The sequence below is a fragment of the Corvus cornix genome, chromosome Z (genome assembly GCF_000738735.6).
Source record: "Corvus cornix cornix isolate S_Up_H32 chromosome Z, ASM73873v5, whole genome shotgun sequence".
In the NCBI taxonomy this organism is placed as follows: domain Eukaryota; kingdom Metazoa; phylum Chordata; class Aves; order Passeriformes; family Corvidae; genus Corvus; species Corvus cornix.
Window position 1 is genome coordinate 21,571,575 of NC_046357.1, and position 287,616 is coordinate 21,859,190.

At 45.3% G+C, this 287,616-nt stretch overlaps 5 protein-coding genes across 10 annotated transcripts; 3 read left to right on the forward strand and 2 right to left on the reverse strand.

Moving 5' to 3' along the window:
• Nucleotides 1–2,722: 2,722 nt before the first annotated feature.
• On the reverse strand, nt 2,723–10,402 carry ATP5F1A (ATP synthase F1 subunit alpha). The gene is made up of 12 exons (XM_039567233.1): nt 10,240–10,402; nt 9,014–9,092; nt 7,812–7,981; nt 6,879–7,052; nt 6,635–6,801; nt 6,355–6,503; nt 5,248–5,399; nt 4,893–5,117; nt 4,681–4,788; nt 3,999–4,143; nt 3,629–3,779; nt 2,723–2,949 (listed from the first exon to the last, which is right to left on the reverse strand). The coding sequence occupies exons 1-12, from the start codon at nt 10,297–10,299 to the stop codon at nt 2,868–2,870; spliced, it is 1,662 nt and encodes a 553-aa protein (XP_039423167.1). The 5' UTR covers nt 10,300–10,402; the 3' UTR covers nt 2,723–2,867.
• Nucleotides 10,403–14,790: 4,388 nt separating this feature from the next.
• HAUS1 (HAUS augmin like complex subunit 1) lies at nt 14,791–24,569 on the forward strand. The gene is made up of 9 exons (XM_039567234.1): nt 14,791–14,866; nt 15,919–16,093; nt 17,763–17,898; nt 18,908–19,042; nt 19,992–20,115; nt 20,885–20,950; nt 22,178–22,249; nt 23,332–23,379; nt 24,339–24,569. The coding sequence occupies exons 1-9, from the start codon at nt 14,807–14,809 to the stop codon at nt 24,396–24,398; spliced, it is 876 nt and encodes a 291-aa protein (XP_039423168.1). The 5' UTR covers nt 14,791–14,806; the 3' UTR covers nt 24,399–24,569.
• A 6,360-nt stretch (nt 24,570–30,929) lies between these two features.
• Nucleotides 30,930–76,121, forward strand: CZH18orf25 (chromosome Z C18orf25 homolog). 2 transcript variants are annotated; one of them, XM_039566838.1, is made up of 5 exons: nt 30,930–31,067; nt 45,731–46,544; nt 64,954–65,136; nt 69,383–69,509; nt 73,147–76,121. In XM_039566838.1, the coding sequence occupies exons 2-5, from the start codon at nt 45,821–45,823 to the stop codon at nt 73,328–73,330; spliced, it is 1,218 nt and encodes a 405-aa protein (XP_039422772.1). In that variant the 5' UTR covers nt 30,930–31,067; nt 45,731–45,820; the 3' UTR covers nt 73,331–76,121. The 2 variants fall into 2 exon arrangements, with proteins under 2 accessions (XP_039422772.1, XP_010407965.1); XM_010409663.4 differs by lacking the exons at nt 30,930–31,067; nt 64,954–65,136; nt 69,383–69,509; nt 73,147–76,121 and adding an exon at nt 52,690–55,736 and having other exon boundaries at nt 45,737–46,544.
• Nucleotides 76,122–86,792: 10,671 nt separating this feature from the next.
• RNF165 (ring finger protein 165) lies at nt 86,793–140,355 on the forward strand. 4 transcript variants are annotated; one of them, XM_039567172.1, is made up of 9 exons: nt 86,793–86,930; nt 126,381–126,690; nt 128,632–128,757; nt 132,952–133,081; nt 134,083–134,187; nt 134,675–134,770; nt 135,020–135,103; nt 135,963–136,069; nt 137,209–140,355. In XM_039567172.1, exons 1-9 carry the CDS (start codon nt 86,870–86,872, stop codon nt 137,324–137,326), a joined length of 1,137 nt encoding a protein of 378 aa, XP_039423106.1. In that variant the 5' UTR covers nt 86,793–86,869; the 3' UTR covers nt 137,327–140,355. The 4 variants fall into 4 exon arrangements, with proteins under 4 accessions (XP_039423106.1, XP_039423107.1, XP_019147559.1 ...); XM_019292014.3 differs by lacking the exon at nt 86,793–86,930 and adding an exon at nt 92,108–92,570; XM_039567173.1 differs by lacking the exon at nt 135,020–135,103 and having other exon boundaries at nt 86,794–86,930.
• A 6,375-nt stretch (nt 140,356–146,730) lies between these two features.
• On the reverse strand, nt 146,731–225,379 carry LOXHD1 (lipoxygenase homology PLAT domains 1). Of its 2 annotated transcripts, none has more exons than XM_039567746.1 (25): nt 225,272–225,379; nt 224,745–224,937; nt 223,760–223,920; nt 220,747–221,041; nt 220,069–220,223; nt 218,572–218,705; nt 217,523–217,671; nt 216,111–216,215; nt 215,260–215,388; nt 209,836–210,017; nt 205,542–205,658; nt 200,917–201,079; nt 198,063–198,217; nt 197,065–197,274; nt 194,924–195,047; nt 191,273–191,481; nt 186,413–186,598; nt 183,347–183,474; nt 179,355–179,472; nt 171,082–171,259; nt 165,592–165,777; nt 154,010–154,180; nt 152,729–152,867; nt 151,079–151,240; nt 146,731–147,456 (listed from the first exon to the last, which is right to left on the reverse strand). In XM_039567746.1, the coding sequence occupies exons 1-25, from the start codon at nt 225,287–225,289 to the stop codon at nt 146,976–146,978; spliced, it is 4,248 nt and encodes a 1,415-aa protein (XP_039423680.1). In that variant the 5' UTR covers nt 225,290–225,379; the 3' UTR covers nt 146,731–146,975. The 2 variants fall into 2 exon arrangements, with proteins under 2 accessions (XP_039423680.1, XP_039423679.1); XM_039567745.1 differs by adding an exon at nt 214,366–214,530 and having other exon boundaries at nt 224,745–225,334.
• Nucleotides 225,380–287,616: the final 62,237 nt, after the last annotated feature.

The window sequence follows — 287,616 nt, forward strand, 5'->3', positions numbered from 1 at the left end:
CAGGAAAACCCTCTAGGTAAAGACATTTTCCTAATATCCAATCTAAACCTCTCCTGGCACAGCTGCAGGCTGTTTCCTGGCCTGTACCTTGTACCTTGGGAGCACCGCCCAAACCCTCCTGGCTCCTCCCTCCCGTCAGGGAGTTGTGCAGAGCCAGAAAGTCCCCCCTGAGCCTCCTTTGCTCCAGCCTGAGCCCCCGCAGCCGCTCCCGAACGCACAGAGCCCTCCTTCACAACACACATCCCGTGTCACTCACAGTTTATTAGGGGCCATTGCCTGACACAAGGCACTCCTTGACGGACTTCAGGGCGATGCTTTGAAAATACGAAAGCAGAGATATGAAACTATGTGCTGAAATGCCTCAATCACACCCACTGCCCTCATTGCTGCCTCTGCTTGAACACAGGGACAGCTAAAACACTCCAGTAATGTAAAAAAAAGCATTTTCCACTTACTGAAATAAATCTGCTCAATTGTAACCTGAGGCTGATTTAGGCAGACTAACCCTGTGCAGTGTCCTGACACGAGAGAGCACAAACCCTCACCATGGATCCACAACATCAAGCACCTAAATAGGCTCTAGGAGAGCTGGAGAGGGACTTGGGACATGGGCACGGAGTAACGAAACAAGAGGGAATGGCTTCCCACTGAGAGAGGGCAGTGTTAGATGTGATACTGGGAAGAGATTCTTCCCTGTGACCGTGGTGAGGCCCTGGCACAGGGTGCCCAGAGAAGCCGTGGCTGCCCCATCCCTGGAAGTGACCAAGGCCAGGCTGGATGGGGCTTGAAGTAACCTGGGATAGAGGAAGATGTCCTGCCCACAACAGGGGGTGGATGTAGATGATCTTCAAGGTCCTTTCAAACCAAACCCACTGTGATTTTGTGATGCACTCACCATTTCCCAGCTTCCCAGCCCCACCTCTTGTCCAGGGCAGCCCATGGACCCATGACCCATCCTCCAAAACCTTCATCCACTGACCTTCACGATGACCTGACTGGATGTATTTACCACATGGTGCTTCCATGAGGAAGTTACCACCTTCCTGCATCACAGCGGCAGGAGGGCAGAAACCTGAACCTTGGAATATTTATCTTATGTTACTAGAAAAATACACGTCTCTATGCAATTTTGGACTAAGACATCTCTGAGCTCAGGGCTTTCCAACTATAGCAGCATGTAAGTAAAACATGGCACAGCAACACCAAATACTAACTGAGGTTTAATCACTGAGCAGGAACACAGTCACAAGTTGTAAAAGCTGTCCTGGTAGGAACAAGTGATGTTGCGCAGATCAGAGCAGAAACGTTCCACAGCAGTATTCCCTCACACCTGTGAGGCCCCCACTGCCACCTCCTCTGGGGCTGCGGGGGAAAAGAAACAAGATGGTGACAGACCAAAGATCTGCACAGGAGCCCCTCCTCCTGGAGCACAGCACTAACTGTTCCCAGAAAGGTATCTGAAATCTCAGGGCTGCAAGTGTGTGTTTATTTTTGCCCAGTACTGCAGAGCTCACTCTCTCAAAGCACTCAGGCCAATAACAAGAGAATCCTGTATAACCTTAACTGAGAATGCTTCCAGCTGCCGGTAACTCTACCGGTTTGCACTGGGAGGCAGGACGCTCTGGTACAGGATGTCAACTGGAGACAGTGCACACACCAACGCTAGTCCTGCTCCAGCCCTGAAAACCCCCCTGTGCTGGGCAGTTCCCCAGTGTGAGCAGCAGGGGAAGGGGGATTCTGTCCCGCTCAGGTGAGACCCCACCTGCAGCGTTGCCCCAGCCCTGGGCTCCAACAGCACAAGGACCTGGAGCTGCTGCAGCCAGTCCAGAGGAGGCACCAAGATGAGCAGAGGGATGGAGGAGCTCTGCTGTGCGGAAAGATTGGGAGAATTGGGCTTGTTCAGCCTGCAGAGGAGGTGGCTTTCGGGTGACCTAATTGTGGCTTTCCAGTATCTGAAGGGAGCTGACAAGAAAGGTGGAAAGAGACAATGTAGAAGGATCTAGAGTGACAAGGAGCAATGGCTTCATAGTGACAAAAGCCCAAGGTTAAATGGGATATTTGAAAGGAATTCTGGTGAGGGTAGTAAGGCTGGCAAGGCCCTGGCACAGGCTGCCCAGAGCAGCTGTGGGTGCCCCATCTCTAGAAGTGTTCAAGGTCAGGCTGGACAAGGCTTGGACCAGCCTGGGACAATGGAAAGTGCCCCTGCCCATGACCAGAGGGGTGGAGCGAGATGATCTTCAAGATCATCCAATCAGAACCATTCTGGGATTCTAGGATTTATATTTCTAGCTACTACTATTGTGACAGCTACACCTGCAGTTGTCCTGAAACACAAGGATGAGTCTACCAAAGGCCTGGCACCAGGATGGGTCAGACAGCAATTCCAAGAAATGCTGTCTCACAGTCTCAGGCAGTTAAGAGATTCCTGTGACGTCCAGTGGGTTATCCTCATGACAGGACAGCACAAGCTGCCTCCCCAGCAGCACTGCCTTTCTGCAGGATAAGCTGCCCGGAACAAAGGATGAACACTGAGAAGGTCCCTCAGCTCTGTCATCCTCCTGGTTCATGTCAGGGATGTTTGCTCACTCAACCAGTAAAGATAGCCCTAAATTTCTGGGGTTCCTCTAGCAGGGCTGTGTCCGGGGGAGTTCAGCTCTGTGGTTCTACAGGCACAGGAGCCAGACAGAAGTACAGACAAAAGGCAATCATTCAGAACACGGTATTTTTACATTCAGAACAGAGCCTTTTTACATGGGAACCTTTATTCTCACCGAGATCTGTACATTCAAGTCGCACATGCTTTCGTCTTTGACGGAGCTGGAACACTGGATCACAACAGCCTAGTCTGTTTGAACAGTTTTAGGAGTTTATGCTTCAAAAGTAGCCAGAAAATTTGTGACTATTTCCTTCAACTTCGCTTCTGTCTGGTCGGAGATCTTCCCTTCGGTCCTGTGGGAAGAGTTCAACTTCTGACACAGCAATCAAAACAGGGTCAACCCCCAAGACAAACACAGAAGCTTTACAACAAATCTCCCCACGTCTAACAAAATCAGTAGATAAATGAACACATTTGTTTGGTGCATGAAGCCACCATCCCACTGATAGAACATCCCTTTTCCTAAAAGAGCCAGTCCTGTTTAAGAACTGAAGTCTGCCTGCAAATTCTTTCACAACAGCCATACATATTCCAGCAAGGCCCTACCTAGACAGCTGTGCCCCAGAGACAGAAAGCACATGATCTCCCTCATGACAAAAAAGCCAGGACCAGTTTCCAGGACAGGCCGTTGGAAATACTCAATCCCCAAGAGTTCACTCAGCAGCACTTAACCCACAACACTCCAACAGCTTAAAGCTGTCCAAAATAAGGAACTGACTCAATCAAGTAATTTCAGGAACAGGTTAGAGGAGATGCATTTTAAGTAGGTTCACTTTAAGCATCAGCTGCATTTCCTAAAAGCTGAAGCTGAAGCAGGTGGATGGTAGGAAGGCTGATTTAACCCACAGTTACGATACAGCCAGCTGAAAGCCTGATGTTCTAGGATACACTAAATTAACAGCTCGATGACCATCATCTGCACTCCAGACATCAACACCCTTGAGATAAAGCGAGGTAAACAAACCACCATACCTGATTGTGGAGAGGAGTGCCTGGTGCTGGCTTATTACATGAGCTAGGAAAGCACTCTCAAATTTTGTGATCTTGCTGGGCTCCAGCTTGTCCAAGTGACCTCTGACACCAGCATAGATAACTGCCACCTGCTCCTCAATAGCCATGGGAACTGCAGGAAAAGACAGCACTCACACCACTGGAACTCTTCCATAAAGACACATCAGACTACACAGAGTCCTTGGAAGACCAAGTGCACATGGACAGTTTGGTTCAAGCAAATCTGCATTTATCATGTGCACAGAACAGACACAGTAAATGCCAACCAAGCCCAACCTCGTTAGCACAAGGCACTAATGGGCACCCAGACCTGCCAAGCCAGGGCACTCACCATACTGGCCCTGCTTGAGCAGCTCTGTCAGGCGTACACCGCGGTTCAGCAACTGCTGCGTGGCAGCGTCCAGGTCAGAGCCGAACTGGGCGAAGGCAGCGACCTCCCGGTACTGAGCCAGCTCCAGCTTCATGGTACCTGCCACCTGCAGGGGACAAGTCAGAGCCACTGTGATCACCTGCAAGTGTCTCTAGAGTTGGAAGGTTATCTTGCAGCCGAGAGTTCTCACGAGTCAGGTCTGCCTGCATTCCAGACAAGTCAATCTAAAAACTGACAGATGATCATAAGCATTTCTAAAAATCCCACCCTTTCACATAAGCATGCTATTTCTCCCTGAAACAGCAACTGTTGATACTAAACCTCTCTATTTCCATACCTGGACTAAAAGCCTGGGGTTAAGAGAGCATTCTCTACTTCTAAGTGATCAGTACCCAGTTCAGCAGATCAAAATTTAATCCGGTACACATCTTTATGCAGATACTGTTTCCCTTTCTCCCACACCTTTCTCAGCAGGCACTGGGAGCATTAAGAGATCTCTAACGTTTGTTCTTTTATCATTTTGTAACACTAAGAAATCCAAAGCTTTGTTCCCTCTGTTCACAGCTCATCAGAATGAAATGGCTTGGAAGGCCTACACACCACTCATCTCTAGCATGAGGAGGAACAACAATTTCACAATTACCTGCTTCATAGCCCTGGTCTGAGCAGCAGAACCCACACGGGACACAGACAGACCAACGTTGATGGCTGGACGGATACCTTTGTAGAACAACTCAGTTTCCAAGAAAATCTGCAGGATGGAATTGTATCATCACCTTGTTCAGAAGCCTGGAGGCCTCCTCAGAGACCAGCCACTAAGTTCCATGGAGATGCTGGGCTGTGAGGAAGGCCTACCTGTCCATCAGTGATGGAGATGACATTGGTTGGAATGTAAGCAGACACGTCCCCAGCCTGAGTCTCGATGACAGGCAAGGCGGTCAGAGAGCCACCCCCGAAGGAGTCGTTCATTTTGGCTGCTCTCTCCAGCAGCCGAGAGTGCAGGTAGAACACATCACCTGGGTAGGCCTCACGACCAGGGGGGCGGCGCAGCAGCAGAGACATCTGACGATAGGCAACGGCCTGTGTGGTGCAAAGACAGCCTTCAGAGCTCAGCACCCCACTTAGCATTTTGGATTTCTAAGCCTGAGGTGATCTTACAGCTACAAACACCGACGCCACACCACAAGGCCTAAAACCAAAGCTTCCTGACCTGTTTGGACAAGTCATCGTAGATGATTAGTGCGTGTTTCCCGTTGTCTCTGAAGTACTCCCCCATGGAGCAGCCTGAATAGGGAGCCAGATACTGCAGGGGTGCTGCATCAGAGGCTGTGGCAGACACCACAATGGTGTACTTCATGGCATCTGGAAAGGATTGGAGACACCTCTGAGTGCCATTACCTCATCACTCCCAAATCAGCAAACACAATAAGCATGTCAAGTACCAGTGCTGAAGCAAGTCCAGGCAGTGTCACTACGCTGCTACAGGAAAGCCCAGCACACCAGCTGAACACATCTGCTAGCAACACTGACTCAGGAAGTCTCAAAGGCAAGTTTGTGGCAGCTAACATCTAACACTTGCAGACTTCTTTCCCAATTAAGACGAAGCTTAAAACTACGACAAGCTTCTGTTCTAGAAAAGTAACTCACACTGAAAGCCCATGGTTTCCTGGCTGCTGCAAGAAAGTACAACCCTTTGCTACATAGTCTCAAACAAATTATTGTCCTTAAAATGTGTTTTTTTCTGTGATAGACGCCAGGCTCAGCAGGCAAGAGGTCAACGTGCCTGATCTCTTGCAAGCCCTGTTACAAGTGGAGCCTTGGTCATAGAGATCACTGACTCTGAAGAGATGCTATAATTTAATGCCTTGTGTTTGGACAGTGAAAGGTCTTCACTAAATTTGCAGCTGCCATTCACACTGACTGGCATATGGAACACATGGGACAAATGCCAAGTCCATGACAACTTGAAGGGCACAGCTTGTCACCAGGCCTACCTGACTGCCAAGATGAAGCTTTCAAGCCTGCTGAAAAAAACCTTAAAACCACAGGGTGACTTTTCCAGAAGCAATTCAGCAGTTTGGGGACCTCAAAATAGTCTTCCTAATTGTGATACAGCACAAATGGTATTTTCTTCACCAGATACCTATAGAGATTTCTTGTTCACAATATTAAGTAATTCACTCATTTAGTAAGAATTCTGTCTACACTTGCAGCCAGGAGAGGTCACAGCAGTACTCAGCATTGCAATGAGAACAGGATGTCATTAGGTGCCAAACATTAGGTGTCATTAGGCTCAACCATCTCCAAAAATCCATACCTGCATCAGTAAGCCTCTTCACCAGCTGAGCAACAGTGGATCTCTTCTGGCCAATTGCAACATAGATACAGTACAGCTTCTTCTTCTCATCTGTGCCATCGTTGAATCGTTTCTGGTTGATTATTGTGTCAATTGCAATTGAAGTTTTCCTGTAGAACAGAGAGGCTGGTAAGTTACGCCATCCAAGGTTCTCCCAGCCCCTACCCAGCCCTGTACCTTGGCACATGCTGTACCCAAGTCTCTGTTTAAGGAACGTTTTAGGCTTGAGCATTTAACTTACCCGGTCTGCCTGTCACCAATGATCAGCTCACGCTGGCCACGACCAATGGGGACCAAGCTGTCCACAGCCTTAATCCCAGTCTGCATGGGCTCACGCACAGAGATCCTGGGAATGATCCCAGGGGCCTTCAAGCCAACTCTCCTACGTGTCTTAGATGCAATAGCGCCCTTAAGAGAGGAAAAAACTGCTGAGGTCTGTACCACACAGAGAGAAGCAGAGGTAGCTAACACCCAGCTACACTTACCTTCCCATCAATTGGATTACCCAGGGCATCTACAACACGGCCCAGCAGCTCTTCCCCCACTGGAACATCCACAATGGCACCAGTCCTCTTCACAACATCTCCCTCCTTGATCAGTCTGTCATTACCAAACACGACAACACCAACGTTGTCGGGCTCCAAATTCAAGGACATACCCTGGGACGGAGATCACATTATCCTGAGAAAATCCATACTGACATGCATAAAAATTTCAATATTGACATTATTATTTTACTGTGTACAAAATCCTACATGATCTACCTCAACCTTATCTGTGACAATAGTCAATGTTCTGCTTTTATGTACAAAGTATCTATTTCCTTCCACATGGGTTAGAGAACCTGCCTAAGCTTTCAACCTACCAAGTAATTATACCTCAGCAGCCTAGCACTCAAGTCACTCGTTTCTCTAAAAAGAACAGAAAGGGTAAGCAAAGTTCAAGTGCAACATTACTCCCTTGCCTAGATGCTAGACAAGGGAAAAGCACTGGCTCTTTCTGTGCCCAAGATGAGACAGGTCATTAAAAATGCTCAAAGAGCTGTTGCAGTACTCTTGAAACAGGTTTTTAACTCTAACCCACTGTTAGGGCTACAAGAAGCCAGCAAGCTGCATAATGTATTGAAGCAGAGGCCATTATTAAACAGCAAACAGAAAAGACACCCTGAAACCAAAGAAAAAAATCCAGTGCCAAGTTACTACTTTCTAAATTAAGACAAAGCTCAAATGCTGGCTGAGAATCAGATGCTGATACTGAAAGCAAAGTGTTACAAATGTTAAAAAAATCACCAGTTACTACATATTAAAGTTGCAATGAAGTTAACGCAACCTTCCTAGCGGTACCTCCGAGCACAGTCTCAGGTTCTTCCTAAAGAATTGTATCTCTGTGCTGGAGGAACTGCTTTAATGACTGCTTACCTTCAGCCCAGAAGAGAATTCAACCATCTCTTCTGCCTGGACATTCCTCAGGCCATACACACGGGCAATACCGTCACCAATCGAGAGCACGCGGCCTGTCTCCTCCAGCTCAGCCGAGGTGTCAGCTCCCAGGATGCGCTCCTCGAGAATAGAGGATACCTCAGCAGTACCTAGAGAGAGATGTTCCAGATCACATTAGCATGGTATGGTACAATAAGCACTCAGTAAGTCTGCCTCGAATTCACAAAGTGGCCTTTCTAGCTGCACAACCAAGTCTAGCTAACAACACCTTTGCTTAGGATAAGATAAATACCAGCCTCTGTATTCCCAGCTAATAAAAGCAGCTTCAACTCATCATTACCAGCCAGCTTCAACCAAAACACGGCTCACTGTGTAGCTGTCCACTTTCCTGATTATGTCCTACACTGTCTCTCCCTAGAAAGCAATTAGATTAATTAATCAGCCTTAGGCCAGGCACAACAGGCCTGATTGCAGAGCAGTTACTTAGCCTTGGACGCATCAGAACACTCTGCCAAATGATTTGTAATCCAAGATGCACACCGATATAAAGGAACTTCACTACGTTTCGGGAGAAAGTTGTTTGATATAAGATATAAAAATATATTCTCCATATTTCTTCCATTTGACTTACAACAGCTTGTTATCTCCTCAGCTAAAAAACAGAAAATAACACCATAAAACTTATTTTCTACTAATGCCTTTAATCACCTTAAAACATTTCAAAAAATATGCGTAAAGCACTGCCAAACACACTGCTACGCAGTGCAGCTGTCTTCTCTAAGCACCAAACTGTTGGCAGCAAAAAAAGTTGTGCTCAAGGACACAAGGTCAAACCCAGGCAGGCCTGGAAAAGTCACCCACTCCTTCATTCTGTTACAGGCAACTCCAATCTGTGACACTGTTTTTTCAAATAATTTTCAAATAATGCTGCATGTGACTGGAATCCTAGTGAAGCAGCCGACCTAAGCAAGCCAGCTGACACATGGCCACTCCCTGCTGAGGGGGCATTGTCAAGCTATTAAAGTGCAGTTTGCTGCATGTGAGCAGGTAACAGTTCACTTAAATACTCTCAAAATATAAATCTCCTCGAGTGCTGTCAACCAACACTCACCATAATCTAATTCCTTTCTGTCTGACAGACCAAATTCTTAAACCACACTCAAGACTTTTCTCAGACTCACCAGTTTTCTGGAAGCATGGTTTGGAGGCATGGAGGTTTCTTGTAGCAACAAATGCTGCACCAAGGGTGTTTCTGGAAATCTAAAATAAGTCATTGTCAGTAACAGTGGATTTTCTCAATCATGCAAAAAAAAAAAAAGAATGCTGAGAGATTAACACATCTTTGATCTTGAGCTGCTTATGATGCATCTCAGTTCAGTTAAGCTCCACAGCACTGCATTCACAGCTGTGGAGCTCTGGAACCAAGTCCAGCACCACTAAGAAAAGACAGATAGTGAAGGAGATTGCTCCAAAGGCCTCACTGCATTTTTCTGCAGTGCACTGATGTCACCATCAAGTGCTGCAGCAGCTCTCGAAAAGAAACATCCTCACATTTGGCAATTCTGTGCTGAACATCAGAATCCTGGGGCACAGAGAAATCACTGCACCACTCAGGTTCTGCACAGGGACAAGTAAGGTTGTGTCCTCTAAGACAAATCTCACTGCAGTGGTTTTGGTATTGTTAACACACATGGAAAAAAAAAAACACAAAGCACTGTAACAAAAAAAAATCAGAATCACAAGTACTTTGGAAAAGAGCTCTGAGATCATTGAGTACAACCTATTACCAAACACCACCTTGCCAACTAGACCACAGCACTAAGTGCATTATAGCCTTAAACACCTCTAGTGCTGGTGACTTCATCACCCCCCTGGGCAGCCCCTTCCAATGTCTAATCATCCTTCCAGTGAAGAAACTCTTCTCATTGCCAATTTTAAACACTAAAGAAAAAAATCTATGATGATGAGTGAATTATAACATTATGCTTTTGCACCTTTAAGCAAGGCTCCCAGTGCAACACTATGCAGCAACGCTGATACCATTTAATGCCCTGCACCCCGAGCAGGCCTCTCCCCCATTCATATTCACTGGAAACACTGGCAGGAGTAGTTCCTCACGGCTCTTCCCACCCTCCATTTCCTCACAAACACAAGATAAACCCCTCCACCCCCCCGCACCTCACGCCCACAACCTTGACCTTGCCCTGGCAGCTTTCAGCCAGTACCCCGAGCCGGGGCAAGGACACCCCGTTCCTCAGCGGGGTCTGTCACACAACGCTGAGGGGACACCCCCTGCTTCTCTCCAGATGTCACCCCCTCACCCCCTCAATGTCACCGCGGCCCCCAAGATGGCGGCAACGCCGCGTCCCCCCGGCCCCGCCGGCTGCGGGGCGGGCATGGCGCTCACCAGGCCGGCCTGCCGCGGCAGGGAGCGGGCGAGGGCGGCGGCCACGCGGGCGGAGAGCATCGTGGCGGCGGCGGGTCCCGGGGGAGGCTCAGGCTGGGGGACGCTGATAGCAGCCGGCCGCGCGCTCTGCACACAAAATGGCGGCGGCGCCTCACGCCCCTTTTGGCGCCGAGGCCGCGCCCAGGGGGCGGGGCGCGAAACGCGACTGCTTCCCGTGCCCCTGGTTTATCTGTGTGTATATATCTATCAATCTGTCTGCACGCACAAATATGTGTAATATGTAATAAAAGTAATACAAATAATTAACAAAGCCTAAATGAGGCTCTTAGAAAAAAGCCCGCTGTGGGAGGTGTCCTTGAAATAGCCCTGAGCGGGCGGAAGGGGCGGGGAGTAAGGGAGGACGGAAGATGGGACAAGGGCAGGGACAGGGGAAGGAATACGGACAGGAACTGAGGAAGGGACAGGGACAAGGGCAGGAGCACGGAAAGAAACGGGAACAAGCACGGGGACATGGAAAGGAACAGGCACGGGGACAAGGGTAGGGACAGGGGCACGGAAAAGGACAGGGACAGGGACAAGGTTAGGGACAGGGGCACGGAAAAGAACGGAGGTAAGGACAGGGGCAGATACAGGGACAGAATCAGGGACAGAAGTGTTACCCTGACCGCGGGCTCGTTCCCCGGTGTGCAGCACGATTTCACACACCGAGGCGAGGTATTTCTATCTTACTCTAGTTAACACAAAGCAGGGAGTTGGGTGTGGAGTGTGTTCATCATCAAAATGATACTCTATTTATAAATTTCAACAACCGAAGGCATCAACATTCATTGGTTACAAATTACATAACTTCTCTGTTAGTAACATTTTATTAACTACCACTTCAATTAATTACCACTCAGATCCTTCTTTGCTAGTTAGGTCTCTCTCTCCTCATGTTCATTAGTCTTGAGTTGGTGGTCAGTAAGATGCTGGCCACAATCTCCCACTGCCGGAATTACTCTCTCCCAGGTAATGCTCAGTCCTGCTGACTTCAGTCCTGGTGGGTCTCATCCAAACAGTCCATTCCTCTTGGAATCGTCTTGATTTCTTTAAAAATTAGCCAAGCATACAATGCTCACAATGTGCAACTGCTTCATCATTGCTGTCCTGCTACAGCTACTGATTAAATCTTGAGGGGTGCAAATCTTGCGGGGCTCAGTATCAGGGGTAGGGAAAGGGATAGGGGCAGTGACAGTGTTGCCTGCAAAAATTGGAATTCTTACCTGGTGTGCAACAAGCCAATAATTAGACGCACAAGAGAGACACTGATTATTTCTTGCAGGGTTGTACAAGCATGGGTGCTCAGTGGTATTCCACAACTACCAAAACTCCTCACTATATGTTTTAGCATACAAAGGAACAACCGTTCACTGGCTACCTGTTACACAGTTCTCTTACTAATTAGTATTCTATTGGTTCATGATTCTGTCATTTCTCGTGCCCAGTCTATCTCTTCTTTGTGTCGGTGGGTTTCTTGGGTCAGTGGTCTGTGAGTCTGTGGTTGCAGATCCCCCCTGCCAGAATTACTCTTTACCCAGTCAGAGCTGATTTCAGCAGAGATGATGGGTTCACTTTATTAGTTTCTTCCTCATCTTGGAAGCTCAAGCAGATATCCCTGTGGCCTGTAAATTCTGCATTCTCTGTGCCCACTGTCAGTGGTACATCCTTCTCCCCAAGCTTTGTTAACTTCCCCCTAGGTCTGAGATCACTGAAGCATGTCAAGCCTTAAACCTTGACAAGGCAATGCCCCCAACAAGTAATTCATTTTCTCTTAACACATGGACATCATTCAGAGCTTGCTTGTTAGCTGCTATCTGTTTCATGGATTAAATCTGGTTGCCCCAAGTACAGAAGCACAGAAGATAAGTGTGTCAGGGACCAAAGACAGATCTAAGGCCTGACATATTTGGTCCACAGTTGTGCACGTCAACAAGATAATGTAGAAGAAGACATTACTGTTAGTTGGTAGGACTAACCTTCAGAAATGAAACTATTTATCAGTCACCTGGTGGGATTCATCCCGTGACAGGGGAACAATACACAATAAAGCCATTGTTGGCATGGAGGTGTGATCATGGGCCGTTGTGACCTCATCTCACACTGGCCCCGTGTGAGATGATGCTGAAGCTGGCCTTTCCTGAGGAGGAGATATAAGGTGTGGCCCTGGGATGGCGGGGAGAGGAAGACATGATGCAAGCCATTTTCATCCAGGGGACACCCTGTCCTGTGCACTGTCTTCCTGCCCCTCCTGCTCAGGAGCCATGCTCCATCTCCTTCTCCTGCTCGGCAGCTTTTCCAGCATCCAGGGGTCGGTATGTATTTATTGCTAGCGTGACTAATAAAACTGATTTGCTTTGCAATTCTGACTGTGTCTTGAGATTTTTGTGCACAGGCTAATGTGTGCGTGCCTCAAACACCAATACTTGGATAACTGTGGAGCCAACCAAGGATTGTTGGTAACAACAATCAAGGCTCGTTGGTAAAAACACAGCTGTGAGGAGAACAGGATGTGGTTGGAGAAGGGGCCATTCAGAGATAGGGCAGCATTTTTCTAGGACAAACATCCTTGTTCTAGTTCCTGGAGATAAAAACAACACAGCACAGGAATGAGGCTGAGAAGTGGTCTAGGACTGTATGGGGAATCAAGACCACCAGAGACCCCTGAAGCCCTCCGATCCATTTCCAGGAAGGTCTAGAAGAATGAATTGCAGATGATAAATTTGCATGGAAAGTGAGAAAGTTACCTCCAGGGTAGAGAAACTCTCTATAAAAGCTCCCCCCATCAATACCACCCATACAGACACCCTGGAAACCCTATCAGCTGATCAACGCTGGAGCCACGGCTGGCGGCTCTCTTTCATCCTCTCCTGGTGGCTCTCTTTCATCCTCTTTCCCCCTCTTTAGTCCACCCAGCTTTACTCCCTTTCCCCTACCCCTTTATCCAAAACCCACTGCCATGGGCTTATATTAGGTGGTCTGACTTTTGATCACAAGCATCTGTGAATCTTGGATGCTACATTCCCCTAAAGGGCTGGACACCACATCAAGCCATGTCCAACCTGAGCCTGAAGGATGGGGCAGCCACAGTTTCTGTGGGCACCCTGTGCCAGGGCCTGCCCACTCTCACAGACAGCAATTCCTTCCCAATATCCCATCCAGCCCTGCCCTCTGGCAGTGGGAAGCCATTCCCTGGGTCCTGTCCCTCCATGCCTTGTCCCCAGTCCCTCTGCAGCTCTCCTGGAGCCCCTTTAGGCCCTGCCAGGGGCTCTGAGCTCTCCCTGGAGCCTTCTCTTGTGCAGCTGAACACCCCCAGCTGTCCCAGGCTGGCTGCAGAGCAGAGGGGCTCCAGCCCTGCAGCATCTCCATGGCCTCCTCTGGACTGGCTGCAGCAGCTCCAGGTCCTTGTGCTGTTGTTCGCCAGGGCTGGGGCAGCTCTGCAGGTGGGGTCTCCCCTGAGCGGGGCAGAGGGGCAGAATCCTGGCCCTCAATCTGCTGCTGGAGATGCTTTTATGTTCCATGTGAGACAGGATTTGGTCTGCCAGTGAGAAAGGGCTGAAATTCAGGCAGGCACAGTATAATCCAGAGGAATGGTAAAGCCACAGATCCCAGCAGATTCCCTTTCTGGGTATTGATAAGGTTAAGTGAAAAATCCTCAGCTACCTTGGCACGTGCTGTACCAAATGTAAAGCTTCAGCAATGCTTTCCATGCTGATTATTTCAGAAATCGCTTAAGTTTCTGTAAAACAGCCTGAAAAAAACCCCCCACATAGATATAAATAACCAGCTCCACCACTGTCCTGGCCCAGGGCTTGACACTCCTTTTTGTGAAGACATTTTTCTAAATATCCGATCTAAACCTCCCCTGGCCCAGCCTGAGGCCGTTCCCTCTCCTCCTGTCCCTGTTCCCTGCGAGCAGAGCCCGACCCCCCCGGCTGCCCCCTCCTGTCAGGGACTTGTGCAGAGCCACAAGGTCCCCCCTGAGCCTCCTTTGCTCCAGCCTGAGCCCCTTTCCCAGCTCCCTCAGCTGCTCCTGGGGCTCCAGCCCCTTCCCAGCTCCGTTCCCTTCCCTGGACACGCTCCAGCCCCTCCATGTCTCTCTTGTCCTGAGGGGCCCAGAGCTGTCCCCAGCACTGGAGGTGCCTCAGCAGTGCCAGCACAGGGGACGGGCCCTGCCCTGGGGCTGTGGCCACACCCTGGCTGGGACAGCCCCGGTGCCACTGGCCTCTTGCCCACCTGGGCACCCCTGGGCTCATGTCCAGCCCCTGTCCCAGCACCCCCAGGCAGCTTTCTGCTATACTTTGTCGATGCCTTCCTCTTGCACCTCTTTTGTTTCGTTTTGCCGTTGTTTGGGTTCGCTTGGCGTCTTTTAACACCTTCCCTTAACTAAAAGACGTCTCGATTCAGAATGCTTAACGATTCCGGATCACTGTTAATCATTTTTTCATTACTATTTGTCCCTCCCGCCATCCTCCTCCCGCGGCGGCCGCCCCGCCCCTCAGCCGCCCACTCCCGTCGGGCTCCGGGCGGGATGGCGGCGGCGGCGGCGGCAGGAGGGGCTCGCGATCCCTTTGAGGAGAAGCTCATACGGGTAACGGGGGCCGGCGGGGCTTCGGTGGCTTTCTCTTTCTCTCCATTTTTCCTCTGACACACACATCGTCCGTGTTGTTTGCGCCGCAGGGTGCCGTGGTTTTCTCCATTGCTGCTGAGGTGCTGGTATGGCAGCAGGATGAAGAAAGAGGTGCTAGGAAAAAAATGGCTTTTAAAGTTATACGGCCGCGTCCATTCTCCGTCAGGTTTATTAGGCAGCTTTATGCAGGACTTTATGTTCCTTACATGATTTAGAACTTCCACGTTCTTCAGTTCTTGCTGGTCATGATCTAACCTGTCTAATTTAATTAGGTTGAATATTAGGGAAAATTTCTTCACTCAAAGGGCTGTCCAGCCCTGGCGCAGCTGCCCAGGGCAGTGTTGGAGTCCCCATCCCTGAAGGGGTTTAAAAGCTGTGTGGATGTGGCACCTGGGGACATGGGTCAGTGGTGGCCTTGGCAGTGCTGGGGGAATGGTTGAACTTGTTGATCCTGGAGGGCTTTTTTAACCCAAGCAATTCAGTGATTCCATAATCACAGCCCTAGCTGAGAGCACTGAGTTATCTCTCATTCCTGACCTTGTTTTTAATGGTACAAATGCTTTGCAGGGCTTGTGCCTGCACATTGTGGTGACTCTCTCCCACTCTCCTGCAGAGGCTGTTCCCAATGATGGCTCGGGCAGTTTTATCCCACACACTTTACACAGTGTTCACCAGTTTTCCAAATGCCCATTTTAACATCTTGGGTCATTACTGTGTCTGTAGACAACACGTCACGTGAATAAAAAGATAAAATTCTATCACAGGGAGATAAGCAGGTGTCCAGAGAAATGAGGGAGATTAAAAGGGATATAATACAGTTTTATAGACCACAGAGGGTGTTTAAAGGAGAAGAAGGAATTTGTCTCCCCCTTTCCCACCCATGCCTCCTGGACTGATGTAGGAGTTACTCTTCAGGAATGTAGAGGTTGCAGTGGTTTACATTTTTCACATCTGTCAGCTATTTTCTGTCATTTCACGTGATTGCTTGCTCTTTTGTCTCCCTTCTCTGGCAGGTTACTTTATGGCTAAAGAAATTATATGGGGATAAGCCTGTTCCAAGGTATGAGGTGAATGAAAGGACAGTGGATATTTTGCATGAAGTTATGGAATGCAATGAAGAGAGAGACAGGGATGTTTCATTGCTGATAGAGGACATGAAGGACCAGGCAGCCAAGTATGAAGCAGAAGGTGAGTTTGAAGCTCCATTTCTCAGTTCCATCCGAGTCAGGCTTTCCTCAGTGATCCTGATGATTGTATTTATTAAAAACTTAGGAATATGTATATGTAACTGAAACAGTCTCAGCTTTTGTTCTGATGCAGTTTTTACTACAATGCATCACACACCTTCCTTTCAGCTGAATTTACAGTGGCATAAGGTTGGTCAAGGACAATTTTTTAAGCCATCTTGAGTAGGCCATAGATGTGGACAAGCGGGTTAATTGCTAAAACCTCCTAGTCTGCTGGGCTGGATAGCACAGCATGGAAATATTGCCTGGATAGAGAGGTGTACTGGTTTGGGCCAATTTGGAAATGTATCCTCTGAGAGAAGGCAGGTTACAACCACTCCTCCCCCACCAGGTTTGGGAAAAAATAAATTTTCCTCGAAGGAAATTGAAAGACATAAAACTATTTATTTAACAAACACACAGAAAAAAGATAATAATGCTAAATAGTAGAACCTCTCGCTATGGAGAGAAAAACCTGGGAAAATTTCAGAGTCCTTCTGTAGGTAGCCTCTCCCCTCCTTCTTGGAGCTGGGACGGGGTGGTGTGCCCACCTCCAGGGCCAAGGCCTCGGTGGAAATTCCTCCCAATGTATTGTGGTGTTGAAACCATCTAGCAGAGAAGAAGGGAAAAATCTGAGTCCCAGGAAAACAAAGTTCAACTCTCCGGAGGAAAAGGAGCTGAAAAAACTGGCTGGAAAGCAAGCTGCTTCCTCCCTCTCCAGCCGCTGCTGTTAGAGCCAAGAGAGGTTTATCTGTGTCCTTGGAACATGAAAACAAACTGCAAACTGCTTTGAAAATGTACAGTTTTCTCTCCCCCCTCTCAGGCTCAGTTTAAAGGTATAAAAAGGCACAAAATTAATTTCTGGGCATAGAACAGCAATATGGGATACAACATCATAAAGTCACCCCAAGACACGAGGGAAGTGTCCCTGCAGCTCATTCAAGAGTCTGAGCTGGTGCTCAGCCACTGTTAAGGAAAGCCCTGGAGGAATCTGAAACAGCAGCGAGGTGATTTAAGTTGTGCTGAAGCTGCCTAGAGTGAGTATTTTACAATGTGTTCGGGTTTTTTTGAGCAAGTGAGTGTTTCGGGAGACCATAATATGTTTTTAACACACATACTAAAGGACCGTCCCTTCACTGGGTTTTCTAAGGAAGGAATTTCACTTTTCTGTGCAAAGGCTGGCATAGTACATATGAAGATGTTTTTATATGAAAGTGTGTTTAGTTTTCATTCCTGCAAGTCTTCAAGTGCCTTGCCACCAAACAAAAAGTGATGGAAGCGGACTTCCTGGGTCTGCCACAAACCAGGCACAGGCTGAGCTTTGTGGGGCAATGACCCAGTGTGTTCACTGCTGTAGCACAAGGGTGAGCTCTTGTTTGTTTGATGTCAGACAGACTGGTCTGAGAAGGAGTGGAGCAGTGCTTTCTCCCTTTATACCCTGAATTCGTTTGACAAATGGAGATGTGGCAGCAGTTTGGCATGCTTAAGCCTTTTTTTAAAGTGTCTTTTTCCCCTTACAGCAGGCAGGTAGCCAAGTTCCCGGTGCAGGATTGGGTTCCAGCTTCAGAGAGTTCCGTAAAAGAACAGTAATAGTAAAAAAATCACTATTTTGGGTTGTATGTATTTTTCAGCTAAGTACTGGCAGGATATTCTTGAAGAAAGCCTGGGTCTTTCCGTAGACAGTCTGTCCCAAGAAGCCACCACAGACCTCAATGACCTGGTAGAAAGTGCGATGGCACTCGAAGTGGAGGACACGTCTCTTACCAGGTAATTCTTACACTCTTCATTCAAGGTGATGGTCTGTGCTGTTTTCCTCTGGTTTTTCACATCAGCAGCTTCAAACTTGACTTTGACACTAGGAATCTTATTTGTCCAGCTTATTTTGCATGCCTTTGGCAGCTTTGGAGCGCATGGGAACTGAGCAGAAAGTGCTTACTCTGGGTTATCCCAGCACAGGAAGACTCTAAAGACTGAGAAGGGTCTGGGACAGAGTTAAATCCCTCTTTTTTGCTCATGCTTTTGTGGTCCATGGCTGCAGGCTGCTGCCAGTTGAATGGTTGTGCCAGGTATCCCAAGCTATAGCAGTGTTCACACTACTTAGGCAAAGACTGGGGAATTATGACTGGTCTTCCAGTCTCAGCTCCTCATTCTTGTCTATCTCATCTGGCCTCAGTTCATGTGAGGAGATTCCCTCTGCCATGGAGAAGTGGCATCTGTTAGTCTGGTCTCCCTGGGCCTCTCTCCCTAGCATGGCTTTGACCCATGACACTGCAGCACTTGCAGTAAAGAAGGGGAAAAATCTGCTTTGGGATCCAATTTTTATGTGGTATTCAGGATCTTGGCTCTTACAGCTGTCTTCCTGAGCTGGAGGGAGAAGAGGTTTAAGCTGCTTGGGCAGAGGAAGAGACTCAGATACTGCTGGGCACATCTTGTGACTGTGCATTTTCAGGGCCTGAATACAGTTTCTCTCAAAGGCAATGTGGCAAGCCAGGAGTGGAGCACCTGGTGGTTTCAAATCCAGTGGTTTTATTCACCAGAGTGCCAGGTGGTGTTCACTTACTCTTACTCATGTTGCTGGTCTGTTTTCCCTTCCATTTGCAAATCTGTGTTAGTTATAGAAAGCAAATTCCCTTCGTGTTTTCTTTTAACTTAGTCCTGCCATAACATCAGGAGGAAACTAAGTCATTTGTGTAAAGTGTGGAGAAAAGAATAACAATAACTCTGACTTTGAGAAGAGCTGACTCCTGAGCATTACCACTGATTCTCTCTTCACCAGCTTCTACGGTGCCATTAATTATATGACCTCGGAACTGTTTAAAACAAAATCAAAAAACGAAGAAATGGAACTGAAATTGAACACCCTCACAAAAAAACTAGCTTCAACACTGACGATGGAAAAGCAGTTAGAGGAGTAAGTAATGGATAAGGAAAAGGGAAAGATTAAAGTAATACTTTAATCTCTGACCTTGTGATCTCTGTCTTGGGTAACATTGGTTATGGTAACTAACAAGGATAACTGAATTTTTAGGGGTTTGACACATGTCCAGTTTGAGGTATTTGGAAGTATATCAAAACCCATGTGTTATGGATACTTTCAGTAATCAAAAGAGGTCTGGGAAAGCATCAAACCCATTATTTTACAGCAAAAGTGGTCTATCAGCAGTTTTCAGATACGAGCTTGCATCTTCCACCAGTTGCTTTTGTCTGAGGCTGAAGGCAAATCTGGTTTTCTCAGCACATTTAGCATGGGCTCTGTAGTCAGACTGAGGGAGGCAAAACAAAAGCCATTCTTGGGTAAGGAGTTCCCTTAACCAGTGTGTAGGAGACATAATAACAATAATTCTAAAAAAAAAATCAGTATCACGTCCATTCCCTGGAGGATGTAATCTGAAGTGCTTTGCCAAGCACAGCAGGATCAACCCTAGCCTTTAGTGGGGATTGGCCCAGATGGTCTCCACAGCTCCCTTCCAGTCTAATTACTTTTGGGGTGTTTTTTTGTCTTTTAAAGTGGTAATTGGGCTTGTGGAAGAGAGTCCCATATACTTTGTGCAGATTTGCCTCCTCTTGATGTGAGGTTTAGCTCATGTAACAGGTCTCTAAGTGAGACTATTACCCTTTGCTTTTAGGCATATGGCTTTTCCCTTTGCCACTGTTTTCCCTGGCCTTTGGGGTTCTGGAAGTAACAGCTCTATATGTTTGCACTGGAAAATCTCACAGGGAAATACAATGTTTTCTCCATTTTCTTCTTTCTTGTGTTGGTTGTATGGCAGGGTTTAGCTCAAGCATAGATAAGTAACAGTATTTGTATACTGATATATCTTTGAGTGTAATAGTTTTTTCTTTTTGTGTTATTTTTTAAGGGATATTAAAAAAATAACAGAATCTCAGGAAGCAGAAAATGCCAAAGCTGCAAGTCGATCCAAGAACTTGATATTCCTGGAAAAAAAATCTGAGGATCTAAAAATAAGGGTCAAGGATGCTGAGGTAGGCAGAAGGAATTTTCTTACAAGACACTGTTATGGGATGACACAGCTGTGGTTGGTTGAGCCCAGATTTGTAGTTACAGAGACATTCCATAGGCTTCCTAAACTCCATGACTGGTGACTCTTGAGCTAACAGGACAACATGTAAACACAGTTCAGTTGTCCCTGCTGGTTTCTCCTCAGCACATTCTGTGATCAGTACAATGCGCTCTCCTCATTCCCTGAGAACTTTGTTAGCTGGGATTACCTGGTGGTTATTGTGAGCTACTGTCATGCAAAAGAACACAGCTATCAGTAGAGCAGCTGATTCACTGAGGTAAATTGTGTCTCAAAATTATGAATATGACCCATTTTTTTTTAAAAAAGAATGTATGACTAAATGCAGAAAGCAGAAGTTGTACTGCCTGCTCCTTCACCTTTCCTAAATGATGAAGGACATGTAAATGCTTTGTTTAATGCTTGGATGCTGTCTGATACCTTGACAAATATGAGATGGAAAGTGTTGCATTGCAGTTGACATTTTACTGAGAGCCCTCTGTTCAGCCTTGCCATGTGCCCTTCTTCCACTGTTTTTCTGGAAAAGACTTGTTATTCTTGATAGAAATTTTAGCAGCACCTGGTTTCATACACCAGCTATAGCTGTGGCTCAAATAGCACACATTTCTGTGGTGGACAACCTGCATTCTTCTTTGCCTGTTTAGCTAAAACCAGAAGTAAATGGTGAAATCTTTATTCTCCTTGTTGTGTTTTGTGCCCTGTCCTGTTTACAGAAGCAGCTTATTGCCACGGGCTTGGACCAATCCCTGACACATGAAGCACTTGTGAAATTGTCTGAGGTAGGTTTTTGGGTACAAGAGGGATGTTTCTACAGTGGAACAACCCAGGCTTGCTTGTTGGGTGCTTTCAGGAATTGTAGCTCGCTGTTGGGTTACCTGAACAAATCTTAATGGCCAAAGGAAGCACAAATTAAAATCCTGTAGATGGATACCCATGAACTGGGGTCTGTGGTATGGATTTGTCTCTCTTAGAGGCATCTACTGGAGAATTTTCCTGGAATTAATTCCCTGCCACTGAAAACAGATCTGCCTCCATGTTATAAACAGAGTGGATGTCCTGTGGACTATATCACATTGCATGGCTATCTGTGTACTGCAGTTCCTTGATGGAATGACCCATGTGATTCTTTATACTTTGTGTGAATTAAACCTCTTCAAAACAAGGGGATAAGGTCAAATGAATCCCAAATTCTGAACTACTGTGTGCTATTTTTTTTTCTCGTGTCTTCAAACATAACTTTCTTCAGCTGTATTGTAAGCCCAGTGGAACATACATTAAATAAAAAGCACATTGCTTGAGTCAGTAACTACTGACTTTACAGCTTTGTGCTGAAACATTTCTACACATGTGACGTATGTTTTGCCTTGGTTTGAGTGCACTCACCATGTCGTCATATTTTTTGCTGTTACTGTAGTGGGAACTCAGTGTTCTCATTACTTTTGCTGTCTTTTCCTGCATGTTTTCAAGTGGAACAGTGAAAATAGGTTTCCTGGTTTCTCTGTTGTGGTTCTCACGAACCAGCACTGGGTGGCAGTGCTCACGTTGCCCGGTGTTATGGGAGAGTACTGGCCAGAACTAATTTTTGTTGGAATTTTGCATTCAAAAAGCCACAGGCAAATTTTCTAGGCTTGTCCTCTTCTAGAGCCCCAGCATAAGGTAAGGTTTGAGTCCCTGACATGTATAGAACTGCTTTGCCAAGATGTCAGTGAAATGGGCAGCACAAATGACTTTATCTTTTTTACATAACTTTGGTTATTTGAAAAGAGTTCAGGACTGCGGAAGGTACTCAGTTTGCAGCCCCAAACAGAAATTACTTCCCCTTGATAAGTGTAAGGGAGAGTCTTTTTGCTGCTGCATGTGCAAAGCTTCAGTTTTCTGTGTGGTTTAAGGAGGATGAAAGCTCTAAAATTTTGAAGTGCTGTAGATAACTGTGGATCTATCTCAGTCATTTCCATCAATTCTACAAATAATTCCCTAGAATATAATCTGTCTTGCTCTCTTTGCAGGAACTGGCTGCAGTGCAGGAAAAACTTAAGCCATTGAAGAAGGAAGTGGAGTCCTACCATGATTTACCTCCTGTAACTACTTACTCCACTGTTTTATTGTATTTGCCATCAGGTTAATTTTAGTGGACTTCAGAATGTAAAGGATATTGTTGTGATGGCTTTGGTGGACAGGTAGATGTCATACAGGTCTGTTAATGATGTAAACCAAAGACTTAATCTCTATTTATTAATCAAGAAATTAAGTATGCTTGTCAGGCAGACTGTTCTAACAAAGTAGATTCACTGGGTCAATTAGTATTCAGGTGAATTAGCCAGGAATTGGACAAAGAAATATGGAAGAAAAGGTAATCCCCTAGGATAACCAACTTTCTGAGGTTTACCAGTACATTAGCTGTAACTGTCATCAGGCTGTGAATAGGGTGGACACAGCACGCGGTGCAGAGTTTGGACCTCTGAACAGGATTTTAAGGATCATGAAGAAGTAGCCAAATGTAGGTTTTGTCCCCTAAATTGGCTGCTCCATAATTTTCTTTGATTTCTCTTGAGGGTGCTGGGTCCTCAGCTGTGTGAAAATGCAAGTTTCTCATCTCCCTCCTACAAACACTGAGGTCTTGCTCCTAGAAAAAAAAAAGACTGTGGGTAGAAGGGTGGGACTGGTGTTCTGTGTAATTGTCTTCATCCAAGAGGCAGCTTCCTCCTTCCCTCAAGTGGAACAGGACATTCAGATGGGATTAGGTTCTTCAGTTCCCTCCTCCAGCCTTGCTTTCAATGGAGACAGGGAGAGCCCCAGTGCCTCACTTCTGGTGCAGGCAGAAGGAGGGGAGGGAGGTTTATCCTTGCAAACTTAACTGTGCTTTGGAAACTTCTTGCACAAATATGTTTAAAATCAAGTCCCTTGATTGGTAGGTTTGGAAAATTGCTTAAAATGAAGGGGTTTTTTAGATTTTAGGGCATACCAGACTTTTGAAATAATTGCCCAAACCAAACCAATACTAGGCTTTTAATGTCAGTACCTTCTGTGTGTGAAGTGCATACACAAAACTGCATTAATTGTCCATTAATTCACTTGAGGCTCATCATTAGACTCTTTTAAAGGTGCAGGGACTCTTGTTTCCTGATGAATTACTGGTTTTTATGCCATTTTCTCTCATTAGAGCATTGCCCTGGCACGAGTGATGGTTGAAGAAGCAAGAAACGAACTTGTAAGAGCTTTTTTATCTTTCCAGGAGCTACATGTATTAATTGGTTACAGATTTACCCACCTTAGACTGTAGTCTTAATGTTCTCATGGGGAAATTTGGTAAGGCAGAAGTTGTAGATACTGGTAAGGGGAACTGGTGGAGTGATGTCTAAGCTGCAAAGTCAGTTGGGCACAGTGATATTAGTGGGTATTAGGTAGCTACATCCCTATGAGTTTTGCTTATTGGAATGTTTATTCACTCAGTGTCGGTCTCAGAAGCTTCCTTGCTCCTCCTGAACTCTCAGAGGACTCCAGGGCCCATATTTTAGTCAACAGCTGCTTTGTAGACTGCAATGGGGACCTTCCCCTATAAAACATAGTGCCCATTTCCTCCATGCTTGTGTAATCTGCAGGTGTGGCTGTTAAACCAAACACCGTAAAGCTGTTTGGGAAGATCATATGTAGCTTTCCTGAGCGAACCAGGCCACATTTGAGCCCCATAAAACCTGTTTTTGTTCCTTTGGGCTACTGCCTGCTTGCTTGTAAAGCACAAGTGGTAAGCCTTAAAACTGTGATCGAAAATCACAGCGAGGTGAGAGCATTTTGCACATTTTCAGGTGAGACTGCCGACGTTGGCACACGCCACTTGTTTGATTCAGGAACACAAGCTCCCCTTGCCAGCCTGAGGCTGTCCTCAGGTCAGAATGCTCACCTCTGGGGAGGACCTGTGGGCTGAGAGGTGTCCAAAATCACATTGGGGCACAGGGTAAAGGCAGCTGAGCTTGTCCAGCCCTTCCTTTGGAGATTTCCCTGTGGCTGTCTGCCCTTTGCAGTGACGAGTCCATCCAGCTCAGCACTGGGGTTAATCCATCCCTGCTAACAACCTCCCAGGGTCTGATCATTGCAGATGTGTTTGTTTACCAGCAGTGTGTGGAAACTGTCTCACGGTCCCTGATTCCAGTTGGTTTTCTCTCCCACTAGAAAGCCTTGGACGAAGAGCTCTCAAGGCAGATCGAGGCTGTGCCTTTCGAGCTGACATAGCCCAGCAAACCCCAGTTCACCTGAAGTGGCCTATGTGGAACATGATTTTCCTTCTGTTGCCTGCTTACTTGCACTAGCAATGCATTTTGGAATTCTTACTGTGCTCTTCTTTCTCTTGGCCTTGTGTTTGTAAACATCACCTATTTTTCATTAAAGAACCTTCAAACTTGCTGTTGTCTTTACCAGTTATTTTTCCCTCTGTGATACACCTGTAAAGCAGATAAATAGCTCTAATGATAAGGCAGGCATAGCTTTAAAACAAAAAAAAGTCCCATACAGTAAGACCTTTTTAGATCTGAAAACAGTATTTTTGCAGAACCACTGTGGGACATGATGATCTTGAAGTGAGATTGCCTTTAACAATTCTACCTCAAATGTCGTCTTCCTTGAGGGTTCCCTGAGCCCTCTTGTTTCCATGCCATCAGTACACCAGCCTTCAACACTTTCAGAAGTGTTTTTGCACTCTCCAGCTTTTAGAAGCTGCTTGGTACCAAAGCAAAAAATCAGAAAATCTGTGGGTGTGGGAAAAGTGAAACCTAGAAATAGTAGCAGCACCTCAGGACATTGAGCATGGGCCTGTTTGTACTGGGAAACATCCAGGCAAATAGCGGTGCTCTCGGTGACAATCTGTTTGCACTTGGAGTTGCAAGAGATTAATGCCATGATTTTGCATGGTATGCGTGTCCTCAGGAGCTGTTACTTCTCTGCAGAAGTTCACTGATCTGCAGGAAGGGAGATTCAGAATTACACTGGTGTCAGTGAAGTAGCACAAGTGTGACCTCTGTCCTTTCCTTTTGCTGTGATGGGGAAGAATTGAGGGAAGCTCGGAGAGCCATTGCCCGTGGGAATCTCCAGCCTCCTCTTTCATTCACCAGCAGGAGTTGCTGTTTAGTTCCAGGTGTTTAAACTGAGCTGTTAGGAAAGGATGAGTTGCCTTAGTTTTGTGGCTATCTATCTTCAGTTCCTTCTGGGGTAGGAAACAAGGGCGAAAGCAAGCAGAAAATTCATGGGCTAAACTGGCTCAAGGGAAATTACCTCAGAGGTAAGCGATGCGAAATTTGGAGCAGGCACCATAGTGTAGGGATGACTACAGGCACAGCTACTGCTTACGGATAAAACCCACCCAAAAGCCATGGGAGTGGTGTTTGAACCCGGAAAGAACAAGAATATAATCTCATTTTCCTGTTGTGGAAGGGGAAAGAAGTTGTAGTCTTGGAAGACATCAGAACATGGCTGGGTAGACATCAAAGAATGATGTAAAAAGAAAGCCAGTGTAAGGCACTGGAGGTCATAGCCTGGCAATTAAGGAATCTTAATTACTGGAAGCTCTTAAAAGCAGATTAGAAATGGTTTGCTTGAATGTTTAAAATGTGAGGGAATGTTGATCACGTTTTGGGATACAAAGATGGATTAGATGAGGGCTTGAGGGTGCTACCAGTCCTGCTTTTCAACGAGAGCCTCAAGACTTTATTGGCTAACATTAGGAGACTGCTTTTTATCTCACACATGTAAACCACAACTCCAGGCTTGGGAGGATTTCCTGGCGACTGTGGCACTTCCATAGCACCACCTTGTCATGTAGTGCTGCACCAGTTGTGAATTCTGGAGGCTGTTCTCCCCTCCTTGCGCCCACGGAGCAGCTGCACTGCTCCCTGACTGCTGCTATTTCACAGCACGTGAAGAGCCTGAATCTAGAGAGCAGCAGGGCCAGACTGTCTGGAGAGCTGCCCAAACACAGCCACGTGTTGCTTCCTAGCACTGGAAAGCTCAAGGAGAAAAAAAAATCCCCGGCAGCTGCATCCGAGCTCTGTGTCACAGCTGAGCTGTCCCCAGCACACGCAGCATAAATCAGCAGACAGTTGTCATCTCTGACTGCTCAGCTCTTGATGGAAATCGGGAGAAGTCAAATAAATGAGATTTGTGGAGCCTCTTGGGAAGGTTTCTCAGCTCTTTGGTTTTGCATGAGCAACGTGCCTTGTAGGAACCCTTTTTTGCTGTTGGTGTTCTGGGACAGACCAGCTTTTCCTGCGTGGGGGTGGGATGCCAGAGGAGGAACAGCTCACAGAGGTTCTGCTGAGACAGGAGAACACCAGGCTGGCTGAGAAAACCTCTGATTCTGGCCTTCCCCCTCTGCTCTGGCAGCTGTTGAGTGTCCACGGGGGTCACAACGGTGGCTGCCAGCTGGACCCTCGGCTGTTGGATAATGTGGAATAACCACCAAACTGAGAGGGACACGAGGCTGGAGAGGCCTCCGCTGCTTCAGTGTCCCTGCAGAGTACATCAGCTGCTCCACTCAGCTCCCAGACTGAGTTTTGGAGACACCTGTGCAAGATAAGAGCAGGTACAGGGCCAGAACTGGAGCCGGGCTGAGCTGCAGGCCTTCCATTTTCCCAACAATGATGTTTGTATTCTATTACTGCATGCTCAATTCCTCCTCCTGGAAAAGATGAGGAATTCCACCTGAAAACAAAACAAAAAAACCCCGAAAAACAAACAAACAAAAAAGAAATTAAAACTATGAACTAGATGTGAAAAATGGGGGTCAGCCTCAAGTGAAAACTTGTATACATTTCACCACAAATTGACATACCTGTTCTTATCAGGCCAATATGCACAATAATAACTGCTTTAGGAAAAAAAAATTGTCTGCAAACTAGCAAAGTATTGTGGATCTATTTAAAAGCAAACATTTAGGTATTAAACCCAGAATAATTACAGTAAAATGCTAGAGAAATGCAGAATCCATTGGGCAAATCTAAGGCTTCTAAGTTGGCATATGTGTCTTTTACTTAAAATGCATTGAATCAAAAGGTGTGGATAGAATCTCTTTTGACTTTATCTTTTGACTAGTACTAAAGAAATACTCCATCTGTTGCAAACATTTCATTGTTCGTTTTCATTCTTCCTTGCAAGTATTCAAAAATCTTATTTCATTTATATAAATCTTTTGGTAGATATAGAATATTAAGATGGGACTTTGATTAAAAATAACTAAAAACATTAAAAGTTTCAAGATTTATTTTAGAAGTAAGTTGGTTGCATTTGGTACCATCTCCAGTAAAACACTCCAAATACCTTGATACTCAATGCTGTTTTGGGTACTTACAAGCAACATTTGATGTGTCAAATGGTAAGTGTGTTAAAGATCTTTTAAATTACATTTAGAACTGAATAGGTCTTAGAAGTCTGGGAAAGGTTTTCTATTTCTAAGATATTCTTTGGCTTTTTAAAGTACAGGGTCAGCAGTGAAACAATAGTGATCGTGGTCTGTGTGAACTTGCAGGAAATCCTTCACTTTGCCTCCAAGTATAGGCAGTCGCTGTTAGTAACTTCAGGCAGCTTTAGAGACATTTCTTATTTTGTAAAATGCTCACTTCACTGAAGAATTTTAGTACTGGGCTGAATGTATTTCTGCTTCTCCAATTCACAAATATTTCTCCTACAGAAAAACACCACATGTGAGTAAGCAGAGGCTTTACCAATGAGAGTGTGTTCAAAGAATTGCGGTTCCTTCTCTCTTTGCCAGGTACCTCCTGCATGGGAGGACACAGGGCTGCCTCCTTCTGCCTTGAAGTCCTGCAGCATTGCACCATCCTGAACCATGTAAACTGTAGTAAAAAGACATCCAGCAACTCCAAAAGTACAAACTAATCTAATAAATGCTTCCTCTAGCCCCTTGATAAATATGCCTCTAATGCTAATTAAGCAGCTGTGCTGGTTAATTAGATTATGTTGGCTGATAAAACCTAGCAGCAAGGAAGTGTTTTATTTCTTTTCCTTCCCAAGGAGATGCTGGCTGTACCTTGGGGATGGGTGAACACCATGGTGTTCTCAACACCTTTTCATGCTCCCTCTTTGGCCACTGCTGTGTCTGCAGAGGAGCCTGGGTGACCTCACAGAGGAGCAAGGGGATGGCTTGTCTGGGTATCAGCAGCACATTTGTGATTGTGGAAGCTTGGAAAATGGGTGTTGTTTAAATGTTGCTCAGAAGGTGAAGCTTCTGCATATTCCTTTGCAGAGGATGCTTAGTAATGTGCCTATGGATGCCACCGAATGAGCTCTTGAAAAGTCATTCTTCAGTCTGGAGCTGGAGCAAAACTTTTGGCCTGGGGCTGGGAAAGAAAAGGGAGCAGGAACAGAGGAGTGTCCCCCTGCCAGCAGCTGGCTGAGAGACGCCACTCTGGAGGCCCTTAAGAGCCAAAATGCTCCCACAACCAACTTTTACTTTGACAAGAGAATGTGGCTCCACACAGCTGGGGTTATGCTCCAGCACTGAGCTGATTTCCTCCCATTGTCCTTGGGGAAGCGCCGAGATTCCCTCTGCTCAACCGCATTTCTTCTGGCGAAGGAGTTCTTATCACTTCTTCGTGGGGTAACTAATGCTGAAATCATTGCACTCTTGGCAGACACAGTCAAAGAATGATAACATGGAGCCAGAGGAGCCTAGAAGAGGCACTGGGCTGTACTCTCAAAATTCCTGGAGCCAGCATCACCTCCAGCCTTTCCTCTTCCCTTCCCTTTCAGCCCAATCTCCCTGAAAATTCAGAACGAGTCCCCTGGTATTTCCCCTAATCTGGCATTTAAAATCTCAGGCAATAAAGCTTTCACCACTTCCCTTAGGGAGACAATTTTCCAGCCTGTGGTTCTCCATTCATAAGCTTTCCACACGGATTCTCAACTTAGACATGCCCTTCTGTAATTTCACTCCATTAAAACCATTAATGTGTCGCCAGCCTTCTCCCTTGACGTCACTTACTTCATTCAGACATTTACAGATCACTCGTGTCTCCCCACTTTGTTTACTAATTCCGCGGTACTTAAGACAGCCAGAATTCCTTCTCCTCTCTTTTGCAAAGCCCCCCAGCCTGCCGATTCCTTCAGCCGTGGAGTTTTGGAGCTCCTTCCCATGTATCACTCCTCTTGCAAATCCAAGGCAGATGCTCACCGCCCTCGCCTGTGTCCTTAAGCTTTCCTGTACTCCGTCCAAAACTGCACTGCCTGTTCCCGACTGCCGTGTCCCAACGCCTGTGAGCTGCGTGGTGTCCTCCGGGTGTCTTTCAGGAGCCGTGCCTCCAAAGCACATTGTTCCCTGTAAATACAGGTTCTGGATGTTTTTTTCCCCCCCAGAAGCAGCCAGCTGGGTGGTGAAGGTTGGTGGCTCAAGCCGCGTAGGAAATCGGAGTGGGCTCTAGATCCGAGCTGCCAGCAGCCCAGCACGGGGAAGGTTTTATCTTTGCTCAAGAACATATTTTGTTAGTGCATGCCTTCATGCTGACACCACCAATAATGCATTCACCTTCCTCGAATAGATTTTTTTTTTTTTTTGGCATATTTAGTGAGAATTACCTTGCAAAGTACTGGTTTAAAAAAGAATTGTGGATTCCTGAGCGCGTAGCTCAGCTTCTAGCTGAATCTCTTCATCTCTCCTAATACGACACAATTCTTACGAGGTGGCATGGTGTCTGGGTTTCCCCACTCCACGTACAGGATTTGGGGGGGTGGTGCGGGTGGATTTCCCACACATTTCCGTACTACCAGCCCTAGGACTGAGTCTGTGCCACGAGCTATGGTGAATGTTTAACTCTTGGATTTCCCAGGTGTTCGTAGCCCTGATCAGGACTGATGGACTATATCGAAATGATTTCCTGCCACGTTTCTGAGTCGCAGGGACGATACCGGCAGCTGAGCAGCACAAACCCCGGGGTGCAGAAACGCCAGGAGGGTGTTTAATATTTAAAGCGTGCATTTCAATGTTTAACGAGGGCATTACAGTGTTTAAAGTGCGCATCACAATGTTTAAAGAGGTCATTACAAGGTCGCTCTGATTGCACCTCACACTTCCCACGCCCAGCCCCCAGGGCTCGGGTCTCCAGAGGTGGCTTCCAAACCCAAAATCCCGGGATTCTGTGGTCTCAGGGAGCGCAGGATCGCCAGGACCGGTGTCGAAGGGAGAACGCGCTCGGAGTGTGTGAGGGCTCCTGGGGGGTGTGTGTAACAGTGACAGGGACAGTGTCAGTGACAAGGGACAGTGATGGGGACAGGGATACTGTAACAGTGACTGATACCGGGACAGTGACTGTTACAGAGCGACAGGGACAGTGACAGCGTCAATGACAAGGAACACAGGGACGGTGACACAGGGCTGGTGACACAGGGATGCAGGGACAGTGGCACACGGACAGTGGCACACGGACAGTGACTCGGGGCAGGGACTCAGGGCTGGTGACACACGGACACTGGGACAGTGAACAGGGACACGGGGACACGGGGACACAGGGACACAGGGACAGGGACACGGGGACACGGGGACAGGGACACAGGGGGACAGGGACACAGGGACACGGGGACACGGGGACAGGGACACAGGGACACAGGGACACGGACACAGGGACACAGGGACACGGGGACACGGGGACACGGGCGTGCCGCGGCCCCGGCGCGGCGGCGCTCCCGCCGTTCCCGCTCCGGCCGCGCGGGGGCGCTGTGGGGCGCGGCCGGCCCGCGCGGCGCTCGCGGCGGGCGGGCGGAAGTGACGGCGCGGCGGCCCCGGTGACATTCCCGGCTCTTCCCGGCCGCTCCGGCTGCTCCCGCGGCTCCGGCTCCTCCGGCCGCCCATGCCCCGGCTGCTGCCCCCGCCGGGGAGGCCGGGAGGGGCCCAGCCTCGCACAGGTGAGCGCGGTGCCGTGCGGGCGGGGGGCGGCCCGGCGCCGCGGGGAGGGGCGGTACCGGCCTGGCTGCCCCCGGGCGGGAGCGGCCCCGCATCCCCGGAGCGCGGGCGGGGGCTGAGCCCCTCAGGGGTGGTCCCTGCTGCTGCTCCTGCCGCTCCTGCCCCTGGTCCAGACCCGCCGCCTTCCTCTGCCCTGACCCCGCGGGGCGAAATTCCCCACAGATCCCGGGAGCAACTCGGGGCCCGTTTTGTCTTTCCCCGGGACTTTTGTAACGTGCCTTTTTTTTTTTTTTTTTTTTTTTTCTTTTCCCCCCCCTTCCGTTCCTTGCAACGACTTTTGAAGTCGTGTGAGCTGATGGAGGGTACCCCTGGGAAAAGCAAGGGGTGCAAGGGCTCCAGTTGTGCGCTTCTGCATGGGTTTCTTTGCGTCTTTGTTTACCTTGGATGGTGTGTTCCGCGGGTGGGAAAACGTGTTTTGTATGGGAAGAACGCTCAAGCTGTTGGTTGCCTATCTAGCCCGGGTTCCCCTTGAGCTCCTGACGTCTAATGGGTTGCAGATGTGGCTCCGAGCCACGCAGCCGTCCGAGGGGAATATAAAACTTAACTGTGCTACTTGTTCCTTTTTAAAAGAGAAAAAAAGGCAGACTAAGCAGACTTGTAATATTTTAACTAATTCCCCAGTTTCAGTACTGTAACTTTTTGCCTGGAGGTTATTGGACAACAAAGGCCACTTTCTGAAAGACTTGGGGTTTTTTGGTTTTTTTTTTTTTTTTAGGGTTACATTGCTTCCACCTTTGTTAAGTAGCATATAAGTGTATTTATGACATAGGTTGTTAACAGTAGAACAAGGCTACTTGCCTCAAAGTTTTGTAGGTACCTTGGTGAAACTGTAACTGCAATAACTTAGTTAAACAAGGTTGTGGTTATTACTAGTTATGCACTAGTTGTGCACTTTAAACCAGCATAAAGTACCTAACAACACTTCAAAAGCTGAAAGAAACTTGTGTGTCAAGGTGGCAGAAGTCAGTCCTGTTTGATTTTTTTCCCCCCGACAAGTAATTCTAGCTTTTAAAAATGAATGAATAAGCAAGTCGTTGAACCCTTCAGCATCTCTTTAAAAATGTAAAATTTCTTTTAATTCCTCCTCCCAGAGATTTTATTTGGTTTTAGAAGTCCTCTCCTACTTGCCAGGCATCAGAACAAATAATAGTTTCACTTACAGGCAAGGGCTAAACTATTTCCATTTTTCAAGCTAAAAATTTAAGTACAAACAGTAATGCCTCTCCCCTTGGAACAGCAAACAAACACTACATTTAAAATGTTTCTCTTTAAGTGTGTTACGTTGCTCAAGTCTATTAAAAACGTAATGTTTGACCTTGAGGGTGGAAACTGAGTGTGGTGCTCTTTTGAGCTCCCCATCGTGTGGTTCTCCTGCCCCAGTTACCACCTGTAATTGCTGCTCCTGTGGTACAAGAGCTGGAAGCCAGGCAGCCAGGACAGCACAGCTTTTCCTGATGCCCTGGAGGAGGGAAACGTGGTCTCTGCAGAGGAAATGGGTTTGTAACAAGCTCTCAAGGAGAACAGTAAATTGCTTGTCATGTGTTTGCTAAACCCAGACATCCCCCCATACATATATATATGTATACATGGTAGCAAAGCAGTGAGATGAGGTGTGGGGAACTCATCTGTCCAGCAGCAGTCATTCTTAAGAGTAATTTTCTGACTATTTCTCACCTTGAGTGATCTAGAGGAGCCTGGTGCTGTCCAAAAAGCTCCAAAGGGGGTGGTTATGTGGCTACTGAAAGCCAATAAAACAGAGTTTTCTGTGGTTCTGGCTGACCAGTGACACTGGTGTTCTGTCTGGGGAACCAAGGGAAGGGACGCAGCAGGTGAGATGGAAGGTGGTGTGTGAGTCTGGGCAGCTGGTATTTCTGCTCGAGAACATGAGGGTAACAGTTCCGACTCATTTTGAAACACTTGTATTTTTTAATTACACTATGTCGACTATTTCTGCTTGCTCTCCAGCCCCGTTGCTGGTTGGCTTGGTGAAGAGGTGCAGTGAGAGACGCCTGAGAAGTCTGGGAGAGGGGGAGGACTGTGGCCTTCCTTACACGTGCAGGCGTGTGATGTGTGTGGTGGTGCAGCCTGGGCACCTCTTCCTGCGCTCGACTGGTGCACACAGCCTGCCTGCTTGGAGGGAATCACAGAGCACAAAGCAGGAGTGGGTGCCGTAAACCGGGCGCTGTGGAGGGAGGGGAAATGGGAAGGAACCTGAAGCCACCCACACGGCAGTTGAGAACGGTCACAGCACACAGAAAACGTTGCCCTGCTCTAGCTGATAAAGAGGAGGTAGGAAGGGTGTTTGGGTGCCTTTGACAAATGGGCAGTGTGGAGGGGGTGGGATTAGTGGGGCAAGTTGAGGTTGAATGAACAAAGAATAAATATGGATTATCATGAGGGGCTTTGAACATCAAACATTGGGGAGATAAGTTGGTGTAGCTCAGTCACAGCAACAAGAAATAATTGCCTTGGCTGTCCTGACCCCCATCTCCTTGCTGTATATTTACCTTTAAAATGCAGGATTCTTTGCCTGGATTCTGTTCGCTTTCTTCCCTTTCTCTTGTATATTATCACATCAACTCCCTGCACCACCAAGGATGTATGTGCCATCTTTGACCTGCCTGTATATCAACATCTCACTGAAACATCTGTTAATGAGATGGGGGGTCTCTACATACCACACGGTGAAGGGGCTCCACACTGAGTGAACCAATTCTCTGGTTACCCTCTGACCAAAACACCACCAATTATCTAGCGATATGAAAGCTTTGGAAAGTTTTTCGAGTGAGTATAAATAGTTTCAAGCAACCTGCGCATAATCGTCTATAACATTTCAAAGTCGTTGTGTTGATGGTACTTTTTCACAGATTTAGGTCTGTGGTCAGTCTCAGCTTCTGTGTTTTTATTTGCAGTTGATGGAATGGCTTAGAAAACTGCAAACATTGACAGAAACTGAGCAGCAGATTTAATGACACATTTACTAGATCAAAGTAAAAGATTTAAATACCATAATTGCCAGTGTGTAACTTGTACTCTGGAAAAGAATTACTAAAACCTGGCCTGAACATTACTAGTAGCGATAGGGAACTGAAAATGAAGCAGCACTGGTAGAAGGGGACAGGCATAGTGCTGGGAAAGAGGTCTGAGATAAAGTGTGGTACAGTGTGTGTCGATGCTCTGAGATGACCTAATGTGGAAAGGAAACAACTTTTGGTTTTCCAGAACCAAAATAAATGTTCAGCACATGAACAGCCTTTATCACTCCAACTCAGGAGCAGCCAAACTTATGATACTGGAATCTGTAGCAGCAGATATTATTGCAGGGAACTTGGACAACACAAATCACCACAAAAATTGTACTTTCTGTCACATCTTTGTTCCAGGTTTTTAATGCATAATGCAGTTCTGAGTCTGCAACTTGAGGTTTAGAACATAACGTCCACAAATGTGCGTTTTTGAGCAAAAAGAGAACTGGATGAAAGGGACTTTAAATCAAAATGTGCATATGGTGTAAATATTAGCCTCCACTGTTGCTTTCTCTGATGTAATACATCTCGGAGCTAAGCTGAGTGACTGATACCTTGTCACTTAACTCAGTGCTACTGTTTAAGAGTTCAAATTTAAATCTGTGTTTGCCCATTCCCACTCATTAGCGTCGCCTCTCCCCATGTCTGATCAGGATGAGTGGAGCCTGTAGCAGCTTCTCCGTGGATGTGACTGGCTCCCTGTGGCTGGGGCACACATGGATTACTCATGCAGGACTGGAAATGAGATGCGGCTCGGCGGCGCAGGTGTTGCAGTGACACTGTGTCAGATGCATTACTGACTGCTCAGGGAGGTCGAGTAACTTGCCCATGGTCAAGAGGTGTGTCAGCTTTAGGTTCAGAATGGTTCCACCTAATATCCCTTTTTATTTAAGATGGTATTCAGGGGTTTTGTATCAATTTGACCATGTAGTCTGTCTCTCCAATGCTCAGAAATTGATCTAAGTAGCAGAATAGCATACAGGCTTCAGCCTTACCCTGTCTTATGATATTTGGTCTCTAAGAAAACAGCTTAGAAGCTGTTAGTACTCAATCTGACAACTTTTGAATCATAAATGGAACAGGTGGTCACTTTTTAATTAAATGCAAGTATTTAAAGAGTCCTTCAAGCTAGCATTTTTGTTTCAGTGTGTGTGGATCATGGATTTGACATTATAGTGAGGATTCTGCAGTGTCCTGGAAGATAGTCTTCTGTGTGATGCTTCAAAGTTTCCTCAAAATGAGCAGGAAGAGCCAGACTGTTTGAATAAGTGTTCCTCTTGCTACCTCTCTGCTCTAGTGTCTTGTTTCATGATGCTTGATCATTAGCATTTCACAACTTATTTTAGAGAAGGCAGATTTCAGTTCCATTTATCCAACATGGGTAGAGGCCAAGTGACTCACAGTAGCAGAGCTGGGAATAACTAAGAGCCAGACTTTATGATACTAGTTGTCTGCATGATGAAACGATTACCATTTCAGTAGTTTGTTTTCCATTGGGAATACTGCATTTCCGTGGTACCAGTGTGAGGCTGGTGCTCCAACAGTACTGTCAAACATTTGAAGCAAAAAAGAATCAGCTTGTTGTGATAGCAAGGTGAGGTTGAAGCAGTGTTGTTGTTCTGTTGTGCTTTGGCTTTCTCATCAGCTGGTAGTTCTCCTGGCTCCTCAGCTCACTCTCCTGGTTCATGCTCCCTTGGAATTCCAGATCCTGCCAGAAAGGCATTTCTAAGTAATCTGGCAATTTAGGGAAAAAATGTTGGTAAAGAACAGATCAGGGAAGCTGTCTACAAAGTCTGTGTGCTTGTGGTTGGAAACACAATGATTTAAAGGCTGTCTCCTAATGAAGGAAGTTGGGTGAAATGCTGGTAGTCTGGGCCCTCGTTGCATTTGGTGAGAGGTCTTTTGGAAGTGAAGTTGCCATTGTGGGAAAGAATGGTCTTGTGGGTAGCAGTGCCTGTGAGCCCATTACTGATCAATGCAAATTCTGTTGCCAATAACTATGGTTCCTCCAGATGAGGCAACATCTTTTGGTAGCAGTGTGCAGAATCTGTGAGGAGTTACAAAACCCCCACATATTTCTGTGAGTATTGTGTTTGGAAAGCCTTCAAGGTGAAGGTTCCACTTACTGCTGTTAATAAGTCATCTTAAATGCAAAGTACAGACTTTGAATCCACTCACTATAATAAAAAAAATACGGGAACTGTTGAATAAAACTAAGCTGAGGAAATTAATTGAATATCTTGCCAGTGTTAGCTTCCTAAGCCCTCAATAATTAGTTATAAACCTCTCCTCAACTTAAAGTGAGTTTGATAACAGACACCTGATTTCCCTTGTTTGTTTTACAAGATCAGAATGGTTTTTCTACTGTTTAACAGCTGTAGTGGATTTCATTGTTTGTCTGTATGGAACTCTCGGAGCTCCAGCAGCAATAAGGCTGTGTTGAATTAATGGAATAAGGTTGAATTGATACTCCAGGCTTCATGCTCTTTTTTTTTTTTTTTTTTCTTCCATCTCCCCTTTTACTGGGAAAGCTGTTAATATAGTTTATGTCTCCTGTTGGTAACAATTAGTTTTGTTCTTATGAAAGTTCTGCCAGCTGAGCCACTTTTTCCTAAACAGTAATAATAATGTAAGAAGTAGTTTTGGGGTAAAAGATGCATTTTAAGGCTCTTTTGGGTTGGATTTTTTTTTTTTTGGGGAAGGGGGCGGGGAAAGGGGGAGTTAGTGTTTTTCTTTAAATTTTTTTCTCCTGTCTGTACTTGCATGGTACTTCTGAAAACTGCCTTTTAATTTTCTTTTTCTCTTTTTGTAGCTGGTAGCTTGGTATCCTCTTACATACTGTTATTTAATTTCTGCAGTCAAATACATGCAAAGTCTTTTGTGTGTTGTGGGAAAGAAATGTCTGCTTTCTGGTCTGTCTGTTGTTCTTTTGAAGTAGAGCTCAAATTTCTTCTCTTCTGCCAACTGGAAAAGTAAATACTGTAGAAAGTAGGTGATAGTAAAGCCCATGTTAGAGACATTTTTGGTATCACACATGTGACTGGCTTTTGACCCAGTCAGTTCTTCTTTATTTAAATACCCAAGGTAGCTTTTGTTCATTTGTAGAACCAGCCTGTGTTTGCTTCATACTGAGACCTGTGGCATAAGTCCTCTGTTCTTTTGGAAGCACTTTGGACACGTAAAGACTGCACTGTTGATTGTTAGCAGTCTGATTGGTGCTGAAAACAATTGGCACCTCTTAGTTCTGGTGATTTGGTGTCAAGAACAGCCCAACAGCTGTAAAATTTCATCATTTGAATGCCACACGACTTTGCCTTTAGTGTACTGATACAGTTTATTTTTCAATGGTGTACCTCATGCAAGTCCGTATTGCAGTATTTAGATTTGATACTACTAGCTTAAGAATTAAAGAAGCAAATAAATAATATGAGTGGCTATGTGGATGAGAAAATGATTTGAGATCAGGGCTTGTTGGGCTTGCAGCTCCTTTGCAGCCCTCCTGTAGAATTTGGATGTGTCACCTGATGGTCAGACCATAAAAAGGGTATCTCACTGCCCCTACCTTATGGCAAAGGCATTCATTGGTGTGGAATTAAAGTATTTGAAACTTTTAAGTACCTGAGGGTCAGTTTTGTTTGATTCCCATGACAAAGATGTGTAACAAGGTCTGATCATAAAACATTTACGAACTGTAGAGTTCCTTAGTATCTCATAACTCGTCTTCATTAAATGGCTGTCATAAACCCACAGCAAGTCTAGTTCAGTGCCTTGAGCTCTTGGGTAGCTGTGGGAGATGTGGAGATGCTGGAAAATTGCTGTGGAATGTGGCACTTGAGGACATGGTTTAGTGGTGAACATGGTGGTGCTGCTGGTTGGACTTGATGATTTTAGAGGTATTTTCTAACCTTTATGATTCTGTGAGTACGGCACTGCTGAGATGGATTTACTACTTTGAAGTTACATTGCAGTTGTCCTGATCTGCCAGTTGGAGCTCTTAGTAAATGACACAATGTTGGTTACTTTCAGGATATCTCAGGTAAATGTTTTTAACTGCTGCTCTGAAAATTAGGAATAATTTGTTACATTGTGCTCAAGCAATTTAAAATGTGGCTTTTATGAGAGCATTACTTTGACTGTGGTAGAACAGTAGACCAGCATTTCTTGAGGAGATCTTTTTATATAGAATGGGGAAGCACAGAACACATTTTGTTAAAGAAACAGAAATGGATAGATAAACTGCGAAAATCTGTTAAACTCAGTATCTTAGAAAAAAATGGTCCATCCATGTGACAATCCTCTGTAGGGTGATCTCCTGCAAGCTAATGTACAGCAGAGAGAAAAGGAAACTGTCATCATGTTGATTTCTGCCACTTGTTTTATTGAAAGAAAAAATTTGAAAGTGAGTCAAAGTTTTATGAACAGGTAATAATAAAGATATGCCCTGTCTAATTTTTAGAGCAGAGAGCTTTGTAGACTTTAAAGTGTTGTGCCCTTGAGAAAAATGGTTTCATTATGAGGAAGAAAGGAGATTCTTAGAAGGCTAAGTGCAGCCAGCCCTGCATGCTTTTATCTGTGTGCAAGGATTGTGATTTTTTTATTGTGGGGTTCCAAGTGCAGCTGGTGAATGTTTATGGAAACCTGCGTTGGGAGTTGTGAAACAAACCTTAGTTGGTACTTGCCTTTCCTTTGGAAGAGGCAGAATATGTGCATTAAGCATTACAATGCAAACCCCTGTATTTAAATGTGCAGTCTTGCTTCTTATGTAGGATAAAAAAATGTTGCTTTTCAAGATTGCAAAGGATGCTCACAAAGCTTTGTATTAACACATGCACTTGTAATTTATATTCATTCTTGGGTAATTTGTATATGCAGCCTGTTGAGCACTCAGTAGGAGCAGCCTGTTTTTAACCTTCATTTATTTATGCAAAACCAGTTGAAACACAGCATTAGTTTAATCCTTTCTTCTTTTGTTTTGCACTGCAATTCTCTTACCATGTCGGTACCGAAGGGTCCTATTCTTTGGGGTTGCCGCCAGGCTTGATTTGTGAATCATCTGATAAAGAGCCAGCTCCACTCCCAGAAATGTGCCTTAGGTAGAATCGCATGCCAGTGAGTCAGCTTTAGGGCAGCATTTTCAAAGGAACGCTATATAAATTACACAGTATCCCTGTGGGGGTGGCTCAGTGTTATGAAAAATCTGCTGTGGAGCATCCTGCACACACATCCACACAGAGCTGAGTCAACTGTCTTGGGTTAAATTGACTGAGTGCTGGTCTCACTTCTGTTGTTTTAAGTGTGCTGGTTTGTGTGACACTTCAAAGAAGATGAAAAGGAATGTGTGGTATCTTTGGGAGGAGCTGAACATGCTGGGAAGTCCAGAAAGTGTCAGTATTTCCACATTTGTCTCAGTGCAGATTAGTCTTTCTTGATAGATGCCTGATTATTTGGATTGATTTGTTTTTAGTTAATTAGACATTCTGCTGTCCGCTTTAGGTAATGGCTTTAAACTGACAGAGGGTAGGTTTAGATGAGATACTAGGAAGAAATTCTTGGCTGTGAGGGTGGTGAGGCCCTGGCACAGTCTGCCCCGTCCCGGGAAGTGTCCAAGGCAAGGTTGGATGGGGCTTGGAACATCCCGATCTAGCAGAAGGTGTCCTTGCCCTTAGCAGGGGATTGGAACTGGATCATCTTTAAGGTCCCTTCCAACCCAAAACATTCTGTGATTCTCTGATATATCTCTGTGTTTTTTATACTAAAATGTCACTGGTGAGTTCACTGAATTAATTGTCTTGGTTTTCAATGCAAGGGAAGGTGATTTGAGAAGAAAAAAAGCATGATCGAGACACAGCTACACCTGCAAAGGATTTTGGTGAAGCTTTGCAAGTGGACACATTCATTAGCACTTCACATCTTCAAAGTTACACATCCTTCTGTCAGAAGAGGGCCTAACTTTGCTTTTTGCAAAAATTTATCCTGTATTATGAAGCAAACGTGCATTACAGTCAACTCTTCAGCACCCAGGCTGTGTGCTGCTTCTGCCCTTTCCCAATCCACCCTCCTCAGACACGCAGTCATCAAGTGTTCGAGTCAGAGCTCTTGATGAGCTTGTCTGTGTGTTTACATTTTTAAAAATAGTCAGCTGTTTTACATAATTTTATTAGCCTCTGTTCTATGCATTTGTCATTACCTCTCTCACCTCTGATTTATTCCATCTCTGTTGGGTAAATGTGAGATAATGTAATCCACTGGCGATGGAAATAATTGTTTATGTAAAAATGAGCCATTATAGTGTTTAGTTCCTTATAAATATCATAACATATTCAGATTTAGATGAAAATAACTGACTTCTGTGGCACTGGAACTATGAGGTTGAAGGGATCTGGAAGGATCTCTAATTAACTGTGTGTTCTGAACAAATAACTTGTATGCAGCACTGCAGTTTAACTTTTCATTTATGTAGTCACAAAAGCCTGAAGAACGTACATGATGTTATTTGCTGCAATAATATAGGTGCAGTTTCTCATTAAAAAAAAAATTATAGCTTCCAGTTGAATGGTAAGTGTTGAGAGGAGGTGGGTTGTTCAAATTGTTTTCTTTTAGTACTAACTGAAAGGGCATTAAAAGGCAGTGTTCTGCTAGAATTTTTTTTTTGTTTTGACAGTTGCTAGAATTGGCATAAGAAGGTGATATGACCATAAGCAGGGAAAAGAAGTGGTCTGTTCCTCTGTGATTTAGAGGAAATGCGTTAGTAATAACCTAGAGTGAGTTTTCCAGCAAACTGCTGTGAAAAAAGTAGTACCTCCAAAGTAAGAATCTGTCCTGGCCATAGGTTCAGTAAAAGAAGAGCTGGTTTGCTTCATACAAGCTAGGCATTTTTTATCATTCGTTAGCTCAATAACACCTAAAATGACAATGTAGAATTAAGGTTATGGTGTCATGGGGTTTATTAAGTATTTCAGGCTGTTGAGAGATACTCCTTGTTCAGCTTAAGTAAGTAAAATAAGAAACATTCTAGATGTTACTATGTGATACGTGATTTAGTATGTTGTTTGCTTGGCCTGAGTAGCTGGGTTTGATGAAGCCTTCAACCTTAAGCTGTGAACTTAGAGCTAGAAATGTTTGTTTCCGGAACAGAATTAATTTCCTTAGTAATCTTCCCACTAGCTGATAGAGCTGTGTTTTGTCCGTGGTGTGAGAAGGACATTGATAACAAATGGATATTTTAGCTGCTGCTGAGTACTGTTTACCTAAGTGACGGCTTTTTTAGTTTCCTGTGCTCTGTCATGGAACAGAGGCACCAGAAGCTCAAACCACAAGATCAGCAGGCAACAACCACCAGCAGAAGCTGCAACTCCACAAGAGTTGAATGGCCTGCCTGGACATTGAGAAAGAGCCCAATGAGGTACTGCAAGGCCCCAGACCAAAACTCAGCACTGAACTAAGAGGCGCAGGCAAGATGTGTGAGGGGCGGGTGCCTAAGGTGTGGCTCTCTGGGGATTCCTTTCTTCACGTCCCTGTCCAGAGACTCACAGCTGATCTGCTGCTCTAACACTCTGTTAAATTATTTATTTTTATAATCTGATGCCTGAGACTCTGCTCTGGGAAACCTGCTATCTTTAATGTAAGTCTTTGTGCAGTAGTATATATTAGTGAAAATTGTTCTTTAGGAAGCTACTATCATCTCTGAGTTTTTTTGCTCTTAATCATTTTTTTTTTTAATCTACAAAAATCTCTTCCCAGAGCAAACAGTGCTGTGAAAGAACGCTCAGTACCCTCTACTGTGTTTAGGAAGAACCTGTGAGTTCAAGGTGTGATGACACAAAACAGGAGGCAGCTTTTAACCAGATTAGGTTTTTTTCTACAAGGATGATTTGTGCTTGCTCTCCCTTCCCTCCTTCCTGCCAGCTCTGGCAGAAAATGTCACTTACTTTTCTCTTTGATTTCTGCTGGCTTATTGAAAGGAATCTACGCACAGAGGAGTGAGCCAGTTATGTGCAAAGGAGGGAATATGACGGTGCAGTCACAGTTAGGTGGGTAAAGAATAGGGGATAAAACCCATCCTTGTTAGTGGCAGCAAACTGTTAGAGGGGCTGGGCTGTCTGTGCAAATCTGACCTTCAAGATTTCTTCCCTGAACTGCAGATTCCCTAGTGTACAAATTGTGTGCCTTTACAAATAAGTCCATGATTTGAAAATATTTCCCAGGTAGTGGTATGGTTAAATAATTTAATGGTTTCTGCACACTGGTATGTTCTGTGTGTGACTTGGAAAGTAACGTATTTTCTGTTCGAAAAATCCAGCACAGAAGTTTTTACAAAATTGCCTTTTAAAATCGTTAGTGCAGTATCTGTTCATCAGGAAAAGGAGAATGCCATTTCTGATCAACGTCTGATTAAGTATCCATCTGTGTCTGTAAGCATCACAACTTATTTTTCAGTGCTGTGTTCTCATTTCAGTAGAAAAATGGTTTTTCTCTAGCACCACCTTGAGATTTCCTTTTCTAATGCTGTTACTAGAAAGGTGAGTGGTGAGAAAGGAATGGGAGTTTTTCAATAAAGTCTCTTCTTGCTGTTCTGTACATTTTTCAGGTAGAACTAAATAAGGACATTTTTTTCTTTCTTTGAGACAAGGCTTTCCTTGGCATAGATATTTTCTGCCAAACCGACTGTGTTCTTCCCTGCAGCAAAGTCTGTTTGAGTCATGGTGGTTTTTTTTTTTTCCCACTGAGAGAAAGGCAAAGCTCTGGTTTATATATATGTAAAAATAGTGGAATTGGTGATGTCTTAAGAGCCAGTTCAAGGGACCTGAAGAGTACAAACCTTACCAGAATGCGTATTTTTTTCCATGTACATGGAAACATGTCAGTGTCATGAAATTGCTATTCCCTCTACTGCCAACTCACTGAAAATCACTGTGTGAGGGATCAAACTAGTGTGGCTGGAGTAGTTAAAGATCCCACTTAATATTAAAAACTCCTATAAAATCATTGTAGTTGGGCTGTTAGCAAGGTGGCAATGTGCAGATGAAACATTTTCTTTTTCTGGCTGGTAGACCAGAGAGATGGAAAGGCAAGTGCAGGTGTTGCTACAGACCCTTTGGGAGGTGTGAGGTAAATGATCTTTCCAAGTAGGACATCTGTGGAAAAAAATCAGTAGCTCACTTCAGCTGCCCTTTAGCTTTGTGTCAAGCTCTCTTCTTTGTGCTCCCCGGGCTAAAAGGTTGAACAGTGCAGAAGCTGTTCTGCAGTTATTAGTATGAATATTTAAGTATGTTTTCATTTGGCCAGGCTAATACTCTTTTGCTTTGTGTCTGAGCAACCACTTTTTTCCCTGTGTGTACTTTTCAAAACTCGTAGAGAAGATATTTTTCATTTTAAAGTGCATGGCCAGAGGAAAACTGGGAGCTGCACTAGCAGTTACAATACAAATTCCACTTGTTCCATCACCAAATCTGTGTCTTACTTACCTGTATAATAGGAGAATTATTTGATAATACAGGTTTGTGAGTGAATTACATAGAAATATTGATTTTATTACAGTATTGACACGCATTTATGTCTCAGAACATATGTATTCATCATTTGGGTTTGTTGGTGCTCTGCTGTAGCCTTGGAAATAAATTGTTCCTACGTGATATTTACTGCTTACATTAAATTACTGGCTCCAGAAATTCTTCTTTGAAGTTGCTTTCAGGAGAGGGTTACTCAGTGCAAGTATTCACAAATATTTTTCCTGATATATGTGTTCTTCTATTTCACAGTATGTATTTTATTCTGTTCTTTGGAAGGAAAATGCTGGGTTTATTTTTTGAGATTTTGCATTTGTGGCTTTTTTTTCCTCATACTTAGCAGATCTGGTCTTGTCATCTCCATCTTGTGATGTCTGATACTAACCAACCTTTCTTTCCTTAGGTAGTGTTTCTCTCCCATAAGTATTTCCATCATTTCCTTGTACCATACAGCAGTTCATTCATTAGCCTGAAGGAACCATTAACTCTATTTTAGTGTTCTCTAAAAATGAAGTTTCAAAGTGGGTTAGGGCACACAGGACAATACTGAGCTTTGCACCTTTCAGAAGCAGGGAAGTATTTATACACCTTATATTGTGTATTACATACATGTATACAAGCATACAGGCAGCTTGGGATGGATCAGGAAACTGAAGAAGCATTCTCAGGGTACAGAAAAATCTCTCTGAACCATCCATGCTTCCTCAGGGTGCTCAAGTGCTGATTGGCCTTCTCTGCAGAAATGCAATTTTTCAGATAAGATCTCACTGCTGCGTTTTCTTGCCTACACTTTGTGTTTTGAAGTGCCATAAATTTATAATTTACTGTACTTCTGAAGCTGTAAAGGATTTGTTCCATACTATGCATCTGCAAGCGAATGTGGTAATTGAAAGATCTTTATTCCATGTTGTATTCCAAGTGAAAATGTAGATGAAAGGCAAAGTGAAAATAATGAAGACAGAATGGTAACTATTGATCTCTCCAACAAAATTTCCTTGAAGTTGCTTCAGGTACTTTTGGGTAGATAATGTGCAAGTTATCAATCAGGTAAACAGCTTGGTCTTCTTATTTGCACTGAAGCAATGCAATTTATTAAATTATAACTTGAAGTTAAATGTAGGATACTGGTGTGGGCGGATAATGTTTCTTGCTTACAGCCCCTAGTATTTAGTGCTTCTTTCCTGGCAGATTTGAGAGAATCTAGGTCAGCCTTGAGGTTCTCATATAACCAGAACTTGCATGGGAGACACTCAAGGACTTCCTGAATGGTGTATTAGATATTCCTAAAACATCTTTACGTGACTCACCAGCATGGTGGTTCTCTGGTGAGAGCAATCTGTAGCTAATGCCTCTGAAGCCAGAGCCTGTAGCTGTGCCTCTGACAATTCAGTAGCATTTCATAGCACTTCTTTATGTAATAAGTCTTTGGTACATAAGGTTCCGTTGCTGAATGGTTCCACTGGGAACCCCATTCAGTGTGACTCCGGTACCATTTTTTGTGGGCATGTAAATGAAGGAATAATTTGGTGTAACAGGATGCATTCACGAGGAAAAAGTAAATTAAGAAAACCAGCATGATGCTGAATAGTAAAATGCTCTTCTGTGGAGCCAGGCTGGGAGAGCTGGGGGTGTTCACCTGGAGAAAAGAAGGCTCCAGAGAGACCTTTGAGCCCCTGCCAGTGCCTGCCAGGGACTCTGGACAAGGGCCTGGAGTGATGGGATTAAGGGGCAATGTCCCACTGACAGAGGGCAGGGTTAGAAGAGATGTTGGGAAGGAATTCTTGGCTGTCAGGGTGGTGAGGCCTTGGCACAGGTTTCCCAGAGCAGCTGTGGCTGTTGTTCTGGGCCAGGTTGGATGGGCCTTGGAGCACCCTGGGATAGTGGAAGTTGTCCCTGCCCATGGCAGGGGGTGGGACTGGAAGATCTGTAAGGTCCCTTCCAACCCAAACCACTCTGGGGTTCTGTGAACCCATACTGTGTGCAACAGAAAGCAGTGAGTTGTTTAAGGTAACACCATGAAGAGCAGGCTGAGTTACTTGCATAATTCTCTCCTACTGTTCTGTTCCTGTGCAGGCCACTGCATTGCCGGAGACCACGTCTAGCTCACCCAGCCTCCCAGACAACGTGCTCAATGCTTTGAGTCTAGAAGGACCTTGCTGTGCAATGAAGATGGAGGCAGTAGGAAAAGCAGAAGAACTTGTTGATTCAGAAATTCCACCAAAGACTTCTGAAAAGCATGAGACTCCTCCTGATGAAGATGGGCCGATAGAACTCGAGACACAAACTCAGAAGGACAGCGTGCCCACTGCAGCAGACTCTGCGGTGCTCTCTTCCATGCCTTGCTTACTGATGGAACTGAGGCGGGACTCCTCGGAGTCTCAGCTGGCATCTACGGAGAGTGACAAGCCAGCAGGTGGCCGAGTTTATGAGAGTGACTCTTCCAATCACTGCATGCTTTCTCCTTCCTCCAGCGGGCATTTGGCCGACTCAGACACGTTGTCTTCCGCAGAGGAGAACGAGCCCTGCCAAGCTGAAGCCGCCACGGAGGGAGACCCTTCTGCGGTGTCTGGGGCTGCGGTCGGGAGGAAATCCAGGAGATCCAGGTCTGAAAGTGAAACTTCAACAATGGCTGCCAAGAAAAACCGACAGTCTAGTGATAAGCAGAACGGCCGAGTAACCAAGGTAAAGGGTCACCGGAGCCAAAAGCACAAAGAGAGGATCCGGCTCTTGAGACAGAAGCGGGAGGCAGCTGCTCGCAAGAAGTACAACCTGCTGCAGGACAGCAGTACCAGCGACAGTGACCTGACCTGTGACTCCAGCACGAGCTCATCAGATGATGATGAAGAGGTTTCAGGGAGCAGCAAGACAATCACTGCAGAGATACCAGGTAGAGGATGTTTTTTAAACTGAACTGTAACGCGCCTGACATCGTTTCTCAGCTGTCATGTTAAGTTAGATGAGTGACACTTGAGAAAAACCCAGGAGAACTGCAGCTCTGTGTAAATTTGAAGACTGCAGTGCAATAACAAGACGTGGGCAAATTTTAAAAATCTGTTCTGAGGTTCCTGTGCACTTTTGCACACCAACAAAGCATAGAAATGGTAAATGGGAGGAAGGACTACCTTTGAAGTCTGGATTTTTCAGATCTTTGTAAGCCTATATGAACTCATGTCAGTGCTGTCAAATCCCCTTAGATGGTGATAATCTAATTCTTAAGATAAGTGGCCAGCTATGCTTTAATATATAAAGCCCACAGCTTGGTAGCTGTGTTAGAAATGGCACAACACACCTCTTGCCTGTATAACAGTAAGGCCCTGGCCATTATTGCACTTATTCTGTGCTTTCAGCTCAACATGTCAGTGCATGACAAACCTGCTTAGCCTTATTCTAAGTTCTTGCAGATTGCAGCTGGTCACCTATTTTAGGATACAAAATGCAATTAAACAGGTGCCCAAGCTATATTCACACCTAAATTTTCAACATTTTAGACAAAGTTGTTACTGTTTTCCTATGTCATAAGGATCAATAATTTCTACACTTCTAACTTGCTGACACATCTATGTTAAGATGGGAGGCAGCAAATTATAGGGGCCTTCTTGTCATTTTATTAGTGTCATTTTACTAGCAAAAGAAAGTTGAATTCTTCAAGGTTTTTGTCTGCTAAGTCTTTGTTATTTTATTAGCCCAAGCGCTGTGGACAGGACTTTGTGTGAATTATTCTTGCAGCATATTATACCATAGAACCATCATCATATGGCAATCGGAAATAAAATCCATAAAAATAAAAATACGTAAAAATAAACTTTTTGGCTTGCCAATTTTTACTGGGTTACATGCCTTTTTGCCTGTTGTGCTAGAAGTTTTTTCTTTTTGAGAAAAACAACATCTTACATAGGGGAAGAACATTTAAGGGAAAACTGCAATATTAAGTTGCTGAACTAATACTTCCTAGACAAATTATGTAAAATATTGCAGCAGATTTTACAAATAACTGATTTAACTGAGTTGATTATGGTGGATGATGCTTTCACCACGAAAACTGGCATTTTTCCCACACCTGCTAGGAAGCAGGTTGCACAAAGGAAGTAAATGTTTATTATTAGAATGTCTGGAAAAGGCATAATATCCTCCTGTAATTATTGTGTAGTAAACTTTTAATAGAGATCTAAAATTATTTTTACCAATTCAGTAGTTAGTCAGTCTTGTAGCTTTCGTAGTTTTGCCTTTTTATTTATGATATTTACACTTTGGGCTATTTAAGTCTGATTTAAAGCCTGTTGAAGAAGACTGTTTCATTGATTTTTGGGACCGGTTCTTCCCCACCTCTGAAAAAACCCCAAAACACACAGAATAAATCCCTCAGGTCACATTCTTTTTTTAAGTCATAAAAGTACCTTGTGACCCAGAATGGCACCACATGGTATTTTCAGGTCTGCTTAGGTTTCTGAGGGCCGTTGTGGGGATCTGAAGCCACTCCAGGGTATTTTTTGTGTGTCACTGGGCTCTTCTGTATTTGACTCTTGGTCTTGACCACGAGATTCTTGTGGTGAAGGAATCCCATTGCATGAAGAGCTTGACTATTGGCGATGATTACACCAAGGCTCAGCTTTACCTGCAGTGCAAGAGTGCACAGACCATCCTGAGGGAGGGACGTTAACCATTTATTCTAATTTTATAGCATGTGTCATCTGCTTGGTGTTGGGTTCTGCTTAAGACGTTAAAAGCTTTGAGCTGCCCCCTTGGTGCGATGGGGTGTGACACGTACCTGCCACGCTGTGGTTTTCCTTTAAATAGAAATGGCTTTACCTTGTGGGAAACGCCTTCCAAGGGCAAGAGAAAAATACCCTCTGTAGAGATAAGGATGTGTCCAAAAAATGCATCCTGTGCTGCTTGTGGGGGAAGGAGACGTTGTGGTTTTTAGAGCTGCGGTGGAGCTGCGAGTCTGGTCGGACGCACAGCGCTCCGTCACAGTGGTGGGTTCCCAGGCCATCTGCCATCCCTCTGCCTGGAGCTGGCAAAGGACTCGGTTCCTTTTTCTGGCTAGAAATCCATTTCAGTGCACTTAGCAAAAGACTGTGAATAGCCTCAAAATTGAGGGAGTGAATGTGTAAATAGAAAACAATACAGGGTATCAAAAAGTGTTATTGGAATTTGAGGCCGTGAGTGTTCTCAGCACACACTTGAAAGCCGAAAGGTTTGACTTCAGTGTCAGGACACAAGCATGAAAAACTTTTGCCTTTACTTTTAAAAGAGTTATCTGTACACATTGATGGAGAAGAATTTTTTACAGGCAGCACGTGTTCCTGTTAGTGTGTGTTTGGACATTCAGCTGCAGTCTTGAGTACTTACTCAACATCACTTATTTTAATATAATTTTCATTTTTATCCTTCTGTTGCCTGAAAAACAGCTTTGCCAACAGAGGTGCTTTAAAATTTTTAGTGACAGTTAATTTTTGTCATGAGGGCCAAATTACACAGACTCTTAAGCTGTCAACACAGGTAGTGTTGCAGCAGACAGTTTATTTGTGTGTGGTCTGAAAAATGAAATTGCCACATTTGAGAATACAGTAGCCTTTCATATTGTGTTAGTAAAACTCTTCCATTTAAATAGTGCAGTTACCTTTTTTAAAACCATCCACATCACTGGCTCAGAAGTATGTTTGGCTAAATTTGTAAGGTAAAGAAAATGTTCAGTGAAATACATGAAAATGCCATGAAGTTGCAGACAGAGCTGTTGTACAAGAGAGTCAGGTCTTTCTGCTGAACTTAAAGGTACTGTGGATTAAAATAGTGGCAGGCTTGGTTCTCTCCTCAAGAAGGACTGAGGAGTCGAGATTTTACTGGTCATACTTCAATACAAGTACTGTGAGCTGCACAGGAGCTCAGCACAGTGTAAGTTACAGTATTCTGAATGCATCCTGTGGTGTTAATTTACACCTGAAAATACAGGTTCAGTGTAAACTTCAGGGTGCTCCTGATGTGAGCAGTCATAATCTTTGGTTCTTTATTTCAGGGAATGCTGTGATTTTTGGATTATTGCAGATGAGGAACAATTTGTTGCCTTTTAATGACTGAGCTTCTCTGTTGGCATTTAGGATTTTGCTGTTCTTAAGCACCACATAAACATGGCATAAGAGTCCTGAAAGAGATCCTGCTAGACTTCCTGGTGTAGTAGGAAGTTTTTCCTTTAAACAATTTCACATGTGATGTTGCAAATTAACTCTGAACGAAATTGGGATGACAGCAAGTGTGGGAATCAATATCTATTGCTATGTAAACACTTCTCTTTTGGAAGAAGTAAGGGATTTTTAAAAAATCGAATACTATACAAAAATATTTGCTTTTTAACACCATTGTGCTTTCTACCACTCAGAAAAATCTGAATTGATACGGGGGTGACTTATGTTTTAGGCTATCACAAAAATGTGTTAAAAAGTTTGAGTGTTAATGTTGAAAAAGCTGCATCTCACTTTGTTAAAAAAAAGACAAGACTTTTTTAATAGGCAGTAAACCCAAAGAGACAGGCACAGATTACTCCTAAGAACTGTGCATAGATCTTGAGTGAAGCACCTGCAAGGGATGAATTTGGTTCAAGTAACTCAGAATGACATTCTTTGTAGTTAATTGATAGGAAAAAGAAATAGTCTGTTAAGAATGATTTGGTATAAGATATTAATTTCGAAGTGTCTGCAGCAGAGTAACACAGAGGAACCAACCATTGCTAGTTTAGAACAAAGAAAAACCATATCTTAATTTGTTATGTTGCCAGACCTCCTAAATTAAATTACTTTGGATTTGGTTATTACTTAGACTGTACTTAAGAGATCCCATAAAAAGACAGTGCTGGGGCGTTTCTTAGGTGCTGTTTTGCAGGAGGTGTTGTCTTGAAAATGAGAGAGGAATCTTTGATTCTAACCCATATGTGACCTCAAATTTCTTGTCCTTTAAACTTGGCATAATTAAAAAAACTATAGTTTAAAATTTTTAGACAGAAGAGGGACCAACTGATTTTTAATTTGTGAAAACGCATTTTTAGGCTTGGGATTTTTCAGCCCTAAAATGAAGAAAAGATTGAATAGGGCATGTTATAGTAACTGCATGGGAAGCATTTAGAACATTGTATTGCTGCTACTGTAAATTGGAGATACTCTGTGAAGGATGGCTTTTAAAATTTGTATTGCAGGGCAATATATATTTCAATACATACTTTATTCAGTTTACAAAACAATTTTGTCAACTTTGACCATTCTAGTTCATTCTTTACTTTAGAAACCTGAGAAGATTGTCTCACTTACCGTGATCAAAGGGTTTTATTTAATTTGCAATTAAAACTTAACATTTATTAAAACTTACGTGTAAGTCTGTGGAAATCAGAAAGATTGTAATTTAGTTCCTTGAGTTTAAGATAACATCCTGACTAAAGACAAATAAACAGAATCATACTGGATGTTCAGTACTAGAATGAAATGAACAGAAGAAATACTTGTTTCAGGGAGGAAAAAATTACTGAATATACAAAAGGAGCCATGTTTTAGAAAAAAGGTACCATTTTACTTAATTAATTTTAGTTAACATGCAGTTCGAGGGATGTAAATTAGTTGCTATAAAGTAATTATTTTTAGCAGAGGACTTGAATGCTAAACTTCGGTGTGTCTGATAGGGAAACAGATGGGTGAGAAAGCCTTACAAACTACTCTTCAGAAATAAGAGAATAACCCTGGGCTTTGTTCAGCTCTTACTGAAGGATCTGTGTATACCTCATTTAAATAGCTCCTAAAAAGAATGTAGTGTTTAAGTGATACTGTAATTTCATGTACTCAGTGAAATCCCAATAAAGATTTAGTGCCTTATGTTTTTATTAGTAAATATTTACTTAGGTTGTGCAATGATTTCTCTCATTCTTAGGGTATGTTTTATTACTCTTAAGCTAGAAGATGCTAAAGTTTCACATTTAGATATTAAATTATCATCTTCTGTACCTTTGTGTAGTTTAATGTGATGCTTGTCTTGTTTTGGAATTACCTTAGGTAACATTTTTATGTTTGGATGGCATGCACATATTGTTTATCATTCCTCAAATGGGTACAGAGCCTCATTTTCTTGGGGGTTTATTGCTTCCTAGATGATTCCTGAGTGAACTCTAGACTTTAAAATATAGATTCCACTGCCTTTTGTTATTGATATGTAGAGTAAGGCCATGAGGATTGGCTTTCTCTTCTGGCTGCTGAAGTTCTTCCTGATAATCCCAAAGCCAGTCATTTCCACTGTCCTTATGATGGATAGCAGGAAGCAGAACAGTTTCCTTCCAACCATTCCCTGTTTTCTGCTTTGCCTGGGACTGACTGTAGGAATGGTGGCTCAGGGCAGGGTCCTGGCTGGTGTGAGGCTGGTCAGGGCTCCATGGCGTGAGTTTGGAGCTGCGTCCATCACGCCTGGCCCAGAGGATGCTCTCCCCTCCTGTGTCAGCACAGCACTCACGTAACCCCTCCATGTCTGTGTGTTTGTGTTGTGTGTTCTCCTCATCAGCATTCTGTGTGGTTCCCAAAATCAGGCCATGAGCTTTGGGCCAATTCCACCTGTGTTTAACAGCCTGTTTATAAAAGGGTCCAAGTGTGTAAGTAAAATGCACGTAATTATTCAGGTTTGTCAGTTAAAAAATAGCATTTTGGATTGCAGTTTAATAGAACTAAACGTGTTATTGTATAGTGGTTTTGACACCTTCAGTTGAATTCAAAACAGAAATTGCAAGGGAACTGGAGTAATTTGGTAAAAAAAGAGACCTTTGTGACAGAATTGTCTGAGACTTCTAGAAAAAAATAATTTCGAAGCCAAAATTTCTATTATAACCTCAGTGGGTCTAAAATGTCATTATAACAGTAATACTGTTGGTTAATATATGCTAATTCCTCTCCCATTGTTGTATCCAAGGGGCAGAATTAGAAAAGTTGTTTTCCTGAGTTAAAATGCCTTAATAAACGATATTATGTTCTTACTTAATGATGTCTTATCAAATGGCCTCAATGTCTTTAAAGCTGGCTTCAGTCGTGCTGGGGGATCTGGAGGAGCGACCAGGGAAATTCCAGGATTGCTTGACAGGGGCACCGTGTGGGATAGGAACTGCATAGGCAATGTCCTGGAAGAGGCCATGAACTGCTTTGCCGAGATGCAGAGGCAGACAGAGGAGAAATTTCGCATGTGGATAGAAAAGCTAACCCATCTTGACACGGACGAAGAAAGCAAGCAACAGCTGGAGCCCAGGGAACCTAAAATCCAACTAGTTGGCCAAAGAATCCCCCCTACCACACAGTCAGGGGCTTTCGTGCAGATGCCTGATAGCCAAGTACTTCCTCAGCAGCCGTTTAATTCGTACGTGGGCTATCAAAATGCCGATGCCGCGCTAGAGTTTCCAGCGACTTTTAATAACAATTTTCCACCTGTCTTTCCAGAGAATGGGAATATGGCAGAGCCTGATCTGAATCAATCATAAACTTTAAAAAAAAAAAAAAAAAAAAATCTAAAAAAAAAATCAATCTGATCTTTGCAATCTTGATGTTATTTTGGATTATGCTAAAAAAACGAGGTTTGCTTTTCTCTTTGTATGTGTTTGTTCTGTTTTCTCTTTTGGGTTTTATTACCATGATATTGTTTGTTTTTCTTAATTTATAGTGACTATATGTAGTTTAAAAAAAAAAATCACAGTATACCCACCTGCATGTGCCAGTACACACATCTAAACACCTTTAAAGGTGTGTGGGGGGAACCACCCTAAGCTTTCATCACCAAACTCGGGAAAATAGAACTTAGAATCCTTGTCTAGATACCCCAAAAACAGTAGGGCTGTGTTTGCTACAATAGGAGCATTCAGGGTATTCATCCAGATGCCCTTTTTGCATGTTAAAACATTTATATAAGGAAATAAGTTTTATATTTAAAGAGGTGAAGCACCCTAGAGATCCAGACTAGATACAGACCCATGACATTTCCTTAACTCCATTCACTCTCAAGTTTTGCAACTTGAACACGCCTTCTTCATTTTTAGGCAGAACTAATAAATAAGCTCACCCTAAAAATGTAGCTATCTATAACAAGCGTGAACAGTGGATTTCATTCCTTTTTGGTCTCCCATTTGGCAGTTCATTCCCTGTCCAGGGTTTTTATCAGTGTCACTGCTGTGTTGCATGTGGCATATTTATGGAAGCAGCTGTCTCACCCCGTGTGCACACACAGGCACATGCACACATGTCTACATGTGTTTGGTTTGGGTGCAAGTCATCTCCACTAATTCCTGGTGTCTGCTTTGCTGTTCCCTGGGTCTCAGTGGGAAGAGAGAAGCTTTCACTGAGGATGCCTCCTGGCACTGTGTTTCTCCCCCATGAGTTGTGCCAAACCTCGCTTATCAGCGATCCCCAAGAGATAACTTTTGGGTGAGATGAGTCACCCCAACCTGTGCACACAGAGCAGCCGCTGCTTCCTCCTGTAAATACGGCCCAGCCACATCCTTCATGCTGGAATAAAAACAGCCCTCTCTGCCCTCAGATAAGCAGTCATCAGGGGATGGGTTGGGCCTCGGCACAGGAATTTAAAGGAAGGCTTGATAAGTAAACACCGTGGTGGTCTGATAGCTGCCGGCCTGGGTCAGACCAGACTGCGTGTGAACACCACTGGAATCATTCTTTACTTGTGATGGGGAATGCCACAACATCAGATTCATTTGAATAATGCAAGAATTTGGTGTTTCGCGGATTCTTTTTTTATACTAATAGTTATCCTGAATAGGCAGGCTTGAAACTGTGATGTTTAAAGTAGGATTAATTTAAACAATATATTAGAAATATTTAATTCTTCTTACTATTGCTACACCCAGGGATTTTTTGGTCATCTCTCCAATAAGGCCTTCCTTCATGTGAAGTAACTTCTCTGTAGCTACCAAAAAAATGTATAGTTATCATCAGGTAGAACTTAATAAAAGTTTCTAATGAAAATTAAATCAAAATTTTTACAATGGAAAACGAAAGTGCAGTTTAAGTAAAGAAAACACTTAGGTCTCCTTTAGTTCAGTTACTCTGCCTTTTAAACCACAGTCACTGTTTTTCCTAATTATTTTAATTTGAGTTCTTTTCCTCCTGTTGGGAGTAACCACAGTATCTTCTGTTGGTCAGGCTTTTTTTTACCCTCCCAGAAGTCAGTGGGAGTTTTTCCATCAATTTGTATGACAGGTTGGATCAAACCTGTAACAGGAACTCAAGAAATACTTTTTGTTATCGGTATAATATCGACACTGGTATTTTAACATTATTCTTGTCCTAGACTGACTTTTTTTAAGTATATGATGCCTTCATTAAATAAAAATCAGGTTAGAGACCTGTGTTATTTTCAGAGTAACTGTTTGAAAGACTATGCAGGAGATAATTTTTAAATACTGGGATAAAGTCTTTTCAGATCACCTTCATGTGTAATTTTGATACCAAGATTTTGATATTAACTTGTTAGAAAACTCCCTTGTCTGAAATAGTGTGCATTTCAGGTAAAAGTTAAACTAGTTGTTCTATGTTTGATTGCAATCTAAAAACTTGTCTTCATCTGTTTAAAAAAATTTTTCAGGGAGGAGTATTTGCTGATAAAAAAACCCCTACCAAAATGGATCCTTCTGGTGTTCATAGATTTTATATATATATATATATATAAATATATATATAAAAATATCTTTATGATGATGATAAGAGCAGAATATTTTAAAGCATGACAACTTTATGAATCTTCCCCTGCATGCAGAAGCAGCTTTTTGCACTGACTGGTTTATTTTAATGTCTGTATGTCTGTAAGCATGCCCATAGTCTTTTTTGTAAAATAGTATAAATGGAACAATTAGGTATTTCAGAATAAATTGTGTAAAGAGTTCAGTTGAACTTACTTATCTCTCAGATTGAAACATCTTTACATACATATCTCAAAAATGGTTAACAACTTAATTGGGTTTGTAGCCAGTGAAATTTCTGCCAATTTTCAATGTCTTGGTCACATAGGCTTTAAAAAAGAAAAAAAAAAAAAGGAAAAATATTGAAATAATTCAGTGTATGAATAGATAAAAATTTGGGTTTGGTTACTGGAGGCCAAAATTTAAATCTTTTATTTTTATCCATCACTGCTAATTGTTATTTTCAACGCAAGCAGCTGTGAACATAAAAGAGCAAGCAGAGGATGACAGAAGTTGAGCATATAGACTTTAAAGCTGTACTCTTTCTAGGATAAAATTATCTCAAGGCTCCCAGAAGGTGGAGGAAATAGTTCCTACTAGATGTAATTTTAACTTAATTTCCCCATGAAAGCTACCTAGTTGAAGGCTGAAAACACTTGTGCAAGGTCAGTGGTTGTAAATTGTTTTGTAAATGGTAAATAATGTTTTCCTTTGGTCACTCTTTCCACTTGGCTCAAAACCAGAGCCAAATCTTCAGCTGTGTCACAAACCATCTCCTTTGAAGTGAAAAGTGTGCTTTGATGTGCACAGCTGGGTATCTGCTCCATGAGCTGGTTTTCCACGTGGGGAAGTATGTTTGGGCTGAAGCTGAGAGGGGAACCCCACCTTTCTGTTCAGGTGTAGTGTAACCTGCCCAATGAAGGATTGGCCAGTTGCTTCTTGGTCTGTATTCTGAGTCCAGGAGGTGCAGAGCCCTGAAGGAACCAACCTCCAGATACCAAAACTAGTGATGAGTCTGTGTTTTAGCTGTGTGTGACAGTCTTTGGCATCTCTTTGAGAAAACAGGTACTCAATACATAGTTTCAGATTTTATTTTTTTTTCCTCCTGGGAATATTTTCACTATATTTTTATGACATGGCTGCAGTTGAGTTTGTCATGATTTCCATTATAAGCTCTTATTTTCAAAGGGCTTCGACTAGAAACCCTCAGGGAGTTAAAATTTCTTCAGATGAAATTTTAACATAAATTTTTATCTTACCCATTCTGAATCTCACGGAAACAGTCTGACTTATCTAAGACTACTTTAGGGCTATCAGAAGGAAACTCATCTGCTTTCCAACCCTGAATTACATTTTGAATGTATGTTTATGCTCACATCTCATCAAAGTACTTCAAAACCACCAAAATTAACAAGTAGGGGAGAAATCAACAGGAGTTTTGCACAGGCATGGAGAACCACAGGTAATTTAGAGTTTCTCTAATTGCCCCAGGATTTATACTTCAGAATTGTGTAAAGAAACATTTTAGTTCCTTTAAGGAATTTTACTTACGGTTTGAATAGGTCAGATGCATTGAGTCAGGTGAGCTGGTTTAGAGTGGTGTAATTCCAGGGATGATGGTGCCAGTTTAAACCTAACTGACCTGTTCATAGAATAATGGAATTTTGGGTTGGGAAGGGACCTTAAAGATCATCCAGTCCCACCCCTGCCATGGGCAGGGACACTTTCCACTACCCCGGGTTGCTCCAAGCTGCATCCAACCTGGCCTTGGACACTTCCAGGGATGGAGCAGCCACAGCTCCTCTGGTTCAGGCTCCTACATCATCATTTTATGTATTTAATTAAATATTTTTAAAACGGCAGCTGTTCCAGCATAGGAGCAGTGGAGCACCTGTACAGCCCTGGAGTTGGGATTTAGCAGCAGGTGAAACACAGCGACTTGGTTCACATTTTTTGTGCAAGTGCAAAAGAAGTAAGCCTTTATATAAAGGCTCAGTTTAAATTTCACTAAATGTCAAACTGACATTGCAGTAAAAGGATTTCCTCCTAGAATCAGTCCCTTTTTAGGAATCCTTGGAAGTCCAGGGGCTTCAGTGTGCAGTGTTTTTGCAGGCTTGGCTGCAGGTTCTTCCCAAGGCATTCATGTTCCTTTCAGTGGGTTTTCTAAGGAAGGTCTTTAGGAAGAAGCATCTGAATGGTCAGGTTTTATTTGAAAAAAAAAATTAACATGCAACATAAACCAAACTCAAGGCAATTTTTTCAGATTTTCTATTGCAAAAATAACAGTGCAGGGAGAACAAAAAAGACAAAATGTAAAACTTTCAGTATCATTTTTAACAGTACTAGAACAAAATAATTCAGGCAGAAATACACATTTATTTTTTTAAGATCAATGTCTTTTACTGTTTGTGCAGGATTGTTGGGTTATTTTATCTGAACTGCTAGGGTAAAGACTGGAAAACCAATCTTAAATTCAATGAAACGGGATTGTATTTGGCAGTTATGGTACAAATTGAAACGTGTTTATTATCACTGATTTCTCTTTTAATATATTTTGTCTCTTTCTGTATCCACAACTGTATGTGGATAAATTTATAATAAATTTATAATATTTCAAGGGCATTAAGAAATTAAACCCTAGCCCCACTGATAGTAGTAGAAATTTTCTACTGATTTTAGTGGGGCTAGCATTTAATCTCAATAAAAATTGCACTTACTCTGCAGTTTTTTGTCCACAAAATCCTTCAGCTGACCTTGAGGGGAATCTTTTTCCTGATGAGGGTGTGTAAGTCAGGCCAGTTGAGTAGATGTTTTTAAAATAATGGGGGTCTGCACTGTGACTACTGCAGTTACACATGTTAGAACAAAAGCACTGTGTGATTTGTACTGTAGAAGCCAGAATAATCAGGCTGATTGATAGAGATGGACAGTACCTTGCAAAAATTGGTGTTTTTCACAAATTTCATTAGTCTTGTGGTGTTAGATCAGCGAAATGAAGGCACATGGGAAAATGGTCTTACTAAGTTAGGAGGGATTTCAAGTGCAGAGCAGTGGAGCAGGGGATTAGTGTGGACGATCACAGGCTGCATCAGTCCTGCGGGAAGGGGCAGTTTGTGCTTGGAGAAGTGGAATGTTTTCTGCAGGGGTGCGTGTTTGCTGCCTTTTCCTAATGGAAGTTGCATTAACACAGGGAATTACTTACCTTTTTTAACTGCCGTGGCTATGTGAGGGTGTGATGGTTTCCAAAACCCTCCTGAGACACTTCTCAAAGTAAAACTGGGGAAGAGATCTGGTTGATATATCTGCTACCATAATTATTGCATTTTTAGGCAGCATCACAGAAAATAACTCCTATAATGCGATACAAAGTGGATGCCACTTCCCGGTATTCTCAATCCACAGCCATATTCCATGTGCCTTTGCTTAACGCACAATGAAAAATGCTTTATTATCTTCATTCATCTTTTGGTAAATTAAATCCAAGATATTTTCCATCTAGTCATCAAAAAGCCTGAAAGAATGAATGTTGTTCAGCAAGACTTGAATTTTTGAGATTTCTTTTCATGTGATATATTAAAAAGTATCCAGTCTGAGAACAGATAATAATTTGATCGTGTTGTTTTGATTTAATTCTATAATTATGGTTTAAAAAAAACACCAAACAGAAAAGCTTTACTGTGTGAAATGAAGGAAAATGTCAGAAGTGGATTCACTGATAAAGTTCACTTTATGATTTTAGAGAGAATGTTGTTACACTGCTATTGTTTTTTATTGTATTTACAATGTATTATTTGCTTAACCCTGTAAATTTTGAAATGTAACTACTGTAACCTGGAATAAATAAATAAATCTAAATAGCAATGAAGTGTTTCATGTTGCTAAACAACATAAAAAAGCAGAGATCTCCAGCCCCCCACTCCCTTTTGGGAGTCATTTTAGGGTTCAGGTAGTTTGTGCCATTTGAGCTGCACATGCTCTTGAAATGGCAGGTCTGGGTCATGTTTTAAGTTGTACCAGGTTTGTATTTTTTATCTAAAACAAAAAGACTGTCACTTCACTCTGTAGTTTTGTGTATCAGTACTTTCTGTTTGGATCAGTCACTGATGTGTCCACTGTAACACTATTTTGGCAAGTCACTTAGGATAAATCTTTTCAGATTTGGCACACAAAGTACTTGGTTTTGTTTCAATTGTTTCAATTAGGACCATCTATCTGATCTTAAAACATATAGATAATAAAGTCCATTCTATGTTTTGTGTAATCTGGAAATAAATGGGCATTATCTCTTAAATCTAAGCATCAAGTGTAAGTGAGGGCATTCGTAAATCTTTCATTATTTTAAAATGTCTCAGTATTCTCATTACATAAAAATAAATTCAATTTGGAGTAGTGAGGCTGGGATCATCAGTGCCCACAGCCAAGTTCACAGCCAAGAGGTGAAGGTGAGGCTGGCAGAGGCTGTGTCTCCTGTGGCTCTGTGTGTAGCCTTTTTAGCGTTTGCACCTTTCCCAAAAGCATTCCTGAGCACTGCTTCTAAACTCCTCAAACATTCACCAGTTAAAAATAGCCCAGTAATTGGAGGGGAGTGTTGTTCTCAGCTGGGCTCAGCACCTCTGCTCCTTAGCCTTGAGCAAGCTGCAGGCTGCTGCCTGCCTCAGTTTCCCCCGTGGACAAAAGGAGGTTAATAACCACCTTGGAGCTCTCCAGGATCCACTAATGGAGAGCTTTTTGTAAGAACAAAGTGCTGTAATTATTGTTGCTGTTGTTACTGTACCTGTTCTGTGTGTCTTAAAGCTTGGAGTGATATTCACACCAAAATATGACTCCGTGTCTCTTCCTTGCAGAGACAGTGATGGCTCCAGAGGGCAATTCAGACCACCAAAATTAGGCTTTTAATTTTGGATTTATTTTAATCGGGATAGTCCTCTGGAGATTTCAGTCTTTTTTCCTCTACTTGTAGAGGAAATGTAGCAAATTTTAAATCCCATCCCTGAGGCTGGAATTCATCTTGCTGAAGTTGAGCACTGTAAAATTGAGGTGCCTGCTCTAAGGTGGTATCTAACCTTTTTCTGTTTGCTGGGGAAGGGGAGAAGATGGTGCTCATGATGCTCCAGGCTGCAATTTCCAGGCGGAGATTGCCTGACTCTGAACTTCCTCTGTCTGGGGAAGGAGTTTAGGTGATGAGCTCAGCTCTGCATGCCTAAACGTAAGAAATATTAAGAGAAATAATGACTTGTAGTCACTCACAGAATGGTTTGGGTGGGAAGAGACCGTAAGGCTCCTCTCATTCCACCCCTTGCCATGGGCAGGGACACCTTCCACTATCCCAGGCTGCTCCAAGCCCTGTCCAACCTGGCCTGGGACACTTCCAGGGATCCAGGGGCAGCCACAGCTGCTCTGGGCACCCTGTGCCAGGGCCTGCCCACTCTCACAGACAGCAATTCCTTCCCAATATCCCATCTGTCCCTGCCCTCTGACACTGGGAAGCCATTCCCCCTTGTCCTTTCCTTCCATGCCTTGTCCCAAGTCCCTCTGCAGCTCTCCTGGAGCCCCTTTAGGCCCTGCCAGGAGCTCTGAGGTCTCCCTGGAGTCTGAACACCCGCAGCTCTCTCAGCCTGTCTCCACAGATTTCAAGAACTTAATTCTCCACTCAGGTTCTGCCAGCTAATACATTGTGTTTCCTTTGCAAGGGTAAACAGTGCAGTGCAAAGGGACAGTGCTTCTTATGGAATGGCTGCTTTTAACCTACAGCTGAAATTTTACACTTGAGTTCCCCTTTTTGCTTGTGCTGCCATTATAATGAAGTAAGGGATAATGGGAGTGTGGATCTTACAGCATGGGTTAGGCTGCTGAGTGTTGAGATGTGGCTCTAAGAAAAGCAAGGGAGCAGGTAGCAGATGAAAAATGATTTAATTTTCTGTGTTGCAAGTTTAAAATGAGAACTGGTATGAGTAGACCTGGATTTTTGTGCACGTCTCCTGATTCAGTTGTTCAGAGTGGAATTAGTTTTGATGAGCTGTGTAAATTAAGGGAGAACTGGACACTTGGAAATGCTGTCCCCGTGATGACCTCTGCCTCTGAATTCTTTGGGGAAGAAAAAAAGAAAGCAGGCTTTTCCTCCCCCCTTACAGCATTAAATGTCAACAGCTGTATTTTGCTGCTGGTACTTATTAACTTTCAGCCTTGCCTTTTTCAAGCATTTGTTGCTTTAGAAATGAATTAATGCTTGTCACCAGGGAAATGTATTTTTTCCAGCTACCTTGGGTTCTCAAAAGATGTAATTTTTCTAAAGTAGATAGTTTAAATTACTGACCAGGAAACGTCCTAACTGTTCTACAGTAAGTCTTGGTTCTGGCATGGTTTGTCTTGATGTCTGTTTTTTAATCTGGTGAAGTCCTGTTACAGTCAGTAATTATGAGTAGTGTCTCTATTATAAAGAAAAGATGATGAATTACACCTATGGTTGTAGTTAACCCTTTTTATCTTTTCAACTGAAAGCATTTTTTCACTTTATTACCTAGCTGAAGCCAACTGTCCTTATTTCTTGGTACCATACATTCACTTTGCATCACATCACTGGGTGATCACATACTTGGCTAGGGAAGTATTATTTATTTCCAAATTTAACCACTCCTATCCCATCCATGCAACACTGAAAAGGAAACAGGCTTTTGGGAACAGAAGATTTTTATAAGATTTTTTTTTTATAGGATTTCACTGCAACTTTCATCTAGTTGTTGTTGCCTGCAACTTTTTTGTTGTTTGGTTTTGTGTGGTTTTTGTTGACTTTTTTTTAACACACATAAGCATTTATGCTTATTTCTTCTTTTATAAATATGGGAAATCTGAGGATTTGTTGCAGTGTGGTGGCCATTGTCTTGGCTTTGTTGGTCATTTACTGGTGATAGGTATGGGTAAACCTGGTGTTGGGGGCCTTTTCAAATTTCCGGATCTGATCCTGAAAGGCAAGGCTGAGAAAAGCAAAAATAGACCTCTGCTGTGATTGCTTTTTAAATAGGAAGCTTGTTTGGGGTTCTTTTTTCCAGATTGTTAAATTGGTGGCTATTACCCTGACAAATATAATTACAGTGTGTAAATTATATTGAAAATATTTTTGTCTTTTTGATATATACTGAATTTAAGCTAAGTTATAAGGTGTGCTCTTTGGAAGTGTGGAAGATACAAGAGTGGAGCTACAGATAACAAGTTTATGCTTGTATTTCCTACTGATGAAGACTTTCACACAAGTTATTTCTATGGGTAGGTGATGAGAATATCACTCTGCATGTATATACATTTATTATACATTTTTGCATGATTATACATGTAGGAGTGGTACAATTTTGACTTGAGACTATTGGTGCCTTTTGTCCAAATACAATTTTACTTGTGTAGACACGTCTATCTAAAAATCAAATTTCGCTTCTGCTTTTGGAGGTCTGAGTCAGAAGCGAGAGAAACAAAGGCCTGAAGGAAAAGTCCAGAGCTCCTTAAATCTTAGATAACCTGTTGAAAAAATGGTCAAATAGTCAATATTGTACTTGACCCTCGTATCTTCTGCACTCGACTGTTTATTTGTACAGCTCACATTATATATGTTCACGCTGAACTCTGATGATAAGACTGAAAGAAAACATGCCTCCCATGATTCAGTCCAGCCCTAACTTCTGCATGTAATTTAATCATCAGCTGTCACAAATAATTAACTGAACATCAGCCAGCTTAATTTTGAACTCGGTATTCCATTATTTTGTAACTGCATTTAAAAAAGACAAAGATTGCCTTCCGGTTAATTACCAGGAATTCTGTTCCAGTCATAATCATCAGCGTTTCATGTTGCGAACAGTTTGGTCTTTAATACATTGGCATTTAACTACTCATTTATTTTTGTTGGATCTGTTTTAAGTTTGTAATGTAACATTGTTTCATGGAATTGTTGTTTTGGAGGCAGGTCTGATCCGAAATGTTTTGTGGATTTCTTCATACCTTGTTGCAAAACTGATCTTTAGTACAACTTAAGCAAAACGTCACTCTCTGATGAACTGTGTTGCTAATCACAAAATAGAGGTTTCTGAAAATAGTCAGTTGAACTATATTTCAGGCACCAAGTAACTAAAAAACACCCCCTCCAAAAAAGCCCCAAAACCCAAAATCCACTCTAAAACCCTCAGAAAAACAGCTTTTCAGAGAAGTAAATCTGAAACTTCTAGTTCATCGTGTTCTTTCTGTCTTCAACAGCCACTTAAAATTCCGAAAAGAAACCAGTTTTTCTTAAGGCTTTTCATTTTGTTCTTTATCACTTTAAAAGATTTCATTGGTCATTTTTGTAACTCTGAAAGTCCTGTCTTCCTGAACACATTCTTAGTTTATTATTATTTTGTATTATCCCGTACAAGTTGCACCCTCCATGTGTCACACCCATAACAGGAGGTCCTGCAGGTGCTCAGCTGCAGAACTCAAAGAACCTCCATGGAGTTAAAGAATTGCAAAGATGCTGAGCTTTGGCCCAGCCTCTGTTTCTCTCTCATCCTCATTTCTGTGGATGAAGCCTTGGCCCATAGAAAGTTTTGATTTTCTCATTTGGGGAGGGGGAGCACCAACCACCTTCATCCACACTGAGTCAGTGAACTGCAGCTGGGGCAGGTCATTTGAGCTAAAACACTCGCATCCTCTCAGAATTGCATTATTTATCCATCCTCTCTACTTCCACATCAATCTTTGTCTTGAATTTGCCTGGTTTTTTTCTGAGCCTCTTCTGTTTCTAGCATACTTTCCAATTATAAGTGATTTTCATTCATCACAAAGAAATTAGTTCGTCCTAACAAAACAGATCAAAAACAGTTTTTTGTTACTCCTCAAGGACAGATTTCAGAATCACGTAAGCAATTTTATCTCCCTCTTTCCTCCTTCGTTACGGTGGCCAAAAATGCATATGACAATCATGTTGAATGAAAAGCATATTTATCACTGCACATTATAATTTTGCGTCTTGTTACTCTTGATCTTAAAAGAAACCCCAAACAAACAACACCAAAAAACATTGCAATTTTGAAAAATCCCCCTGCCCTTGACAGGTAAATGTTATGAAAGGAAAGTTGCCTAATGTTAAATTCATTGTCACTGGATCAGTTTGATGAAAAAGTTAGTTTTATTCAATCAATCCTATAAAAATGTAAGCTGTCTCTTGACTTCTGTAAAATTCTCTAGATATATATCTTGTCTGCCCAATTTAATGTCCTGTAACTTATTATTTTTTATTTTAAACTGGAGGTTTTATCCTTTCAAGATTGTAAATGTAACATTGTCAGATATGGAGATGTTTATGTGTTAATGTAAAAGACAGTTACACAAATAACTGATACTTTGATAAATGTGTTTTTCTGACACTTGTGTTTTCTGTGTATGCAAAGGTCAAAATGTCTCTGTAATCTCAGGCTATGTTCATTAAATGAAGTTTAATAATTCATACAATTTACCACTATGTAACTTTAAGCGCTTCATGTAGGATGTTGCATTAATACTTAAACAAATTATTTGTACTTTTTGAGGTGTCTTTCAGTCTGTGCTGATTTGTAACCCATGCTGCTTTTCTCCCCTGCAGATGGACCCCCTGTTGTCGCTCACTATGATATATCAGACACAAACTCAGACCCAGAAGTGGTAAATGTGGACAATCTGTTGGCAGCTGCAGTGGTTCAAGAGCACAATAATTGTTTAGGAAATCAAGACTCAGGATCTACCTGGAGAACCAGAGGGCTGCTGGATGAAATGAGTGCTGATACAGGTTTGTTTAAATTCTCTGACATTTGTGCCAGCATTGCATTTGGTGTCTCTCCCTTTCTTGGTTTCAGTATTTTTGTAGTTTATACAGCTATAAAAGCTCCATTTGTGGATTTTGTGAGAGAACAGGACAGGTGCTTATTAAAAAGGTCTGCCATTTACTCCAAAATACAAGTGATAAAAATTGACAAATATTCCTGCAATATACTTTTGACAGTAATTTTCTTAGCTGTTTTTTCTTCTCTTTCTTTTTCTTGTAATTACTACAGGGAACTTAGGTCTGGGGTTTTGGTGGTGTTTTTTTTTTAAATGAAGGTGAGCTAATCTTCTTACTGAATGATTGATTATGACAACCCATGCCACCAGCTAGTCAACTGGTCCTAATCTCTTTTTCAGTGTTGGGATTGCCTGTGTATCTCTTTTTTTTTTTTTTTTTTGGTTTGTCTCTTTATATCTCTAAAATACAAGCATTAATTCTTCCCATATTCCATCTGCATTTCCATCACCCCTTAGAAAATTCGACAGCCTAGCATTGGGTAAAGACGAAGGGTGCAGAGGTGCTGGTAGGTGGACTTAGCATCTAGAGACAGCAAGGAAATTTCCTTCAGGAATACTGTGGAAGAACTCAGGGAAGTTCATGAAGCTCATGAACACTGTTCTGCTTCACTAGCAAAAGAGCTAAATAACTACATGAAACACTGTAGTGTTTTGGATGTTAGCAGGGGTTATTTTCTGTCGGCTTCATCCCACAGCCTTGTATGCCATCATTTTACTTCCTTTCCAGTCATTTTTTAACTCCCATGTTAGGATTTCAGACTGCACAATACACGTAAGTTGTGCTGCCGTGGTGGAGCACAACAGGTTTGTGTTTTGTGCTGTGTTTCCCAAACATCTCCTGCCACAGGGCACCCACATGGGGAATGTTGTGGTGGCTCTGAGCTGCTTTTCACTGTCTATAAGGCTTAGAGAAATGCAATTACATGGTCCTTTGTAAAGAGATGTTCCATTACTATGGAGTCTACAAGTCCATGATTTGAATATGAGAATCTCTGTGCGTTGTTTTCACTGTGGTCCATGGCTGGATGTCATTCAAGCCTTTTTGAAGCTTGCCTGTGTTTTCCAAGCTCACTGGTATTTTTTGCAGGACAGCAGCTGACTGATAGCTATTTGACCCCTAGCAAGCCCAGTCCTTTATTAAGGGATTTATTACGCAATGACAACAGCTGAAATCACCTGTATTACATAGCACCAATGGATCAGCACACCAAATGAATGTAAGGAAATAAAAAGCAATGTTTCTTACCAAGCTCTCTTCCACTTCTCACTTAAAATGCTGCAGTGCAGGTAGAATTTTCTTTTCCTTCCTCCACCTATATCCAAGGGCACTTGCAGGTAAAAGAAAACTGGAAACATCAAGAGACTTCTTCATCCCTGGGAACGTTCATGTGGATTTGGTCCTGGTGTTATGGCCATGTCAGCAGCTGAAAAGATGAATCCCTTTTTGCTCGTGCATACACCTTGCCCTGCAGCCTCAGTATACATCTGACTGCACCTTTGCCAGTGCTGGCCTTTTCGTACCAGGTCTAGGGCTGCACATTGGGAAAGCAGAATTTTCAAATCTTGCATCTGGTTCACAAGTGTAATCTTCAGCCAGTATCTAGTTTAGCAGACTTTATAGAATGTGTTCCCATGGGAAAATAACAACATAAGCATCTCTATCTAAACAAAAAATCTTATTATACTATCACATCTTTGTGCATGGGCTGTTTTGCAAGCCCTGGTGGTGTAGGGCAAACAAAACATCACTTTGGGCGTCGTCCTAATGTTCGTGCAAAGAAATTAACAGCGTGGGCATGTTATTAGGCATGGAATTTGTATGGCCAGAGGCTGTAAATCTGTCTGTGTGCTATAATCCTGATTAACACCCAGCTACTCTTGCAGTATTTACTCTGCTAATCATGGTTTCACTGCTGCTAATTATCTTTTTGTTGTCTGAACTTAAAGCTATGGTAATATGTGGAAGCTCTTTTGGGACTCCAGTTTATACCTCTGGGGATTCTTTTGGGGGCTTTTTAAGAGCTGGTCTGCTTTGCACTTCTGCCGGAGATTACCCTGTCAAGAAAAAGAAGAGTAGTGTGGCATTAAAACAAGATACTATGGCCATGGGCAGGGACACCTTCCACTATCCCAGGCTGCTCCAAGCCCCCTCCAACCTGCCCTAGGATACTTCCAGGGATGGGGCAGCCACAGCTTCTCTGGGTAATCTGTGCCAGAGCCCTACCACCCTCATGTGGAAGAATTTTTTCCCAATATGCCATCTAACTCTGCCCTCTGGCAATGTGAAGCCCCCAGCACGTGAATCAAAGCCTCTGAGCGCTTCCATTTAATGTTTCACAGTCTGCCCAGACACTTCTGTTAAAGAAATACCCATGACCCATTTTTGGGCTTTCTGGCAGTCAGTGATGTATGCCAAGAAATGTTCAGCTGAACTGCAATGATAGGAAGAGACTGTCTGGGCTAGTAGTTTCTTTTAAGTTCAGCTGACAAATATTTTTAGTCTTGTGAGATGGAAACTCCTTCAGGTACCTGGCAGCACATGGGTTTCCTTCCCTTGCCAACCCTGATCAGATCACCAAGGATCTTGTCTTTCCAAAAACTGAACATGCAGCATGGTCTCTGCTCCTACAAAAAAGCTGGAGAGGGACTTGGGACAAGGCACGGAGGGACAGGACACAGGGAATGGCTTCCCAGTGCCAGAGGGCAGGGCTGGATGGGATATTGGGCAGGAATTGTTCCCTGGGAGGGTGGGCAGGCCCTGGCACAGGGTGCCCAGAGCAGCTGTGGCTGCCCCTGGATCCCTGGGAGTGTCCAAGGCCAGGCTGGACAGGGCTTGGAGCAGCCTGGAATAGTGGAAGGTGTCCCTGCCCATGGCAAGGGGGTGGAACTGGATGAGCTTGAAGGTCCCTTTCAATCCAAACCATTCTATGATTTTATTTGCTTGCATCTTTCCCTAGTGCTTAAAGCAGTCATTAGAAAGTTTCCCTGGCACTTGTTTTAAGTTTAATTTCTTCCCTCTGTTTCCTGTAATCTCCCTGGGGGTATAATCAGTTCTGCATGTCCGCACACCTTTTAAATCCTGTGGATCATTATTGCTTCTCCTCCTCCTCTCGTCTTCAAGGAGGTGTCCACTCAAACTAGATACACATAAAATATTCACCTACTCTCAAATTTCCTGCTCAACAAATGACTCTTCCCCTGTGTAGTACAGCTGAGCAAGTGGTTTTTAAGTAGGTTGTATCACCTACTTCATAGCTGCCCAGTGTCCCCCAGGCTAATGATAGAGAATTAAGTGGAATTAATAATCTTCTCTTTTTCCTGGAAGAAAAAAAAAAAAAGAGAGAGTAGAAGTTATATCTTTTAATTAATTGATTTTTAAAGAAATCTATTTTCTGTGAGAGAAGTAATAATTTCAGCTGCTTTGTGTTTCCCATGCAAGTATTATCCTGTATGACTCAACACAGCTTCACTAATTGGGGTGAAGAACCCTCTTACCAGCACTTGGCAAAAAAGGCAAAAACGTGCTGTGCCACACTTGCTGTGAGTATTTAGAGAGGGCTTGTGGTTTGACTGACTGACAGACTGGATGGCATTGAAGGACTGTAATAAAAAACCAGCCCTGCTGCATATGGGCCTTAAGAACACCACTTTTTCTTTTCAAGCATTTGTAATAATGTTAGAGCAGATGTGTGAAGCAACACAGCCAGAAACGGATGAGTTTGCTGTGTTTTTTCACTGACCAGCTTCCCCTAGTTTTCTATTTAAGGGAATTAAATTAATTTCCCTTTATGAGTGGGATGTTTCTATCCAGCCTGTAGGATTTTTTTGCTATAGTATCACTGTATTTGCTTAGATTGTTTTGTTTCTTAATGTCAAAGAGGTCTAGGGGCAGTTTAGCTCTTAGCACTGTCCTAACATTTCAGCTGGAAATTTTAATTGTTCTTGATGCAACAATCAGGCTTTGCTCACATTTGTGTGACAGCACCATCACCACAGCTATTGACACTGGCTAAATCCAGTGGTTTTCCTGTAGCAGGTGATAAACTGTGAGTTTAAAAACTTGGTCTAATGAGATTTTCTAATCTCAGTGTTGTTTTGGTCTTTTGTTAGGTTGGGAAACTCCTTTTCCAGCTGATTTCTGAGCCATGCAAGCCATTAAACACTGTCTGTATTCCCATTTTCCCCATCTGTAGGTCATTTGGATCCAGGCTTCCTTGCAGGTGACAAAACCTCTTGTGGTAATGCCCAGGCCAATGAAGAAATTAACATTGCCTCTTCTGACAGCGAAGTAGAGATTGTTGGAGTTCAGGAACATGCCAGGTATTAATTGTTTTTTCTTGCTGTAATATTACTTTCATTTTATCAGAATGTCTGTATTACCAAAATCAGTAAAGAACTGCTGGCCTTCACTTCTGTGGTTACCCATCCATGAATGATGCCCAAAAGGAAGCAAATGTTGCACTTTATTTTTCTGTTCTGCTGGTCGTGGTGATGTCAGAATGAATTTTTCTTTAGAAAGTGACCGACTTGGTAATTATTCAGATTAAACTTGTGATTCAATATCAAACATTACCTGGCTAAACATGTGTAGTATAAAAATACCAAATATTGAGATACTAAATGTACATACCTCAGGAATTCAGATTTTAAAGGTATATGTGAATATGCAAATAACTAAGTGAAAATCTTTATGTGGGTTCTTGTTTCCTTTCAAAATATTAACTCAAATTTTTTTTATTAGCTTCTACTTTATTTAATTAGTCAGTAGGGGTAAAAATACTATCAGTTTTTCAATGGCTAATGTCATAAGATAGCCCCTTTAGGTTAAAAATCAGATAATTATGAATCTTAATTTTATTTTAAGATTCAAGAGAAGTCAAAGTAGATGAGGGTAAGGGTGCCAGAGGTTTCTCTCTCAGTCAGAAACCTGTCCAGCTGTTCTTCTTGGTAGGCATTTTTTGATGTAACTCTTCATCTTTGGTCTATGGTCTTTCCTTGCCTTAAAATATTATGAAGCAGTTGAACAAACCTGACATTTTCTTATACTGTGGAATGTGAATTTGGTGAATTAAAACCAAGTTAAAACAATACCTAGACAAGCTCCTTCCAAAACTTTTCTGAAGCCTAGTGCTTGCTTGGAGGCAGAAGAGGGGTGGAAGGGACAAGGAACAGAGCTGGGACAAGGAACAGAGTTCCTTGTTGTCCCTTCACTGCATCTTTTTTGAGGAAAGAAGAAAGAAGGTGTGCAGGACCCAATTTCCCGGGCAGGAAACTTTATGGATAATGTGGGCACAGCCCAGTGCTGTTGGATGTGAAAAAAAGGAAATTTTCGGGTCCAGAAAGGGGGATTTAGTCTTTGCTTTTAGAACCGTCTAAGTCCTTGCATGGCCTACTCTTTTGCAAGATGGTAATTCCTTAGGAAGCAGCTCTCCTGGCTGTTTATGCAGCAGAACCCAGGGCTTGGAGGGTCTTTGTGCTGATGGTAAGGGGTGTGGATTCACCCTCCAGCACTGGCTGGTCTAAGTCTGTGCAGCACTGCACACAGGACCCTTGTGTTGCTGTCCCCTATTTGAAAGCTTTCCATGCTGCTGCCTCCATGATACTCATCCTCTACAGGAATGGAAACGTGGACTAAATGCAGAGTTGCTGTTTAAAATGACTTTTAGTAGATATGGACTGAAATTATTTCATCAAATCAGGCTGAAAGCACTCTTTTGTGCTTTCCTTTGTTCCTGTACCCATCTCCCACAGACCAATGTTCATTGCCTCCCTTGAATACTCACTCACACGTTTCAGTTTGAATCCTATTTAGAGTTTTATTTCTCTTTCAGGCCTAGGCTTGCAGTTATGAAGTATTGATGGGCTTCTGACAGGGTTGTCATTTGGACAAGAGTTAGGTTTTTGATTGGTATTTTCTGCATGCTTAGTTAGTGTGGTATTTGGATCCTGGTTTTTATCGTGCTCCCTATTCCATGTCCTCGTTGGGCTGGTGTGAGTCGTGACGCCCTGGAGTTTGTCCATCCTTTGTAGTTCTTCAGATTGTTAGTGAATTGGTGCTGTTTCTCATCAATGGGATATTACTGGATGTTACTTGGCATCTACTCAGGACACCAAGTCATGTTTTTCAGTTTGTTTAATTTTTCACTTGTAGATTTTTTTTTTTTTAAATCGTGCATGCATATAAACCAGTTTTCCTCTAGTTTTTCCTAGGAAGCTTTTTTGTATCCCTCCTTTTTTTTTTTTTTTGATTGCCTTTATTTGGTATCCTCCCTTAGCGACAGATTGGAAGCATGTTCCCTGAGCTCATGTTTGACTGAACATTTTGCTGTTGGCTGCTTGCATTACTTGTTTGAGGATAAACACTTTTATTTTTCCGAGGTACCGTTTCTGTGAGATAATTTATGGCTCGGTTTTTGTCATCTTCAGGAAGAAATGTTAGTCTTAGCTTTGCCTAAACACTGAGGACTGTTCTCAGAATGATGCACCACAGTCCCAGAGACCAAACATCATATTTTATTTGCTCTGCCTACAAGCTTTTCTTGCCAGTTTGATTAAAAATATTTCTCCTTAAAAGAAAGCTTTAAAGGAAGGAAATCCCATACATTTGTTAGAGTTCCAGGGTCTAACTGCTAATTCTTTGTAGATACGTACTTTAACTATGTTTTTTTAAGACTGAAGGAGTAATAGAAAAGCCATTCTGAACATCACATCCAAACCTAAGCAGCGTATCTGAGAAGTCAATGAGACATTTATATTCAGAGAAGTTACAGCTCAGAGAATGAGATTTTTCATTCTATTTCATGAAACTCCAACCAGAAGCAAGAGAGCTGAGCATAACCTAAGTAGTTTTGGAGAAAATAAATAGCAGTAGCTTAAATTGGATTAAATAAAATGTAAATGTCAGGGGTATTTGATCAGTGCAGGAAATCTGAGTTCCTGAGATACACGTGCCTTCACAAAGAAATGGGAAAAGGTTACCCCAGCAGCCAGAACACCTCGTGTTTGTCCATGCAGCCACCACCAGTGCTTACAAAAGCAAAACAATTTTTGGAGCACTAGGTATCAAGTTTTACTTGCCTCTGTAGGATTTGCAGCTGGAAATGGAGTGATCATCCTAAAGCCTCTAGTAAATTCCTGTCATCACTTCATCATACAGCAAAATTATTCTACCTTTCATTTTGCATTTCTTTTTTCTAATTGCTGTTAACTTGTGCTTCATTTTTCATGTATTTATTATGAATATAATAGGTAAAAATGCTGTGTGAATAGGTACCTGTGTATCTTGCTTCAGCAGGGCACTGGAGCTTTATCTTCAAATACACATTTTAGTCTCATTGGCTGTGGTCACTTAAAGCTTAAATGTTTTGCTGACGTGGGGCTGAACTGTTGTCAGTGAACAATTCCCAGCATGTTTGTGATTTTCAGTTAAGAAGACCAAAACAACAACAAAAAATCAAATATAACAGCTGTAATAATGTAATCAGCAAGATCTCTTTTGCAATTATTGTAATGAAAGTATCATTACCTCCTTGTTTTAACATGGCTTTAATTTAATATTGCAGTATAGATTTTCTTTTTGTCTCAGGCAGCCTCACTTCAAATTTTTCTCTTTTTAAGAAGTCCAGTGGGTAAAGCTCCTAGCAGGAAATTGTGCATGGTGCTACACATGGTGACGCAGGCTTCCTCAAGATCATTGGGATCCATGCACATACTTTATAAAGAATATCACATTACACCCACTGGCATTCCTTTAGAATAATTTAATCCCCACCAAATCCCCAAATTTAAATTTAGCTTTGTTCACTGGGTGTTTGAGATGCCATGGACTCTACAAGTGGAGAATCCAGTTTGGAGAGGGACGTGCTAATCAGATGATGATAAAACACTGGAGGTGGGGATCTGGTGGCTGAGCTGAGCGGTGTCCCTGACGCTGTTTGTGTCCCTCTCCTCGCTGCAGGTGTGTGCATCCCAGGGGAGGGGTGATCCAGAGCGTGTCCTCCTGGAAGCGCGGCTCGCCGTTCGGGAGCACCCAGCCCACGCAGCCTTGGACAGCAGTGGCTCCCCAGCAGAACTGGTCCTCGCCCCCAGAAGTGGTGGACCTCACTCTGGACGAGGACACCAGGCGCAAATACCTCCTGTAATGCCGTGTCACTGTGCTCCTGCCCCCTGCCCTCCTGCCCTCCCTGCCACAGAAGTTCAGAGGTTAAAGCATCACCTCCGCAGGCCCCGTCCTTGGCACTAGGAAACTCAAACCCGCGGTGTTTCTGCACGTCCACAGGAATGTAGTATGGCTTCAGTATCACTTCAAATGGTTTTGCCTTCTCCAAGGAGGATTCTTGCCCAGAATTAACAGCACCAAATTTAAAACACATCTGCAGTTACTAACGTGTGTGTGTATATCTGACGGAATAACTGCGTGCAAACTTAACATCCTCCCACCCTCCCCCACACCTCCTGACTCCAGGACTTTTTTAATTTATCAGTATCTTGAGTTTCTTAGTAGAAGTTAGTGTGTTGCTGTGTGAGCGTCAGTGATTTTGAGAAATGCTGTGTCCTCACTGATTTCAGCAGAATCGGACGGTATTCAACACTTCCAAAATTTGGGCCAGGAGTACTTTTACCCAAGCTGATTTGGTTATGTTACCAGCAGGAGGGATTGTCTATAATGCAAATGGCCCATAACAAATGCACTGAACAGCTTTTAATTAAAGCATTTTTATTTTCAATGTAATTTATAGTTTATACTCTTCAGTGCTGAGTCTTCTGTCTACTTGACTACTGTGTTTCACTGGTCAATTCCCACAGCTTGGAATGGCTAAAATAGTAATAGTAGTGACTTAGGAACAGCTGATCATTGCAAAAGCACAGGAAAAGGAAATAAAAAGCCCAGCATTCCTCTGCTTTTTAATTATAGCTGAACTTTTTTTACCTTTATCTGAGTCTTGCCTGGAGTAGATGAAGGAGAGAACTGAAATGTTTTACTCATAGTCCCCGTTTCTACTGCTGCTTGTTTGTGTCATTCACCATCTCAAAAAAAAAAAACCAAACTCAAATCCCAAGCAAATTCCAAAACCCCAGCCTGGCAAAGGGGTGTTCAGCTGGGACTGTTCCTGGAACTTGTGGGGCCACTCAAGTGCTTAAAACTGTCCTAAAAAATGTTGCAGGATCGGGGTCAGAAACTAAGGTTGTGGGTTTTTTAATTTTTTTTTTTTTTAAATTAGTAATCTGCACCATTTCCCTGGCTTTCAGTCATGTCTCTCATGCTAGTTTTGGAAATTCCATGATTCAGGAAACACTTTCTACCAGAATATTTACAAAATCAGTGGAACTACTCACTTTAGCGGGCTGCAGTTTCTGTGGTGTATGTGGAAATTCCTGCCCCCCCTCACCTGTCATTTTGAGCCTTTCCCAAGGCGAAAACCAAAGATCAGACTTTAACAAGATGATATTATTCACTTTAAATGTCTACTGTGCAATTGAAACATTCCTTCATATTCCGGATGTTTCTGTTGGGAATTTTGTACAGCTCTGCCATTGGATTTTTTACTATTTAAGGCTGAACAGGGGTGGTCAGGACCTGGGAAGTTCTGCTTTCCTTTTGTGTCGGCTGGTTTCAAAATTTATTTGGCTTCCCATAATTTTATCTGTGGGCAAAATAAAAAAATTAAGACAGAATTACCTGTGTTGTCACATAAAGGAAAAACAGCCCAGCAGGGGGGTATAGTTAGTAACAAACATCTGTTTCTTCCATAAGCAGAACAGTTCATACTGCACTTTACAGAACAGCTAGGTAAGGATTGATATTCCCACTTCCAGCTTTCTAGAACATTGAACACAAGTGTCTTGCATGGCCAGAAAAATATCTGTGGTGGTTTTAGTGACCGATTCCTTTCTGTGGGAGGGAGGGGAGCGTGGATGGAGCCTGTGGGCCCCACAGCAGGGAAGGGCCCTGTGCTGCTCTGCCCATCCTTTCTCCTCGTGTTTCCATCAGCTGTGGGCTCGCACACCTGCTGTGAAGGTAACTTTGGAACAGCCACCTCCTGTGGCTGCTTCTTCCCGTTTCAGAGAGTCTCCTGAAGGTCAGTTGTGGAGAAAGCTGCAGGGAGCCATTTGCAGTCCTTCCATGAAAAAATGCTAACTAACTCTCCTTGTTTTTCAGTTTGTATATGATGTGACTTCCACATGTACATAAAAACGACTGCCTCCTAACCAGACTTCCTCCAACTGTGCACTGTGTTTGTTTAAACAGCTCATGTATGGTAGTCCAATGCAGGTTTTCTTTTATTTAAAACACTATGTATTTTCTCTTAACAAATTTCAAGGGTAGTGATCTGAAAAACGCAATCACTGGATAGGTAGGAACTGGTTTGGTTTTGTTTCTTTTAGTATTATTATTATTTTTTTTAAACTTCTATTTTTTAAAAAGAGCAAAAAAATGTGCCTGGGTGGTTTTTGCTCTTCTCAGCAGGAAAGAGAGAAGTTAGCCATTGTATGGCTGAGAACCAATGCACTTGGGCCCTGGTCCAGAACCCACTGGGGTCGGTGTGGGGCTGCCCATTGACTTCAGTGTGCATTGGCTCGAGCCCTTCAGGGTTTAGCAGTTTTCCTGAATTGCTGGAGTGTGAACTTGGAATCTTCTATAGTGAAGACAAATCATTGCTCAGAATATAAATGTTTAAAACATGCGACTCTAGTTAAAAATAAAATCTGATTCTTCTCGACACTCACTATTTAGTTCTCATTTTCCATCTAGTATTTAATGGTCTTTGGAGAGAAATAATAATAAAACAGAGTGTTATATATATATATATATATAAAAATATATATATTTTTGGTGCAAGATGAGACCTTCTGTTTTTTGAAACACGTCTGTAGCATAAAGGTTAAACTATTTTAAGACAAAATAAAATAGAGTGTATTATTTAAACAATATCAATTTGTTGGGTTTTTGTTTTTCCACTTCCATCAAATATGCTGCTGTGTGTCACATAACCGAATTAAATCTTTAAGTTCTGGGTTACAGCTGCCTGAATTCAGCATTGTTCCTTGCTGTAACACATGTAAAATTTTGCACGTCCAGAACATTAAAGTGATTTCCTGGCTGCAAGAGCTTCCTTTTATCTCAGACCAGGGCAGGACCAACACTTCTCCCTGTAATGCTGGTGGGGGTGCCAAGGGATGTGCAGGTACCAGTGCCAAGTGGCTGCTGCCCGTCACAGAATCCCAGGACAGTTTGGTTGGGAAGGAGCCTTCAAGCTCATCCCATTCCAATCCCCTGCCATGGGCAGGGACACCTTCCACTACCTCAGGCTGCTCCAAGCCCCGTCCAGCCTGGCCTGGGACACTTCCAGGGATCCAGGGGCAGCCACAGCTGCTCTGGGCACCCTGTGCCAGGGCCTGCCCACTCTCACAGACAGCAATTCCTTCCCAATATCCCATCCATCCCTGCCCTCTGGCACTGGGAAGCCATTCCCTGTGTCCTGTCCCTCCGTGCCTTGTCCCCAGTCCCTCTGCAGCTCTCCTGGAGCCCCTTTAGGCCCTGCCAGGGGCTCTGAGCTCTCCCTGGAGCCTTCTCTTGTGCAGCTGAACACCCCCAGCTGTCCCAGGCTGGCTGCAGAGCAGAGGGGCTCCAGCCCTGGAGCATCTCAGTGGCCTCCTCTGGACTCTCCAGTAGCTCCACATCCTCCCTGTTTTGGGGCTCATTGTGCCCTGCAGTATCCCTTCCAGGGATGCAATTTTGGCACAGCCTCCTGAGTCCTTCAGGTGTCTGAGCAACCTTCCCACCATTATTTATCCAACTGCATCCCCCTGTCCCATCCTCCCAGACCTCTTCTGCTGGTCAGTGAGACTGTTTGACTCAGAGACTGATGCTACAGGGCAGATCCTCTCTGGGCAGGGGGTGGTGCCAGGGTGAGCTGTGTTCGGAGAACCTCGGAAATGTATCAGGGAATTGGGAGCCACAAGTAAAGAGGAGTATACACAACTGCACTGTGCTGAACGTGGGGTCCTGCTGCCTGCCAGCCCTCTCACAGGCAAAATGGAAATGGGAATAGGAGTAATAATAAATAATAAATAAAAAATAATAAATAATAATAATTCAATACCTTTCCAGTGTTTTCCATGCATTTATCACAAGAGTAAGCTCCCAGTGCAAATCAGGAAAGTAATTTATCCACGTATTTTAAGTACCAATATGGATAATGAAGGTAAAGTGAGTTGGTTTTCAGCCTAACCAAGTCCTTCCCATTTGTGAAGCCTGAGAATACAAATTCTGGGCATGATGGTCATTGCAGAGGTGGGCACCAGCCTCAGATTTTATTTTGTCTTTATCAGCAGCTGCATGAGAACAGCACTGTGGAGTTTGGTGCAGATGTGGGAAGAGGACAGATAAAATATCTCCTGAATCTTTTCTTTATCACCAAGAGATACCCAGAGTCTGTAGGCTTCAGGATACACTGAATGGAAAGCTTAAAATTCCTCCTGTGGCACTTGGCACCTCTTTATGTAGGAGCCACTTGACTTTGTGGGAATTGCTGTTTCTGGGGCAACACAAAAACTGATCAAAACTACCCAAAACCACATTAGATTTTGTATTGTGGCTTTCCCAGTGAATTAGTTGCAATGCAGATTAATTTTGTGGCTGAAAGTTTAGTTTGCCTGCCTTGTAATGAGGGCTGAAAGGGTTTTACTAAGTGGATTAGTTCCCCAGTTCCCTGGAGGATCTGTAAGTGGTGTTCTTTGCTGAAGACATCACCTCCCTTGGCTGAAATACTACCAGTTTTGCCTCTTCTTTTTGGGGCTGTCATCTCTGAATGTCAACTGCTGTGGCTTTCTCTCCAGAGCACCCCAGGGATTCAGTTTCTCTTCTGTCTGCACAGGGAAGGAGCAGAACGCCTGCAAAAAGCGAACTTGGGATGGACAAACCCTGCATTTACTGACAACTTTGGTGCAAATAAGGTGAAATACTCCTGTTATTGATGCTAAAAGGCAAACAGGGATCTAACCCCCACCTCAGTCTGTATCTTGAGTTTTTTAAAAGCAAATGCAACCCCGAGAGTCCTGAGGACTGCCGATTCACAAATGCCCCTTGGAAGTTTTCTCATGGATCTGGTTAGTCATCTGGATTTGCAATTCAGTTTAAAATTAGAACTGAGTGCCAGCCACTGGGAAGGAAACATCTTTCAGACAGTCTCAGGGCAAAGCTGGAGTGGGCAGGGGGAAAGCTGTCTGGAAGTTTAATTTCAGATAATTTTCTACACTTACTCGCTGCATCGGCAGCTTCAGGTAAATCCAGGGCAACCACATCAGAGCTGGGAAAACAAACAAGACTCCTCTGTCAAATTCATTTTCCATTGCTGTAGGTGCTGTGAATTGAGCACAGCTCCTGGAGCCTGGCTGGTGCCTCTGATTAAATGCCATCTACAGCTGAGAAGTGCATTTGCTTTGTCCCTGGCTGGCCCGTGATCAGCGACACCCAAACCTTTCCCATTTTGTTTCTTCCACATCCTTGTGTGTCTACTTCAAACTTGGAATTGCTGAACTCCAGTGAACCCCAGTGTCAGGCCAATCACAGAATCACAGAACAATTTGGGTCGGAAGGGACCTGAGAGACCACCCCACACCACCCCCTGCCATGGGCAGGGACACCTTCCACTATCCCAGGCTGCTCCAAGCCCCGTCCAAGCTGGCCTGGGACACTTCCAGGGATCCAGGGGCAGCCACAGCTGCTCTGGGCACCCTGTGCCAAGGCCTCACCCCCCTCACAGACAGCAATTCCTTCCCAATATCCCATCCATCCCTGCCCTCTGGCACTGGGAAGCCATTCCCTGTGTCCTGTCCCTCCATACCTTGTCCCCAGTCCCTCTGCAGCTCTCCTGGAGCCCCTTTAGGCCCTGCCAGGGGCTCTGAGCTCTCCCTGGAGCTTTCTCTTCTCTGGGTTAACATACCAAGGCCAGAATACAAAACCACAGTGAGCAAAAACCGATAAAAAGGGGGATAATTTCAAAAGCAGTCTCACAACATGTGTCGGACAAGGCCTGGCAAGTTGAAAGTGCTGTTTAAGTCCAACCCCTCCATAGCAAAAGGAGAAAGAGCCCCTGGTGCCCACCTAGGAGACCTCTGCACCTCCCAAGCATCTTTTTGTCAGTCAAGGCCCATCAAAAACCCCATCCCACTTGGAGCTGACAAATCCTTGGCTCCTTGGACAATCTTTCCTTCCTTCGCCTGCTTGTCAAGAGGAGCAATTAGGGCAATTTTCAAAGCAGTCCCACTTGGGCATGGCGCATGGGCTCTTCTTGAGGGCCTGACAGCCAAAAAAAGTCTGATTCTAATGCTTTATTTTCCCAGCAAGCAGCAGGATTGCATACCACAGCCAAGTTTTTGGAGGGGTGGTGCAGAGCTCCCTCATCCTTCGATAGCCGGTGTGAGGTCTTGCCCTGGACCAGCATTCTCAGCTTGTCCAGGGGTATAGCAAAACTCTAAAATGCTCACAAAGGTTATCAAAAATGCTCGAAAATTAGCTTTACACCTGGATCCTCTCCTTCCCTGTGCCCCAGGGAGAAATTCCTTCAATTCCTGGAGCTCCAGGCTCAGCTCAGAGTGCTCCTGACCCCACAGAGCTGGGGAGGGACGTGTGGGTGGAGGTGAGAGCTCTCAGCAACATCCTTTTTGCAAGGGAGGCAACAGTAATGATTTTTACTGCAGTTTGGCCACTGATACTTTCTCTCTGGAAGCCCTGGCTGGAAGCAGCTGCTGGGAAGGCACTAGATGGCACCAGAGCCAGAGGATATGGGATCTGGGCCGCCGTCTCACCCTCCTCTGCATCCCCCCAGCACGGGGAAAGTGCGCTCAAAAACAGGCAAAAAGGGCCTCTGGATGAGAAAAGACCGGTTTTTCTCTGGTTTTCCTAACGCTGCTGGACTCAGTTGCTTTGGTCAGACCCTGTCCATGCAGCCAGCATCCATCCCAAGGCAGGGAAAAGGGCCCCAGGAAGAGCAAAAAGAATCCAATCGTCTGGATGGAATACTGAAATTAAATTAACCAGCTGTGATTTTGAGGCAATTAACCACTGATGAGACTGTGTCTCCAGGTATTAAGCCAGGGATGTGGGAATGTGGACAGGGGATGCTGACCTTGAGTTATTTTTGGTTAACCAGCAAACCAAGGAGCTGATTTCATAAATAAAATAGTACCATGTCCTTGATTAGCGGCAGAATTTGTGGGATTTTTGCAGCGAAGCATGTTTCCAGGAGAGGGCTTTCTCACCACAGTTCTTGCAGTGGCCATGGTTGCACCCCAAAGCTGCTGCTGCAGGAGCTGGTGGGATACTGGGATGGGGAGAACACCAGCGGACTACCAAGGAAAACACATCAAAACCTCTGCTTCCCAAAAATAAGGGCAGGATGGAGGAGAAGGGATGAATTTGGGGTCATTCTGCTTGAAACAGGGTGATGTGACACATCCTACAGCCAATCCCTGCCCTCCTCTCTGGCAGGCACAGAGGCAATAATGAGTATATGAGTGTAAAACTCTAATTGAAAGGAAGAGTTTAATCAGCCCCAAAATCCCGCTTTGGACTCAATGCACTGAATCTTCACCAGCTCCCATTTTGCAACAACTATCACGAGTCAGAAAAACCCCACCTTTCTTTGTCGTCTGCCACACCCATAAAAATGGAGAATGAAACTCCTTGAAGAAAAATAATTCGGTTTTGGCAAAATGTTAAGGTGTAAATGGGGCATCATAGAATCTTTGAATTGCTTTAGTTGGAAAAGCCCTCCAAGACCATCGAGTGCAGTCACTCCCCAGCACTGCCAAGGCCACCACTGACCCATGTCCCCAGGTGCCACATCCACACGGCTTTTAAACCCCTCCAGGCATGGGAACTCCAACATTGCCCTCTGGACAGCCTGTTCTGATGCCTGACCACTCTTTTTGTCGAGAACTTTTTCCCCAGTATCCACCCTGATCCTCCCCTGGCCCAGCCTGAGGCCGTTCCCTCTCCTCCTGTCCCTGTTCCCTGGGAGCAGAGCCCGACCCCCCCGGCTGCCCCCTCCTGTCAGGGACTTGTGCAGAGCCACAAGGTCCCCCCTGAGCCTCCTTTGCTCCAGCCTGAGCCCCTTTCCCAGCTCCCTCAGCCGCTCCTGGGGCTCCAGCCCCTTCCCAGCTCCATTCCCTTCCCTGGACTTGTGACACTCATCCCCTTTGCCACCATAAATTGTGCTCCCTCATGAAATGAGCTGGGGAGGGCTCTGGATGTGTGCTGGGTTCCTTCGAGCTGCTGTGAGCTCCCAAAAATCCTCCTTTCAGGGAAATGGGAAAAACCACCTCCTGGGCCACATATCTGAAACAGGCTATGGCAAAATAATTGCAAAGTGTTTTCTTTCTCTCCTCTCAAATGGCTGCTCTTTGGAGCTGAGGTTTTCACCCATTTTCTTATTTTATCTCCATAAAACTGGAAAATTGAAATGCTGAAATATTACACTTTAATCAAATGCATAATGATTTCCTCTAGTTTGCCTCGCTCTCTTTTCTTTTCTTTCTTTTTTTTTTTTCTTTTTTCTTTTCCTGAAAAAGGTGAAGAAACAAGGTAAGAAGTAGAAGAGAAAAAAATACAGGGAGGCAGAAAATAAAGCAGCAAAATAACCTGAGATTAAATGTCAGTGTAAAGAAATCTCAAATAAAGCCCTTCCAATTCCTGAGTCCCCACCTGGCTTTGGGTTGCTCTTGCTCCCAGGCATGGAACAATGGTATTTGCCATAGAGATTTCCCCTCCTTTTTCACCCTTTCTCTATCCATGTTGCCCAAATTTTTTCCACCATCGCTTTACCCTGGAGGTTCTCCAGTGCTGTTCCCCCAATCCCAACAGATTTTGTGCCTCCCCCACCTGAGTCTTGAGACCCTCAGAACCCCCAGCCCAAACCACTCTGGCGTTCGATGGAATGGCCTCCGGGGGGGGGGGGGGGGGGGAGGTGTGGGATGTCCCTCCTGAGCAAACCACGGGCTTCAAAACCGCAGCACGGAGCCCTTCGCTGGGGGCTGTTCCTCTGTCCTGCCCGAGGTCAGCCAAAAAAATCCCTAAATTTGAGGAAAACTGACTCATCAGTTCTCGAGCCAGCTGAGCCCATCCTGACTTCCCAAAGGGTTTCACCCATCTCGGCTTTGAAGAAGTGGTGAAAAGTCCCGTATCAGGCTGAGATTACTGAGGGTGGGCAGAGGGTGGGCAGAGGGTGGGGGGCAGGTCTGGCAGGCCTGGGAATTATGGTCAGTCACCCTCAGACCTGCCCGAGGATGGTGCTGATGCTCCATGTGTGCCCCAGGACCTCCCAGCTGCCCTGTACCACATTTATAATTACTGGATATCCTCCTGGATGAGGGGGGAATCCTTCCCCACCGTACCGAGGGGTGAGACATCCCCGGTGCCCCCACGCCTGTGCCTGCAGCATCCCCAAAACACCCACCCACGGGGACACCCGTGCCACACGCGACAGCCACGAGGACACGCAGCACTCCACCGGAGCGGAATTTCATGGGGATAATTGCTGAAGAGAGCCTGGGGCAAAGGTGGGGGATGCCCCAAACGGGGGGGTGCTGGGCCCCAAAAGCTGCACTGGGGTTCACCGGCAGGCACCAGGCGGGCAGGAAGGAGCCAGGGGCTAATGTTAACCCCAACCTGTGCCTGCGGCATCTGCGGAGACGTGCGGAGTGCCAGCGAGGGATCGGGTGTCCCGGGAAGGGCGGGAATGTGTGCGCGGATGCAAAGCGACAGCAGCGGGGGCTGAGCCCCGTGAAATGCCCGGGACAACTGCGGCGGGGCCGGGGGCCACCGGAGCAGCTGCCTGAGGCAACTGGGGCTGCTGGAAGGGCTGCAGCCCCGGCCCGGGGCCAGCAGCCGTCTCGGGGGACCACGGACGGGATGCCAGGGTGTTTTACAGGGTCCCGGGACCCGTCCTGCAGCCACCAGAGCGGGGGATGGGAAAGGTGGGCATCCCTCCTGGGCTGATTCACGCGCGGGTTTGGCTGCGTTACACCCTGCAGGACTTTTAGCGCTTGGAGAAGTGTCCCTTTGCAGGGTGTGTGTGACACAGCCATCTCGACATCACACCTCGATGCCGGGGGGATCTGTTGCTGCTGACAGGGAGGCGTGGGAAGTGGTTAATTTTCCGTGCTGCGACACAAACGGGGCTCAGGAAGTGTCTCATTACGGCATAAACATGGAAAATTAGATTAGACTGGATGTAAGGGAAAAACATCTTTGGTGAGGGTGGTGAGGCCCTGGCACAGGGTGCCCAGAGAAGCTGTGGCTGCCCCATCCCTGGGAGTGTCCAAGGCCAGGTTGGACAGGGCTTGGAGCAGCCTGGGATAGTGGAAGGTGTCTCTGCCCATGGTTTTAGACAAGCTTTAAGGTCCCTTCCAGCCCAAATCATTCTGGGATCCTAGGAAAAAAATGAAGCAACAAATTTTGCTCTTCCCTTGGAAATATTGACGCTGCTGATGTGGTGCCTGCCAGTACTGAGCCAGGGCTGGCCGAGCCCTGGGGTGGGCAGTGCTCACAGCAGCACGGTGACAGCGGGGGACAAGGCCCAGCCTTTCCCTGCCAAAAGCCCCCCACGAGTCAGTGCAGCCTCCTGGGAGGCATGGAGCCGAGTAAGGGAGGAGCTAGGATGCAATGGGGTGGACAGCGGCAGGCAGTGGACACCTGGAATGTGCCCTGCTCCCTTTTGAGGGGAGCTCAGAGCAGCAGCTGTATGAACATACCCAAAAGGGCCCTTTTGGGTGGAGGTTGCAGCTCTGGAGAAGGCTTGAGGGCGTGCTGGCAGCTTTCCCTGTGGATCAAGTTAATCCTTCCCAGGCATCTGCCCTGGGGCTGTGGGACTCGCAAGGAAGAGGTTACACAGATCCAGGTTACCAAGCTCACGTTTTAATTCAGATCAGGAGAAAAAAACAAAAACAAAACCAAAAACAAACAAACAAAAACCCCAAGCAACAAACTCAACGCAACGCCATAATCCAGGCGGACAAATCCGTCGCACATCCGCGTCCAGAGGCTGCTGGGCGCTTAAACCTGCCAGATGCACGGGATGGATAAGGCTAAGAAGGGATTAAGGGGGCTCCCCACGGCGGGACGGCAGCCGCAGAGGGTGGGAGGATGGGGGCAAAAGGAAAAAAAACCAGCCTGGGCAGGGTGGGAAGGCCATGGAAAAGGCGCTTTGCAGCAGAGGGAAATGATTCCTGGGATCCTGTGCTTCGACAGAAATCCCTCCTGCACAACGGGGGCTTCTGACTCCATTAAAACAGTTTTAAATTGAGATGAGCATCTGTTTGGGGTTTTCTTAGGGGTGAATTGTCCTTCTTTAAGCTGTAGGGGTTCATTGCACCAGCAGGTGGGTGGCTCCAAGCTCCCAGGGGTTTCCGGGCGCTCTCTTCATCCCTCCGGGCTTGGCTGGAGCCATTTTAGGTCAGTGATGCCCCAACAGATAAATTCTGTCAGTAACTGGGGTGTCAACACAATACGGCCACTGTGTCACCCGCGGGGAGGAGAGTGGGATGGGGATGGGGACGGGGATGTGGAAGGGGATGGGGATGGGGACGGGGATGGGGACGGGGACGGGGATGGGGATGGGGACGGGGATGGGGACGGGGATGGGGACGGGGATGTGGAAGGGGACGGGGATGCGGATGGGGATGGGCATGGGGACGGGGACGAGGACGGGGACGGGGATGGGGAAGGGGACGGGGATGGGGATGGGGACGAGGACGGGGATGGGGATGGGGACAGGGACAGGGACGAGGACGGGGATGGGGACAGGGATGGGGATGGGGACAGGGATGGGGACAGGGATGGGGACAGGGATGGGGATGGGGATGGGGACGGGGATGGGGACGGGGATGGGGACGGGGATGGGGACGGGGATGTGGAAGGGGACGGGGATGTGGATGGGGATGGGGATGGGGATGGGGATGGGGATGGGGATGGGGATGGGGATGGGGACGGGACAAGCCCCCGCGGCCCCGCTTTGGGCACAGCCTGACGCATGTTTCCCGAGTGCCACAGCGAGGGACATGCGGCAGGGAATGCTCCAGGTGTGTGTGGTGTGGGAGGGAACAGGGGCTGTGGGCAGGGGGCAGCACGAGCGTGCGTCGGTGGTTGTGCATGAGCGTTGTGGGTGCACGGGTGTGAGTGTGATGTGTGTTTGTGCGTGCTCGTGGTGTGTGTGTGCGCCTGTACGGGATGTGTGAGTCTGTGTGCGCCTGTGCTGACACACAGAGCGTGCAGCTCGGCGTGTGCGTGCACACATGTGTGCAACTGACGTGTGTTTGTGTGGGGAAATGGATGGTGGGTGGTGGATGGATGGATGGGTGGGTGGTGGATGGATGGATGGATGGGTGGATGCATGGATGGATGGATGGACGGATGGAGGAATCAATGGATGGTGGGTGGTGGATGGATAGATGGATGGAATAATTAATGGATGGTGGGTGGTGGATGGATGGATGGATGGATGGACGGATGGATGGATGGATGGAGGCATCAATGGATGGATGGATGGATGGATGGATGGATGGAGGAATCAATGAATGGTGGGTGGTGGATGGATGGATGGATGGATGGATGGATGGATGGAGGAATCAATGGTTGGATGGATGGATGGAGGGATGGATGCATGGAGGGATGAATGGAAGGGTGCATGGATGGATGGAAGGATGGCTGGACCGATGGACAGATGGATGGATGGAAGGACAGAAGGGGGGTGAATGGACAGATGGACAGGCAGTTGGAAAGACAGATGGAAGGATGGATGGAAGGATGAATGGCTGGATGGATGGACAGACAGATGGAGGGATGGAGGGATGGATGGATGGATGGATGGATGGATGGACCGACAGACAGACAGACAGACAGAGGGAAGGATGGATGGCTGGACAAACAGATGGGCAGACAGATGAAGGGATGGATGGAAGGATGAAAGGATGAATGGCTGGACGAACGGATGGACAGATAGATGCAGGGATGGATGGAAGGATGGATGGCTGGATGGACAGACAGACAGACAGACAGATAGAGGGAAGGATAGGTGGCTGGACTGATGGATGGACAGACAGATGGGGGGAAGGACGGATGGCTGGACTGATGGACAGACGGAGGGATGGATGGAGGGATGGATGGCTGGATGGACAGACAAGCAGATGGAGGGATGGATGGAAGGATGGATGGATGGCTGGACGGATGGACAGACAAACAGATGGAGGGATGGATGGACGGACAGACAGACAGATGGAGGGATGGATGGACGGAGGGATGGATGGATGGCTGGACGGACGGACAGACACAGATGGAGGGATGGATGGATGGATGGACGGATGGATGGCTGGACTGACGGACAGACAGACAGACGGATGGATGGCTGGACTGACGGACAGACAGACGGATGGATGGATGGACGGACGGCTGGACGGACCGACGGGGCGGATGCGCGCGCACGCGACCCCGCTGCGCGCGTGCGCGCGCACCACCCTCGCGCGCGGGCCGCCCCGCCCTCGGCGCCCATTGGCCGCTGGCGGGAGGGGGCGTGTCCCGGCGGCGGCCCCCGCGCTGCCATTGGCCGCGCGCCCCTTTGTGTGCCGGCCGAGCGCGGCCGCCGCCAGTCGCCGGCGCGTCCGGGGGGCACAAAGGCCGCAGCATGGTCCTGGTGCACGTCGGATACCTGGTGCTGCCCGTCTTCGGCTCCGTGCGCAACAGAGGTACCGCTCCCGGCAACGCGGGTTCGCGTCCCGGGGCCGCTAACGGCGGCGAGGGGGGGGCGGCGCGTCCCGGGTCCCCGGCGGCAGGAAGGGGGGAAGGAGGGGGGGGGGGCTGCCTCTCAGCGTTCCCCACAGCCCACCTCACCCAGCCCAGCGGCATCCCCCTTTCTGGGGCGCCAGACGCCCCACACACGCCACGTTTTGGGACCCCCCTCCCGCCCGCACCTCCCATCTCCTCTGCGGTAGATCCATTTCCTCCTCCTCCCACCCCGTTCTTCTTTTACGGATTTTATTTTATTTTTTAATTTACCCTCCCCCCCCCCCCCCCCCCCCCCCCCCCCCCCCGCCGTAGCCACCAGGCCATCCCAGCGTAGCTGTAGCCGATAACAGCCATTTTTGTACCTCCATCCTGTGTAGTAGCTGAGTTACATTTGCACTGTAAATTCCTGTTAAGTGGATTCGTTTTGCTGTGGTCGTCGTCGCAGAGTCTCTTTGGGGTGGGGGCAAACGCCCCCAAATTGCGGCCAGACCCCACAATCACGGGGCGGCTGAGACTGGAAAGGGACCGCGGTGGGATCAGCTGGTCCCACCTCCCTGCTGAAAACCTTCCGAAAAACATTAAATTTGGGGAGGGGAAGCGCAGCGATTGGCCGCGATTCCGAAAATCGGGCTGGCAGAGAGTTGGGGAGCGGGATGTGTGTGGTCAAGCAGCTGCTGAGGTACCCCCGCCAGCCGCTGGCGGGGGGTGCAGCATCCTTGTCCCCGCGGTGACACCGCTGTCCCCGCGGGCATCGCCCCCGGCCCCGTCCCTCCTTGCAGCCACAAGTGTCCCGTCCCGCCGGCGCACCCCCAACCCGCCTAGCACCCCCCAAAAAACTGGGCTGCCGAAAGAGACGACTGGCAAAATGGTTTTCCATTAAACAGGGATAACATTTTTTTCTGCTGTGCTAAATTACTTCCTGTTCTTATTTTGTGGGTAATTTTTTCTGTACCGAATATCCTTTGGTTGTGTATCTCCACCTTTTTTCTTGTACTAAAACTAAAGCATGGTCTGTATTTTTTTACATTACCTAGTTTCTGATGTAAATCTCTCTGTAGAGACATACCCTGCTGAAATGTAATGTGCTGTAGCCTATACATCTGCTCAGTGTACGCTGCTTTTGTTCTGTTGCCCTTCCATAGCATGGTGGGCCTTGCCTTTTTGTATTGTGTGCATGATGACATTGTTACACACGATTCCACTAATACTAATATACGATCTCTCAATAAAGAAACTAGTTTTCCTATATTAACCTAGTGTGCTTTTTCTATTGCTGTTTTCCCATTTATTGTCGTATCCTGCTGTTTAGATTTTTTCCTTGCTTTCCCCTCATCGTGAGGTTTGAGTGAGTGGATTTTTTCTCCCTTGTAGAGCAGATATGGGGGCTTTTAAATACATTTTTTTTCCCCCCACCTCCTATGCCATCTCTACCCTCAGTATTAGTCTGTGTGTACATGCTCCCCAGCGCACAGTCCGTATTGCTGTTGTGCCGATGCAGAATTCCGGTTTTACTGCAGAATAGCCAAAAAAAAAAAAAAAGGTGTACAAATCCAATCCCTCATTATTAATCAAAAAAAAAAAAAATTGGTGAAGGGTCTGCTGCTTATTCATTCTAGTTACAACATTACATGTTCCTTACCTCAGGATGGATGGGGGGAATTGTTTATTTTTCGAAACTCTTGATTAACGAGAGGCAAACCAACCTGTATTTAAAAAAAAAAAATCCCCCCTCTAATCTTTAAGCTGTATATTTAAACATATACATCCCTGCGAGCGCCCTGCCCACCATCTGCCAGGCGAGAAGTTGCCGTGCCTCGGTCCCGCGGCGACTGGCACGCTATAAATATCTCCACTAGACCCCTGCAAGGCAGGGCTCGTAAAAACGTCCCAGCTGCTAATGTTGTAACTACATTTTTCCTGCTCGCAGCCTCCAGGCCCACCATCTTCTGAATAAAACTCGATTTGGTCAAAATAAATAAATAAATAAATTTTAAAAAATTTTAAAAGAAAAGGCAAACTATGGGGTGGGGAGAAAGTCATGGGGAGCCTTAAAATATTGGAAGCATGGAGGTATGGATGAATTGCGGGCAGCAAGCAGCTTTGCTGCGGCTGCAAAGCGATGATAATAGTGGTCACCTCTCCTTGTGCCTGCAGCAGACCTCCTCTCCCAGGTCTGCAAAATGGTCCTCTAAAACATCCCCGTTTTGGCTTGGATGCCACGAGGAACTGAGGGAAGTCAGGGCTCCCAAAGCCAGGAGATGGGGCTGGGAGGGGAGGCGGGGGGAGCATCTTGTCTTTAATTACATTTCCACAGAAGCGGGCGGGAGACGCAGGATTGGTGATTGGTCTTTAATGAGAGGAAGACAAATTCAGCAGGTCGGTGGTTCCCACCCGCTAAAATTTCACGAGGAGCCGCTGGCAAACAAAACAAAAGCCAGAGGCTCCTGCAGACCGCCCTGCCTTTACCCCAGCATCCCTCCCAGAGACGCATCATTTCGCAAGGCTGTGCCTTTCCACCTCTCTCCTAGCTCTATCCTGAGTTTGGTCGGTTTTCTCTATGAACATTTATTTATGATTTCCTTCTCCATATTTCCTTTTCCGTGTACCTCGGTGACTGTTTGGCCATCCTGTCCCCCTCTGTATGAGCACCAGCGGGGTGCCCCCCTGCTCCCCCCTGGATGTAGTGTATGCCGTGGCCCTTTGTTCTCGCTCCATCCTCGCCCCGGGCCAGCGCTGAGCTCCTCCGTGCCTGACACATGTCCCCGTACACATCCCGAGGAGGGAGGCTGTGCTTCTCGCTTGCATGAAGGGAGACATGCATGCCTGTTGGGGCTGATCATTTTCCAATGTGATTTTTTTTAATTATTATTATTATTTTCTCCTCCCTCTCCCCCCCCCTTTTTTTTTGTTTTTGTTTTGTTTCCTTTTCTTTTTAAATTCACCCCCCACCCCTCCCCCCCCCAACCCCACGCCACGTGAGACAATGAGATTCGGGTTATGGCGTGGGAAAAAAAAAAAACAAACCCTTCTTCTCTCCCCCACCCCAAATCCCGACACAGATAAATCCATCCCCTCCACGGACACCTGCCGGCAGCTGCCCCTTTGTTGGGAGCGGGGATTCACTGCAGTGAGCGTAATAACCCCCCCCAGGTCTCAGTCTGCAAATTAGCCCTGGTACAGGGCAGAGTCAACCCACTCCGAGGATGCCTTGGTAATCTAATAATGCAGAAAACTGCTGGGTTAATGGCAACTTTTAAAGCAATTTATCATCCGCATCATATTTTTGACCTGTCTTGTTAGAAACACATCCTTACGAGAGGAAACATCCTCCCTCCTCCACCTCCCAGCCTTATTATTCAGTAACCACTAGGCTTTCATAGCTCATAATCCATCAAACTCATCCACATTTTAATGACTTAATTCCTTTGACACTCTGGAAAAGCCACGCTTGAGTCTTGAAAAAGCCACCTGGTACAAAGAAAATGATTTTTTTTTTTTTTGGTTTTGTATTGTTTTTTTTTTGTTGTTGTTGTTGGTTTTTTGGTTGGTTTTTTTTTTTTTTTTTTGTTTTAGCGTCTCGGGCTGAGGAAATCCAAGGCGGATCACGTGCTGGTGGTGCTGCTGTGGGTGTGGAGGCACATGCAGTGATTTCTGTAAAGCCTGGACATCTCTCCAGCACCAACCTGTATCCCTGGTCTCCCTTAAATAACTCCTTTCAGTAACAGGGAGAAGGATAATCCCAAGCACAGACAAAACGGGCTCAGAGGTTCGTTTATGTAAGGGCTGTGTAAAGGTCTCACACCCATCTGTGTGCGTTTAATGGTGGCAAGAGGGAGCTGGGCTGAGGGGTCTCTCACATGGGGTTTGGGCTGCTGGCACAGCTTCCATCCTTTCTAAGAGAAAGAGGAACGAGTAGTGGTCACGTTTTGCTCATGCTTGGAATTACCAGCAAAGTCTAAAGAAAGCTGATCTGGATTTACCTTGCTGAGTGCGGATCTGGCCCTGTGGAAGTGTGTTATTTAAGAACCGGTGAGTTGGTGCGCGAGAGAGGCAGCAGCAGAAGCTGTGAAGCTCGGGGAAAAAGCTGGGGTGTGTCTGCCACAAAACCCTGGAGCTGCTCTGGTGGAGGGGAACGGAGCGCTGAGGACATGGTGGGGACACGGCCCAGCTTTGCTTGGGGTGCCCTCGGTGTCCTCGCAGAGTCGCCCCAAGTCCTCCTCCGTGACCCTTCTGGAAGGACTGTCCTAGAGTAAGTCTTGAGTTTCATTTTGTTGTTTCAAACCCTGCTCATGACCCAGGCAGCTCCTTTTTAGCTGAAAGGGGAGGATGGAGCATGGATGGGGCAGGTGCTTCCCCAAAAGCTGTAGGAGAAACCCCCTCCCCAAGGTACCTCGGGGAGCACGTGGAACATCCAGGACTGTCTGATCCCTCTCCACTGACCAGAGGGAGGATGGTGGCCACGACTGGAGGTGTAGGGGTGGAAGGAGAGGGGAGTACAGCTCTTTTGGGGGTAGCACGGACATGGACATCCACTTCTGCCCCTTTACATGCTGGTTTAACCCCAAGCCATGCACTGGGGCCGCCTCGTGTCTCAACGGAGAGGTTCTTATCTCTAGAGTGTTCAAAAAGGAACAGGCACTGCAGCAGGTCAGCAGAGAAAAGCATTTTCCACCCTTAACCTGGGAGTGCTCGTTTTGGGAGGCATTAAATTAATGAGTGAGAAATCCAAGGGGAGATTTGCAAAAGGTCTTCTCCTATGTTAAATTGCCTTCAATATTCGTAACCCCCAGGAACAGAATTGCTTTGGCAATTGGAAGAGGTGTGATGGCATTTCCAAATCCTGTGACTCTTGGGCATCTCATGGTACTTGGGTGTTCCTGCATAACCCTGCAGCTCCTGGAGCTGGGTGATAGCACCAGGCTTTTCTCTAAAGGGGTTGTACATAATGTTGACCTTCAAGCTGCTGCTTATGGCAAACTTGGTCCTCAAAACTCGCAAGTCAGCACTCAGCAGGTGTTTCAGCTGATGTGGGGGTTTGGGAAGCAAAAGGAGGATGCAGGGCTGCAGTGGGGCCAGGGCAGGGACCTGCAGGGAAGCAGTGAGAGTGGGGACAACGCCAAGTGGGGAAAATTGTAATTTTCTCCCTTTTTTGGTTGAGTTTGGAAAGATGGAATGGGTTGCTCTGCAGTTGGGGTTGGCAAAGGGGTTGTGGCTTCCCAAGCAGCTCTGCACAGGACCCCATGGGAGATCCACAAACCTTCTCAGTGAGAAAGCTGTGTCTTTTGAGAAAGGTTAAATTCTCCCTCTAAAATAATAATAAAAAAAAATGCAATCACTCCTCAGCCTCTTGCAACAGGTCCTGGTGATGGCAGGGACTGGGTTCGTGTGCTGGAGAGCTCAGCAGCAGCCAGGATGGAGGGAAACCTTGTCTTCTCCATGCCTCCTCTCCACCTTTTCTTAACCCTTTCTGCTCCTCCTCTGCTCAGTTTTGCAGTCTCCCAGGACCTTTTCTCACACATTTTCCTGCCTGATGGTCCTTTGCATTTCCCAGCCCCAGCTGGATTGGGCTGGTTGGCCCATGCTGTCGTGGATCCCTCTTGGTAAGTGTCCTTAACCTCTGTTGTTTTCTCTCCCTCCCTTTAAAGGCTGCAGAATGTGCCTGCAGGAAAGCTCTGTGTGTGTGGCTTGTGGCTCTTTAATGAATATCACTAAAGCTTCTGGTTTGAGGGACTACACCCAGTGGGGTCAGGAGCAAAGAAGGGCTGGCAGCAGCAAAGGTGCAGGTTTTGGAGATAGTAAGGGGCAGCCCTGTGGGCTCGGAGCCTGTGAAGTGAGGACATGCCTGTGGGGAAATGTTTGGGTGAGGGTTTCAGTAGCTGGGGGAAGGATCCAGGTGTCTCTGTTTCTCTCACCACATCCCTGTGGTCCCAGTTGCTCCCAGTGGCTGCCCTGCCTGGAGGTGACACCTCAAGGTGTGGGTGACCCTCAGTTCGCTCAGAGCCATGGGCTGGTGCTGGTTTTCCTCTTTTTTCCTCCCTCTGGAACGCTCAAGTGGTGCTTTGGAGCTGTTACTGTGCACCACCCCTACGTGTCCTTTCCCAAATGGTCCAAGGAGCAGGTGTGTCCCTAAACAAGAAGACGACCAGGCACGGGCACCTTCTGGGACTTTTTTGAGCAGGACTGATGGGACTGGACAGCCCACCAAACCATATGTCCAGCTCTGGAGCTAAGAACTGCTGTGAAAACATTCTCTTGTCGTTTTCTCCAGGCTGGGAGGGGTCTCTAAAAGGCATTCAGAAAAACCATCCCTGGGGCATCTGTCTTGCTGCAGCTGCTCCCCACCCTGGGTTGTTCCAGTGAAGGATGGGACTGGGAAACATCCCCGCAGCAAATGTGCTCTCCCCAGCTGTGCTTCCTGTGTGTCTCTGGGATTCCTCATTCTCCTGGTGGCATCTGACTCTTCCTTCAGTCACACTGCTAGATCAAGGCACTGATCTCTTCCACAGGATCTTGGGTTTTTTGGAGGCTGTGGGTGCATGAAGAGGCACCACTCATGACCACTTGCCCAACTAGCCAGTTTCTGTGCTGTCTCTGCTAGAAAACTGGGCATCGACAGACAAAAGGAAGCTTTCTCTTTTTTTGTTTTTTTTTCTCTTTTTAGTATCAGAGGAGGTGTCTGTATTTGCCTGTGTGCCTTGGGGCAGTGGAGGTTGTTTGGTCCATTTAGGGCTGGCCATCATCAGCTAGTGGGAGCTGAGACTTAAATAGTCTCTCCTGAGAGCCCCAAACCTCAGTGAGGAGCAGCTGGAGTCAGAAAGGAGCTGTGGGTTCCTGATGAAACTGCCTGGATGTGGGGTTGGACACCCATTTGGGAAGGTCTGAACTTGTTTGTACGTGCATAAGCCCAAAAAAATAAGTCCTCAGCTTTTAAAAGAGTTGCTTGGCATTTATACTGGAGTGAATAAGATGAGAATCTAGTTTGAAGTGTGTTTTTTTCTTAAAAGACAAAAAAAAAAAAGAAGAAGTTGGCATCAAACTGGCCACAGTGTAAAGGTATTTTGTTTGCAGGAGGGTTTGGTGGTGCAGTTATCTTTGAAAGACTATTGGGGTGTGTTAATCCCTGGTTTGGCATTTGCAGTTAAACTTGAGCAGGAGCTTTTTAAATCTCAGTCAGCGTCTGAAGGTAATGGGGGTGGTGATGCTTCAGGAGAAGTGTCCATCAAGCCTGGCAGCTTCCACAACCTCCAGGCAGAAAATACCACTCATTTGCCTGTCAGGAAAGGAGCTGTAAATCTCATGCAGATTACCACGCTTCTTGTTGTGGTTTGCTAGATCCACATTTCTCTTTCTTGTAGCCTGGCCTATAATATTAATATCTTTAATTTCATTTATAAATTCACTTATCAGCTTTCATTAGTCATCCCGTTAATGATCCCAGGCAAGAAATTTGTCATTTGACGTCAAAAGGCAGATTAAGGGACTTCTAAAGCCTTGGGAAACAGCTTCATGCTGCACCAGAATTATAGTGGTTGGCATACGAGGCTAATACTAGGTGTAATTGCATCTGCTGCTCAGGGGATGAGTGATTATTTTATATATTTAGCAGAAAACAAGAGAATTTCTTAACCATGAATGGTGCTGTGTTTCCTGCAAACTCTGCAGTATTATGAATCACTGGGCTATAAACATCTTGTTTGCTGGCGCGCCTGGTTTCGTGTTACCACTGGGGGGGGGACCCTGACAACTCCCCTGCTCCTTGGTGGGGTTTTCCTAATTGAAATTAAGAGATTCCCTCCGTGCTAGGAGCTGGAAGGGACAGGGAGTGGATTAAGTTTTGCTTTGCCAAAACTGAGTGCCTTTGGTCGCTGTGCTCCCCTGATGGTAGGTGAGGGTGATTGGGAGGGTTTGGAGATGGGTGTCTAAGGCATGAAAATGGAGAAACCTCACAATATTTGCTCAAAACATCTAGAAAAGAGCAAGATTGGACTGAAAACAGAGATGTAGCAGCTCCAGGCGCTGGTCCATTCAGGTCTGTCAGGATGAGGCTTTACAAGATGCTGGGAGCAAGCAGCCTGTTGGGAGAGACCTTATCTTGACCAGCTGTTATTTGTGATATCCCACAAATCTCCTGGGGCTGACATAAGGAACGAGGAGGCTTCCTGCACAGAGATAGCAGGACATTAGCGGGCTTGGGGTTGTTACAAAGTTGTTACTGTTTAATAATGCATGCCTCATGGCATGCAACCCTGTAGGAAAAAGGTCCCCTCCCCTGCTGGCAACCTGCAAAGCCCATTGGCAGCCCCAAACTCTCTCCTGCTCCTCTGTGCAGAGCCTCCTTTGAGATCAAGGGGCTACAGGCAGATCTCCACGAGCCTGAAGGGAGAAAATGTTATCCATTGTGCACCAAAGCACTTGTGGAGCTGGTTTTGCTCAGCCCTCCTTGGGCTGAGTGGGAAACTCCTGCAGAAACCGCAGTTTTCTTTTCACCAGGGCAGTGGGGTGACCCTGACTGGACACCAGGTGCCCACCCAGGTGCTCCATCACTTGCCTCCTCAGGACAGGCGGGAGAAAATGAAATGGAAAAGAAGTTGTTGAGATAAAGTCAATTTAATAAAGCAAAAGCAAAGGCTGCAAAGGAAAACAGAAGAGTTACTCTCTTACTTCCCATCGCTGGGTGATGTCTGGCCACTTCCTGGGAAGTAGGGATTCAGTGCTTGTAGCAGATGCTCTCTGGGAGCCAGCCAGGGTGTGGCCACAGCCCCAGGGCAGGGCCCGTCCCCTGTGCTGGCACTGCTGAGGCACCTCCAGTGCTGGGGACAGCTCTGGGCCCCTCAGGACAAGAGAGACATGGAGGGGCTGGAGCGTGTCCAGGGAAGGGAACGGAGCTGGGAAGGGGCTGGAGCCCCAGGAGCGGCTGAGGGAGCTGGGAAAGGGGCTCAGGCTGGAGCAAAGGAGGCTCAGGGGGGACCTTGTGGCTCTGCACAAGTCCCTGACAGGAGGGGGCAGCCGGGGGGGTCGGGCTCTGCTCGCAGGGAACAGGGACAGGAGGAGAGGGAACGGCCTCAGGCTGGGCCAGGGGAGGCTCAGGTTGGATTTTTGGGGAAAATTCCTTCATGTGAAGGGTTATTAAGCTTAGGAACAGGCTGTCCAGGGCAGTGTTGGAGTCCCCATCCCTGGAGGGATGTATAAGCCATGTGGATGTGGCACTTGGGGACATGCATCAATGGTGGCCTTGGCAGTGCTGAGGAATGGTTGGACTTGATCTTAGAGGTCTTTTCAGTCTAAATGATTTCCTGATGCTGTACCTTCCTGAGTTTATCAAAGTAGCAGCAAAACCCATCTCTGTCCTTAATGTGCTGCTCAGCTCAGCCTGACTTCCTCCTGCAGTATATTGACCAGTGGTGGCCAGACTCTTGCCTCCGAGGTTGTTCCTTCAAACTGTGAGCTGGAAATTAGGGTGTGGCATGGATATTGGCCCCCAAGGCAAGGAATGTCCTGTCCCCATAGCACCCGGGAAGTGCATGGGTGAGCAGTGGGTGGTGGGCCAGCAGCTCAGCTGGTGGCAGTTCTATTGAACTGAGTTGCCAGGGACTAGAGAACAGGAATATCTGGTTTTGATGATGATGATTATTTTCCAGTTCACTGGCTGAAAATTTATTTTCCTGGTTTTATATTGTCCTGGAGTTTTTCAGCAAAATGAGAGGGTGGGGAGATGCTTTTAAATGGTTCATTTGAAGGGAGATGAAATAGGCCACAACCCCAGAAGTGAAATACTATCTTATGACAGAAAATGAAACAGCATCAACTGGATGCAAGGAATAAAAACAATTCATCATAATATTTGAGCTGGGTTTTTCATACACAAATGTTTCACTTTGACATAATTTTTTCAGTATCTTGGAGGTGGGTTAGGTGTTTTGTACTCACTTGAAGGAATATGCAGTAGTCAGGAATAGACTGGCTTTGTGTTCTTGTACTGTGAAACTACCAAATTTATTTAATCAAGAGAATTAATGCCTGAGATGAGTCCTGGAATGATGTGGGAGGTCACAAAGTGTAGCTGGCCCTTTACAGAAAGAGGAGGCACTTTTGGGTGCCACAATGTAAGAAAAGACATTAAACTGTTAGAGAGCATCCAAAGAAAGCCACAAGGATGGTGAAGGGCCTTGAGGGGAAGCTGTGTGAGGGCAAGCTGAGGGCACTTGGTCTGTTCAGCTGGAGAAGACTGAGAGGAGACCTCACTGTGGTCTTCAACATCCCCATGAGGGGAAGCAGAGGGGCAGCTCCGATCTCTCCTCTCTGGTGACCAGGGACAGGACCCAGAGAAGGTTGGAGCTGTGTCAGGGCAGGGTCAGGCTGGCTATCAGGAAAAGGTTTTTCCCCCAGAGGGTGCTGGGCACTGCCCAGGGAATGGGCACAGCCCCGAGGCTGCCAGAGCTCCAGGAGGGTTTGGACAATGCTCCCAGATATGCACAGGGTGGGGTTGTTGGGGTGTCTGTGCAGGGCCAGGAGCGGGACTTGATGATCCTTGTGGGTTCCCTTCCCACTCAGGATATCCTGTGATTCTCCTCCAGCCTGCAGACACAAACAGCACCTTCGCCATGGCCTTGTTTGCTTGGAGCAGGAAAACTTGTCTGGCACGTGTGATTACACACTTGCCAGTGGAAATCCTGGGTGTTTTGCCCCAGGGGACCACAGGGACACTGTGGAGGTCAGGATGTATCATCTTGCCCTGGTCACCTGCAGGGTCATCCTGTACTGCCAGATCCAGATAGCTCTGATGCCATCCGGGTGCTTCTTCTGGATCGTGCTGGGGTGTCCTGGGGAAGGAAAATATTCCCAGGAGGTACTTACAGGCTTAGGAAAATAGCATGTGTTCCAGGGGGAAGGAAGGCACGTTCCCTTGGACAGAAAGCTGTTCCTCCTGAGAGGACTTGGGATGCTGCTAGAGAAGCCAGATGTGTTTTCTTGGTGTTCTCTCTGCTCTTCCTGCAACAAGTGATTTTGAGCCCCTTTAGCAAAATCAAGGGCCAAACCTCAATATCTGGGAAGCTCACAGCAGTTTTTGGGGTATGTTGCAGTGGCTCGTTGTGGTTTAACCCCATCCAGCCCCTCACAGCCCCTCATTCACTCCCCCACCAGTGAGACTAGGGAGAGAATCAGAAGGGTAAAAGCTGGAAAACTTTTGAGAGGATTAAGGCAGTTTAATAGGGACAGCAAAAAACGTGCACACAAGCAAAGCAAAACCAAGGAATTAATTCACTGCTTCCCACGGTCAGGCAGGTGTTCAGCCATCTCCAGAGAGCAGGGCCTCCTCCCACGTAACAGTGGCTTGGGAAGACAAACACCATCACTCCAAACATCCCTCCCTTCCTCCTTCTTCCCCTCACTTTATATTATCTTTGCCACCATTATTTTGGCCACATGAAAAGCAGCAAAGGCCTTGGGTCTGTGCAAGCCCTGCTCAGCAATAACAAAAACATGTCTGTGTTATCAACCCTGTGTTCAGCACAAACGCAAAACACAGCCCTGTACCAGCTACTGTAAAGGGAATTAACTCTACCACAGCCCAAACCAGCACACTCAGGCATCATACAGACCTTGTGGGACCCCTGCCCTTGTTCTGGGATTCCTTATCCACAGCCCAGCATCTCTCACTGGACATTTTTCTGTTAGAAACTAAGCCATGAAGGAGGTCTTTTCCCCCTGGGCCAGCCTCAGCACTGTCAGACTCAGGCTCGTCCTCTGCGTCTCTGCAGAGACACAACTTCTGCTGCTCTTCAGAAAATGCCTTCTGAGCCTGGATGAGTAGTCAGAGAATCATGGAGTCACCTGAGCTGGAAGGGACGCACAGGGATCATCAAATCCACCCCCTGGCCCTGCACAGACACCCAAACAATTCAACCTGTGCATCCCTGGCAGCGCTGTCCAAATGCTCCTGGAGCTCTGGCAGCCTTGGGGCCGTGCCCATTCCCTGGAGAGCCTGGGCAGTGCCCAGCACCCTCTGGGGAAGAGCCTTTCCCTGATATCCAACCTAACCCTCCTCCTAGCCTGCAGCACCCTTGGTATTACCTTCACTTGACTTCTCCTCCTTCACCTCTCTCATTTCCCACCATGTGTTACAGTATCTGCCATGATTTCCCCCATGGATGCGAGCGGTTTTCTCGAGTTGCTCCTTCTTCACATTCCTTCTCCAAGCACCAACATCTTCCTCGTGGCTGGTGCTGGCTCTGGGACCCAAACCTGCTTAAAACACTTGAGGTGCTTTAGCACACTGGCCTAGTGTGTGTTGGTGTAGGGGAGGATAAGGCACTGCTCTCCACGTGTCCAGACCTCCCTGAGAGCTCCGTATGGGCTGAAGGGATGAGGAAGGAGGCTGAAGAGCAAGCCCCATCCTCTGGCTGCTGCCCTGGGGGATGTCTGTGATGGATGGTGTAATAAGTGGTGTTGGGAGCACGGAGATGGGCAGATCTCTCTCATAACTAGCCTTAAAGAACAGTTGCATTCATTATCTGGCCAGGGAAAGGAACATCGTGGTGTGGTGCCAAGTGGGCTCTTGGTACACATCCCTCTTCCAGCCTCACTTCTAGAAAACACTGCTTTCAGTGGGGGTGGTGGTTTGGATGGGTGCTGTGCAGAAAGGACCTGTGCTAAAGGGCTGCTGCTCTTTCACTGAGCAGGGAGCACTGGGGCCTCTCCTCTCCCCCACCTCCTCTCTTTGCTGCAATGGCACAACTGGGCACAGTTTTCTGGGCCCCGTGATGGGAGTGGGGAAGCGGAAAGGACCTCTTCCCAATGCCCTGCAATTTAAATGGGAAACAGGGATGGACATGCTCTGCAGAAACCTGACTGGCTGGCAGCGTCCCTGGGAGGGGGAGGTGACATCCAGGCCAGCACAAGGGGCAGAGGGCATCAGAGAGGTGCCAGGGCCTGGCAGTAGGGTGGTGCAGGGGAGGAGGGCTGTACCAGGGCACCCAACAACAGCCTCTGCTTGGAGCTACCACCACTGCAGAGGCTCTTGGGGAGTCCTCTTTGAATGCAGCCTGTTGGAGGTAAGTTTAATGGAGCAGGTGGGTGTGCAGGGTGGGCACCCTGCCCCCTGAGCTGAAATGTTCCTCTCCAGTCCATGAATAGTCCCAGATCCTGCTTGCTATTGGTTTTTTTTCCCTCAAAAAACAAGCCCTTTTCTAGTGATGCCATGATGTACACACTTTGCATCATGCCAGGGAGCTGGAGCTTTGAGAAAGCCAAAAAATATAATGAGACTTTGAGATTAAAAGGAAAGAAAGAAAAGGGATGAAAGCCCAGAGCACAACAGCATTGTGGAAATGCGAGGTGTTTGCCAAGGTTCAGGCACCAAAAAGCCAATGAAAAGTGATTTGTTGCTATCAGTGCCTGTGGTGAGGGATCTGTTCCCACATCTAAGTTTGGGTTTGGGTGGGGTGCAGCCCATCAGCTGTAGGAGTTGCTTTTTCTGTCTGTCAGTGCGTACCACCTTCCATGCGAGAGAAAGGTGTCTCTCTCCAAAGAGCAGGGCTTAAAATTCCTGGCAAGTTTTCATCTGTGGGAGAGCTCTGTTGTGGAAGTGCTGGGTGATAGTGGAGGAGGGAGGGTAACGCACAGAGAGAAGCTCAAGAGGTTCTTAGGGCAGCAGGTGATGGACCAGAAAGTCAAGGAAAAACAGCAACACAGAGAGAAATCTCACACTGGTCTGGGGCTTGATGGGGCAGCTTGGGGATGGTCAGGAGGACTCTGGGTCTCCACTTCCAGGCTGGGGATGGAGGTGGTTGTTGGCTGGTCCCTGCAATATTGGGAGGAAAGGAGACCTTTGTCCAGCCTGGTGAGCTGCTCTGCAGGGCTGGCACCTTTCTGAATGGGCCACCCCTTGATATTGAGAAAATGGGGCATTTGGGAGCATGTCTGAACTCGGGTCCCAGAGGAAGTTTGCCATCCACACAGCTTTTGTTGTTGCTGTAAAAAGTAGGGGTGATCCCACTGCAAAATCATAGAATTGTAGAATCTCTAAAGTTGGAAAAATCCTCCAAGATCATTGAGTCCAACCATGCCCCCAGCACTGCCAAGGCCACCACTGGCCCATGTCCCCAAGAGCCATATCTACAGGGCTTTTAGACCCCCCCAGGGATGGGGACTCCATGACTGCCCTGGACAGCCCATTCTAAGGTCTGACCTGAAAATTTCTTTCAGCAAAGAAATATTTTCTTAATATCCAGTTTAAACCTCTCCTGGCACAACCTGAGGCCATTTGCTCCCATCCTGAATGGACAAAAAAGTCAGGAACTAGGATTTTGCCCACCAGGTTCCTGTGTGAGGGTATTCAGGGCTTGGGGAGAGCCTGCAGACACCTCTTCAGGGCTCGATGTTTGCAGAGCTGCCAAATGTTGGACAATTTCTGCGCCAGCCCAGACCACCTAACTGGGGGCTTGGGTTGATTTTCTTGGTCAAAATGCTTCTTCTGAATGGAGGAGCAGGGTTAGATGATTTGTAGTCCATCGTTCTCAAAAGACCAGAAAAATTTTAGAAATGCAGCGTGTGGCTCATCTGAGGTTCTAGAGGCACCAGCCTTGAATCAACATCACCAAGAAGTTCAGATCCCAGCTTTAATTCCTTTTTGTATATAACTGGGAGTTCTGAGGAGTCAACAGGTTTTGTGTCTTGAACAGATGTTACTTTTTTTCCCCCCAGAGAAATCTGGGGGAAAATGGGTTAAATCTGAAGTACTGCTTTGTAATTGCTGCTTCTCTCTCCTCTACTTGGTATCTGCCAGAACTCCCATCCAGTGGATATTACATGGGTTAGTGTTATTTGTGCTCTATTATTTCCACCCAGGCAGAAGTCTTCTCTGGGGTTCAGCAGTTAGCGCTGGGGAGAAAAACTACTGTAATCTTTTTCTGCTCTCTCTGAAGGTCCAGTTGCATTGTGCACTGACAGTATAAGTGGAAAATCTAGGATTATTTTCATTACGGTTTTTGATCTGTCCCAGCTGTCCCATAAGGTGTCGAGTACGAAGAACATTTTTAGGCAGAAATTTTTTTACGCTGAGGGCAGTGAGGCCCTGGCACAGGGTACCCAGAGCAGCTGTGGCTGCCCCTGGATCCCTGGAAGTGTCCAAGGCCAGGTTGGATGGGGCTTGAAGCAACCTGGGACAGTGGAAGGTGTCCCTGTTTTGATCTCCTACCTTCATTTCTCCACATGTACAATGCACCAGTGACTGTCTTCCAGGCCACTGGGTGTAAAATTCAGGGAACAGGAAAAAATGCAGATGATTCTGCTCCTTTGTAGGTAAAATTCATGGATAAATGTAAACGTGAGTGGAGAAAAGCAGATTTCTGTTTCATACCCTCCTTTCTGTGGTCACTCTTGAGGAAATGTGTTACAGACCATGTCTGAAGAATTGTATTTAGCCATAAAAACTTGATCAGATGTCTCTGCTTTCTTCAGGAAACATATTTGGAAATGCAACAGAAAGCTGACAAAGCTGAGACTTTTGGATGAAAAACAAAAACCTCTATTCTTTCTCAACGTCACAGACATGAATTAATACTATTTTTTAAATAATAGCTCTAACATTATTAGGTTAAAATCTAAGGGGAGGCACTTTCCCAAGGTCACTCACTACAGTAGTGGGAAGAGTGACTCACACCCCTTCTCCTCTATGAAAATACTGCTTTATACTGCTTAATAATGCTTAAAAATACTGACCTGGGGGAAAACCTGTCTGCTGGCATTACGTATACAACCTCCTTATCTGGCTGCTCTGATCAATAGGTTTTCTTTAGCTGATAGATCTTGACAAAATTTTTGAGTCCAACAGAAACTTTCTTTCAATGCCACCTGACACAGGGCTGTGGAGATTTGTGGCCACTTCTCCATAGTAGGGGATTTGTCGAAGTGAATCAGATCTGGAGTCACTGAGAGGGAAATAATGTGAAATGCCTTGATGTTGGTTTTACAGTCACTTTAATAGGCATAACTGCACTATTAAACTGATCGGCCTGTATTTAGCTGTTATTTGTATTTGAGTGGAATAAATGTTTTCCTTCAGGAAGGGTGAATTCTACAGAGCAAAAGAGCTATTACAGACCTCCCAAATGCCTCAGCAATAACAACGTGACAACTTACAGCCTGAAACCCAGACTCCTGGTGCTGTGGTAGTGCCTTAAAGTCCTATTTCACCCTCCTCCCCATGTCCTTTTCTTCACCCCAAGTGCATTTTCAAAGTATCTCTGAAACAATGGTGTTGCTCACCTTCCACTCTCCCAGGTTGCTCCAAACCCTGTGCAACCTGGCCTTGGACACTTCTAGGGATGGGGCAGCCACAGCTTCTCTGGGCACCCTGTGCCAGGGCCTCCTCACCCTCTGAGATACAGATCTATTGGAGTCTGGTATAGACATGAGCTGGCTGCACCCTGGGGTTGGAGTTTGTTGTGCTAAAGGGTGTAGGAAAAAACATTTTCTGATGTGTTTGAAGGTCTCCTTTGCCCAAGGATGACAGCAGCCATCCCATTTAACTGTACAAACAGGGAGCTGCACATGTTTTTGGCCACGGGGCTGTGCTGCAGTGGGTCAGAAAGGTGTCAGGATGGTGATGGGGAGGACACCTCCGTTGCTCATGACTCCTCCAATGCCCATGAGTCCAGCAACAGAGAGGCTCTTGTAGCATCTTTGGATCCTCTGAGTCCTCTTTGTGGCAGGCAGTGGGATGAAAAACCTTTAACCTTGCTCACAAAGTGAGTGCAGAATACATACCTGGGGGAGAGGACTCAAAACTGAGGCAGAACAACCCATCTGAAATCTATTTCTTCCTCTTGGGAATTTTTTGTAGGGTTTTTTGTACATTTTTTTTCTCCCTTTCCTCTTGGCTCTATCTTTCAAATTGGAGCTCATGAAGATTTGTCACAGGTCAGGAAGACTTAAGCCATGATTTGCAGAAGATGAATGGACTTTTAAAATCAATTTAGTGGTCCCCAGTGTCAGTGGGGTGCCAATCACCACAGGCTAGCACTGCCCAGTTCCTCTGCTGCTATCATTAGGAGGAGAGAGCAGCATTCATTACAGAGAGGCTGAGCCTGGCTGCCTGCTAATGGAATTGAGCTGCCTGACCTTAATGTGTGCCTGATATTTAATTTTAAATTTCTGTGGACACCGGCAGGCTGCAACAGAAACAATACAGGCCCAGCAATGCAAAGCCTTAGTGCCGAGAAGACAGCAAAATAAATTAAATTTGGTTATTAGTAAAAATCCTTGGGGCCTAGAGGTCACATGTGGAACAGAAAAAAAAATTGTATTTTTCTTTCCACTTGGCAGATGTGCAGGTTCCTAGTAGGATCTCGTGTGCTGTAGGGAGGAGTGTGGTGCAGTTTGTTTGTCCTGGACTGGTGGGAAATTTTGAGATGCTCTTGGCCCCACTCAGATGGGCCCCTCACAATGAGAAATACATTGAGGGGCTGGAGCGTGTCCAGGGAAGGGAACGGAGCTGGGAAGGGGCTGGAGCCCCAGAAGCGGCTGAGGGAGCTGGGAAAGGGGCTCAGGCTGGAGCAAAGGAGGCTCAGGGGGGACCTTGTGGCTCTGCACAAGTCCCTGACAGGAGGGGGCAGCTGGGGGGGTCGGGCTCTGCTCGCAGGGAACAGGGACAGGAGGAGAGGGAACGGCCTCAGGCTGGGCCAGGGGAGGCTCAGGGTGGACATCAGAGAAAATTCCTCCATGGAAAGGTTTGTCCATCCCTGGCGCAGCTGCCCAGGGCAGTGTTGGAGTCCCCATCCCTGAAGGGGTTTAAAAGCTGTGTGGATGTGGCACCTGGGGACATGGGTCAGTGGTGGCCTTGTCAGTGCTGGGGGAATGGTTGGACTCCATGATCTCAGAGGGCTTCTCCAACCTGAATGATTCTGTGTTTCTGTGTCCAGCCTCATAACCATCATAGACCTCCTGGTCTACTTGCTTCGCTGACATGCATAGGGTCTGTCACCCCAAGGCCCTCACCCATGGGGATCTCTCCTGACACACCCATCCCCTCATGGCATCCTTCCTTGCAGCAGTTTGGCTCCCTGTGGTCCCCATCTGGCCTCAGGGTTGTCACCTGCTGAAAATCCGTGATTGCCCAGAGTGGATGTGGTCACTCCTCATCCCTGGGGCCTGGTTGCAGGCCTTGCCCCACAGGGCCTGCAGGCAGCAGGTGCATTGGACATGATACACGTGGCACTGATTTGGGATGCTGCCTTGGTGGGGTTGTCCACAGCTGAGAACATCTGTGCCTCTGGGTCACAAGCTAATCTGGGTGGAGGATGTTTTCTTCTCCTCCTGTGGGATTTTCAAGACACGCAAAGCTCTGCCTTTGGCTCAGGGCTTTGGGCTTCACCTGGGACCCAGCACTGACAAGTTTCTGCCCCGTGAGTGCCAAAGATAGCCGGTATATGTTGTCCTGTGACCACAGCCAGGTTTGTTGGCTGTTCCCCTTTCCCCATGAGCCTCTTTTACCCCTTGGAGCAGCAGGACAGGCAGGGGGACAGTTCTCAGCATAAGGTCCTTGCCAGAAACAAAATAAAACTGGAGAATGAGCCATCCCAGCTGTTTGGCTCGTCAGTGTGGAACAGATGAAGGTGTCTCTCTGGAGCCAGGAGGAAGGAAGCTCTGGGCTGGCACAATGCCAGATAAAATATTCCTGGTATTCTATTTGGATATTAGGAAACAATTTATCTCTGATAGGTCTTCTCAGGGAAGTGGTGGAGTGGTCGAGTCACCATCTCTGAAAGTGTGCAAAAAACATCTGGATGTGGCACTTAGGGACATGGCTTAGTGGTGGGCTTGGCAGTGCTGGGGGAATGGTTGGAGTCGATGATTAGAGGACTTTTCCAACCTAAACAATACTATGATTCTATAAAAGATCAAACTACAATTTCCTAAATGGCTCCTGAAATCGAGGGCCATGACATTGTAATAGGTCCTTTGGGAAGGAAATGTATCCATAAGAAGCAGGAGTGAGATACATGGATAAATGCTGAGCTATTTTACAGCCTGTAAATGTGCTGCCCACCTCCCTGAGGCTGATCCAGTGCCCTCCAGGATGTGTCTTCCCACTCCTGGTCAAGTGTGTCCATGGCTTGCAGGGCAGAAAATTGCCTGCTGTTGGGAAAAAACAGTGCATGTAGGGCAAAAACAGGGGTATCAGGAATGGTGTGGCCAGCAGGACATTCTTCCCCTGTGCTCGGCACTGGTGAGCCCACACCTCGAGTGCTGTGTCCAGTTCTTGGCCCCTCAGTTCAGGAAGGACATGGAGATGCTCAAACGTGTCCAAAGGAGGGCAACAGGGCTGGTGAGGGGCTTGGAACACAAACCCTGTGAGGAACGCCTGAGGGAGCTGGGGTTCTTTAGCCTGGAGAAAAGGAGACTCAGAGGTGACCTTATCACTTTCTACAACTCCCTGAAAGGTGGTTGTAGTCAGGTGGGGCTTGGTCTCTTTTTCCAAGCAGCAACTGACAGAACAAGAGGACACAGCCTTAAGCTGCACCAGGGGAAATTTAGGTTGGATGTTAGGAAGAAGTTTTTTACTGAAAGAGTGATAAAGTTCTGGAATCATCTGCCTGGGAGGTGGTGGAGTCACCATCCCTGGATGTGTTTAAAAAAAGATTGGATGTGGCCCTCAGTGCCATGGTTTAGTTGAGCTGGTGTTAGGGCATGGGTTGGACTCAGTGGTCTTGAAGGTCTCTTCCAACCTGGTGATGCTGTGATTCTGTATCTTGGCTGCTACTGGTAGAAACGCAGCCCTGTTCTTTTTTGGTTCATCTTACTAGCAATGGTAATACACTTACTGTCATGGGAGCCCTGGGAAGGTAATATCTGAAAATCATGGAATCATAAAATGATTTTGGAAGGGAACTTAAAGCTTATCTAGTCCCAACCCCTGCCATGGGCAGGGACACCTTCCACCTGACCAGTTTACTCAAAGCCTCATCCAACCTGGCCTTGGACATGAGGGGATGAACAGAAAATACTCTGCAGGCCTGTGAGAGACCTTGGCTGGTCGAAGGGGGAAAAGTGGCTTTGTCCTCAAAGCATCACCAAGAGGGAGTGGGAAGGGAACAGTATGACAGCAACCAGCCCTTGTACAGACATCTTTCCATGGGAGACATGCAGAGGGGGGAATCTGGCCCTGCATCCACTACCCGCTGTTTCTGCTGGCCAGGACAGCTCTGCCCTCTGCCCAATCCCCATCCCCTCCTCTGTAAAACAGGGTGCAGTCACCAGCCCTGATTCTCACTGCACTTTGCCACCCTCCCTCCGTGCCATTTAAGCAGAGAAGTGGCTAATTTGTGTGTGCTGTGGTTTTCCATGGCATGAAAAGCCTGCTTGAAGGCCCTGCAGAGGAACTGAAATCAAACAAATTTCAGATGGTCTCGCAAATGAAGCTGAAAGGTCACAACAGTTTCAAGCTGGAGGTTGCGTGTGGTGCTGCAAGCCTCTGCTAAATATCAGCTAAAGATTAGTCCATCCTCTCCGAAAGGCCAAGAGCTACACAGGCTCTGAGTTCCTCCTGCCACACGTCCTGGCTCACAGCATCTAAAAATGGCACAAGGCCCTGTGAAAGAGAGACACAACTTCAGGAACAGAAAATTCAAGGGAAAGCATCAGGCCGGTGAGGTGTGTGAAAATGAGTTTGGAAAATCCTTAGATTTTTTTTTTCCTTTAAAGCCAAAAGGGACTGTAGATCATGTGGCTAGCGCTAATTAATCTGGCGTTGTGCCGAGCATTGTCATGGCAGTTTAATCAGCAGCTGTGAAACGGAGTGTTGTCCGTCTGCCAGCCTCCAGTCCCGGCTCCTGGGGCAGCAAGGGACATCTCTCTGTTAGGCAGATCAGCGCATCCTGCATTTGTTTGAAAATCTGGTCTTTTAAAGGCTTCATCTGACATCAAAGTTGTCAGTGCAGGAGCTGTGCTGGGCAGGAGTTTCATCTGGGAAAAGCAGTGTCAAAGCATCAGTTTAACCAGGGGTCAGGTGCTTGTGGAAAGAGCTCAACAGGGCTGCAGACTTCTCCCCAAGGCCACCAACCTTCTCCTAATAGCATTGTTCTAATTAACTGCCAAACCCCTTGGCTCTGTGATGGGTGGATGGTCTAACTCCGTTCATTCCCCCTCAGTCCAGTTTCTGGTGCCTTTCGCTGGCTCTCCCATGAACTCCAGAGAGCCAAGACCAGGAGTTTGAGGAGCAGCTGAACCTCACACCTATTAAACCCACTAAAAGCCCACATGAGAAACTCTGCTAACGTGAATTAACTCACTGGCATGAGAGGAATATCTCGTGGTGGTGGGTAGTGATTAGTCCTGAAAACTTGTGGATGGATGCATCAGTTAAGTTAAAAAGTACCTGGTGCCCAGGGTGAAGAAATGCCACAGCATCCCACCTTCCTCCCGCCATGTGACAGCTCATGGGTTCCAGTCATTGCCACTCATTGTATTTATGGGACACTTAACCAGCCCCTTAAACAACAATTTACAGGTTATTCTTCACCCTTTAACCAAAAAGCCACTTATTTTGTTGTCTCTGTTAAGAACACTGCCTGCAGCCCTCAGAATCAAATTCTTTCTGAACGTCAATTTTATTTCTCAATAGCAAGGCTGGCTTTGGAAAACAAGATAATGATGGCAACCTGGTGCTGCTAATGGAATATAGCAAGGGTGTTTGCTGGTCCAGCAGGGCTGAGGGTTGTGTAGCCCCCCTGTACCTGCTGTGCCTTCTGGTTATGCTGGTTGGCAGCATGTAGGTTTCCAAGGTAATAAAAACAACATCCACGTGAGAGAGCAAAAATGTTTCTGTCTGAGCAGGCTCAGCTAAACCACTGTCAGGAATGCTAAAAATCATAGTGGGAGGTCAGCTCAGGTCCTGGAAGGGCTCACACTGGGAGGAGGCAGTTTTTTGGAAGGAAATGGTAAAGGGAGATACACTCATCTGCCATTACACTGGCAACCCTGCCTCAAGGTGAACTGAGATGAGCTGGTTTGGCTTGTGTTGTGGTGAGAAGAATGTTCTTCTCCTAGCAGCTTCCCCAGCTCCCCAGTGCTCTCCATCCTACGAGGTGCCCATTGTGTCCAGCCAAGAGGTTGGTGTGGTGAGAGGATGCTGGACCCACACCAGTTTTCTACCCGGTGATGCTCAGTTTAGCTCTGCCTGATCTGATTTTATGGAGAGCAGACTGCTGGAAGTCATGTTTTGTTCAAAGCAGAGAGCAGACTTTGCTGGCAGGGTCCCTCTCCTCCTCACCTGCTCATTCCTTGTGAAACCAGGGGTTTGTGGTTTGCGTGTGGGTCTCCCTTGTCACCCAGCTTGGTTCAGTCTGGATTTGTTGGTAGATCCTGTGTCTTTAATGTACACATGAATAGGTCTTTTGGCTCTGCAACAGCTTTTCTGTTTGAGGTGGCTGGGTCTGCTTCCTCTGACGAGTTCAATTACTCGACTGACTTTAATTTTAAAATAAAAAATAAAAGGCATTAATAGATGGCAAGCGCAGGGAGTGCAGACCCACAGCTGTGTCTTTCCTGCAGAGAGACTGAAGCCAGCTTGCATGGATTTGCACAGACGTTCCTGGCATGAGCCTGGTGTTAAGCAAATGCTGCCCAACCATGGAGCATGCCTGGTGTTTCCTCCAAAGACCCAGCTGTGGGATTTGGGTTATGTCTCATGTGAAAGAGGGATGGGAAGGCCTTGCTGTGGTTGGAGGTAGCTTTGGATCGTAGAATCCCAGAATGGTTTGGATTGGAAGGGACCTTCACGCTCATCCAGTGCCACCCCCTGCCTTGGGCAGGGACACCTTCCACTATGCCAGGCTGCTCCAAGTCCCGTCCAACCTGGCCTGGGACACTGCCAGGGATCCAGGCGCAGCCACAGCTTCTCTGGGCACCCTGTGCCAGGGCCTGCCCACCCTCACAGCCAAGAGTTTCTTCCTTATATCTACCCTACATCTACCTTCTTCCAGCTTAAACCATTCCCCCTTGTTCTGTCCCTTCATACCTTGTCCACAGTCCCTCTCCAGCTCTCCTGGAGCACCTTTAGGCAGTGGAAGGCACTCTAAGATCTCTAGGCTGCTGTAAGGATGCAGGGCCGCATTTTGTCCACCTACAACTTCCCCCAAAAAATGCTGCAGGCTGATGCTTCTTCCTTGGGTGTGGTTGCTTTGGCCTGGCAGAGCCGTTTCACATGAGTGACTTCTCCTCCTACGTGCTTTGTAACGTGGCTCATGGCTGGTATTTCGGAGGACAGATGGCCCAAAGCGTACCTGTGTATTTGGGGGTTTTTCTTCCGATTCACCACTCCCCCATCCAGTGAGTCAGCTTGATCCTGTGTGAATCCATACCATATGTGAACCATCCTGCTCCTCCTGGAGACTACGTGTGCGCAGGGCTGACAGCAGGCTGGGTCCTGCTGGGACAAGGGGTGGGCTCTGCAGTATGAGCTGCCTGCCTTGCTTCCAGCCAGAAAACTCCCCATGCCTCTCTTGGAGGCAAGTCTTCAGTGGATCTGCTGGGATCTGGGGAGGCTGAGCCATGGGATGGGTGCATGCAGAGGCTCTGTCCATGCTGTTGGGTTGCAAGCTGGGCATTGCTATGGAGAACTTGGTGGGAAGCTGTCTGGGGGGGAGCCTTTCCAGTCGTGTAGTGTTGCCTTCAATCCTCCTCCTCAGCAAAGGGAGATGTGGGTCTGAGGGGATCTGCACACGTAGGAAGGGGTTGTCCAGCATGGAGAAGAAAAGGCTGTGGGGAGACCTCATTGCAGCCTTTCAGTACCCGAAAGGGTGCTTATATTAAAGAGGGAGAAGGACTTTGTACATGGACAGATAGTGACAGGGCAAGGGGGAAAGGTTTTAAACTAAAAGAAGAGAGATTTAGATGGGATATTAGGAAGAAATTCTTTCCTGTGAGGGTGGTGAGACACTGGCACAGGTTTCCCAGAGAAGCTGTGGCTGCCCCATTCCTGGAAGCGTCCAAGACCAGGCTGAACAGGGCTTGGAGCAACCTGGTCTGGTGGAAGATGTCCATGGCAGTGGGGCTGGAACGAGATGGTCTTTAAATGTCCCTTCCAACCCAAACCATTCTGGGATTTCTACAAATCTGCAGAATACTCTTGGGCCATGTTGCAAGTCCCTAATCCTTTATCAGCCCAGCTCCCCATACCAGTGCAACATTCCCATCCCCTGAGTCCCCCCACTGCCTTCTGCAAAAATATCCCAGCCCCGCAGATAACAAATCACTCAGCAACGGCACCATCTGGACAGTAGCCCACCTCCGCCAACTGGAGCTGACCATATGAGCAAAATCACTTTTTGTCTCTGCTCCAGCTGAGGCGGACTTTTGAAGGGCAGCCAAGTTGTCGGGCTGGGGGTTTGGGGCATTTCCTTGGCTTTTGGCCACTGGGAAGTAGCTGGAGTAGGTAGAGCAAAGTGTGAGTTTGGAGTAAATCTGAAAGTGCTGAAATCCTGGCGGGTTGCTGATGAAAACCAGTGCTCACCCAAGGACTGGGCAGAGAGTGCTAGGATGGAATAATTGCTGAACTCCGGAGAAATGAGAGGTCACAGAGGCACAGCTGAAAGGGCAATACTTCTTCAAAATATTACCATCATTGGTCAAAGGGCTTGTGGAATTTTGCTGTTTTAACTCTCCCAGAACATCAGGACAAAAATCAAATAATCCAAGACACCCCTGGAACACTGGGGCTTGCAATGATGGCGCTGCGATTGATCCTGTTAAAAAGTGAATGTAAAACAGGCAAAAGGTTTGAGAAATGGCATTGTTGGCTGTCTGCATCTGAAAAAAAAAAAAAGCCTGCCATTACTCAGTATAATCTGCTTTTCCAAAATTGTTGGAAGGTAGGAAAAAAAAATCCCACACATTTTTCTTTTCCCATTTTACACGTTTAAGCCAAAATGAAAAATAGCTTATGAGATTTAAGCTATTTATTACCAAATAAAACTGCATCTGGGCCATGTGTTTCTGCGCCAAGTTTTGGCACTGTGAGAGCACAAATGTTGAAAGTTATGAGCCCCTCAAAAGTGAGGTTGATGATAGAAACATTGACTTAGTCCTAACTCTCTCAGGGAGGCCAGATCCAAAGCTGGTTGTAGGGAAATGAGATGCTGCCTGTAACGTGGAGCTGTCTCTTCAGCATCCTGTGGGGTTATCTGCAGCCCTGTGGGATATTCTCGATGGAATAAATAGGAAACAATTAGTGATAACACCTGAGGGAACGGCTGGAGCTGTGCCAAAGGAGGGTTAGGTTGGGTATCAGGGAAAGGTTCTTCCCCCAGAGGGTACTGGGCACTGAACAGGCTCTCCAGGGAATCTGAGATCACAGCCCCAAGGCTGCCAGAGCTCCAGGAATGTTTGGACAATGCTCCCAGGTATGCACAGGGTGGGATTGTTGGGGTGTCTGTGCAGGCCTGGGAAACTGATGATCCTTGTAGGTCCCTTCCAGCTCAGGGTGTTCTATGATTCTATGATGGAATAAGCAGGAACAAGATTTCCTCTTCCCATTGTGGTGGAAAAGCGAATCCCTCACTATCAGTCTCCTCTGGCTTCAGAGGGAGGGGAAAATACCCACAGGCGTGTGGATTTCCATGCCGGAAGGGACAGCTGTTGTCACCTTCTCCATCCCACATCCCAGAATTCCTGTGCAAATCAGGGGATGTCCTTTAGGAAACCAACTAGCTCTGGTGCTGAGGAAGGGATTTTGGCTGTGGGCACGTGGTGCCCAGTGTTTTCAGGCTGTGCCTGCTGCAGGCTAGCCCTGGCCGCTGGGTTTTGTCAGGCTTATTGCCTGCCTGATGAGGATAAACCTCATCCTGCCCAGCTCACGTGTGGCAGCATTTTAGGCTCTGCTCAACCATGGTCTTACCTTTGCTCATTCTGACACGGAATCACAGGTCTCCTGCAGTGCCTCCTTCCACGGTGAATGCTTGGGCTCCTCTCCAAGCCTCCTTCCCAGCTTTGGCATCAATCTAAGGTGCTTATTGCTCCCAAGGAACCCCACCTCCTGCTTTTTATATAGCAAACATTTGTGCCTTCAGATGCTGCTGGGGCTCTGGGAGCCCATGGTTTGCTGATTACCAAAATTCACTTTCCCTCGGATAGCCTGACACCTGCAAATAGCACCTGTACAGGTTTTTTTAGACGGATGACTTTACATTTAGCTGTATAAAATACATATTTTTTGCTGTTTGGTTGAAGTTTTCCTTTATATGTTATTACAGCAGGGCTTAGCAGCACTAACTCATGCCAGGACCTCATGGAGAAATGTAAAGTAAGAGCTATTTCCACATCAAGGAACTGACGTTTCTCTTGTACTTTAAACACAGCTCTGTCTCTCCTGGAGTGACACGTACCTATAAAGTTCGGGATATTAAATTTAATAGGGAACAGGCTTCCAGGATCTTTGATTTTTAACTACAGACTTCTTAGTCACGGAGAGTAAAAGGGGAATTGCTAGGACACAGCGTGGCAGGACTCACAGTAGCTGGGGTTTTCCCAAACCTGAGTTCAAGTCAGTTCAGTGTAAGGAACTGCTGAGCTGTGCCAGCTTGCTGCCAGCATCCACTGCACCTCACACAGCTCCTCTCCAGCCCTGGTCCTCGGGATGGACCCTGACCCTGCTGCCCTGCTACTGGGGATACAAGCAGGTGCCTCAAACCAGCACACACTGGTGGTCTGAACTCCGAAATCCTTTAGGCTGATTAAATGAAGAGGTCCAGTGGGGACTGGGAACTTGCAGAAGCTCCACAGGTGCAATCAATCCCTCACGCTGAGGGCTCCACCTTGACTGTGGGGCTGAGCTCTTGGGCTCAGGATGGGAACTTAAGAGTGCTTTACAGGGGATTTGTTAACATTGTTCTGGCACCGCATCCGACACACCCACCTCCTAGGAGCACATCTTCTCTCTCCTAAGAGATAATCCTCATATTTTGTACCTTAGCAGTTGTAAGATGCTCCTGTATTCTGTGTAATGTCACTTGAAAGGAGGACCAGCTGCTGAACTTTTACTGCCTTCTGGGGTGAGGACAGACTTTTTTTTGGTGTGGCTTCTGAACCATCTGTAAAAAACTCAAGAGGGACTAAACATTATATTGTCTTCCCTCAGTGTCAGGTACTGCACGTGTTGCCCTCCTGGCACTCTGAGGGTCTCATGCAGGCTGGTAAATCCTTTGCACCCTACCTGATATGGGATTACAGGATTTAAGATAAAATCCAGAGGGTGACCTGCAACATGCCATGATCAACCAATCCCTTTGCAAGGGGATGTCCCATGTCCTGACTGCCTGCCGAAATGTTCTGGCTTTGGGGCTGATTTGCCAGGGAGCCAGCAAAGAAGAAAGTCTGGGCTGCACAACATTCCCCATCCAAACTGACATGCTGTTCCTAGAAATGCTGACACGCTCCACCCGCTTCCCAAACCTGCCCCCCACCAACCACTGCCACTCACTCTGCAGCTCTGTGGACATGATGGATGGGAATCTCCCACCCCTGGGCTTAAGATGCAGATAAATAAATCCTTCAGGAAAACCCAGCTGGTTATTACAGTCCCATTTAAAACAACGGGTGTGTGGGTGGGGAATTAATGCATGCAAAATAGAGACGGATGGGGATTGATGCAGAATAACCCACCCAAAGCAGCCTCCTCTGTGTTTTCAGGATAGGTTTCAAAGTCTGTTCCAATCTCTCCCAAGAGGGGAGGTTTAAAGCGGGTCAGGCAAACAATGCCTTCCAAAAAAAGGCATTTTTCCCCTCTTTGCTGATAGTGGGAGAGCAGGATGGAAAACCTTCACTGGAAATCCCCACTGGGGGGGATATAACGTGTGTGTGAGAGGAAAGGGCCGGGACCAACACCGCTGGTCCTTATCCAAAAGCTTCTGCGGAGGGAGGGGATGTTGAGGCTGCCACGGGGTTGGGGTGCTGTGGCTGCCAGGGCTGTGGATAATCCCCGGATACTGAGTGCCCGTGGGGCACGGCCATACCACAGCTCCTGTCCGGGCCCCTGTGGCGTGCAGGTGTGAGACCAGGGACGATCACAAAGCCTTTTGCTTCAACACAGATCAGAGTCAGCGGAGGGCACTGTCTCTTCCCACTGACTGTGTCTCTGGGGAAGGGCTAAAGCTCCATTTGGAGCAAACCCCTAAGGTTTGGCAGCGTTTGGGTGGAGAGTTTTGGTTGGAGCTGTCACAGAATTAAGAGGCTCCATGAACAATGCAGTGCAGCCCCCAAGACCCTGCCAGGTCCTTGCAATGTCTGGCTGGGATTTTTTTCCCCCCACGGCTTTGGCTTTTTGCCTGTTTCTGGATGTCCTGCATATCATTACTGGTAGGAAGGAGCTGCTGCAAACCTCCCTGGCCAGTCATTAGGAGCAGTTAAGAGTGTTTTTAAGGCAGGTGTTGAGCACTTCCAAATGCCTGGGGAGGGCTTTGGACACTGTGAAAGCAAGGAAACATTGGAAACCCAAGTATTGAATTTCCTTTTCCAAACAACTGGCTGCAGCCTATCACTGCCTGTCAAAGTTGAAGGCACAAGTCAGCACGTTTTTACATTCCCAAGGGTAGAGATAGGGATTTCTCCAAGTGCTTCCCCATTACTCTCTGCAGGGAGAGCCAAGTAATAGACTGCTGTCACGCCAGGATTTTTTTATTTCTTATTTTTAAATAGAGGATGAATTCCTTCCCCTGGTTAGTTTTCCCATTTCCAGGCTGGGGACTCATTTACATGGATGTAATACCACAAAAGATGAGGTTTATTGCCTTGTTGAACGAAGTGGACCTAGACCCACTCCAACTTCCTTTTCAACACTTTTTAAAAAAATTGAGATAGCAGACCGGACCCTGGAGAAGAGCCTTTGAGCCCAGATGTCTCCCCATAAATGGGGAGTATTCCAACTTTTTTTGCATTTTCCAGTGTGGAGCAATGCGGAACAGACTTGGGTTGCACACAGGAGCTGGATGGAATGGTGGTGAGGGGAAGGGATGGCTGAGCACACAGAGTTGGGCTGATGGGCAAAGCCCCAAGAGTTGCCTTAAAGTTCAGGTACCAGCCAAACCCTCTCTGCCCTTGGAATTGCTGGGATTTTGCTCAGGCATAAGCCCTGCAGCCCAGAAATGCCGTTGAGACCTGCAGTGTGACTCCTGCTTTTAGCATGGGAGTTGTGGTCAAGTGATTCCTGTCAGCTGTTCCTTCTCTGACACCTTCAGACCAAACAGAAAGGAGAAACAGTATTAAAAAAAAGTCTCGGAGACGCTTTACAACATTTCCAAAGCTGCATTTCCTCCAGGGCCTTTTCCTGACAGATGTACAGGGCTGAGCCCAAACCCAGGAGACACAGAGCAGCTTGGGGAGGAAGAGCTGGGCTGGGTGAGAAACGTCATGCCAGGCTGTTGGGACCCCCCATCCCTCCAGGCATGCCAGAGCCTGGGAGGGGAGGGGTGAAACTGGGACCACTAAATCCCAGAAAACATTTTCTCTCAGTGAAATTTGGCTTTTTTTTTTCTTTCTTCTTTTATTTTTTTTTAATGTGATGATCCAAAAATCTCAAATACACCCTTGAATTCAACGCTGAGAATAAAGCTATAATTAAAACATAGTGAGAAGTATAAAAGCAAAAAGACAGCTTTAAGTGTAGCAACGCTGCTGAAGTGTTTCTCCTTCCTCCTTGGAAAATATTGCTGAATTCAACACGTTGCTGTGAAACATCATCTTCAACAAAACTTTTTTTCCCCCCTGAAGCTAGTGGGAAAGAGTTGCAGGAAAAAACCTCTCATCCAGTGCTGTATAAACAGCTGTCTCCCTTGTGTGATGGGTCCAGGCTGCCTGGCTGTATCCCATCCCTCATTCTTGCTGGTTCCCATCCCCAGCACTCAGCACCTCTTCAGTCTTAGTGTAAATAGAGGTGGGGGGTTGGGACTAGATGATCTTTAAGTCCCTTCCAACCCTTAACTATCTATGATTTTCTGTAAATATGCTGATTAACGCTGGTCACTGCCAGCTGTAAATCACAAAATCACAGATTTTCTTGAGTTGGAAGGGGCCTATAAGGATCACTGAGTCCAACTCCAAGCCTGCTGTTGAACAACCCTAAGAATCACACCATGTGCTGGGTTTTGATTTTGTCGAATGCTGAGCTTAGGCCCTGGTGGGAATCCCACCTCATCTTTTTTTTTTCAGTTTATTAAGGCTGCACGTGGTCTCCCCGCATGGTGTGCAGAAGAGATGCTGTGCTCTGTGTTAGGGACCCTCCAGCCACGCCAGCTCATGTCACTCAGCAATTAATGAGAGGCTTCATTAGTGTGAGAGGATGTTGGCTGGGGATTGTACAAGCAGGCAGGGGCACTGTGCAGTCTCTGAGGTCTGTGTTTATGAGGTTTTTTGGGAAGAGCTCAGCTGTGCTGTGCTGCGCCTGCACGGAGGCACAGTGCAAAGAGGGCTGTGAGCACCAAACCATTAATCAGCAGCAGGGAGCCCATCTCAGCCCCCTCCCCCTGAACTCCTTTGCAGCACCTTTCCATCAAGTGTGAAAGACTCTGAGCAGGAGATGATAAACCTCCAGAACCCCATGCTGCCACCCAGGACACAAATATGCTCCACCAACCACCAGAGTCCAGCCCTTCATCCTGACTCATCTCTGGCACGGCCCAGCCTGAACGAGTAAATAAGGCACATAAAAATAGTCTTTATCCATTGCTTGCATCTCCCAGCCACAGGTGCTGAGGTCCTTTACCATTTCCCTGGCACAGACACGTGGGGTGGCAGGCTGTGCCCTGGGCTGGATTGGAGCTGGCAGCACATTATTTTTAGCATGGTTTTTGCCATCTTGCATCTTGCCCCAGAAGAGCAGCAAAGGTGGTCAATTGCCTAAAAAACAGGTCCTATGAGGAGCAGCTGAGGGAGCTGGGAAAGGGGCTCAGGCTGGAGCAAAGGAGGCTCAGGGGGGACCTTGTGGCTCTGCACAAGTCCCTGACAGGAGGGGGCAGCCGGGGGGGTCGGGCTCTGCTCCCAGGGAGCAGGGACACAATGAGAGGAAATGGCCTCAAGTTGTGCCAGAGGAGGTCCCGGCTGGATATTAGAAATTTTTTTTTCACTGCTAGAGTGGTCAGGCATTGGAGTAAGTTGCTCAGGAAGGTGGTACTATCACCATCTCTGGAAGTGTTCAAGAAGGGTCTGGATGCAGCATGTGGATATGGTTAAGGGGTGATTTTGGTGGTGCTGGGCTAATGGCTGGACCCAATGATCTTTCAGCCTTGATTGAGTTCTGTGATTCTCAGTTTCCCCAGATGAAATGAGAAAGCTGTTGGCAAAGGTGCTGAAAGTGAGACGGATTCCTTCCTGCCTGACAGATTTTTCTTAAATTCTTTCCTCTTCTTCTTTCATCCTCCCTGCCTCAATCTCCCCACCCTGCTGTCAGCTGTCCTGTAACAGGAGTGAGACAGCACAGTATCTCCCTCTGCCAGACCACTTAACCTTTATGCAGCTGAATACCATGAATTTGGGCTGGGGGGTTATTTATTTCATTTTTTTATTTTCCATGGCAGGGGGATTGGGACTAGGTGATCTTTAGGGTCCCTTCCAACCCAGGCCATTCTATTGTTCTGTGACTGTCACACCTCGTTTCCTATTAGTAAGTGAATTTCACTCATCTCATAAGGGTATATTCACAAACAATTTGGAAGGGATTACACGTGTCTGATGGCATCAGGCAATTAGGAACTTGTTTGTAGACGCAGTGTGAGTCCCCCGTGGTGTCCTCCACGTGCCACGTGAAGCTGGAGCTGCTTCCATGATTTTGGCCTTTACTCACTGCACGCTGTCAGGACCAATGCAAACTTCCCACTGTGTTGCTGGCTCTGAGGGGAATTTCAATGCACATCCAGGGAAGTGAGCTGCAGGCTCCTGGGCTGTTAAAAGCCTGGCAGGCTCTGCTGGTGCTTGGAGAGGCACTACAATGGCTCCTGTTGAGGGGGCTTATCTGCCTCCCCAGGGCGGGAGAGGGGTTGCAGGGGATCTAATCAGGGCGAGGTGGCTGAGACGACCCAGCTCAGCCGATTACAACAGGCAGAACTTCCTCAACTGTAAAATCTTTCAGTGAGTGAAGCCAGGGCTCTCCAGGAGCTGCCGTCTCCCTCTGCCATGACGGGACCTGGATGTGAACCAGCCCCAGCCTCCCTGACATCCCCAGCCCCCCATGTGGACCATGGAGTCCTCGACGAGCAGTCCAGGTTGCCTTACCCAGGGGAAATATTCACATGCTTTGCAAGCAACTTAACAGCATGAGACAGATTTTGTTTTCCTCTCAAGGGCGGCTGGGCTTCCTGGGCTGCAGCTGTCTGCTCGAGACACCTATCCCAGTGCCAGGTCCAGGCCTGATCCTGCGTCCCTTACCAGTAGCCTGGTGGCGTCAAGAGTGCTATTGCCTGAGGAAAGGAGGTGGAAATAAATAGTTCTTCTTTCTGGGTTTTTCTTTTCATAAAGCCTGTAGCATCCCATGTCTCACTGCAGGGATTACCCAGGGGCTTTGCATCTGAGACAGGTCAGCGTTGAATGAGCACACAGATCCCTTGAGTCTTCCTGGCTGAAATACTTCTGGGTGGATAAATATGCATGTGCCTAGATGTAGTCAAACCTTGACTGATGCTAAAGGAGAATCCCCAGTGGCAGAAGCACCTAGGACCAGACCAGTACATTTCTGTGGCTCGATGTCACTTACCAACCTGCCAAAATACATGAACTTATAATTCGCAGGGTTCACCCGGGGGTGCGGAGGAAACGGGAGCATTTCTGTTCATGAGAAAAAAAGTCCATGCTGCTTTGGATAATGTATGGAAACAATAAATATAACTGTAGAACCGAGGGGAAAAAGGAGGAAAAAGCAGCAGCCGTGGAAGTGAGAAAGAGGCAGCGAGGAGGATGTGTTGAGTTTCCCCGCGGGTTTCCGCTGCGCTTGACGCCTGCGGGAGTGAAGGGTGGAAACGGCACGGCAGCGAGCAGCCGAGCAGGTTCAGCTGTCCACACGCCTGCATCATCTGCTGGCTTTCTAAAAACGAATTTGTACCTTCCCCAGTCTGAGGCTGAAGCCTGTAATGCCAACTTCCAGCTAAGTGTTTTGGGCGCTTCGTAAATTGTTGTTAAGCAGCCTTCCCCGCAGGCTTGTGGAGGATTGTCTTCTCAGTGCAGGCTGGGGATGTGGTTTAGCAGTGGGCTTGGCAGTGCTTGGTTGGACTCAATGATCTGAGAGGGCTTTTCCTGCCCAAACGATTCTATTATTGTGTTCTGTGGTGCTAAATGATTCTATGAGGCTGTGGCATCATGGAGGTGATTCTGCCCCTCTGCCCCGCTCAGGTGAGAGCTGCTTCCAGCTCTGGGGTCCCCAGCACAGAAAGGACAGGGACTTGTTGGAGCCAGTCCAGAGAAGGCCACCAAGATGATCAGAGGGATGGAGCACCTCTGCTATAAGTAAAGGCTGAGAGAATTGGGATTGCTCAGCCTGGAAATGAGAAGGCTTTGGAAAGACCTCATTGTGACCTCATTCCCTTCCAGAACCTAGAGGAAACCTACAGGAAAGATGGGGCAAGACTATTTGCAAGCACCTGGAGTGACAGGTCAAGGGAGAATGGCTTCAAATTGAAAGAAAATAGGTTTAGATTAGACATTAGGAAGAAATTCTTTCCTGTGAGGGTGGTGAGGCCCTGGCACAGGGTGCCCAGAGAAGCTGTGGAGGCCCCATTCCTGGCAGTGTCCAAGGCCAGATCGGACGGGGCTTGGAGCAACCTGGGATAGTGGAAGGTATCCCTGCCCATAGCAGGGGATTGGAACTAGATGAACTTCAAAGACCCCTTCCAGCCGAAACCATTCTATGATTGTATGATTGCGTGATTGTGTGATTCTGTGACTGCAGAACTGCGTATCTGTGAGGAATACTGCAGGCTGTAGAGGCCCAGAGCAGTGGGATGTCACACAGACCTGGCTCCACAGCAGGTTTTCAGCATCACAGGGTGAAGCTGCAGCATTTGTCACAGCAGCAGAGGAGAGCCAGGCCAGCTGGAGCAGCCACTGATCCACACTCATGTTCTGACACTGGCAGGAATCACCAAAGTAGTGATTCTCCACCTGTTGATCCCTTGTGCTGACCTTGGCTTTAGGATGTGATGGAAGATGCTGAGAGGGAGTGGATGCAGCAACTGTCAGAGCATCACACAAGGCAGGGAGATGTTGCTGGTGCTCACCCAAAGGCATCCCTGGCTACATGACACTACACCATCACAACATGTCATACCTTCTTTTGGGGCAGACTAGTCCCGAGTTATATCAGAGAATCACATAGCTCCTCTTTCCCACCCCACAGATAGCCTGGCTTGCCCGAGACACAATTCGCTTCTCCAGCAGATCCTGTCTTTGTCTCCACATGTTATCACAAACTTGGAGACTTGCAAGGCACCTTTTAGACCTGTATTATCTACATTCAGGCATTGGCTGTCTTTGTGGCTTAGCTGAGGCCAGGCAGGTCTAAGGCAACAAGGGTTGTCCAAGTTGGGAGCTTGAGTGGGTGTGTGGGCATCTGGGGGCATTCTGAGGACATTTAGCCTCAACCTGTTAAAGGCAAACTGCCCCAAAACGGAGTAAGTCACCTGCTTTGCTGACACAGATGTGATGCATCGCTCATCTCAGAGCTGCTGTTCTGATGTTGCTCTGAGCTGTCATCATCTGCTATAGCAACAGCATTTAAATGAAAGGAAGCACCATCAGGACAAGGAAATGATTTATGGCTGGTGGGCAGCCTGACAGTGATCCCAGAGAAATCAGTCCTCCACAGCTCCAGACAGGAGCAACTGGAACTACTCAAGGCACCACAAGCACGTCAATGAGCCTTGCACAGGGGCTGACCCTCTTACCCCAAGCACCAGGCTGGGCACAGGCACAGGTGCTTCCAGGCTGGCCTTGGGTCAGAAACCTCTCTGGGCCTCATGAGGACCTCATTGCCTTTGTGGACTCCCCTGAATATCTTCCCTGGAAATATTAAAAAGCTGGACACCTCCCTCAGTAAGGAGGGTGCTCAAGGACCCTGCCTGAGCAGGGGGACTGGACTAGATGATCTCCAGTGGTCCTTCCAACCTTAATTCTGGGATTTTGTGATTGCCTCCAGGGCTGGAGAAGGCAAATATTTGGACATGGAGGGTAAGCCATAAAAGACCTCTAGGATCTGGCTAATCTCTCTTCCTGCAAAATCAAAGTATCCCAATGGAGGAGGAGAATCCTTCTATAGGATGAGGACCAAAACTTGAGATCATTAAGCTGAGAGAAGGTCTCTGCCTTGCTGATCCCAGAGCAACATTGCCTTCATGCAGGCACCACTGGACAGGTGATAGGAACAGGATCGTAGAGGGTGCAGTTAGTGGCTCTGGAGTATGATAGGCACACATTATACCCTCATTGTCTTTGCTGTGGAAATGTCCTCAAAGCTTGGCTAATGAAAATGTCAGCTCTGCCCTTGTACTGGGGAGTGAAAACAAAAGCTGGAAAGAAAATCAGGACTCGGTTTTAGTCATGGATTAGTCTCTGCTGTGGCAGACATTGCTATCCAGGCAAAAAGCAGATTAAATCCACGAGTCCAATTTTCTTGAAGCATCTTATAGGCAATGTTTATGCTTGTTGGTTTCAATGCAAGTGTGATCTAGGACCACACTTGAGGCTTGGAAAAGAGGGAGAAGATGTGCTAGCAAAGTAATCAGTGATAGACTTTCTGGCTCTGCACAACTCCTTGACAGGAGGGGGCAGCCAGGTGGGGGTCGGGCTCTGCTCCCAGGGAACAAGGGACAAGATAAGAGGAAATGGCCTCGAGCTGTTCCAAGGGAGGTTTAGGTTGGATATCGGGAAAAGTTTCTTCACAGAATGTGTGGTCAGACTTTGGAAGAGGCATTCAGGGAAGTGGTGGAGTTCCCACTTCTGGAATTATTCAATTGTCATGTGAATGTGGCACCCGGGGACATGGTTTAGTGGTGAACAGAATGGCTCTGGGTTAATGGACTCGCTGATCTTAGAGGGTGTGGACTCGCTGGTCTTAGAGGATTTTTCCAGCTTTAACAATCCTGCGACTCTCTGACACTGCTAATGTGAGAACCTCTGTGGAATTCAAAGGGATCAGTGCCTGCTTTTGGTGTTGATTGGGGTGAGCTACCTGGACAAGGATGCTCAGCTCATGTTTGCAGGGTGACACTCTATTTACCTCATGTACATGAGACCAAAATGAGGACGTGGAAAGCAGTCCCCACCAGGGCCCTTTGCATCTAGATGCAATGAGCAGGAGAGGGTAAACTCAAAAATAACTAACTTAAAAATGATTTGAGCTGGTTTTTTTTGCCAGGGGTTTCTGGGGTTCACCAGCACCCTGCTTAGTAAGGACTGGTTCTTTGTTTTGCAGGCGGGCTTGGTTATGCCAGCAGCGTTATTGGATAACTGCTAATAAGCATAGAATTGCTGAAGTATTCCCCAAAGTCTTTGCTTTGCTGTAAAAATCCTCATCAGCAATTGGATTAGTTGTAGAGAATGAACAATTACTACACAGGGTAGTGTGTTATATTAAGACAAATTCATGGGTTTTATTTAATCATATCATCCCAGTCACATTTTGATGTTATTCCTATGAAGGGAAATGCATCACTGCACCAGTAGGTACTAGCAAAAAGTACTGAAAAATGCTTTATTTTATTAATTAGTTCCTAAAGATAAGGCAAATTAACTCTGTACCAAAACAAAATGTTGGGCTTTTGCTTTCAGATATGTTAGCTCTGTGTATCTTCCTGCACACATACCACAGATAAAGTTTGCGTGTTCTGGACCTTGAGAAAGTGTGTGACCAAGTTTCTCCCAAGGACTGCCTATGTATGGGAAGCAAAATCCAAATCAAAAACATGACCAACTGATCTGCCCACGTGGTGCTCTCTAGTTCACCATGGCTCTGGCATCAAAGGCCCTGCAGACATTTAACTAAAATCAGGTTAAGGGTTCCCAAGACCCAGTAAAAGCTGGAAATCACTGGCTGAGGTTACACCAGGCATTGAGAGACAAGAGAGTCACAGGAGATGAGAGACAGGCTTTCTCTGCTTTACTTATGTGCTAGAGAATGTGTCCCGGGAAATGTGGGGGAGTATCACTGAGCTTCACTGTCTTGTATCGCCCCAAGACATTTTTGTCTGAAATACAGCTGAACTGCAGCCTGGTGACATAGTTGGTGTGTGCAGAGGGTTTAGCACTTTTACGTGCCCTCAAACCTTTTCTTCGGGCCCCGTGATTGCCTGGGGTTGCACAGTGGCTCGCCTGTGACCTGCTGCAGCAGTTTTCCATTGGGAAGACACATGGCCATCAGAGTTTGAGCAATTCACCATGAGTTACATGGCAAGTATCAAGCAAACACAGCAGTCAGGAGGCTTCTCCTCATAATTCCCTTCAGCAATGGGTCAGGGAAGTGCAGGATCTCCATTTCATTACTCAGCCTTTACCTGTTTGCGGCGAATTTGGGCCAGGTCGTCAGCAACAAATACAGCCTGCAGGGGAACGGGGTATATGAATGGTTCTTTGGCCTGGGTTTGCAGATCTGTCATTGAGGAACAGCAGGTCTGATCCCACCACCTCTGGTTTTAATTAATATCGTGGTCGAATCATGCTGTTATATGACAGCAGGGGAAATTATCACCTCAAGAAGCACTGCTGTGGGTGGCATGTATTGTGTAACCTGCTCTCTGTCAGACGGGCACTGTGGAGGATTAGTTTGTATTTAAGAGATGCTGTGTGTAATTATGCACAGCTTTGCAAACCATCCATTTCTGATAGCCCCTCTCCTGTTGTTTCTCCTGCTGGCATCTGGCTTGCTGTGAGCCTCTCCTGTTTCCATATGGACATGACCAGAGAGCACTTGGGACTCCCTGAGCTGCTGTGATGGACTGGCCCTGCCTGGCAGGGAGATGTGAGCAGAAGGGGTCTGGTGAAGAAGGCATGATGTATGTGCTTGTGCTTTGGGATGATGTAGTGTCTCTTGGTGCTGTTGTTCTAGGATATTTTGTACCATTCACAAAGATTAAAACAGAAAGAGGAAGATGGGGTGTTCAAAACACTGTAAAAGGGGAGGTGTTCCATCCTGGGGCTGATCATCAGCAAAGAGGCATCCCTAATAGCCTCACTCAAGTCTCATCCTTCATCTCTGAGTTGACTCTTTCCCTAGTTTAAGAGCCAGAAGTTTTGGGCGATTCCTGTAAATGCTCCAGGAATGTAGGAATTAACACGCTGGATTGGGCCAAGGGCCCGTCCAAGCAAGGATCTTGAGCAAGGTGTAAGCCAGTGCCACATGTTTTGCAAAATGCCTCCACTATGGATATGTTTCACACCTCATTTCTTCCTCATTCCCATCAGCTTCAGGACTGGTCTCATAGCAGTCCGTGTTGTGTTTCCAGCAGCTGCTCTCTCCCGGCATGCCGCTCATGAGGACAGGCTGTCGCAGGATCTCAGCAATCACACAGGGCCTTCATCCCTGCTCTCAGAGGTGGAAGTTGTCTCATTCACATCCTGAAGTCAGTGTGAGGCAATTTTTTAGAGATTATTAAAGATTATTTCCTTGCCTATGAGACATTTTTAGAGAGGCAAAGAAATGACTTGCAGGGAAAGTCTGCAATTCAGGGAAAACATTCAAAACTTCAGTGAGATAATATCCAAACCCCAAATATTTTAGAAAACAGGATTTGTTTTCTGGATATTTCCTTAAGTGTTGAGTGTATATCATAAAATGGTTTGGGTTGGAAAGGACCTCTAAAGGTCATCTAGTCCAACTCCACTGCCATGGGCAGGGACATCTCTCACTAGACAAGGTTGCTCCAAACTTCATCCAAGCTGGCCTCAAACACTTCCAAGATGGGGCATCCACAGCTTTTCTGGGCAATCTGTGCCAGGGTCTCACCGCCCTCAGCACAAAAATGTCTTCCTTCTATCTAGTCTGAATTTCCTCTCTTCTAGTTTAAAACCATCGCTCCTTGTTCTACCTCCACGGGCTCTATTAAGGCTTTTGTTCTTTTTCTGTTTAAGACAGGAGAGCCAAAACAAGCTCAAAGCAGTTTTCATCACTACACACTTCAACTTGGAGCCAAAAAGAGACTTTGAACCCAAATCTATGTTTTGGCTCCAATGTTTCTTGGAGGAGAAATACCATTAGTCAAAATCAGCATTTTTTCTTGTAATCAACTTTAACTGGCTTGTTCTCTTTTATTGGTGTTTTTTTATGAACCTTCTGGAAGTGGAGAGTAAGAGCCATTTGCCCAACCCTTGCCATGGGTGGGCGAGCATGGGGCTGGTCTGCCCTGGCCGCCGCCGGCCCCCGTGACCGCTGTGCTCTTCTCTTCCAGGTGCTCCCTTTCAAAGGTCTCAGCATGCCCATGCTACCTCTTGCCGGCATTTCCACCTGGGTCCCCAGCCCCCGCTCTCCGCCGACTTCGCCCTGCCTCACGCGGTGCAGCCGCAGCCGGGGCTGGCTCCCCACATGGCCCCCGCGCACCAGCACAGCGGCCCCCTGCACCAGCCCCTGGCGCCGGTGCCAGCCCTGCCCTTCCAGGACGTCGCCGGGCCCTCCTTCCTACCTCAGGCGCTACACCAGCAATACCTCCTCCAGCAGCAGCTCCTCGAGGCGCAGCACCGCCGGCTCATGCCCCATCCCAGGTAAGGGGATCCCGCTCTCACCAAAGGATGTGGAGGAGCTGCGTCAACCTCACACGGCCTGTGAAACCCCAGCAGTGCTGGCAGTGTTGGGTTTTCTTCTCGAGCTCGCCTGTGTGCACTGAGAATGTGTCTGCCAGAAGGGAGGCTGCAGGGCAGGCTGCACCTGAAGGTGTGCCAATCCTGTGGGGATCCCTATGGTGTTCTTCTAGCGTGCTCCATTATTGGCAGTCCGAGGAGGATCATGATGGTGTTACAGGGGTCCTGTCCTGTCTCTGCGTGCATGAGCTACATCCTCGTAGCTGCTGTTCCAAGCCATGCAAGAGACTGTCCACTTGTCTCATCAGGTTATACACACGGAGGTCTTGCTGCTCAGGGTCTAGGTAGGCTTTCCATCTCTGTGAGGGAATGATGCCACTGACCTGCAGCACACTCTGTCACAGAAAGCATCCTAAATCCACACCGAGCTGACAGTGCAGAGAGAATTACTGTAACTCAGCAGAGATGGAAATGGATGCCTGGCCTTGTCTTGATTGTGTTTCTTGAGAGAGGAGTGATTTTTTTTTGGAAACATATGGAAGCTATTTGTGGGTTGTACCCATGGATCAAGAATCAGAGGATGAGACTTTGCAATGATGCTTCATTTGGAAAGAATGCTACGGATAGGAAACCCTTTCATTCCATGCCCTCTCTGTCTGAAAATTGTGTGTTCTTCTCATCATTGTTTTGCTGTGCATAAGCTGGATTTTAGGTGGATTTAATGATTAGCTAATAATTGGGTAGCAAGTATGTTCAAGGCTGAGGAACTGATGATACAAGTGTTTATCTCTTAGTCATAAGCTGAATTCAAATAAAAGCACAGAGCACAACTCCACACAGGATCTGCTTTGGTAAATGCTGTCAGTATTGTATTTGGAAGTGGGCTGTGGTGTGGAAGAAGGCAGGAACCTCTTGCCAGTGCTTGTCTCTGAAAGCACAGCTGCAATGGAGGAGGATGTCTGGACCCTTAAAGGTGTGGGGCAGAAGGTCCCAGTAATGGGAATATGGGTTATGCCTTTGAAAGTGAAACCTCTGAACTGTGGCTGCATGAAAAGTTATTTACTTAGCAGTTGCCTGCTCCATTTGCCCTACTTTTTTCCTGAAGATTTGCTTTGTGATGCCTCCACTGGTAAGTGGTAACTCATCGGGAAGCAAAGGGTATGAGTCTGTCTGTAATGCAGAGCCTGCTTGTGCATCCACCTTGTCTCTTGCCAAATGTGGACACTGATCAAGCAGCACATGCTCTTCCCCTGAGCAGTTCAAATAAGCAATAATCATGAGACTCAAATCCCTAGAAAAATCTTGCTGTATTTTCTCCTGCCTGCAGTGGGAGCAGAGCAGAGGGAGAAGGAGCTGGAACCCAGCCTGGCCTGTCCATCATCCAAAGAAATGTTGGCAAAGGCCAGTGAGAGTAAATCCTGCTTTCAGTCACTCCTGAGTAATCTGGTTGTGAATGAGGTTCCCCAGGAGTTTATGGACTGCATGGGAGAGAAGACAACCTGCAGCTTCTTTATGATGATGGATAACGGCTGAAGCAGGGGCACATTTTATCTTGTGTGTTTTTTATGGGGCTGACTGTGGCAAAAAAGAAAATAGTGCAAACTGCATGAAGCTGCTGAGAAGTTGTTTGGTTTCTTCTTTTTCTCTCCATGTTGCCAGCAAATAACATCTCCTGCAAACTGAGCATATTTGGGTGCCACAGGGCGTGAGAATGGATTGCTATGTGATGACCACGAGGGAATGACAGCCCTGGGTTCCTCTTCCCATCATCCCTGACACCTGCCTGGAGTGTTTAGCTTTGGACACTTATTCACAAGCCCAGCCACTGGGGTTTTCCCATGGGTTCTTGACAGAAATTCCAGTGCCCACCCCTGTCTGACCCTGTTGCTGCTCTCTTTCCCACAGGCGGGCCCAAGAGCGCATGTCTGTCCAGCCTCACCGCCTACACCCCAGCTTCGACTTCAGCCACCAACTCCAGACTCCACAGCCCATGGGGCCCCAGCCCAGGTATTTGGCAGAGGGCACAGACTGGTAAGTGATCCCTATTTCACTGCTGCATCCAATGAAGTGTTTAAAAACTCCTGTGAAGGCTGCAGGTGTTGTAAAAATGCCATCAGGGATCAGGGCTTTGATGAAAGGTAATGAGTCAGCTCAGCAGTTACAGTGTGGGGAGTGTGCAGAGGGAAAACTCATCTCTGAGAGGGCTGTGAGAGTGTGAAAGCCTCCTATATAAATAGAATCATTGAATCATTCATGTTGGAAAAGCCCTCTAAGACCATTGAGTCCAACCATTCCCCAGCACAGCCAAGGCCACCACTAGCCCATGTCCTCAAGTGCCACATCCACATGGTTTTTAAATCGTGCCAGGGATGGGGACCCCAACACTGCCCTGGGCAGCTGTGCCAGGGCTGCTGGACAGCTCCTTGGATGAAGCAATTTTCCCTAATATTCAATCTAAACTTCCCCTCGCACAACTTGAGGCCATTCCCTCTTGTTCTGTCCCTTCTACCCTGGGAGCAGAGCCCTGCCCCCTCCTGTCAGGGAGTTGTGCAGAGCCAGAAGGTCCCCCTGAGCCTCCTTTTTTCCAGGCTAAGCCCCTTTCCCAGCTCCCTCATCTGCTCCCCATCAGACTTGTGCTCCAGACCCTTCCCCAGCTCCACTGCTCCTCTTTAGGCACACTTCATAGTTGTTGCTCATAACTTTTCACCAACAGCTTTAGAGTGAAGCCAAGCATGAATTCTCCCAAGGGCTCTTCATGCTGCAGGGCACAGACAGGGTTTTTTCCTGGTAGACCATTGTCTGCCTGAACTAGACCTTCTGCTGTCCTTCAAGCACTCAAAACCCAGTGGCAATAATGTTTTCTGTGGTCCAAATTAGGGAGAACCATGCTACCCTGCAATGTAGGGTGGTGTGAATGGAGATTTCTTCACCATCCTCCAACTGTAGTGTTCACTACCCTGGAAAAGCTTTGCAGGGAATTGTTAATTTCATTTTCAGAGCAGGCTGAGAGCTCTTGAACAGTTAATAAAGTATGGTAACCTGGTTGAAAGAATGAGAAAATAAAAACATACTTCTGAGTAGCTGCTTGTAAGCTGAGCGAAGTCCATTCTGTGCACTGAATGGAGAAAATAGCATGCGAACTTGTAATTAGAGACAATCGCAATGTATTTGCACAAGGGGACCGAAATAAAATGGAAATCTTAATGATGGCATTTCCTAACATCTGAGCACTTCACTCTGCAAATGAAAAGTCCTTTTAACCCAGGGTTGTTGTTTTTTTCCCCCTCCAGCGCACAATACACAATCTAAAATATGACCACATCCTTCTGCAATTTTCTTCTCAGGTGTTCCCATTACTGGCACTCCTGTGGGCTGAATGTGGTCGGGGTGACATTGTTCATACTGGTTTGCAAAGCAGTTCATGTACCATCTGGATAGAGCGATTCTTTCTGCCTCTCTTTCAGCTCAGAGTGCTTAATTATAATCATTAGAAGTATCTGATAAAGCATCACTAAATGCCCTCCTCCTCCCTCCTTTTCTCCCCTCTGTTGCTCCATAGCCTTATAAAACCCGAGGAGTGGGGGTGACAGAAATCATACATGGTGGGCATATGTTTGGGTGACTCACTTTCCCTTGGGGCACACGAACAGTTTTGCCCAGTGACAAATATAGAAACTGCCTTCTAACGTGTTACCCCTGGATGAGCAGCAGCAGCGTTTCCTCGGAGGCTGTAGGTGGTGGGCACTGCCACAGGAAGTGGAAGTGGGGATGGAAGAAAAGTCTGAGGAAAGATCAGTCATCTCAGACAGCCCAACCCCAGTTAAAGTTTTTTGGTGAAGTAAATAAACTCCCATTTAGTTCCTTAAATCATCTTCTGCACACATGTGTAGTGATGACCATCCAGCCTGTTATATGGAGTCTTACCCTTCACTCCTTGGCTGTTGGCAGCCCATTTACCACAAGCATCACAGCTCTTGAACCTCCCATCTGAGCTTTAAGATGCAGGTGAGGTCATTCATGTAGCATGGACTAGAAAGTAATAGTTAGTTCTGTTCTCCTTCAACAAGTATTCTCTGCTCATTCAGCCCCAAACCCTGGGACTACACTGTTCCATGCTGTATTCTGCTTTGGACACATCTGTAGACCCACAGCATCACTTCAGGAACCTCAACATCTGATCTTAAGGCTCTAGATGCACAAACAGCTCAGCAGTCCTGTTATTGCAATTGCTTGTGCAATTTAAGAATGGCCATTTGCCTTTGAGAGATCTCTTCAGTCCTTGATCCCAAAGCACTCCATGAATTACCACATCTATTTTATAGACAGGGAATATGGGAAGGCAGAGAGGAAGTGGATCAAGGTCATGCATCAAGAAAGTGGCGGGGCTGGGAATGGACCCAAAGCCTCCTGATTTCCAATTGAGCCCTCCATCAACCTGGGAACGATCTTAAGCAATTGGTTAAATATCCAAAATTGGGACACAGGAGCTGGAGAGTGCCCAGACTTGTGGGTTCTCACCCTGGTTGTGCTCTTGCCATTTCCGTGCTGTGTTTTGTCCTCTGCCCAGTTTTGTCTGTCTAGCACGTGGCTAGCACAGGGCAAGCAAAGGTAGTCCCTCTCTTGACCTCTGTTTAGAACCATAGAAGCACAGAATATCCTGAGTCGGAGGGGACCCACAAGGATCATCTCATTCAGGTTAGTGCGGGTGTTAGGGAGTTCTAGAGCACTGGTGGTGCTGCCTGGTGCACAGGCTGTTCTGGATGAAGGATTTCTGCATCTACTGTCCCCTCATGTCCCCATCTTCTGGTGGGTGAAAGCAGTTTCACAGCTGCTGGAGGACACATCTGGGCTGCTCCTAACAAGCCATGGTATGCACTGCTGCTGTCCTCCATGCAGGGGAGGAGAAGTTGGAGGCTGAAACGGGAAGCCACCCTTGTGCTCTAATTAGCTTTGTTCTGGCAAATGTGAAGACAATTGTTATTAGAGCACCGGATTTTGTAGTGATGATAAAGCGAATGATGTTCAAAGCACTTGTTTGCGGAGTGACTCTTAGGCTGGAAAGAATAGGGATCAGCTAATTGGATTATAGGTGGAAATGCTGCATTAGGCCCACTCCCTACACATGGTGTGGTGGTGGTGGGGTTATAGTTTATGTCTGTGTATTGGATTGAGCAGAGCCATGACGCTGGTCATGACAAGTCCTGGGATTGAGCTGGGTTATTTTACTGGAGGATAAAAGTGCCCAAATTCACCAAGCTGAGCTCCAACTTTGCTGGCCTGGGCCAGGCTGTGTTCAGGCAAGCAGGGCCATCAGGGATGTCCTGCCCCATTGGTGTCGGCCTGCTAGTTGTGTGACACACTTTCCTACAGCAACCTCATAAAACCTTTATGTTTTTTGCACAAATCACAGTTCTGGAGTTCATAGGATGGTAGAATTCCAGAGTGGTTTGGGTTGGACAGGACCTCAAACGTCATCTTGCTCCAACCCCTGTCATGGGCAGGGACATCTTCCAGTAGACCAGGGTGCTCCAAGCCCTGTGCAACCTGGCCTTGGACACTGCCAGGGATCCAGGGGCAGCCACAGCTGCTCTGGGCACCCTGTGCCAGGGCCTCCCCACCCTCACACCTCACACCCTCACTACCCTGAGGCTGGATTCAGGCAAGGCACAGTGTCCTTTCACTCCCCAAGTCCTACTATGATCTCTGCTGGGAGACCTCCAAGGAGAACACAGGCACATCAAAAAAGCCCACAGACAGTGCCCATCTAGCTTCTAAAAACTACAAGAATGGTTCATTGTTGAGTCCCTTGAGTAATTACTTGTATTCCTGCAAAATATGCAAGGCAAACTGTAATAGATTGCAGTGCTGGCAGCACAGGAAGGTCCTGGTCTGACCAGACTGGGTTGCTGAGCCTGGGTATCATTTTGAGCCACCAAAATGCTCTTGCTCTGAAATTAGCAGGGTGCATCTGCACAACTCTTGACCCCAAATAACTCAAATGCTATCTGGCATAGAAACAACCCCTCACTCCTCCGTGGTGGCCTGGTGGGTGATTCCCCAAACCGGAGGAAACTCCTTTCCAAGCAGTGACATCTCCCCAGGCTGAGGAGCCCAGAGCAGCCCAGACCTCACCAAGGAGGTTGCCCTGTGAGCATGCTCTGGTTTGCTGCAGTCCTTGAATACAACCATGCACTCAGAGCCACGTCTTCCTCCTGGTGCCCACAGGGACCTCAGCGTTGACGCGGGGCTGACTCACGCCCAGTTCCAGGTCCGGCCGGTGCCCCAGCCCTATCAGCATTACTTGGCTACGCCTCGGATGCACCATTTCCCCAGAAGCACATCCTCAACGCAGATGGTAAGTGAAACGTTTTTACTGAGAAATGTTTTATGCATTGTCTGCCAGAAGGCAGTCAAAATAAAGGCTGCTATCTTTCTATCACCTGTCTTCTGCAAATCCCACTTATCTCCGGCCGTGGGAGGGAGTGTCTGAAAGGATAATGTTGCATCACTGCACTGGATTAGAGAAAGAAAAGAAAAGCTCAGCTGTTCTGGAAGGATTTGGTCCATTGCTTGCAGCACCATGTTGACAAACTGGTCTGCAAAACATGTGCAGGATGTGAGAGACTCAGGAGTTAATACTAATAATTTTATTAATATTGGAAGAAACTGTGATCTCCCAGGACTTTTTGTATGTGGAAGGATTGGCAGTGGGTGACAGCCTTCCCTGATGTCAGCCCCAAGGACCATCTCTCATCATGTCGTTGCTCTCTACATCAGCTTTGATGCCACCTGTAAAGGTTTTGCATGACCTCTTGCACAGGTGGAGGTGGGTTTGATGAGAAAACAGGCTGACTGGGGTAATTTTCTACCCCTTCTCCTAGCAGGGTGCTGTTTGGAGCTAATTGATGCCAAGTACTGCTAATCCTTAAAACATCCTCAGAAATCCCATGAGGGTGCTTTTCCCTGGTGCCATAGTCAGACTCTGACACCTGTGTACTACAGCAAGCCTTAAAGAAAAAAACAATCAAAGCTTTGATGAAGAGAAATTCACCCATTTAAATGAAATAAAATTTCGTTGTAATCTAATCCGTGTTGGGAGTTTGGAACCACGATGTTATGGATGATACAGGAATTATTATAACAGATAATTTATTTGGAGGAAGTGCATGTTCTTTTCATTATAGGAAATGTATTTGATAAAACCTCATTTTTTGTTATCAAAAGGCTTAAATTGGTGAAGGTGTCAAGCTGCTCTTTCAATTTGAATTTTTAAAGCACTAGATTTATGTCAGGGTACACAAGGGTTTCCTGTGGGCAAGTACAGGTGGCTTTATTTTCCTCCCTCACTTCTTGCAGGTTGTTCATGAAATCAGAAATTACCCTTACCCTCAGCTTCAGCTGCTTGCTCTTCAGGGACTGAACCCAAGCAGGCACACGTCTGCCGTGCGGGAGAGCTATGAAGTACGTATCTGGAGACTGGAATTATTAATGTTTTAAGCGCTGTGAATCTGTGCAAGCTCTGGTACTTTTTGTGGCGTGGCAGCTGCAGTGAGTCTTTCAGCAATTCTAGTAATAACTGGGAAGTGATGGGATTGAGTATGGTAAAAAATCTGGTTTACTCCTAGGGGCTCTGGCTCCTTTCATGTCTGTGAACAAAGTGCTCCAGATCTGTGGGGTTTTGTTTCCCAGACTGTCAGATGAAGCTCAAATTCCACCCTAATTTGTGAAATATTGGATATCCAGCTCTTTGCCTCGAGCTCTTAGTTATTATCCCAAGTGCCAGGGATCAGATCCATCATTACAGCATGGCTGATTTGGGTTTGATGGACATTTCCACTGAGGAGAGAACAGGAGGGAGCCTCGATTGCCAGCAGGTATGGTTGTGTGGTGGGAGCTGGTGCCTTGGGAGCAGTGGGGATGGCACTTTCCTGATGTTCCTGTGCCACAGGAGCTGCTGCAGCTGGAGGACAGGCTGGGCAGTGTGAGCCGGGGCGCCGTCCAGAACACCATCGAGAGATTCACCTTCCCCCACAAGTACAAGAAGGTGAGTGCCACGAAACCACGGCACAGCTGCCAGCCCCTCTCAGTCGGCCAAGGGCCGTGGGCACGGAGCAGGCAGAAGGAAGGACTTTGGTGGGTCACAATCCTCAGGGTTGGCAAACTGGCACCATCAACCAAAACATCCCCCGAGGCGTGGGAGGAATGTAAAACCCAGCAGTGGTGCTTTAATAACTTGCGGGGCTCCCGGGGCGGAAGCGGTGGCGTAGCTCAGCTGGCTGTTTCTCACTTCTAGGCTAGGAAGCTGCGGGCCAAATTTTCAAAAGGGTCTCAACCTTCTCCCACTCAGCGGGTGCAATTTCCCCCCTGTCCGCACCTGGTAAGAAAGTGCACACCACCAAGGGGCCTTCGTGCATGCAAACCCGCCCCGTTCTGCATGCAAGCGGCGCTGCCCCGTGCCCGCCCTGAGGGCGGCGGCTCCGCGGCCTGGGGGACCTCGTCCTCCCCTTGCTTCACAAGGGGTGTCTCCTCTGTCGGAGCTGACCTCCTGCCCATGAGGAAATGGGTGGCACATCTTTGGGTTGTGCTAAGTAGAAATTGGGAAGGATGCTTGTCTGGGTAGTAATTTTGTGCGCTGGTCACTACCCGGCTGGAGGGTAGGGATGTTGCATTGCCCAGGTTGGATGTGAGGTAACTCCTGCTGCACTTGTCTCTCACCGCGTCTCCAGTGAACCCAGGAAAATGATATGAATAGGAATGGATGTGTGGGGAAAGAGGAAAAGGGGGAGCTGACAGGCTAAGCACTGCCCTGTGGTGCAGCATGGGGCCGGCCCGGTGGCCAAGCTGGCATGGGGCACAGTGGTTGTCCTTCCTGGCAGTGGTGGCCCCATGACTTTTGGGGTCTCCCCAAGGAGAAGTCTCCAGCAAAGGAGACCATGGGGCCATCCCCACTGCAGGGAAGCGGTGGGGGGCTGTATTGGGGCAGCAGAGGACAGGCTGCTCCTTGGGCCACTGCCACCAGCCTCTCTGCCACTGGCCCCGGGAGGAGATGTGCCAACCAGCAGCATGTTGGTGGCACACTCATCTTGCTGGCTGTTTTGGCTGGGCTGGCTTCTCTGAGCTGGAGGATGTGGCTGATAGATGGAGATCTTATTATTTATCTTCCTGCAACTACCAAGGCTTGGGAGGTCATTAGAAAGGAAAGGCCTAACCAAATGATGTCTTTAACCTTGCTGCAGAGAAGACCACAGGAAGGCAAAGCTGAGCAAGACGATGGCGAGGAGTCAGATACCGACGAGAAATGCACAATCTGTCTGTCCATGCTTGAAGACGGAGAGGACGTCAGGTAAGATCCTTTCATCCCCTCCTCTGCCTCTCGATGCCATCTGAGCTGTGTTTATTTGGATTAATGCTGCTGTGCACTGCTGGGGATGTGTCTGTTCTTGTCCTGAGAAACTCATCTGGGCTGTTGCAGGGTCTGGGAACCCGCATGCTTTGTAGGTGGACATTGGTATGGCCTGTAGGCAGGAAAAGACCTGCAGCAGCAAGGGGGCCAAGTTTTTATAGTTTTTCCTGGGTTTGGATCACCTGCTTCCAGGCTGTGCCAGCTGGCCAGGTGTCAAATTGTCAAAGAAGGGTGGGTCAGACAGGTCTCTGACAACCATCTGGAGCTTGGGGTCATCAACATCTGAGCCTGACAGATGACCAAAGTATGATAAAATGCAGTGTGAGTGTGAGGTCCAGGAGAGCTGGGCTTGTGTCCAAGACAGAGCTGCTTTATTGTAGAATAAGTAAGATTACTCTGCCCACATGGTCACAGGGAACAATCCCCAGCCAGCAGAACCCCAGCTGTCCCTAACAGACATCCCAGGCTCTTGACTGGGTCAAATCTCTACTTGTGGCAGAGGATGGGGACAAGAAATTTGCAAGGGGCTGAACTATCATGGCTGAAGGGACTGCAGGTGAGAAGTACCCAGGTCTGATTCTCACCCTTAAATTGTCAATAAAAGCTCTGATCCTCTTGCTGTGAGTTCTTGTGGTTCAAGGTTCCTCTGTATCACAAAGCTGATATGTGATGATGGCAAAGGTGATGCAGGTGAAAAGTGACCAGGTTGCCTGGGGACACCCATGTAGGAATGGTCTGGAGCCACCCGACTGCTAATGTGACACAACCGTGAAGGACTGAGGGGCTTTGGAGCATAACCTCACTCCTAAAAGGTTAAAAATTAGCAGCCAGCACAATTAATAACTGGAACAACTCAATTCAGGGTGGTGTGGGGGCTTTTGATAGGCAAGGAGGACACCATCTCCAGCCTACTGCCCTGTGTGAGCTGGCATGGCTGGGAAAGGCTGCAGGACCTTGGCAGCAATGGTGTCACCACAGCAGTGTTTCTCACGTTCAAAACAGCCCCAGATGCTGTTTTTCAACTCTTCTTGGTCCCTTGGGCCTCCTCCATCCTAACAGTGGTATTTTTGTCTCTGCAGGCGGTTGCCCTGTATGCATCTCTTTCACCAAGTGTGCGTGGACCAGTGGCTGGCCACCAGCAAGAAGTGTCCGATCTGCAGGGTGGACATTGAAACTCAGCTCGGCTCGGACAGTTGAAAAGACTAGCTGGACACACCATTTTCCTTACCAGGTCGTACGGCCATAAACCCTTGCAGCGAAATTTTTTGCCTTCTGAGCCATTTGATTGAGAGGGGAAGTCTGCAGGCACGTTAGTGAGGAGGTGGAGGTGGTGATACAATATCTAGCAGTAGGGAGATATTGCACATATACGCAGGATACAGGCCCAGTGAAAGGGAGCTGGCATTCCCGGAGCTCAGAGACCCCGTGCTGCAGAAGATTTTAGTGTTGAACATGAAGGAACTAGTTGTAGTCCGGCCTGTCAATCCTGCTTTTAATGGGGATTGTATATATACCTCTCAAATATGTAGAAACATGTTAGGGGTCCTTTAGCTATTTCTATGGATGGCAGCTGGAGCATGTTAGCTTAAGAAATGTTGTGTTTGATGCCCTACTCATCTTGTGGTGGACATGTTGCTGTTACCTAATTTGCACCAAATATTTTTTCATAGATTCCTTATTTTGGTGCCTGATAAATACATTGCAGAGGGAGAAAAAAGACGTCAAACTTTCCCACCCCTTGGGGTGGGGGAAAGAGGAGAAAAAGCAAAATCCTGTTTACAGTCAGAAGGGTTTGCGCTCTTTGCCTCAGCCGCGTGTGCTTCTTTCCCTTGCATTTACAGTGTGTTGCAAATTTAGAGAAGCTTAATGAAAATAAAAATAAAGATTGGGGATAAAATGAACGAAGCAATAGGGAAAAGCTTCGTTCCTGCTTGTCTGCTGGTGCTGGACACTTTCTGTAGCAGCACAGTATTTGAGTAGATGCTGTTTCTTTGCTTTCTGTATCTTAAAAAAGTAGCTTGTCATATCAAAATCCAAGGAAGTTCTGTCTACATGATTGCAATTGTCCGTGATGCTTTCTTCTGTGAGCTGTGTGGCTGGTTGGCTTTGCCAGCACTGCTCCAAAATGATGGTTATGGGAGCCTGCGCCTACAGCTGTTCTTTGGGGTGTAATAACCAGAGAGGTGCTGAGAGGTGCAAAATGCCGACCCCTCTCCCATTGCAAAAGCATCTCTTGATAACGGGATGGAGGAAAACTCGATGCTCACAAGACACTGCCGAGACCATGAGCCCTTGGGTGTGGGAGGGGAAGGCAGGGTGGAGGTGGGGTTGCCACTTTCGGGAGCCTTGCTGCTGGGCTGTGACCCGCCTCAAAGCATGCGCACCCGTGCCCACGTGGGCTTGTGTAAGTGTTTCAGGCCGTGTCCACACGGAGTAATCAGTGGTTGTCAAAATGAAACTTAATCACATTAACACTCAAAACAGAATTAAGAGGTAATACCCAAAGGAGCGAGCTGTTGTGATCCATGCTCCTCCTGAAAAAAAAAGGCCTCAGCACACCAACCGCAGGGACCGGGTGGAAAATCCTCGGGAAAACCAACATTCACAACCAAAACCTGTAGTTTTCTTTTTTTTTCTTTTTTTTTTTTCTTTCATACTAGGGGAGAAAAGAGCTGCAGAGGAGCAGCAGGGGAATTAGAAACATAACCTATTGAAAATGCTGGTGTGGTGGGAATGATTTCTGGCTCCTCTGAGCATCTGTTTCACTGGAGAGAAATGCTCTCCCAGTAGATTCAATCATAAACTATCATCTGAGAAACTGCAAGATTCACATGAGCTGTAACTGGAAAACACCAGCCTCAGAGGCACCACACAGATTTCTTTTTTCTTCCCAATGAGAGAAGGGAGAGAAGGAGGGAAGCCCCATGTGAGGGTGCAGGAGCCTCTCTCTTCGTGTGCTCATGCAGGTGGGAAGGAGTGGAGGGGGACAAATGGTGACATATAGAGAAGACATAAGAAATTCTTGGCTGTGAGGGTGGAGAGGCCCTGGCACAGGTTGCCCAGAGAACCCTGGAAGCGTCCAAGGCCAGGTTGGATGGGATTGGAGTGACCTGGTCTAGTGAAAGGTGTCCCTGCCCATGGTAGGGGGTTTGGAAAAAGATGAGCTTTAAGGTCCCTGCCAACCCAAACCATTCCATGACTTTATGACACATTTGCCACCCAGCACAAGTGACGGCTTCTTGGGGGATGTGGTGGTCCGAGCCCTGATGTCCATGGGTCAGGGAGTGGCCCATGAATACCTATAGGGCTGGGTCCACCAGCATTGAAGCAGCATTACAGATAATACTAATAATACTAACAACGTGGACAAGCAAAGCAAGGCTTTGGTGGTAAAACACACTCTGAGCAGGTTTGCTCTGTCCAGGTGTGACCTGGAGGGGCGAAACAGGGAGAGTAACAGGGGGATTGATACCCTCGCTGGGTGGGCAGGGAACGAAGAACGCTTCTGGACCGCGTGTTTTCTTTTAAAGCCTATGAGAAAGTGTTACTATTTGCCTAATAAACAAGCACAGTTTTTAAAAAAAAAAAATCGAACAAACTTAAAAAAAAAAAAAACAAAACAACAAACCTTTGGTGAAGAAAAGCACCAAACTCCCATGGTCTCGTGTGAGTGACTGATCCCAAGGTGCGTGCGAATTTACAGTGTCTGGAGTTGTATCGGTGTGTCAGGTTCCTTTGCATTTAAATAATTTTTACAAGTAGGTTGCGAGTTAGGATGAGTTTAAAAACAAAGTGAAACAAACATCAACAACAACAACAACAACAACAAAAGAAATCTAGAAAAAAACCATCAATAGTTTACAGGGTTTTGTGAGTTTAAATGCCTTATATTTAACAATCATAATTTATGACTAACTTGTAGATATTGTGGGTTCTTATTTAATTATTTTTATAGTTGTTTTTTTGCATTTTTAATTATAATTTATTTATTTAGAAATTACTACTAATTTTTTTTATTACTCCTATTACCTCATTTTTGCATTGTTTCTGGGAATGGAATGCTTTGCATGCATCGGTACTTAAAAAAAATTAAACAGGGGATGTGGGGGGTAATGCTTATCTTGTCAAAAACAAACAAACAAAAAAAAACAAAAAAAAGAGAAAAAAATCAGGGTGTGTGATTACAAACTGTATTACTGTGGTGCTGTTACCTTGGATACATTCCATAAAAATGCAAACCTTTGATTCTGTATGCTGTGACATAGTGGAAAACTGCAATATAGTGACTGTGTTTAGCACATATATATGAACATTATTTGCACTCATAATCAAACTCTGGTGATCCTTTCACTTGTGTCCTTGCGCATTGAAGGCGATTAACGACGCTCTGCATAAACCAAAATGTTTTGGTTGATTCTTGGTACTGCCCTGTCCCTGATGCCTCTGGTGATGCTGCTGCTGCTGCTGCTGCTGCTGCTGCTGCTGCTGCTGCTGCTGCTGCTTGTGGTGACCCTGCAATAACACCTAGCAGGCCCCCGCTGCAAGGCTGTGCTTGGGGCAATGCATGCCTTTAATGCAAGACTCTGCAGATTGTGTCAAAATTGGAGGAAGGAAGCCCAGGTGTGGTGGGTTTGTGTAATTTTTGGCGTCTATCAGTGCTCGGTTTGGCTCTTTTCACCCTCTGTGTGTACGCCCAGCTGGGGTAAAGGAGGCAATAGGGTGAGCCTGAGCTTGGAGGCAACAGAAATGAGGGACTTAATGCAGTTTTTAGGGGTTGACCTCTTTACTCAAAGGCTAGGAGGGCTCTGGCACAGGTTGCCCAAAGAAGCTGTGGCTGCCCCATCCCTGGAAATGTCCAAGGCCAAATTGGATGAGGCTTGGAGCAGCCTGGGCTAGTGGAAGGTGTCTCTGCCCATGGTAGGGGGTGGAACGAGTTGAGCTTTAAGGTCCCTTCCAGCCCAAACCATTCTGTGATCCTGTGACACCCTGTCTAGCTGAGAGCGGTTGGGATGGACACGGGATCCATTTGCCATCTCTTTGCAACACCTGCCATGAGCACTGGCTATAACCCAGCTCTGAGACATGCAAGGCACAGAAGCATTTAGCACTGATCTCACCCAGTTGGTTTCATCCCTCCTGTACAGGGGGGACCCTCAGTTTGGAGCTTTTTAATCCAGTGTAGAGCTGGGACGTGCCCCAGAGCCCTCCTGTCCCCAAGAAGGGGGTCAGCCCCAAACAGACATGTCCAAGCATCCCTGTCCTGCCATGGCTGCGCCGCTCTTGCAATGCATTGCCCTTTCCCCAAAGGCTCCTGAGTATCACGTGTTCCAGCTTTGCAAGAAGGTTAGAGAATCTCTGATAACATTTTAAGCTTTAAGCCATAATCACACTCGGTCAGTGCAGACACTCAGCTGTCTAGAGAGACAAGTGGGGTTTGATGCATGTGCTCAGCCAGTAGCCATCCTCCCCACAAAAAGGCTTTGGATGACATTCTCTGTTGGGTTAGAAAGGCACAAAATCACAGTACCTTAATTTTTTTCTCTCTGTCCCTTCAGGGTGCTGCGCTGCTTTGTTGACTTTGCCTTACCCCGGGTTTTAAACCTGTGTTTTTCACCTTGCTGCTCTGTAACATTCCTCCCCTGTAGCCTGGAGCTGTGATTTTGAGCTGTGTGGGGACAGGGGGATTGGTTGTCATCCTCTCCAAAGTCACTGTAAGAGGGATAAGCAAAACAAGAAGCGAGCAAACAAAACCCCCTCTCCTTTAATGACCCGGGCAGGTGAAAGGATCACCCACATTTTTGTATTCCTACTGCTGTTCTGTTGTGCTGTGCAACATTTTGCTACATAGACTATTTTATAGAAGAAAGCTAGAAAAATATTTATTATTAATATTAAAGCAATAGTGCATTGAAGAAATGGAAAGACATTAGAAATTGTGTAAATGCTTAGATTCACTTTTGGTGGATTTTTTGTACTTTATTTATAACTAATAAAACAAACTGCATTGCTAACTATAAACCTGTGCCACACAGAAGCCACCTGGCAGGGCAATCACTTGGTCTTTATTTACTGCTCATTTCTGGTCTCTTTGGGTTGGAATAAATTCTTCTTTCACTGCTTGTGTCTTTGGTGTGCAGGAGAACCACTGCTGGGGTATAAAATACTCTGCCCATCTGGTTTGCAGAGGCTGCTGGGGGCTGAGCCCCATAGCAGAGGTGAGGTGAGGCTCTCCACACCTGGCACATCGCTGTGCCTGATGTCCCCTGGCACCAGTTCAGTGATCAGGTACCAAAACTGCTTTCTAGAGTTTCAGAAAACCGCCTATTAAAGAAAAATTTCTCGTCTAAACACATTACATGGTGCCTGTAGAGTATCTCTAGCAAGTCCTGAAGAGCTATCAACAGGTGCTCCATCCTCCTGGTGGAGAAGAATTTCGTTCTGTGTGGGTCTCTAGTTTAATAACTAAGGAAGGGGAAACTGATTGGAAGAAAAAAAACCCTTCAAACTAATACAGGTACATTTGAGGGTATTTTCAGTCATTTTAGCTACCCATTGGAGAATCCAATTGGTCATACACCTAATTTTGCATCTTGCAAAGTATGTTCTGTCGGTCCTCCTGTGCTTTTGTTTTCTCTCACAACAAATGGTGCCAGTCTCTGCTACTGCCCACTCTTGATTAAGCTGCTCCTCCTGAAAAAGCTGAAACCAGTGCCCAGCTTTGACTTTGTGATTAGACTAAATAAGCCTTGGAGAAAAGTGGCTGCTGATCACAGAGATTTGGTTCCTGTAGCTGAAGGGAATTGCCGGCTCCTCCACCATCCATCAAAAGGTGCATAAGGGATGAACCGCGTTCACACAACACAAAGCTCTTGTTACAGGAAGCTTTTAGAAACTCAGAAACAAGAAAACAGGTTAAAAGTGGCCCACTGGTCCAGCTGGGGAAAATCTCAGTTTCTCGCTGAGATCCTGCTGATGTCCTTCGAAAGGGTGGCGGCGCTGGGAGAGGTGCTGCAGATGGCAATCGGATTTGTTTCAGAACTGGAGCAGCAAATGAGCCGCCAGGGGAGGGAGAGGGACTGTGCCCATCACGGCACAGCAGCGCGGACCAAGATGCAACACCTTTATTCACCGCCAGCATCTGCTCCCACAGCAGCTGCCCAGGGCCGGGAAGCTCAGCCCTTATTTGTGTCTTGTAGTGTCTAAATCTGCAGCTGGCCCACAGGTTGTAGCTCAGAGCTGTACAACCCCATTAATAAATTTATTTTTTCTTGTTTGTTTTTTTTTTCTTCTTTTTTTTTTTTCCTTTTTAGCTCTTTTCTGGTTTAAAATGGACCTCTAGACAAAAGGAAGATTTTAAGATATTTTCTACATACAGAATGTATTATACTTCACATCTCTCTGTAATTCCCCCTTCTTGAGCCTAAGGTTGATGTAGGCATGATGCTACCAAAAATGCTTAGCAACAATTTAATAGAGATTTGCAAATAATTCTCTGTCTGTGTCCTGCAGCAAGAAGCAACTGGTCCTTCAGCATGAAACACTGCTGAATATTCGTTGTTTATGCTTTTCACTGGCAGCACCCAAGTGCTTTAGTAAACCTACATTTAGTACACTTAGCACTTCATCAGAGTTGTAGAATGGTGGAGAACACAAATGCAATGGGACAGGCAGGTTTTGAAGACTCACACTGAGTGGTACGAATCTTGTGCTTTGCTCTCGCTTCTCATTTACACTATTGTTTTTAGGATGAAGAAATGTGCATTAAAATGCCACCAATTAGGAAAGAAAAAGGAAGAAAAGAAGGTAGAGGTTGGTGGTGGGAGCAGGAGCTTTGTATCTGCCTGACACACCAGCTTTGGGATGCTTGGCCTCCGCAGGAAAAGATTGAGTAAGCCCTGCAAAAGGCACAGGAATAGGAAAATTTTGGCTTTTCTCCTCCCTAGATCTCCTCTTGGCCAAGAATGCGTTGAATTTAGCAGCTTAATGCAAATCCAGCTGTTGGAAAAACTCCACTCTTGCCTTATTACTTCTGTAGCATTAGTGGTAGGAACAGAGGGATTCCCCAGAGCCAGGGTGGAGCTGAGCTTTGCACTAACGAGGGGCTTGTTTGAAGTCTTCAGTGGAAAAAGGCAGAGTTCCTTCATGCTTTGCCAAGGTTGCCTTCCCGGAGAGCAGTGAAGATGCTGAGCCTCTATCAGCAAACTCTCTCTTGGCCCTTTTCAGGCCAGCTTTGCCTGGATATTTGTGTTGAATAAGCCTGTATAGGGATGGCAGGTGATTTGATGACAACCCAGGTACCTAGAAACCCATCTCCCACCTACACAGTGATTTGGTCAGCCTGAAGATATTAATTCCCACTTCAACTGCGCCTCAATCCGTGGTTCTGGCCACTTGCTACATGTGATTCCTCCCAGTCCTGAGCACATCTCATATGCAAGGTAAGGATTTCTCTTTCCTCCTTGCCCCATGAAGGGATGGTGTGTGGGTCAGGAGCTGCCTCACTGCTCCCCAGGGCTGGAATCATAAAATCTTCATGGAATCACAGAATCATCACCAGATCACAGAATGGTTTGGGCTGGAAGGGACCTCAAAGGGTCAGTTCCCACCCCCTGCCATGGGCAGGGACACCTTCCATTAGAACAGGTTGCTCCCAACTCCATCTAACCTGGCCTTGGAAGTACGTAGCAGTGCAGTGGGTTTGCCCGGGGGATGGCAGGGGTTAAACTGATGCTCTAATACCAGCTTCTCCACCACCCTGTACCAAGTAGGGGATGACTGGAGCCAGCTGGAAGTGCTGGGGCTACAGCACCCAGACGATGGGACAAACTCCTATTTCAGTGCAGCATGCCTTTGTCTAAAAAAGGGCCAAACCTCTTGACAGGAGGTTTTTTTTCACTGTGCTGGTTAGACTTGGGTGGGAGGGAATGCAGGGAGATCAAAAGCCTGACCCTTATTTTGCTTCAAACACCTGCTGGGGAACTGCAATGACACTGCACAAGAACAGCAAACCCAGATGCTCCAGACTCCATTCATGGGACCCCCTGGCTATCCAGGGAGTCCAAGCCCTATCCCAGCAGGGTCCCAGGGATGCAATCAGACCCTAGCAATCACCTCCAGCCCTCCTAAGGCTGTTCTGCTCCTCCTGCTGTTCAGCTCTTTGCTCAGGGCTGGGCAGCCCCACTGTGCAGTGAGGAGGGAGAACACAGCCAGCAAAGGCTGCTATTATTATTCCTCTCAGTGAGTAGTTGATCACTGATGAGGTTGATTACTGGGCTCATTTAAGCAACTTGCTCTGCTCCAAAACCACCAGTTACCATAAAGTTTTCTAAAACGAATTAGTCTGAGCTATTGTTTGTGAGCTGGCACAGACAGCCACGAATAAGGTCAAGTCTCTTCAGCAGTGCCTGCTGTGGAAAACAGAAAGGCAGAACTTCTCTGGGAGGCCTTGGGTGGGTTACAGCAGCTTTCAAATACCCGTGAGCAATCGACAGAACCCCTAAGATGCTTCTAAACCCTGTCTCAGTATCACCAGCCTTTGCTGGGCCTCCTTTGTCCATGAGCAGTCAGGGATTGAGCAGTGGGAAACTCCTGCCTCGTGGCCTGGCACATCCAGCTGGGGTCCCAGCAAAGTATCATCCCCAACCCAGGAACTGGTGAGGTGGGTGGGCTTAGTGGGTTGAGCCCACTCTTGACCCATTTGATCCCTATTCATACAAAGTGCTTGTTTAAAACCAGCTTCTGGGAGAGGGAATGTTCTCTCCAGGGTGGGGCAGGAGGAAGGTCCCCATGGCCCTAACACCCTCCTTTCTCCTCCAAAGTATGTGTCCTGCTGTTTTGCTCCCTAGAGAGAGAGACAGGGCTCTAGAAGCAATGATTTATGAACAGATTTTCTTGTTGGTACCTGTAGAGATGCGAGTGCCTGGGAAGAGCTCACTGACAGGAGCACTGGCCCTTGCTGCCTCCAGGAAATCCCTTCTCCACCACAGAAAAAGACAAAACAGCAATCCTTATTAAAGGGGGAAAAAAAAGTTAAAATGAATGGCAGCTGCTCTGAAATGGAGCTGGTATTCAGGCCATGTAGGGTAAGATTATCCTGAGTCAGCTTTGAATATAGTTAGCACAGCTTCCTTGCTGTGGAATTGATTATCTGGGAGGTCTTTTGCTCTGGCAGCCATAACCATAGGTCTCAGCTCTTGGCAGAGTTGTAGGAATTCAGCCAGGGAGCTGAGTCTGCCCTGGGGAGAAAAAAAGCCCATGGGGTGGAAAACACCATGCACTGCTTGAAACCTGGCTGGGTGGATGCAGATGCTCCCCAAACTCCCTATGAAAAGTCCTGATGTTTTCCATGTGATACTTTCTGGAGGTGTGCATGTGTGTGTATGGACGTGCAGAGCTTGAAGTTGCCAGAAGTGGGGAAAAAACTGGTATCTCTAAGCTCAATTTTCTTAAATAAAAGTGTCTCAATTCTCTTAACCTCTATGCTCATGTAAAAGTGGAGCCCGTCAGTGGTGTAGGTCAGAGGGTTTTCTCAGCCCTGGCAAGGCATAGCACTGAAAGCAGAAACATCTAAGCTGGTAAAGGACAGGTTATGCCTCTGCTGGTTGTAGCTCTTAATCATAAGTAAGCAATAAAAGTATTTATTTAATTCACAGCTTTACGTGCACTTTCAAAAAAAAAAGCAGCATTACTCTTACAAAATGTTAACCCAGGAAGAGTGTCTTGCTACTAAAAATCTCTCAATACAAAAGGCAGTGTTTTAAAAAGCAAAATGCAATATAAAACAGTACAATGAGGAAAAATATATGCATGCTGAAGGGACTGAAACCCTCCTGCAGCTGTGCCCTCCTCAGTGAGTAGGAAAAAGGTCCCTGCAGATTAACCCATCCCCCCGGTTCTCATCCAGCCACTTCCCACAGGGAAATATGGTGGTGACACCAGTGGCCGAGTTGGTGATCTCCACCCGCTCCACCAGCCAGCCTGGAGCCAGGCCGCTGTTGTCGTGCTCAATCCGGACCTTTTTCAGCTCCCCCATGTCCAGCGTTTCCAGGTAAAACCTGTTGGTTTTGCCTCGCTCAAAGAGGTTCCTGAACTTCTGCTTCAGCGCCCGCTTTCCTGAGTCCCCATTCAGGCCATAGATGGTGATGAACACGTTGGCATCGGTGCCCGCGCCCTTCTCGAAGCCTGTGACCACGATGGTTTCGTATTTGACTGGCACCAAGCTCCGGGCTTTGCTGGCGAAGCTCTCGGTGACCTTGGCACACTCAAAGACTTTGTAGTCTCGCCTCTTGTATCGCAGAGGGATTTTCACATTGCACCTGAAAAAGTACCTGTCACGGGGAAATCGGCAGCAGGTTAATGGTGTGGGCAGCCACTTTGTGGGGCAAATGTTAGAGAATCGTAGAATTGTTTGTGTTGAAAAAGCCTTGTAAGGTCATTGAGTCAACCTGCTACCCCAGCACTGCCAAGGCCACCACTGACCCATGTCCCCAGGTGCCACATCCACACAGCTTTTAAACTCCTTCAGGGATGGGGACTCCAACACTGCCCTGGGCAGCTGGGACAGGGATGGACAAACCTTTCCATGGAGGAATTTTCTCTGATGTCCAACCTGAGCCTCCCCTGGCCCAGCCTGAGGCCGTTCCCTCTCCTCCTGTCCCTGTTCCCTGCGAGCAGAGCCCGACCCCCCCGGCTGCCCCCTCCTGTCAGGGACTTGTGCAGAGCCACAAGGTCCCCCCTGAGCCTCCTTTGCTCCAGCCTGAGCCCCTTTCCCAGCTCCCTCAGCCGCTCCTGGGGCTCCAGCCCCTTCCCAGCTCCATTCCCTTCCCTGGACACGCTCCAGCCCCTCCATGTCTCTCTTGTCCTGAGGGGCCCAGAGCTGTCCCCAGCACTGGAGGTGCCTCAGCAGTGCCAGCACAGGGGACGGGCCCTGCCCTGGGGCTGTGGTCATGCTGTTGGTACAAACATGGAGCCAGCAAGTTATGGACTGTGCATTCTACTAAATTGCCCAATATTAATGCTGTTTCATCACTTTTCCCTATACATGCCAGCACTTGAATATCTCTCTAGAAAGAGAGCCACCATGGGACTTTGCAACTGGAAAATCTGACATCTTCCCACACAAGTACAGACACACTGCACACGGGAAGGATCAGTGTGGGGCTCTTGTCACCTCTGTAGTCTGCGCAATGACATGTCCAGTTACCAAGGCAGGACAAGCAGTCAGACCCACAGCTAAGGCAGGAAAAAAGGCATAAAAAAGGAATGGGAAAGATGGAGGAGGTTTAAATCTCCCCTTTCCTTTCTAGATCACCCGTCTCATTCTTAGCAGGGAAAAAAAAGTCAGAACACAGAAGTGATAGGTACCAGATGCCGACTGCCCTTGTCTCTGCAGTGCTGTCTCTGGTGAGGTGCGGGGAACACCGAGCACATCCATCAATTACCTCGTACCTGGCACTCAGCCAGGGGCTGGAGAATTTTGCTTTTAATGATGCATTTCATTTCCAATGATGCAGATCAGTTCCAAATGAGCTTTTCCCCCTTACCCCGCCTTCACTGAACTGCAGCAGGTCCTCCTGAGTGGAATGTGGCTGGAGTGCAGCATGTGTGTAAAATAAACACCTGGAGGAAGGGTTACTGTGACTCCAGCTGTTTGGTGTTTCTTAAGCACTTCCTATACTCTTGGCATTTTCTGCAGCCAAAAATGAAGGACTCATTCCCGGGAAAGAAGCTTTGTAGATGAGAAATTCCAGGGGGAGCAAAATTTGAGGCTCGGGGACAGAAAAACTGCATGAGAGTGTGATGGAGAGGATGCCTGATGCCGCAGTTTGATTTCCTCAGCTGTGTAATATCTCGTGGTCTGGAGGTATAATGGTGCTTGCCAATTTTCACAAGGGTCAAAAAGAAAAGAGATGACCTTTGTAGCCCTGGAATGTGCAAGGAAAATCTTTAAATACTGTAGGAGCTTGGGGTGTGGGTTCGGACGGTTGGGGACGGCGAGGACAGACGACGACGAGAGATCTCTATAGGCAGATCTTGGAACATGCGGTTTATTGCAAAGGGCGTGGGTATAGGGGCACTGCTCAGAGCTGCAGCTGGCAGCTCTGAGCAGGCCCAAGAGAGCAAGAGAGTAAGCGGGTAAGAGAGAGAGAGAGCGAGAGGAATGAGAGTGAAGAAGAAGTAATGAGAATAGAATGGAAAGGTGAAGTCCTGGTTACAATACAATAAATCATCTTCTGTACTGAATATTCTAATTGTCACTAACCAATCTAATACAAGATACAAATCCTATAGCATTTACATACAGCCTACAAGAGTTCTTATATTACCATAGAGTGTTACATCTTAACTTCTAAAAACTACTCTTTGGACCCCTTCTGCTGAGCTAGTAGGGTCTGCTCCGACCCTTGGACCTGCCTGCAAGCAGAGGGTATTGTTCAATCAAGAGGGGATTACCTTCAGTTGGCCATACCATTGTTTTCCAGTTGTTCAGTAACTAAGACTTGGTAATTCAAAGGTGGCTTTCATTTCAATGTTGCTTATAGTTTTCATATTCCCAAAATCTTTTGTCAGGCAATCATATTTATAAGGCTTTCCTGTTTCATCTTCCCCAACAAAATACAATCTTTTTACATACTAAGATCTACTACCAAGAGGACAAATCCCAGTGTAATTCAAAACTATTGCTGCAACAACCTGGTAACTCTTTTAATTTGGTTTTTGGCTTGTCTGGGTCGGTTTTTTGAGTATTTGGGTTGGGTAATAGCTGAAGTGAGAACTTGTCACAGTGCAAGCTCTCCAGTTGTTCATGTGCACAGCACACACCACAGTGAAGTGCGGCATCTGCAGAGCTGGACCCCTGCTCCAGTGCAAGGACAGGCTGCAGACTTCACCTGTACCTCCTGGCTACCCTTTTTAATTTAAAGCAATCCTAAAAATATAGGACTTTATGAGAAAACCTTTGGCCCCTTCACAGCACACTGTCCCAGCAGTTTCAGCATGCTCCCAGTGAGTTCAGGGCACGGATCTGATTGCACAGCTGGACTTCGAGGGTTCCAGGCTTTTCCCCACCAGGAGAAAAGAACATGTTTTAGTATGCAATTGACTGAGTTTTCATTCAGCAAATATTATTAAGGCTCTTCAGCTGGCTGATTAATTTGCTAGGAGAGACTCTTAGCTTCTAAAAAAAAAAAGTGCCTCTTCAAGGATTTCTTCTTAAACACCCAATTGTCTCAGCTGGAACGAACTTCTTGTAGTTAAATTCTTAAGCAGCAATGGAAATATCATGGAGAAGAGAAGAAGTCCACAATTAATGTCGTGGATTGTTTTGCTGAAGTGTAGTTTGTTCTGCAAATGGAAGATCTCCTGTCTGTTCCTGTTCAGTCCCTGTGGAATCTGCTCCCCTTCCAAAGATGGGGCCCAGGCCAAAGTGTGTAGGACCTGACACAGGGCTCCTCAGGTATGTTTGAGCTGCATGACTGTGACCTTTCCAGTCACTCCTGGCGTTTTGGACCAGACCAGGAGGATCTCTCATCCAAACTTCTCTGAATCAGAGGGTCAGGGTTTGTCTTACTCTCAACTTGTTACTAGGAACTCCTTCATGAGACTTACTTACCTAAAGACCAGTCTGTGGAGAGTACCCTACTAACTCCTTGAATTTCAGCCACTCTGATTATTTTCCATAAGGTGAGACATAAATTTGTCCTGTCTGTGAGATTGACCCCAGCCAATTTGTTAGTCAATTCACCTGCAGATGCAAATACCCTCTTTAACAACTCAGAAATTGCACAGGTAAGTCACATATGGACATTTGGGACACACTAAACTGCATATCAGAAAGGAAGACTTTCTACTATTTCTTAAGCCTGAAATGTTTTAGGTGGATGTGTGCAGAGCTGCTCAGCTCCCCCATGCCCTCCCAGGGTAGCTCCTTGCAGATGAGCAGGCACTTACTTGTTGCAGAGCTCCATCTCTGTCACGGTAATCTCCTGGACATGCCAGAAGACATCAGCTTTTGCAGAGGACTTCTTCCCATCTTTTGGGCAGTGACCAACACAGATGGCTGCAATATCACCAACGTTCTTTGAAGGAAACTGGAATATGTCTGTTGCTCCCCTACAGGAAACAGGGAGCAGTTTCAGCATCCTGGAGGCTGCCAGTGACTTGCCTCATATGGACATTAAGTAATTTGCACATGGCAATGGAAGAGAGAAGATAAGCCTTCATTTACAGTCATTTGATTTAACCTACAATCATTCAACACAAAGTATAATTTCCATATTTAAATTTAGTATTTTCTCTGATTAGGGGTGACACTTTAAATTGTTGCCACTAGGACTTTCTAGGATAAACTTGAGCTGTTCCACATACAAAATCAATTTGCCTCATTACAGATAAAGCTAAAGAATGACTAATTTCCCCTCCAGCACTTATTCATTCATTCTTGACAGATACTGTATCTCTTACACATCTACCCACTGTAGCTGTTTTAAATTTGCTAGTTCATCCACCCTTCCTGAAGCTTGGATTGGAAATAGTTCAGAGAAACAATTAAATCACAGAATCTCAGCATGGTTTGGGTTGGAAAGGACCCTAAAGACCATCTAGTTCCAAACCGCTGTCATGGGCAGGCATGATAGGTCTCTGTCAAAGTGTTGACTGGATCCGTGTTGTGTCCCCTGAGTATCTGTTAGGTTTATTTCCTTGGACTGGCCCTTGTTCCCTCCAAGGACAGACTGCGACTCATGAAGAGTGATGTTTAACTCCTCCGTAGACACCATCAGCTCAAGGTCAGGAGGAAGCTCCTCCTGGTCTTTCATATTTCACATGATGTCTCAGACAGTCATATTACATTCCACATGAGCCATAATTTCACCTTTCTTTACCAGAAAAACCTTTCCTCCCTGCAAAGCAACACAACACCAGGAGTGCCTGTGACTTTGACAAGGTCCCTGTCTCCTAAGGGTGTGCTGTGTCGTTAAACAAAGCAGAAAATCCTGCTCACACCTGGAGCACTTTGGTCCCACGTGGGAGAAGGAATATGCCCCATGTTCCATGGATGTGCCTCCAGCAGGAGGCTGATTCCTGCCTTTCCTCACGCGACAGTGATCTTGCAGCCTTACCCCGCAGATCCGTCTGCAGAGTCAAATCTGAGCAGCTCTGACAACATCTAGCCTCCAACTATTATTACTTTCTCTCTGATTCCCACTGCCAGTGAGATGCTGGAAAAGGAACTAAAACCACCTCCAGCTTCCTTCTGCTCCTCCCAGCCAAAAACCACACAGCCTCCCTGCGGTCTTGTATGTGCTGATACAAAAGGATGCACGCACACACACACACACACACACACATGCAACGTCCACATTTCCTCTCACCAAATGCATTTTTCTTGTTGTTCTAAAACCTACTCTGTGACTGCCCACCAGAAACTCACTTGTCATCTTCCTCTTAATTCAAGTGGGAAGCCATCGAGCTTTTTGGAAGGGGGATGAGAAGCAGCATAGCACAAACACTGCTCCCTAAACCATCCCGGAGAAGAGGTGGTGTTTGTGGAGGACACACAACTGGTGGGGAGTTCCTCTGGCCCACCATCCTGTTTACTACCTTTCAAATCTCCTTTTCTTGGAGGAGTTTTCCATAAGGAATTCCTTTGAACGGCCCATCTTTCCTTCTAGGATGATCCAGATGTTTTCCTTTGTATCTGCATCCTCTCTGTCGCTGGTTACTGTGACAATCTCATAGGCTTTAAAGCATAATTAACACACACGTTAAAAAGAAAAGGAAGAGCAGATGGCCTGCAAGATCTCTTCATTTGGCTGTCACTTTGCTTAAAATCCCTTTTCCTAATATTTACCACAGCACACAAGACAGCAAGCATTTGTGAAGTAAGGGTGGAAACACTGAAATCTGTGGGACTTTTGACTTCTAAGTGCTTCGGGATAGAATACATGAAAAATATGAGTCCTGCTCAATCAGGTAGCAAGAATAGATGGAGTTATTCTTAGAATCATAGAATATTCTGAGTTGGAGTGACCCACAAGGATGATTGAAGTCCATCTTGAACAAGCTGTGTCCAGCTCCATGCTGTGCTAAGCACTTCATCTGAAAAACAGCCCAAATCCTCCTATTTTCTTCTATTTTTTTTTGTGTGCCACTGTTCCTAGCAGAGTGAGGATGTCCATGTATCCAACACGATGTGCTCAGATGCTGTGGTGGCCTGTAAGTACCCAAAATGGCCCTCACAAGGCTGATTTTTTTCAGGGGCAGAGCAAATTCACTGTGAAGCAATGTGATTATTTTCTCTCCAGGATTCTCCTGAAGAAGAGCTCTGGTGCAGTATTCTTGAGATGGACTCTGCCTATCATCAGCGTGGTTAAGTAACTCTTGTTGGCTGAATCACCCACCACATCAGATACCAGTGTAATTACCTTGGGCCCAGTGGGATTACCCAGAGCAGATCCAGGACCATGGGCTGTTAAGCTCAGCTGTCATGTTCAGCTGGGACACTTAAGCTGGTAGCCCTGAACGAGTGAAAGAGGGTGCTGGAGCAATGTTACTTATCAAGCTTTAAGGACGGAACTTATTTTCCACCTCAAAGACTCAAGCACATTACTTCTAATGAGATCATATCCATGTGTTCTCATGGCTTACTGATGCACTGAATCACTGCAGATGGGCCCCTCTTAGGTTTCAACCTAGAATGAGATCTTTTTCTTCCTTACAAATCCTGTTTTGTTTCTTTCTTATCATAGAACTGCACTATTGAACTAAAGTGCATATGAAATAACCCTTAAAGCCTGCATGGAAACCTTTAGCTTGCAGGAGATGTGGTCCTATGGCCTCTGAGGTCACTCAGGAAATGACACAAAACCACTCAAAACTCACCAGTCCGTTCCTTCAGTTCCAGGATGTCATTATTGGCACAAGCCAGTTCCCTGATGAGCTGCCCATCATCTTCACCTTTAGCCAGCCAGCGATCACACTGGAAGCGAAATGTCTTGTCCAAGGCAGAGTCCATCACATCAATATATTCCAAGTGCCAGCCTGGTGCAATTCCTAGTAAAGTAACAAAAATAAAAAAGGTTTGGTTGTTTGCATGTAGCTTGAGTAAGGAGGTGAGGTACCTTTCCTTGGTAGTTCCATGCTAGTTGCTAGAAATTGTAGAATAAAGGAATGGTTCGGGCTGGAAGGCACCTTTAAAGTCCAATGCTCCAGATATAAGCAGGGACACCTTCCACTATTCCAGGTTGGTCCAAGCCCTGTCCAACCTGGCCTTGGACACTTCCAGGGTTGGGACAACCACAAGTTCCCTGGGCAACCTGTGCCAGACCCTCACTGCCCTCACTGTAAAAAATTTCTTCCTTTATATATCTAATCTAAATTGACCCTCTTCTATTTTTAAACCACCCCCGTTGCCCTGCTAAAATGTTTGTCCCCATCTTATAAGCACTGGCAGGGGCTCTAAGGTCTCCTCTCTGGATTTGAAGTCAGAATGTAAAGTATAACTTGCTCCTTTGGCCCTGCCAGCCAGCACATACAAGGCAACCACCTATCCTTGCCAAGCAACCAGGGCAAATTCATGAGTGCTGGGACTGGATGTGAAAACAGGACAGAGTAAAGTGATGGATGTTCCATCAGGGGGGCCTTCTGAGGAGCCACAGCACCTTTTTAGTTTGCTACTTCGTTTGTTTGGTTTGTTTTTTTCCCCATTGGAAAAGCAACTTGAAAACAAAGAAAACAGCATTTGAGAACATTTTCCTGATTTCTTTGTTAAAATCACAGGAGCACTTGTTGACCTCGGTGGGGACGTGAGGTTCTGACAGTTTTACTTACAAGTCCTGCTATTAGTCAGACAAAAAAAGGTTATGCTCATGATGAGACATCTCTGCTCACTTATTATGTACATCCTGGAGAGATTAAACAGCTTTTGCTCTTCCAGGAATTCACTGCCGTGTGCCTTCGTTTGCAAAAATTAATCCTCATTATCCTTGACTGGAAAATGATGGCACATTTTTGAGTTACATCAACAAGTTGCCCTTCTCCTGTGGACTGTGAGCCTCCACAATATGTGCTGGCCATTCTTTACCATCCTCACAGCCATTGCTGTTTTGTACTTTGGCTTCCAGAACCTTCTCCAACTTAGGAAATTTAATTGTGCACGATGAAGCACAGACCTCAACCAACAGCACCGTTTACCCCTTAAATTTCAGGGGCAAAAAACTGCAAAATCATTGTGAACATCTCTAGAACATCTTGCTTAGAGCAGACTCAGCTGAAGCAGTTGAGTGGGCTGTGTGTGGCCAGGTTTTTAATATCTCCAAGGATGGAGATTCCACAACCTCTCTGAGTGGCCTGTGCCAGAGTTTGATTACCCATGCAGAGAAAAAAAGCTTTTTTTCTTATTTGACATGGAATTTCCTGTATTTCAGTTTGAGCCCATTTGTTCTTGTCCTGTCCCTGGACACTGGTGAGAAGAACTTGGTGCCATCTGTTTTAATTTTACAGGTTGCCCAGAGAAGCTGTGGCTGCCCCTGGATCCCTGGAAGTATTCAAGGCCAGGTTGGACAGGGCTTGGAGCAACCTGGGATAGTGGAAGGTGTCCCTGCCCATGGCAGGAGTGGGACACGATTGTCTTTAAGATCTCTTTCAACCTGAAGATTCTGTGATTCCATGATTCTGTGAAGTTCTCCAGGGCTCCCACTGTGATTTAACTGGAGCAGCTTGCTCTTTGGGGCTGTTCTGGAAATTTATTCTACACATGTTGGCAGTGTCAACTGTTAATCTTTTGGTAGGATCTTTTCCATTTAAGTTCAATGAACCTCTCTGCAGCATATTCAGGAGACTGTTCTGCTTCCATCAAAACTTCAGTGACAATAGTACAGCATGAAAGAAAGAAAACACGCCTTCCTTCTGCAGTGAGAGACAGCAGTGACTGCAGGCCAGGGCGGAATAAATTGTTGATCTCAGCCCTGCTGCCAGCAGTGAACAGGATGATGGGGTCAGGATCACTGCTAAGCAGTACCAGAAAAGAGGCTGAGGTGCACATACCCTCCTCCCTCTTCTCCAGCCTGGTGCCAGCAGCCACACCACCAAGAAGCTGCAGCAAAAATCCTGCTCTTTTATCAGAGGCAGAGATGGGACAGACCTGACTTTCCTGCAGATGTTGGAGTTGAGGACAAAGCCAGCTCCTCCCCACAAAGATGCTTTTATCAGCTCTGGGCTATTTAAAGAGCAAATGCTGAGCTCTGTCAGGAATCAACACTGAAAAGAAAATGCCAACAGGGTGTTCTTTACAGCACAGGAGTACATAAATGAAGGATCTGGATGGACAGTCTTAGAAAAATGGTACAACTGCCCCTAAATATCTTCCCATCTTCTTCAAAAAAACCCCAAACATTTCTCTTCCCTCTCACTAGAATTTGCCTTTTTTCTCATTTTCATTCCTAGTTGTTAGTGACTTAAATTAGATTAAGAGACCTGTACAAGGATCCCTAAATGCTTTTCATTTCTAGGAGAAATAGCTCAGCCCAGGTGAAAGCTGTACTGGATATGTCCATAGCAGCATACCTCCCCACCCTGTCCATGTCCCATGGTGCCAGGAGGGGTGTCACATCAAAGGTCTCATTGCCACAGCACTAAAAACCATTTAGAAGCTGATGTGGAAATGGAAAGGTTGGTTTGTGTTTGAAAAATACAACCGGCTCTACCAGAAAAGGTATTGTTTTTCTCTTGTGTCAGACTGGGAAAATATATATAAAATTCCTTTTTGCGTTAGTCCAGAAAAAAAAAATGGAAAGGCCAGTGATGCACAGAGTCTAAATGTGAGACTTTCCCTCTGCTGGGCTGGCTCTGTGTGCTGGGGATCACGTCAGCAGAAGGAGAACAAATCATGTCTGCAGAACTACTTTTCAGGTCATGAAATCCTGGTTTCAGGCTATTATCCCGTTTACCCCTTGTGTTCCTCTGTGACTTTTGCAATGGGCTCAGAGACTCGACAGCACCTAAGCAATGATAGGAAAGGAAACTCCAACCCCAGAGTCACCAAATCCTCAACCCAAGCTGGTTTATAGAGCAGCATAGGAAGGAGGAAGAGGAGCCAGAAAGGTGATGTGAATGCAGCAGGGTGAAAGGATTTCCCAAGTCCTGACCACTGCTCACACAGCCTGGCTGCAAGGACAAACTGAAGGATCTCTGCAGAAATGGCTCATCAGCCTTTCCCCTTGACACTGTCCCTGATCCTGATCCACTGTGAGGGCCAGAGCTGCTCCATCACTCAGATTTGGGTGCTTGCAGAAAAACCAAAGCAGAGCTGTTAGTATCCCGTTGGCACCCCAAACAACAGTACCAGGAAAAAAAGGGCTCAGGAAAACATCAGCTGCACAAATTTCTGCCGTGAACCCAGTACAAACCAGGACCACTACATTTACCTCCATTAGTGCTTCAGGGCAGAAGGGAAGAAACAGCACATATCTGAGTAGTTCCTGCCCAATTATGCCAGCCTTGGTCTTTAAAATAATTTGGTGAGAACTGCGCCTTTGTGAAAGGTTCCCGACCACCAAAACAAGTGTTCAACATTTGTAACAAAAGGTATTTCACCCCAGGCCTCATTTTGCTGCCATTGAAATCCCCAGCAACAAACCTGCCTTAATAAAACCCATGGCAGTGCCACATAGGCTCCTTAATGGTCTGCAGCTGGAAGTGACATTTTCAATAGCATGCAAAACATTTCAAATGTAATTAGAGGAAGAGAAGAGCTTTGGGGAAAAAAGAATCACTTTGCTTGCTTGACTCTGTATAATTTAGTGTGATGTAGGGAAATGTATTCTTTTCTCCAAATATCTTTATCCAAAAGAGCAGTTATTTGTCCCATTTATCCTCTTATTCAAAAGGATGCAAGGTGGCTGCTGGGTGATACTGGGCAAGGACCCCCTGTGTACACCTGAAGGGCCCTCACAGGACCATCTTTCGTTTTCCCCAGGTGATGCTGGAGGTCTGTGCTTTCCTGACATTAGACAGGTTGGATTGTAAGCTCCTTGTCACCTGTTTGTGCAGTGATTAGCACAATCGAGTCTGACTGTAGAAGCGGTAGATGAAACACAGATAATGACATTACTGCTTCATTTAACTAAAACCCCAGCCTGCAGCACCAGAAGCTTCCTTTGCCTCCCTCAGCAGCAGCCACAACTTGCCTGTACTCACCCCTAAAATATTAAGCCATTTTGACACCTGCAGAAACACGGGAAGATGGATGAAAAAAAGACTGAAACAAGTGTGGTGGATCCACTGCTCACCCAACACCTGGTCCCTGACCTTGCTATAGTGAATATTAACTATTCCTTGCAAAGAAAGAGCTGGTGGGATCAAATCTGCTGGCAGAACCATATCGTGCCTGGATATACACATGTCCATGGAAGTCTCCACTTTTTGCAGCCGTATTCATGGACTATCCTCTTTATCCCTTATCCTTCTGTAGCATATCTTTTCTGGTTTGGTTTTGCAAGCAGCTGATGACCGATTGAGGATAATAGTAGTCATTACTGGTGCTTATGTTTCCACAGGAGTAAAAAATCCCTCCTGCTTGGGACGTTGACTGCTCAGGGGCCAGTGAAGAATTGCTGCTGCCAAGCCATTCACAACCATCAACCCGCACTGCTCAGCCCCTTAACTGCATTTTTATTTATTATTTTTTTTTAATTTTAATGTTCTCTGAAACATGAAGTAATGACCATTGCACAGACAGTTCATCAGCCTTGCATCCTCTGGCATTGTTTGTCCCCTGCCTGGTTAGGTGAGCAGCCATCCCTAAACCTCACCTCATGAAGCATCGCCCAGAAAGTGGTGGGAGTTTTGATAGCGGCATCAAATCGCTAGAAATGGAGCCTTAATTGTGAGGTGTTAAAATCATAGCATCTAGATGTGCATCAGTACATCTCAAAGCACTCTAAGAAGGTGAATAATTTTTATCCCTAATTTACATAATTGAAAATGAGGCACAGGGATGTGATTTACGCAAGGTCATTCAGCAAGCCAGTGGCAGAATAAAAATAGATCCATTTTGTATATCTCTCCTTTAGGATCATGTTAGTTCACACCACAACATTTCTCATCAGGGCAGACAGGCAATGCAAAACCCCTCACAACATTTGAGAAAGCAGAAGATGAACACTTGGGACAGTTTTAGAGAAGAGGTGCCCTGCACCCCCCTTTCCTCTATTGTCTCTGCAACTTGTTCAGTCCAAGATTTGACTCAGGTCAAAACCGCCCATAAATTACCCTCAGACACACCCCAGTCCTCCAGCCCTCGCATCTTACAGATAAACTACTCCTGTGCAAAAGCACTTAGCAGCTCAGACTGGAGATGGAACAATTTCTCAGATTATATTCTTGTGATTGAAGAAAATTTTGTATTTTATTGAAGAATACTTGAAGCAAAAGCTTTTAACAAGGATGCAGGATAATTTGTCCCTAAGAGGAGCAAAGGAGGCCTGTAGAAAAGAGAAGCTTTTACAGAAATGATAATTCTAAGGCTACCTCTGGCCTTTTGGGCTCCTTCTGAACTGTTCTGCAATTCCCAAGATTGGAAAGGAATGAATGCACAAGGTCAACACTGAAGCTGTCTTCTTCTCTCTGGTTCTGCTGTTTTAATTCCTTACATCTTTTTTTCTGCTTCCTGTCAGCTCTGGACTGTGATATCTTGGCATATCTGTTGGTTAAGCTGTAACACCTGTAGCACATCTTTCACAGAATCATGGAATGGTTTGGGATAGGTGGGAGATTGAAACTCATCCCATTCCACCCCCTGTCCTGGGCAGGAACACCTTCCACTATCCCAGCCTCCTCCAAGCCCAATCCAACCTGGCCTTGAGCAGTTCCAGGGATGGGGCAGCCACAGCTTCTCTGGGCAACCTGTGCCAGGGCCTCACCACCCTCTCAGGGGTGCAGTCCTTATCTTCGTGATAACACTGTTTGGCACAAAGGAAAAACCTGGCATTGAAGAGAGAGGAAGGTGCAAGGATTGTGAAGGGGGCTCTGTGGGTCAGTGCTGGGTCTCCCAAGGTGCTGAGGGCAGATTTGGGCAATTTGAAGCACTAATCAGCCATGGCATATTTGCTGGCATGCTGCAGGCCTGCAGATTGCACCCTGACGTGTGCCCACTCTGAGCTGCAGACTTCAATGCACCCAGAAAGATGTGCAGGAGCTGTCACTGTCTTCCTCTGTAGTGAGCCACCAGCAGAACAGGGAGCATGACGGACTCTCCTCTCCTTGGGCAGTTTTACACATCTATTTCTCTTCCTCTCACTTTGTATTTAAAGCGGAAACTCTTCAACAAATCTGCCCCGAGGATCAGCAGACTTTATGAGGTAACAGTCAAGAGCTGAGAGGGGGGCTTAGAAAAGCCCTTCTCAGGCCTGATAGCTGAGTAAATCCTTACAAAGGCCTAAAAAATCCAGTTCTTTAGGGTTTTTTTCTAAATAATTTATGGTCTACAAGTGCCCCAAAGGCTTGGAATCATGTCCATGAATTGCAGAAAGAGACCTTTGGAATAGCTGTGTGCTGTGAGTTCAAGGCCTGGCCAATTTAGCATCTGAGCCAAGATACTGCTCTCTGAAAAGGTAGTTCCTTCAGAGAAAGAAAAGGAAAACCAAGGGTACATAAATGGTTCTGACTTGAGTCCATATCAAGAAAGGAAATAAGAGACTTTCTTTTTTGGAAGAGCCATCCAAAAGGAGTCACTGGGGCAGATAGGCTATTTAAAATTCTGCTAGACAATGTCAGAGCAGTTGGTGAATTAGAAAGGCCCTTTTAAGACAAAGAAGAAGTTTGGCTCCATAACCTTGGTATTTGCTTTTGTCTTTGCTCCTACAACAGAGAAAAGTCTAGTTTATCTGTAATTAGACTGTTCCTGGCTCCCCTTGGTTGATGGCAACTGAGATAATCAAGAATCTGAAATTAATTACTTTAGACAGACTGCTTATCACCTGGATTCAAATCTACTCAGGCAGATGAGGGAGCTAAGTCCAGATTTCCCATACCTCCTTGTTTCATGGAGAAAAAGGCAACAATAATCCATTAAAAAAAAAAGGGGGGGAAAAAAAAGCTTTTTGTAGGTAAATAATTCTGCTACTGAGATACTGAGAAACTTTCAGTCATTCTTCCAGAATGGTGATTTAGTCCTTACAGCAGACAAAAAAAAAAAAAAAAAAAAAAAAAATTGAGGCCTATATTTAGAAAGCCAGCATTTCTGCAGACCTACAGATACTGATCTTGCATAAATGTAGAAGTAAATGAACTGAGATATGAGAAAATACATAGTGTCTATCTGAGATCAGGAGATGGGGAGTCTGGAAGTGATTAAATTTGCTCAGGGAGTCTAAATATATTAGGTCGAACATCAGTATCTCAAAGTAAACAGGGGCAAGATAAAAAGGCGTGGAGCAAAATTAAAACTAAATTTCATTCACGTCACTTTGCTGTTACCAGAATCTCATTGGTGAACTCTAAACATCTAAAAAAATCAGGAACAATTCCTTGAAATTGCAGTTGTGAAGTCTTTAAACTGCCTGTTTTCAAATGAGCAACAACTTCCTCCCTAATCATTTTTATTGAAGTTAGAGAAATTAGATGGGGGCTTCATTCCTCCTTTATGTCTCATACAGAGATGCCACTCAGCAGTTTTTGTGGGGAAAACGGCATTTAAAAGCTTTAACGTGGGACCATAAAACTGGCATGCTTTTCCAGAGGATGAAAACACGGTGTTTGCAATTTAAAGACCTTCTGACACTTTGCCACGGCAATTACTGTCTCTTCAACTCTGAACACCCTTCTGCAGTCAGATTTCAGTGAAAGGATAGACAAAAGTGGGATGAGAACTGGGACTAAAGCCACTGCAGCAAGGCTTCACCAAGGGAGAGGGATGCTGAGCTGTGGTGCATGGCATGGTGAACACAATGGGCGAGGCATTTAAATGTATTTTATCCTGAAATACAAGCAGATGGTTGACATCTTGATATGACAAGGAAAAAGAAGCCTTTTGATGGTTCGTATTTCCCCTAACTAGCTCTGATGGGGCACTTGATGTGGTATTGACATTGGTCCCAAATATCAGAAGGACCTGGAGCTGCTGCAGCCAGTCCAGAGGAGGCCATGGAGATGCTCCAGGGCTGGAGCCCCTCTGCTCTGCAGCCAGCCTGGGACAGCTGGGGGTGTTCAGCTGCACAAGAGAAGGCTCCAGGGAGAGCTCAGAGCCCCTGGCAGGGCCTAAAGGGGCTCCAGGAGAGCTGCAGAGGGACTGGGGACAAGGCATGCAGGGACAGGACACAGGGAATGGCTTCCCAGTGCCAGAGGGCAGGGCTGGATGGGATATTGGGAAGGAATTGCTGTCTGTGAGGGTGGGCAGGCCCTGGCACAGGGTGCCCAGAGCAGCTGTGGCTGCCCCTGGATCCCTGGAAGTGTCCAAGGCCAGGCTGGACAGGGCTTGGAGCAACGTGGGATAGTGGAAGGTGTCCCTGCCCATGGCAAGGGGTGGAATGAGAGAATCGTTAAGGTCTCTTCCAACCCAAACCATTCTGTGATTCTGTGATTGAGACTGATAATTTAGAACATAAAGAAAAGAGCAAGTATCCAGGATTTGAGGAGCAATGGTGTAGGCCAGTGTGAGGTCAAGCCTTCCAGACGCCATTGGCAGAGAACCATGTAGTCCAAAAGAGCCAGAAAAGAGGTAAAGAAAGAATGATCAACATCTGAAGCCTCAGACTAGTGGTAAATACAAACACATTTTTATTTAATACCCAAAGTCCCTCATGCATCTGACAAAAAACCCTACTTGACCCCTGATCCTACTACTCATTTAAAAGAAATAGAGCCAGGAATTTCTAGGCAGTGCCACAGCCAATTTATATAAATTATATATAGGGAGCAGGCATCTATTCAAAGGATAGCTATATCCTGGGATCTCAGCAGTAATAAATACTCTACCCACCCAACAAACTGTCATGCTGAATTGTGTGAAGTTTTAGATAGGAGATGCTTTTCACATGACTAATGCAAGAACAATGTAGACAACGTATGTTATGATTTAAACAACAGTTTTCCTTCTTTCTGTGGGGAAAAGCAAGTACATTTTTGCTGAACAAAACCTGAGCATGGTGTTTATCCAAGGCTTAAATTAACCCTGCTGTCAGCCAGGTCTGGTAAGAACTAGAATTTATAAGTGGAAACCCGTGTCATGAGGAAATAAGGAAAGAGAATATGAGGTTGCCATGTATATTTTTATACATATTTCAGGTTCTAGACACCCAGCCTAGTATTTTAGCTGACTTGTGGTGGCTATCTGGGTACATGTTCTTAGCCCAGAGCAAATTTAAACTAATTGAGCCTACTTACTGCTTAGCCTAAGGCTGAACTCTGTTACCTCCCTTTGCCACCAACCAGCTGCACACAGCCAGCAATTACCAACCTGTGTCAGCATCATCAGTGGCGCTGAGAGGGTGAGCCATGATCACTTGTGAAAGAAGGAAAAGGCAACAAAATCCTCCTGGATTAACAGGATTTGCTCGTCACGCAGCAGGCAACGAACCCGTGGGACTCACTGCCACGGGATGTGTGGGTGCAAATGTCTCCTGGAGGGCCTGGGCAAGAACTTGAATGAGAAAATTCACTGGAAATTACTTAATGGACAAAAATGATATCCAGTTCAGGAAATTCCCTTGTAGTAAAATGCAGAGGGTTGTGAAAGGATTACACATGCTCGCTCAGTCTGTCCTCCTCCTCAGGCATCCAGTGATGCTGCTGTTGGAAAGAGCTGCTGCGCTCCACAGACCCTCGATCTGATCCAGTTCTTACCTTCCTGCATCCCAGTCTGTCCATGTGCCTGAGCCCTAAGGACCAGCTTTGCTCTGGTGGGTGTATTTCATCCTATTAGCACGGCCAGTCACCAGGGAGCCATGATGCCTCTTGAGGAAAAAGTTCTTTTAGCACACATTTTAGCTGGTGATAGATTTGAAAGCAAATCTGCAAGTCCATGTTGATTTCTTGCTGCTATCAGAAGGATGTCTCATCCACTCTTGGAACTGCAGCAAACCCTTTTTACTGAGCTAAAACTCTCATTCAATAGCCCTTTCCATATCTACATCTAAACTGCAGATCCAAGGAATTAGTGTTTTGGCAAAGTAATCAGGTGAAAGCAGCTCCCTTACTGCATTCAGCACCAGCTATATAACATGATATTATAGAGTTTAATCAACTAAATTGTGCTGTGTTATGGGAGTGATGAATATGAGCTCAGAGCTTGCAGTGTCTGGGAATAAACAATCATGTTAGGTGGATGTATTTCCCATATTTCACAGCAGACAGAGGCTACGATTAGATGTGTTTTTTCTCTCTCTCTCTCTCTCGCAAAGACTTTCCAATGGGAAAGTCTAATCCAGAGATAGCATCTTTTATTAAATAGAGCGTGACATGCATCTGTCATGACTTGGTATATTTGAGAAGATGGTGGCCAGGTCATATCATTGCTGGCATAAAACCCACCCCAGCCATAAACCAGCTGCCTCAGTACAACCAGGTAATGACTGGGTGGTTCTGCTGCCATTCCTCCCCAGATTTTGATAAATATTACTGCCAAACAGCTTTATTAATAGTGACTCAGGTGAGTCTGTGGGAGCCATGGAGCTTCACCTTCGGGCTGCAGCAAGGGCTGGCCACTAGTGAGCAAGCCACTGCTAATGCAGTATAATCTCTTTCACATGGAGATGAGGTGGGATGGGATGGGATGGGATGGGATGGGATGGGATAGGATGGGATGGGATGTCACCACAGCAGTGTTAGAGATGCATTTTTTACAAGACACCTCTTGGTGCCTGAATGACAACACAAATTACTTTGACAGCAGTACTGAGCACTGCTCTGCTGCTTGTGACACCAGTTAGGGTGTCCAGCAGCAGGGAAATGCCAGAACCTCCCTCAGCAGTGCACTGCACGCTCACTGGCTGATGTAGTGATTTTAGTAAAGACACAGATCTTTATTTCTGTCTTCTTAGACTCACTGTGCTGTGCCAGGCTGCATTACCCCACGTGTTGGTGTCAGGCTGAGAGCATTAAATTGCTCTGGAAGTGCCATGCTGGTCTGTGTAAGAGGCATGCATGGGTAGAGTGAGTGTGTTGGGACAACAGGCTGGATGGCTTTGCCTGGGGGAGGCATCCCCAGTGCTGCAGAGGTGGCTGTAAGCCCTGACTGAAGATGGAGACCCGCTGGAGCAGATGCTGCAGCAGTGGCCAGGGAGAGGGTCACCTGCATGAAGGGGTGTGTCTAGACAGGGAAGCTGGGGCACAGGATCTGGGAAGAATCCAGGTAACTTTCTCAGCCTGAAGCAGAGCTGGGGACAGTGCCTTCAGCCTGCCTTGTGTCCCTGTGTTTCCTCAAGTGAACACATCTCAAACTCTCCCACCACCCACGTCACTGTCCTGACCTTTGTTGTCGTGCCAGATCCGCACTTTGCAGAGGTCTCCCAGGCTCAGCATTTCAGAGAAGCTGAATTCATCCATCTGGTTCCTCTCAAACTTATTGGAGTTATTGGACTCCTTCAGAGGCAGGGTGCCGCTGTCCCCATACTCCCCAAACAGGATCAAGAACACGTTGGCATCGGTGCCTGCCCCTGGAAGGAGAGAGAAGGGAAAAAAGCCATGAGTTACCCTGCCACATTGGGCTGACTCTCTGCTCCCAGTCGCATGGGGAGGAGCAAAGGCAGGATGGAAGAGGCTGCAGGGCTGCTCATGTTTCTCTGGGCACAGCCAAGACATTTCAGTGGGTTCGTGCAGGATCCTGCAGAGAGGACAACCAACCCTTCCAGTCCATCCCACAAATACAGTTGGATGCTTTGCCCTTGTGCTTGAGGTGTGGTGACCTTGATGATTGCAGTGCTCATAGGAAGCAGGAATTTCTGTTCCTGATGGAGGACTGTCCATCACAATGTTCTGCAGGGGATGTCAGTGTAGTAACTCTTGTTATTCCAAGATAGCTTGGGAAGTAAAGTGACTTACCCAGCAGGATCCAGCAATCTACAAAAGAGTGTTAAAGAACATACTTTAACTTTTCTAGCCACAAAGTGCTGTTCCCACTGAGGCACAGTCCCTTTTCCACACTCAGTCATTCCTTGCTGCTGTCCCACAACCTTCTCCAAGCACTTGTGGCACTCAGGATCCTTCAGCTGGCGTCTGTCTCCTCCTGCTCTCCCCGTGTTGTATGGTACAGGGATTTCAGAGCTATGTGCAGATCATCAACCAAGCCACTGTGGCACCTCATGGCCCACTTCCCTCCACCGCCAATAGATCTTCCTTCCATATTGCTCTTTCTCAAAAAATTGTCCACGTGGCATTTAATGGAAAAAGTCCCAGTTTCTCATGCAACAGTTTGCTCTACCAACTCCCACCTTTTTATTGCGCATATGTTAGGAAATTTAAAAATTTCCAAGATGATCTTTATGACCTGATATTGAATGTCTTGTGTCCTCTACTGTCCATATTTTGCCAAAGAAAACAGCCATGCTCTTTCGCTGACTTTTGGGGAGTTCAAGGCCCAACCACCACCTGCAGTGACCTTATATTTTAGCTGCGTTACATTTTCACCTGGCACTATTTATAATTCAACCAAAATGACTGCATTTTAATTTTGACGCCATAATATAAAAGCAGATTCACGGAGAGGAATAGATTACACGTGGGCAGAGAGTCACTGCTGTGTCAGAACAAAGGCCCTTTAATTTTGGGAAAGGAAAACGAGATCATCAAGCTCAAATCTGCCTTATAAAGAAACTCAGCATCTGCTGCCCTCATTTGGATAGCCCAGCTTTGAAACTCTAACCTCCTGCCAGGCCCTTTCTTACACAAGAGTATCATAAATCTACTTTGAGCCACACAGACAGTATTTCTCACAGCTCCATTCAAACACAGTGCAGAGACAAAGTTAGGGGGACTGTAAACTTCTGGAGAAAGGTCCCACTTCTGCAGAATTATTACTTAAATACAGAAGTTAGGAAGAAATCACAACTGTTCTTACAGAAGGACTGAGAAAAAAAATTACTAAAATAAAAAAAGGAGTAAAAGAGTCATATAGAGGAAAAGCAAAGCAACATGTGGTGTCCATGCAAGAAGTTGCCCATGTTAAATGGGGGCTAATTTTCAACAATTCCCTGGGAAGGGTTTAAGTAGGAAGAGAAAGCATCAGGGATTCAGGCAGTTCATCTGGCAGTACTTTTTATGACCCTGATGCTTGCTGAGGTGAGGAACAAAGCAAACTGAAGTCCATTTCCTTGCAAGGAGCAGGTTCCTAATTAATGCCAGGTCTCAAAAAGCACAGAACCAACTGTTTCTCAGCAAAACCGTCCCTGCAGGAAGAAGCTTATGAAGGTCTCATGCTGTGACATTTCCCTCACAAGCAATTAGCAGGACATGGGAAAGTAAAGAACAGAAATGTTAAATCAATGTACATTTCACCTATTTGGGTCTGTGATATTTTTTGGTTTTGTTGTTGTTGTTGCCAGTTCCAGGAAACTGTCAGGCACATTTAGGAACTGTAAAAAACTAGACAAATGAAGAGATGAAGGTACTGTGGTTGCACCAGCCTCAGCTGGTGATGAGTGCAAGAGCTCATGGATTGATACTGGGATCTGCACAACTGAACTGAATTTCATCACCAACACCCTAAACAATGGCAGAGTGTTTCCTCAGTGTATTTCCAGCTAAGTGTAGATTTGTGGGAGTGACTGACATGCTGAAAGCCAGAATTCCAACCCAGATGGACCTTGAGAAACTTGAGGACTGGGCAAGCAGAAATTCCAGGAATTCAGCAAGGAGAAATGCAAAGTCCTGCATCTGGGGTTGGAATAAACCTTGCACACGCTGGGAAGTTGAAGGTGACCCAAAGTTTACAGCAGTACCATTCACATTCTGATAGAATCCAAGCTAGCAGGAAGTGTCCAGTGTTCAGTGCAAAATGCGAGTTCGAATTGCTGGGTTGTGTCAAGACACTGAGAAGAGCTCAGTGGATGGCTACCAAGGTGGACAAGAGCTGGGACAAACCACTGTGAGGAGAAGCTCTGAGAGGAGCTGGGGCAGATGTACAAGGGCCCCCTGTGCAGGGGCAGTGACAATGGTGACAGGGCTGTCAGTACAGGCTGATGTACTGTGTCACACCATACCCCAAAGAGCCACAGCTGCAAGCTGCTGGGGAGGTTCAGGCTGGGAATCAGGAAAAAAAACAAGTTTCTTAGGAATATGGCGCAGATCTGGATCAGATGCCTGAGGAGGTGGTGGCAAATCACCATCCCTGGAGATGTCCAAAGTTTAGCTGACAACAGTCCTTTGAGCAGGAAAATGGGTGAAATAACCTCCAGAGGACCCTTTCAACAGAAGTCTCTATGATTATATGATTCTTACTGAGCAGATGCTTCATTTTTAAACAAACTCTCTGGGCCTGAGTCACAGCCTTCTGAGGCCAAAGAATTTCCTTCTTTTGACATAACAAAGATCTGGGATAAGGCACTAGGAACTGACACCAACTGTCCTAAATTATGTAATTTGTAGGTTGGAACTGAGCTGACAACATCCTAATTAATCTTATAACAGCAGAGATAAAAACCTTCTGCTTCATTAATGGTTGGAAAATGAGAAAGCAGTATTTATTCACTCTCCATCTTTACTGCATTACCATGTATGTGATGCCTGCATAGCAAAAGTAAAAATTAACCAGCCAGAGGACGTTTCTGTGCCTCAGAAAAAGCCATCAGGTGGTCTGGCTATATTGCATCAATGTCTATGAGTCCTGCCTTGAAGAAAATCCAATTGTGCTTTACATCTAAAATCAAGACCTAGATTTAACCAAAGATTACCCATCTGATTTGGGAGGTGTATGCCCTAACAACCTCTTCTTATCTGTGTGTAGGCTGAGAGCCGTCTGAGGTACTGCTGGTGGTGGAAGAGAGGTGATGAGCTTTGCAGAGTAGAGTCTTTCCCTGTTGCAACCTCTGCAGGTTAAATAATCATTGGAGTAGAGTGACTTTGCAAAAGCCAAACTGTGGCTTAAAGGTTTATTTGAGGGAAAGGTAAAACAATGCTGTTGTTAAACACATGTATGTGGTGGGGAGGAAATAGCTTATACTTTCTAGTTTGCTGCAGGATATTCTTTGTGGGATTCGTTTTCCCTGATTTTAGCCATATAGCCTGACTTAATCATGCAGTCTCTGTCTGAATCTGATGAAGAAAAACTCAAGAGGGAGAGACCCTCAGGAAGGTTATCCAGACCACTGATGAAGACTCTTCTCTCCCAGATGAATTGACCAGGGATGGTCTAGATTAGGAGGAAGTAAAACCAGAAATAAAATTTTTTGGAGAATGACAAATAGCTGAGATTACTTTGCCTGCTTTATTTTTTTCCTTCAGTGACTCTTATGCACTGGAAAGTTGAAAGCCATTGCAAAGAAAAGCTTTATAACTAGAAATAAACACATTTGATGCCAGTCCTTGTGCAGTATTGCTGCTCCTCGACAATGTCAGCGTGGCAGGAGATGATATAACGTGTTTAAACACTGCCAAGGATAAAATGTCTTTCTTCCTGAATTGGTCCAACCAGGAGTAATTGTGGAATACATAATGATCAAAAAGGGAAGATGGTTCATGACTTGCACCTGCTTTAGATAAGCTGGATAAAGTTCAGCACTTTGTCAGTGAGCTGTGTGATCTAATCACAAACAGACTCCCTGAAACCTCTCTGTAATCTGCTCTTTCCTACTGGTTGTCGCTGTTCATAATGAAATAAAATGTTTCTTCATTAATACCCGTCATCCTTCATTCAATGGGAAGGGCAGATCTGTCTGCTGCTGCTGTCATTTTCTATTCTCCTCTCATTTCTATTTCCATCGCCTTTGAGTTAGGACTGGTTTTCACAAAAAAGGTCACAGAAAGATCTACTACTATATTAGATGGATGGCCAGATACATAAACAAATCTTCCTCTCTCTCTCTCTCTTTTGTTTTTTGTATTTCACTACATGTTTTTCAGACAAGCAGCCAGCAGAGAAGATAGATAAGAAATGGTGAGGTGGCTCAAAGGTGCTCTGCCAGGGAAATTTTGATATTCTTAGATCATACCTCAGAAGCTGCATAAATTACCACTGATAAAACCAGGGGGGAAAAAAAAAAGAAGTAACAAAAGAAAAAAATGAAAGAGATTTAGAGGTCAGGAGGTGGTTATGTGAACTGGTGTGACAGAATCTCACTTGAGGACCAACCTTTGAAACAAGGTGTCTTCAAGACAATGTCTGGATTGCCCCCTCTTGGCACGAGACTCCTTGTATGTGGCTGCAGCTTTCATCCAGCAGCCTGACAAAACTTCCCATGAAAAGAGGCACTGATCCCAGGAAATGACATTGAAACCCCATTTCTTGGCTCTTGAAGCTCTGCAGCTTTCTGTATATTTTGTTCCACTTCTTCTATCTGGTGTGCATTTAAGGATGTTTTATAACAGCCTGAGATAAATGCTCTCAAAACACTTTGAAAAGGTGGGTGAATTATTGCTATCTGCTCTGGGCAAGGCAGACAGTGCTGACTGAAAACCTGAAGCACACCAGCTCTGACGACCCTACATGGATGGACCTGACCAAAAAAGAAAAATGTGGCTGCTGACCTCTATAACTTCATCTGGTAATAGTTTCTGTTAAGGTGTCTTCAGAGGAATCAAAGACAAGTCAAATCTGGGCCTTGTGTCTAAATATGTTATGCCCAGAGCTCAGAAGAGAATGAGTTTCTCAGAATAACTCCAGTGAACAGCCAGCCAAAATGATTGTATTCCAGCTAAACTATGTTTTTTAAAATGTAAATTCAAATGAAGCAGATATATTTTTTTTTCCATTGCTAAAAACCACACTTCATACTGTAAAAGTCATAAAATATCTAGCAAGGACCAACCTCCAATGTCACTGGTTTTAACCTGAAGAGTGTATGTGGTGTCCTCCATCATCTGCTCGTCGTTTATGAAAGCTGGCATCTCACACACCAAGCTTCCCTTGTCATTTTTCAGCTTGGACAGCCAATCCCCATAGGTAAATGTGGCCACTTCTTGATTAGTAAGATTCTTCAGGGTGATCTGTGAAGAGCCAAAATGGGGGAAAAAAACTTACTCTGGTTACTATTTGAATGAGGGCAAATGTTAAACTTAGAAAGTGCATGATCTGGTAGGACATGGGGAGAGCTTGGCCGCAGCTCCAAAGGCCATACTGAGCTCTTCTGGGATGAATGGAACTCTCTCCTGTGGACAGTATTTGCTGTTCTGGCTTGCCCTGAAAAACGGTCTTCATAGTGCTATAAAGCTTTTTCAACCCTGGGGCAAAGCAAAGGGAGAAATTTGCTCCTCTGACCTAAGTTATAGATAAAGCTCATCTCTAAGAGAGTCAGACCTCTCCTGTGAGCCAGCATGGAATTCGCTCCAAAAAAGTAACAGTTATTAAAAACATCACTACCTCTCCTTGAAGCACCCAGCATTTTTCTTTTGCCTGCCTTCCTTTGAGTGAACATGCAGAAATTGTTGTAGAGTGACACAAACCAAGCCCAAACAAGTTAAAACAAGGCACAAGATAAAATTAGGCCAGCAAAACTTAATATTTCACACACTTCTCCCTCTGGGAAAAGGTGACAGAACAAACAGTATGCAACAGATATTAGTCACGCTATCTAACATGTCATGGAAGCAGCTCAGATGCCGTGGTGATAAGAACAGAACGGGAATGAATTCAGAGCAGCTCAACAAGTTACTCCAACAAATGCCTAATAAAATACCCACCTTTATGTCTCTTGTTGGATGTGGGCTCAGTGGAGCATCAGTCAGGTGGGAGAAAAGCATTACACCTGCCTAGAGCAAAAACCTAGCAATAAGTTCTCACTAAATTGGGGGAGCTGAAGGGAAGGCAGGAGACAGCGCTGTAAATTGCCATTTGTGTTACCATCTAAGAGAAACAGAGACTGTACCTGTGTGTAGCAGTGCATCAGCAAACACTGCCTCTGCCAAGACCATGGAAACATGAGCCCAGACGTGTCAGAGAAGCGTGGCATAGTACTAGGGAGGAATTAATCAGGAGTGGTGGGAAATGTTACATTAAAAGGGACGCCTGCAGGTGTATGGTTCCACCCACTGCTCCAAGCATGGCTAACTGCAAAGCAATGTCTGACCGAGCTGTGAAAATCTTCAAGGGTGTAGATTCCCCAGGCACTCTGAGTCCTCATCCCAGGGCTGCACCATTCTCATTGGGAAGATTTTATTCTTTATGACTGATCAGGGCTTTCCTCACTGCAACTTGTGTCCATTGCCTCATGCCTTTTCACTGTCCACCTCTGCGAAAAGTCTGGATCAATGGTTTCTGTAACCTCTCTTCAAGTTTTTAAGCCTGTCATGGCTTAAAAACTATTTCCTCAGCCTTTCCTGGTGTACCATGTAGGCCCTCACCACCTCAGTGCCCTTCCACTGCATGCTCATATATCAGCCTAAGAAAAAAAACTTAGTAAAACTTATCTCAAGATACAATGTGCTCAAATTCTGTCCTCAAACTTCAGGTGTCCCAGCTCGCGGCCTTCTGTTGACCCCAACCTGGCCTTCCTGGAGTCTTTATCACTTCGAAAGAAGCATATTGCTCCAGGTTATAAAAGTTTGTTTCAAAGAGGGCAGCAGCTACACCAAAGCTGAGCAGTAAGCCACGCTATTTGTGCATTGAATGGTTCTGTGGGTAGGACACTCATCTGGGGTTTTTGCTCTGCCTGATGCTAAAGAGGGATCTGTAACACAGCACCTTCACCCCCCTGTCCCAGGGGGACGGGACATTTTTGGATGTAGAAGATGTCCCACTTTTCTAAAAAGCTGCTTATTCATAGCCAGTGACACTATTACTTTGTGGTCAAAAAAACTCTTCTGTGAGTCAAGAGATATTGCATCAAGCCCTTGCTTTGAACCAAGCAGAAATCAGGTCTCCCCCACCCCGGTTGGTGGCCTTTCTGCTGGGGCACAGAAGTGTCCTCTCTCAAGGATGTGTGAACAAGGATGCCTGCATCCTCTTAGGAGTCCAACCCAGAAAGTTTGCTTTGGCTAAAATTCACAAAATGGAATTGTGGGCCATATCAGGGTGACTGAAAATGTCTTTTTTTCCCCCAACCCAGTGCGTGAACTCTATGCTGGAAAAGGTTCAGCCAGCAGTACCTCTGCCCTTCTTGGGAATGACAGTGACACTGTTAGTAGCAAAATGTCCTGAGCAAAGCTTGCAGGAAATTGTCAGGGAAGCAGTGGGGATAGAAGCAGATTAGAGTTGTCATCTGGAGAGCACTCACAGACACAGAGGTCAGGCCTCTCACAAATACCCAGCCCATGCTCAGCGCTCCAGATGCTGTCTGAGAAAAAAATGTCTGGCTACTAAAACTGCTGGAGCAAAATCCCAGCTTTTTCCATCCTCAGCCCCTCACCCAGGATGTGTGATTGCATCTGTATGCACCCTCCTGTAAGCAGTAAGGACAGAAACAGAGCCCTGCCCCTGATATCTTGTTCTGGGGTGGTGATACAGGAGGAGCAGATAGGGAAGAGATTCATTTTATGACCATTTTTTTTCCCAAGGGATATCAGCCCAGAAATCCAACTCTATCCTGGGCTGATCCCCACTGTGGGCAGCAGGGGAGGGGGGGATTCTGCCCCATTCAGGTGAGACCCCACCTGCAGAGCTGCCCCAGCCCTGGGGAACAACAGCACAAGGACCTGGAGCTGCTGCAGCCAGTCCAGAGGAGGCCACCGAGATGCTCCAGGGCTGGAGCCCCTCTGCTCTGCAGCCAGCCTGGGACAGCTGGGGGTGTTCAGCTGCACAAGAGAAGGCTCCAGGGAGAGCTCAGAGCCCCTGGCAGGGCCTAAAGGGGCTCCAGGAGAGCTGCAGAGGGACTGGGGACAAGGCATGGAGGGACAGGACACAGGGAATGGCTTCCCAGTGCCAGAGGGCAGGGCTGGATGGGATATTGGGAAGGAATTGCTGTCTGTGAGGGTGGGCAGGCCCTGGCACAGGGTGCCCAGAGCAGCTGTGGCTGCCCCTGGATCCCTGGCAGTGTCCAAGGCCAGGTTGGATGGGGCTTGGAGCAACGTGGCATAGTGGAAGGTGTCCCTGCCCATGGCAGGGGGTTGGAACGAGATGACCTTTAAAGGTAATTTCCAACCCAAACTACGATTCTGTGATCACAGCCAGGGACACAGAAGCAGCAGCAGCAGTGGCAGGCTGACTGCTGGGTCACAATGTGGGTACATTGCCTCACTTACCCTGTGTGGACGCCCTAAATGCTGGTCATCCAGCACAAACACATCATGTGGTCAGTGGTGGGACCTGGGTATCCCCAGGGAAGCCTCACATCCCACCCAAAATGGGGGCAGGTAAGGAGCTGTTCAAGGCATTGCCCCCTCTCTCAGGTCCATCTGTCTCATGACTACAGAAGGGGCCTGAATAGTTTGTTGGAAGGGGTGAAAGCTGAATGTAGCCTTTTTCAGTGACTAAAATAGCAGAAAATAAATCCCATCCTGCAAGGAGATGTTTGTGGGTGTTGCACACACAGAGGATGATGCCGGATTTTGGTTTCAATCATAGGGTCAAGAAAGTCATCTCAGTGAGCTGAGCTGAGACTATATTTAATTTCTGCCTGTTCCTCCCAGTTAACTAGCTACTGCTTGGCAATGAGACCACTATTTTACATTGCACCTAAGCTATTTTTTTAGGATACCTAGAACTTGCCGTGGGCATCCAGTGTGCTTTTCAGCTCAAACTTGCCCTGCTAATTATGCAAGGAGATTAACTGGGCAGTAGAACACTAAGGCATGAAAAGAAAGTGGCAGGAGTGTATATGAATCACATATTGATAATTTTCTTTGCAGCTAAGCAAATACAGTAGTTGACAGGAACTTTATACCAACAATTTGAAATTAATTGCACTGTGTCTCCTGAAATGGAAAAGTTTGAGTCCAATTATTTGATTTACCCCTATCCAGCCTTCTTCCAGATGTCATGTAAAACATGGTCCACAGGGTCCCCCACTCCACTGACACCAAAATACACAGCTCCTGGAATTCACCTTTAAAGGTTCAAACACAGGATTTTACACTTCTGTTGCATGTCATTATTCTTCACTTAAACCCAGGAACTTCTGACTGTAAAACAAAGACTTCTCTCTTTTCGGAAGAACAAAAGTAAGCTTCAACTATATAATTCTCAATTCTCAATAATAATTCTCAAATTCTCTTAATCTCCTTTATACAAAGGAGAAAGGACTGAATAAAGACCGAGTCCCACATGCAGGATTACTTGTGACGTTTGAATGCAATGCAATTAGTGCTTCATTAAGGCAGCTTCTTATCTGTCTGGCTTTGACAGCACAAAGTAACATTAAAATTCTGAGGGAAGCAACTCTGCAGAATTCAACAGTCTCGTAATTCCTGCTATTTCACTCAGCTTTCATCCCTTCTTGTTTCTAGATTTTCAACTTCACAGCAAAGACACTGGGCAGCAGGTGAAATCTTCACAGGGACTGAGGGACCAGCTATCCCAGGAAGAGCTTTCTAAAGCACACATTTAGATAAATTGCCTAATTAGAGTCAAAATTTTTTTTGCTGAGGGTGGTGAGGCCCTGGCACAGGGTGCCCAGAGGAGCTGTGGTTGCCCCATCCCTGGAAGTGTCCAAGGCCAGGTTGGATGGGGCTCGGAGCAACCTGGGATAGTGGAAGGTGTCCCTGCCTGTGGCAGGGGATTGGAATGGGATGAACTTTAAGGCACCCTCCAACCCAAACCATTCTGTGATTCTATGATTTTGTTCCCTGATTTTTCAGAAACACAGAGCAGTGTCATGGTAGCTTGATATGGAAGAACATGAGATTCAGCATTAGGTCAGTGGAAAAGATCCACATTCTCTGTCTCTCCCAGCAGTGGTCTGATCAGAGAGCATTGCTCAGCTTTGGAGAACATTCATGGTGCCTTTTTGGGCATAGTAATGATCAATAATGTTCATTTTGTCGCAAAACATCACTAATTAAATTTTGTTCCCTCTAGAGGTTTAGGTATCAGCATTTAAAACTTACTGCTACTTGTGGTGCAGTTTGAATTTTCAGCACCAAGTTCATTACTTCACTGAGATTCTGAATGAAATTTTAGTGTACTTTATGTAGACAGAAAAAAACATGACTACTTGCCTGCTTGTAAATTGAATCTTTTGGCTGTGTACAGAATCATTGATAATTCATGCATTTTAATTGGTATTTATGCATTTCTGTATCTGGTGAACTAAAAGCAGTATAAATTATGCTAGCAACAGTTTACCAAAAGACCAAGAGAATTAAAAAGATCATTTATTGTTAGCTTAATAGAACAAGAAAACTGAGAATATCATGTAGATAAATGGAGCAACAAATGGTTAATTACGGGGTTGATGGCTTAATCTAGCTTCTCATTTCACTGTGCTAGTTAGCACTAACTGTGAACCATCTGTCTGAGAGTTTAGCACTACCCCCACAAGTATTTCATTATGCAGTCTTAATATGCACTTTTGACAGAAATGGAAATGGGCTCCGATCAGTTTTCATGTCACACCAGGCTACGTAAGTTTCTAAGGCTGGAATACAAATCAGAGAACACAAATCCTTCCTCCCCTCTTCCAGAATGCTTCTGTAGCCACCCTCTCTCTGGGAATGCAAATGCTGTGTTTACCTTTTCAGGGAAGGTGGGAAAGAAAATAAATACAATAGACCAATAAATACAGTTCTCTATGTAAATACAGTTCTCTACAGTTCTCTACGTCTCTTCTACTGGCGTTAGAAAATCCTCTGTGATCTGTTTATCTAAGAAAAATAGAAACTATGGGCATAATTTTCATAAGCTTCTAAAATAATAGAATTATAAAAGAATGGTCTGGGTTGAAAGCAACCTTAAGGACCTTCCAGTTCCACCCCCTGCCGTGGGCAGGGACACCTTCCACTACTCCAGGGTGCTCCAAGCCCCATCCAACCTGGCCTTGGACACTTCCAGGGATCCAAGGGCAGCCACAGCTGCTCTGGGCACCCTGTTCCAGGGCCTCACCACCCTCACAGCCAAGAGTTTCTTTCTAATATCTAATCTAAATCTCTCCTCTTTTAGTTTAAAACTGTCACACTGTCTCCTATCACTATCAGCCCACGTAAAAAGTTGCTCTCCCTGACTTTTTCAGGCCCTCTTTTAAGCCTCTTGTCCAGACCTATTCTTGTGTCCATGGTCCACCTGTGCTTCTGTAGAGCTGGAAGGTGGCTATGAGCCCACTGGGTAGGTCCAAATGAGAGTCCTTTTTGTCCACTTCCCTGGGAAAGCTTTGCTTTTGGTAGGACAGTCCGGCAGGCTGAGGTTTTGGAATGCCTGGACAGAGTAGGGAACAGGAAAGTGGGAAGGCACAACTAAAGATTCAGCCATCCCTTGCCTTTGTGCTGCTGCTGATTTATGACTGGAAGACCTGGAATGTCTCTGGATGAATAAGCTTTATTTGATTTCATTTTATATGTATACGATTTATAAAACTCAGGGGAAAGCATGTGAGAAATTACGAAGAGAGTTTGACCAAGACATCTGAATCAAATCAGAGAACAGATTGAGTTATTCCTCAGGCACAGAGAGAAAAACTGTGCATCTGTGGCATCTATTCTAAAGACATGTGCTGGAGGTCTAATCCTTTGAGAAGCTGCACAAGAATCATCATAGAATCAGAGAGTTGGAAGGGACTTTAAAACTCATCCAGTCCCACCCCTGCCATGGGCAGGGACACCTTCCACTATCCCAGGGTGCTCCAAGCCCTGTCCAACCTGGCCTTGGACACTGCCAGGGACAGGGCAGCCACAATCTCCCTGGAGAACCTGTGCCAGTATTTTGCCACCTTCACAGTAAGGAATTTCTTCCCAACATCCAGCATGAATTCCCCCTCTTTCAGTTCCCCTCCTTCCCCAGCTGCTGAGAAAACATTTAGAAGTGGAAATGCTGAAGTAAAAATGGTACTGCAGCACAGAAACCCTTCTGAAAGTGAAGAGAAGTTAATCACTTCACTGAAAACTGGTGGCTTTGTAGGGTCAATGTTTAGAAACACATTATCTACGGGAAAAAGACTGCTGTAAACTAGTCAAAAAGGATAAAGAACCCGATTAAAAAAATCATGCAGTGTTCCCCTGACCATGGTTAAGGTGCTGGGTCTTAAACTGTTCTCATAAAAAGGTCAAGATACAGAAATCCAGCAAGATATCAACTACAGGAAAAGCATGGTAAAGGAAAATGGCAGAGATGTGTTTCTCCATTAATGACATCTGATGGTCTGGAATCAACACAGCGTTCCCCTTCTCTCTTAGAAATATAATTATAGGGACCCACAACAGGCAAACTACTTTTGACTGCCCAGACAGAGGTTATCCTTACAAGGAGCTGGTGGTTTGTCAGCAAAGATAAACGCAAACACTGTATTTTGTGCAAGGTAGGACATCAGGGAAAAATACCATCAATTTACATATTCCATTCAAAATGCAAGATAAAAATGCCACCTTACTTGTATGGACAAGAAAAGAAAGAAATCTGCCTGTGTGCTAGAGGAGAAGGAAAGGGGAGAGATGGGATGATACAGCTGCATGGATGGATTATTTGGAAATATCCCACCCAGTCCACAGGGTCTCTATCTGGCAGACATCCTCCCATGGATTCGGATTCCCACATGGCAGAGATCTGCAGGGGCTGAGGGTACATCCCAGGGACCAGAAAATATTGTGACCAACCAAGGCTCGTGCAGGGAAGGAGAGTGAGATCTAACAGCAGAATCTGTGGTGAAATCATAGAATCATTTAGGCTGGAAAAGATGTCCAGTATGATCACGTCCACCCATTAACCCAGCACCACAGTGATCATTACTAAACCACAGCCCACAGATGTGCCACACCCACAAGCCTTTTGAACACTTTCAAACATGGTGATTTCGCCATAAAAAAAATTTACAACACAGCTTTTCCTCTCTGCTCTTTTCTTTCTTGACTCAATTCCTGCAGGGAAAAACCATGAGAAACTGAACAGAAAAAGTGTAGGAAATTAGTAAAAACTAATCACTCGATGTCTTTCTCCTCTTTGCCAGGGGGTGAGAGGCTGCAGGACACACATGCTGCGACAGACGCGCGATGCTGAGTGCGTTACCCTTTCCAGGAACCAGTGCGGGCGCGTCCCCTTCCCGTCCGTCCGGACCCTCATCTTCCTGAGGGGTGCGATGTCAGCAATCTCCATAATGAAACTGTCCTCCTGGCCCCGCTCAAACCTGCAGGGATTGGAAGACCAAGGAGGTCGTGTTGCTGCTGCTTTACAGCCTCTCTGCGTCTCCGTCCCGTGCCGGAGCCCTCGCCCTGCCAACAGCCTCAAATCAAAAGTTTATGAGTGCTCTTTATTGGACTTGAGCTTTCCTGTGCTGCAATCACCAGCTACTGTGCTGTTGGCAAGACACCTCAGTGCAGATTTGACAGGGATTCCTCCTTCCCTGGAAAACACAGCCCACCTGGAGCTGCTCCAGGCAGTCTGTAGCATACATTACTGCTCTGTTTGTAACCAGAACAATAGCGACTCACAGTCAGGCTTCTGCACATCGCCTCCCTCCTGGCAGCTGCCCACTTGCCTGTCCTTGGTCCGCTCCAGCTAGAAGGCAAAATAATTTTGCCTCATCTCCTTTCTCTGAGGTGCAGCACAAAACTTGGTGCTTGCTGTGGAGAGAGGCAGTTGCTGCAGCTGAGCTAAATGTGGCACTGGGATTGCAGGTCGGTGTCCAATACCCAAGTTTAGTAAGCACAGGCAAATTGTGTTAGAATGGAGAAAAAAACAACCTGATGAAATTGGGGGATTTGGATTTGCAAACTATCTCTGCCTGTGGTAAGAACCAGGGTGGGTTTGTGTAACCTTGCATGAAAGACCGTCCCCGGTGCGTGGCCGCCGTGTACAGGCACAAGGATGTGCAGGAGCTGCTCATCCATAGCAATCAGCAGGAAGCAGGAGAAGGGAAAAAACAGCTAACATGTGCTTCCCACAGAAGATTACACTGGCTAGGACTGCACCTTCCCTTCCACTTGGCATTGCCTCAGTGAATGTGCTGCCTCAGGCTCAATATTACTCTGTTCAGAGCAAGTATCTTCAAGTTTTCCCCCCAAATACTCTGGAGACCTGCTGTGGTCTTGGAGTTGGAAATCTAACCCTTGCTAAGGAGAATGGCAGCCAAAGCCAGAGGGTTTACCAAGCACATGGTGATCACTCCGCTGTTGATGTTTCTCCTTCATGCAAACTCCTCCTTGTGGGGGAATTACCTGAGTGTGCTGAGTGGTTTGGGAAGAGCCCTGCAAGATGTGGGCATTGCCACAATAGAAGCAATCCATAATGATGATATCTCATTCCTGGCAAGGCCCACTGCCTCCCATAGCTGTGCAGTGCCAGAATGTGGAGAAAAAACCATTTTCTTTACCAGCCTCTGTTCAGATTACCCCCTGCAGGATGAATGCGATTATACTCACACCATTATCTGAGCATGCATTGCTGCAGATGTTAGCAATAAGGTTTGGCTCGAGCCTCTCAGTTTTCATCCAGGCACTGCTTCCTCTGCACTCCCAGAGGCATTTGGACTGGGCATTTTGGTCCCAGTCCATTTCTAGTTATTAAGGGTTATGTTTGCTCTTTGAAAAATGCCTTCTTCTTCTTATTTGTCTTTCTGTGGTACCGGATACTGAGGCAGCCTGTCTCACTGTGAGAAATAGAATGTACTTTTGTCCCTGGACTGGATTGATTTCCACATCTATTAAAGAAAAAGGTGTGACCCTTCCAGTCTGAATTATCCTGTGATCCTATGATCAGTTTTTATTACAATCACTATTACCTACAAAGCTTCATAGAAATCTCTCACTCTGAGGCTTTCCAGGCTGAGCTAAGCTAATTCTAAGCTAAAATGTCTGCTAGCAAAATAAAACATTATTTATCTTCAGCAAATGCCTTGTTTGAAGTTTGTAATGCTGATACTCACCTGCTACTTCCAAGAGAGAAGTACTAGAGGGAAGTGATTGCTGAGGTGACAAACTGGGGGACCCAAAAACCCTTTGCTATCCCTAATTTATATGAAGATGAACATAAACCTGAAAAAAATTGAGAAGGGAAGAAGTAGCCAGACAAGCTGACTGCTGCTGTTCCCTTTTCAGGACACTGAACCATTTATCTAAAGGATTTCATTAAGCTTTCCTCTCCATGCCTGCCCTTATAAATATTTCCATTGCCCAGGGGTCTTGGTAATAACAGTAATGTAGCAGAAATTGCCTTAAATCTGCGGCAGGTTAGACAGACGGTTCTTCGTAATGCACTAAGCTGCTGTGAGTGAATTGGCACTGGATGGCCCCAATAAAGATGAAGTGTCTTTTACCATTTGGTTGCAGTAGCTCTCACCCATCTCTGCACTGCTGGCACAAGGGCTGGAGAGATTTCCATGTGGAAAGGAGCCAGGAAAGCCTGTGCTGTTAGCAGCTGGATGAACACTGGTGGCAGTGGTGTGGAAACAGACAGCATGTGAATTTGGGGACATGAATGTCCTGTGCAGAGGGTGCTAATGAGATGACAAGAGCCCTGTACAGCTGGAGGTGTGATACAGAGCACCTCCAGCTAGCAGAGATGTGCATCCTGCGGATATTAACATAAAAAGAGTTGTGCCTTACACTTCCTTCTTCTTCACACAGACCCAGCGATTTTTCAACACCTTTCACAGATCTTCTACTGTCAGATGACAACCCAAGCAACTAATAACATAGAGACTTTTAAATTCTCCTCAATTGCTTTTTCATACTCTTAGATCAGAGATTGTCCATCCCAGCCATGTAGACAAATGGGGTATGTTTTTAGAGGCCACAAAGTTTAGGGGTATGACTTGCCCCAGATGCAGCAAGACTGCAACCCTGCTCCTGAGAGGCTGGAGATGTCTTGATCCCCTTTAGAGATTTTTAGTTGATGCACCCAGATGTGAAATCTGCTTCATTTCTGATTACAAATAGCAGTGGTCCATTTTCCCACCTACTAGAACTAAGTGTTAGGATTAAATCGGTGGAAGACAGGCCCTGCTTGCCCAGGGTCTTGTAAGAGAGGTGTCACTGATGGCCCCCTCACTGGTAAGCCAGGAGCATTGTCCCACCTGTCAGATGTCCCTCTGTGATGGGGAGCAGCACCAGGATCTGTGTTTTTCTGCATGACTCAGCTGTGTTTCTCACAGATATTTTAGTCAGCAGCACCTCTCTGCTGCATTTTTTTCACAACAAACAAGGCTTTTGCTTGTTACTAACTAAACACATGAAGCTCTCAATCTTAGCTATGCTTGTCCAGACACCCACTCGGCTGCGACAACTTCAAGTAAAACATCCCCTGAGCAAACACCTCTATGCAAGGTGCACCTTATCTTCAGTTATCCAGCATCCCCTCAGCAAGCTAAGCTTGAACTGTGTGGCCAAAAGCTCCCGCCCTTCTGATGCTCTGTAGATGCTTTGCTGAATAAGATCAGAGCTAGTCAATTAAATAAATTTAAGCATGGTGTTGCTAAAAGATGGTTCATTCTTGAGCATGCCAAAGCCTTCTGTACTAGGGAAGGTGCTAGGAAGGAACAAAAAAGCATTGGGAAGTGGATGAGTGGTGACATGTGTGAGTTTTTTTGGCTTACAGAAGTGATGGCATCAGACTAGTGTTACAGTGTTTGTTAGCTCTTTCTGCTGAAGAAAACATGAGATTCCACCTTTTCAGTAAAATCAGGGCATGCAGTCCAGCATTCTGTGCCACCACCCATCCATTTTCCAGTGCTCTCCTGGGCAATGTTCACAGCTCTTCTTGCAGACAATGCAGGACTTCATACTTTTGTTCAAGATGCTTATCTCTACAGCCACTGAGGAACAGGTTAGACAAAACTTGTACAAATGTCAAAGGGTGGTTTCCCTGGCTCTCCTTTCCTTTGCTTTGCTAAATGTCTGACAGAAACACTTACAGGGGGCCCAGGTCTGAATCTATAAAGTCAGTGGGAATAAAGGTTTGTGTTTCAGTGATCAGCCATGATCAAAACCCTGAGTGCTTCTTGAATTGACACTAAAATCTGCCATCATTCCACTTCTGACCAACAAAAATGACAGTTACTGTACCTGTCTCCATTTTTTTCCAGCAGCATCTCCTCAGTATTCCCATTGGATCCAAAGACAGTCATGAAAATACTGGCATCGGTACCACCACTTTCGATGTCTCCAGTCACAACCGTGACTTCGTAGAGGATCTGGTGAGGATTGGAAACAATTAGAAAGCCTCATTTAAACAGCTGTCCTTAACCCATGCTAAACAGGGCAACAGGCTTTCCTGGAAATCTACTTCCTAGCCAGAAAATGTTGCAACACAGCTTCTTGGTTCCTCTCCACACCATTGTTTTCAGAGGTAAAGTTAGAGATCAAAACTCACTACAGGACTTTCCATCTATGATCTTTTCTACAGAGTTTCTCAGCCTTGAAAGAGACACATTAATTGTGACAACATTTGAATCACAGAACCACAGAATGGTTTGGGTTGGAAGGGGCTTTAAAGCCTATCCATTCCCATCCCCTGCCATGGGCAGGGACACCTTCCACTGTCCCAGGTTGATCCAAGCCCTGTTGAATCTGGCTTTGGACACTCCCAGGGAAGGGGCAGCCACAGCTTCTCTGAGAAAACTGTGCCAGGGCCTCATTACCCTTAGCGTAAAAAATTTCTTCCTTTTATCTAATCCAAGTCAGCCTTCCCTCCATTTAAACCCATTATCCCTTGTCCTATTGCAACACCAGTGATGAAGATCTCTTACGCTGCTTCTTCAAAGGTGTCACAACCATCACATCAATAGCTGGGTCGCCAATCCTCTGCTATCAGTGCCTGTCCCTGGCGACCTCCAGCACTCCAGACCTCCGTACTACACCAAACTCTTGCTAATTAAAAAAAAAATTCTCCCAGAAGAACAATTGTTTCTTTTTCTTGTCTGCAAAATGTTTCCCCCAAAAGTTCAGTGTTCATCTGGGCAATGTTCATTCCAATATCACTAATAGTTTGGAAGTTTAGACATCAGAATACTCTCTGTGGTACAAAGTTCAGCTATGCTGCTCTCCAAGGGGATGCTCGCTGCTGCATCAGGTGCAGAGTCCTCCCAGACCTTGTGTGCACTGAAGGCATGCCAGTGTGTGAAAAGATGTTTTTTATAATTTTCACCTAATTAGCCTAAATTTGTTCTTTTCTCCTGACATGGGAACAATAAGACTTAGAATAAATATTTTAAAAATGTGCAATTCCCAGCAGCTCTCAGGGTTTTTAAGACTTCTAGGCCACTTAGATGCTTTGAAGATCATAGCCATGGTAGCGAGACTTCTGGAATTAAGACGTGGAAGAATATCAAGGAACAGTCCCCCAAAAATATATTTCAAATAGTGCGCTGCTAGGCTAGTTTTACTGGCCTGAATTTTGGCTGTCACATAAATAAACAGTGCAAAGGAATAACATAAAAAAAAAAAAGATTTTTCACATTTGTTTCAACCTGAGTAATCTGCTGATCACATATTCATCCATACATATTTTAAATCTTAGCAATGCATCCTATTTTTTGTAGGAAGGAGAAGAAGAACTCTTTTACCAATGCATTGAAGGCTTTTAATGAGTGTGGTGGACACTGAGTAATTTCTCGATGTATGGGAAGGCAAATACTCAATTTAAAGCAAAAAGAGGGAATATCAAGCCAAGAAGAAAATTAAGTTGAATGGATACATACAGCTGTACAAAAGCCAGGCAGGAAAAAAAATAGAAAAAAAAGAAAAGTGTTAATCTTCCCAATGATGCTAAACATATCAGTTTTCTTTAAACTCTAAGAAAACCTGTATGACTCAGTTTCTAACTACAGCTCTTTATGAGGGAACAGTCCCAAATTCCCTCAACTAGGAGACTGATCAGAAAGTCACATGCTCACTTCTGGTTTCATGTCCCAAGCATCTCCCCAGATTTCCTTCAAATTTCCCATCATGTTTCTGGCCCAACATCATAGGAAAAAAAATTGTAGTTAGATGTCTCTTGCCTAAAATAGTGTCTATTTTGGGCATGCTTATGAAAATAAATATTCAGGATTGTGCTTTTAAAGGAAGACTGAACATAAGTCTTCATTAACATCCACTTCAATCTACAGGCAAGGCATCAGCTCACCAATAGGAGTTTGGAAATCTCATCCAGGAGGTTAAATGACAGATGGGACATTTTTATGAGATTGGTTTTAACCTTGGTATTAAGTGCGATGCAGGTTTTTATACCCTCTTAGGTCAATTCCACCACTGAAATCTGCATTAATTTGGTGAATCCTTCCCAAATGCTAAAAATGTTATCAAGTTTTTGCATGTCTGGGGAACAAAGATTTCAGGAGAATATCTTTAGCTTGGGAATCAAGAGCAGCATAGAGGAAAAATAATGTACTATGAAAGTGTAACCTGACTGTAAATAGAAGCACATTTATAGAGATTTTAAATTGCCACACAGGTATTTAAACACAGTGTTATTTTCACATTCATCCAGCCTGTTACTTCTGCTACAAATCTTACATCCAAAATCAGCATAGCTCAGCTTTCCAATTTGTACTTGTTTGAAATACAGCATAGCAGATATTACTTCAAAATTCAGATATTTGAATGGAAAGACTATAGAGTTTTATTCATCACTGATTCAACTTTAATCAGTTATTCTCACCAAAGATCAGGCTTACAATTGTTTTCATGTTTCAACAAATTCCAGCAAATTAGTTTCCCTATCTCCCATTAAAAAATCTGGTATGTATGGAGAGATTAAAATATTAGGATATTTCCACAGCTCTAATCTGATGAGTTGGAAGTATTCCTTCACCTTGAAGGTGCTCCCACTTTATGGGTACCAGGTGATTCAGTGGGTGACAAGATGAGGACAGGCTGCTGAACTGTGTCCTACCTGCCCTGCCCTTCCTTCTATGCCATGGCTGCATCCAGCCAGCCTCACTAACCAGTGCTCTAAACAATCATGATTCTAAACCATGCCTAAAGATATTGTTAATAAAATAACATAGGAAAGGAAAGCAAAGAGAAAGCTCAAGCCACTTGCAAATCAAGGTTTGAGAGCTGCTGACACATGACCTATGTCAGTAGAGGTGCCTGCAGCAGCTAAAGGCACAAAGTGAGCCTGGTGCCTACCTTGATGCCAATGTTAACACATTCTGCATCCAGGATGTTGAGGATTCGTGATGTGAGCCCGTCACCTTTGTCTCTGGCCAGCCAGCACTTGCAGACAAAGTTGTACATGACGCCTTTGGTGGGCACGACGATGTTGAGCTCTTCCATCATCCAGCAGCTCTCAGGGGTAGCACCATCATGCCCCACCTGTAAGGGCCAGAGAGAAAACACCTCCTGGCGAAAGGGGATTTCTCTGGACAAGGGTGATTCACCCAGTAATGAAGGACTCAAAGTCTACATACACCATCACAACAAACCATTCCACAAGGGGATGGAGGGAACTCTGAAACAGTGCCATTGCTGTGAGAAGGGAGCTCAGGTCATCAGCTGCTGTGCATGAGGGAAGGCCAGTCTCAAAAAAAGCAAGGTAGGCTGGACTGACTTACATGAAAACATGTCCAGTCTCTTCTTAATCTGCACTTGCTCCATTAACCTCTATATGCTCATTTTGCAGTTGGCGGCAGACATATTCCTCCACCTTTATAAGCCTTTCCACTTCTGTCACAACGCTTGGAAGTGATTATTCAAAGCTTTATAGCCAAGAGGAAAGATGCAGCTCAGCAAACACCCACATGTATTATTACAAGCACTTCCCTCACAAATCCACACAGAAGTGAACTAAATGTATGAGGCTGTTTCTCTTCCTGTCTCCTTAGACTGCAAAAGCTTTTGTCTTTGTACAGGAGACAACAGATGGAGCTTACATCTGTAGCTGGTTGATTTTCAAGGACCACCTCCTGGTACATTCCAGCCTCAAGAATGATCTGTCGTGGAGACCAGGAAGTCACACAAACGCCACAAGCCTGAATGGATGACCAAGTTCCTGACAAAATTTAAATGGAAAAAGGAAGAATACTAGAGGTGGCAGCAGGGGCAGAGGTCCTGCAGAAATACAGAGATATTGCACAAGTGTGCAGGGATGAGTTTATGAAAGCCAGAGCCCACCAGGAGCTGAATCTGTCAAGAGCCAGTGTTCCTGCAGGTATATCAGCAGCAAAACTATGTTGACAGTGTAAATTCTCAAAGAACCTGCATGTGTCCCTCTTAAAGAAGGTGGGCAATTCAACCTGGGGCAGACTTGGAAGCAAAATTATGCATCCAGGTTGATGGATAAGCCTTGGTCAGACAGTCATTCCAATGAGCTACCTGCCTATAGAAGACCTACCTGCACTTCATTATTTTCAGAGAAAGTGTTTGTGTAGTTTCTGGGAAAATGAGGTCCTTAGTTCTCACTGGTTTTTGTTTTTAAATTATTAGGATATTTAGGGAGGCTCAGAAAGCAATTTTTAATAACAGATTAATCTAGGGTGATATATCTGTGGTATCTATTTTTTTCCCAAAAAACAAGTGATCTTTTCTGTCTGATGGTCTCAGTCATCACTGCTATTAGGAGTATTATTGCTGTACTAACGTCTGTGCAGCTGCAGAAAATTAGAGCTAACCACTAGGGAAATTCAAGTCTACAATGGATGCATTAATCCTCCGATTCTTGGGGTGTGAGGTGAATGGGAATATAACACTTGCCTTCCCATTCCCTCTCTGCCAGCTTGGCTGAGTGTTTCCAAGCCCAAAGTCAGAGTTTTTGTGCAGCTCTGTTGCAGGATGGTATGGATGAGACAGCGGGGAAAGTTCAGGGCCGTGGTTCTGTAGTGAAGCAGGGACAAAGCAGCTGGAGGGAAAATCCTACTGAGCCTAATAAAGTTTGCTGGTCTTTTGGGTTCATAGCACACCCCCACCTGCCCACATCATAGAATCATAGAACAGTCTGGTCTGCAAAGGACTTCAAAGCCCATCTCATTCTAACCCCACTGCCATGGGCAGGGACACCTTTCACTATCCCAGGTTGCTCCAAGCCCCATCCAACCTGGCCTTGGGCACTTCCAGGGATGGGATATCCACAGCTTCCCTGGGCAAAGTATCATTCCAAGACATTGCTAGGATGCCACATTTTCACAGCAAACTTCAACTTCTTTGATATCAGCGACAGCCAGAAGGGAACAACATGTGCATCCAGCTGCCTTGGAGAACCTGTGCATGAGCAGATTTCCAAGGACCTCAAGAACAATGTAAATTCTGGGACAAATTCAATCAGTGTCAGCCAAGTCTTGCCTACGGCTGGACTTTAGGAGCAGAGCATCAGGATTTGACTTTCAATTCCAGGCAAGTCTTTAGACAGACCATGACAATACACTGAATAATGCCAAGCCATGGCCACACCAGCAGTGTAGCCTGGAAGTGCACACCAATATCACAGTAAGAGGTTTGGGCTGAGATGTTTGAGCTAAATTAGAATGACAGAATTTCAAAGGCAGGTAGATCCTTGCTTGGGCTGTTTGAAAACTTTTGTAACTTGTTCCTACTGTCCTTGAGGGACTGCACATCCCTGAGACTGTGATGCACAATTTATACTGAGCAGCTCACGATCACATAGAAACTGAACACAGTGGCAGGGGGAAAATCTGAAAGAATTTTTGTGGAAAGAAGGTTCAGAGAATACTAGGGAGACCTGAGGGTCAGGTCCCTAGTCACTGAGGGAGTGGACTTGCACCTGCAACATTCGTGTGTCCTTGATTTTTCTCTGTGTTCATGATGGAGGAAGGCTCTGAACCAGAAGAGGTTTATAAAAACAAACCAATGCAGCCTCTCCTAGACACACCTGTGTCTCTCTGCAGCAACAACAGTCTAAGAACAGAGATATTTTCATTCATTAGGAGAAGAAATATTAAAACTTATTTTGAAAACACAGTGTAAAGTGTCTACACCAAATAACTTGTCTTACTTATTTTCATGTCAGCGTGTCTATTAAAGTACACCAGTAGTAATATTGTATCTGTAGGCTTACAAGACAGGAATAAACGGGCCCCTTTCAAATTACTTTGTGTTCCACTGTTTCTGCTTTCAGTGGAGTGTATGTGTAGCAGGAGCATAATATCAAACTAAAAGTAGCATCACACTGCAAATCTCACAGTCCTGATAAATGGTACAGTCTGCTGCCTGGGTTATACAGGGGGCTCCTGGAAACTTAATCCTCATACTATGCTATTTTCACATGGTAACTCATATTCAGAACTTTTCACCTTCTACACAAACAGACAAATGCCAAATCCAAGAACGAACTGTTCCTCACTTTTCCCAAGTAGATAACTAGCAATTTTCTGCAATGTCCCTGAGCACTGCAATTTTCTAGAAGGAAAATGCGGACTGATGCCATGGCAACCACGGCAGACTAGCACATCGGTGTCATTGCTGGGACACAGGTCCAAAAGAAGGGTCCTTCCAAGCTGAGAGCACTGCATGAAGGAAGGCAGAAGGCCAGGAGCAGGTGGCTCCTTCAGCTGCAAGCTGGGGAGTTACAAACCAGAAGGGAAAATTGAGCCAGGGGTGAGACAGCAGATTGGTGAGATCACTGAGTACAGGGGTGAAAGAGCGCAGAAGAACATCACCAGCTTGAAAGATATACGTTATTTCTTTTTCTATCTCTCTACATTTGATTTGCAACCTTTTATCTTCTTTCCCACTTGTATTCCTTTTCAAATTAATTTTTGCCTTCCCTCTGCCTATTTCAAAGTGTCTTCTCCTACTTTCTTCTGTTTTCTACCCATTCCCTACCCTTTTCACTGTCTCTTTTCCAGCACCCCTTTCTATTTCTTTCTTCAGGCTTCTCTTCCTGTCTCTGACACTGAGGAGTGATACTGTCATTTTCCTTCCTCTCTGTCCCACTCCATGGCTGTTTCCACATGTGCACTGGCTGGAAGAGAAGGATTGGTACACTTGCTTCACTATCAATGTTTGACCTCGAGATGGGCTAGACAGAAAGCGCCACATACACATAGAAACCAGGCACTTGGAGTGCATTAAGAAAATGTCATGATAATAAACTCAAATCTGATAACAGAGATTTCTCAAGATGTCAGACTTCATTGCTTGAGTGAAAGGTAGCGCAAGTGACTCAGTCTCTCAGCTGCAACAACAGAACATACAGATGCAAAGATTTTCTTATTAGTTATGATTTCTCTCTCTTTCTTGTCTCTTTCCAATTATACAAGCACACACATCAACAGGCAGGTTTACTTCCACAGAGGGATAGGTGTAAAAATAAGATTAAATAGGCTCCTCTTTTCCTCAGGTGCTGTGGGTTTCAGTACTTGAGGGGATGGAGCAAGCTTTCAAGAGTTGGAACTGCCATATGAAAAAAGAATGATGTACACAAACACTCTGGAATATTCATGTGAAGTTTAAGCCCAGTGATGGAAAGTCTATGCAAATTGTGTCTCCCTGAGCCATAACAGAAAAAATGGTTCCTGTATCGAAATCTATTTGTGCACATTACTTACAAATTATGATTAATTTTCTTCTCTAAGCCTGTGTCCTCCAAGCTGTGAAAACAATTTTCATGGTTAGCTAGGAAATTATACAAGATGTGTTCCTCACAATTTATGAAACCCAATTGTAAGTAGTGAAAAAAATCAACTAGGAAAAAGACCAATGGAGAACTGCATCCTGGGAAGCTTCACTGCATCTGGCAATAGAAGGCATTGAGTAAGAAAAAGCAGTGCCAGAGATGGGACAAAACTGGGACATGTTACAACTTCTTTACAATTCATAATTATCTTCCACCTCACAAGGATCCTGGTTTTATGCGAAGTAAAGCATACTTATTGACAGGTTGAGACACATGCGAAATCTCATCAGCACAGTCCTGTTTACATTCCTTTTAGACCCAAGAGCCTTTCCTTCTCTGCTAAGAATATCAGAACCACGTGCTTTCTTTGGCCACACATTTCATACGCCTCCAGCACTCGCGCTGCATTCACAACATACCTCCACTTTTTTGATCTCCCCAACATCTAGGCCCCAAACCGAGAATTTCTCCACAGAGCCATCTGCAAATTCATCCTTTCCTTCTGGGAGATCCAGCCACAGCCTCTCGGTCTGCACTTTCTGCGGGCCCATGATGATGATGAACACGCGGCTGTCGGTGCTGGAGTCGTACTCCGTGCCTGTCGTGACAGTGATGTGGTACGGGATCACTGCGACAAAGAGAGGTTTATTCATCAGAAAACCCACACACATAAGCACTTGTACAAGACTTGATAAAACCAGGGACTCGTCCCATCAGAGGGAGCAGCTGTGCATGCCAAATAGGTTCACATCCCATTGAATTCATTTGGAGGAGCGATAACATCATGCTTTGTTGGGCTACAAGTGTGCTTCGGAGACTACTTTCCCACGGCGCGCTTGGGACTGAATTCTGCGAGGGTTAATTTCCCCAGACAACCCTACTGGCTGCAAGGAGGTTATAAGTCCAGATTTCTCCCTAACGGATGACAGAACAGCAAAAGGCTTGAATCCTTATTGACACCAAGAGACCTTCCTGAAGATGAGTCTGAGCACCTAAATCTTAAACAGGCTATTAGGCCAAAGTGATCTTACACTCCCCGTTCAATAAAGACAAATAAATCTGTGCTGACTCCAAGGTAAGCCATCACCATCTGAATGTCCCAGAACAACCACAAATGCTCTCCTTTGTGCCTCATTCAAGGTTTGCTGTGATCTATGGAGCAGCTCAGGGTTTCAGCATCCCTGTACAAACCCAGACAGAGGAGAACAATCCGTGTATTAAAGGTAAGTCACTCAATAATTCTATGCGTTGCATAATAATTTTGGTTGGGGGAGAAACCTTCAGGGCAAGGCTTGGTAAAAGAGGAGGTGGTTTTTCTGTGGTTTTCAGAAATTTCAGTTCAGCTGTTAAAAGGGAGGAAGTGCCAGACTGCTTTTCAAGGGCTTTCCAAAAGCTCATTTGGGTAAGCTGAGCAGGCGGTGCAGAATTAGTCGCTGAATACTCGTTTGATTTCTCAGAACATTTGTGCAGGGCTGTTCAAACAGTTCTGACAAGACTCAGAGCTCTGAAACTTGCTTCGTCACAGACTCAAAACAGCCTGGCTTCATCATCACTTTTCTGATTTAAAAAAAAAAAAGGTTTATAAATTGACAAAAAGAACCCTTGGCTGGTTTTCAAATTACCCAAGACTGACATCTAATTTTGCTTTATGATGACTAACAACATTTTTGAGGTGGGGGTTGTACTAGAAATTCACATCAGACACAGAATACTTGTGCAACATCAGGGAAAGCATGAATTCATACTGATCAAATCTGTCCTTACCTCTGGATAGAGCAGAACCCAAAAAGATTCATTCAGCCCCAATTTGAGGATTTTGTGTACCAACACAAAATGAGCTGATGATTAGGCAAGATTTATTCTCCCATTTATGGTGTAATTTACATTCCAGTGGGTGCATCAGCACAATGATACACAATGCATTTAGCAGGAAAAAGGGTTTAGCTGTAGTCAAGGCAGATTTTATAAGTATATATTGAGAGGTCATGTTTAGGACATCTCCAGACCTTTAAATAAAGTATATTTTGAATAGGGACAACATTTGCTTTTATACAGGTTTTGTCCTGTTCTCCTGTGACAGACTAAGTTCAGAGAACTACCAGCATTTCTAGCTGATCTTTAAGCCAAGGTACTTGAAACACCTATGAAAAAGAAAGAGGAACTATGCCTAACTGTAATTTCCCACTTTACGTAATGGATACAGAGATATAGAATAGCTTACTATCAGAGAGCAGGAAATATTCTTTGCAGTTCTTTCCTCTGACAACTGGAAAAGGGATCATTAAATTCATTTATCTTCCCTCCCTGTTGCCTCCCTCTTTATCTGGGATTCATACTTCCCTTTTTTCACACACGGGAGGATGCAAATCCTGGGGTAAGCGGCCACAGAAGGACACCACAGGTCCTCCAGCCCATCTTCCTTTGTCCTTGAGTGCCAGCACAGGGTTCAGGCTGCTCAAGGCCACGTGTTCCCCTCACAGCAGGATGGGTTTCCTCAGGGATCCATCCATGCCATCTCCAGGGCTGCTTTCCAGCATGGGGGAAGGTTCCCAGTTCAGACCTATGCAGCATCCTAGCCAAGCGGACTTTTCCCGGAGCTCCATCCTCACCTCCTCCATCTCCTGCCCCTCAAAGGCATTTGCCAATTTGGTCACGGCAGAGTCAGGACTGGGCTGAGTGACAAAAGTCACTCCCTTTCCCAGCCAACTCCCAATACCACTTCCTTATCGAACCAGCTGAGCTGGCTTTTTATCCAGCTCAGAAGGTGGCTGCCTGGCTCACCCAGTCCATCTTATCTGGCATTCCTTCAGGAAGCAGTTTCCTTAATGAGGCCATGTCACTGAACAGAGATAGTGGTGACGACAAGCTCCAGGACTCAGAGAAAAAAAGACCACCCTGGCACAATGGGGATGATGGGAACTGTCCTAGCTCTGCTGGAGAGGGGTCCTCATGGGAAATGATGGTATTTTACCCATTATTTGTGAAACTACATGGAATGCCAACATGGCAGATGTTATCCATTGTCACAGCACAGAAGTAATATCAGAAGGAACATGGAAATCACTTATTTTTTATTTGTGCACAATGTGGGATTATAAAAGAAGGGCAGCCGCAAGACACATGGGTTGCAGGCCGGGTTTAGTGATCTGCAGCATTACATCTGCTTCCCAAATGAAAGGTGTGGGATGTGCAACCCAGGTATCAAACCACCACAAGCTACTGGGCACCAGAGGAGCAGCAAACCATCTGTGTGAGCACCCTTGGACTCTGTGTGAGTCCCCCTGGAGAGCTATCTTAAACTCTTAGGAAAATTACATCATTTTCACTTTGTTTACCATGGAAGTTTAAGATAGGTTGAATCATTTTGCACTTGCTGTGGATTAAGAGCACATAGACAGTAACTGTGATGCAGCTGCTGCCCAGTTAGCCAATACAACACAGTATTGTAATCATACATCTAAAATCTTAATCTAAAGCTAAAAGGCCCCCTGTAGGATATCAAAGAACCATAGGTTCAGTTTAGCTGATAAGTCATTGTCCTGGAACAGAGAGGTAGTCATAAAAAGAGTATATAAATAGTAAAATCATAGAATCATAGAAAAGCATGGGTTGGAAGGGACCTTAAAGTTTATCTCATTCTAATCCCCCTGCCATGGGCAGGGACACCTTCCACTAGACCAAAATGACAGCCGTTGTGATGCCTGCTATGTGTGGTAAAGAAAAAACCTGAAGGGTTCTAAAATAAATCACATTTAAATTCAAATGAAATAATATTTCACCTTGAAATACCATCTTGATTAAGTCAAAGAAACAGTTTGGAAACACTGAATTTACTGTGAATTTCACGACTTATGCCACTGTTGAGGGCAGAGACCTGCAGGAAAAGCAACAAACACAGAAACACAAGCCCTGATCCAGCCTTTTCTAAAGCAGTCACAGCACAAGAAAAGGAGAAATAATTTGCTGCTCTGCCTCTCCTTGCTCTTCAGCAGCATGAAAGCAGCCTCTTAAGCACTGAAAGCCAGAGCACACAGATGCATACAACCAAACACTCAGGCACGATCACTCACGTGAGCCTTCCTCTGCCGCCTTGACCAAGCTGGATTTTCTGGGCTCCTTCGGGTTGGCATTGCTGTCCTGGCTGGACACGCTGAGAGAGGAGCCATCCAGGCTGTTCCGCTCGCCATCGTAGCTCTAGTTGGGAGGCATGTTTGGGAGGGTAATGAGGCTGAGTGCTCAAGTGCTGTCAGCTGTTCCCATGTGCCTCCAAGAACAACATGAGAACAAATCCCCGTAGTCCCCCAGGCACCTTCTTGGTCAGTGTAGCTCAAATAAATGTGACTGGCATTGTACTGGTGGTCATTCACTTACTTCTTTGGTAACCCTGACAGGTCATTTTGGATGTGTGTTATAATAACAGAAAATATAATAGACCTGAGAGTCTTGTGAGTTGTGACCTTTTCTGTGCTACCTGTCTGAGCAGGAGGAAATTCAGATCAATGGAGCTGTGCCAGAGCTCATAGAATCATAGAAGGGACCTTAAAAGTCACCTTGTTCCAACCCCCCATGGGCAGGGACACCTTCCACTACTACAGGTTACTCCAAGCCCTGTTCAATCTGGCCTTGGACACTTCCAGAGATGGGGCAGCCACAGCTGCTCTGAGCAATCTGTTTCAGTATTTCACCATGTTCACAGGGAAGAATTTTTTCCTAATATCAAATCTAAACCTACTCTCTTTCAAACTGAACCCATTCCCCTCTTGTCCTGTCACTCAAAGCCCTTGTAAATTGTCTCCCTCCATTTTTCTTGTCAGCTCCCTTCAGGTACTGGAAAGCCGCAATTAGGTCATCCCAAAGCTGCCTCTTTTGCAGGCTGAACAATCCCAATTCTCCCAATCTTTCCCCACAGAGCTCCTCCATCCCTCTGATCATCCTGGTGCCTCCTCTGGGTTGGCTGCAGCAGCTCCAGGTCCTTGTGCTGTTGTTCCCCAGGGCTGGGGCAGCTCTGCAGGTGGGGTCTCACCTGAGCGGGGCAGAGGGGCAGAATCCCCCTCCCCTGCTGCCCACGCTGGGGATCAGCCCAGGGCACGGGGGGTTCAGGGGCAGGGCAGGTCCAGCTCTCCCCCACGGCACCCCCAGGTCCTTCTGCTGGGGCTGCTCATTAGGTACAGGTCAAATATCATAAGAGGCAGAGTACTGCAGCTCTGAGTGATACGAAACACCAATTGTGTTTGAAGAGTTACTGACAATGCATTTGGTGTGATTGTCCAATAAATGTGAGGCTCTCACCACACAGTCAAATCATTAAAAGAAAATAGGAGTGATTAGTTTTTCCTTGTTATGAATTGATATAAGCAACAGGGTAAGCGTGTCCACAAGCATTCACAGCGTTGTCTGCTGCAGTTTTATGAGGCAGCATATGGCAACACTTATCCACGGTGTAACTCCTCTTACATCCACTCTGCTGCATTCAGGATGAGTCTGGGCCAATTCCATTGATGATCATTTTAGTGGTAACTGTCAATTAAAGAGTCTCTGTATTCTGCAAAGTGGACTCCTTAAATAAAATGAACTTATAATCAGCTGCTTTATTATGTCTCATTGTATAGAAGTAACAGAAGTCTATTAATCTTGTTTGCTAATTTTAATTAGAGCATGTACCTCGAATTCCAATTAGCTACGCTAGGCCAATAAGCAATAGAGAGTGTGCAAGTAGAAAGGACATTTCACTAAAAAACATTTGAGTGCTTTGAGTGGTAGCAAAGAGACCTGGCTTTTTATGTCTGGCAGTGGTGGAATAGGGATTTGAAAAGAAGAAACCATCCAGTCCAAGTGAGGATGAAGTCAAAGGACCCAATATTCTGGTTGGAGGACTTTGAATAGTGGGACCCATTACTAACGTGCTTTGTGGGCGTAGCAAGGACAGCAGCAGGGAAATGTACTCTGCTGTGGATCAGCAAGGTAGTGAACTCTCATCTGAAGAGTTCCACTTACACTCCTTGATTTTTCTGTTGAAATTGCAAATTACAGAGATAATGATAATGGGCTGAGAGTGGCCTTACTTTCAGGTCTTGTCTGAAAATCAGAAATTCATTCTGGATAAGCCAAAAGCCCTCACAGTCCCTAATGAGCTGCCTTGGACTTCAACCAGATATCCAACAATTTTATTTTTATGAGTAACAGTGGAATCTGCTTTGAGCCATAACTGTACCTGTTCATAAAGTGTACGCTCTATCTTTTTGTCCTCTTTCTTTCTAGAGAGCCAGCGCTCGCACAGGAAAACGAACGACTCCTCTGTGGTTTCATCCAGGATCTCCACTTTTTCCAGAAACCAGTCAGGACTGAACATGCTATTGTCGTGACGAATCTTGATCTTGTATAAGATGCCAAGGTCCACGGCCTGTATAGTGAATGTGTCCTCCTGCAGGGTGTTCAAGAGCAGTTGGTTTTGTTAACAAACTCTCAACGGATCATCTACTGGAAAAAAGCAAAAAAGGGAGACTACAGAACACACATGTTTAAATTCCATATTGCTGGATGGTGTTTAGCTAAAAGCTTTGCAGAAGCCCATAGAGGCATATCTGTTAGCTAAAACTGTTCTTCAGGGAAGTGTTTTTAAAGCCTGTTTTTGCTAGGAGGGGAGCTGCAAAAAACACCACTTTTACAACCAGTTAGAATATTGAAATCCTGGGAGATTTTTTTAGTTTCAGTATACTCCCCTTTCTAATCCAGTTGGACTTGTATGAGCAATCCAGATAAGACAATCCTTGCCACCATTATATCCAAGCGACTCACGGGATGACCACAGAGCATCACTTTTGGTGTTATTTTCTCAAACGCAGCCACAGTTTAAGTCCCATCAATTTATCAAGTTTTGTGGTGAATTCCAACATATACTGTGTACATGCAAACCAGTTGCACAGGCACTGTGGGAATGTGCAGCTCACAGCTCCAGCCAGTTTACATGGACCAAGCTCATAATTTGTCCATCAGTGAGTTCATAGGAACATCTGCCTGTTTGCTGCAGTGCCTGTCAGTTGTAATACCCAGCTGACAATCCATACAAAGCATTTTAAGAGGTAATGAACGTGGTAAATGGAATCAATCAATTCATCCCTCATAGGAAAACTCAGCCTATAAAGACAGCCATTGACTTGATAGGTTAAAGACTGAGAAATGGAAAGTGTTGTTAACCCTTTGCATTTGTACCTGTCCTCTTTCAAACTTGTTGAAGTTTGTTTCGGATTTACTGAGTTTTCTCTCTCCCATGTCCCCCAGGTCTCCATAGATATTTAGAAAGACATTAGCATCTGTTCCAGCACCATAGATATCCCCAGTGAACACACTGATCTTGTAGGTGTGAACTGCAGAAAGAAACAGAGATGATTTCTGGTCAGATGGAATATTAATATCCATGTTAGGTACTGAATTTACCTAAGAAATTGATCCCCAGATTTTCTGCTTGTTGCTTTGTAGAGGTTTTTCTTTCAGGTTTCTGATTCAAAGACTGGAGCATCCCGGGGCTGACACTTGCTGACTTCCCTTTTCTCCATCTAATCAATGCCTGTGTGTTGCTTTGATCACACAGTTCACGTTTAAAAATGCACAGAATCATCATGGTCATTACTGGATGGGAAGTCGACAGAGGTGAGGGAACTCAGCACCTTTTCATAGGGAGGCTCGAGGGACACAGGTCTGAGAGCAAGTCATTCAGTGCTGTGAATCCTCAATACTCCATCTTCCATAAACAAAGACTGGGAATTCAGAAGTGCAATTACTACAGGAGTTAATGGCACGTATCACTATAAATTCCCCAAACAGACAGAGAACAGGTTTCTGGGTCCTTTTGCTGAGAGAGTATTTAATTAAGGAAGGGCTGGAGCTATGCTGTTTAAGTACCCTTTCTCTTTAGCTTGCTCAATGATGAGACAATAAAACCTCATCAAGCCTTTAGTAATGTGCTTTACCAAACCTGTTAAATACTCTTATTTTTATTTTGCTACTCTTCCCCCAGTTATATGGGGAAAACAAACAGTTACTGAAAGCATCCTCTCCAGGAAAACAATGAGGGTCTGTACAAGTCTCTGATTACCCTGGTGGCACATGAGCCATGGAGAATGCCTCCCTGCAAATCCCAGGGCAATGCAAATGAGCAAGAGGCACAAAGTCTTAGTTAGGATTCTGCGTGCGCTAACAACGTTGAAGAAAATTGCTATATAGTCTTTTTCTTCTTTCACAGTAAAACCGACCCTATTCTGCTTCATCATCCATGAAAGGTTTCCATTGATTTCTCTGAGAAATGGATCAGAGTCATCATCTGAGCACATCCACCACGACTCTGTGCAGTGCTGGATTTTCTGGTTTGCCTCTTCACATACGTCCTACAGAGTTAGAGCTCCGTATTTGAGAGGCAACTTCTACTCTAGTAATGAAGGAAGCAATGTATATTGTCTAATTAGTCAATGCACCCCTCTTTCGCCTTTGCTTGATAGTTCCAGAGACCTCTAGGACTAAAATGCAGCCTATTATATCATGATCCTCAGAATACCACAAGCTGATATTCCATCACTATCATTTACACTGTTTACTGCCTAAGATGTATGAGGACTCACAGACATGCACAATATTTAATTCTTGTCCCAGATATTTTATATCTAAACCAGAAGACCCCAAACTCAGCCCTAGCTTCACACCAGAAGAAACCTTGAGTTATCCAAAAATTATATTCCATAGATTATAAAACTTGTTTTCAGGCTTTGCCTTCAGAAGGAAAAGTGAGTCACCCACGTTAATTAACAAATGGTAACTGATCTAAGGTAAAGCAACAGAAATTAACAAGTTAAGGAAAATGTCATGAAGGCACCTAGAAGTCATAGAATCATTGAATCATCAATTTGTTTGGGTTGGAAGAGACCTTTAAAGGCCACCTAGTCCAACCCACCTGCCATGGGCCATGACACCTTCCACTGGACCAGGTTTATCAGGGTCCCATCCAACCTGAACTCAAATGTTTCCAGGAATGGGGCATTCACTGCTTCTCTGGGTCACACTTGCTGGTGTTTTACCACTTAGTAGTTGATATTAAAATTGTCTTTGCCTCTGCAGGAGAAGAAATCTCCCATGAACTACCATGTAGTTCCTAACAGGAGGAAGGAGGACAGCAGTCTTCCTCCCAGCAAGGCACCTCTTCCCTTGGCAATGGAAAAAAATCCATATTAATTCCATCCTGACAATGTTCTACAGTAAATGCAAATCAGACTCTGAAAGAAAAGAAACAGAGAGAGAACTTATTTTCTCCATTGACTCATCTTGTTGCCAGATGCAAGAGTTGAGAATGAAAATGGCAGCTGAATTCTTTTTGCTCTGCTCAGGATGAGGAAGTTCATGACCTCTCTCAAGGACATAATGAGCTCTGGGTGCAAAAAGGAGATTCTTTTCTAGAGGAAAAAGAGGTACAAATAGCTGGGCATACAGAGAAGCAATGATTTAGGGGTGAAATTTCAGTTCTTCTTCACTTGTTTCAGCTACTGATAAGGCCAAACACTGAACGTCACCACTTTATAAGATGGGCTCAGAACTGAATAAGAATTTATTCTCCTGAGAGGCAATTTAATGAGGTGACGGTGGCTGCAATGACCCAGATTTCTAAAGGTTATGTATTTGTACCTGAAGGGTAGTAGGCAAAACAACTCTGGAAGGAAAGAAGACAATTAATTAGACTCATAGGATAGGAAAGGGCTAAGTGCACAGGACAGGTGACGTTGGGCAAATGAGTGAAGATGTTAACACAGCCTGGAAAACAAGATGTAAGAATTTTGTTAGGCATCAGAGGAGATATGCAAACTATGGGTGTCGAAGGGTGTCTGTGACAGGTTCTTAAAAGCTTCACCAGAAAATAATGATGGTATTGCACAGAAGTGCTCCAGGTGTGAGAGAGGCCAGAGAACGGGAAGGGAAAGTAGAGTTAACAGTCATATCAGCATTGCACTGAACCACACATCCAAATGTTTTGCTCCAAAAAAATCAGATAAATCATCCCTACCTACTCCTAGGATTATATTACCTTCTAAAGCATCTTCAACTTCTTCTTCTATCTGCTTGAGTGTCCCATCCTTCAGGAGCTTTTCAGTAAAAATATCAGATGGCACCAGTTCTCTGATAGTCTCGCCATCGTCTTCAGACTTTGCAAGCCATCTTTCACATGGAAATGTGACAGTTTCTGAGCCCTGGAGTAAACATGACAGAGGAAACCTCTTCAAAACAACATGAACACACGCTAGCATTTCCCCTTTGAAAATACTCTGACATGCAGGCAAGGATTTTCAACTCACGTATGTGTGCGTGTGCATGTAGAGGCAGACCTAAAATAGCACATAGAAATGTATTTCCTCCAGAAAGAAGACATCTGAGGACTCTCAGAGGAAGCACTGAACATGCAGCAGAAAACAGGATTCCCAGTGGGTGTGTGAGAGTGGCTGTATGGTCCAGTAGATCTCTGCCCTTCCCAGTATTAGAGCTTGTAAATTCCTAATCAGGACTGCACTTTTCCTGCTGAAGCTATGTTTTACTGAGACTCTGGAATTCCTCTCCAACCCTTATTCAGGCAGCATTTTCTTTGAAGCCAGTAGAGCTTTTTTTTTTTTTCCCTGAGCTCAATACTTCATGATTTCACCCTATAATTCTGTGACTCAAGCTGGGTTCCAGGCAATTCCCATACATGCAATAAGAGGAGAAAAATACTGATTTAATTTTTGATCTTTTGTTTTGACTTCACTTTGGTGGAAACAAATATGATTTATATCATCAAACAGACAAAAACAACAGAACATGTGTTTTCCACTTGGTAAACAAAATTAATCCCAGACTATTCATTAAGAACAGACTCCCATAAGGCCTCCAAGATGGTAAGATGCAGGCAGCTTTCTGAGTGCTGGGCACCCCAGGCTATGACTCCATAAAGAGAGGGGCATGAGCCACCATGCAAGATACAGAGGCCACAAGTCTGAACAGAAGGGAAAAAAAAGGAAGTTAGTTTTAATCTCACAGTAAATAAATACAGAAAAAAAAATGGCCCTTTCTTTGCTGACAAGCTCATCATTTATCTCTTACACAGCACAGGGGTCTCCTGCTTTTTCTAATACTCTGTGTGCCATCACTTCCATATAGAACATACCAGTGGATTTAACAGAAAGCAAGAGGTGTTTGGGTTGGGCAGGACCTTAAAGATATCTCGTTCCAAGATCCCTGTTATGGGTAGGGACACCTTCCATTACCCCAGGGTGCTCCAAGCCCCATCCAATTTGGCCTGGAACACTTCCAGGGATGGGGCAACCACAGTTTTTCTGGGCAATCTGTGCCAGGGCCTTACCACCCTCACAATCAAGAATTTCTTTCTAATATATAATACCCTGCCCCCTGTCAGTGTGAAGCCATTCCCACTTGTCCTGTCCCTCTATCCTTTGTCCAAAGTCCCTCTCCAGCTCTCTTGTAGACACCCTTTATGAATAATTTCCACATTAATTACTCTGCTGTGATTATTTATCAAGCCCATACAGGGTCCTTTTTTACTATTTAAATACTAAAATATTAATTACTAAAATTTATGGTAAGGGAAGGGAATAGATCTCACTTGATCTTGAACATTGTTGTCACTGTGTACTACAGCGCTGTACTGCCTGGAGCTGACACCATCACTGGGGAGGAATAGCTTGTGCATCCAAGATCAGATGTGCACTCTGATCACAGCTAACCTGGAATGAACAGGTCACAGTGTCACCACACAAAGATCACAGGGAAGTTGGTCTATGGGAGCAGAACCCCTCCGAGGGGCTTGTGTGACTCAGTGTTTTGAGTCCTCAACAGAATCATGCTTTGAGTACACACAGCCCAAATCTTCTGCTGTTAATGAAACACCATTTCTCCTCCCCTCTGCTGCTCCCTGCAGTGCTGCTGTTTAACCCCAGACAGAAACATTTAACTCCATGAGGAGGTTTGGAGAGTGGCATACAAAATGGTGTCAAAGAAAACTGGCAGCACTTCAGGTGATTTCACATCTTTTACTTTCAAGTGTTATTTGTGCTATACAAGCAGAACACAGCACCTAATAACCAGCCACAATTCCTGCCTCCTCATTTCTGCACTGGCTGTCTGACCACTTAACCTGCATTATCTCACTGTACGCCGAGCCGATGAACAGTGCTTATCTCCACACCTGCAGGCTGGGAAGAGAAGGCTTTCCAGAATGATGCTTCAGTGCTAGAACTCTCTTCTCCTGACAAAGATCCCACTTCAGTCACATTTCTCACTGAAGCTTTCAACTGCTCCTGAGCATTCATCCTGTTGGCTGTATGTGCCACTGATGCAAACACTGTTTATTTGGTAACAGGATATCTAGGGACTGGAGTGACTGCACAGTGGGGCATTACGTGCACTTTCTGCAAGAGTTAATTGTGTCATTATTGATAATCACCATGCCATTGCCACAGTTTTCATTGGGGTTTCCCTATTAGTGACTGTATTAATATTTAAGTGATGTAAAGTGCACTGGTTTCTATCACCCACAGTAAAATCCTCTTGCAGCCCTGAACAGATTTTTTTCTTTAGTCTGGACCTAAACTAGAAGCAGAGTATGATAGTGTGCTAAAAGTCAGTGGTTTTCCCTTCTCCAAATTGTAACAAATGAAATATAATTATCAAATATAATTGGCATGCCAAGACAGTTTTTGCAGAGTGCAACAATCCTAGTTTCCTACCTAAGTGCTTTCAATTTAATCTGAAAAGTTACTGACCTCATTTTTCTTTTGCAGCTCTACAGATACATCTAGACACATCTTAGCAGTCTAATCAGGTAGCACAGCTTTTAGAAGCACTGGCAGCATATTGCTATCCTGTGGCAGGTCATAATATCCTGCGGCTGATCAGCGGCATCATGCAGCGCTCTGCTTTCTTCTTTTTTCCCATGCCATAATCAAAAGATCAGCAGAATTGTAAATCTCTCCATTCCCAAGTTGTTCAGGGGTTTCCTCCCTTCCTCCACCTTCAGGTTTCTCACCGTCTGCCCTTCAAAGCTGCTGCAGTGACTGAGGAGGGGGTGCAGCCCTGAGACCCTCTCTTGGCAAATTGAAGAGCACCCAGGATGGAGCTCTCAAGCACTTCCCAAAGTGCTCAGTTTAAGGCCAGTGTAGAAAGAGGCAGACCAGGAATCTTTTTCCCTCGGTTTCCACATATTTGGGCATCCCCCTCTTCATGTTCCCCAGCCTGTGACCAATAAACATATCTCTGAAAATAGTGTAAACCTGTTCATTAACCTAACAAAGCTGTACAAGGCCAGGTTAGGCAATACACTGAGAGTCTGATAATGTCAGACTGACAAAAAGGGGATCATGAGGAATAATCTGAGGATATTGGCTTGTGAAGAAGCTTGTTCAGGAGGATGGAGAAGGGAGACAAGGGGGGGGCCTTCTCACTCTTTGTAACTCCCTGACAGGAGGTTGGAGCCAGGTGGGGGTCAGGCTTTGCTCCCAGAGCACAAGGGACAGGATGAGAGGAAATGGCCTCAAGCTGCACCAGAGAAGATTTAGACTGGATATTGGGAAAAATTTCTTTGCAGAAAGGGTTGTCCAGCCCTGGCACAGCTGCCCAGGGCAGTGGAGGAGTCCCCATCCCTGGAGGGATTTAGAAGCTGTGTGGATGTGGCACTTGGGGACACGGGGCAGTGGCGGCTTTGGCAGTGCTGGGGGCAGGGTTGGACTTGATCCTGGAATTCTTTTTCAACCTAAACTATTCCATGATTCTGTGGTGGGGAGGGTTCAGAGAAGACCTTTGACTTGACTGTGTAGCAAAGAGAATAAAACATTTGTAAATTTTGAAGGAGGAAGCAAGATGAGAAGTAGGTTCACCATGACTGAGCAAGCAGGTGTTTTAGAACTTGGTGTTAGAAGTCACTTGAGGAGGGGGCAGACCTGAGGGGAAATAAAAGCTGACATTCCTTTGGAATAAGGGCGAAAGAGCCCAGGTCTTCCCCAATACAGCTACTGCTCCAATTCAGGACCAGCCCTGAAGAGGTGATTTTCTTTGGAACATCCCCATAGCCAGATTCATCCCTGTTCCTACAGCCAGCATCTGAAAGCAGGGTTGAGGAACACTTTCTTACATCGACAAGGTCAAGGTCATCAATCTGACTGTACTGTGTTAATCTTGTTCACATGAACAGCAAAAAATCCTAACATCTAACCTGACTTTTTAAATGTGATTCAGGGAGTTGCACTGACAGGCATTTTACTTGTCTTAACTGTACTGGCTCCTTGAATTTATGAATTTATTCTTCCAGAATTAAGGGACTGATGAAATTGTTTCTTGTTGGTGTTTGGCAACAATACTTTTTTTTTTTTTAAATGGTGCACCCACTTTCCACTTCCTTCCCTGCCATCCCTCAAAACAGAACTACACACAAAAATACGAAGCTTTAAAAAAGCAATTATTGCAGAGCCTTATCATCAACATTTGAAGAACAAAACATGATAACACACATTTGTTGTCCCCAGATCCCCAGGCTCCAGCAAGTTCATTTAGTGTGCATTGCTCTTCAGGGAGTCGTTTTTCACTGTTAATCACACTTTGTATACAGAAGATGCAATCTGGGAGATGGAAGCGGCTGCTCGTGGGGATGTGCTGGGATTCACAGCCTACCTTCCCGTTTGGGAGCAGCCTCCGAATCGTCACCCGGTCCAAATGCCACCCCGAGTTCAGCCCTCCACCATTGTGACCTATGCGAATCTTTTCAATAATGTCACCAATGTCCTCCAGCTACAGAAAAACAAAAAAACAAATAAACAAACACCACCAAACAACACCCAAACCAAACAAACAGGAAACAAAAACATGAAAAAAGGTGAAATACTATGGCAAGAACAACTGGTGACTTTTGAGACACCACTTCTTTAGCTTATTTCATATTTTGCCAAGCTGTTTGAAGTCCCAGGGGAGAAAATATTAGTGCTGATGTCAATTATGGAATCATAAAATAAAATCCTAGAATACTTTTTATTCAAAGGGACCATAAAGATCATCCAGTTCTGCCCTCCAGCCATGGGTAGGGACACCTTCCACTATCCCATGTTGCTCCAAGCCCTGTCCTTGAATACTTCCAGGTATGGGGCAGCCACAGCTTCTCTGGAAAACCTGTGCCAGGGCCTCACCACCCTCACAGTCAAGAATTCTTTCCCAATATCCCATCTAACCCTGCCCTCTGGCAGTTTAAAACCACTGTTTTTTTTCTGTCACTATCTGCCTATATAAAAAAATCCCTCACTCTCTTTACTTTCAGCCCCCTTAAGGCCCTGACAGGGGCTCTGAGGCCTCCCTGGAGCCTTCTCTTGTCCAGTTGAACATCCCCAGCTCTCCCAGCCTGGCTCCAGAGCAGAGGGGCTCCAGCCCTTGGAGGATGTCTGTGGCCTCCTCTGGAGCTATGCCCTAATTTGCATTTTAGCTAAAAGTTTTCCCTGCACTTCTGCTCCAAAATGGAGAGAACCTTGCTCTGCACAAATTGAGCGACACCATATGGGACAGGTCTGGTTGCACAGCAGCAATCTTGCATCTCAGGCTTCTCTGCATGAGTGGAAATGAAGGCAATTGTTTGGAAATTTCCCCTGTACTTGGCACCGGTGAGGCAGCTCCTTGAGTGCTGTGTCTAATTCTGGATCCGTCAGTTCAAGAACATTGAGGGGCTGGAGCATGTCCAGGGAAGGGAATGGAGCTGGGAAGGGGCTGGAGCCCCAGGAGCGGCTGAGGGAGCTGGGAAAGGGGCTCAGGCTGGAGCAAAGGAGGCTCAGGGGGGACCTTGTGGCTCTGCACAAGTCCCTGACAGGAGGAGGCAGCCAGGGGGGTCGGGCTCTGCTCGCAGGGAACAGGGACAGGGTGAGAGGGAACGGCCTCAGGCTGTGCCAGGGAGGTTTACTTTGTACATTAGGAAGAAATTCTTCACAGAAAAGATGATTAGACACTGAAATGGGATGCCCAGGGAGGTGGTATAGCCACTGTCCCTGGAGGTATTCAAGGAACAACTGGACATGGCACTCGGTGCTCTGGTCTGGTGACAAGGCGGCGATTGGTCACAGGCTGGACTAGATGATCTCAGAGGTGTTTCCCAACCTAATTGATTCCATGATTCTATGAAATTGCAATGCAGCTGCATCTTAAATTGCTCTTTTTATATCCCTTTTCTTTTTAAACATGTGTGTACACTCTCTTAATGCTGGAATAATAACTTTGAGGTCAAAGTACTTTACAAACAGCCTGGCATTTTATATTATCTCTCCTGTTCTGCCACAGAATCCCAATGCCATTCTGAGAAAGTCAACAGGATGACTATCTTATGAAGTTGCTACTGGGTTTTTTATGCCTCATCTTATTATTTGAGTAATTTGTTACTAGTTCATTACTTTTAATTCACTTCCCTTTCAAAGGCTCGAACAGGAAAAATTGAAATTTGCTCCTAAGTATTAGTTTTTGGTTATTCCAGTGCAAACTTTTGTATGGCTAGCCTTCAAAAACCCAAGTCTGGCTTCAAACCTTTGCATGTAGAACACTGAGCTGTCCTTCTGTTCTTGGGGCCTTAGAGTCTTATTTTCTTGCAAAACATGAGAAAAAGGAGCATGTCAATTTGCATCACTGTAGACACTCCCTTCTCTCCCCAGCTGACAGAAGGGTCCCATACCAAAGCAAAAGCAGCAGTAGTTTTAGAAGGCACCATAAGTCAGTAAGACTGCGCTACCCAAGGAACCCACACTCTGAACAAACTGGGTTTGACTCCATCGGCCTGGCTCCGACTTTAGGCAGCATAAGTTACACTGCAAAATAATGAAACGATCCAAACTCATTTCTAAAACTCACACACATGCACACAAGTATACATTAGGGAAAAATTATTTTTCCTCTTTTGTCCTGTCCAAATACTCATCTTTCAATGAGACTTCTAGTCAATACTTAGCAATAAAATGATGCTTGAGCAGTCAAGATCCACGTTAAAGAAGAAGTGGGCTTTACCCTGCTGTAGGCATCTCCAGCAAATCTTCACTTGGAAGCACAGTTAAGAGCAGTCTCTAATCCTTTGTGCCTCTTTTGCAAAATACAAAATGATAGAGGCAGGTAAAACCACAAAGCAAACAGACAATTCCCAGTTTGTGTTTTCTGAAACCTCCCAAATAGTTTTTAAGGTCTGTTGAGCTCCAAATTATGGCTTTACACAAGCAGGTGAAAGAAAAATATATTTTGCTTTGTTCCCATCTCCTGGAGAAAGAGGAACTGGTGAAGTGAGAATGAAGTTTGGGGACAGGTTAATATGATGTTATAAATCTGTAGAACACACTGCATTTTCTCTCACTTAATCTAAGAAAAGTACTGATGTTTTAGATTCCACCAAAATTGAAATAAATCTTATGCAATAAAGACTTAACCAGAACACTCTGTGTAAGATTTATACCTGTGGATTAATGCAACCTCTATTATGAAAAATTGTGTGGAAACTCCACCAAAATAAGTCTTATTCTTTGTTTTAAAGGAATCACACAGGGGATTTATTTTATGATTCATGACATGTAATAACAATGTGGGCTGCAAGTATTTTAACTTGTAAAAAAATTGGTTTAAAATTTGCCTTCAATTACAAAAACAAACCAAACTCAAAACAGAGAGAAGTTGTAAGATGCTCTGTGAAGTCTGTGTTGGTGTTGCAGCCAGAAGAGGAAGGTAAGGGCATGAAGCAGCATCAACAGGATAAGCCAGAGCAGGTCTGCTTGTATTTTTTGCCTCTCACAAATTTTCAGCAATAAGAATATACTATGAATAGGAATTGCTTAATACTGTGGATGTAAATGAGCTCACTCTTTGATGTGCACTGGTTTACTTTTTGCATACAGTTGTGCAAAGGCTTCACGAAATACTCAGTAAGGTCTTTCAAAAAGTTAGGCCCAGGTATTCAAAAATTACATTGTCTACAGGAAAGTAGTTTCAGTAGACAGGAATGGTTCCTCTGTCTGAAGAAGAAAGAGCATTATGCTTCTAAGTATTGCAAACTGCAAGAGAATAACAGAATGACAGAATATTCTGAGTTGGAAGGGACCCACAAGGATCATGGAGCCCAGCTCGTGGCCCTGTACAGACACCCCAACAATCCCACCCTGTGCATCCCTGGAAGTGTTGTCCGAACCCTCCTGGAGCTCTGGCAGCCTCGGGGCCATGCCCATTCCCTGGGGAGCCTGGGCAGTGCCCAGCACCCTCTGGGGGAAGAGCCCTTCCCTGATACACAACTTAAACCTCCCCTCCATGCTGTTTCCTCAAGTCCTGTCTGCTCATGGGAGTGAAGAGATCAGTGTCTGCCCCTCCTCTTCCCCTCACGAGGAAGTTGTAACAGCAACTCAGTCTCCAGCTCCCCCCTTCTCCAGCTGAACAGACCAACTGCCCTCAACTTCTCCACACACAGCTTCCCCTCAAGGCCCTTCACCATCCTTGTGGCCTCCTTTGGACACACTCTAACATCTTAATGTCTTTTTTATATTGTGACACCCAAAAGTGCCCTCAGCACTCGAGGTGAGGCCACCCCAGCCCAGAGCAGAGCAGTGGTGACTGAGGTGGGTGAGACCAGTGAGGAGCAGAGCAGTGGTGACACATCCTGGTCGAGATTTCCACTCTCATTGTCATTCTGGAAACAACCTCTGGCCCCTCCCAAGCCTGGAAACACATCCTCAAGCCAGTGGAGGTGAGAAGGAAGAAGGGGCAGGAGCTGACATGACCTTCCTCATTTGATAAAGGGCCAGCTGCATTTTGTGACCTCCCACATCTTTGAGAGACTCATCTCAGGCATTATAGTACTTCCTCTTGGTTAGATAAATCGGATGGTTTTACAGTACAAGACCACAGAGTACTGAGGGAGTCTGTTCCTTATCATTGCATGCTCCCCCCAATGCTCCCCATGCTTCAATCTTACCTCCACAATGAACTGATTCACTGAATTCCTTTCAAAATACATCCTTTGCTCTCTCTTGTTGAGGCACAGGGATTTTTGCTGAGTGCAAATCCCATCACTTCCATAAAGAACAATGAAGACATCTGCATCTGTGCCAGCTCCAAAAATATCACTGGTATATACCGTGATCTCGTAAGGAACAACTGGTTTAGGAAATGGCAGAAAACAGAAACAAGCCAAAAGGAGTTAGTAGCAGCATAGCAATGCTCCTAAGAAAAAAATTAATGAAACAAAAAATGAATTATAAATCTCAACAGTGGAAGAGGAGAGAGTAGGAATCACACACTTGTGGTCAGTTAAATTATCGAGTTGGTCAGTCCTATGAGAATCCAAAGGAATTTCCTTCAATAAGGAAGTTCCTTTCCTTTATAAGGCAAATTGGCCTTGATCTGTGTTCATGTAATGAGATTTTAAGTTAATCACGCTACACTCAGTATACCTGCCATCCAAAGTTACTGAAACAAGATTTACTTCATCAGCTCAAGAGTCAAAGCAAAACATGAATTCACAAATTTTTGAGCAGTAAGGAAGATGGATGAAGTTGAGACAACTGGTGGCAGTGAAAAATATTCAAGACAGTCTTATTGATAAAAAAGTCCTAATATTTCCATTACTAAACATATGACAAAAATCCATCATAAGGAAGTTAATAATTCCTCTGTTCTATTTTTCACTTAGTACCACCTCACCCTGAAACACTGAGGCAAACAGGTTAAATTCCAACCCAGACCCATGGTGAATGCAGAACAGTAATGATCAAGACCATAAATACTCCCCTATCTTATTCCTGTGGTTTCTTCAGAATGTACCATGACCCAAAAAACCGATGCGTCCTTTTGTTCTATTCTATCTTCACAGCTTCTTCAGTCCTGAGTCCTGCTGGAGTATGACTCAGACTTGCTCAGGAGTAAGGTTGACCCAGGAATGTGGGAACAGGGGCTCTGTTCCTGGCTCTGCTATGGATTTGCTGAATATATCCCCAGTTTTCAAGGTGAGATGATGCTTAGCTCACAGAGTAAGAAACATGGGTTCAGATGCCTGCACATCAGACAGGTGTGTACATCTCCAGATGTAATCATTAAAGTCAGTACAGTCTGAAGAAACACTCTGTCAAGGAATTAAGGCATCTTCATGGAGGTTGGCCGAACCACTCCCCAAATCCCACCTCTGAATGACCAAATAACCATGACGGCAGATCAGACACTCCACTGTAATGAGAACATGTGATGTCAGGTATGCCATCTGGCAAACTGAATCCTGTCCCAAACTCCTTTAAATCCTTTCTGAAAGGAAAGGCTTGGGCATCACTGAACAGCTGCAGGGACTTCTCCTGCCTCAGGAAGACACTATCCCTCAGTGTCAGTACCCATAAGCACAGCCTTCACCACCAGGATTCTGCCACTGCCACGATATGCCCCTGGCCATTCCTCTCCCTACCACCCCTAAAAAACTTCCATCCTTTCCCATCCCTCACTACAATCTTCTCATCTGCTTGTCCTTCTCACCCTCCTACTCTGCCACGACTTCAGTCATTTTTGCTCTTTACGTTACAGCAGTTCTCTCTGTGTTTCAGATTCAGCATCTCTGTTAGGGTAGGGAAAAGGCTCCCAGCACCCTCTCTATTACTATTGGAGTAACTGACTATGCATACAAGAGACTAATCATTCATTAAAAGCTCAAGCTCTCTAAATACGTCTCTCAGGAGGACACAGATGAAGAAGTTTTCTTCTACAGAGAGTCAGCCTGGAGGTACTCAATATTCTTTCTGCCCAGCCCAGTGAAATCTGCTCTGCTGTGCTGCAAGTAAACTGGAGTAGTTTCTCCAGATTGTAAGAAGAGGGGGGAAAAAATCCTGGAGACCAAAAATCACACACCATGCGTTATGAATTAAAAATTATCCTCCCTGCTGAAGGCCATAGCACTTGCTCTTGTTGCTTGAATATTAACATCAGCTTAGAACTGAATCAGCAGAGCAGCGCCCTAACAAGGTCACCAGCAGCACAACTTTCAGCTGTCAGACGCCCATTTCATTTACATGGCACTTTTAAAGCTGTATCCCCACAGGGATGATTTTAATTGGACTGTGGATGACATGTTTTCATTGTGAAACAGTTCTGGCACAAGTCATCATAAAACAAATCAAGCTGGTTTAGTTACCTCTGGCAAACTGAAACCCACAGGTTAATTGTTAGGAAACCAGAATGTAGTAAACAGCACAGTGGGGATGGTTCAAATGGTGAAAAACCCTAAGCTGACAGCGAGCCTGGTGCAAACTCTTTACCAGAGAGGCCTGACTGCTTCCAGAGGCTAGGTGTGGACTGCTGACAAAAATCAGGTTAACACGAGCTATATACTCAAAGGCACAACATGCCAGAAACTCCTACATCACTAAAATATTCAGAGGTATTAATAAATTATACAGTCAACATCTGCATCAAAATATATATTGATTGGGATAACATGGAAAAAAGAGATGAGAAGCACGTACTGAGTCTCTGGGTTGTATTCACTCCTATAAAAGGTATCACTGCACCTATTACTCAATTTATGTTGTCAGACACAAAGACATGGAATACTGCATCCAGCTCTGGGATCCCCAACCTAAAGAGGACATGGAGTTGCTGGAGTGAGTCCAGAGGAAGCCAAAAAATCCTGCAAGGGGTGTAGCATCTCTACTCTGGGCACAGGCTGGGAGAGCTGGGGGTGCTCACCTAGAAAAGGTTGCAGGGAGAGCTCAGAGCCCCTGGCTCTGCCTAAAGGGGCTCCAGGAGAGCTGCAGAGGGACTTGGGATGAGACATGGAGGGACAAGACACAGGGAATGGCTTCCCAGTGCCAGAGGGCAGGGCTGGATGGGATATTGGGAAGGAATTGCTGTCTGTGAGGGTGGGCAGGCCCTGGCACAGGGTGCCCAGAGCAGCTGTGGCTGCCCCTGGATCCCTGGCAGTGTCCAAGGCCAGGTTGGACAGGGCTTGGAGCAGCCTGGGATAGTGGAAGGTGTCCCTGCCCATGGCAGGGAGTGGAACTGGATGAGCTTTAAGGTCTCTTTCACTTCTGTGAACCTACTACTATTTCTTCTATTTGACTGACAAAAACACATGAGGGAGCAAAGAGAATCCTTTCTTCTGCTCCAGATAGTTCGGGTAAAGAAGGTTAGATGTGAGAAATAAAAATACCTTGGTCAAAGAATGGGTGAAGCACAAAGACATGACAGTGGCAGATCCTCAGAGAAGAAATTATTTCAGCTTAGAGACTGCAGGATACAGGGACCTGGATGTGGGAGGGACCTTTAACATGAACCACTGTGCTCGCAGTAAAAAAGAAGGAGGCAAAACAGCCTGTATGGTTATTCCCACAACTACTTGTGAAGAAGGAAACCGTCGCAGAAGAAGGGAGTTTGGGCAGCTCTAAATTTTGATATCTAAATAAGGAACTGCAGACAGTAAGGCTTTTGATACTTTTAATGCATACATTGGGAATAAGGTGAGAGGGGTGGCAGCTTTTGTGTGAAATTTTTTAGCTCTTCTTACGAATGAGCAAGGAGGAACCTGTCAGGAAATCAACTCCCAGGTGTCAGACCTCATCCCTCATCATTGTGGCATCCAACCCAACCTAAGGAAGAAGTGGTTCTGGCAGTACCCTAATGGTGGGCAGAATTTATCAACCACTTGAAATGAAGCAGATCAGAGAGGGACAATCCAATAAAGTCCATGAGCCTGTACTCTGCACACAGTCAAAGACACTTAGGAGAGGGGAGCATGAAAAGGGAGAAGGCTACAAAATAAGAAAAATATTTATTTCAAGAAAACCGTGTTATCTGATCCTCAGTATCCTGCAAACAGGAAAAGAAGCTGCCAGAACTGAAGAGTTTGAGTTGCTATTGCAGACTTGAAAATTATAAACTTGTACTCAGAACGAGCTAAGTTGGGGTAATGCTTACCCAAAACATTAATTCAGATGGGAGTGAAGAGTAAGGAAAAATTGGAGAACACTAAAAGAGGCAGACTGGTACAACACTTTTAGAAAAGAACCACAATAAAGAAACTCTGGAAGAGGGTCTTTCAGCAAGAGATGGGTGTGCAATGCCAAAGGCACTGGAAGAACTAAGACTTGGAAGCAAGACCAGACTGTCTCCTTTGACAACAGAAATGGCAATATTCGAATGGAACAAGATCAAAGGGAAACTGGAGACGAGGAAGACAGCTTGGAATGAGCAGAGGACTTGGAGAGGATGGGGAAATAGGAAGAAAAAGACAGTCATCCCCAGCCACATGACTTCTAATGATTCTCTGATTTGGCAAATGCAGGAAATGTTAATCTAGAGCACCCAGAGGAACCTTCTGGTAGTAATTGGAATAGCTGGCATGTGATCTACTTATAAATTTTCCAAAGCCAGTTCAAGGGACAGGAGAAATCTATAAAACAGCATGAAATAGTGAGATTTTATCTTCTGCAATGATGGGTGTATCCTGGGGAAATGGCATTCTGCTCACATGGGATGTACTCTACTGTCTGCAGTTCTGCAGGGAAGATAATTCTCTCAATGGCTCCATCATCCTCTGATTTATCCAGCCAGCGGCCACAAGGGAATTTGAGGCACTGTCCCAGGGATGGGGCATCAATCTCCACCCATTCCAGAAACCAGCCAGTTGAATTACCTGTGGTGGAGAGATAACAGCGAATAACCCACGAAGCCTTTACAGACAACAGCAAATGAATCACTGCATGCCAGACCTCTGAGAAATAAATCTTTCTGTCTTTTGCCAAAGGGAATATAGAATATATGACATAAAGATCATTGGATGCAATTGCCCAGGATTGAGCTAAAAAGCTTTATAATTCTATAAGCGTCAGGCTAAAGATCTGTGCGTGGAAATGCCAATTACTGCATCGCTTTTATCAGTTGGCCTCTGTAATAATACAGAGCAGTTATCAACAAACCTGTCCCTTAATGCCCCACAGGGGAAGAGATCCATGCATACCTGCACTGCCTCCCTTGCTTTTAGGCAGGATTCTGCCTAAAAAGCAGTCAAAACACCACCAAAAACTTAATAAAGATATGAGGCAAGTCTGTGGGTGCCATGCAATAAAAACAAATACGGGGTTTGGTGATATCTGTGACATCTCTCTAAAGATGTGGCTGTAGAACTATAGAGACTCTTGTAGAGGGAGAGGGTGCAAAGCTACCTGCAAGCTGGCACCACTGAGCTCATAATGTCACATGGGAATGGAGTTAGCAGCAAAGACAGTAGCAGCAACAGCCAAAGTGACAGCAAGGATATGTCACCAAAAGGTAAATTAAGTCTGGGGTCTTGGAGGCAGGTTATTTTATACAGCAATGCACCCAGTGCACTAGAAACACTGCATTACAAAGCAGATTATCTTACCTGTATTGTCATGGCCTATCTTGATTTTTTTCAGGTCTCCAATATCCACAGATTCCACTGTAAACTCATCTACCTTCCCACGTTCAAATTTATTCTTGTTAATCTTTGAGGCCTTTAGGCTGACTATCCCTGTTGTGGCGATGCAAAAGGACATTGTTCAGCATGTGAAACAAATCCTCTGGGAATGTCAACAGTGGAACGAGGGAAGTGGCTAAAATGCAAAAACTGGCTTTTCATCTCAAGATCTGAGCTTTGTGCCTCCCTCTGAGCCCAAGTCTGTATCAACACCCAAAATATACAGAACTTCTCCCTTGAATTATCCTCTGGCAGTGCAACGGCGACGATGTTGTCATGCTGTGCTCCCAGCTAAAGAAATCGGTGCTACCCATCAGTTCCCTGTCACTCTCACAGGCATCCCAGACACTGCACACACGTCTCAGCTGCTTCCAAGAGGATTTGCTCATCAGCTGATTAAATACTTCTGGGCCACTCAAAGAGGCAGAGGAGGGTTGGGTTTCAGGAGCATGCTGATTCACTGCTGAGGAAAGCAAATCATCCACTGTATTCACTACTCAATAATGTAGTCCCAGTCAACTGTGCTGTTTCTATAATTGAAATTAAAACCTTTAGACCAGCAGCTGGTGCAAATCAGCATCGCAAAGTTTGGCAGTGATTTACAGCAGCTGGTGCCATGCTCCAAGTTACCAAGATGTGTGGACCGACTGCGAGAACACGAAGTTGTACTAAAAGGAGTGAGAAATGGGTATTGAGGAAATGAAAAGAAACCATGACCTGTCTTTTCAGGTATCAAACAGGGAGTTGTTATCCTGTTCCATCATTTGAAGCCATACCTGTATCGTCTTTACTTCCATAGAGTGTGATGAAGACATTGGCATCTGTCCCAGCATTCTTCTTGTCCCCAGTTTTCACTTTCACTGTGTATGTCGTTGATTTAGCTGCCAGATAAAATATCTTAATTTTAGAGTGTAAAGACCAGGAGTTTACTTTTCCTTACATAAATGTGTGCTTGGTCTGAGTTTTGTTTTGACCGATCACAGCCATGCTGTAATCTCTAATTCCTGTCCTATGCTGTGGTAGCCCTTGAGGTGAGCTGGGCTATCTGATTCCAGAATCTTCTACTGCTCCAGTCACTCAGCATATTGCCTGCATATCTACAGATAAGAAATGTGCTGAATCCTTCCCATTTGCTTCCTGGGAACCTCTAACCCTCCTCAAAGCTGCCTCTGACTATAATATTTCATTTTAAAAAAATCTGCATGCCTCCCCTTTATTTCATTAGCATCAAATAATATATGTGCATATAACACATACCAGAAGTTGTGTACGCTGACATATACAGTTCATATTCACAAACAGACCTTTCAGAACAGCATCAATAGGGAGGTTTCTACTGCACCATGGTCTAGCAAGTGCAGTAAACTCATAAAAAAGGTGGAAAAGTCTAATATGGTCTTCACTAAGCTGCTGTAACCTCAAGATTTCCAAAATGGAATATTTCCTCCCTAGTTAGACATATCTTTCCAAGATGCTGGTCAACCAGCACATCCTTTTGAACCAAAGGGATAAACACTTTGTGGAGTTTTTTTGATTACACAGCTTTTGGGAATTATTCATATATTTAAAAGCATCTGAGGGGGAAATAGGGGAGAGTTTAAAACCTTTCACTGGCTATGAAACCAGTGGAAGTGTTTGGCACTCAGCACCTTGCAGGATTGGACCAAGGAGTGTGTCTCTGCTCTTTGGTTACCATGCAAAATTATTTACAAGTGAGGCAAAGTTATTTTGGAGGAAGCAAGCATCAAGATGGAAAGTGAGATAAATTTAGGTCCCTTCCCTTTCTCTGGGTGTGTTTTCTCTCTGCTCAGTTTCATGTTGGAACGTTTAACCATTACAGTCCATGATGTGAAGTGAATGAGATTTTTTCCTTAGCTATTAGCCACCAATACACATTTCAGTTCAAAAATGATGACTGAACACGTTACCCATCTTCCTAGCTTTGTCACTTTGGGTCCAATCTTGCAAGATGATTAAATCAACTAAAAATGAGGAAGGTCCACTCCTCGGAGTCTGACACACACTTGACACTTCACTCAGATCTGAAATTTTCATTTTGGGGCAAAGTTACTCACAACTCAGTGAGTAACTGCTACTGATAACTGCTAATGCCCTCAACAGCACTAACAACTTGGTTCCTTTCCAACCCCACACTGGAAGAAATACAAGGCCAACATATATATTCCACCTTTCTGTTCCAGGCCCAAAGTTGCAGGAGACTGGCTGTCATTTTCTGAATCTTTCTTTACAAATGCTTCATCCACTGGGACCAGCTCCCTGGCAATCTGACCGTCATCTTCCTCGACTGCCAACCACCTCTGGCATGGAAAATAATACCTACAAAACGACAGCAGCATCTGACGCTTACACAGGACTTCACAGGTTTTAATAACATAAAAAAGCACAGATCAGAGGCTACTTGAAGAAAAAAATAAAACAACAAGATTACTCAAAGCTGAGCAATACATCTGTTTTCATCCTTGAGATCTGGTGTTTTTGGGAACTAAATCCATAAATAGGTTAGGGAGCACATACTACAAAGCGCTGTTTCTGGGCTGCCAGCCCCACATGATTGATTCATTTTAATTTCACTCCCAGAAAAAGTTTAGTAACTTGAAGGAACCTCCAGTCTCCCAGGCATTTTATGTTTATGAAGACTGGACCCATCTTGTCCTTATGAGTGGTCCCATCCATCAGAGCATTGTGCAACTTTTAAGCGTGTGATTTTCAGCATGTTCCAGCTCAAAGGCAAGCCTGTATTTCAGGTTTAGATCCAGCTGTCTGTGGAAATCACGAGAGTTTGCTTAGATCAGAATTTTCTTTTGGCCCAGACATTTACATTAAGTACAAAAGGCAAACAAAACGTGAGCTCAGAGTCTTCCAAAGTGGGGCCTAGAAAGGAAATGTTTGAGTGCAGCCTCTGCTCCAGGAGGGAGAGATGAGTCCCTCCCTGGAGAAACAGAAAAAAGCTGAGGTTTCCTTTCAAACACTGCTGATTCTCAAGTCACAAAGGTGCTGGGACTGCAAAACCCCCCCACAGGTACCCCAGAATGGTCCCACGCTCTGTATCATGGCACAGTGACCACAAGGCTCACAAAGGATGCCCATTCCCTGTAAGCTGGTGAGGAGCTGCAGTGATGCCCTTCTGCATCTCCTCTGCCTCCCCACACCTCTGCAGGCTCCTGAGAACGTGGCCCCTTTTCTGACCACAAGAAAAGGGCGCAACAGGCTCCTCACGTGGTGCTCTCTTTGAGGTCAATAATCTCTACCCTCTCCAGGAACCAGCTGGGCCTAGAACCAGAATTATCGTGGCGGATTCGCAGCTTCTTCAACTCTCCCAGGTCAATGGCTTTGATGGTGAACACATCTACCTGCACAGGAGGCAAGAGGCAAATGACTGTGTTTCCAAGAAAGAAGGAAAGAAAGGCAGTAAATGGCCAAGGGTAATATTTTTCCCCATTAAAAAATAGCTATTTGTAGGTTCTCTTTGTACTCTTTGTGTGGGTGTACAAAAATAGCGACAGAGTTGTGAGGTCTCCCATTAACACTCATGTTTGTCTCCTACAAGGCAGTAACAGCCTTGGAGCTGCCTACCCCTTCACTCCTTTCTTTACCTCATCCCAGTTTCAGATTCCTATAGTTTTTCTCTCTGCTAGATATCATTCCTTTCAGGCTTAGTATTTTCCCACAGACTGAATCTGGAACTGGACAAAAACATGTTGACTCCATGGAAATTCTCCTGCACACCTCTATGTGGAATCTTAGAATATCCAGAGTTGGAAGGGATCCACAAGAATCACGGAGTCCAACTCGGCTCTGCATGGGACAGCCCCAAAATACAGCCCATATGCTTTATTTCAAATATTTCAGAATTTCTTCCTTTTGTCATTTACCACAACCAAGAAGATAATTTATTAACTGTGTTAGTGTGACAGGATGGTCCTTGTTATCATAACAGTTTAAACATCTTAATGTGATTAATATGTTGGTAGACTTTGGGTTTGTACTCCCAAGAGTAAGGAGCATTACATTTGCAGCTTGGAGCTCTTCCCACTGAATGAAGAACCATGTGCAGGTTGGAGTTTCACCAGTGTCAAGCTCATAAATCACAGCTAACAGCTTATTTAACAAACTTAGGCTCTTTTTTTTTTTTGTGGTTGCAAGTTTTCCACAGCTGCTTTTTGCTTCTATAATTTTTTGTTCTTCAAAATTATTCCTTGGAAAACTCCTGGCTATAACAGTAGCTTGTTAATTGTTCATAACGTTTTTATAGCAAATACTCAACATACAAGAGATGATCTTTAATTGGATTGGATTATAATGTAATTACAGCACACTGTGTAATACTGCTTTTATTCCCTGGCTTGTTGGCTAGAACATTTAGAATAGTATTTGCATCTAAATATGTACATACTTGAACTGCCCCACAAATACCCTCCAATATTAATTTAAAGTTTGTAAGCTTTAAGTATTCCTGAAAAGAAGCATTACTACCAGAATGTTTACAGGAAGTAGATGCAGAAGGTGATTCCAACACAGAAGTGTTGTTCAGCTTATCATTCAAATGAATCTCCCCTGGAAAATGTTTTGAGGCATTTTGCTTTATATAATGTATTTCAGAAGTAAAACACATTTGAAAGAAGTGAGAAGAGACTGTATTGAATGGCCAGCAAGTCAACCGAGAGAACCCTGCCAGCCTTCTTCTCGCTTGAGTGAGTGGAGTTCATGCATTACCTGTCCTTTCTCAAACTTGTTGAGGTTATTTGACCTTTTCAGCTGGCGCTCACCCGTGTCTCCTCTTTCCATGCCATAGATGCTCAAGAAGACATTAGCATCCGTCCCAGCCCCCCACACAGTCCCAGTGAGAACGTGGACTTCATATGTATTTTCTGCAAGTGAAATTGCAAAGGCAGGTCAGAAGGACCCCAGAACTGGCCGTGTTTCATTTAATCCGTGTCTCACCGTTAAAGTGTGTTACCCCTGAAATGCCAGCACAGAAAGAGTTTGCCTGGAGTTTGTTGGCATCTATCTTAAAACATGAGGAAATCTGTCTTCCTCCAGCCCATCTCCTTGGCCATAACAACAGTTACATCTTGCTAAACTCTCAGCCACAGTGGTAACCTCTGGGACTCTTGATCCAAGTGCCCCAGACGACCTTTGGTGAACCCTTTAGAAGTCCTTTAGTATATACTGATTTCAGGCTGTCCCCTCTATGTTCTGCCTTAGTTTACCCGCCGTCCTCTTCCTCCCTAACTTGATCCACCACAGCATGGGGTAAGATACAGTCCATGCCTGGGGCAACGGTGTGGTTGTGGGGGATAAATGGTCCTGCCAAGCAGCGCAGTGTGGTTATCATCCTTTGTGCAGAGGCAGGATACACACATACACACACACGTTCCCTCTGGTATTTACCCTCCAGGTCAGATTCTCCATCAGGCACCAGCTCCACCACGAGCTCCTTATCCCCTTCATCCTTAGCCAGCCAGCGATGTGCCACAAAGGTGTAGACATCCATCCCTCCTTCTGCCTTGGTGTCTTCCTCTTCCTCCTCATCAGACTTCTTTTTCTTCTTCTTTTTGTCAGACTCCTTTGCTTTCCCCGACAGGCGCTTCAACGTGACACTTTCCAGGAACCAGCCATCCCCAATGCCTGTCCCGTCGTGGCCTATCCGAATCTTATAAATCTTGCCAACGTCTGCAGCCTCTCTCTGCCACCAAGGGAAAGTCAGCACCCAGGGGGATAGAAGACAACCTTAATTTCATAAAGCGCATTATCAAAAATGAGGAGCACCACCTCTATCACACAAAATATCTGAGCAAGGATAAGAACAATTTCTTAATGCAAGTTTACCTTTATTTTTTCCTTTCTGCTTTACTATTTCACACTTTCCATTACCAAATCTCATCGGAATGCACTGAGCTGAAGACATTCAGAGCAGCCGTGGTGAGGAGAGGATCTAAATCTGTGTTTATTTGGCTCCCTACTTCCTCACTCCTCTCCTTACCTGTATTGTCTCTGTGCTGTCACTAAAGATGATATGATATGATAATACCACACCAGGTTTTTACAGATTCTCAGTGCATGAGGTATCTTGAAAATTAATAATAAGATGCCTTTCATACTCAGCACAGGATATGAACCCAGCAAGAAGCAATAATGGTGCAGTGAAAAGGCAGTTAACTCATATAACCTGATCTCTGTTTCAGACCATGGGTTTGGAGGGCCCTTCTCCTTCCTTCTCAACTGGAAAATTAGAGAAGTATTTTCTCACTTTGCTGATGTGCGGAGAGGATGCAATCATTAGTGGTTACAGTGCTTCAGTGGCAGAAGGCTGATCAGTAAGAAGATTTACATCCCTCTAGTCATCACAGCAGACAAATACCTTCTTGGTTTAGATTATCTGTCCAGATTACTACGTAATGAAGTTGGATAGAAGACTTTACTCCACATGATCCTTCAACAACCCATGACTTGTTCTTGATGATTGCTTATGCTGTTATGCAGTGTTTATGTTATAAAACTCACAAACACATGCTTCAGGCTGAAATCTGGAACCTGGCATGTAAGGTTTTAGTTTAGAAGTGTTTTGTAGATTAAAACAAAATCAATTGCACACAAGATGCTTATCAGAAAACTGAAATTGATCCCACTGTCCTGACATAAAGAATGTATCTTTCCTTACACGGCTTTACCCTTAGATTTGCTGTAATCATCCTGCATGCCTTGTCCATGACTGATGGCATTTCCTATTATCATGTAGCCCACAGAATCTTATTTTTGCCCACGTTCTTTTTGTAAATATTCATATAGTGAAAGAGATAGAGGATCTGTTTATTAATGCTCCAGATCTTCTGCCTTGTGTGCTTATAAAAAAATCACAGAAATGGGCATAATTTTCAAATCTGGCAATAAATATCAGGGAGAGGATATAAGCACAGCTATGTAAACAGAACACTGTACATATGGCTTTATTATAAATCTGATATTGGCTAATAGATCTTACTCATAAATTTTATAAAGCTTATTTCCTTTAAAATTGGAGAAACCTAATCTTAAAATTATAGAGGGTTTTTAAAAAGCAAACATTTATAAGGCACTAGTCATTTCAAATCCCCAAAAACTCATTAAAAATGGATAAACATCAGTAACTCCATTCAGTAAAGCAAGAAAATGAGGCAGGAGGAGGTGAACTCATCTCAAAAATACGCATTACAAAACTAGTAAAGCTGTGGATAAAGGCACCTCCATTTGGCCACTGACAGCAGGAAGGATATCCTAGTCTTGATGATTCAGGGGAGCTTCAGCAATTACCTTCAAGCTTAACTGTGCTGAGATGGATCCACCCTCTGTGGGACTGCAAATTCATAAGGCACTGCTGTGCCAAGCCTTGTACTGTGAGCACATATGACAGATGTGCCTTAAATCCTGCTTCCATCTGGACTCTCTGTTTCACTGTCCAGATGTTGGTCTCTCCTTCAGTACAGGAGGATGTGGCTCTGAGGTGTCCTGACAGAGCATCCTGTCTTTGCTCTGATCCCACATCAGGGCAAGTGCAAAGACCATTCATTTCTCCCAAACCATGGATTCTCTGGACTGAAACTCCAAGCTCACAAGGCAGAAAAGAACATTGGTCCAAAAGGGTGACGATGCCCGACCATGTCGTGGTCCACACCTGCTGCTCAGCCTCATCAGCCCAGGACCTCTTGCTGGATTATCCAAGTCCTGGCTCACTCCCTTGAGTTACGTCGGAGGTTTCTCACCCCTCCAAACACTCTCTTTACTGCTGGGCTGCTCAGAAAGAGGTGTGGGCTCTGCAGTATAAACCTGACTTCTGACCATCCTGGTACCTGGAGGACTGTGCTGTGCACCTCGAGCACCAGGACTGTGCAGTGCCCACTGGAACAGCACTACAGGCACTGTAAAATCCATGGGGCATTCACACATTCACAGGAATTACAGCTGCAAACTTTCGCAGGGCTGACATCTGTACCCATAGTTAATGGTGTGTGTGACCACGGGCAAACCTGGGATTCCCTATATTTTTATACAAGTGTGGGGTTTTTTTCCCCAGCTACACAATGAGAATTGGCAATAACATGTGGTCAGGCCCAAAGTTTAAAGCCTTCTGAGATCCTTTTGAAAGTAAATATAAACAAATACTGCTATTAGATCATAAATTTCAATGACAGCTTTGCTAACAGCCCCTCAGAAGATGAAAGTCCCTCCACAAAACACAAAACCCCATAAAAGAAATAAAAAGCCTTCCAAAACTACGGGTAGAGGACAGTAGATACCGCCAGACCTGCAATTTTCTTGAAAAGTCTTTTTTTTTTGTATCGTTGGGCCAATTATTCTATTGATGTCTCAGCTTTGGCTGATCATTTCTTTCCCCTCTTAGAAGTGTCAGTGACTGCCTTCATCATACCTTGAAGATATCTGTGGCTCCCCTTTCAAAGTTGTTGGATCTGTTTTCTAAGATGATCAATTCCGTTTTGCCAGTCTCACCATAAATCTGCATGAAGACTTTGGCATTGGTGCCTGCGGCTCGCACGTCTCCAGTAACTACAGACACCTCATAGTTTATCACTAGTCCAAAAATAAAGCAATTAAATCAGCAGAGAAACTCAGATAACAACATTCCCGGGGGCTCAGGTTCGAAATTAAATTAACTTGTCTTAACAAATGTCCACGTAGCCGACCATTTGCCCTTATCCAATCTAAATGTGAGATAACAGAACTCTTCACTGAGGACTAACCTAATCGTTTTCCTTTTACAAGTAGTAAGCCAGTGTCAGAGGGGTGCAAAACAGAGCCTTAAAAGGGAATTTTGTTTCCGTACTAACTATAGAGTGGTTGAATGGTCTCCTTAGTACAGTACGAGGGAGGGAGTTACAGAGAGCAGGGGAAAAACACAGCATTCTTTCTCAGGATCTGACGGCAAATTTTAACTGTAGCCTTAGAAGAAAATGGGTCTACTGATAAAAGTCAAGTGGCCAGTAGGGATTTGGCACGTATTTATCAAAAAGCTTCTCCCTTCCAGGAAACGGGGTAATAAAGACAGGATGGGACATGTGCCTGTGCATGAAGAGAAAAAGGGACTGGGGCAGATAAATGTAGAAAAAAGCAGAACCCTCTGATATTGCAGTGAAGAAGTACATTGTCTTGTGCTGTGTTGTGCTGCCCAGGATGTAAATTTTTCATATGGTCTCAGGAAATGGAGATTAAAATCTCTGTAATGTTTTCCCAACCCCTTTAAAACACATGAGGAGAATATTTTACTTTCCTCACCAATATAAGCTCATAGCGATGGTGACTTTTGGTTGTAGTGCCTAACACAGTGGTGACCTTGCCCTCAAGAACAGGAGCAATACATATTTAGCCCTAGCTAAACACAGCACATGTTCTCTTACATTTCTCAGTAGGCAAAATCTCACTTGGGTAGACCTCCACCTCCACCCTGCCATCAGCCTCATCCTTGTCAAGCCATCGGTTGCAGGGGAACATGTACTGCCTTCCCTGGACTGGAACTGTGATCTGGACACTGGCCAGGAACCAGCCGGACCGGAGACCCACATTATCGTGCCCAATCAGTATTCGGTTGATCTTTGAAAAAAGCAAACAAAAACCCAGAGGGCAGGGAAAAAAACGCAACACAACAGAATTTGCTTAATGTCTAACAATCTTCTTACCCTGGCATTGTGTTCTTCCACTGTGTTCATGTAAATAATCTATATGTGTATTTAACTATAGACTTAAAACACTCCTCACATGCCAGCATGCACAATAGATTACTGGTGTAAAACCTATGTAAAATTTGTCTCCTAATATCCAATGTAAAGATGAAAGGTTCTTTCATCACATTCAATATTGAGTGTTATTTTGATTCTGAATTCAGACACTTGCACAAAGTATAGAGCCACCTGCAATTAATTCTTACCTTTCCAATATCCATCATATCTAGGGTAAACTCATCCACTCGACCACGTTCAAAATAATTGCCTAGATCATTATCAGAGACTAAGAGAGGCTCTTTGCTGGAGTCTGCTTTTTCACCATAGAGTTTGATGAAAACCCTGGAATCTGAGCTGGCACCAGGGATATCTCCCGTCTTCACGCTGATGTGATAACTGACATCTGGAGTAAGATCAATGTACAAAACACAGACATGTGAGTGGCATTTCCAGTGCCCAGCCAAGCAATTGGCTTCAAACAAGATATAGGGGAGGGAAGCTCCACATACAGACACAGAAAGGACTTTGCCCTCCATTCATGTATCCAGCATTTTAGGGCCACACTGGAGAAGCTGTTACCCCTTGGAATTTTTCACCAAAAAATGAGAGATCCAATACTAGTAAGCATACACTAGTATTTTTGGTTACTTACACTTTAGCTACACCAGTGAGCATAAAATATTCTGTATGCCTCCCTCTCACTCTTAGATGATTACCCAAGCCATAAAAATGCACTTAGGCAAATGGGATTATTTCACTATTTTTATACTTACAATTTAATTCAATAACTTCGACTTCATTTTTTTTTTTTTTAACGAAACAAGCTGTGCTCTGCAAGCACCATTTTATAAAGAAAATTGTAGCATTGGAGCCCTGGTTCTCCAGAGTAGTACAATATAATTTTTTTGGTGGTTTTCTTCTGAGAATGCAGTTATTTGATGGAATTCACTCTACTAAAATAGTGGAAATTCAAGACCCTTTGGAGCAAGATATACAAATAGGCAGTTCTTAAACAAATCACAACATTAAAAATCGAAGTTTCTTTCTACGTATATAATGTTGCAATTATGCTCTTTTATACAAATTAATCCAATTCATAAACTAGAATTTAAGAGTCAGAGGCATTTCTTGCAGCACGACCTATTGCAACTTCTTGCATAAGAATGGTAAAAAAAGCCCAGTAGATTTACTGGTAACTGACAAGAATTATTAAGAAGAATAAAGCAAATAAACACATCCATGTACAACTCGAACCCAGACCTTCTGTTTTCCAAGCTAAACTCACTTTTTAGCAACGGTGACTCCCCAGCAGGCACTAATTCTCGGACAATCTGACCATCGTCCTCATTTTTGTCAAGCCATCTGGTTTACAAAAAGAAGTTGTCTTTGAATAATTAGCACCTGTTAGACCTTTCAAAATCTACATTGGCTTCACACATAGCCCAAATCCACACCACCATCAAAAATATGTTTTTAGAGGGCTCTGTATCTCTGTTATCTTAGCAGGAACTTGACCAGGCCATACGGCAGCCACATTATAAACCTCAATTTTTCCAAGAAGAGGGTCCATGAGAGCTCTGCTCACAGTAGATAAGCATCTGCTGTGATGTCCGTCTGTCTGAAAAGCACAAACTCCACAACCACAAGTTATTCCTGTGAAGAGGCAGTTTTAGTGTTCTGAAAGCACTGACCATCGTTGACCAGAAAGACTTGCAGCCTCTACTACTAGAGGGAGGGGATGAATTGTGTTATTCCCATTTCCAGGACTGGGTACGTGGAGGCAGCTGGCATCAGCAAAAAGAAAGGCTTTTCTATGTTTTTCAACATTAAAGATCCAACTAGACTAATTAAGAAGAGGAACTGGGCACAAAGCAAACTGTAGCATGATCTCAAGGGAAAAAATTCTGAGAGAAAAATCTTAGAATCATAGAATGGTTTGGGTTGGAAGGGACCCTAAAGACCATCCAGTCCCACCGCCTGCCATGGGCAGGGACACTTTCCATTATCCCAGGGTGCTCCAAGCCCCGTCCAACCTGGCCTTGGACACTTCCGGGGGGGGGGGTAGCCACAGCTTCTCTGAGCAGCCTGTGCCAGGGCCTCACCACCCTGATAGTAAAGAATTTCTTCTTAATATCTAATCTCTCTGCCCTCCTTCAGCTTAAGATCATTTCCTCCTTATCCTACCACTACATGCCCTTTTCAGAAGTTCCCTCTTCAGTCTCCCTCCAAAAGTCCCCTCTCAAGACAGAGGGGAACCAATTGCTAACCTGGTAACCTTCACAGCTGCTCCTTCAGCCTCAGGGGTGAAGGATTTGCAGCCCCAACCCCATCACGTGCCCTACAGCAACCACTGCATGAAAACAGCCAGGGCCCTGCCAGAAGTTTCTCGCTTTCCTATTCAATCCCAGATTGCTGCAGTGCTCAGTATATTCCTGTAAGCATCTGTTTAGGGTCAGGTTTCCCACAGTGGTGCTGTGAGAGCAGGAGTTCCCAGAATGCTCATTGTTCCCAGGTACACATCTATCTACAGCAGCACCTTTTGCAGCTAAAAATACTGTTTCAAACCAGCAGGGGCGAGAAAAGGACAAATGAGCACTCTCTGGCAGGTCACACGGAGTATTTAAATGGCTTTAACAATTCCCAGGACCAGGAGGAGTAAAAACAAATGCCCAGAAACTTTCTTTTTAAAGGTAGCCACACTGGACCACAGCAGATCTGCTTCTGCACAAACACATGCAGCCCATGTACCCTGTGGGCTTCCCACAGTGTAACTGAGACACACACATTGTCCTTGGCTGACCCATGTGCCAAAAAGGAGGGGAACTCCCTTCCCATCATAGTTTCTATCTTTGACAGTGAGTCAGCACGTATGGAAACCAGAAAACAACCCTTATAACCAGGACTTGGGGACACGAACAAAGAGAGCTCCTGAGAGCTGGATCAAACCTAAGGCACCTCACTGGTGAAAAGCCAGCACAGCTCACAGTCATCACCAGTTGGACCAGATATTTTGGAAGACCCAGGATGGTACGTCTCCCCTTCATCCATCTGAAGGAATATTATATTATTTTCAATCTTCTCCCTCTCCTCCCAACCAGAGGAAAACAATAAGTACAAAGAAACCATGCAAAAAAAAGCAGCAACAGGAAAGAAATGCAAACATGAGCTAGAGCTAGCCAGGTCCTGGAAGCACGAGCAGCAGTGTTGTCATGCAAAAAAGGTGCACAGGAGACCCACCACACGGACACACACCTCCAGCCCCAGCTTCCCTCTAAGCTTTGGGAGGTTGTCGGGTATGCACTCTACCCCGTACTCTTCCCTTTCTCTCTGTAAAGCAGCTGGCCTTGTGCAGGTGGCCTTGGACAGGGCTAAAAGATCAGCTGGTGAGCATGAAGATGACAAACACATGAACATGTGATGATCACACATCACCATGTGAGGGCATCAGATATGGTGGTGTGCCTCAGAGGAGGCTGAGGGGTGTAGTGGGATAGAGGAGCAGAAAAATCTGTGGGGAAGACCATGAAGCTGATGTGAAGAATTGAGCAAGGGTAGATTGCAATGAGAGCATGCTAAGACGTCATGTTGTCTTAAGAAAGGAAGCCTTTATTGATATTTTGGGGCTGGGGTGGGTTGGGGTTATTTTACCTGTTAGAATGATCCTTAATACCTTTGTATCACGTAGTTCTTGATGCTGGCTCAGGATTCACATCCTTGGACAGGTATCCAATGGCTAGGGGATCACGTCATCCCAAAAGTCAAGATGCTTCTGTGTACATGGATGTTAACTGGGAGGACCCACAAAATTCAAGCCTGAATTCTATCACCCCAGGACCACTGACCTCAGCATGGCCTTCAGGAAGGCAGAAGTTCACAAGGCAGACACACTTCTGCTCTCCTGGTTTTTGTGCCCTGCAAGCTGCTGTTTCTGTTGCCAGTGGACATGCTGCTGTTTTCTATCACCTTTGCCATTGCTGATGTTTTGGCAGTATCTGGGATAACACTGAATCCTGCTCTGAGGTGGCAGGATAAAAATACATACCACAAGAAACAGATCTCTGTGTGCAGCACAGCAAATGCTAACTGCTTCAGCAGTGAGGACAGAGGAGAAAAGCAAATCAGAAAAGCAGGACATACCCTGACATAAAGAAATTCTCTCTACCACTGTTGGCAGGTACTGATGGCAAGACAAGGAGCATGTCTTGGACTGGAGGAGGAAGAGGGAGGTTTATCAGCAGAAGTGGTTTAAAGCTCCTTGTGCTGTTTCAGCCAAGAAAACAGCCACAAGTGGCAGAAGCACTATTTTTTCGAGAAGATTAGTGACAGAGGAAATATTTGGATGAGCAATGGCACTGCATCCCTTTCCTTCATCACATATCCATCAATATCCTAATTTCACTTCAGTGTAATTCCAACAGCATATCACTGAGCAGCAGATTGAAACCAGGGGTTTATAGTCTTACACCCAACACAAATGGATTGACACATTATAAACACATCTGGCTGCAGATAATAGAATATTTCAGTGCAGTGCCGTCATATCCCTAGTACAAAAGGCATGTCAAAATCTCTTATTTTATCAGAGCCTTTATATGATTTCAGTGAATGTAATCCACATGCCACTGTGGGTTTTGCAAGGGTGTAGTCGCGTCCTGTGCCACATCCTTGATTTTAAAGAGATGCTTTATGACCAATATAACTCAAAGAGGACAGAAATATGATATGAAAGCCACTCCAGAAAGAATTTCTGGAGGATCAGAGAGTCAGGTGACCACTGGAAAAAATACGGTATAACATCATATACAGCATTTGAAATCCAGCCTGAGTGCAATTAGAATGATTGGCACATCCATTAGATTCAGAGGCACATATGTATGTGTGTGTGCCTTTAAATATAACCTATATACAAAAATGTGTAAAAAGAGATAGACATTTCAGTTTATTTTTAGGCAAGAAAAGGAGGTTTCTCTGGCTCCTTTGTATGATGAACATTTTTTGGCATTTGCTTGAATAAATGTTCTTTTTGCAGGAGTCTCCTAGTGCATCATCCCATTCATGGTCTGTCTGCTGTTCTTCAGAGAATTAACAATGTTCCCTCATGCTTGTGCTGGATAAAAATTAGGATGGTGGGGACCATATGCTTAGAAAAAAAATTTAATGACATATCACTGAAGATTCCAGAGGAGTTGTAATGATCTATAGCGTGCAAAATTCTATCCTATCACAGACTCACGACTTCGTCTGATTGAAAATTCATTTCTGTCTGGGAAACAAATATTATAAAAAATAGGCTGCTTTAAAGCATGTCAGCTAGTCCATTCCTGGACTTCCAGAGAGCTTTGAGGAGTCAATGAAATCAGCAGAACTCAGTTCTGATCTCCAAAAAAGTTTGGCTCCGTTTCTGGGGCAAAAGGTGAACTCCCTTAATTTTGAGCTTTGCAGCAGTATTCATCATCACAATACCTAAACCACATCAGATGTTACAAGGTATAAACTGTTCAGTGATGCCACTGAATGATTCAGTATTCAGTTCCTAAAAGCATGGATACTACAATGCCATGTTGCTGTAAGGGAGGAATAGTACTGCACCCAAGTGATGTACTAGTAATTCCGCAAATAACGCTCGGGGAAGTAACTTGCATTTACTTCTTGCAAGCAAGGATCAAATGACCGCTTTAAAAATCACTGACTCTAAGCCAACTGTTTAAAGAGTTGAAAGCACAGGCCTGGGAGTTGTTATTTCTCAGTGCTCTTCCTGAATCTGACACAAACTCACAATTAATCCACTTAGCTTCCCTTTATCTCTGCTGGCTCCCTTGTACTACAAAGACAGTTCTTCTTACAGAGCTCTTGTGATTACTAAGGAATAGATGATCCTGTGGAGTCACAGAAAAGATTTCAAGTTAGAAGGCAAAACATAGTTGTGTATATGAATATGTAAATAGCAAGAACAGGGACTTCAATGAGTTCTACGCACTGAAGGTTTATAAGGCTAAGTCAAGACATCAGTTAGAGTGGAAACTGATCAGGCAGATTTTTTGATAAGAGTATCTGCTCCCCGTGTGCAGCTGTAGCCTGGTTTGCACAGAGGTAAGGAGCATGTGGAGCTTTCTGCACAGGTGAGATGTGTTTCTGCTGGAAGGCATTTTGTTCCCTAGCTGTTTCACAGGAGCAGCTGAGAGTCACAAGGTCAATGGAGTAGCTTTCAGTATGAACCCAGCAGCAAAAGGTGTTTTCTCCAGACCCTGCAATTGTGCTGTGTAGAGGAGTGGAAGTTAATCGAGTCTTGGAGATAAAGGCAGTGAGAACAGCATGTCTACTGGCCAAGCAGAAAGAGAATCTTCCCTGGTGTACCCCTTGGATGGAGTCTCTGACTAACCTTACTAGAATTGCCTCTTCTTGGACAAGTCTTGCCTCTAAAGAGCTGGGTGGAGCCGGACTCCCTGAGCTCCTACCAAAGGAGCAAGGACATAAGCTGTCCTTGGCCTACAGGAGTGGAGAGGAACATCCAAATGCTGCAGGCCATGGAAATGCCTGTCCCTCACATGGAGGATGCAGTGGGTGAGCACCTTCGCCCTCAGATCTCTCCAGACTCCATGACGACACCCGTACACTGCGATGATGCCTCAGTCTCTCAGGAGACATGGGCACCAAAGGGAGTGAGAGGGAGCAGCTGTCCCTGTGCTTGATGGCGATCAGTCATGTCACCTTCTCAATCTGAGAGGAAAGAGATAATGCTGGCACAAGGACAGCAAATAAAGCCACACAAACAGCACTGATATCACTTGGAAAAAGAGACATTTAGAAAGATAAGAAGAGTGGAATTCCATCGCTGGTGACCTGAAGCCTGAAGGAACACCATGAATATTTTGGGGATAAGGTTTTGGTTTTTTTCTCTCCGTCCTTTTTCCGTCCCTGGCCTGAGGGGAATGCCCACTGGTGCTCCTGATCCACAGGTGTAAACCTAAGGGAAAGGGTGTTATCACTCCAAGCTGATGGAAGACACCCAGTTTAGCAGTCACATAAGGAGACAATTCAAAAAGGAGATCTCTAAAATGAGCCAGCTGCACGGTGCAGTTAGACACAGAAATATCTCTGAGGAGCCTGAGCAAAACAGCCCTTCACGTGGACACTTCATGTCCAAGGAAAAACCTGTCTAGCTTGCTTGCTTAACTCAGTAAAACATATGGTTGTTAAATATGGATCAAAGGCAGCAATGACTATGTGGCTGTTTGTTCTTTGAAAAGGGAGAGACTGGCTTGCTTTTCACAACCAAGATGACATTGCATCTGCTGCTCCATGCTGTCTCCCTGGTGAGTTTGCTCTCTGATGTGACGTGGCTTTAGCAACGCCAAGAGGCTGGGGCTGGCTCCTGTTTTGTTTTTGGTTGACTCCCCTCATTATAGTGGAGTTCTTCCAAGACAAGAGACAAGTAACCAGCTTAGAGGCTTTACCTTTGTCTTCAATTTTAAAATAATTGTGTTTGTGTTTCACAATTCCACTTATCCCTGGGAGATGATTTTTTGGAACAAGTACTTGGTGTTGTTAAATGGAGCTCAGTGGACAACCATCCTACAGGGTGGACATCCTGAGAGGGTAAGTGGGACTCTAAACTACACTGCAGTTAATCTCTAATGTTTTCACCCAGTTCTTGCTAATTTGTGCTGCAGTGTTGAGGCAGACCCCAGTTAGTGCCAAGACAGATCATGCACCTTGTTCCCCCCAGGCAGCCTCAGTACAGCACATTTCTTTTGGACACTTGATTGTCTAGGCAAGAGAAGACTACATTTGTAACTCACGCACAGGGGTAAGCCACAGCCCTCTGCTCTACCACTGTCTCTGTCTGCATGATACGCATTTCCCCTCATGCAAGGAGCTCTCGAGATGGCAGCGTAACAATTTTTCATGTTCCCAACACAAAAATAGCATCCCATTGCTCCCAGAAAGATGGGATGCGCATGTGAGGGACCAGAACCTCGTTCCACACATGCAGTAACACCAGCAGATTGCAGAGTGTGTTTCTGCAGCAGGCAATTGCAGTGACACTGGGTGTGGTACTGGAAGGTTGTGCTTTGTCTTTTGGAAATTCTCTGCATAATGGAGCTAATTGCGGAGAGGTTCACAATCCAGATTGCTGGTCATTTGTTGAGGGGAGTTAATTGTATCTTAAACCTCCCAAAACACACTCTTTGCTTTCAGGCTTAGCAAAAATAAGTGAATGAATGCATAAATGAAAAGGATTAAGCTGTGCTCAGAAATTTCCAGTCATGGACCAACAACTAGGCTCTTCAAAGTCTGGCAAATGCATAAACAAAGACTTAATTTGCAAGCATTGTTTCCAGTACCTGTAGCAGGGGAATTCCACAGCCTCACTTTCTGGCTGTCCTTCTTCCCTCACTATCACTTTGGCAAGGTACCAGCCACTGCTTCCTCCTTTGCCATCATGCCCTATCCTCACCCTCCTCACCTGCTTCAGCGTTACTGCTTCAACGAAGAATTCATCAGCCTTTGAGGAGGAGAATAAAAAAGGTAATGCAATATTTCTCCTTAAAAGCAAACAAACAACCCAAATTTATTATTGCAATCAAACCAACATCATCAGCGCGCTGCAAGACAATTCTTCACAAGATGAGGGAGAAAGTACAAATTTACCAAAGAATAAAAAGCCTGAATATTTGTGCTAGATGTGTAAGGTTAGATTTGTAAATATATGATCCACCAGCATTTTAAATCTCCCATGTCATTTCATGCCCTCCACAACTGTAAAAAAACAGAAGTAATTTGATTGTTAAGAAATTCATACAGAGAGGCAGGAAATCCAAGTTCAAACCCTGGATCAGCTATAAGCTTTCTGAGAAGTCAGAAGCAGGTCACTTCAGACCAAAACTACAGAGGTGTTTGGAGGTACAGTTCAAAGACATTACACTGTGTTAAAGTCAGACAGCATTGATTACTGAGCACAATTTAACCCCATTTAATTTCCTGGCACATCAGTATGGGCAGGACTGCACAGGGGTATTCCAGCTGCTCCATGAGTTGTGTTTGGAGGGTGGTGTGAACCTAACCCAGCAGATAAATACCCTCAATATCCCACAACAGACATGGATTTTATGTCTTTTTTTTGTTCTTTCCCACCCCCCCCTCCCAGAACAGGCTCAAATAACCAACCTAGAGATTAGCCCAAGGGATGGCCTCTCAAGAGCAGAGCTCTGTTACCCCAGAGCTCACTGGGACCAACAGTCCTTGATGGCTAAGGGAAGAGAAAAGCATTCAGAAAGCGAGTTACTCCTCTGGGAACCAGGCCAGACAAAAGTATCTGCGGCACATGTACTGATGCACACACATGGCACAGGCATGGTAAATACTGGGTGTAAACAAACAGCATATCTGCAGCGTTTAGCCCAACAAGGAGACATGACTGCTGTGGTTGCCATCTGGCTGAGATGCCTTGCTTAGGTAAGAGCAGGATAACCACTGTCTTTTGGTTGTTCTTCGTCTCCCAAAAGCACACCTGGTGGTAGCATACATCCAGCTAGCTCCCGGAAAGCATGGTGGCAAGGGAGTGTTTACGCAAATACTGAAATTTATTAAAATGATAATAATTATGTCATCATCCAGAACTCCAAACTGACCTCCAGAATGAAGGCAGCTAACCATTTTGCCACTGTTTAAAGTGTTAATGATGGGCTTACATATGTCAATGCTACTTACACACTCAAAACTGCTGAATTGGGGATTTAAGGCATCAAAACCTCACTGACTCAGTCCAAGTCAATGTAATTTAATTCATTAGGCCTGATGCTCACCTTACTTATTAATGGCTGATATAAATTAATGAGTAAGTAACTAACTGGAACCACAACAGGGCAAACAACTAATTTAGAGGCATCTTTAAATCTTACTTTCTACACAGGCTGTTAGTTTGCATCTGCAGGCAAACTTTTCAAGTTAAATTGGTAATCAAGGTACTATTGGTTTAAGTAGCTGTAGATTAGAGACCGTACAGACTTAGCAACATTTCTTTTTAACAGTGTATCTGAGTTAAATAGTGTAGATATACTCATTCAGCCTCTTGAATATATGAGCTCTAAGTTTGTCAGGATCAATTCTTAAACAGCCTCCAGTTCATTCACCAGCTTTAAGTTCTTTGTGCCAGGGGAGCAGTTTTCCACTAATAGGTTCCAGTTTGGTTTATGTCATCTGCATACTATTAATCACATCATTTGATTGCCAAAATGACTTTTCCCTTTTTATGCTCCTTCATGCAAGTTTGCCTATAACTTATTTTTGTGAATAAATGTCACAGAAACATCACAGAACCCTAGAATGGTTTGGGTTGGAAGGGACCTTAAAGGGACCTGATATGGGCAGTGACACCTTCCACCAGACCAAGTGGATCCAAATCTCACCCAACGTGGACTTGGACAAGGATGGAGCATCCCGTAAAATAACCTACATCTGTGTTTAAAATATTTGTATTCTCTGCAAGCCAAGCACCTTTCTTTGGAACTGCACTGAAACAGTCTTCAGCACCAAAACACGACTCATTTTGCTACCATTTTGACAAAAACAGGTTTCACCAAATGACAAAATGCCATCCTTTACTGCTTGGACCTACTTTTCAAACTAAAATATCTATAATGTCAATGCATAGGCAAAAAAAAAAAAAGATGTTTGCAAAGTCGATTTATGCAAACCTATATATAATTTAGAAGCGGAATGGACTCTCACACTATGTAATTGCCACGTTTCCACAGACAGATCTTAAAAGCACAAGAAATACTTGAAAGTTCTTTTAATGTCTAGAAGAGCTCAGTGATTTCAGTGAAGAATTGGAAATTCTGGACACTCAAAGGCAAATTCAAAGTGCTAATGCATATTTCAGAAGCCTAAATTCAATGGTCTATTTTGAAAACGTGACCTCCTTTTTTTATCTTCATTTTCTTTCTACTCTGAAACTTCAATCAAATAATGACACAGGAGATGGGAAATCTGCAGAGGTCTGTGATCAGATTCTCAAAATCTCCTTCTGGAGATATCGATTACGTTTTACCAGTCTAAGTTGGACCCTAGAGATCCAAAATTGGATACATATTAAGTAGCTTGACCCTATAGATCAGATCAACAAATTATTTGCTTGCTGATACTGCCAATGATGCAAGGGCTTTAGCTACAATTTGACTTCTTCATTATCTCCAGCTTTCCAGGGAATAAGCTGTCTTCATTTCAGTCCATTTCCACCCCCCTTCATTCTGGGTGTGGAGAGACAAAAATGTATTGAAAATCAGTTTGAAAATAAGACACAAAATTGAGTGCAGCATGGTTGAGGGAAACTGGAGGAATTATAAAGGAAACATATTAGGCTTTGGGTTCTGACTTTCACATTAAATACGATGCTTTTTTCTTCCTCTGCCCCAGGGAGCCAAATTTTTTGCTATATTAGATGGAAAGGAAAAGGCTCCCTTTTATTCTTGGAAGATTTCCTGGAAGCCTTCCCCAATCTGAAGATGCAATTTCAGCAGTCAGAACTTATCTGGGGAGCAAACCAAGAGACCCTTTCATGAGCATACATCAAGCAAGGGCACACTGTCCCCAACCTAAGCCTCCCTCCAGCTGCAACCTGTTATGATGCTCTGTCGACAAGATTTATTTCTCCCTGCTGCCCTAGCCCGAGCTGGCAAAAAAATCAGCTGACTTTACAAATACACATTAAAAAAAAAAATTAATTTATAAAATCATCACACGCTTTAAAAACCTTGTGTTGAGGTGCTGCTGTGTGAACTTACGTTGCCTTTTTCAAATTTATTGACGGTGTTGATGCAGTTGTAGAGGACGCGCTCGCCTGTGTCCCCCTGGTCGCCGATGAGGCAGACGAAGACGTTGGCGTCTGTGCCACTGCCACTCACTGTGCCCGTGCACACCGTCACACGGTATTTGATCACTGGGGAGACATAAATTAGTGAAACAATCCTGGCAACGCCATTAATCGCCATTTAAATTTACTGTGTTTTTGACAGGCTTGTAATTAAGTGTTCGCACTTCCAGCTGGTACTTCTGCAGATGTATTGACTTGTACACTTCCATGTTACCACCAGGAAAAGGGGGGGGAAAAAAGCCAAAATAGGAAGACCTGAAGCATTGAGAGAACCCATAAAAGCCCTCCAAACAAGGACATAAAAATGCTGGCCCTTTCAAGGAAAACCTCAGGAAGCGGAGTGCCCCTGTCCGGCTACCTCCCCTTCTGCCTTCCCAAGATGGCCCTGGGGTGGGGAATCTTGCAATATGTGTGGGGAAAACAGCATTTTCAGCACCCAGGGGCATGGCAGGCATTCCTTTCTAAAATGAGTTAGAAAGGAATGAATGCTCAGAGATCTGAGGAATGGGCTCTTCATGTTGGGTTAGTGGGACAAGACAGGCCAAATTACGCCCATTCCCTTGGGACTATTATAATCACAGAACCATAAAATCATTACATCACAAAGGTTGGAAAAGACCCCCACGATCATCCCTCCAAGAGTCCAAACTTTATGCTGGAGGTAGGATTGTCTTGCCTCCTTTTCACCCTTAAGGTCTTCATATGATTTTTCTGGGTGGATTTTGATCGGCCACCTTCCTTCCCTGACCACGCCCTCCTCTCTGCCCTCCCACCCCATTGGGTGAAGTATTTCCAGGAAGAAATATCACAACAAAGAGCCAGCCCACAGACCAGCTTTTGAGAGAGATCCCCTTATTCCCAGATTGGGGAAAGGACAAGAAGCGGTGCTCCCACCCTCCCTCCAAAACCCACCTGCAAGCCCTACACAGAGGTGTTGCATCTCACCTCTGCTCAGCACAAATTCACCTCACAGGAAAGTGCCTGAGTGAGGATTCAAGCTGCCCTCTCCACAGTTGATTAAAAATACATTTCAAAACCAGGTTTATTTACATTTTAATAACATCTGCAATTACAATTACTCTTCCTCTTCTGAGAAACTGCTCCACTGCATGCAGATCACCAGTGCCAGAACCAGAAATTTCAGAAAATGGGGGACTCAAGGTCTACAGAGTGTGGGTGCTTTGGTGGAAAGGTGAAAAATCCCACTGACCACCTTGAGATGTTCTGCTCTCCTAAATTCTCCCTCTAAGATTTAATTCTTGTGACACAAGGTCAAGGCAGAAGTGGCCGCTTCAGAAAGCCAGGGCAAAGTTCTGTAGCTTTCCTTAATTAAATCTCCAGTTCAATTAAAAGAATAAATAGTTTGGATTGCTCATACATACTGAAAGATGCATATGCGCACATTACTGTGCTGTGCAATTTACTATATATTTATACATACAGCTGCATAAATTTGCATATAACTAAATAAAACTTTAAAGCCCAAAATATGATTGTCAAATTTTAGATTGCATTTCAGCTAAGCTTGCTTTCCATGAATATTCCTCAAACCTTGCATTTCACATTTTAAGGGAGACTGGAAAAAAATTTACAACTTTAAAAAAACCCAAGCACTGGAAACAACTGTGCTGTGTCCAGATCTCTCCCATTTCCCACCACAGAGAAATCTGCTCCAGGAAAAAAAAAAATAATAGAAGGCTGGGATTTCTCAGGCTTCATGCAGCTAATGATGCACACAGAAAATACTGCAGAGAGAAAGTGCCAGAAAGAGAAGTTAATTGAATTGCATCGGTCTGCCTGTGCATCTCTCACACAAAGAGGTTTTCTTTCTATTCAGGTCCTAAGCAAGCCCCTGCACAGAGCCTGTGGCTCTCACCTGGCATGACTTCAGTCACCAGAGATCCCTCGGCAGGGAGCTCCCGCACGATCTCATTGTCCTCTTCATTTATATCTAGCCAGCGGCCGCAGTTGAATGAGTATTTTTCTTTTGTCAGCGTTTTCAGCAGAGTTACCTTCATTAAACCAAAACACTGCATGAGTTCAGAGGCTTAAAGGCAAAAAAGCAACAAGATCCTGACAGGTTTTTGCCAGGGAGGCAAGAGTAGGTAGCAGCAGAGAAATAAAACACATTAATAACGAGACCGTCTGACTTGTGCACTGTAGTGTTGCATGGAGCAAAGTCTGTCACAGCTGATGGCTTTTCATTCCTCCTTTCTCCAATCACTCCATGGTGCTGAGGAATTTTTGAGGGATTCTGTGGCTCTGAAAATGGCTCATCATGTGCCACTCTATAGCCCCAAGGAGCAAATTGTGGATGGGGCTTATGCTGCTGGTTCTCGCTGCTTAGAAGCAGTGCAGTGAGGAAAAAAAAACCAAAAAAATGGAAAGAACCCTGAAAAAATATCTGCAGTATCTTCCAAAGGAGTAGTGAGCAAATAAGGAGGTGGCGTGCAATTGTCTGTTGAAGTGTGTAAAGGAAGGGTATGATGAAGGTCTGTAAAATCACAGGTGACACGGAGAAGGCAGAGAGGGGTCAGCTGTTCCCTCTTCTGCCTCAAGAAATACAGGGCAGCAAATGATGCCTGTGGAACAAAGTTCTAAGCATAAAAACAAAGGACACAGTCAGCCTGTGAAGTCCTTGCCAAAAGCTATTAAGGTTGCTGAAAGTTTAAGTGTTCAAGGGGAGGCTGGAAACTTTGAACTAAAAACAGGAAAAAAACCTGCTAAATGCTTTCTGTTTGATAGATCTGTTTAGGAAGTAAGTGTCCAACTGGAAATAGTCAAAACCTGAAAGAATGCTAGGAGGAAGTATCATAAATGCTTGTCCTTTTCTCACACTTCTGTAATCATGACCTTATGTGACATGGGAGAGAGGATGTTGGGCTAGAGGGACTTCTGGCCTGAGCAGTGTGGCTGTTCTATGTTCTTGTGGTAGGAAATTGAAGCCTGACCTGACATGAAGCAAACCAGGCATGAAATGTGTGAGGACTGGAACAAAGCATCATTCAGGTTTCATCTAATTTCCTAGACACTACAATAGATGCACAAGTGATGGAATTCACGTGCCATGAGCCTGATGCATCCAGAAAACATCAGACTGGGTGTATATGGACAGACTGATTTTCGTAAGGTCATAGAATCATAGAATCGTTTAAGTTGAAAAAGACCTAAAATGAGTCCAACCATAAGAACCTCAATGCATCTCATGCATTTTAACCAGGTTTACTTAGACAGTTTGGCCAAAAGGGAATCCTAGACACACTCTAAGTTACATCTTGTCCTTCCTGAACATAATTTTTGTGCAGGAAAATAAGATACCACAGGGAAATATATAGTTGTGGAAGGTACAAGCATTCTTGCTCATCATGCAAGTAAACAAGCTGATAGGGATGATTGCAGCAGCCCAAGGTCTGACCAGCAATTGCTTTGTCATAAAGGACTCCAGCCAGACGCCTTCTCCCACCATATGGTGACAACAGCAGCACTTGATGCCCTCCTACCCCTGGAAATGGGTGTTGGCTTCACAGCTCCATGACAATGCAGGAGAACAGGATCTGTCAAAGCACATTAGAGGAGAACAAGAGAAAGCTCCAAGGGGTAAGCTGTGATTTATCAACACTCTTCTTTACAGATGCAGAGCAAAGTGTATGTTTTGTTAAGTGCAGAGAGTGCCATCCAAGCTGTTCAAGAGGAGTAGGGGTGAAGCCTAGACATGGACTTGCTGTCCAGACAATCCAGGTGAGGGGTGACAGCAAGGTAATCAATGCTGGTAGTGCAAAGGACATGTGAGTGAAGATCAAGCAGGCCACCCCTCTCATCTCCCACGCAGCACAGGGCTGCTCTCCTCTGCACAGTCCCCATGGCCTCCTCCAGCCTGCAAGAGTTCATCCCCCATAACAGGGGGTGAACTGTCAGCACTTCAGGGGACGCTCCACTGTGCAATCTCTGCTGGAATCAGTATTTTTGTTATGGGCAGTGTAAATAAGCCATAGAAGGAGTGGGTTTGCCTTTCTGTACAGTAGCGGTGTCTACAAATAGGAAGTTTTCTGAAGAGCAAGGAAAAAGCCCTGGTAGCAGTGACATGGGTACTTCAGTTGCCTGACAAGGGAAGGGTGGGAAAATGGGATTTTCACCATCAGTCTGGGCTGTTGGGAGCTGCCTCTTCCCATTGCTCTCATTTCCCGCACACAGAATCACCCAATCATTTGGGTTGGAAAAGCCCTCTAAGATAGATCATCAAGTCAACTGTTCCCCCAGCAGTGCCAAGGCCACCACTGCCCCAGGTGCTACAACCACACAGCTTTTAAACCCCTCCAGGACTGGGGACTCCAATACTGCCCTGGGCAGCTGGGCCAGGGCAGGACATCCCTTTTGGTCTATGAATTTCCCCTAATATTCAATGTAAACCTTTCCTGGTGCAACTTTATTCCATTTTATCTTGTCCTCTGACAAGGCAGGCATCTCTGAGCACTGGACATCAAGCTCAGCTGCCAGGTGGGGAGCGCAGAGACCAGGACTGGCACTGCAGACCTTTGCCACCAGGCTGGCTTCCCAGGTCTACCTTTCCTGGCTGTCCCCTCACCTTATTCAGATGCCAGCCAGCAAAGGGATTTCTTTTCTCGTGCCATATCCGAAGCTTATAAAAGGTGCCGAGATCAGGAAGCTCAATCTGTAAATGGGAAAAAAGGTGCAACATCCATTTTTGTAAGTCAGCAAAGCACGCACACAACGGGCACCTCTGAACATCTTTTAAGAGCTAAATCAGAGAGAAGTCGAAAACATGAGCCTACTCCCTGCTTTGAGAAAACAAGCCCTATCCATAGGCAAGTAAATAATTTGCGTCACCACCAAACAGAGTGACTTCACCTCAACGTTAGAAGGATCTAATGGAGTAAAAATATTGTGCTGATTATTTTCTGCCCAGGATTGAAGCAAAGCCCTGGAAAACAATACCAAGCCAAATCTACCACTTGCACTGGATTCATACCATGAATTTGTCAGTCTGTCCAGTTTCAAAGTTGTCTGAATTGTTGTCCAGCTTCATCTCATCTGACTTCCCCTTGTCTCCATAAATCTGGAAGAAGATGGTGGCATCTGTTCCTGCATTTTTGATGTCACTTGTCCAGATCCACAGAGACCAGGGGTTTTCTAGAAAGCAAGGTTCAAGATACTTGTTTTAAAAAGTAATTTTTATAGGACGACTTGGTGAAAGACATAATTCTCATTGTTTCCCCTGGTAGGCTGAGAGACAGGACAAAGGAAGACAAAGACCTTTCATCCTTTTCTGCACAAACATAATCAGCTGCTGCATGAGGTACAGGAATGAGGTTGGAATTTAATTCTGCAATTTCATTTAAAAGAAAATGAGAAAAACATAAACAACCACTTTTCAGGTGAACCATATTCTCTTGTTTTACTTTACTAAGAGGGTAATGGAGGGGTGTGACCCAGCCCTGTAGTTTCAGCTCACTTGTCAAACACCTACAACTCAAGCTTCAAAGAGCATAAAGTCAGGGAAATATTCATCTTTCCTTTTGTCAGTGAGAAGGAGTCTCCCGTTACTTGTGCACGGTACAATGCAGCTCCAGATAGCTCCTAAAAACTTGTCTGTTCTCTGTCTGGAACAAGGAGGGGTCAGACACAGACATGTTATCACCTCATCCTGAGTTAATGAGCCTTCCAAGACAGGACTAATTATCCCCAAAATGCTTATTGAATTCTCAGACCCCACTCAGGTATCCATCCCTGGTGAGGCTGCATCATGTGGGACAAACATGCTCAGAGCAGTGTAAAGATATTTTCCAAAATGTTTTAAATTATTTAAATGTCTAAATTTGACATGACTGGAGTTAAAACACTTTTTCTTATACTACATGACATACCCTAAGATTGTGGCCAATCTGCAAGATTTTTATCTCAAGTCTTCATCCAACATTTTAACTGTAAGTCCAGTCCACCTGCAGCAACTTTACATCTGTTTTCATACCAGAATATTGTTGCATTTATAAAGGTGACATTGTTTCCTCTAAAGAGCCCCTCATCTGCATTCCTTCTTGATGATAATGAGTGTCGCTTCTGCAGGCCTTGCAGCACCTACTGGAGAGGGAACAGCCTTCTTTCCTCACTCAGACATCAGCTGAATTATTAACAAATCTTAATGAGAGAATTGCTAACCCTTTCGGTATGCCCGAGCCCACACCAGCACGGCTTGACCTTCAGAGCCCAGAATGGAATATAAAAATATGATGACATGCATATAAATTAGATTTTTACTGGTCTACTCAGTGTTTCACTGTATAAAAAAGAGACAAGGGCTACCGAAAAAAAAATGAGGGGAAGAGGGATCTCTCAGAAAAAGTTTTGTCCCTGTTTTAATAATATACAAAATGTTCATGACTGCTCCTCTGTGAAAAGCACAGGCAAGTTTTAGATGAGCAGAAATGAAGCAAAGAAAAGTCTGTGGATGGCATGTGATGGAGCAGCCTGTTCTCCCTGGGAAAAAACTGCAAGTGCAATCCAGACACCAAAGGCTGCTCTCATCTGTCTGGTTTGGCCTCCCTGACCTCTTGCTGAAGGAAAGGAGGAGTGAAGCATGCATGGAGGGGGAAATGGGACCATGTACCAGGATTAAATGCTGATAGAGGGCTGTCAGGGAGAAACCACACAGGGAGACGTGGGTGAGATAGGGCTGCAACTGCAGGAGAAGGCCAGGCATTTCCCCAGATACCCATCATCATCCTCCCAGGGCTAGCTGGGCACATCCCCCGGTTTCCCATCCTTTCACATCAAGGTATCCAGGCACTTTGGAAATTCTCAGGGCCAGGGCAAATATTCCCCAGGGCACAAACACCAGGGAGGACTAGACCCGGCACAACAGTTTCCAGGATAACATTCAAGATAAGGAGAGGAGGAAATAAAAAATAAAAAATAAAAAAGAATAAATACAAGCTACATATGGAGCTGCAATCTGCTGTGGGAGCAGCTTCTGGATGCAGTGCTGGGAGACGTTTCACCATGGATACCCCAAGTGAAGTTCAACCCAGCTTTGATCATCTCTACAGAAAGGGAGAGTCCTGTATGCACAGGGAGATAGGCGAGATGACATAATAGGCCTTTTCTAACTCCGAGTCTTACACTTCTATAATCTGGCAGCTAAAGGTCACAGATTTCTCAAGGCTAATGCTCTCTGCCTATCTCCTGCACTGCAGTGGTGAGGGAATTAGCCTGTCAATAACAATCAGAGCTGATAATAGGGGGTTAAAGGTTGCAGATGCTTTAGCTAAATGGACCGCGTTGGAGGTGCAATGTGGTTATAACTCCGACTAACATTTAGATAAAGCTTATTTAAATGAACTGCTGCTTAAGCAGGAGCCCACCCGAAGCACTCTCGGATTAAACCATGTCTATTACCCTAATTAAAACGTTCTGTTTACACATGGGCAGCGGCGCAGGCCGGGCAGCAGCGATACTGTGTTTGGCTTGGTGCAGAACCGGGCAGCGGAGTGTGTGTGGATGGATGAACATGCCCACGCGGCACGGAGCAAGCAGCTCCTCCCAGCAAACGTGTGCCATTGCCTCCCTCTAGAGAAAAGGCTCCGCATCCAGCACACGCCTGCCTCGGGAGGCGAGTTTAGCAGCTGGGCAGGGCTGACACCTGTTATTTCCCTAAGGTCAGGAATAAAAGTAGCAGGAAGTCAGCAGGAAGAGTTTTGTTCTTCTTCCCATTCCCCCCTCTTCCGCCCCCCGACCAGGTTTGTCTCCTTATTATATTTAGGTTCTGTTTCCATCTAGAATAAGAAAGCTTTGCTTCTGTAGTGATAGGAAACATAGCCTGGCTTGGCTCCAAAGGTAAGATGATGACTGAGGCAGCCCTAAGCCCACTGCACCTTAAGAAAATGAGTATAATTCTTCAAAATATTGTAGGAGTTTAATTTTATACTCCCCTAAAGCAATATGTTCAAAGCTGAAACTCATGCCCCAACATCTGAAGGATGTGGGGCTGCTGGAGCCAGTCCAGAGAAGACCACAAAGATTCTCCAAGGGCTGGAGCCCCTCTGCTCTGAAGACAGGCTCAGAGAGAGTTGGGGGTGTTCAGCTGCACAAGAGAAGGCTCCAGGGAGAGCTCAGAGCCCCTGGCAGGGGCTCCAGGAGAGCTGCAGAGGGACTGGGGACAAGGCATGGAGGGACAGGACACAGGGAATGGCTTCCCAGTGCCAGAGGGCAGGGCTGGATGGGATATTGGGAAGGAATTGTTGTCTGTGAGGGTGGGGAGGCCCTGGCACAGGGTGCCCAGAGCAGCTGTGACTCTTGCATCATTGAAAGTGTCCAAGGCCAGGTTGGACGGGGCTGGAGCAGCCTGGGATAATGGAAGGTGTCCCTGCTCATGGTAGGGGGTTGAAATTAGATGATCTTTAAATGTCCCTGCCAACCCAAAATATTTTATGATCCAGTGACTGAATCCACTTGAACCTCTCCTTGACCACCTTCACTCAGGTGACACTCAGGGGGATGTTGCTTGTGGGAGGAGGGGTGATGGCCACAGGAGGCTCCTGGACACTTGCACCTACTTTTCAGCCTTTTCTGGCGCAGGGAGACCATTTCATAGAGTTCCCGCTCAATGAGACCATCGCCTTCATCTTCATCCAGCCACTTCCCACATGGGAAGGTTTGCTCAATCCCAGTGAACGGGCAGTAAACCACCACCTGGAAAAAGAGATTGCGAAAGTGAGCTCGAATATTCTGCTACTGGCACCCCACAGGTCCTCGACACCGAAAACTTAAACTACAGAGCTGGAGACCTTGGTGATGCTCTCAAAATCAGCTTTTCTGGACCAATTTGAACCAGACTGGTTGCACAAATCCCAATTTGGAGTACAGCTATGACCCATCTGTCTTGTTATTCCCATTTTTTCAGCAGTACATTGCAATGGGTCAACCAAGACAAGGTGAAACACCAGGAGGGGAAGGGAATGGGAGCAGTCAGGGTGGCTGCAGCAGTCAGCGTGCAGCACAGGCCCTGCACCACGCCAGTGCATGGAAGGGCTCTGCAGAAAACACAGGGTACAAAAACCCTTCAAAAACATTCATCTTAAGCTGATTTTGCTTGCCAGGAAAACTGAATTTCCTCATAGCTTCAGGGTAGGCATCCCTTCCTCTCTGACCGCCCATTTTCTCCTGCTGACCTTGTACATGATCTAGTGTTGTCACCAAAAACCAGGAAATAAACTCTCCAACCAATTTGCTGGGCTGAAAAGATGAAATTACTTTCTTAGCAATGCTGGATGCATGGGAATTTCACCTCAAATCATGAGCAGCAACCAAACAGACCAGGCTATACACATGAAACTAATACACATTTGTCACATTTCTATTACATATTCATTATACTCTCTGTATACATGAATATAGGCTTATTATTTCCATGAAGTTATTTGGATATGAGTAGGGGTCTTTTGGGGATTTTTGGTGGTCATTTGGGAACATCCCATTCCTCAAAATTCCCTCTTGTGGTCCTGGATCTTCTGGTGAAACTTCTTTCCTTGAGGGTATCTCAAATATGTGTTCAGGTTATGATGCACTTCTCTTTATCATTCTTTGCTCTGGTGCTCCATCTCTGTTCTCAAAACTAAGATATCTACCAGTACATATTAATCACTGGTGGAAGCAAACAAGGAAGCGTTAGCTGGCACAAAACTTATTAGTCACAGATGTAGGGAGTTAACACAAGGCCACATTAATCTCTGGCATGTGTGCTAAGCACTGGATGGTACAAAAGCAAACATTACCCATGGATATAGGGATCACACGCTATGTGCTAAACTTAGAAGAATTTTCCAACATCTTCCCCCACTGCTGCATAGAATTCTTCCCAAAGAAATACAGTTGTTGGGTAACAACATCGCATATTTCAACACTGCCTCCCAGTAACAGCTGTGGTCAGCCACTTTCTATTGGGTTTTGGGGGTTTTTTAAATTATTATTTCTGAGCCTCCAGAGCAGCATCTAGAAACTTCAGGGAAGTCTGAGCGTAGATGATAACTTTGAAATGCTCAGCACAATCCAAGGCTGCATTTCTGTCCAGCCCCTTGGGCGAACATCTGAAGGTGCTTTTGGAGCTGAGCAAACAATAATCTCTATCTTTGTGACTGCAGAGGGGCAATCAACCCAATTAGAGAGTGATTGACTTATGCATCTAACGTGTCTTTGAGGCAATCAGCTGCTCCCGTGCATGATGTATAATATTGACTTGTTAAACCAGGGATATTGCCTTCCAAACAAAAGCAGATTTATTTATTTATTTTTAAACCATACTGGGTTGTCGGGGTCAGGTTATGAATGGGAAGCAGGTCTGATAGCTGCCTGCAGACAAAACTCTTGGCAGAGTTGGCCCAGTGGTAGGACTCCATGACCTTAGAGGTCTCTTCCAACCTGAGTGATTTCATGAGTTTATGATAATTTAGTCTCACCTTCTCACAAAACCATCCAGAACTGACGCCACAATTATCATGCCCAATGGTTACTCTACTGAGAGGGCTGAGAAGGGCAGCTATCTCCACGTTGAAGAGGTCTGTCCTGGCACGCTCAAATTCACCTCCTTCCAAGAAAATCTTCCCACTGTTCTTTAAGCCTTTGGAGCCGTGGAGGATTACGTGGATCTTGGAGTTGGTGCCAGCTCCTCTGATATCCCCCGTCACTACAGCCACATTGTACACAATGCCTGGAGAAAGCACAAATTTGGTTGGTGAAAAAGGAAGGGAGGAAAAGAGTCTGAGAGTTATGATTTTGACTGGATTTATGTTGGAGACTATTGATTTCCCAGTGGTTTATTTTAGCTTCTGAGTTACACACAGTGCAATGCTTCATTTGTTTTTGTCCCCCACAAAACTCTGAGAAATACACCTCTACCTTCAGAGTGCGCCAAAGAAACAGGCTCGGGGTGACAGACTCCCTGTCACATGGCCCAAAGGGAAAAAAAAGTTTTCCTTGTTTATTCACTCTGTGGTGCTGATTAGGTGAAGAAAAGCAAAAAAATTGAATTGGCAACTAAGTAATTTGATTTTGAGAGATACCAAGCACCAAATATGTCAGAGAATGCTGAGAGGATGGAGAAGTATTGCTTTAAACAGTGGTGGCAAGATCCGCAGCATCACAAAACCCTGAAAGCTTTGGGACTATTTGTTTTTTAGCCTGTAATGCTGCTGAAGCCATCAGGACCTGAACAGTCACTGTGAGAACCCACAGATCTCAGCAGAACAAGGTTTCGGAGAGGTATCAGCCCAGCTGCGAGAAAGAAAAATATTTCTGAAAAGAAACCTATTTACATAAAAGTGTCCTTGGGGGTTTTTTTCTATCTCCAACTGTTGGTCTAAGAATGAAAACAATTCTTCCCACAAGTCTTACCTCACAGAAAAGCATATCTTAAACCTGTCTCATGGCATTAAATACACACCTAAACACTTCAACAGCAGGTAGAAAATAGTCAAGGCCTAAGCCAAGTTTTTTGATTAAATTAGACAGAAATTTCAATAGGGACTTGGGATGAAGCAAAAACATCAGAACTCACTCTTTAAAAACTTTGTCCCTTTGAAACTTACATTAAAAATTGTACTCAAGCATGCTTTACTGTTGATATATCTTCAACAAAACTCCTGAGGGCAGGAAAATAAAATACACAGTCATGAATGGTAAAAGATAAAGGAAGATTTTTGGGATTGAATTACGTTTCTTTCAGTTTTCTTCCCTTAATTTTTCCTAACAAGCATCCTGCAGTGAGTGATCTGCACCCAGACCACTTTCCTCATGCACATGAAGGGGGAAATACGAGGACTGCAGATGTTGAAGACCATACAAGGAAGTAAAGAAGAGTTGCTACATGCATCATCACATTGTTTGCCTTCATGCTATTACATAAATACAGGCAGAACACTATGCAAATAATCTTCTGCCTTGTGACAAGTTCTTTTATGGACTTTACATTGAGGTTTCTTTTAACAGAGACATAAACTTTGGTAGTCTTTGCTTTAACCGTGTTGGGTAATAAAAAAGACTGATTTAGAGCTCAGCACTGCAGTACCCTATTCACCACTTCGCGATTTTGGAAATAACAAATACTTTGTGAGTGCTGGTGAGCAGTTTGCTGAAGGTACAAGCTGTTATCTTTCATCCTCTGCCCATCAGCCCCTTGTCCAGGCACACCAGGTGATAAACTAGCATGTAGGTCCTGCACAGCTTCACAGGTGTGACACAGAGGTGGGAAATGTGTTGGCAGTTCAGGAATCCTCACACAAAACAGCCTGTCACCAGCAGGTGCTTCACTGCAGGCCTCCCTGAGCATAAGGCTTTCAATCTTCTAAAGAAAACATGGCTAATAGCCTTAACTTCCCATTTCCCACCACAGATTTGGCCCGTGATTTTACCTGTGGCTTCAGTGCCCCCAACAAGAATGTCCCTCTGTATTTTCCCGTCATCTTCATCTAAAGCGAACCAGCGTCCAACCGGGAATTGGTACACACATTTATTGCCAATGTCCTCAATGATCACCTGAGAGAAAAGAGACACCACGTGGAAGAATATTGTGGGAAAAGCAAAGGTTTTACACAAGGGGATGGCAGAAGAGCAGAAGCTTAATGTACACACTCTCACTCGGTATTTAAAATATTCAATACTCAAGCAGATCCCACTCCACTCCCTAATTAGTGCTGGTAGATTTTCAGACAATCAGTGAGTAAGAACCCAGCTTTTTTATTTTCTTTCTTTTTTATCCAGTGAACCCACTCTGCATCTCTCGCGGTGTATGAGACCAGATGTCTCTGCTTTCAAGACCAGCTGGCTGGCCTGTCTTCCTTCTCTCCAGAGCCTGTTTGCTGGCTACTGTTCTCCATCAGCTGAGCGACAGCTCTTTGTTCTGCTTTGGGAACAGACTGTGTTCTCTCTCTCTCTGCTTTAGAGCCTTGTTATAAAATAATGCCTGGGAATTCCAGGGCAAATCCAGACCATCAGATGAGTTCGTATGACACAGTAATGTCACTTTATCCCAGTCAGTTATTCCAGGGTGGAACCATTGTAAGGGCAGCGATTAAAACCCTGTGGCAGGAAACAGTTCCTAATATGGAAGGATTTGGATCTTGGACCACCAGTGAGGTGGAGCTGTGCAAATATCATGGAGTTTAACAAAGCGAAGTGAAAGGTCCTGCATCTGGATTGGGGAAATCCAAAGACAGGCTGGACAGAGAATGGGCAGAGCAGCCCTGGGAGAAGGACCTGGGGGTGCTGTGGGGGAGAGCTGGACCTGCCCTGCCCCTGAACCCCCCGTGCCCTGGGCTGATCCCCAGCGTGGGCAGCAGGGGAGGGGGATTCTGCCCCTCTGCCCCGCTCAGGTGAGACCCCACCTGCAGAGCTGCCCCAGCCCTGGGGAACAACAGCACAAGGACCTGGAGCTGCTGCAGCCAGTCCAGAGGAGGCCACCGAGATGCTGCAGGGCTGGAGCCCCTCTGCTCTGCAGCCAGCCTGGGACAGCTGGGGGTGTTCAGCTGCACAAGAGAAGGCTCCAGGGAGAGCTCAGAGCCCCTGGCAGGGCCTAAAGGGGCTCCAGGAGAGCTGCAGAGGGACTGGGGACAAGGCATGGAGGGACAGGACACAGGGAATGGCTTCCCAGTGCCAGAGGGCAGGGCTGGATGGGATATTGGGAAGGAATTGCTGTCTGTGAGGGTGGGCAGGCCCTGGCACAGGGTGCCCAGAGAAGCTGTGTCTACCCCTGGCAGTGTCCAAGGCCAGGTTGGACAGGGCTTGGAGCACCCTGGGATAGTGGGAGGTTCCAGTGGCAGGTTCCATGGCAGGGGCTGGAAAAGGAGGATTTGTAAGGTCCCTTCCAAAGCAAACTCTTCCAGGATTCTGTGATATTTTACCCCAACAAGCTGAGGAACATTATTCCCCTTTAATATTAGACTAGATTTTGCACCTCCTGCGGAGGTGTTTCTTACCAATATCTTCTGCTGGACTCCTGAATTCTGCCATAGAGTTACTATAGTATTTTAAACCAGCAGAGAAGAGTGCTGAAGAATTTCAGTCAGAAGAGAAGAAATCAAAATCTCTAGTCCTCTGCGTGGGTTATGTCACAGTGGGAGGAAAAAAAAAATCACTATTATAGATAGAAAGCCCTTGACAATTTTCTCAACAATGAGGGAGAATCTGAAATCTGTCTTTTCTGATAAATTTATGAAACCATTCTTTGGGAATCAGAGCTTCCCCTCCTGTCACTCATCCCACACCGTGCTGTTGCCTGTAGCACTCCTGAGTCCTGTTGTACCTCCACAGTCACAGACAGCAGTCTGCCAGGGCTGGGATTGTCAGCATGAGAGAGCTGGAGTGTTAGAGACTAAAATAGATGAGGTTTGGGAGAAATATCAACACTCTGATGTCTCTCTACCAGCTGATCCTCTTTGGGTTCCTTTTAGTGGGTTTATTCTTACATTTAGAGGTGGAAATCCATCTCTGAGTACAAGCCACTCTGAAAACGTAAGAAACATGAGAACAGGTTCATCCTGAAGTGACAACACTAGACTGTCCAAGTATTGTACCAAAGTACAGAAAAACATCTAAAACCAGTAGAGAATAACAGAGCTATTTTAGCTCAGTTCCCCAACTTTTCATCTGAATTTGCAAGGCGGGAGTTGCTTTTTACTTAATCACAAACATCTTGGAGGCTCATGGCAGAATATAGGGGTGGTGTGTTGGCTGCAAGTAGTCACTACACCAGGTTTTGGGACTTGGGCAACCTCACCAACCTCATCAAAAATCGTGTCATTACACCTGTGATGTAAGAATGAGGTTCTGTAGTTTTTCCCCCCTCACTTCTTGTTACTTTGAGCACAACTACTCTGTTTTTGATGTCCACATTTTTCATGGACAGCCAACATTGTAACTTTTCCTGCATTGTGTAGTGGTGGTGATGGTGGAGAAGCATGTGCTAATACTTGCATTTGTAATACAACAGACTATCCTGTCACTGAGGATTTACAAATATGGGGTCAGGTCTTCCCTGGATTAAAGCCAGCTGTGTAAAACTACATCAGCAGGGGGAAAAAAATGAGACTAGCAGGAAGAATCACAGATTTCTCCTTTTAAAATACTCCTTCAACCATTGCACTAAAAGCTGTAGTACCTTCCTACCCCATAGCAGGAATTTAAAATGAGAAGAAGGGGGTCTTTGTGGCAGGCATATCTCTTTTGCTGAGCCAATGATAAATCACTTAAATTTGGGCAAGCTATGAGTCTGCAAATTTTCAGTGTGAATGGACCTAACAGATAACTCTCAGACTCTGGTATTTTTATGGCCATGGTAATGAGTTAAGTCAACAGAATGAAATGATTTGTGTCCTCAGTAAGCTGTATCACCAGCAATTATCCTTACATCTCTTGGTACCAGACCACTGAGAGGGTGAGCTATTTTGAGCCCATGAGATGCTTATGTTGGATGTCTCAGGAGTAACTAACCTTTTCAAGGAACCAGCCAGCAGAGCCACCCTTGTTATTATGCCCTATATTAATTTTCCTTAATTTTCCCAGATTTGGAGCATCAAGCGTGAACTTGTCTTCTGCTCCCTTTTCAAAGTTGTCTTTGTCATTGTCCAGTTTCCTCACACCTGAAGGGGGGAAAAAAAAGTAAAAAAAAACAAACCCCCAAACCAACCAAACCAAACAACAAAACCCAACAAAAAACCAAACAAACAAACAAACCACAACAACAGCCCCCCCTCCCCCTCCAAAAAAACCAAAAAACAAACCAACAAAAACCCCCAAATAAGTAACAAATAATAACTCCAAGGAGGAAAGGGTTACTGGCATATGCGTGTTTGTAAGTGAAGGAATATTTAGGAATGTCATCACTGAATCAAATATTCCCCAGATATCAGCTCTCTACACCCAGGATTCAAGGCAAAGGTAGAGGATTTTATATTCTAATAAAAAAGGTACCTTTTCTCAAGCACACAAAAGACCAGTATTTCCATTCTAATGTCACAGTTACTTACAGCTCCCAGAGCTTTCAGAAATATATATCCAGATGGCTCTTAAATTTTTTTTTTTATATACTACCACATTTCCCTTTTATTTTTACTGTCTTTGAAAATCTCCAAACTGTTCAAGAAATACTTTGGTCACAAGCTGCAGATTCTGACATTTCAGGACACAGTATTCTTTGCTGTATCCAAGAGGAAGGATATATTTTCAAATTAGGACCCAGCCAGGGCTGTTGGCTTTTTCCTGATCTCACAGGGGTTTGCCTTTATGAAAAGTATTAAAGCTGTGCCCCCGGTTGCAGCCTGTGTGAGTGAGGCTGTGAGTGGGATGAAACCCACCCAAGGCACCAGTGCAGAGAAAGAGGTCAGTGGGCAACTCATCCCTCTTACCTTAGAGGGGATGAATCATTCTTCTAGGGGTGTTATTTCTCTGTGTGGGTATGACAGAGTGCCTGGACACCCAGCTAAGATTCAGACTCCCACTTTGGGATGTCTTCGGTGAGATCAGATAAATCCCCTTGTAAAACTCTGGAGGATTAATCAAAGATGAGCCCTATCCACCAGGTTTTTTAATCTGTTCAAGGACACTTGACAGACACAACATCATTATTTCTTGAATTTGACAGGATAGGTGCAGTGTAGAAGAAGAGAGTATTTACTCCCTGGTTCTAGAAATCTTCAGGAATCTCCAGCCACTTCTGTCCATGGCCCATAGAGTTTGGTTTGGGCACATCTTTTAATATTATTCAATTAAATTTTTAAAAACTAAATTAAAGTTTACAGACCACTGTTGCAGCACAATCTGCATTTAAAAACAATTACAATAATTCTAAAACAAACCTATTTAAACTGAACTAATATAAACCTTGCTTAGATTATTTTTACAACTGGCCAAGCAGGCTCAGCCACCACCCTTGCCACAGAGAAGGGAGGTCATTATCCATCCAGGTACCCAGAAAATGAGACCCACATCTCTTATTGCATTCACTGTAAATACACTTTGGTGTTGGACCCTTCAGTGGGCTGGCACTCACTCCACTGCTTTCTCCTGGTGGTTTATGCTGCATTTTCACAGAGTTTGCTTTTTTAAATGGCAGGTAGCTTGAGTCATGCCCACACTCAGCCACAACTGCTGCATTGCAGATGCATCTTCCACAGGAGCTGTGGATGTGAGGGCCCCCAGAGCTAATGCCGCCATTTGTTGTGCCTTTCATTCAGCCAAATTATTCTGTGTTTGCCAGGTTGCCTGTGTGTGTTGTTCAGATCACAGGCCTGCAGAGCAGGAGGAAATATTTTAGGAAATGATTTGCATTTGAATACCTGTGTCTCCTTTCTCACCGAAGATATTAATGAAGACATCTGCATCTGTTCCACTGCCGCTGACTTCACCAGTAAAAACCCGGACCACATATTTGTTGACTGCAAGGAGGAAGGCAGAAATCCCAGTACATTAATAACTCAGTGGTTTGATGCAAAACATAACATTACAGACCAATGCAGGCTGCGCTGATGCCGTCTTGAAAACATGGTCTGAACCATGGCTTTTGGTACAATGACCCCCTTCCCTACGCGAGGAATAAAATCCATAGGCAGGATTCTGACACTGTGTGTTCACTGCCCAGGGCAAGAGGACAGATCACTCAGTTCCTGGCCTTGACACTGAAGAGTGAAATAGAAGAGAAAGTGAAAATTTTGGTGTGGTTACAATGGCATTAAATGAACTCGGACCTATGGACCAGTTTTGCTTTTTCCAAACGTTGATGAGTTACAGAGTCTGCACAAGCTCAGGCCTGACCCCTCTGATCTCAGTTCTGTCCTAGAGCTTTTTTGGCAGTTTAGTTTATACTAAGCAAGTATTTTGAGGAAATAATATCATAGTGATAGAACAAGGAGTGATGGATTCAAATGGCAAAAGGAGAAATTTAGATTGTATATACAGAAGAAATTCCTTACTGGGAGGGTCGTGAGGGACTGGCATAGGTTGCTTAGAGTTGTTGGTGCCCCATCCCTGGGCATGCCCAAGGCCAGGCTGGATGCAGCTTTGAGCAACTTGGTCTAGTGGAAAGTGTCCTTGCCCATGGCAGGGAGTGGAACTGGATGAACCCAAAACATTCTCTGACTGTCTGAAATATTAGTCATGCTGCATGAAACAAAAATGTGAAGGTGGCCACCCTTTCTTTAAAAAAAAAAAAGAAATCCAGTCATCCAGTCTTTTTTATTTAATGAAGAAACAGGAATAAAGCCCAGGAGCTGTGACACTGCGAAGATACATCATCTGTGGCACAAAAACCCCGCGGATGGGTTAGGCACACCACGTATGCATTTCACACGTCATGTCAGTGAGTTTGAGAAGCAAGTTCTCCAGATGGATTAGGGCAGGACTCACTTGGCTCCCAGGGACAGCAAAAGTGAGCTCGGTTTCTTATGGAACCAAAGAGAAAGCTCCCGTGACCTTCAGTGTGACTTTATTTAGGCCAAATACGAGCAACTTTCGAAATGTACCACAGAAGTCACCTGACTACCTTGTTCCTCCAAGAAAACAGCCATGACAGACACTTTGTGCCATATCTTCTGTGAAAAATGAGTGCTGGAGGCAGGCAGCAGACGCAAAACAGAAGAAAACGAATGCAAAATCTGCTACTGAACAGTACATGGTGTCATACAAGCCCTCAACAGAGTTCCTGTTACTGAGCCCTGGGTAGCTGATACTGAAACCTCTGTGCTATGGTCACTTCTGTGTTTCTGAGTCCTGGGCACACTGCTTCTGTGAAAGGGTCAAGTGCACAGGTGACCCCACACACAGATCCTTGGCAAAAATAAAACTTCGTGCACCACAGAATCATAGAATCATTAATGCTGAAAAAGACCTCTAAGATCATCAAGTCCAACCATTAACCACGATTCTTGGTTTGCAACTTTTTTTCCCTTTGGCACGTGCCAAGTTAGGGGATAATCTTTCCTGGTTTTCCCAGCCAGCTACAGAAATGCATTTTCTCAGGAACCATGGAACATCACCAACACTGGGTTACCACTCAGATGTAGATCCCCCATCTCCTCCACCATAATCAATGCATATTAAAAGTTATTTTAAATTAATTTTTAACTATTAATTAATAGAGGCCTTGGTGCACATACTCCCACTGAGGCAGAGGACGTGAGAGCAAACGTTTGAGGAGTGGCTGTTGGACCACCCTCTGAATTACAACGATGCTCTCAGAACCCAGGGTGAGGCCTACAAGGGCAGAGCCCAAACAGAAGGGAAAATCACCTGTCACAGTTTAATGAATGTGCTAGGAAAAAGCTAAAAATCGAGCTGACATCCCTGGTGCCCCATTGCAAAACATGCCATGGCAAATAAAATAATAGTGATGAAACTGCAATAAATACTAAATAACAAGAAAGAGGAAAAGAGAGCTGAGCTCCAACAAGGGAGAAAATGCCTTAATGATTCTCTTTAACACTTTTGCTTCAGTTCACAGGGCTCTAACAACCTGCTAGAGACATACCAACACCAAGGGTTCATTTGCATTAGCCAAGGATGGGGATGGTGCAATTTACAGCTCCCACTTGGCCACTAAGCTGCTCTAACTAAAATTGACCCACTGTACCTTGCAATCTTTAATTACAGACCACATTTTTCAAGAAGCTTTGCTCCCTGCACCTCCTCTAGAATATTTAATCTGATGTCAGTGATTAATTTTCCACTCTGCTTTTTGGGAGCCAGAAGAACCTGACAGGATAACAGAATCCTCAAAAGGACAAGCTACAGTGGCTGAACTTACACTCCCCTTGCAGGATAAGGCTTTATGCCTCTCAGGTATAGACCAGAAGGATGTCTCAATGCATGCAGAGCATCAAGGAAGACACGAAGAGAACAACTCCATGAAGAGCAATAAGGAGCAGTCACCAAACACAGGGCAGGAAGGACACCGTGTATGGTTGTTGCAGAAATACATCAGCCAGCCAGGAAAACAATGGTGAAATTATTTGCCAGATCAAACACCTTTAAAGGTTTTTCAGGGTGGCTGTATGTCAAATCTAAGGTCCAGAATGACATCTTTTGACCTCCTGCTCGGAACACTACATGCTCCCAAGGGCTCTGTACACAAACCATGCTGCTGTCAGTGTCAGCACCAAGAGCCCTGTGGCAGAGCTGACTCCTGGGCCCATGGATGGGTCATCACTTTGGACTGTGCACTGTGCACTTCACTCTTCACTATGGTTGTCCCCTAAACCATAAGCAAGGCTGTGGTGCATGACGTGTCCTGGCATGGCTCTTTTCCATGCTGATGTGTTTCTGTAGGCAAAACTACTTCAAGAGCCTTAGAGATCCTTGGCTTAGGTCAGAGCACATCCCTGCTTCACAAGTTATGCCTAGCCTGGGCTCATCAGGTCTTTTCTTTAATTTTTTCCATCTTAACAACCCTGAAACTGGGCACTCAAACCTGTTCCCACACCTGATCCTCAGGTCTGCGTTCAGAAAAATTTCAGTTCCTCCATCTTCAGGAAGCAAACCCTGAGCCACGCTGAATTTTTGCCAGCACTTTCTCCCTCTCTAAGCAATTTGACATTCAGCTGCAGCAAAGAGAGGAACTCTTCATGCTGCTCAGGGGTCCTTCTGTGCTTCGTACATCAGCACATCTTACAGTGACATGGTGGATGAGCAATTTAAATAAAAAGGGATGCTGCCTCTTAAAAAGACTGTGAGGATTCAGCTGCTAAAAGCATGCAAGAAAAAGCTCTCATTGCAGCCAGGAAGAGATCTGCCATAAGTCAAGCACTCTTCATTTTGATCATGGGTAGATGTTGTTCCCTATTCTTTAAGCCCCTGGCAGAAGCATCTTTTAAAAAATACCCACTTATCTTTTTTTTTTTTAAATCCCAATACATGGCTCTGACTTCATCTGTAAAACACAGATCAAGATGTTGCCTGGATATTTTTTTTTCCTGAATGCTTCTCCTAGCACTGAGAACATGCAAAATGCTAATGTAAAAGCTGTGCCTCCATCGAGCAGTGCACAGGCTCACTGCAGCACAGGCACAGGGAGGGGAGCTTTCCTAGGAGCAAAATTAGCAGCTTCAGAGGCACGTACTGCAAGATGCCAAGAGCAGAACAGCTAACAAAAAATCAGTAGGAAGAGCAGTAGCTATTTTCTCTTGTCTTTCCAATTTCACATTGCAACGCACAAGTGTAAATGCCCTGTGTGGTTACAGCACCTTCCTTTTCTTTACAGTTGTGTGTCTGCATTTGAAGACATTGCCAGGATGCCATCTCTGGGAAACAGTGGGGTGGCACTGATGTGACCCTACTGCATTAATTTAGCAGAGGAGTGGCAGTCAATCAGCTTGTCTGCTACTGATTAACTCAGCCTCAGCTTTCAACAGCCAAAAGGAAAGGTTAATTCTGCTCTGTGGGCTGGAGTCAGGTTCTCTCCACTGAGAGCCAAGAGGTTTATTCTGTGAATGTGATGCACTCCTGACACTGCTCCTGGAGGATGAAGGGCATGGGGCTGCTGCTCTCCTACCCCCCAGTATTCCCCATCCAGGCTGTCCCCACTGCCGTCTCCATCCCAGCTACAGCATTAGCCCCATACACCACCCAGAAACGTTTTTACCCAGACTGAACAACCCTGGGTGCACTTGTGCAACCTCTGTCCTGCCTCCAGCCATAGAAAATGCATGGACATATCTCAGCCAAATCCTGCCACCTGCGAGCTGCAGCTGACTGTCCAGCCATGTGATATTCATCTGTTAATGTCATTTATTTAGCAATATGATATCATGGTCACTTGAAGCACCATAGGATGGAACTGCCTGAAGAAAACTTGTAGCTACTATTATTTGGGGCATTAGATAGTGTGCTTACACACCATCTGCTGAGTTTCCAGCAGCAGGAGTGCAAGATTTGGGCAGGAAAACCAAGCTGGCTGTGCTTCATTACCTAGGGCTATCACCTCCTGCGGGGCACAGTGAATTCCCAGCCATGCCTGCCTCCCGTGCGCCTGACCTACCGCGGAGCAGGGCAGCAGCATCCAATATCTGAGAAATGTCACAGCCCTCACAGGCAAAGCACGTGGGGTTAAAAGCAAGGAACCGAGCCGTAGGCAGCAATGGATTCTTCTCATAAGGCAACTCTTAGCAATTATCCTTCTGTTTTCACAGCGTTCCTGAGAGTCACAGTGTTTGAGATCCATCCTGTGCTGCTTAGCACTGAGCAGGCAGATTTGGGAAGGGGCTGGGGGGGAAGGCGATGGGGTGGATAGGGGAGAGGCACTGTGACTGTCTCTGAATTGCTGCTGGAACAGAAATACTTTTGTGATTAGTGTGAAAAGAATTGTTGCTAGAGGAAGAGGCAGGCGCCTGGACCTGCAGACAAGGTACAATTTCAGCCAGAGTCTGCCACAGCCTTGCACAAGCTCAGGACGGTGGTTTAATATCCGTATGCCTTGGTTCCTGCCTGTCAGATTGAGTCAGTCATTCCAGCCCACCAGGAACTGTCTGACAAAACCTCTTCTTGATGGAAAGGACTGTCAAAGTGGAAGCTCCTTTATACCACTGCTGACAGCATGTTCCTCTGTGACAGAGTTCTTGGTCAGAGCATCCTTAAAATGTCAGACAGCCTATGGCTAGGGCACAGAGCTGGGACCTGGCCTCCCAACACGCTTGATTCACAGCAAACATTTGAATTTAGTTCTTGTTTGTCCTGGCAGAGAGCTCATCCCATCAGGATAAAACAACCTCTTCCTAGATTAGCTTCCGGTGACCTTCTGGTTGGAGGTGTCCTGCTGCTCTTGTGTATCCAGCAACTGAGTCTCTGCAAATGCTGTGGAGAGAAAAACTCACCCAGCTCAACCATTACACCTCTCTGTGACACTGTAGCAGGGACCTTAGAGGCAGCTAAACAGAGCAAAATATAATTAGAGCCTAAAGCAAACCCTGAAAAACAGAGGGGCTCTGCTGAGCTCACCAGCAGCCAGTTCTGTCTCAAAATTGTGTCCTGCTCTTTCACAAAGCAATGATGTGCAGATAAAGAAGACTTCTTTTTCCTCCCATTCAGAAAAGCATTGAATTCAAAGGGTTGGTTTAGAGCTAAAAAATGATTAATCTCTTTCAAGGGTAATTGACAGCTACATTTATTAATGAGCTGTGCCTTCAGAGGTGGGGAAAGCATCTTTATCCAAGGGTTCAAACTGGAAATGCAGATTACAAGCACACCTGGAGCGTGGGGGTGCTGGACAAGTAGGACTTTTGCATTGGAGAGAGCACTGAGTGCCTTGAGCTAGTTGAAAATGTGCCTGCTCATTGCAGGAGGTTGGACCAGCTGACCTTTGAAAGCCCCTCCTAACCCAAACCGTTCTATGATTCCATGGCTTTTGGCCCTGAGCACCTCTGCCAAAACACAGTGTTAGCAGGGGAGAAATGCTGAAGAGCCTTTGCATGGGTTCGGGGTTCCTGTCACTAGAGACAGCACTAAAGGTGCAGTGCTGGCTTGACCCCAGTTCAGCACTTCTTTAATCTCACAAGAGCTCTCTAAAAGTGTGTTCTTAAGAGATATTATTGCTGTCACTCTAGGAGCTCCAACACATGGGAAAAGGAAAGGATTCAAGGAGCATCTGGACAGCGCTCTCAGGCACAGGGTGGGATTCTTGGGGTTGTCTTGTGCAGGGCCAGAGTTTGTACTCAATGTTCCATGGGGTCTGTGTGGACTCAGGGTATTCTGTGACTCCATGATTATGTTTCTCTGCCAAATATGGCATCAACCCCAGCCACTGTCTCATGCCCCTCCTATAATGAATCCTGTCCCTTGGCCTCCCCACCCAGGCCAGAGACCATGAGATTCACCTCCATTTTCTGCAGCTCTTACATGAAACCAAAGCATGCACCAAAACAGTTAATATATTAGGATTCAGCCTGGATCTTCCCTCTGCAGAGCCTGTGAGAGGCAATCTACCACATGCAGGAGGCTTTGCTTGTAGGATATGCTAAACTGATGTTCCTACTGTGACTTCAAAGTAATGATGACTTTTTGAAGTGAGCTTTAAACGACCTTGCTCAGGAGACAATAGTGGTTTAGTTGCAGAAGCATGGAGCTTAGCACAGGGCAACCCACCTTGTGACAGTGATGCAGAAATCCTTGTTCGTCTAATTCTCCAAGATTTATCATTATTTTTCATTAGTTCAGCCCCAGGGTGGGAGACCATTTAAAAAAAAAATAAATAAAAAGCAGCAAATATTTCACAAAAGAAATATCCATTTTCTGCTTTCCCCAGATCTGCTATTATCAAAATTGAAGAAATGATTGAGAATATCCTCTTGGGTTAAACACATCTGCTCAGAAATAAGAGTGAAATAATTTTACGGTATTGTCAAAAGTCGTATTGTTAGCTCTGTACTTCAGTCTTGCTTTGAATAAATCAGATTTTTTTTAAAAGTTACTTTATTTCAAAACTGATAGCTGAATTAATTTCCAAATATAGACATAATTAGTCAAAGTTATCACATGTCTTCAAAAACATGCTGTACTCTCTGTTTTATATTGGGTACACAGAAATCTATATACCAGCCACACACTCTTCCCTCTCCAAAATCTTTTCTCTCTATGTGAATTACAAATCTTTTTTTGTATCCCCTTTCAGGGCTCTGTGCATTTTTTGTGGTTTGCAAGTCACCAGTGTTTCTTTTTATTTTTCATTTCTCACTCCTTTTACCCATCTTTAGAGAGAAAACAACAGAAAAAAATACATGACGAGTAAAATGTCCATAGTTGCCCCATTTAGGACACAGTGACATAAGCTGGGCAAAGTGCAGGGAAAGTCCATGTTTGAGCAAAGGAAGTGTTTTTGACCAAAAAGAAAAGACATTTCTGGAAGCTCAGTATGCCAGATAGCACAACAATTTTTTCCCCAGTGTTATGAATGGGATAATAAAATATATTTTTCCTTCTACAAACCCTGTTTATTGGATGCTTCAGCAAGCAGCAAGGCCTCATCCTGAACACAGAGGGTACTCACCATTACTCAGAAGTAAACAACCCATATGTATTTCATAAATATATTTATATGCATTTTCCTGTGCTGATTATACACTTCCAGTTTTCAGAGTAAATAAAGATGAATTTTGATGAGAAGGTAACACGTATTAATATTTCATTCCCTCTTCCTCAACTTCTGTGTCCTTAGAAATAATCTTTTTTCATTTTTCCGACCATGAAAGTTTCCAAAATTGTGAAGAAATGTGACCTCATTTTGAAACACAACCCAGGGGAATCCGAGGGTCATGTAGGTTTGAAAAGCCCTCCAGGACAATAGAGTCCAACCACTCCCCCAGCACTGCCAAGGCCACCACTGACCCATGTCCCCAGGTGCCACATCCAGATGACTTTTAAACGGCTCCAGGGATGGGGACTCATCTGTGAGGGACCAATGCTGCTCTTCAAGCCCAACCTTTTGTGAAATGAGGTTGCAAAACTGACAGGGCATCATCAACTGGTGCCTCACATCCCAAATTCTCCTCCTTACCTGAGCTTCTAACACCGGTAGGTTATTGGGAAATATTGGCCACAGCTTCAGTTCCGATCCAGCCCAGCCCTCAAGGACATGCATATTCCATGATGGAAGGAAGGATTTAGCTTCTGACTCAAAGTGAACCACGTACACCAGTACTTGCTGCCCCAGATGTTTCCTCAAGCCACAGCCAGGTCAGTGCTCATAAGCCTTTAAGTCAGCCAACAGCCAACATTAAAACTCTGGACAATGAACTGTGAAGTCTTAACACAAGCCTTCTTCAAAGAGAAAAGGAATAAGCTCACATTCACAGCTCAAATACAAGAGTTTTAGGTCACAGTGGATCTAAAAACCTCAGAGAATACCTAGAGTATGTTAATGCTTTGATAATATCTATTTTTCTGATGTTTTTAAAGGCAAGGCCTCCCTCTGCCCGCAGGAGCACTCGGGGAAATTTCACCACTCATCTGGCTTTACTGGGATCCAGTTCCCAGCCACTCATTGTGACTTCACAGCCATTACACTTAGGACATATCCATGCAAACTCTCAGATCCACCATGTATCAGCCCCAAATCAGGCCAGAACTGACACAACCAACAACTTTCCCTTTCAAAACCGGTTCATTCCTCAGCAAAGCAGAAATTTCATGTCTGACTGCAAAAGATCCACCCTAGACAAGGAACAGCCATATCTGGTCCCATCTTGTGATCCTTTTTTTTTGTATAATAGTAATAATAATAAAGAAAAGCAATAGGTGATCAACTTCCAGCATGGAAGTCAGTATGGAAAAATTAAACACAATGCAGCTGTGTTGGAACTATTCCATCCTCAAAGTCGAGGTGTGCCACACCAATGTGCTCCTCACATTCATTATTAATAGACCAAATAAGACTAAACTTTTCCCAGAAAAGGTAGAGATTGAAGTATTTCTGCAGTTTGGTGTCACACATGCAGTTCTGTCCCACTGGGAATATGCAGCCTTGAAAGAATTTGACATGAGTTGCTGTCCCACGCACATTTATAACCTGTCGTGTCCAATCCTAAATAATTTCAGGGTGCTGGTGGCCAAAAAGCCAGATGGGAATCAGTCCTTGGCTCTCAACCTCATTTGCAAAAGGCAGGTTGCAAAGACTTGACCAAAATTTGACAGGTTAGCATAAGATAAAATTGCACAGGAGACTGAATTAATTTTCATCTCTCTGCTCTTGAACATGATTTTAAGGACCAAGAGAGTGAACATCCCTTTGCAAATGAATGATTCTGTTTTCTCAGAGTAAAGCATGTACAGAGAATTGTTTGATTAGTGAGAGGTTTCAAGGGAAATGAAGAACAGCCAGTATGTTTTTCCCTTGTTCTGAGCATAAGTGGAGGTTACACTGCACAGAGCCCAGACTACCCTCAAGCAGCTGAGTAGCCTTAACTGCCTGTGGTCACCCCAGAGAAAAGATGTTTATTGTTGGATAAACAACATATCATCTAACCCGACCAAACCTCAGCTTCTTCTATGAATCTGGACAAAACTTGCAAATATGTTTTGGTATTATGTCTTGGGAAACCCGCAACCCACCTGAAGACCAACTCTCAGGGCTCCCTGCTTTCCAGCCAGGTGATAAAAAACTGTGCTTATCACACATAGGGATGGAGAAAGACACAGCCTTGGTGTCCCACCTGCAGGGATGCAGACCATGACGGAAAGGCCAGCGAGGCCCAGGCAAATGAGAGTCACCATGGGGTGGGGGACATGAGGGTCTGTCCACTGAGTGGCACAAAGGATTCACGACCGCTCTGCAAGTATCAAACAATGGGCTGGGAACATCCATTACTGGAACAAGCTGTCCAGGGCAGTTGTGGGGTCCCCATCCCTGATGGGGTTTAAAAACTCAGTGGATGTGGCGCCTGGGGATGTGAGTGAGTGTGGGCTGAGCAGTGCTGGGGGAACAGCTGGACTCCGTGGTCTTGGAGGGCCTTGCCAACCTAAACGAGTCTGTGATTCTACGAACCGACTCCCGAATTTCATGTCCTTTCACACCTCCATTGGGTCAGTAGATCTCCCAGTGCAGCTGCAAGCTGTTATGAACGCTCTCCTCCCCCACCCCTTTGGCAGGACATCAGACACCCTCAGAGTGATCCAAAACCGGCAACACTCAAAGGAAAACTGGCACCTGGCTCCAGTTTTGAGCCGGTCCCTTGCACAAAGGCTCAGCTACAGCCATACAATCCTAAGGCTTCATAAACTCAAGTGAAGCAGCATAAAGCTGAACAATAGCCCTTCCTTGTAATTAATACCTGCAGTGTAAATTAATTCAGGCTGCCAATAGAAGCTGCTGGGTAAATAAGAATCTGTGACACTATCCCTGTCAAAGGCCGTGGGCATACGATGCCATGGATGTGAATACAGGGAATAGAGGACCATTCAGATGGGAACACTTAAAATGTAACCTGTTCTCCTTGAGAAACACGTGGCGTTCCACAGGGAACCTGACAGGAGGCATTTTATTCGGATAAGTAAATGCAGTCACTCAGGTGTCTGCAGTTGCTGTGTTGCTGCCATCCTAAGTAGATCTATTTGGATCATGAAAAGTACTCTACTTTTTTTTTTTTTTTGAGTGTGTGTGTGTCCATTTTTTCCACTATATGTTGACTGTTTTTCACTATATGCTCTTTTCTGCATTTTTTAATAATTCCTCTTTTTTTTCCCTTTAAATTAACCTCTTCAAAACTCACAGTCTACAAGAATTCTGTCTGGCCTGTGCTCCTCACCGTGAAAGAGGCTGAGACTGCTCATAGTTTAGTCAGTTTTGGCATAGGCACCAACAGCCCCCTTCAAATAGGCTTCAGATGCCTCTTCAGTGAAGAAAAATATAACAAAGAAAAAGAGTTTCTCTTTTTCAAGTCCACACAAAGCACAGAGAAGGTCCCAGCAGTGACCTCCAGTTCAAAAGAGGAAGGTAAATCCTCATGACAAAGATGAGAAAGCTCTCCAGGAGAAGATCAAAAGCTGAAGGTGCTGCAGGACAGGGAACCTGGAGGAAACTTGTTTGATTACCTCTGAAAACATTCCTGACTGTGACAGCAAATGGAGCATGAAAGCCAAGCACAAAGCTAAGTTTGGCAACAACAGTGTCTGAGTGGTTTATAAAGAAAAGCTGAAGAAATAAATGGATTGAAGATGTGATTGAAGAGACATAACCAGAAAGGAGAGAATACGGCACTGAATTGCTAATGGAAACACAGACTTAGAAGGGAATTACTAATCTTTCCTTACATAAACTTACATAATTTTTCATTATCTAAGGGCTCAGAAAATATTAATACTCAAAGAGTAAACACCACTGTTTAATCCATTGGAAAGAAAAAACAAAATACCCTAAAACCCAATGAAATCCAGGTCAAATGATTTGTATGTACAAAAAAAAATCATATCACAATCTCATTTCAGACCTTTACAGATCTGGAGGGAGGCAAATTAATTCAGATACATTTACATTTGCAGCTGACAGTTCACCACAGCAGTCTGGGGATGTTTATCTTTCATTAATTATGGTTCAAGGGGAACTGCAACCTGAGATAGCTGAGCTAACGCTCTCCTCTTACAGATTCAGACCTGCCACCTGGAAGGTGTCCAACCCTTCACCCATGCCTCTGGCCTCAGCCCAGCTCCCCATCTTCGTGCAGGCGGCTGCAGAGCCCAGCCTGTGCCACTCAGGAGTGGGGGTTTATCTCTGATAAAGGTGGTGAGAGCTGATGCATTTCCGACAAATGCTTGCCTAAATCTCTTCTTTCATGCTCAGGAGATGATCTTACTCATATTTATCCAGGGCCAAGCACATGGAGAGCAGTTCATCCATATCGCAGAGCTACTTCTCCAGAAGAGCGAGCGCTCAGGATTGGCTGTTCTGCTTGTGAAATGCAAAGTAGCTCCAGCAATTTCATTGGAGCTGCACTCTCCTGTACCAGCTGAGGGTTTAGCCCACGAGTCCTTTCCTGCTGTGAGACAGGTGTTGAACAGGATGGAGGCAATCACACACGTTCCCTTGAGTCATCTCTCCCAGGCAGGGGCAATAATAAATTCAGATAAGGTGTTGTGTCATTTAAAGATCTATTAAGATTGAATAGTTGACTTCCTCCTCAAGGGAACCTCTCCTTAATTGTTCATTGCTTTCACTCATGCACTACCTTCTCCAGAGCCCTCCTGCCCCCCGAGTGTCCTTAGATTCTCCATTTCACAAATCAATTTGGATTAAAAAAGCAGTGAGATACTTCAGCACCCACAGCTCCAGTAGTAACTGGGTGGGTTTTTGGCAGATAACGTCTCCAGACGTTATCTCATTCCCTTGTGGCAGCCACCCTGGGGATGTCTGCATTTTTAAAATGCTCCAATATACATTTCTTGTCAGTGGATGTTATTTGTGCATGCTAGCTCACATGCAGTATCCTTTAATGCTTACATCTTTGACATACCAACACTCTTTTAGAAGGTTGTATCTCAATAGTGCAAAATCTCTCAACAATTCTGGGTCAGTTTAGTGTATTCTTTCACTGTTAACATGACCTCAATAGAAATAACAATACTTTGCCCTCCTAGTGCATCTGTCGATGCTCACAGCACTGCTTAAGGCTGGCAATAAATTGGTTTTACCAAATAATTGCTCCTAAGTGGTAATGTCAGCAACATTATTTCAAGACTAATTATTCTCAATAAGATTCAATAATAGCAAAAGCACAAGTTTCCTCTTTTTAGCACCAAACCATGTAGCTCTCTTTTCCCGCAGACCTGTGGCTTCCCAGCCCAAAACCGAGCTCCCAGAAAGGAGCAGTGCCCTGGTGAGTCTGTCAGGAAAATACAACTCTGTTTCCTCATTAGCACTTGCAGATGGAGTGCTGACATCCCACCTGAGGCTGGTTTGCTGGCTCCTCTTTCATATCTTGATTGCCTTCCCACTTACGTTACATGCACCATACATCACCGCGTGGCCGGCACGCTGGTACCAATTTGAGAGTACGTGTCTGGTGTGCAAGCTGTCCTGGCTTCATTTCAACATCATTAGCTTAAAACTACGCTGAGAAAATAGGCACCAGCTCAGTGTGGGTAGCATACACACACACAGCAAAACCAGCGTGGAGCTACAGCAAAACCAGCGTGGAGTTACAGCAAGATGGTTGGCTTCTTTATGGAAATTTCCTGTAGGACATCACCAGAGCCTGGAAACACTTAACTTCATGCACAAGACTGCAACCACACTGCCTCTTTGATAGGGATACCAGCTACATCTTCCAGGGTAGGATGCCTCTCATCTATGTGTAGCCATTCAATCTAATTTTATGTTGTCATCACAGATCCCTCAGTACTCAACGAACGAGCAGAGCTTCTCCAAACAGTGATTTATCCCACCCTCAGATCTAACATTGGAAGAAGAAATTATCCTCTGGAGATATCTTGCATCTTTCTATATCTCTCTCCACTGACTATAAAGAAAACTTAAATTAGCTTAGACTACACAATTACTTCTTGTGTAATGAAATCTTCTCAAAGCAACCCTGTCCTTTCTTACAAGGCACCAGAAAGCCAAGCTCTTTTTTTCTGAAAACCCTTACTTTTGGGCACATCCATGGGGTTCAGGCTGCCAATGAGGTCTCTGACATACAGTCCATCCCCATCCTCCTTGCTCAGCCAATTGTTGCAGGGGAAGTAAAAGCGGAGGTGAGGTCTGTTCATGTCGGTCACGATCACACGGTCGAGGAACCATCCCGCGTTCAGTCCAGTGTTGTCATGCTCAATCCTAGAGGAAGAACAACCCTATTTTGATATTTTGGTTAAGACTGGCCACTAGCACTGTAATTTCGTGGACTGTTATATGCTAGGCAAGACTAGAGAAACTATACACAAAATTCCTGTTTATGGCTGTCTATCCAAAGAGTTTCAAGGAACTTATGGGCTTTTACAGGATATATTAAAAATAACAACCTTCCATATGGGCAGAGATCACAGGTGAATCTGTGAATCTTTTATCTGCAAGGAGATGCTCACAAAAATACACACACCTCCACGTTCATTCAACATGTGCATTCATTCACCTCGCACTGCGTATCTAAAGCATAAGGGACTCTGTTCCCACCCAGGACTCCTCCTGCTCTATTCTACTCTTACATTGTTTTAACCACCTCTTCCCAGCTTTCTTTGTACTACTTACTAATTTTAAATTTTATATCAGTCAGTCAGACAGTGGTTAAACATAATTATTGTCATTTACATTACATTAAGTTAGCAAAAGTGGATAGCAAACTCCATTTACCTCCATTGGGACATAAAAACAGTCCTAAACGTCTTTTCCTATGATTGCATATGACAGAAATACAATTCTTGGTGGGGAGCATGGATGCTTATAAGCAATACTGCAGGTGATTTCACACTTCAGTTCAAATCTTTGGCAGTAAACAAGCTTTTACCACCCCTTAACTTCACCTTGATGGGAGCACGTTAAGAAATAATGAATAAAACATGGCAATGTTTAAACCTCTACAGCCTACAGTCATCCTATTAGCACCTCATGGAGCAGGTGCTGTGGTAGCAGCGTTGTGCAGGTACCTTATTTTCTTTATTTGTCCAACGTTATTGGTTTTCACTCGGAACACATCTGTTTTGCTCCTCTCAAAGGCCGTGCTGCTCCTGCAATGCACATGCATCAAAAGGCAAGGTGAAAAACCAGCAGCCTTGACAGCAAGCACACAAGTGCTAGCATTTATGGATAAAGAAGTGTCATTCCTAATGTTGGGAAGACCTAGTTTTCAATGCCCTCTCGCCCATGACAGGTTTTGGATGCCCTAAGTACTGACATTTAGCAGACTTTTCCCCTTCTCAGACTCCAAGAGTTCTTCCAGAAGCTGAGGCAGAAGCTTTAGGGGAAATGCAATATGCTTTTCATCTCAGAGTCCCACTCCCAGACGTGTCCTCTCCTGTCATCAGCCTCTAGGCAGCAAGAAGACCTGCTCCTGGTGATGGAGCAAAGGGGGTCCACAGCCCAGCAAGTTCCCTGTGTGGCCACAGATCTGCCCAGAGCTCAGCCAGAGATAAAAGCATCCAACCACATCCAACTTTCCATGCCCATCTCCCATCACTTTTTTTAACAACTACTGAAACTTTGATGCTTCCTCCTACAATCCGTATATCATTCCAAGTAAAACAATTGTAGGCAGGAAGTCGTTTGACTTTTCTGGTGAAGTGTTAAGTGTGCAGTTTGTATTTCACAGGTGCAAGTGCAAAAGCAATATAAAGTCTATTGGCCCAGGTCAGGGGATGTAGAATTTAATTCCCAGTTCTGCCTCCAGCCTGTGGTGTGATCCTTGGCAAGCACCTGTGTCCTTTTCTAAGCTAGTATTTTCCATGAAAACGCTATGAATAACATCAAGGCAAAGCTCTGAAGACTCTCCCACTTGCCCTCCCTGATGGACCCCCATTTCCCCTGGGCCACTAAGCATGGCTACGGATGATTAAACTCAGCAAAACCCAGAAGTCGTATTAAAATGAACAAGAAACCACAGCACTCGAGCAGCGTAAAGCCACAGTGACAAGCGGTTTGAACACAGAAAGTTAATGAATATTAATAATCCCAGCGAGGGGGTTTGGCTTCGTTCTCCACTCTTCATGTTGCTGAAGGACTTCTGCGTGCCTTGCTTACAGGTAATTTCGTGTTCTGCTAGACCCATGCTCAGCCTTCCTCCTCCTCCTCGTCCTCCTCCTCCTTCTCCCCCTTGTCCATTCTGCTGTTTCACACCCCGTGCTGGGAGCAACACCAGTGTACGAAAAGGCTAAAATTGTTAACCTTGCCGTGAAGACAAGAGACAATTAAACCCGGCTCAGCCTCCCCCAACCTGGCTGCCCGAGAGAAAACAGCCAACGAGTGCAAGGCAATTAGTCTGTCAGGCTTGAATGAGCATCATAATGACAGCAGCTTCTCCCCGCATTGGCTCGGAGATCGATGCAGTGCTGCAGACTGCTACGGAGATGGCATGAAAGTATTAAGTGAGAACAATCAGGCCAAAGCTCTCAGTGCACCAGTCCCGCTGGCTGCTGGTTTGTGGCAGTCCTGCTGCCATGCTGGGCTGTCTCAGTTGCTGGGATGGATGCTGGGGAGCAAACCTCCTTCTGTGGGGCATCCAAAAGTGAGCAGATGCTTAGTGCATCCTGAAATGGCTTGGGAAAGCATTGGAAAACGTGACATAGTCCAGGAGTCAAACCCCTGGGAAGCCTTGCTGTCAAAAGGTAGGAAGAGTTTTGACAAGTCTCTTCCCTTGAGATGGATCTGCAGCATCAACAGCACAGGGAAAGAAAAATCCAGTCCTTCCTTCCAGCACTGCCAAATGCGTGGGGAGAGGGTGAGTGAGGGAATATCCCACAGTGAATGGCTACACTGGAATTTAACCTAAAATAAAGAAAGAGTGATAGAAATGGAGAAATTACAGCTGGGTCATGTCAGAGTCTGGTCTGGGCTAGGACTAGGATGAGACATTCACAGCCAGACAACCATAAGGAACTTGTTACACCAAACAATGAGGCATACTGGCTTGCACAGCCCGGGTGACAAATAAAGCAGGAAAAATATGTCTTGGAAATTGCAGCACTAAATTTCCAATGTTCAGGATTGACTGGGTTCAAACCCAGAGATCTTAGACCATAAGCTTAGTCTAAGGATCTTCTGAATTTCACTAGAGCCCTGTTATTAATCTGAAATAACAGGCCAGGGCAACTCCAGAAATGTTTCGTTTGGATTTGTTATTTGACATACTTGATTTGCTTTAGCAGCTCTGTTTTTTCCATAATCTGTTGCAGCATTTTTCCCAACTTCTTTGTAAGAAACATCCAAGGAGCTTCATCAAAGACTAGTATATGGAATTGTGTTATATATATATATATATTTGTAGCCGAAACTCTTTTCAGATTCTTTCAGTTGAGTAATTGCCTGCAGGCTGCACTGCTTGTGGTGCTGCAAATGTACAATCATTCAGAACACTTTGTCCCCTGGCTGGGTAAGTGGTGCTGCTAAAAGTCGCCACAAGAACTGGTACATATTTGAGTGTAGCATTTATAAATCCCTGCATTCATCTCCTCTGCAGGCCATGGGCACAGACAACAGAGCCAGTGCCATGAGAGTTTTGCTGCTTCTTGGTGTGTTGACAACAAGAAAGCCTCGATGATGCAATTTTATATGCAAAAGTACATAAAATAAACATTTGTACCAGTATTTTTTTTTTAAATGAAGGTGAATTAAAAAGAGTTGATCCCACCACCTAAGTAAAAGTCACATTTGAAATGTAAATTTTGAATGTTTGTAAATTATAGTCTTCCCTTTTGGTCAGCTAACAGCACCCTTTTCACAGCTGAGTTCTTAGAAACAGACAGAAAATCTGGGTACTGGTCACAGCAGTGGTATAAAAATAATGACCTTCAGCAGTGATAGAGTAACCTAAACCAATTTAGCATTGAATCCCTGCTTAACAATCATTTAAATTGCCTTTCCATTAGGTGTTTTACCTGACAATGCTTTGTGCACACAGAATTGCCAGCAAAAGCACCATGGACTAAGGGCTGCACAGAAGCACAAAGTGTTATTCTGGATGTCAGTTCAAACAAAATTTTAAAAATGCTCCATTAAACCATTAGAAAGACTCAGTTCTTGGTTGCATCTCCCTGAAACGCTGCCCATAGGTCTGCCTGCTCCTGCCATGGATGTTTAGCAGCAGTTGGAGAAACCGGGTGTCGGGGATGATTTCAGAACGTCATACAGCACAAACCATCCTAAAACCTGCCACTCTCTAGTAAAAAATAAATGCTGCTTGGTTCACCTGCTAGGTCAGGGGCGTTTCTCGTGCACTACAGGTGGGCAGTGTAGAATATCACAGAATCACATAATCATTTGTGTTGGAAAAACTCTCCAAGGACATTGAGTCCAACCATTCCCCCAGCACTGCCAAGGCCACCACTGACCCATGTCCCCAGGTGCCACATCCACACAGCTTTTAAACCCCTCCATGCATGGGGACTCCACCACTGCCCTGGGAAGCCTGTGCTGCGGCTGGACAGCCCTTTCCATAAAGAAATTTTTCTTAATGTTCAATCTAAACCTCCCCTGGCCCAGCCTGAGGCCGTTCCCTCTCCTCCTGTCCCTGTTCCCTGCGAGCAGAGCCCGCCCCCCCTGGCTGCCCCCTCCTGTCAGGGACTTGTGCAGAGCCACAAGGTCCCCCCTGAGCCTCCTTTGCTCCAGCCTGAGCCCCTTTCCCAGCTCCCTCAGCCGCTCCTGGGGCTCCAGCCCCTTCCCAGCTCCGTTCCCTTCCCTGGACACGCTCCAGCCCCTCAATGTCTCTCTTATCCTGAGGGGCCCAGAGCTGTCCCCAGCACTTTAAGGTGTGTCAGAGCTGAATTGAGAGGGACAGGAAGGAAATTTCTCCCCAAAACCACACAATGACCCCTGCTATCTCCCCGTATATTTGCAATTGCTCTAATGTTCTCTCTCCACATCCTGTTCCCATGTAGGATTTCCACTTCCACACGTCAGCCAGTACCATCTGTAAAGGTGACATGAAAAGGTGTGAGGGATGAGCACTGATCTGACCCAGTTGTTTTCCTGGCTTAAAAGTACAGACAGCTTTCCTCACCCTCAGGTTGTCCAATACACGTTATAGGCTGTGTGAATCTGTATTATCAGGCCTCTGGTTAAGATGGCATCTTGCCAGAAGATGCAAAAGGTATTGGAAAAATGCTGACAATGTGTTGGCCTCATCCTTCTGTCCCTCCCTACACTCTCACAATCAATCACTCCTGGAGAGAGGACACTGTCCTGTACAAACTCACAAATAGCCTAACTACAAAAAATCCCCCATATGTTCAAACCATATTTACTCTTAGTGCAGAGCTCCAATAGCAGCATCATTAACCTCCTCCTTGGAGCAACAAATACTCCAGGGAGTTTGGTCTGCAAATATTTAGCCAAGACTGCTGTCATGAAGCTGACAGCATCAGTCAGCGGGCGGCTGCAAATACCACGTGAGGCAGCACACGTCCAAAACCACTCCAGATGGAAAAAAAGCCAGCAGAAAAGCACAGCCGCTGTCAATGTCTGTACCAAGGACATTATCGACCAGCAGAATAAATCCTGCTTAAACAGGCACAGAAAAATTGGTGAAAAAACAGTCCCACTTGAAGGGGTTTAATTGGATGAGATGAATTGCTCAGGGCTGTAGCAGCATGATGGCACTTGGGAGCCAAACACCAGCCCAAAACCGTGGGAGTCTGAATTTACCCCGAAACTTTGTAAAGTGCAGTAGGACACACAGACTCTGCCTTATCCATAAGCATTTCAGGTACAGATTCAGACAGCCTTAATTACAGACATAGAGTAAGTGCTCCTTCACTTTGTACTGCATGGAGCAGCATCGTCTTAATATCAGTTTCTCATCTTTGGTGGTGTGATTTGCATAAACAAAATAAAGTAGTGGTGTTTAATTTAGATAATCTTAGCTGTGATTTATCATAAAATAATTGAATCATAGAACGTCCTGGTTTGGAAGGGACCTTAAAGATAATTTCTTTCCAACCCCACTGCTGTGGGTGGGGATGTCTTTGTTATCTGCATTTTGGCTGTTATTTTCTAGAAAAACTGTATGCAAAGCAAACAGTGCCACCAAGAACAGCACAAAGGTTGCTCAGTGTTTCCCAGTATTAATTTACATTTTTAATTACATTCACTTCGCCGGATTGAGGTAAATTTTATTCTGTTGAAAATTTTCATCCCTTTCCCAAAGAGAAATATTTTTAAATTTTTGATGAGAATGAGGTCAGGCATTTTTAAGACTGACATTAATGAGTTGGGATAGGGGGAGGATTTTGAGCAAGGCAGAATGGTTGAGTTTGTTCCAGGAAGACACCTTACTCTCATCCCAAGAGGAAAACTGGCCAGGTTTTACAGTCTGAAAAATGCAGCTGACACTGGATCAGCAGGGACCTGGGTCTAGCAGCTGAATTCCCTTAAAAGTCTGGCTATTTTAAGCAAAATCCTATTTTTCTCTCTAAGGCTTGACCTTCCTTGTAGTTGTACCACCAGCTGCTGTGTGCATAGTTGCTGGTGGATTATAATTTATACATACGCCAATTTTGCCCACTCTTATATTTAGGTTGTTCAACACCTTGGTCTAAGCACTCTCTCAGGCATTTTATTCCTGAAATACTAGACATAGGCTGGCTAATAAGGCTGAGCAGGAGAGAGGAAAAAAAATTCCCACTTAATTTCTTTTTCAGGAGTGAATATGGACTCCAAAATGTGCTGTTACTTAACGCCGTCCCAGACCATTAAACCTTCAGAGCGCACTGAAAGTGCTGCAGATTTGTACAGACATAAATCAGAGCACAGTTAGATACATAAACAGCTGTAAAATGGGAAACATCCCGTGGCATTAAAGGAAAAGGATCACAGCTCCTCTCTGTAGCAGCACTTCGGCAGCAATGTGAGAATCCGTCCCCCTCTGCACTTGGGGTTCTTTCTCTTCCTAACCTGAACAGCCCTTTCTGCACCAACTATCTAACCCTTCCTAACTTATTATATTAACTGCTCAGAGTAAAAAAAAAGAGAAAGCTCTCTTTCCTGCATTTATTTATTTATTCCAGAGAGGTTAAACAACAAAATCAGATCTTCTGCCACTGGACTGGGCTTAACTGTATTAGAGCTACAAACATTACCATCCTCTAAAGACTATCCTGTACATACTCTGCAATTCATATGTATTTGCTGGCATAAGGAACAGGAAAAACCCTGTATAGTTACCTAAGACCAGGTAGAAGTGACTGCCAATTAATTGTCTTCAGCATCAGAATTTTTTTTCAAGTCCTCTATATTTTCCTCAAATTCAGTAAGAGGCCTGCTGTCACCAATTATTTCATCTTTCTTCCAGGTTGCCATAGCTGCTAAATCTTCTCTTAACTCTTCTTTTTTTCCCTCAGGGAAAAAGCCTCTCTGTGGCATTATTTGCAGTTGTCCCCAGCTGGACCAAGTAAGCCTGACAATGAAAAGTTACACTAGCAAGAAATACATAGATTTGGACCAAAGACTGTGAATGAGCTGGCAGTGGCACTCCCAGCTGAGTGTTTTTTTTTTTCCCCAGCCTCAGCCTGGTGGAAAGCACATGAACATGGAGAAATAAAATGCTGTGGAGGATCAGCACTCTTTGGTCAGTGTTGGACCACAGAGGATCAATTCACGCCTGTGGGAAAGGTCTTGAAAACTGTCAAAATGCCACCAAACAAAGCCTTGGTGTTCACCCAAGTGTCCTTGATGGAGCCAGTGGAAAGAAACTCATTTGTGGCAGTGCTTTAATTTTCTGGCTGAGCTCTATCTGGTGCAGGGTGGCAGACGGGGAAGAATTGTGTGAGCTGGGTTTTGAAGTGGGATTTTGCCAAGAGTTGCTGGGCCCAAGCAGCAATTTGCCAGCGCCCATCCACCACATCCAGAATCAGTGATACGATGCCTCCAAACTGACAGACAGTGAGGAGTCATTCCAGCCCCTCCCAGCCCCTCAACACTACTTGTCTGAGCCTCCTTTCTGAAATAAATCACAAAATCACAGAATGGTTTGGGCTGGAAGGGATCTTAAAGCCCATCTCATTCCTTCCCCTGCCATGGGCAGGGACACCTTCCACTATCCCAGGTTGCTCCAAGCCCCGTCCAACCTGGCCTGGAATATCCCTGCCCCAGGGATGGGGCAGTTTCTCTGGGCAGCCCGTACCAGGGCCTCACCATTCTCACAGCCAAGTTCCTTTTAATATTCTTCTAACCCTGCCCTCTGACATGTTTAAGCAGTCCCCCTTGTCCTGTCACTCCATGCCCTTTCTTGCAGCTTCCCTTTTATAACTCATCCCTTGGCTCAGATTTTGAGTGCTGCCACTTCCAGAGCTGGTGCTCCTCCTGACCAGTCATGACAAAGATTTGTGTCTTTCACAGTTACCGTACTGTTGGCCAATGTTAAAAACTCACAATATTTCATCAGCTTGCCATGTCTTCCCCTTACCACGCACGACAAAAAGACCTGAAATGTCATGTCTTTCACTACCAGCACACAGTCAGGAAAGAAACAGGAAAAACCCATTCTAACCAGAAATGGTAGCACCATCTTTAGGCAATGCATGATATTTTAGCTGTCTGTCATACATGGGGAAATGTAAACGCCTATAAAATGTCATGCATTTGCAGTCATAAGTGAACTGATGTAAACATTTAGTTGAAAGATGCATGAGATTCCATCCTTTTGCCATATTCACAAAGCTGCATAAAAAATTGGGGGGGGTGGGGGGGGCAGCTGACTATTTCATGGTTTGCTCCATAATTAGGAGACAAGACTATTAGTTAAGCAGGTCTGCAGGCACTCCTACATCCAGACTAGATCTTTTTCTCACTGTTCCTCGATGGAGCACTGTAACGTGCCAGACTTTGCTTAGAGACACAGAAATTTTGCTGATGTTTGGGAAACCCCCAGTGGAAAGCTGTAGTTGCAGTTCTAGCGGTCACCTCCTACGGGACCAGTTTCAAGAGCCCTGAACTGCAGAAGGTTGGCTTCCCAAGCCTTTCATCCTTGCTTTCCACACCTCAGCCATCTGCTCTCTGCAGCAACAGGGACCAAGCCCAAAATGCTAACTCAGGTCTGAACAAGCTCAGAGTGCTTCTGCTGCAACATAAAATAATCTCTGTGTGTCCTTCCTTTTTCCCTTTCACAAAATAGAAGTGGTGAGAGCAGGAGGAAAGAGCAGGCATTAAACAAAGTGCCAGCAGAGATCTCCTGCACAAGCAGTACCATGCTTAATGCCACAGCTGACTGAAAAATCTGTTATGGACACATCTTGACTTCTTCTCTAAGGGGCACAGAGTATATTTATTAATTTTTTAGGGTAGTATTTGGATTCTTTCTATAGCCATGAGCAGATGACTGCTTTCCCAGTGAAGTGGCTATTTATGTAAATGCTGACCACAAGACAACTCCCTGGAAAGCAGATGTTGCTTTGATGGCTTTGCCAAATACTACAAGGCAGGTTTGGAGGCTAGAAGCTCTGTCACCAGCAGAGCTGCTGCTGCTGCTCCTAGCTCTGTCACTGACCTGCTATGGAACCACTTCCCCTTTCAGGTCCTTGCCTCATTTTCCTTCTCTGTTTAATCAAGAAAAATGGCATTCCGCTTTGTCAGTTCATTGGGATGTCTGGATGGAAATCACACAACAGGAACAAAGCCATTTCATATAGATTTATAATATACAATCGGGAAGCTCTCCCTGGTGTTTCCAGGAATTCTGGGATAATAGAACTCCTTTGCCTAGCTGTGGCATTTCTGGATTTCAAATATGGCAAACAGGGCTGAAATTTCATGTATTTTCTTTACCATTCCCATATCATTTTCTTTACAGACTCTCATGTTTGAGTTGTTTCACTGGGAAGAGAAGCTCTTTTGAGGGTAAAATTTAAAATAGTTGCAGGTACCTCTTGTCGGTGCTGTAGAAATGGAGAAAATGTGAAGTTACCGTGTGACATTACCACAGGATTAATAATTCTGAAACATATTATCAAGAATACCAAAACAATAAGAACACCGAAAGAACAGAGAAACACAGCTTCTCCAAGACCCTCTGGAGAAGGGATTTCTGCTTTATCTTAGTGCAATTGCCTGACTAAGGGGAAATTGGTACATGCAGAGCTGGTACTTTGCTAAAAGTCATCTTGCTTTCATGGGAAATGAGCACCTGCTGGCCCTGAAGCTCAATTTTTAAATTAAAAAAAAAAGAAAAAAAGAAAAGAAAGCTATTTAGAGAGTCAAAAGCCCCTTAATAGGTTTTTAAATTATAAAATATGTCTCCCACTAAGTTCAACATGCTGATAAGGAACGAGAAGACGCATCCATAGGACAATGTTGACATCAGCTAAAGGAAAATAGAACAGGGCCACCAGAGTTATGCGCAACCACAGTGGTGTGCAGAAAGGCATACAGCAGATAGGATAGAAGCAGTCTGAACTAGGAGTCAGTTTAAATTCTTCCTTTTCTGCTTGCCTCAGGTTTCCAATGGCTGGTTGTAGGTGGTTATCTATCAACACTACTTCAAACCCACTGAGTTACTCTTCAGAATCATTCAAGGACACTTCTGCGTGTACCTGACTAGCATGGAGACCTCTGTGGGATCCAGGCATGGGAATGTAGCCCATCATGCCCACTCCAACAAGCAATGAATATTCTCAGCTCCTAAATTGGGAGCTCCTAATTTAAGCTCTAAGAAAAGCAAATATCCCCACACCTTGCAAGTATGAGCCTTATATAATATGGATTTCCACCTACAGAACTGAATGCAGGTTTGCAATGGATTGGGTAAGAAATTTTTGCAGTGGCAAAAATTCAGATTTCCCTGGTGATCTTAAAATACTGTATAGATTTATTCCCTCCGCATCCATCAGAACGATATTAAGTTTCATCAAAATGCTTTAACAGTCCCTGAAGGACGGGCCTCAAAGATACAGATTTCCTTCCAGACACTTACTTGCTGGTGAGATGAGTCTTGGGAGTGATCCCGTGCTCTCCAAAGAGAGTGACAAAGACGTTGGCATCCGTTCCTGCTCCCCGGACATCTCCTGTCACTGTCACCACCTCATAGACTGTGGAAGCAGAAAAGAACCATCAGGACAGGAGGAGAAAACTCTCACCCTATACTTTATAGATCCGAGTCATCACCAAATCTTAGCCAGTAGACACACCCCAGAGATAGACCCATGCACCCACCACCCAAACAAACCCATCCCTTGGACAGGGCATAGTGAACCCGGCTGTAAAAAATCATCTCATGAAACAAAACTGCTGGGGACAACTGTCCATGGGCAGCGAGGGACTGAGTTAGGATGGATTTTGCTGCAAATAAAACGCTTCTCTGTGAACACACTGCCTCCCGTACCGTAATGCATGTGCATGTGTTACACAGAGCAGATGAATTTATGTGAAGCGTTAAAGCTGTTGAGCCACTTTTCATTTATGCACGTGTCAATGCAATGCACGCTCAACAAGACAATCTTTCCAGTCTCTCACAGAACCCAAAAGGAAGATCAAGTCCAGCTCCTGGCTGTGTACAGATGCCCCAAAAATCCCACCCTGTGTCTGAGAGCGTTGTCCAAATGCTCCTGCAGCTCTGGCAGCCTTAGGTGCATGACCATTCCCTGGGGAGCCTGTTCAGTGCCCCACCACTATCTGGGGGAAGACCCTTTTCCTGACATACAACCTAAACCTCCCTGACAATAGGTAGGAAAACACTTAAATTAGACTCTCAAAGCTCTATCTATTTATCTTTCCAAGTAGCAGACTGAGTGACAACTTTATTTACACACATATATATCTTCTTGGGAGACATGCAAGTTAAAAAGCACCTTTTACTCAAGCGGCATGACAAGATCCAATGGCCAAAAGGCAGAGTTAGACAGATTCAAATAACAGTCAGACACACATTTCTTAGGATGATGAGTGATGCTAGAACAAGACCTCAGGCTTGAAAACAGGTTGGCTTTACTGAAGGACATGTCTTGGTTGGCTCAACACAGAAGGAAATGGAAGAAATTACAAAACTTTGCCTGTGGCCAGACTAAGCACCCTGGTGGCCCTTTTCGGCTTCAGACAACATAATGTTCATTATCTAATGTTGGCATTTCAACCTCAGACCTATAAGCTGGAGAAAAGGCCATAGTTTCATCATTTCATCCTGCACAACCTGACGGCTAAGTACGGGATTTCTCATAAGGAATGCTGTAAAAATGTCCCTCTTCATGGGTGCATCAGAACTGTTACACATTTTGTTAGTGTCCATCTCTCCTGCTGCCTCAGGGTCAGCCAAATCAAGTGGACACAAAGGTCCACTGGTTTGATTGTTCCACAGCCCAAAACCCCTGAAATCACAGGGAGCACCCCAGAGGCTGTGATCCATGCCTTATCTTCAGCTGCAGCTCTCCCTTCCCCATATTTCTCATATCTGGCCACTTTTCCAGAGAGATCTAGGTTCTTCGGCAGCTAATTGGTCTCTGTTATTCCTCCCCACCTACCCTTTCCCCATTTGCTGTAATTCCTTCTCCCCGACTCTGTAACACCCCCTGGTTGATGTATCATTGGTTACTGTGCGGTTTCCACACCCCTTTGTTGGCGGTACAAAATGCCCTGGCAAGCTGCATGGCTTCGTCTCTCTCTGTGGATTTTGCTCCTGAATAAACCCCTTCCCCCCACAAAGAAGTCCCTCCACCTTTTTCCTACCTCCTTTGTGTGCCTTAGACATCTGTGGGTGAGGTGAACGCATGCTGGTGCTTTGCCTGTCCTCCCGCACCACGTTCGGTCTCCGTCTGTCCCCGCTCAGGGCAAGCAGAAGTTCGCTCGGTGCCAGGACAGCGTGCTAGCCCAGAACGGCACCATAGCACTCTCCCTCACTACTCACAAGTTTATTCTGTTCACTTAGCTATTCTATTCTCTATATGTTCAAAAGATACAAAAAATGTATTGTAACTCTGCTCTGAGCATCAAATGTTTTTCCACAATAACACTCTTCCCTCAAAACATCACCTTCAACCAAAAGAGCGAAATGCAAGGCACTCGTGTAAAACTGATTAAAAAGCATTCTTTATTTCCATCAGCTCTATTGCATTGAGACAAAAAAATATTATGCAATATTTTCCCAATCTCACCTTCCCGTGAATGTAAATAGGAGAGCAATGGGACATTATTGTAGTAAGTACAGTAAGTTGTAATCTGTGCTCGGCAACATTTTAAGAAGCCCTTGGCTTGGTGTATTTCATTTACAGGCCCAAAGGAAAAGGAGATTTGTTTGCAAAAAAAAAACAAAACAGGAAGAATATGGGATCCACAGCTTGCACATAAGTAATATGTATGAGCAGTGTTTTCATTTCACCTTCCTCCTGTTAACATTCCCACATGCCAACGGGAGATGTTTGGCATAGTGGGGAGAGACAGATGACGTGTTTGCATTAGCCATTAGCAGGAGGGAGATTTGTAATCCAGTCTGCCCCAGTGAGTCACCGCCAATCGCTCCAGGGCTTTTCGGCTGTATCGGCTCCACTTCGGAAACAGCCGGCTTACGTTAGAATATTGCTCTGCTCATCCAGAGCAGCCTTTTATGCCTGATCATCTCAAAGAGCATTATGACTTATCTGTGCCGTGGAAGTATTTATCTGTATTTAGCTGTCAGAGCTCCCTACAGGCCCTGCCAGAGTGGCAGCTACAGTTCAGCATCCCTCTGCAAACTTCGACCACTGGGTGTGGCGCTTCAGGCTTGGTCTAGTTAAGAACGTCGTGTTTGGTCAAAGGTTGGATTTGATGATCTTGGAGATCTTTTCCAACCTTTATGATTCCATGATTCTAAGATTTATTAGGGAAAAGGACCTTTAGGCATTGTCTTCTCTTTCCCCACAGAGCCTTAGCAAAATTTGACCCCTTTCCGGCTTTCAGGGATGAGGTCAAGTTGTATTCAAATTTGTGCTGGCATGTGGGCATTTTTCATGTGAAAAGAGGAAAAAAAAAACCAGCCAGCACAACAATTTGTAAGTTGTCAGAGACCTTTCAAAAGCTCAGACAGTTTTTCTAGTGAGTTTTTTATACCGCTAGAGAAGTGCTAGTATTTATAGGTTATATGTGGCAGAGTCTGCCATGTTAAACCCCCCCCATCAAGTAAACCCATCCTTGAGCTTGTCTGCTGCACCTGTGCAGGTATTGACGTGACCTCATCTATACATCTAATCTTAATTTCCTTACAGAAGTTGTAGAGTGGACTGATCTACTCCTTTTCAATCCTTCACTTTTCAAAGTGATGTGGTGGGACACAAGGACGTTGTCTAAGACAAAACCAGAACCAAGCCACAATTTTGCCGCACCCCCACCCCCCCAAAAATCAAATCTCTCATCTGATTTCTGGAGTGGGAGTCTCACAGTTGCAAAAAAATGATAACCTGAGTAGATGGGCTGCACTTTAGGTTCACAACCCCAAAATCAGGTTCCATGCACCACAGCGGGCAGGCAACACACAGATGAGTAGTTTTTACCCAGGCAGATGTGCTGAGCCCTGCTTGATTAACTCATGTCATCACCAGGCATACACTGTGGTTAACAGCATTTTAATTAACTCTGCACTGAGAGACAAAAGGAGAGTCTGGGTTGGTGACATCAGCACTGCATTTGACACATGTCACAGTGCACTGCTGGAAGGGGGAAGCACTGCCACCTCTTCTCCAGCATTACAGCTGGATGGTCAGCTGTGCAAATAAATGATGTCTTAGAGTTCCAGTGATGTCATGGATGCAGGGCCCATAATTTCCTTCACAGGAAGAAAATTAAAGTATAAATAATTATTATTATAATTAAATAATACTAATATTGATGCCAGCTCCTTCTGGAAAAGGCAGGAGACAAATGCAGATTATTTAGCCACTTCTTTCAAAGCTTTGAGAGCTCAGCAGTATATATTCAGGATTGTTTCCTTTCTTTGCATTTTTTTTCTCAAATGCAGATTATTTAGCCACTTCCTTCAAAGCTTTGAGAGCTCAGCAGTATATATTCAGGATTGTTTCCTTTCTTTGCATTTTTTTTCTTTAATTTTTTATCAACCTCTGACAACTAAGGGGTGTCATATTTGCTCTGCAGCTTGAGGCCCAGCAGGCAGAAAAGGCTACTGAGCTGGGGTAGGGATCAGCATTTTGTACCCCAGCCCCTTTGCTGGGAACAGCATCCATGATATAGGTCAACAAGAACAGTAGATTAGTGGCATTTCATAACCACCCTCGAGTTTGTTCCTGAGTAATTGGATATTCTGGCTTTGAGAGAACACGTCCAGTGTTAGCAAATCCCAAGGATAAACATCTTGTATTTTACGATAAAGCTGAATTAACTAAAAAGCTTGAAATTGAATATCTGTGGAAGTTATCTAACCAAAGCTGGCATCTAGCTTAGAAGGACCAAATTTACTACTTCAGTGCTCCAGTTTTGAAAGGGAACATTAGGAAAATACAGAAATTAAATTCTCTGGAACATATAAATTTCATACATCTTCCCACCAAGTTCCTTATTTCCTTTTTTGGATGACCTCCTGATATTTCTCATCTTTCCATTTTGAGTCCCTATTTTTCACACTCTCCATCTCTCAAAAGATCTGAGTTCTCATGGAGGGTCCCCATGGTTTTTTTCTGGATCATGGGCCTTAATGTTCACCAAAGATTTTCCTCCATGGTGCTAAGAGGCCAGCCCTCAAAATGCCTCCACTGATGGCAAATATCCACTCAAGTTCTTCAGAATATCCCAGTTCGTTTCTAGCAGGGCACTGTGTAAACAAGATTGGCCACCTGTTCATTCACTTTTCTTCCACCTCCAGCAGTTTCATATAAAACACATATGTACTACCAGGCAAAGTTAAAACAAAATAATTTATCCTATTTATATTGTCAAATGGAAGGGTAAAAAAAACAAAAAAAACCAAGCCAAAAACCAACTCATAGCAAAATTGAAATATTTATTTGCTAATTAAAATATACAAATGTTTCTATTTTTCCACCCTCTGACACTGATGTACATAATCAGTTTAAGATTCCATAGAACCACAGAATGGTTTGGGTTGAAGGAAACCTTACAGATCACTTCATTCCAACCTCCCTGCCAGGGGCAGGGATACCTTCCCCTAGACCAGGGTGCCCAGTCCAGCAGCTAAAGAAAATTATAGCAAAGTTTTCAGGATAGAACAAGCTTTTGGTGTAACACTCTACATTTGGCTGTGTCCTACTCTTCAGACTCCTCCTCAGGGGAAGCAACCACTGAGTGCAAATAAAGAGAGCACCCACAGGAATTTTATGGTGACCCTTGAAGTTTCCAAGTGCATCCAGAAAGTCCCTTACTAATTGATGAAATATCAGTATGTAGTGAGTTTGTTTTTAGTTGTCTGACATCACTGAGAGTTATAGCAGGGTAACGTTTGGCTCCTGAAAGAAATCTGCTCTCAAAGTAAAATTTGGGAGGGCTGGTTCAACCCCTTTTACATCTCCACAGAGTCAGCTGAGATCCCAGTTCTAAGCAGACACTTGTCTTTTACAGCTGCATTCCTCAAGACTTTATGGTTTTCCCATCTTAGCCCAAAGGACTTGAAACATTCTTCAGAGTTTTGCAATAACTTTTGGCTTCTGTGAAGTAAAATACCAACTCCTTGTACATGTTCCTGCTGTTCTTACATACTGAGGTGTACTTTGGCAGAGGTCTTTAGCCTCTCTGAGGATGGATGGCTTTGCACCCATGATGCCCCTATATCCTTTTGGGTCACATGTAAGGTGTAAACCATGACATTCCCATGTCTTCAAATATTTGCACTGGTCACTCACCTCCCTTCAGACACGGACAGGATCCCCAAATGTCTTCACCCAAGCTTCACACAAGAGATCAGGTCATGAAGCCAGCATTCAGTTACCCCTGCCGTGGGGCTGGAGCAACCTGGTCTAGTGAAGGTTTTCCCTGCCCATGACAGAGGCTTGGAATTAAATATTCTTAGAGATGCCTTCCAGCCCAAATCACTCAGTGTTCTGTGGTACTCCTTAATGCTTTTCCTAGCAGTGTTGGCTGAGTTTATCACACCCCCTGGGTAGAGGAGCCCCAGAGAGAGACCACCAAAGCAAGAGAGAGAGTCTGGACCCTAGTCTGATCATCATTCTGTGCTGGCCTCTGCTCACAGGAAGACACCTACATCAAGGTGCTTTTATGTGGCAAACAACCACGCTCCAAGGTCAAGGTAAATCTACTCTGGGTGCTCAGATCATGGCCAAGTTACAGAAATCCAGTGTTAGTATGGTGTACTAGTTTGAAAACAAGCCAGTGGGAGGCACTAAGTCAGAATAACAATTTAATGGAAATTAAAGAAAAGGGGAAAAAAAAAGGTAAAAGAAAACACTGTCAAACTGACAGAGTCAAGGTACAACCTGACACCCTGTTAGGCAGGGTGGTGGTAGCAGTCTGGTAGAATGGTGGCTGCAGTCCTCTGAAGCAGTGATCCTGTAGTAAAACAGTCTGCTCTTCCTCAGGAAGTCCAATGGTGGCTGTGTAGCTCCTGTCCTCTGGAAATCCAGTGGGAAGCCGGTGTCTCTGGTGTTCAGCCTCAGATTATATCCACGATGGGATGCTTGGTTCCTCCCTCTGGGTGGAGCATCTCACAATGGGGTAACGAGTCATGAGGCAAAGTGTTGATTAGGCTCATTAACAGAAGATAGTCCGGAGGGAGTTATCTCTGAGTCAGGCGGCAGGACAATGATGGGCAATTAACAGAAAGATAGTCTGGGGGGAGGAGGCAAGGAAACACTGCCCCACCTGATTTCAACAGCTGATGGGGATGGTAATAGAATACACTGCAACCCAGGACATATGGGAATGCTTGACTTTCAGCCCAGTCTCCAAATCTTGCTTTTCTCCCAGTGGGCCGGGCAGAGTCAATATGAAGCTTTAATACACTTACTGATACAGGCTCTTTTGTTGCAAATATTATCTCAATCAAGTGGAATTTAGTTCACTTATCTCCTCTGGTAGATATTGAATCCCCAGCTGACTCCACTGCTCAGCTATCCAGCACGAAGGCTTCAGGAGCCAGTGAAAAAAGTTCCAGCAAGCTAAACAGGGCTGGTTTGCTATGAACTGCAAACCCATTACTGCTTTTCTTGAGCAAATACAAGCTCAATAAAGGAAATTACAGGCAGTACTTTCTTTGTTGAAAATAAGCATTCAGAAATGGTCATTTCAAGTGCAGGATACAGTTACATTGCATCTCTGCTGGAAACATCCACATCCGTTTCCCTGCCTAGCAGAAGGAAATGATAAATACAAAGTGGGCTAATATAAATCCATTCAATGATGAGAGTAGAGAAACACTTACTTCAAAATGACTCCTAAAATTACTGTAAAACTGTAAACACTGACAAGTGCAGACCGGGATGCTTTAGCCAAGAGCATGGAGACTTCCCTTAGCTGCCCAAGAAAGGAATATTTCCAGGACAGAAGAGTCCTTTGGCTGATAAATTCAGGTTTTTCTGACTCCAACAACAGGGAACTGCTCAGCATCAATTATGACAGAGACTGCAGGTCCTGTCAGGTCACGTTCTCATGCAGTGAAGGTGGAGAACTGAGCTGGTTCCTAATTTCTGTCTAGCAAGACTGGCCCTTGGTAGAAAAAGTTTAAGGTTGTGCCGCAAGAATGATTAAGCAGGTGAAGTAAGACAGAAAACATAGCGAGGGGTTTGGGGAAGGAAGAGGGAAAGCAGAAACCACAGGTTTCTGAAGGGGTGTGTCAGAGAATGGAGCAGGCTCTTCTCAGTGATGCAGAGCAACTGAACAAGATGAACAGAGAGAAATTGATGCTCAGGAAGTTCGATCTCAACATGAGGAAGAGCTTATTTACTGTGGAGTGGCCAAGGACTGAAACAGAGACCAGAGAGGGTGTGGTCTCTCTCACTGAGATATTCCAGAATCACCTGGACAAAATCCTGTGCCACATGCTCTGGGACGATCCTGCTGGAGCAAGGAGATGGGACCCACTGTAGTCCCTTCCAACCTGAGCCATCCTTGGATTCTGTGATTCATCTTGAATATTAACCCAAATCAACACCAACTTCTTCGAAGCTATGTCTCTCAGAGCTACCTTCAGATGCATCTGTTTAGCAGGATGCATTTACCTCAGCAGCACTAATGGCTGTTTGCACTTCACTGCACTTCCAGCTGGGAATTCACTGATTATTCTCAATATTCACTTCATGTTGATTCATGCAAAGCACCAATCACTCTGGCTTCTACTGAAGCACTTTGGAGTGTGTTTGTCTTGAATCACCTGAAGAGTACCTTGACATTTATGCAAAATACTTGGAAGTTTTTAAGGGTCTGTGCTGGCTGTTACAGGTTATGTTTGACAAAATGATGTTCTGTGCATGTGAACACATCAGTTAAATACTTATTATGGTTGCAGTTTAATCAGGACCATCCTTTACCCACCACAAAGACGGGTCTTTTAAATCGGAGCCTGTTTGTTTTTAGCAAGCCACAATTTGTGCAATAATCTCTTGTCATACACAAAATGAGTCGAATTCTCCTCT

Coding starts and splice junctions, on each gene's coding strand:
- ATP5F1A (XM_039567233.1), bottom strand. CDS start 10,299: ATGCTCTCCGCCCGCGTGGCCGCCGCCCTCGCCCGCTCCCTGCCGCGG. Junction 5,400..6,354: donor GAAGAGGCTTACTGATGCAG/GTATGGATTTTT, acceptor AATCCTTTCCAG/ATGCCATGAAGTACACCATT. Junction 2,950..3,628: donor GCACTCCTCTCCACAATCAG/GTATGGTGGTTT, acceptor CTCTTCCCACAG/GACCGAAGGGAAGATCTCCG.
- HAUS1 (XM_039567234.1), top strand. CDS start 14,807: ATGGCGGCGGCGGCGGCGGCAGGAGGGGCTCGCGATCCCTTTGAGGAG. Junction 22,250..23,331: donor CCTACCATGATTTACCTCCT/GTAACTACTTAC, acceptor TTCTCTCATTAG/AGCATTGCCCTGGCACGAGT. Junction 23,380..24,338: donor AAGAAGCAAGAAACGAACTT/GTAAGAGCTTTT, acceptor CTCTCCCACTAG/AAAGCCTTGGACGAAGAGCT.
- CZH18orf25 (XM_039566838.1), top strand. CDS start 45,821: ATGAAGATGGAGGCAGTAGGAAAAGCAGAAGAACTTGTTGATTCAGAA. Junction 46,545..64,953: donor AATCACTGCAGAGATACCAG/GTAGAGGATGTT, acceptor TCTCCCCTGCAG/ATGGACCCCCTGTTGTCGCT. Junction 69,510..73,146: donor GGAGTTCAGGAACATGCCAG/GTATTAATTGTT, acceptor TCCTCGCTGCAG/GTGTGTGCATCCCAGGGGAG.
- RNF165 (XM_019292014.3), top strand. CDS start 92,501: ATGGTCCTTTGCATTTCCCAGCCCCAGCTGGATTGGGCTGGTTGGCCC. Junction 126,691..128,631: donor CGGCTCATGCCCCATCCCAG/GTAAGGGGATCC, acceptor TCTTTCCCACAG/GCGGGCCCAAGAGCGCATGT. Junction 135,104..135,962: donor TTCCCCCCTGTCCGCACCTG/GTAAGAAAGTGC, acceptor ACCTTGCTGCAG/AGAAGACCACAGGAAGGCAA.
- LOXHD1 (XM_039567745.1), bottom strand. CDS start 224,838: ATGTTCCCCTGCAACCGATGGCTTGACAAGGATGAGGCTGATGGCAGG. Junction 220,224..220,746: donor TGGAGAATCTGACCTGGAGG/GTAAATACCAGA, acceptor TTTCACTTGCAG/AAAATACATATGAAGTCCAC. Junction 210,018..214,365: donor GACAGTAGAGTACATCCCAT/GTGAGCAGAATG, acceptor TTCCTAAACCAG/TTGTTCCTTACGAGATCACG.